General features: G+C 42.8%; 26 protein-coding genes and 1 non-coding gene across 33 annotated transcripts; 18 read left to right on the forward strand and 9 right to left on the reverse strand.

Moving 5' to 3' along the window:
• The first annotated feature begins 553 nt into the window (after positions 1–553).
• On the forward strand, positions 554–36,228 carry LOC137611865 (3',5'-cyclic-AMP phosphodiesterase 4B-like). The gene is made up of 17 exons (XM_068340003.1): positions 554–592; positions 7,463–7,583; positions 10,941–11,179; positions 14,257–14,451; positions 14,527–14,563; positions 15,037–15,107; positions 15,681–15,730; positions 25,142–25,254; positions 30,758–30,851; positions 31,789–32,012; positions 32,103–32,201; positions 32,539–32,703; positions 32,783–32,882; positions 32,984–33,138; positions 33,233–33,355; positions 33,763–33,945; positions 34,050–36,228. Exons 2-17 carry the CDS (start codon positions 7,542–7,544, stop codon positions 34,386–34,388), a joined length of 2,229 nt encoding a protein of 742 aa, XP_068196104.1. The 5' UTR covers positions 554–592; positions 7,463–7,541; the 3' UTR covers positions 34,389–36,228.
• A 6,161-nt stretch (positions 36,229–42,389) lies between these two features.
• Positions 42,390–46,319, forward strand: fzr1b (fizzy/cell division cycle 20 related 1b). Its single transcript, XM_068340431.1, has 14 exons — positions 42,390–42,626; positions 42,974–43,167; positions 43,283–43,384; positions 43,458–43,521; positions 43,598–43,725; positions 43,816–43,898; positions 43,981–44,164; positions 44,240–44,305; positions 44,392–44,494; positions 44,597–44,778; positions 44,863–45,096; positions 45,171–45,275; positions 45,831–45,923; positions 46,095–46,319. Exons 2-14 carry the CDS (start codon positions 43,090–43,092, stop codon positions 46,134–46,136), a joined length of 1,464 nt encoding a protein of 487 aa, XP_068196532.1. The 5' UTR covers positions 42,390–42,626; positions 42,974–43,089; the 3' UTR covers positions 46,137–46,319.
• A 128-nt stretch (positions 46,320–46,447) lies between these two features.
• LOC137612654 (importin-13-like) lies at positions 46,448–52,773 on the reverse strand. The gene is made up of 20 exons (XM_068341285.1): positions 52,450–52,773; positions 51,936–52,061; positions 51,228–51,868; positions 51,000–51,140; positions 50,777–50,918; positions 50,527–50,693; positions 50,319–50,439; positions 50,077–50,224; positions 49,287–49,468; positions 49,180–49,206; positions 48,963–49,097; positions 48,663–48,809; positions 48,503–48,583; positions 47,947–48,084; positions 47,724–47,873; positions 47,592–47,658; positions 47,274–47,332; positions 47,097–47,186; positions 46,840–47,021; positions 46,448–46,743 (listed from the first exon to the last, which is right to left on the reverse strand). The coding sequence occupies exons 1-20, from the start codon at positions 52,516–52,518 to the stop codon at positions 46,659–46,661; spliced, it is 2,898 nt and encodes a 965-aa protein (XP_068197386.1). The 5' UTR covers positions 52,519–52,773; the 3' UTR covers positions 46,448–46,658.
• Positions 52,774–52,830: 57 nt separating this feature from the next.
• Positions 52,831–58,523, forward strand: LOC137612655 (mucin-5AC-like). The gene is made up of 6 exons (XM_068341286.1): positions 52,831–52,953; positions 53,364–54,022; positions 54,374–54,649; positions 56,798–57,016; positions 57,089–57,249; positions 57,477–58,523. Exons 2-6 carry the CDS (start codon positions 53,956–53,958, stop codon positions 57,519–57,521), a joined length of 768 nt encoding a protein of 255 aa, XP_068197387.1. The 5' UTR covers positions 52,831–52,953; positions 53,364–53,955; the 3' UTR covers positions 57,522–58,523.
• A 143-nt stretch (positions 58,524–58,666) lies between these two features.
• mgst3a (microsomal glutathione S-transferase 3a) lies at positions 58,667–61,035 on the reverse strand. The gene is made up of 6 exons (XM_068341287.1): positions 60,872–61,035; positions 59,815–59,942; positions 59,626–59,699; positions 59,451–59,508; positions 59,274–59,346; positions 58,667–59,182 (listed from the first exon to the last, which is right to left on the reverse strand). Exons 1-6 carry the CDS (start codon positions 61,011–61,013, stop codon positions 59,043–59,045), a joined length of 615 nt encoding a protein of 204 aa, XP_068197388.1. The 5' UTR covers positions 61,014–61,035; the 3' UTR covers positions 58,667–59,042.
• Positions 61,036–63,323: 2,288 nt separating this feature from the next.
• Positions 63,324–70,123, forward strand: LOC137612383 (leucine-rich repeat-containing protein 52-like). The gene is made up of 2 exons (XM_068340878.1): positions 63,324–64,250; positions 68,895–70,123. Exons 1-2 carry the CDS (start codon positions 63,599–63,601, stop codon positions 69,224–69,226), a joined length of 984 nt encoding a protein of 327 aa, XP_068196979.1. The 5' UTR covers positions 63,324–63,598; the 3' UTR covers positions 69,227–70,123.
• Positions 70,124–74,998: 4,875 nt separating this feature from the next.
• Positions 74,999–82,303, reverse strand: LOC137612295 (protein zyg-11 homolog). The gene is made up of 14 exons (XM_068340758.1): positions 82,171–82,303; positions 81,505–81,670; positions 80,575–81,362; positions 80,343–80,483; positions 79,040–79,216; positions 78,036–78,100; positions 77,704–77,803; positions 77,391–77,441; positions 76,913–77,074; positions 76,767–76,814; positions 75,984–76,184; positions 75,857–75,909; positions 75,665–75,762; positions 74,999–75,281 (listed from the first exon to the last, which is right to left on the reverse strand). The coding sequence occupies exons 1-14, from the start codon at positions 82,171–82,173 to the stop codon at positions 75,100–75,102; spliced, it is 2,235 nt and encodes a 744-aa protein (XP_068196859.1). The 5' UTR covers positions 82,174–82,303; the 3' UTR covers positions 74,999–75,099.
• A 2,987-nt stretch (positions 82,304–85,290) lies between these two features.
• On the forward strand, positions 85,291–94,957 carry LOC137612132 (angiopoietin-related protein 1-like). Its single transcript, XM_068340500.1, has 5 exons — positions 85,291–85,470; positions 88,692–89,524; positions 91,202–91,395; positions 92,481–92,751; positions 93,748–94,957. Exons 1-5 carry the CDS (start codon positions 85,334–85,336, stop codon positions 93,933–93,935), a joined length of 1,623 nt encoding a protein of 540 aa, XP_068196601.1. The 5' UTR covers positions 85,291–85,333; the 3' UTR covers positions 93,936–94,957.
• Positions 94,958–101,279: 6,322 nt separating this feature from the next.
• LOC137612508 (heat shock protein 30-like) lies at positions 101,280–102,333 on the forward strand. The gene has a single exon (XM_068341054.1). It carries the CDS (start codon positions 101,638–101,640, stop codon positions 102,253–102,255), a length of 618 nt encoding a protein of 205 aa, XP_068197155.1. The 5' UTR covers positions 101,280–101,637; the 3' UTR covers positions 102,256–102,333.
• A 1,728-nt stretch (positions 102,334–104,061) lies between these two features.
• LOC137612477 (heat shock protein 30-like) lies at positions 104,062–104,832 on the forward strand. The gene has a single exon (XM_068341017.1). It carries the CDS (start codon positions 104,065–104,067, stop codon positions 104,680–104,682), a length of 618 nt encoding a protein of 205 aa, XP_068197118.1. The 5' UTR covers positions 104,062–104,064; the 3' UTR covers positions 104,683–104,832.
• Positions 104,833–106,489: 1,657 nt separating this feature from the next.
• Positions 106,490–107,261, forward strand: LOC137612476 (heat shock protein 30-like). The gene has a single exon (XM_068341016.1). It carries the CDS (start codon positions 106,496–106,498, stop codon positions 107,111–107,113), a length of 618 nt encoding a protein of 205 aa, XP_068197117.1. The 5' UTR covers positions 106,490–106,495; the 3' UTR covers positions 107,114–107,261.
• A 1,659-nt stretch (positions 107,262–108,920) lies between these two features.
• Positions 108,921–109,692, forward strand: LOC137612475 (heat shock protein 30-like). Its single transcript, XM_068341015.1, has one exon. The coding sequence runs from the start codon at positions 108,927–108,929 to the stop codon at positions 109,542–109,544; it is 618 nt and encodes a 205-aa protein (XP_068197116.1). The 5' UTR covers positions 108,921–108,926; the 3' UTR covers positions 109,545–109,692.
• Positions 109,693–111,351: 1,659 nt separating this feature from the next.
• Positions 111,352–112,123, forward strand: LOC137612474 (heat shock protein 30-like). The gene has a single exon (XM_068341014.1). It carries the CDS (start codon positions 111,358–111,360, stop codon positions 111,973–111,975), a length of 618 nt encoding a protein of 205 aa, XP_068197115.1. The 5' UTR covers positions 111,352–111,357; the 3' UTR covers positions 111,976–112,123.
• A 1,557-nt stretch (positions 112,124–113,680) lies between these two features.
• On the forward strand, positions 113,681–114,500 carry LOC137612471 (heat shock protein 30-like). Its single transcript, XM_068341010.1, has one exon. The coding sequence runs from the start codon at positions 113,789–113,791 to the stop codon at positions 114,404–114,406; it is 618 nt and encodes a 205-aa protein (XP_068197111.1). The 5' UTR covers positions 113,681–113,788; the 3' UTR covers positions 114,407–114,500.
• Positions 114,501–121,131: 6,631 nt separating this feature from the next.
• On the reverse strand, positions 121,132–130,120 carry agfg1b (ArfGAP with FG repeats 1b). Its single transcript, XM_068340331.1, has 12 exons — positions 129,657–130,120; positions 127,477–127,570; positions 127,133–127,248; positions 126,474–126,612; positions 126,205–126,361; positions 125,935–126,042; positions 124,615–124,753; positions 124,399–124,481; positions 124,207–124,299; positions 123,866–124,024; positions 123,534–123,628; positions 121,132–122,549 (listed from the first exon to the last, which is right to left on the reverse strand). The coding sequence occupies exons 1-12, from the start codon at positions 129,821–129,823 to the stop codon at positions 122,490–122,492; spliced, it is 1,410 nt and encodes a 469-aa protein (XP_068196432.1). The 5' UTR covers positions 129,824–130,120; the 3' UTR covers positions 121,132–122,489.
• Positions 130,121–130,124: 4 nt separating this feature from the next.
• zgc:110269 (probable flap endonuclease 1 homolog) lies at positions 130,125–134,285 on the reverse strand. Of its 3 annotated transcripts, XM_068340332.1 has the most exons (11): positions 134,050–134,284; positions 133,331–133,397; positions 133,050–133,152; positions 132,856–132,910; positions 132,712–132,773; positions 132,480–132,616; positions 131,983–132,043; positions 131,741–131,872; positions 131,504–131,649; positions 131,257–131,401; positions 130,125–130,974 (listed from the first exon to the last, which is right to left on the reverse strand). In XM_068340332.1, exons 1-11 carry the CDS (start codon positions 134,129–134,131, stop codon positions 130,921–130,923), a joined length of 1,044 nt encoding a protein of 347 aa, XP_068196433.1. In that variant the 5' UTR covers positions 134,132–134,284; the 3' UTR covers positions 130,125–130,920. The 3 variants fall into 3 exon arrangements, with proteins under 3 accessions (XP_068196433.1, XP_068196434.1, XP_068196435.1); XM_068340333.1 differs by lacking the exon at positions 131,741–131,872 and having other exon boundaries at positions 134,050–134,285; XM_068340334.1 differs by lacking the exons at positions 133,050–133,152; positions 133,331–133,397 and having other exon boundaries at positions 134,050–134,282.
• A 90-nt stretch (positions 134,286–134,375) lies between these two features.
• On the reverse strand, positions 134,376–138,926 carry LOC137612033 (mitochondrial fission factor homolog A-like). 2 transcript variants are annotated; one of them, XM_068340336.1, is made up of 7 exons: positions 138,770–138,926; positions 137,975–138,196; positions 137,714–137,892; positions 136,488–136,579; positions 136,193–136,363; positions 135,641–135,716; positions 134,376–135,330 (listed from the first exon to the last, which is right to left on the reverse strand). In XM_068340336.1, exons 2-7 carry the CDS (start codon positions 138,189–138,191, stop codon positions 135,199–135,201), a joined length of 867 nt encoding a protein of 288 aa, XP_068196437.1. In that variant the 5' UTR covers positions 138,192–138,196; positions 138,770–138,926; the 3' UTR covers positions 134,376–135,198. The 2 variants fall into 2 exon arrangements, with proteins under 2 accessions (XP_068196437.1, XP_068196436.1); XM_068340335.1 differs by having other exon boundaries at positions 135,641–135,719.
• Positions 138,927–140,007: 1,081 nt separating this feature from the next.
• On the forward strand, positions 140,008–144,294 carry stk25b (serine/threonine kinase 25b). The gene is made up of 11 exons (XM_068340060.1): positions 140,008–140,415; positions 141,019–141,249; positions 141,433–141,489; positions 141,573–141,681; positions 142,076–142,233; positions 142,337–142,522; positions 142,676–142,821; positions 142,993–143,098; positions 143,182–143,253; positions 143,815–143,951; positions 144,027–144,294. The coding sequence occupies exons 1-11, from the start codon at positions 140,386–140,388 to the stop codon at positions 144,064–144,066; spliced, it is 1,272 nt and encodes a 423-aa protein (XP_068196161.1). The 5' UTR covers positions 140,008–140,385; the 3' UTR covers positions 144,067–144,294.
• A 389-nt stretch (positions 144,295–144,683) lies between these two features.
• Positions 144,684–154,484, reverse strand: septin2 (septin 2). Of its 2 annotated transcripts, none has more exons than XM_068340062.1 (13): positions 154,366–154,484; positions 152,963–153,008; positions 152,021–152,135; positions 150,462–150,548; positions 150,204–150,327; positions 149,242–149,376; positions 148,997–149,114; positions 148,684–148,785; positions 148,461–148,606; positions 148,282–148,365; positions 147,265–147,325; positions 147,053–147,149; positions 144,684–145,764 (listed from the first exon to the last, which is right to left on the reverse strand). In XM_068340062.1, exons 2-12 carry the CDS (start codon positions 152,984–152,986, stop codon positions 147,063–147,065), a joined length of 1,083 nt encoding a protein of 360 aa, XP_068196163.1. In that variant the 5' UTR covers positions 152,987–153,008; positions 154,366–154,484; the 3' UTR covers positions 144,684–145,764; positions 147,053–147,062. The 2 variants fall into 2 exon arrangements, with proteins under 2 accessions (XP_068196163.1, XP_068196162.1); XM_068340061.1 differs by having other exon boundaries at positions 148,243–148,365.
• A 491-nt stretch (positions 154,485–154,975) lies between these two features.
• trnap-ugg (transfer RNA proline (anticodon UGG)) lies at positions 154,976–155,047 on the forward strand. Its single transcript has one exon. It is a non-coding gene; the product is annotated as a tRNA-Pro (tRNA).
• Positions 155,048–162,500: 7,453 nt separating this feature from the next.
• LOC137612406 (transcription factor Sox-14) lies at positions 162,501–163,205 on the forward strand. The gene has a single exon (XM_068340910.1). The coding sequence runs from the start codon at positions 162,501–162,503 to the stop codon at positions 163,203–163,205; it is 705 nt and encodes a 234-aa protein (XP_068197011.1).
• A 1,908-nt stretch (positions 163,206–165,113) lies between these two features.
• On the forward strand, positions 165,114–167,572 carry cldn18 (claudin 18). Its single transcript, XM_068341669.1, has 5 exons — positions 165,114–165,529; positions 166,336–166,500; positions 166,596–166,740; positions 166,823–166,936; positions 167,035–167,572. The coding sequence occupies exons 1-5, from the start codon at positions 165,310–165,312 to the stop codon at positions 167,129–167,131; spliced, it is 741 nt and encodes a 246-aa protein (XP_068197770.1). The 5' UTR covers positions 165,114–165,309; the 3' UTR covers positions 167,132–167,572.
• A 133-nt stretch (positions 167,573–167,705) lies between these two features.
• selenof (selenoprotein F) lies at positions 167,706–172,058 on the reverse strand. Its single transcript, XM_068341670.1, has 5 exons — positions 171,990–172,058; positions 171,048–171,215; positions 169,095–169,158; positions 168,553–168,602; positions 167,706–168,439 (listed from the first exon to the last, which is right to left on the reverse strand). Exons 1-5 carry the CDS (start codon positions 172,035–172,037, stop codon positions 168,308–168,310), a joined length of 462 nt encoding a protein of 153 aa, XP_068197771.1. The 5' UTR covers positions 172,038–172,058; the 3' UTR covers positions 167,706–168,307.
• A 407-nt stretch (positions 172,059–172,465) lies between these two features.
• hs2st1a (heparan sulfate 2-O-sulfotransferase 1a) lies at positions 172,466–196,909 on the forward strand. 2 transcript variants are annotated; one of them, XM_068341362.1, is made up of 8 exons: positions 172,466–172,658; positions 172,877–172,986; positions 191,963–192,216; positions 192,303–192,388; positions 192,699–192,837; positions 193,248–193,345; positions 194,761–194,918; positions 195,617–196,909. In XM_068341362.1, the coding sequence occupies exons 1-8, from the start codon at positions 172,639–172,641 to the stop codon at positions 195,838–195,840; spliced, it is 1,089 nt and encodes a 362-aa protein (XP_068197463.1). In that variant the 5' UTR covers positions 172,466–172,638; the 3' UTR covers positions 195,841–196,909. The 2 variants fall into 2 exon arrangements, with proteins under 2 accessions (XP_068197463.1, XP_068197464.1); XM_068341363.1 differs by having other exon boundaries at positions 172,467–172,658; positions 172,816–172,986; positions 195,617–196,908.
• Positions 196,910–200,020: 3,111 nt separating this feature from the next.
• Positions 200,021–218,308, forward strand: pkn2a (protein kinase N2a). 2 transcript variants are annotated; one of them, XM_068339992.1, is made up of 23 exons: positions 200,021–200,310; positions 206,322–206,486; positions 206,620–206,755; positions 210,091–210,245; positions 212,332–212,458; positions 212,535–212,680; positions 212,785–212,998; positions 213,110–213,295; positions 213,390–213,499; positions 213,592–213,735; positions 213,838–213,913; positions 214,102–214,258; positions 214,349–214,475; positions 214,593–214,729; positions 214,858–214,933; positions 215,025–215,116; positions 215,189–215,365; positions 215,469–215,531; positions 215,615–215,691; positions 215,795–215,937; positions 216,025–216,132; positions 216,219–216,299; positions 216,400–218,308. In XM_068339992.1, exons 1-23 carry the CDS (start codon positions 200,290–200,292, stop codon positions 216,601–216,603), a joined length of 2,922 nt encoding a protein of 973 aa, XP_068196093.1. In that variant the 5' UTR covers positions 200,021–200,289; the 3' UTR covers positions 216,604–218,308. The 2 variants fall into 2 exon arrangements, with proteins under 2 accessions (XP_068196093.1, XP_068196092.1); XM_068339991.1 differs by lacking the exon at positions 200,021–200,310 and adding an exon at positions 204,842–204,999.
• A 1,407-nt stretch (positions 218,309–219,715) lies between these two features.
• Positions 219,716–224,308, reverse strand: gtf2b (general transcription factor IIB). The gene is made up of 7 exons (XM_068339993.1): positions 224,258–224,308; positions 223,200–223,309; positions 221,363–221,496; positions 221,136–221,282; positions 220,843–220,972; positions 220,340–220,621; positions 219,716–220,244 (listed from the first exon to the last, which is right to left on the reverse strand). The coding sequence occupies exons 1-7, from the start codon at positions 224,272–224,274 to the stop codon at positions 220,111–220,113; spliced, it is 954 nt and encodes a 317-aa protein (XP_068196094.1). The 5' UTR covers positions 224,275–224,308; the 3' UTR covers positions 219,716–220,110.
• A 5,281-nt stretch (positions 224,309–229,589) lies between these two features.
• Positions 229,590–236,774, forward strand: lrrc8da (leucine rich repeat containing 8 VRAC subunit Da). Its single transcript, XM_068340480.1, has 3 exons — positions 229,590–230,012; positions 232,335–232,399; positions 233,451–236,774. Coding segments are annotated over exons 2-3 (2,550 nt in total). The 5' UTR covers positions 229,590–230,012; positions 232,335–232,398; the 3' UTR covers positions 236,000–236,774.
• Positions 236,775–238,829: the final 2,055 nt, after the last annotated feature.

Raw genomic sequence — 238,829 nt, forward strand, 5'->3', positions numbered from 1 at the left:
ATGTTTTGCTTTCAATGGTTGAGTAAATGCAGAAGCATCAAGTGGAAATGGGAAATACTTATTTTGAACACTGACAGTGGTGTGTCTGCATATGTGTTGGACACGGAGTGTAAAGAAAATTACCGTACAGTATTAATGTTTTGTCATGCTGTCGATCCTCAAAAACACCGTCCTTTCTAATTCATTATTTCCAAACTTTAATTTTGTAATACATTTAATTTCTTGTTTCACTATTGCATTATGGAACAAAATATTGAATCCTAGCTCCTGCATTGTGAGACACACAGTATTGTATTGCCTCCTGTCGGTACACAGCCCAGTGTTTAAAATAGAAGTGTCCTTTCCCGATACTTTTTCAGATGCCTGAATTTACTGTTAATGTATTGGATGCTTGGATTTGGTTCAATATGAAACCATTTGTGACAAATCTGTATGTTTCCTCTGGTTTCTGACCAATTATACAACTTTACCTTGATAAAATATCATCACCATTTAGTCATTTGATTTATGACATGGTCATTAATACACTGTTTGCATTCCAGACAGGTAGTTACTGGTGTTAATCCAACACAACAGGCCAAGAGCTCCAACTGTGAGTACATATATTTACGTCTTTATATATTAACTTTGCAATGAGAAACGGTGAAGAAGAAACAAGTGCAGATGTAATTGTAGGAAACGTGACCGTCTATCCTTGAGAGACCTGATGCCTGTACCATAAAGCTTGATTAACCTAGCCGGGCTTCCTCTTACTTATCTGGCTGCATTTAGCGAGACATCCGCCCTCCGGATTTTCGGTACCATAAAGCCGGCTATCAACTCACTAATTCAATCCAGGCTTGTCCAGTCTAGATCTATGCGCGCTCACATAAAAAGGGCGGAGGTTGCTGCATGCGACCAATCGCAAACATGCAACAAACCGGCCCGAGCCGCATATTTCACAAGGGAGGAGCAAACAATAATAATAAATACGAGCAGTACAAATCAATAATCCAGGCAAAAAGCAACACAGTTGCAGCTGCCAAACTGCGCACGGATCGCTGGCAAAAAATCGCCGACTGTGTCAATGCGGAAGTTAGTGCCATTATAATATTACTTCCCCACTTTGACTGCACTTGTATATCTGACTACAGTAACATTTGTGTGTTCCATAAATGTATGTGTGTACGACATTTCTCGTTATGGCATGTGATTGTAGCCCCCGCAACTTTATGAATAGCTCTACATACTGTGTTCTTCCCGAGGTTTTCGGCATCGTCAACAGAATACATAAAAGTACCTATGAATGAATAAATCAATCCATGATTTACTTGAATAATTGATTAATGGCATTTTTTCTGTGGCTTGCTTGTAACCCATCCAATGAGGGATTTAGGGACATCATAATAATTACGAACATCACTAAGAAATATATTAAATGTGACAAGAAACCTCAGTGCAATGCACACTGTGTGCGGGACAGTCAGCGCGTGATTGCGGTGCGTTACATTACTGATGTAAGGCTCCAGCAGCTGACAAATGTAATGTAACCCCTCTCCCCAAAACCTGTACCTTTCGTGCAGTGATTGTTCTGGCAATTCGAACGGATTACAGCGATCTCTAAATATTCTCTCGCGCTAAAGCGATCTTCGCACAAGCTTTGCACCAAGATCCACTTGGTTTTCATAAAACAGACAGCCCATTTTCCAAGAGAACTGATTGGTCAGTAGGTGGGGCTGTTATACCTGCTGAGCCCTTATCCTGCTGCGGGGCAGGTTAGGTGTTCAGCATAGGTTACCGCGACAACGTAGCCCGATAGAAAGTCAGCCACCTTTATGGTACCGAAGAGCCAGGGTTAAGCCTGAAGTTATCTCGCTAAGCCGTAATCCAGCTTTATGGTACAGGCCTCTGGAGGTGAAATTTTACTGCAGGTTTAGTATCCTCAGCATTAGCACGCTAGCCAACGTTGACTATAAGATTTGACTTACTGTTTTTTGTCAGTTTATAGACTTGATATGAAACTGGACAATCAAAGAAGCAGCAGATGTTATCCATATAAAGACTCAGCCGGTGTCTGAAGGGTTCGTAGTCCCGTTGACATCAAGGTGTCCACCTGTAAAAGCTTCATTTACTTCATCCACTCTGATTCTGTTCGGATTCACCCTAAAGGTTTCAGTCAGTCTATCTAGTGAATGGATAACTGATGAAGTGCTGACGTAGGCAGAGCTTCAATCACAAAGCGTCAATGGAGGTTAAATAAGGTCTGTTCAATATGATGGGTCTGTTTATGTAGAGTTTACAGGGAGTAGGTGTTTGAAATTGACAGAGTCCAGTGAGTTATTGTTGCCATGTGTTGCAGCCATCAAATTATTTAAATTTATCAGTTGTTACCTCAGTCTCCTTATGTTTAAACCAAACAATGGTATATATAAATCCGTTTGTTTCAATCAACCTTTTCCCTGCTCAGTTTCTCCCCTCATGCCCATACAGGCCAAGGGTTACCCTGCCCGCTGCCCCTTCAGTGACGTCATCTTTCTGTTGTCACAAATTGGTGTGTTGTTTCGCTTCCTCCTTAACAAAAACTCCTCTCAGTCCTCACTCGGCTCAGAAATTCAGTTCTGCTGGAATCTGCTGCACTGAACTGAATGCAAATACAAACACTCGAGTGTATCGAGAGTCAAATGTTTTCTGCAGTCGTAAAGGTTAGGGTTAGAATTAAGGTTAGACTGTTGGATGATGGTGGATTTCTTACTTAGAAATCTCATTTCTTCTTCGGCAACTGATCAGACATGGATCTCATTGATAATCGAATGATGACATTCATTGATTTTATTTTTTTAAATTTTTTTTTACAAATTCTAGCCATGCTGTGTATGTTTTGACATGGAGATTGTGAGACTACCTGCATTAAGTCCAACGACTGCTTGATGTGCTGCACATCCCACACATACAGTGGGAAGAGATAAGATTAGAAAGGCGTTTAAAGCCACTGTGCCGTCCAGCACCATCTTTCTGTGACAAACAGTTAACAGTCTTATATATTCATATAATGTTTACCACTTTGCAAGCCTGGCCAGTCATGGATTGGCATCATATCCTGTCTGAGGGCGGGTTGCGTTGAAGAGTATGAATCTGTCTGAAGCCACAGAATTGCAATATCAATGTCTGTTGTTAAAGAAACAGATTAAAATAGTTATTGGAAAATGAAACATTAATATGCTGAAATGATGTCTGTACAATTGCAGTGTGATGAAATACTGCATCTTGTTAAACTTATTATAATGTGTGATGGTGACTTTGGGCCACTCCCCCGTGAGGTGCATTTCAGCTCCCAGAAGGCCTTTCAGCAAAAACTGTGGCCATTAATTTCAAGGTCAGGTGGAAACTCTTCTATCTCAGATGTATTTCTGAGGTGATAAAACAAGATTGCACAATCTTGTATTTGCTCATTAAAGTCTAGCTCAATGTCTGAAATGACCTGAAGGCTTTTTAAAGAAAAGTTTACCCCAGTGACAAGGCATAAACTTCAAAGATCAGTTTTCAATAGATACAGACGAGTTGTGTCAACAGCGAATGAAGTGCAGGTTCTTTCTGAGCTGTAAATGCAGTGGGTGGGGCGGAATGTAGATAAGTATATTAAATATGGGCACGTCCAGCCGTCAAACAGGACCTTCTGCTTCTGCCAGGGGTTGTCGTGTGATTGGTGCTGCTCACTTCTCTTTTCATCTCACGCGTGTTTTACTAAACGCACGACACGACTGGATCAAAGCTGGGTAAGTTCTTGATGGTTCCTTCATTTAGTGCAGGGGTGTCAAACTCATTTTCATCAAGGGCCACATTAGCACAACGGCTGTCCTCAGGTGGCCAGATGTAACTTATCAATGTAACTGTTAAGAATGGCCACAGCAAAGTCAATCCAAAGTCCATCCTGATTGAGGCACACATGTTCTCATTGTTGAACTATGAGGTACTTGAATGCAACGTTGATGCAGTTCCTCTCGTGATGTGTTGAGCCTCCTTTGTTTTTGCACCCACAAACGCTACCTTTGTGTGGGTGACCAGCTATTTTAAATGTATGACGGCTTCTGACTCACCCTTCACAGCTCTCCATTGTGCTTGGAGACGTGGTTTGACAGGTCAGATGGCAACACGTTCCTGCTGCTGACGTAAAATGGGACAGAAGTGTAAACCATGTTTGTTATGATACCATTAGTTACTTGTCTGATCTGCGTGCTGTGATAGTATAGAGACTGTGTTGGGTGGCAAGAGATCAACTGATAATAAAGTTAGCCATCAGCATCCATGCCTGTTTATTCCTGCTCTGTGGCAGTGGTTTCAGTTCACAACCTTAGAATTTTCATCAACTTGGCTGGTTGTGTTTCTAAATTCTTTGCTTTCAATGAATTAACAATGATTTCCAGTTAATAATTGATCAGTCCACACATACATAAATCACTAATTCAGCTTTAGTCCAAATCACAGCTGCTGTCTCTGGTGTTTCTCCAGTAGATGTTGTGGATAATGACTCAGAGAGACATAATATACTCATACACACTTAAATCCTACTTTTTCAAGTGCCCACATTTAATAGAAGAAATAATAGCCTTAATCCATCCGTGGCCTTTGCACCTGTTCGTGAATAAACTAAACCAGAGCGCTCTGTTTAGTTGGTTTTTTTCCTCATAGGTGGGATAATGTGATCTCTTGTGTTCTCTTCAAAATCCACACCGAAGCTGTGTAATCAGAGTCTCCATTGCCTCCTCGTGACTTTTTTCTCCGTCGGTGGCTTCACATCAAGAACCAATTATTTGTAAAGGAGCAGGGGGCTGCCGTAGGGAACAAAGTACTGCTGGGGTTACAGGAGGTAACTCTAAGCATGTTTCTCTAAAACGTGGAGAGAGGAGTGCAGCTTCTCCTGTTTGTCTTGTCTTGTTTTGAGTGAGTGGGCTCTTGAGTTTCAGATTCAAATGCAGCTCGGAGTCTTGGACACAATCCCACCCGGATATACTGAAGGACTCCCGGCCGTCTGCCCTAAATGTTGTTGATGGGAAATTTCGAAATGAGGATAAACACTGTTTAAAACTCAAGCTAATGAAAAGCAAGCAATTAGTGAACCCAAATATCATTAGACAGACGATCCTACAAATATAGGTACTGAAGGAGAAGTGGTGAAGGTGGTGTATCCACTTGACTGACAGAAAATGATTTGAGGAGTGATAAAGATTTTGTGTTTAATAAATATTATAAATATTTGATATTATAAAATATCAAACATTTGCTGGTTCCATTCAACTTCAGTCACCGTTTAGTTCTTATATTTTTATAAGAAACTCTCAATTGGGATGAACATTTAAAATCTCACATGTAATGCGTAAGAGAAATCTTGATTCTCACATGCATATGTATCCCTTTGGAAACTCAACAAAATAATAGTAATGAGTAATAACAAAATACGACAAATATGCAAATACTTTGCTCATAAAAGCTTGTGAAGGTATTTTATAAGGCACGTCTCAGACTCCTTTAATCACATATTTGATGATTTAACTTAAGTGGGACTCTAAACTTTTAGATGGGGACTCTGTGATGATAAAGAAAGAAAACACACTTTTATGTAAAAATTGCAAAATGCACTTTCATACCTAAGAAAAAGGATCTTTTGGAGCACATAAATGGTTAGATTAATAGTCTTTGTCAGTAGAATTCATAAGAGCTCATTAAAGACACATTGACCATCCTCAACCTCTCCTCTGCTTTTAATATTTGTGTCACACACATCACTTTTCTTTCTGACGCGATTCAGCTTAAACTTTCCCCTTTGGTTGTTCAGCTTGTGTGATGCTGCATTTAATGGTTTTGGCGTCAGTACATCCAATTTTAATTGATAACACCTTGACCTTTGTGTAGAAAACACAAGGTGAAAGCTTCACAGAATGAAAGATCAGCCTTTATTTTGAGATTCTAAATAGTTTTTGTTGTTTAATTTAATTTGTGCCAACTGTAATTATACCTTGGGCTGAGTTGTTTCTAACACTAGTCATTTTTAGAAATGGTTTTAGGTTTGGCAACAATGTGGACGGTTGGACATCATGGATCATGGAGGGATTTCCATGCACTGGTTAGACAGAAGATGGATCGTCCTGGCACTGGTGGACTCTTCACTGTTTCAGCTGACACTGGGCAGAAGGCGCAGTGTCAGCTGAAACCATTTTAGTGCTGGGCCACCTGAAAGACAAAAAAACCCTAACATTATGAGCAATGTAGAGCTGGAGAACCAAGAGAGAACTGACGCCCTTCCTGCCACCCAACAACTAAATCACAAAGTTCGTAACTCTTTAATTCTCCGAAAAGGAGACTGATTGCACATTTTTTTCTTGTTAACCAGGTTACCCATCTCCTTGAAACGTCTATATCATGTAGCATGAACAGTTTGCAAAGGGCTCATGTGAAACCTACAATGGGCTCGCCTGTCCAGTCTCATGTATTATTTAGGAGATTTCCTCCTGCTGAGATTTGAACCCACTGAATGCTTGTTTTACAGTTGCTCGAAACAATAAATATGTGATTAGGTTGTTTGTGCAGCAAAGGAACACTCTTGGACAGCGCTGATCAAAAGCCCTACACTGTTACACCTGTCGAATTATGGGGGGGGGGGGGTCATTGGGGAAATATTGACTTATTTCTGTCTGATAGATTAGTCACTCATGTCTTCTGGTTCATGCTTTTCCACCAGCGGTGATAATTTTATATTTGAAGGGTATAAGACAGATCACACCCCACAACCATTCACAGAATGTGTTTCATAGATGAATACACACCCAGTTGAGAATAGCATTGATTTTGTTCACACGTTTTGAATTGTTTATCCCTTTTTGAATTTTCATGACTTAAATCAGAAGTTTTGAAGCGTTCGTTTGGGCAACATTTAAAGTTTAGCGGTTCATTTTGAAGGATTTAGTGGCGCCTAGTGTTGTGGCTTCACTTTGCAATGCCTACAAAAATTCAGAAAAGGGTCCTTCAGAGAGCCACTGTTGTCCGTTGTCCATCCAGGCTGCTGTAGAGACATACCGGTGGTGAAGTTATGTTCCGCATGTTAAATGGTAAAAAAACGGCCTTCATCCCTCTTAAGACTCTTACAGCTGGTTATAGACACACGGGATTTTGAGTGCAAATGTCATGACAAGTCATCAACTAATATGTTTGTTCCTAGGGTGGTTAAAATGTTTTTTCTGCAAAAGTAAAGTATGGAAAACATATTCTAAGCAAGTCTTTAGCATCACATGAACTTGTTTTGAACAAACATTAAACCACCACAGGCAATAATCCGCTGGAGGCTGTGTCATGTCCTGGTTATGTAACTCAACACAGTGTGGACTTGCTTGATTACTACACACAGATTAGCATCACGGTTAGCCGGGCTAACTTCTGGTGCTGGACACCTTATCATTGCCCCCCCACCTTCCTTCTCTGCTTCCATGTGCAGGCGTACTGGCGAGTAGAAGCAATACAGAACTGCGTTTTTCACAGCGAGGATCAGAGGCAGGCTGGTTGGACTCCTCAGGATGAAGAAGAGCAGCAGCACACAGGGGGTTTCACCAAGCGATGTAAGTATCGATTTTTCAACTATCCACCCATGGATTCATCAAGGAACCTAAAAAAATCTGTGTCTCACCTTGAAGTTTTACTGGCAAAACCTGCAGTTTATACAGTTACAGGAAATTTCGTAACACCTTCCTCCCCGGTAACAAGAGTAATGTGCAAAGCACAAAGAAGAAGCGAGGTGCTGCGTGTTTGTGTGATGGTCAGTGACTCACAAACAGATGACTGTACTGTACACAACAGATCGCCGTCCTGACACGCTGCAGAGAGCGTGTGTGTGTGTGTGAGTGTATGTCAAACCACAGAAGGGACAAACTGTGTGTTTGTGTGTGAGAGAGAGAGAGTTCAGATGAAGACTTGAGAAGTGATGCAGAGCTGAGGAGGAGAGTTCATACCGGTACACGTTTGAGGACGTAGCCTGAATGGAAACATGGATTAGAGGAGGAAGGGTGGCTCTGACCGAGAGGCCCGTCTGTTTCGCCTCCACTCCGCCGGTGTTTACAACTCTGCCGGCGTATCAGATCGTTTACTTTGACATTGTCCAACAGGAGATGCGAGGTCACGTCGCGTCATAGATGATTAAAGTTTTCATGCATTTATATTAATTGGCTTCTCACTGAAAATCCTTGGCAAAGAAAAAATACGAACACGTCTTCTTCTTTTTAAATCCGTATAATATTCTGTAATGGAAACTAATGATTAATGGATGTTTTTGCTTGATAGCAGCAGTTATTTCTGAAGCAGCAGATGCTTTTTTCAAACGATCGAATTGGTCTTTCTTTGGAATGGAAACCCTTCAATTAATGTTACCTAAAATACTTTACCATTTTCTAAATCTTTAATGTTTAAAAGGTTTTTATATTTCAGAGTGATATTATTGATCACATATTTTCAGGAGGTTTCATACCTTTTAAATAATTCCTGAAATGTTGAAACTAAATGGGAAAACAGCACGTTGAATGTTCACATTTTTTTTGCTCAGGTTTAGTCAGTATCATAAGTTTATATCCTATCCAGATGTTGGTGAAGGAGCATCTCTTTCATCATCTTTTTAATGCTAAAGTTTATGTAATTCAGATCTTAATTTTGCAGAAATGAAATGAGTGACATCTGCAATTTTTCACTCTCAACGCCCTTGACTTCCAGTCTCCAATCTTACACTGAGATTCTATAGCATTTTAATAATTAAAGCGGTCTGAGTCCTCTCCTTTGGCTCGTACATTCAATAATTCAGCCGCTACATCGAGTCGTGCTGTTACAGCCTCACCCCTGAAGCCGTCTCATTTACATCACCTCCCCCAGAAAGGCTTTTTGGAAGTGTCCCAGAGAAAACTGGACTTCTTCAGACTCCATTGTCGAGAAAGGCCTTTCATCTTCCTGGAATAAAAACACCCGCTCCCCACCTCTGTTTGACAGCGGAGCTGCTCTCCCTCCTCTTCAGTTGTCGTTCTACCTTTCATCTCAGGACAGTTCCTGTCCTTTTCTGTACGTGTTCTGGGACATGTTCAAAATCCAGGTTTGGAAATTTACTGCTGCACTGAGTTGGAAAATGACAAAGCTTTTTGTGTCTTTTCTCCTGGCTCTATAAACAAACATCTGCTCCAAAGAAAAGGGCAATATTTCCTCTTCCAAACGCTGTTCGGACAGCAGGCTCAGGATCGATGAAGAACTAGAATTACATGTCGAGGTGCCAGACAATCAATACGCAATTGATGAACAAATTGGCAGCAACGAATGAAACACCGACACTGTGACATCTAGACAAGGGTCTGTTTAACGCTGCTCATATTGTTTGATCTGCGACTGATTCCGCCGACAAAACCTGGTCAAACAGATTTATTTACCTCCATATTTAATTTTTCCCTGTTTTTCATTGTCTTACAAGAGACAGCAAAGCAGACTAATTGCGTTTCCTAGTTGGAGAAAAGGAGTCGGCTGATTTGCGTTACCAGCAATCAGAAAGGAAGGAAGACTCCTGATGATGTCACGCCGTCGTCCTGTCTCATTCGGAATCTTGTCTTTTTTCCTGCCTGTTTTACACTGCATTCTCTTACTCCTCTCCACTTCTTTGCTTTCCTTTTATGAGTTATCCTCATGCGACCTCCCTTTGTCTTTGTGAACTATCTTTCCGTTTGAACTTCCATGTTTCCTTTCATCATCAGTGCATCGATTCATAAGAGAATCTCCTTTCCTTTGACAAAGAGCTTGTTTGGAACACTTGAAACGCGACACTCAGGAAATGTTCATGGGAGCAAATGACTGTGTTACAGTCCCTTTGAGAGATATGACTTACACTTCCTTTGTACTGTAAGCATTTGTATCAGTATTGAAAATGCATCAGATGGATAGATAGATGGATACTTTATTAATCCTGGAGGAAATTGCAAACTAATCAGTATGTTAATCTGTACTAGAAGTAATTGTTCGCCTCGGTCCCTTCGGTACTAGACCCGTCTGTTGATTTAAGCTTATTGTAGGCACTTTAATATACAGCAAGTAAAAATATTTGGTTATAAAATGATCCAAGATCAACGTTCTGTAAAACAATTACCTAGTTTGACCAGTAGAGGCTGATGATGAGTTGAGTTTTTAATCCAAATATCCCATTTGCTCACAGTTCTATAAAAATTATTTTTATTTGACATCGTAACAGTTCGGCTGTTTTTAACACCCTGATATGTTTATTTTTTTAAGTAAATGGACTCTGTATTATTATTTACATGCTTGTTCCAGTCATACTGATGCGCTTCCAGTCCGTCTTTTTCGCTGTCTAATTTTTATTATCTTCTTGTTTGTCGTTGTCACGTTGTGAGATTCCCTCGATCACCCATGTTCAACACCCCTCCCCCCAGTCTGGCTTGCTCATTTCACTCAAAGCCTCTGGGAACATTTCATTTACACTTTCATCTTATAATTGTGAAGTGTGTTTGATGATGTACATGCGGATGGAGCTCCAGCAGCCCCTTAGTGGCCTGGTGTGTTTACAACCAGTCATTCCAGCTGTAAGCTCAGAGCTCCTCACTGGAACCTTCACACACAACCAGACGCATTAAACACGATTTACGAGAGGCTCGGCTTATTAAAGAAGTCGGTTGGCAGCTCTCGTATCGACTGTCTGAGATGGGATTTGATAAAACGGTTATTTATTTTCTGTCACGTGACTTGGCTGCTGTTTTCATTCATTTATCATTTCAATTATGGAATGTTTTCGGTTCAATCTTGCTGTTTTTGCACATTTTACGCAGCAACATTCTTTTAAAAAGAAAGATTTTAACCTGACTTTATTTCAGTCACACTGACAACATGAGATAAGCTGAAATTGTTTAATGGAAATCTTCTCCTCGTGTTTGTTTTTTTAAAAGGAACTCACTGTGGGACAGGCTCCTACAGGGAACACCCTCGGGGTGGAGCTGTGCAGAGTCCACAGGCGGTTTTCTGGGAATCTGCAGCTGCCTCCGTTGTCATGGCGACAAGTGGAAAAGGACAGGGACAAGGTCAGGTCGCTAACGCCCGACGAGGACCCGGTGACCCGGAGCAGACCCACGAGTCTGCCCATCGTCTCTCTTCCCCGCATTGACATCACGGAGGCTGATCCTGACAGGTAGAGTGATGCTCTGACTGTGTGTGGTGGTGAACATACTTGTGAAAGTTTCGTTGACAGTTTCGTATTTTTATGATGAATCTGAGTAAATTCCGTGCAGTTTATAGTTTGATCTCTTCCACACTTTGTTTTTGTTTTGTTTTTTTAATTTGGTTGTCACTTAGTTTAATGCATCGTTCATGTTGTTTCTGAGGCTGAACACAGCAGGCGACTGTTTTTATCCAGGAGTTACAGATAAAATGGAGTTTTATCACGGCTACCACTTAACATTTACTGTCAGTTTGCCGCTTATTTTTTCTCTTTGAACCGCCGTGGCTTGCCGCAGAAAATGACAGATGATTACGGACTCTGTCGTTTGGCTCTCTGCAGTTGCTTCCTGTCTGTGTTGCGCTCACGCTCTGCTTTATTGCTTTTAAAAGCATATTTGCATCCGTCTGAGTTTCAGGTCAGGAGCTGGGAATGTTTACACGTAGCTGTGAATGCATCCAGCTGTTGTTGTTTATCTGATCGGCTTGTTGACGTTGTTGTTTCTGAGTCTGAATCATGAGAACAAAAATTGGGTGTTGAAATATTCCACCAGCAATGTACGTTTTTTGTTCTTCTTTGTGCGGGGATTTAAAATCAGACATATCCGTTTCTGTGATGAACAGATGTACGAAAGAAGCAGAGATATTACAGTGTGGACAAATAAATAATATACAAAAAACTTTTTTAGATCCCACAATGCTTTGTGTGGTTACTGCCTGGTTTTCATGTGTGACAGACAAGATGAAATGATTTCATCAGAAAAGGTTTCCACTGTTGAAGCTGGAGTGTGCTGTGCTTTAAAAAAAAATACATTATTCCTTTGAACCTCAGTAACAAAAACGACCATTGATTATCGGGATTATTTATACATGGCAGTTTTTCTCTAATCTGTGCATCTGGTGTATGAAGCTGATGCTTTTAAAAATATAGATTTTTGATTTATGAAGTAAGATGAAAAAAGCCAACCGCTGTTCCTCTCCTGTTTCCACACAGATGATTGTTAATGTGAGGCTCTGGGCAGTGTCAGTCTACAAAATTTCACCTACTCAGTATCACTTCCTGTCTGTTCAGGTACCTCTGTTGCAAAATGATTTAGACGTACATGATTCGATTTAATGTTAGTGCTATATTATTCTGTATATATATTATTATACTGTTGTTATATATTATTATTATACTGTGCTATATTCTGAAATTTCAACTTCCTTTTCCCTGACATCATAGGTGGCCGCTAGCGGGGGGGGGGGGGGGGTGATGAACGCGTTGACTAATCTGCAGCGGTTTAATACACGGGGTAAACTGGACGGGCGGTCAGATAAACAAGAACGTCTGCGAGCGCTCCAGCGCAGATCTGTCAGACGGCGTCCGCCGAGCCGACATTAGTCCAGTCTGTGGCCTTTTGCTGCACAGCAGGGGGGGTGGGGGTCTGTCGGTGTGTTTGTGCGTACATGTGTGCGAGCAAACGTTCGCGGTGGTATCGGTGCTGCTTATTTATTGGTGGGAAAAGGAGTGAACGATGCCTCGGAGGTCCCAACGGTGCAGAGCTGGGCACTTTGACTTCAGCGAGGATGCGGTCGGTAGGGAACACCTGTCAGCTCCGAGGTGATTCTTTAGCACTCGTGTTCAAAGTGTGTGTTTTTTATGTCTGAAGTGTTAAAGATTCACCTTTTAATGGTTTTTAGTATTAGGGTGTGATTGCGTCAGTGATTGCAAGAAATCTGAACTTGTTCCCTAGTAAGGGGAATGAACTGCGAGTGTACAAGTGATTACGTGGGCTGGACTGAATATCAGAAATGATGTGTTGTTGACACAGTGGTTTCCTGGTACATCAGATTAAGAGATTAGGATGCAGCAGGTGATGCTGCGAAGTTGGGAACTGAATGACGCAGAGTTGGGCACGGATGACGTTTGTCGCTTTTGCATGTGGGTAATCGGAGTCTGGAGAGTTCGCATTAATCTGAGCTCCTCTGGCGGAGGTGTGGATGTGATGTGGCTGCTTAATCCCACGTGTTTGTAGAAATTACAGAAACCAGAAAACGAGTGGTGATGCATCGTCAGCGACATTCGGTCCATCATAAGATGGATAAAGAGATTGTCAGAGATGCCAGCTTTAGTGTGTGTGTGTGTGTGTGTGTGTGTGTGTGTGTGTGTGTGTGTGTGTGTGTGTATAAACATGTTTTACAGAATGGGGCTTTTGCGTGGATTAAACTAGCTAATCTCAGGCCCCAGCAAGAGCTGCTGATTTGCTGGGTTCTGTTATTTGTGAAAGGCTTTGACCTTTGACCTCTAAACTCTCCTCCATCTGACCCGATCATCCGGTTGCACAATACCCTGGCGCTCCTCCTGCACCCGCGCTGCCACCACAGATTACACGTCTGTGAAAGTGGGATGTTTGGTTGTGACATCAGCAAACATCCTGTTACATGTCAAGTTTGTATATTTAAAATAGGAAAATGTATGTGAATGTCCTTTAATGTGAATGGTATATATGCACATTTATATGGAATATAAATAAATAATATATTAATGATAATAATATAAATTTATACTTAAAATATTTTAAACCATCTTCTTATGATGTAAAAATATATTATGTGTAAAAAATTAAAGTTAATAATATAAATATTCTATAAAATATTTAAATACATTTAAACTTATAAGCAATTTTATACAACGATGTGTACAGATTCATCAGTTAGAAAAAAATATTTGTTACAGATTTATCTGCTGAAATACTGTGTGTGCATTATGAGTAGAGTGGGTCAGAGTTCAGGTCATGGACGGACGGATGGGCGATTAATCATTTTAGGGTTTATATAACTTTACTGGATAGGATATTTAAACATGTTGCACAAACCAGGTCTGACTGCCAGTTTAGGGATTAATACATGATTCCAGTGATTTAATAGTCAATATCAATGATTGTCTGATCAGTCCTCTTTTTTATAAACAACCTGCAGTTGTATGAATGTTTTCAAATCTTCATTTAATCATAGACTTGCTGTGTCGATCCTAAAATGCCATGAGTTTCCTTCTTTATCTTCTCTTAGCTTTGAATTGGAAAATGGTCCGTCGCTGTGCTGCAGTCCCTCAGACCCACAAGCGTCCCCGGGTTCAGGTCTGGTCCTCCATCCCAACCTCCCAGGCCATGGCCAGCGCCGAGAGTCCTTCCTCTACCGCTCTGACAGCGACTACGACCTGTCACCCAAGTCCTTGTCCAGAAACTCCTCCATCGTTGGAGAGCTGTGAGTTGAAACAACCGAGAGAGAGTTCGCGTTTTGTCTTTGTGTCGCTCAAACTGTCTCCGCATCACGTTTCAGGCACGGAGAAGACTTGATCGTGACTCCGTTTGCACAGGTAAGACCTGATTACAAGCCAGAACGTCCGCTTCAAAGAACGTCAAAGTCATCATAATCTTATTGTGTCAAGTAGCAATTTTGACCATCTCTATTCCTTCTGGGGCCTTTTAATGTGATTGACCTCATGACCTCATCACAATCTGGACGCCCCCAAGTGGCCTTTAGTTGGCATTGCAGGAATATTTTAGATCCATTGAGATCAGTTCTGTTCTCTAATTGTTGCCATTGGCAAAATGTTTTTATTCATTTGCAACAAAGATGATTAGAACATCATAGATTAGAACATTAAAGGGAAGCTGTGATAGTAAATCAAATATTTTTAACTTTTCCCGACTGATGCATTTTTTTGTAGTGTTTTCTTTTGGGGGGGTGGGGGGTGTTTAGAATGGGGAACAAATTCACACACTCCTCATTTTTAAGGATGCCATTGACTTCTCATCATCATCCTTCTTTCTCATTTTGTTTTTCAAGGTTCTGGCAAGTCTTCGAACTGTCAGGAACAATTTCACCAATTTGACAAATGTACAATGTCCATCGTTTAGGTGAGTCACTGTATATCTCATGAGAAATTACATGTTTTGTACCTTTAAATATATACAATTATTTTTCCATATATATGCTGCTTTATCGTCTTTGTGCTGAGATTTTCTTCCTTTTAGCTTTCACTAAACGTCACCACTCAGTTTCTACTCTAGGGGGCGCCAACGCACTAAACTTTTTATATTTCTGAACTTACAAATGACTGCATAATACAGAAAGGTTGTTTTTCCACTTCAGCCAAAGCATTTAAAACGTTTGCTGGGACACGTTGACATTTTATTTTCCCCCATTTTGTGTGTTTAATTTTATTTGATGTGTAATTATTGAGATGAAGATTTTACCAGAGGTGAACAGAGTCAATGTGACCTCTACAAAAAAAAGGTTCACCATTAGACGGTGCTACATCAGACATGGCAACATGACATGTTGGTATATCTGACCTGTGGCAGCTTGACCAGAGCGTTTGTTCAAAGGCAACGCCGACTCCTAAAATCACATTACATTGAGGAAAAATGGCACAACCACATATTTCACATTATTTTATCAGTGACTGACTCATTTTTTTCTTCTTGCAGGAAGTCACCAGCTGCAAATCAACCGTCCGTCACCAAAGTGTGTCTGTCAGGTGAGTCCCGGCATGAACTTTGAAAACAAGCGGGTGGAGGTGTGTCCTGTATTAATTGCATTTTCATGCATAATAGCAGTGATGGAACGTTTAATGAGATAATGAATGACAGCTCCACGCAGTTACTGCTGTCTCATACCTGATGATTAGAGGAGATTGCGTCATTACACAGCAAAACAATCGCGCTTTAGCTTTCATGTAAAGTGTTTTAGATGCAAATGATTGCTATAATTCCTTCTGAAAATTACCAGATTAGCACAGGGACAGAGTATTTAACACTAATACACGACCAGTCCAAGCTGTCTCATCTCACAACAGAAACCGCAATCCTTTCAGCTGTGGACGCAGGAAACTGACTTTGCGACAGCAGGAAAATTGCCACGCTGCTGACATTATGAGTGGACAGAAGGGAAAAAAAGATGGTGTTTCTCACCGAGGGATATGTAATGGTTCAGATTCACATGAATTAGATGAGAAGGGACAGACTGAGGGGAGGGAGGAGGGAAGGTGGGGATATTGGTTCCTGCTGTACTGGTTCTTCAAGTCCGATTGACGTCAACGCGGCCCCGGTCACGGGCGCTCTCCACTTCCTATCAGCACAGATGGGCCCGCGAGGAGCAACCCACAGCAGGAAAAAATACAACTGTGAGGTTCTTATTGTCCTTCCTCCTACACGTTTCTCACAAACCTTGACCTTCTCCCAGTAATCTCTGACAAGTGAAACCATCTTGTATCTGGCCTCGTTCGAGACAAGAAGAAGCGATGAACTCCATGTGAGTTTGTTTGTGATCTCGTGTCCCCATACATTTTTCTCTCTCTGTTCCTGCCAGAATATCTCTTACTCCATCTTTTCCGATTACTCAGGGAACATACAGTACACCTGCCACTTTATAATAGTGATTGTTGGAATTGTTTAGCAGCAGACGGCAACAATTGACAATGGCGCAAGCAGAGGTTCCCTCATATCCTCTACTGCGTTGGTTTCTGTCTTGTTTTTATCGACTCTTCGGCCGGAAAAGGAGAACAGATTTTTCCTGTTTTGCATTATTCAGTGAGACAATATCCCAAGTTTTGGAAATGATATAGCATTAATGTCTGGGCATGTGCTCAGTGTAGAAAACTCTTTTTTTCAAACCGACTTATTGGACTTATTTAAACTTTAGAAGTCAAATTCCTTCTTGAAGATAAACGTCAAAAAAACAGTTTCAAGAACGATTGAGAGATTTGTTTCAGGGAATGAAAGTCAGGAAAGAACTAAACCACCGCAAAGGTTGCGGAGAGACGTCAGGGTTTTTGAGCCTTTAATCGGATATGATTTGTGCGAGGCCGAGAAGAAAAAAAAAGGTCAGATTGGACGAAATAAACATAAAGAGCAGAAACGTGATCAGGGTCACTGGGTGAAAGTGCAGATGAGGCAGAAATGTGGGGAGTTTAATAAAGATCAGCCCCACTGCAAATGCGTCACTCGGGGCTGTTTATGGTTTTAGCCATCGTTCTCTGGGAACGTGAGGAGATTGCGGGTTTCCTCAGGCGAGCTCGGATCTAAATGTGAACCAAACTATCCAGGCTGTGTCAGATGTAACCCCAGGACCCCCCCAAAAAACTCCTAAATCCACCTGAGAAAAATTCTACGTTTGAGAAATCGCAATCGTGACATCGTTGACCGTCAGGGATTGATGATTAATGGCTGACTGAATCAATGTTGCCACAGATGGACTGGACTCCGGGGTCCACGGTTAGTCATTTGACCGAGAGGGGGATGTGAAATGTCGTCTGCGTAGTAGAACCAGAATTCCCTTTCAGTTAGTAATGTTTACACAATGCCTGTAAAAAGAAAAAAAAATTAACGTTAGGATATCTTATTTAACCTTGATGGAACTGTGGTGAGATAACCTGTACACAAATCAAAACTTGGAATGAGAGCAAAAACTAACTGCGGAGATTGTCTAACTTTCACAATATGGCATTTTTCTGCGTGCCCCATGAACTGAAGCAACGCAACTTTCTTAATAAACTCTAAAGAATCTGCTGTATTTAATATGTGTAAATACAAAGAATAGTGACGGGAAGTTGTGATTGTTTAATTTGGACTGCTCTGAATGAACAACCTTTTGTAAAAAAACCAAAAGGTTTAAGATTTAAGATTACACCAACCACTATCACAGAGGTGGAAGTGGTTGGTGTAATCTTAAATCGTAGCCAGGTTAGCTGTTTGGTGGGAGTATGATTGTGTTACGGTCAGTTCTTCAAATTATGAGTAATTTTAAGCACATATTTCCTGTGATAACTTTAAATAGACAAGCCTGTGGGTACCGGGAATTGCTACTGATGGTATCAGATTTTGAGCTGTTAGAGATAAAACAAACTTTTCCACTCTGTCACTAACGATGCCTGACTATTGCATTAAACGACTTCTTTAAATTTGTTAGGTAAATAAAAAAACAGAACAGTTTGCGTTCTTTGCAAATGCATGTCAGGCATGTATTAAAAGAAATATCCAGGAAGGTAGGTCTTGGTAACGACAGGTTTATCTGCAACTGAAGCTTCCTGATGGCTGAAGCCATGATGTCGCCATGGAAATGCATAATTTTATGCACACACACACATTTTTTTTTTGTTCTGCATGATTTGCTTTTTTCATTATCTTTGTGGGTTAATCACAGTAATAATGAGACACAACTCAGTTTTATGTCTTTGCACCTAAAAGCAATAATTTGACGAATCTTTAAAAAATAAATTATCTCCTAGAATTTTGATGCAACAGTATCGTTCGTAATTTGACTCTTGTCTATTTATCCAGATGTAATTCACAAAGTAATGGATCCTTTCCAACAAATATCATGAAAGTTTGCCAAGTAGTTCTTATGTAATTAAAATAAAGGTCAAATGCTCGCAAAAACATTTCCTTTTTTAAAAAATTATGAATCTGAGACAATGAAAAGCTGCGTTTAAAAATGCAACACAAAGAATAAGACTGCGACTGGAATTTTTTAACGTTCTCTTGCCAACCATAAAGCTTAGCGAACCAGTTAGCTAGCTTACAAAGTACGTAACATTAGGCTAAAATTGTTGATGATCATTGTTATGTAGATGGACTCCACAACCTCATCCACCCAAACCAGTTTATCATTACAAGCGGGGTTAAAACAATGAACACTTTCAGGAATTGTTCACACTTGGCAGGCATCCAATCAGGTTTAGATGTTGTTGTCTTGGCTGCATGTTTGTGTAAGCTGAGGTATACTCTCACCATTTACTTTATTAGGTACACCATGCTAGTAACGGGTTGGACCCCCTTCTGCCTTCAGAACTGCCTCAATTCTTCGTGGCATAGTTTCAACAAGGTGCTGGAAGCATTTCTCAGAGAGTTTGGTCCATATTGACATAATGACATCACACAGTTGACGCAGATTTGTCGGCTGCACATCCATGTTGCGAATCTCCCGTTCAACCAAATCCAAAAGATGCTCTATTGGATTGAGATCTGGTGACTGTGGAGGCCATTTGAGTACAGTGAACTCATTGTCATGTTCAAGAAACCAGTCTGAGATGATTCCAGCTTTATGACATGGCGCATTATCCTGCTGAAAGTAGCCATCAGAAGTTGTGGTCATAAAGGGATGGACATGGTCAGCAACAATACTCAAGGTAGGCTGTGGCGTTGCAACGATGCTCAATTGGTACCAAGGGGCCCAAAGAGTGCCAAGAAAATATTCCCCACACCATTACACCACCACCACCATCCTGAACCGTTGATACAAGGCAGGATGGATCCATGATTTCATGTTGTTGATGCCAAATTCTGACCCTACCATCCGAATGTAGCAGCAGAATCGAGACCCATCAGACCAGGCAACGTTTTTCCAATCTTCTATTGTCCAATTTCGATGAGCTTGTGCAAATTGTAGCCTCAGTTTCCTGTTCGTAGCTGAAAGGAGTGGCACCTGGCGGAGTCTTCTGCTGCTGTAGCCCATCTGCCTCAAAGTTCGACATACTGTGCGTTCAGAGATGCTCTTCTGCCCACCTTGGTTGTAACGGGTGGTTATTTGAGTCACTGTTGCCTTTCTATCAGCTCGAACCAGTCTGGCCATTCTCCTCTGACCTCTGGCATCAACAAGGCATTTCCGCCCACAGAACTGCCACTCACTGGATATTTCTTCTTTTTCGGACCATTCTCTGTAAACCCTAGAGATGGTTGTGCGTGAAAATCCCAGTAGATCAGCAGTTTCTGAAATACTCAGACCAGCCCTTCTGGCACCAACAACCATGCCACGTTCAAAGTCACTCAAATCACCTTTCTTCCCCATACTGATGCTTGGTTTGATCTGCAGGAGACTGTCTTGACCATGTCTAAATGCACTGAGTTGCCGCCATGTGATTGGCTGATTAGAAATTATGTGTTAAGGAGCAGTTGGACAGGTGTACCTAATAAAGTGGCCGGTGAGTGTATATATACTGTATATATAATATGCATATTTTAAATAGTGAATTATAGCAGCAGCTCATTGATGTCTTTAACATCCAGCTAATGGTCTCCAAATGTTTTAGAATCCAATGTTTCTGCTCTCTGTTAGCACTGTGGCATCGCTCTGATTAAACAGATTGAAGATCCCAGTGTGGTTTGGTGACTTCATTCCCTCTTTTAAACCACAGTCTTTGTGTGTCACAGATAAAATTATGAATCAACACATGGGTGGTCAGACACTCATGCAGACTGGTGACCGCAAACTAAAGCCTGAACAAATCCGACCTGTCATTTTTCTGTCTGGTTCGACCTCCCGCTGCAGCCGTCTGGTCGGCTCCGCAGCCGGAATCCAGGTCAGGTTTTCCTGTCTTTGCAGCCACAGGAGAGGATTCACAGCACTGGAAGTGTGCAGCCTGTTTAAGTATTTGAATTATGTCATTGACGTCAGCACAGTCATAAACCGCATTTCGGCCCATCCCGAAGGCCGGGGCCGTGCCAATGCAGCTCCACGGTGCATTGTGAGGGAGCTGTCAAACAGGCCCCGATGAGGTGTGTGTTTGTGTAGCTGCAGAAGCTTTTTTGTTTGGATTGTAGAGGAGATTAAATCCATAGTTGTAAACTTTTGAAGAGATGTTTGTAAGTGAGCACAAAGGGTGATGTGTGGTGTCAGTGTTGAACCTCCGGTCGCCCTAAAGGTCGCACAGAACGGCTATCAAAATATCCTGACACTCTTAATTTACACAATGGTTAAATGGGACATTTGTTTTTTTCTAAAAAGTTCGAAAAGTTTCATTTTTACGATATGGATGTTGAGAAAATAGGTTTTTATCTCAGATACAAATATGAAGACATCATATTCACCAACATGTGCACCACAATCTAAATCAAATGGACAATAAGATAATTAGGTATGTCTCAAAACAAGGAAGCAAATCTACTGACTTGAGGAAAATTACAGCAACGAAAAGCAGTTTAAAGTTCAGATTCAAGATAGATTTGCTGTATTTTTCTTACAGAGATCACAGATAAGCTACATACAAAAGTGTTTGTGCTGTTCTTTGTTCAGAGAGACTTTTCGTAGAAGTTGAGAGGCTTCACGTTCTGTATTTTCTTTGTTTCTTTAAGTCCAAACCTGTTTATTTTTCCTGTCATATCTGATGGATATACTGACGTGCGTTTGGTTTTTGACACGCAGCTGATTCATGACTCGGCTTCTGTCTCAGTTGTACATGTTGTCGCAAATTCAAGCAAAACCAGCGCCGGATATCTGCCTGTGGAGCATTTTTCCTCCTTCAGGAAGTGTTGAGGTGAAGAAGAAGAATGTGTGCGTACACTCATGGCTGTTTACTCTCTTAACTGGCGGAGATGACAAGTGTTTTTCATTGACCGTCCGTCAATGACTGGACCCATTGTTTCCTGACGAGACATTAATATGAATAAATAAGACTTTAAACTCATTAGTCAGTGCTTAAGTCAACTTCACAATGAAAGCGGGAAAGTCCGAACCTCGCCTCGACGCCAAGCTTGTAAAAAAGTTTATACACAAACTCTTGTTTGCTGTTTCCACCAGTGGAAAGTGACTAAAGCGGTCAAGATTTTTCAAGGAAGTAATGCTGTCGGATATTTTTTACGTGACATAAAAGATTTCTTTATTATGGATTTAGACACATTTAAACTAAGACATTAAATGGTATTGTACCTGGTATTGCATAACTTCAACTCACACCTCCACTTAGGCATAAAAGACCTTTTAAATTCAGTCAAACCTTATCTTACATCATCGCCGCGGCCCCCGTAACCCTGAATAAACCATTTAAGTCACTGATTTCATTGATACCAGCCTATAAATATGCCTGGAAAGGTTTTTTTTCAATAGGAGCCAGGCAAATGAAAAATTATTGCTATTACTCATGTTTATTTTTATTATGAGACACCATGTTTGTGACATGAGGAGACCTTGTGTGTGGAAATTTTAACATCAGGCCAAAAGAAAGTCAACGGTGTCATAATTATCATAAAGAATATTTCACTATAAACACAACATGAGCTCATACAGATGAGTCAGTGACGTTGTGGTATTTTCAGACACAATAGTGACACAGTTGTGTCAGTTCACAGTGACATTGAACACGTCACTAGTAATTCACCAGCTTTGGTGGAGATGACGGACAGCACATGCGTTGTAACTGGAGACGGACTGAAGGCCAATCAGGTGAGTTGAAATGAACGGTCGTCTCCTGGGAAGATACCAATCTTGTGTCCATCCTTGAATCAACGTGCCGGCCCAGCCCCCAAAAACCGTCCTCTATACAAAATAACCACAAAAATCATTTCATCAGTTTTTGAGTGTTTTTGGCAGCAAACCAACCAAACTGTACCGATCACAGGCTGTTTGCTGTCCTACCGATCAATAGATGGCCTAATAGATAAGGCAGTCCAGTCCTACACACCAAGCTATAGCCAGACGGTGAGGGTAACAGATTTTTTTTTGGTGGGGGGTGAGAGCACAGAGAAGGGCAGTGTGAGGTGGATGTGAGCGGAAGGTGTCTTGGGCAGGAATGGAGTTTGGAGAAGGAGGGTGGGGGGGTGCAGTTGATGGCTCTCACAGAGGCCGGTTTGTGGCCCTTTAGGGGAGAGTTGGAGGAAAAAGGGTGGGGAGAGGGGAGGGCAGATGGGGTCTGTCTGCACACTGAGGCCTGTTGTCCTTTCGGCAGCCTCCAGCATATGGCCGAATCATTAAGAAAAAAAAATAGACATCCACTATAAAAACAGGCTGGAAAAGTACCTCACACTGTCTGGGAGCAGGTTTTTCAAACTGGTGTCACGCCACCTTCCATGGGCGACATTATGAAACGTCCGTCAGCACATTTCACCGCCTGCTTTTATGATGAAACACATGTGCGTTTGATCGGTCTAACAACACGAGTCGTATTTGAGAAGCTGGACCCCAGATCCAGCAGAAATAGAACAATTATATTATGCTTGATCTTTACGCAGCTGGTTTGAAGCCGGACATAAAAGCCAGTAAACTTTTGTTCTACATTCAAGGGTTTTTGCAGCCATAGGATTACGGCCTGTGAATATGAACCGGCTGCCAGCTTCAAAATGACCTGAATCCTGTCCCGGTGGAAGGGGCCAGCAGCCGTTTGATGTTTCCTGTCTCCCTCCCCTTTTTTTAAACGACTAATGTCTTGTTATGCCCTCATTGGATGGAACCAGGGCAGGATGTGGTTGTACCTTCTTGGCAACTTCTCCCATCCCCGATGCCCAAAACGGCCGCATATTGCTTTCAACAGCTCGCCGCTTTGTGCACGCAGGTCCTTTGATTCCCGCTCTGAGTCACTGACTTCAACATGGCTCGGATGGCGGCGGTTCTTGTGAATAGTTTGGACCACGAAACTTGACGTCCAGCGGCACATTGTAGCCAAAGGTTCTTTGAATTCTTCAACCTGGGGTTGAAGTAAAGGAAAAATGGTCTGACTTGGGGAATGAGACTAGCGCTAACAGTCAGTCTCGTGTAATCGGAAGAGTCTGATTTTTTTTTTTAAACTGTCAGGCTTGAACGGAGTTCTGATCCTGAAGGCTGGCCGTCAGGTTGTCTTGATTTCTTTTAAGAGCGGGAAGTTTTTCTCAAAAGCACATTTTATTGTCTGACATCTCATTGAAGTCCTTCTAAACCGTCTGTGTGCAATCTCCCCGCTTTGAAGTGCTTTTGATCCAGTGTATTGACGTAGATTGGGAAGCCGTACACTGGCTGTCCTGTTGTGCTCAGCATATGGGGTAAATTTATTCCATGTGTGAAGCCCTATGAAGTTGAGATCAGTCTTTGTGGAGAGATCCAGATGTGTTCCGCGTCGACTCCCTCTGTGCAGAAATCTGTTGAATCAACATTAGTACATAAGCGTATGCGTTTCCTCCTATTATATCATCACCACTTGTTTCCTTGTGCAAATGACAGCCGTGACACTCCCCAGCAGTCACTCCAGCGTTCAGCGATTCCGTGCCGTGTTTTTGTGTGAATTCGGAGGGGGGTCAAAGAGGAAGTGCTTTGGTTTCTTTGGCACACATCGAGACCCTGGCCTGGCCTCCCCCCCTTGATTCAGGGAGTCAAAGTTTGCCTCTCGTGTTCCCTGTGCAAACAGAGTTTAGTGTTGGATGTGATTTTGCTTCTCAGAGAGGTTTAGAGAGAAGAGAAGCAGTTTGTGAAGCATGGCGGTGTGGTGTTGGTCAGCAGAGGACAGTCTTGAAGTGGTCGACATGGTTAGAGAGGAAGTCGCCGTGGAGGGGATGAGGTCGTGACAAAGGGTATCACATGAGTTCTTGTGAGTTTATCGTCTCACGTCCCTCGGCCACTTTTCTCTACTCTTTCGCTGAAATATATAATTTATCATTAAGTTGCATCAGTTTGGGTCAAAAACATCACAAAGGGAATAAATATGACAACCCAAAGGTGAAAGTCTCCTCGCCAAACGCCTCTTCTCAGACATGAGACTAGTGGGGGGGGGGCAGCAGGAGGCAGCCGACCGCCTAGTTTGCAAGCCACTCATTCAGCAGGGTAGCGCTGAGGTGGTGGGGGGTGGGCGGGAAAACTAGACAGATTGGGAGGGGGGGTTTGAAGAGTGCACGAGAGCGAAGGAAAGAGGGGGTACGGCTTGAAAGACTCCAGAGGGAGAGAGTCTGCAAACAGGAACTCCAGACTCAGTTTGTCTGAGTGTCCGACTTTTCCTAAACCCCTCTGAGGTGGTGGAGCGCCAAAAAAACCATGAAGGAGCTCTGCATACACACCTCCCCCTCTTCAGCCGCGCCTCCGGGATGTCCCGCAGGCCCTTCCTGCTTGAGATCAAGCCACCCCGGGACACTGGGACCTCCGTGCATGGTGCCGGGAGGCGCCGCGATGGACATGGAGCCACTCGGGCCTGATTATGTGTCCATGTGTCTGTTGGCAGATGAATCCTACCAAAAGCTCGCCATGGAGACGATGGAGGAGCTGGATTGGTGTCTGGATCAGCTGGAGACTATCCAGACCTACCGCTCTGTCAGCGACATGGCCTCCAACAAGGTAGGACAATTTATTCTGTGTAATACTCAATGTTTATGCACAAACCGGGCATCTAGGAGGCTGACAGGAAGTGGTTTCATCCGTACTCCCAATAAAGCTAGTTCAAAAAGACTTGAAGGACATTTATCTTTAAATATTTTGTTGATAATTGCCTGATGGGAATAACTGGTGGATCTCAGTTTCCCTTATTGCTGGCTTAAGATTGACTTTCTAAATGCGAAGTTTAAGAAGTGGAAACTAAAGATATCAGGTGGTTCTTTCAACTTACATAAGAACCTTTTCATCACGATCTGTCACATCGTCTATTTTAGCTTTTAGAAGCAGTTTCACGCCTCCAATCCAGTCAGCAGACGCGTTTGTCACCTGGTACAGCCGTTCTTTGTTGCAGCCGCTTGTTAATTTGCACAGCGTACGTCAAATGTAAATTAATTTCTGCCACATTGACGCACTTTGCAAAACTAACAGCAATCCTGCGGTCGCCCTGCGAGCTCTGACTGTCTTAAGGGATGTCAACAAAATGAGTGATCTGTGCAGACAATATGCAGCGCATAGCGTGGATATCTATCTATTAAGTTGGACGCATTGTGAGAGTGTGTTTCCAAGCCAGAGGAGATGGAAGCTGCTGAAGCAGGACGTAGAGCAGTGCTTCAATTTGTATGAATTTATATATTATGCATGTGTGTACTGCAAGTATTTATTACATTCACCTCCTAACTTTAATGTATTATGACATTTTCTAATAGTAAATTGTACTTTTGTCTTGATGTGAGGGTTTCACCAAAAATATCCAGACTTCCATCCTCAGAGAACGAATTGCTAGCCTCGCGAAACAGATGGGCGAATTATTATCGATCGGCACGGAAAAAGATCCGTCTTCAATGCGGGTTTGAGTCTGGTTTCAGTTTTGGAGTCTGAAAAACACGTGCGGTACTTGAAGGCAACACAGAACAGCTATTTAAGAGTAATTACTTCCCTTTTGTGTCGATGCACATCAACGTTTCTCGTGCGTACTTTGTGCAGAGCTCACCAAATCACTACACAGTCCACAATGTCACTTTATCCCCCCCCCCCCCCCCCCAACCACCACCACCACCACCCCCCACACACACACACCCGGTGCAGACTGTATGGCGGCGTCAGACTCTAAACACCCAGGGTGGTGTTGTTGATTTCCGCCTGTATTCTGTCTGGTCTGAGGGAGGATTGGGACGAGGATGGGTGTTGTCAGACCGTGACAGGTGACTGAGACCATGACACCAGTTTCCTGTCTCTTTATTTCCTGTGCCCCCCCCCCCCCCCCCCCCCGACTGCCCTTTCTCCCCTGCTGCCTGTTGAGCAGACGACAATAGAAGCGTTTCTACGAAGCAGCCGGTATTTTGCAGACAACCACGTCACTGGGGCTGTCAAGACAATGAGCTCGACACCCCCCCCCCAGGCGTGCAGCAGCTATGCTGTTCAGACAGACAGGCAGGCCGGTGACATTGCCCCCCCACTCAGCATTGTTTCAAACAGCTTCCTGACGTCAGAGTTTGCAGTGAACACTATAGATTTTTGCGCACCTGCAAACGGATGGATGCTAAATATTGGCATCAAAGAGCAGCTCCAGACGCCCCCCCCCCCCTAATATTTATGAGGCAACGCTCGATGAAGAGCCCACTTCTTTTCGGAAGCGAAGAGGATGTAACTGAACCCGCCATCAAACCTCCGCTCTGGGTAACCGAGGGCGCAGGTGTATCCGGGGGGTGGGGGGCCACGGGACCACACACCCTGCTGACCGCCGGCCTGGTCGCGGCGACCTCAGAGCGGGGAAGCCGGCTCCCTGCCCCCCCTCACTATCATTAGCCTCGCCACACGTCCACGCCGATGCTCGGTGACGACCTTGGACAAACACCGACTCCATCTGAATCCAGTTAAAGGGGCGTAGCGCTCGGGCTCTGCGGGCTAACGCGCTAGCGAGCCCCCCCGAGTCGAGTAGGAAAGTCTAACTCACGTGTGGTCACTTCAATTTTTTTTTTTTGAAACGCCAGTGTCTTCAGAAAAAAGGGGTGGGGGGGTGGGGTGACAGAATTCTTGAAGCAGATGTAGCGGCAGCAGGGGTAATGGACATTAAATTATAGCGTTGTGATTCCGTTTTACCCAAAAGGGCGGCGAGGAGACGGAGGCCAAGCTGCAGCGGTGATTATGGTCCTTAATTGTAATTAAATGTTTTACCTCGGCTGTTATCGTGGAAACTATGCCTGAAGGAGGAAGGAAATATGAAACCTGCTATTACCATAACCCAGTTTTTACATCGTTCTGTTCAACACCTTCAAGAAAACGTGTCTTTTTTAAAGTTACTCAACCATAAAAATACAAAAAGAACCTCTGCAAACAAGCCCCCACCCGGGTCACGGTTAGCATTGTGTCACTCAGGACTGCGTCGGATTGCACAGCTGAGGTATCGCAATCCGAGGTTGAGCCGATCCGGGACAGTCTAGTTTCTGTTTCTGCTCCGTGTTCAGGTCAAAGTTTACTCTAAAAACATGTCTGAACGCTTGTTTTCTTCCCCCCACCCCCCACCCCCAACATAAGTCAACACTTGCCCAGCTTTAGCAGCTCAGGTATTTTAGCTCTTTTAGCCTGAAGCCACGCTACGATAGGAAGCGGGTCGTTTACCAGTAAGTGACCTCAGCGAATCGCTCGGATCAGTAAGAAGTGGGAAGTGGGCGGAGTCTCCGGCACCGGGAGGGAGGAGCTTCCCACCTCATGTCAGACTGGGAGGCCAGTCAAGTCAACTTTTTGCTTTATCTGCACAAGTTTCCTGCCCGACTCCACTTGAGAAAAAGAGAATAAAGAGAGGAAGCAGCGCCGAGCGGAGCGACTCCTCGCGTGACTTTACAGCGTTTCTCTCAGGCTGCGTCGGGTTTTTTGTTGTCGCTGAGTGACGATGGGACTATGCCGTCCTGAAAAGCAGGAGGAAAACTTTGGGATGCTGACAAACTGGGAAAAGGTAGATGTGTTTGAATTATTCTGTGAGAGAATCAGTGATAGAGTTTATTAAACTTCAACTTTATTAGTTCCCTAGGGGCAATTGAAAGCATAATAGAACAAGATTAGTGTAAAAGTGCAAACGTACAATGTAAACATAAACAATAAGCATAAATAATAAATTAAATAATAACAAATATATAAATAAATATGCAATGTTAAATAATCCATAACCTAGTGACTTTAGACAGAAGTGTGCCTTAAAAAACGTTTATTTTTGTTCGGTTTCTGATAATATTTATTACTTATTTCCTGTTGCTTTGTGATTCCGATGAGAACTTTTTTTTGGAATATTCAACATTCATAAGGAATCAATTCATCAGAATCAGAATTTTTTTTCCTTTTTTATGAGGAAAGTAACTTCCTAGGTTGCCTAAAGCCTGGGTTCGCTGTGAGTGTGTGAACTCTTCGCTAACGTCAAAGGATGCATGACTTAAGCATGCGTGAAGCAATCCCCTCCGCCTCCCACCTCCACCTCCCCGTTTGCTGTGTGTGAACTGCACGACCCCGGCTGACTGACATGAGGCTCCACGCCTGATTGGTCGAGAGGTCACACGAAGCCACGCTGTTTCACCACGCTCAAAAAAATGAATCGATCGCCGGCTCCCTGAGCGTAACGCAGACATCTGATTCAGAGCTCCAATTTTTTTTTTTTTTGTCCTCGCGACCTCTCGTTAAATTTTTATGCACAGCCTCTGGCAGAGTCTGGGGGTTTTTTTGAAGCGGCGTTCAAGTTTCAGAGTCAAGTAGATGTTAGTCGTCTGAGTTCTAAGAAGACTAACCAATAGAAAATGCCGATCGGGCTGCAGGAAAACAGTCGTGCGTCTCGTTCACCGACAGGATGTTGGTTTCACCGATTCACTTTGATCTGGAGCATCTCTGCTGCAGAGCATCAGATACTGGGTGTGTGTGTGTGTGTGTGTGTGTGTGTGTGATGCAGTGTGTTTAAAGTGGGGACCACCGTGAGAATGAAGGAAAGGGGAGACATGTGACTCTGTTGCCATGGCGTTCAGATTGTGGTCCCATTGGTCGGACAGTGGTGGGCGGCGGCCTGGAGCCTCTCTTCTCTTTGTCTTCCGTCAGAAAGCTGCTGCAGCGAGAGCGGAAACACGTCGCTGATCGGGTTCACGTTAAAGTGAACTGTAGTGATCGCATGCTCAATGCCCCCCCCCCACTCCATATGCATAAACATCCCCCCACCCCAAATCTGGTTAATTAATACCCAGCCCCTCCTGACCCGTCTGATAACCGCTGTGGCGCTTTGAAGCCTTCCATTGCGCAGTGTGCATCAGATCTGTTCTGCATTACTGAGTTGGGGGGGGGGGGCAATAGGCAAAAAGAGAGAGAATGAGGCGGGGGGGGGGTCTCCAAACTCCCGTTTTCTGCAGTGGTTCCGTGTTCAGTGAGGGTGGGAGGCGAAGAGAGAGCGACTCACTCAGCCAGTCTGGCCCCCCCCTCTCCATCTTTCTCCAGCCATCTCACTGCCTCCCATCTACTCATTGCCTTGCGCAGTCTGGGCTGGAGAAGGTCGGACGAACCCCCCCACCCCACCACCATCCCATAAGTCACTGGGAACAATCGGACAGCGACGGACGGAAGCAGAAGAAAGCAAAAGGAAACATCGATTCCATCAAAGGGGAATTCCATCAGTCCCCCCCCCCCCCCCAGCGATCCGGGGGAAAATCCAGGGCGACGCCATGAGGAGACGCGTTCAGACGGGGATGTAGGGGGGCCCCCCCCCTCTGGAGGGTCCAACTGGGGCGTTTTATTGGATGTTTTTTTAGTCGCCCTTTGGATTGTGGGGGAATTGGAGCTCCATGTCGTCGTGCTGAGATCAGCTTTTTTTGGGGAGGGGGGTCCACTCAGAGAGGAGCACACGCCGCTTCTGCTGGGGGGGGACTCAGCACAGCTCAGCACCATGCCTGAGGCCAACTACCTGTTCTCCGTGTCCTGGGGGTACATCAAGGTGTGTCCCTGGGGGAGAGCTGGAATAGACGTGTGTGTGTGTGTGTGTGTGTGTGTGTGTGTGTGTGTGTGTGTGTGTGTGTGTGTGTGTGTGTGTTTATGCATATAACATTTATAATGTCGTGTTCATCATGATTTTGTGACACATTTGAATGCATTCCGTCGTTTTGTCGTGACTCCGTCGCGCCGTTCCCGTTCCAGCGCTGGCGGGGGGGGGGGGGGTGGTGGTGGTGCATGTTTTTCCTCGGTAGAAGTCAGCTTAAAAATTAGAACACTGTTTTGTAATTTATGGGCCGTTTGTTGAAATACGAGGCAGGTTGGTGTTGTCGTGGTTACAGATGTCGAAGTGAAAAATAAAAATAAAAAAAACACCAAAAATAATTATTAGACCATATCCTCAAGGGAAATATCCCAGTGGAGAACAACAGGAAATATCCATCATCAATAGTAAAAATTATGGGATGGAGTTTCTCATGTTCTCATGTGTGTTTTTGTGTGTTTGTGTTTGTAGTTCAAGAGGATGCTGAACCGGGAGCTGAATCACCTGTCTGAGATGAGTCGCTCTGGCAACCAAGTGTCGGAATACATCTCCAACACCTTCTTGGGTGAGCACTGCAGCACACACACACACACACACACACACACACACACACACACACACACACACACACATACACACACACAGAGGCATGCATTACACCATCGTGTCCATATGTGACCGAGGTTGTGAGGTTACTCAAGCATGTGTTAAGTGCTGGAGAAACTCGGCTCCGCTGCTCTTAAACCAGTTTGATCTGGTCTAGGGGGAAAGACAGAGAGCCCCCCCCCTCATAACTGTAAGGGGGAAGGATGGTGGGACGTGGATCAGGGGGCGGAATGGGGGAACGCTGTGTTTGTCCGTAGCTCAGCAGCGTTCAAGCAGACGGCAAACAGCAGCTTTGCCTCGCAGGTTTTCTATCAGTATACATCCAGCACATCAGGGCACACACACACACACACACACACACACACACACACACACACACACACACACACACCTCTGTCTTCTCACCTCAGAGAAGCAATATCTAAAAGGGAAGTGAGGTAACCGGTGCTCCATGAGGACACGGCGCCTAACAATAGAAGCGCTGCAGGCTCGTCTCTGAAGGTGTTTTTGTCGTCTGCGTTGCAGCGAACGCCTCGTGAGATGGCTCTTCATCGCTGCGGCGCGGGTTTAGAACGCATACGCATCCATGTACTATGTTGACATGTGATCCAGCCGGTGGCCCCGCCCCCTAAATGTCGTGCTTAAGCGTGAATTTCCATGAATCCGTGGATTGTTGCTGCAACACGGCGGCGATTCTCTGAATACCAGGACTACCTGCAAGGTTTCATAACGTCTCATTAACGCCGGTTGACCTTTTCTCCTTTAACTGTGTCACTCTTCTATTTATTAATTTTTTTTAAAACGTATGATCCTTTCTCACCGTTTAGTCAAATGTATTTTGCTCGTGTGTCTTTTTGGCGAGAGAGGTCAACTTGTCCGTGCTGTTTTGATTCCAGACAAGCAGAATGAGTTGGAGCTTCCGTGTCCAGTTCCAAAGTCCAGGGAGAGGAAGAGGAGGCAGGGCCAGCAGCAGCAGCATCATCATCATCATCAGCAGCAGCAGGGGGTGATGCTGACGCAGATCAGCGGCGTGAGGAAGGTCAGCCACACCCCCGGCATCTCCGGAAGCTCCAGCAGTCGATTCGGAGTCAAGACGGATCAGGAGGAGCTGCTGTCGAAGGTAACGGGACGGATTTCATACATTTTATACAAGTAAAACAGATTCCGTGATTGGCTGAGATGCTGATGGTGGATTTTTCTGCTCTGGAAGGACCTGGAGGACATCAACAAATGGGGGCTGAACATCTTCAGAGTGGCTGAACACTCCCACAACCGACCTCTCACATGCGTCATGTACACCATCTTTCAGGTCAGTTCCTCTTCCTCTTCCTCATCTTTACCCCCCCCCGTTCACGTCAGATTAGCGTTCACACCTGCACAGATGGCAGGATGCACAGCGTGTCCCGTCGCTATAGAAACATCTGCTGGAGGGGACATTAGCAGCCAGAATTGATTGGTAGCTGGAGAACAAATCCCCGCAAGGAGAACAAATCGCATCGATTTCTAGCTTTTACCCGTCGGATTTATTCACAATCGATTGAATGACGTTTCCAAATGGATTTTTTTTTTTTTTATTATTGATTTTTTTTTCGGGTGACTCGCTGAGATTCGCTGGTTAAAGGCGTCTCTTTTTCTCTCTCACGCAGGAGCGAGACTTGATGAGGACGTTCAAGATTCCAGCCGACACCTTCGTGACGTTCATGCTGACCCTGGAGGGTCACTATCACTCCAACGTGGCCTATCACAACAGCCTGCACGCCGCCGACGTGGCCCAGTCCACGCACATCCTCCTGTCCACGCCCGCACTGGACGTAAGTCGGAACTCCTTCAGAACGCCAGAGCGGTCTCACCTCGTACGGTTCGTTTCATACTCATCCTCTTCAATCACAGGCGGTCTTCACCGATCTGGAGATCCTGGCAGCCATTTTTGCCGCCGCCATCCACGACGTGGATCACCCAGGAGTGTCCAACCAGTTCCTCATCAACACCAGTAAGTCGTCTTCACCAGACCGTCTCTCTTTCTCTCTTTCTTTCGTGACGCGTCTTTCGTTGGAACTAAAAATACCTGATTGGTCGTTTCCTCTCCCGTAGACTCCGAGTTGGCTCTGATGTACAATGACGAGTCGGTTTTGGAGAACCACCATCTGGCCGTGGGCTTCAAGCTGTTGCAGGAAGAAAACTGCGACATCTTCCAAAACCTCACCAAGAAGCAGAGGCAGACGCTCAGGCGGATGGTCATCGACATGGTGAGGGCAAACCTCCGATGACGCCGCGTAGAATCGTTCCGCCGCTCTCCTCCCGACTCAACGTCATCCTTCACGATTTCTTTTTCCCCCCCAGGTTTTAGCGACGGATATGTCTAAACACATGAGCCTGCTCGCCGACCTGAAGACCATGGTGGAAACCAAGAAGGTGACCAGTTCTGGAGTCTTGTTGTTGGACAACTACACCGACAGGATGCAGGTAAGGATCCACTTTTCTCCCTGTGTTTGTTTCGTGTGAATTACCAAGAGTTTTGAACCTGGCGGCTTATACAAAAGTGCGGCTATTCTGTGGATTTTCGTTCCACCGCTAGGGGGCACTCTAACCGGAATTGCCATCAAAATAGATGAAAAATCAATGCAAAGAAGGATAGCCTACGCTACTTTTTCTTTAGCAGATAGAACACACACAACAAATTACTAACTTGTAATTATTTTCAAATCCTCGCCGCTTCATCACGGAAACAACACGAAGAAGTTTATAAGCTACGACTTGTAGCCCTTGTATATCTTTTTTTTTTTTTTTTTTTTTAAATCGATATTTACAGGTGCGCTCTATAATCCTGAAAATACGGTAGATCCAAGATGCTGATTTTGTTCTGTCTTCAGGTTTTGCGGAACATGGTTCACTGCGCCGACCTGAGCAACCCGACCAAACCTCTGGATCTGTACCGCCAGTGGACAGACAGGATCATGGACGAGTTCTTCCACCAGGGGGACCGAGAGCGGGAGCGGGGGATGGAGATCAGCCCCATGTGCGACAAACACACGGCGTCGGTGGAGAGGACACAGGTAAACCGATCGGAAACCATGTCCGGCTTTCGGAATCACGAACGTTAACGTTGAGAAACATTTTTCCTGACGTTCCGGTTTGGGGGTTTTTTTTTCCCTTCCAGGTGGGGTTCATCGATTACATCGTCCACCCGCTGTGGGAGACCTGGGCCGACCTGGTGCACCCCGACGCCCAGGACATCCTGGACACGCTGGAGGACAACAGGAACTGGTACCAGAGCATGATCCCACAGAGCCCCTCCCCTCCCTTCTACGCCAGCGACGCGGAAGGCAGCCCGAGCGGCGAGGCGGGGGCTGGGCCCGCGGCCAACAAGTTTCACTTCGAACTGACGATGGAGGAGCAAGACGGGGATTCGGAGAGCGGGAATACGGTGCCGCACGACCCAAATCCGCCTTCCGATCTCGATGGGGAGGAAACGGCGACGCGTGACGCTGAAACATAGCTGACCGGTTGATTTACCCCCCAAAAGGGAAAAAAAAATGGCTGATTTCTTTTTATTGCAGTAGAGAAAATCCTGCAATCGTTCCTGTTTGGAGCTTCCTGGCAAAAAGGGGCCGGACTGAATGTGAGGTACCCCCTGCGAATGAGGCTGGGAAACCCCTGTGACAGTTTTGTTTTTGAGCCCCCCTGGAATGGAGCAGGAAGGAGCGTAGCATCCCGGGACGACTTCGGCCCGCCAGACGCAGGTCTGGACCAATCACAGACGAGGAAAGACAAGAGGACGATTTGCGTCCTCAGGGATCGGGGAAAAAGTGACACAAACGGACAAAACTTTGCACTTCAGGACTTTTTTTTTTTTTTTAATGTTCGTTTCGATTCTTCGTACGAGGATCCGAATCGGTCGTCAGCTTGTAAATATCCAAACATAACTAAAAGTCAGCGAGTTCTTTGTAATGGTCGTTTTTACTAACACTTGTCTAAAAGGAGTTGTGTGCCTTTTTTTTTTTTTTACAAACGGTGTCTTTTTTTAAGTGTTTTTATTTATATATATACAAAAATATATATATATATATATATATAATAATTTGAAGCTGTAAAATGTGTCGCGTTTTGTACGGGGGAAAAAAAAGGACACGTTTGTCTCACACAGTCTTCCTCATGTTCTGGCAATAGCATAAGCTCGTTCTCTATGGATGTATTTCTACAATCGATCGACTTCCCAGCACAATTTGCACTTTGTCACGAGGACGAAGAGTGAGGAAGGCGTCGCGACGTACAGAAGAGATGTTCTTTTTATCTTTATTTCAGTAACTCTTTTCGTAATTACCAATGGATGGAATTCCCTGAAAGTGTAAAAAAAACTCCAAAGAAACTTTTATAAAAGCACTTTGAAGGCATTTTAAACGAAACCAACCAACCAGAAGCCAGAATGATCTGTCGCATCTTCCTAAAATCGGATTGAAATTTTTTAATCAACCAAAATCGTGAAGGTTTGACGTTCACCTCAATGTTTGTCCTCCTCTTTCTGTACTTCCTCCTGGGTTTTCCCCTTTTTTTAATTACAACAATCAACCCGTTGTGGTTGACAACATCCAATCCTCCTGGACACGCCTCAGACGTGACTCGCCCTGACCTCTGAGCAAGTGTGTGTGTGTGTGTGTGTGTGTGTGCGCGCGCGCATCTGAAACCGATACCCGTTAGCTGTGTGTAGATTTCATTCCAGCACTTTGAACACGTCGACATTTCTGCAACTGGTTGCCGATCTGTCCCAACACTACCTTCACGGTACGGCGTCGTGACCTTGAGTCGGTCGTGACGCCACCTCTCCAGAGTTTGTGTGAGTGTGAGTGGTCACAGAATTGCACAGTTTTGTCGCACCCAGCCGTGCGGCGCTGTTTGTAACAGTGTATTTATTATCTTATTCTTGTACATGATGATATTGATTGTTAATATTCCCTGTATTCTTATTTATACACACAACTACACGTCAGATCAGTTTGACTGAACTTGTGTGACGGTTCCGATTTATCGTATTCAAGCTGTTTCGCTAAACGACTGTAACAGGAAGCCGTTTGAGGTTTGAGACGCGTAGCGTTGGTTACTGGTGGAATAAGAAGGCTATATAATTTCAGTATATCGTGTACGGTGACGGGTCATTGTACAGCTAGAGGAATATTTCCTCAAATATATAACAATTGGTTCAAATATATTTTTTCAGTGTTTTCCTCACGATATACAGTAAAAAAAAAAAAAAAAGTTGTGTACATTGTGATCAGCAAATGTTTTCTATCAGATTAATAAAACGGGCATGTACAACAGAATTGTCTGATTTTGTTGGTAAATGTAAAGAAACTTTTTAAACGTCGTCGAATCAGAAAATAAGTTCATGGATGTATCAGAACAAAATCATTCGATGTTAGTTTTTTTTTTATTTGTCCGCAGAAGAAATGGGTGTGTTGGTGAGGTTTTTTTTTACAAGATATGTGTGTCAACTAATGAGATCATCTTTTGTGGAAGAGTTCCACCCAACGCATCACAAATACTAGAGTGTCTTTACTCTGGAGTGACTCACGTCTCATCACGTGATTCCCTGACCCAGGAAACAACAGCCAGCGTTAGTCATGAGTTCATCATCGGTTTTGCAACAAGTTATAATTTTCCACCATTTACAGATGAATTAATTTATTATTTTTGCTATATATCAGTTCCCCCTTCCTAATAGATCAGTCGCATTCATTATGACTTATCATAGTGGTGGAAAATGTTGACTTGTTCTTGGTTTGGAATTTTTATTTTCAGTCTTTTATTTTCTCGTTGGGGACACTAAAATATTTCTAAAGTGAAACAAAATTTTTTAAAAACCGACTTTGTAACAGGATGCATTCTGAGTCATTTTGATGACAAAGACAGAAGTGGTGACATCAATTCCTCCATTACACCAAATTTTGAACAGTTATCTTCAATAAAAACACAAAAATGCCAATTCCACTGATCAAAATTCCTGAGGAGACCACATATCCACAAAATTGTAAGCTGCAAATAGAATGTGATTTTCTTCAAGTCACAAAAACCCGGTGGAAATACCGCCAACAGTGACGCCGAGGCAGAAATGTAAACGGGACGGGCAGCGATAGGGATGCTATTTGCGCTCGCTCTCCCATGGCCTCGAGCACCTCGACCCAAAGCGATAAGCATCTGGACTACGTGAAAAACTGGATGGCACACATGAAGCCGCGAGATGACATCAATAGATTTCACTCACACACACAAAAAAAAAAAAAAAAACGAAAAGATACGATAAACAAAAAAATGTTTGAAAATAGACTAAAGTTTCTGCAGGTTGATTTACGGTTCATACCTGTTTGTTTTTTTTCCTTTAAATCCACTAAATCTGGATCCAAATCTTCCTCTAAATTCAACAAAATTTGAATTCTTTCTGGTAAACGAGGGCACAGACGAGGACCTGTGTTTTCAGTAATGGTGGTCCTAGTTGCCATGGCGACTGGCGGTGAGTTTGTTTGAAAATCTTAACACGAGTCTTGCGGTCCGTTGGTGACTGACGTCAACCTGGGGGAAGGCAGGCCGCCCCGGCGTTGGCGGCGGCAGCAGCGGCTTTCGGGCCGGAGGCTCCCGGTGGATCCGGTCGACATCCAGGCAGCCTCTCCTCTCCACTCGACTCACACAAGCCCACGACCGAGGAAGGAGAGGAAGACAACCACTTCCAGCAAAACAAACCGGCTCCCTCCATATCCACTTTATACAAACAAATCCCTTCCTGGAGTTTCTCTGTGTTTGTTTTCAGTCGGGTCGACTGTGAGGACTGGAATCAACAAACCAGTCAGCGAAGGCATCGCACTTCAATGTTTCCAGGAGAACTTGTGGATGGAGGAGATCATCTTAAAGTGACTGAGACAGACGGAAAAGAGGGGAAGTGTGTAGAATAAAAGACGCTTCTGCTTCCTTCAAACAGAATGAGGGATCTGGAAAGGATCGGATGAGGCCCTATTTGGCTCCGGCCAGCCTGAGACTCAAATGTAGGATTGAAACAATAACAGGATGTGTCCTTCACATGAAATGTCACAAATCATCTAGTTATCAAACGCGTCAGGCAGTCGTCACACACATGCTGGAGATTCTCCTTAGCTTGCAGTTCACTCAGACGTCATTGGATCCGCGTTGGACGTGTGTGGTGGCGATTATCTAATCCACAGACTCGATTCCGTGACTGTTCCATGAGAATCAATCGGAATTCATCAGAACTGTTCCTCTGAAGAGAAGAACGAGTAGAAATTATGATGTGTGTGATTTAAAAAAAAAAAAAAAAGGCCTGTAAAGCAGACAGCATGTGGGTGTCACATTTTTCACGCTGCGTTTAAGGACCTGGCACCAGGCTGACATGTGTGCTGGTTCCTCCGGAGTGAAGCAGGAAGCACATGAGTCCTGTCATCTCTGATTGCCAGAGAAGGAAATAACCCCCCCCCCCCCGGGATTGATCATAAAGCAGCAAATATATGCACACGCATTGTCGTGCACAGGCTGATAATTGTGTGACATAACATGAACAGATGTGAGGTTATCGATCAGACTTAGACACGCTAATTTCTTCTTCTTTTTTTTTACCACTGCAACTGACTCATCGCTCTTTCTCTGACATGTTCTCTCCTCTTGATCTTATCAGGATTTACTTTCAGTACATCTGCCCTTCTCGTGATTTTAGCGGATCAATACTTGTCCTCATCTGACACATAGACGGAGGACAGCAGGGGAAATGCAAGAGATGGAGGTGGAGAGGTTAGTACGGCAATTCCAGTCACATTGGTTTTATATCTATAATGCAAAGTCACAAGGGAGGTAACTGGAATGTCACAGATAACATAATCAACTGTGATGAGAAAGAACCTGCCTTTACCAGGCATAAACCTCGGAGTGGACCCCGGCTTTCGGTGGACAGACAAGAAGGAACAAAGTCTTGAAAATCGTGGTCTGGATGATGTTTACGTGATGGTCAAGTCATGTGTTTCTGAGGCATTTAGATCACATTACAATGATATCAGTAGATAAATGAGGGTCATCAAGATTTCCATCTCCTCATGTCAAACATGCCAAGAGTTTAGTCATTTTGATTCGATTTGATTTCACTGATCGGTGTCATCTGGAGCGTTTCTCAGTGCTTTCAGCTCAGTGCTGTACCATTAAAGCTCCAGAGACTTTCTAACAGATTATTTTTTGCGTATAATAATAAGTATTTCTGTGCATTTAGAACTACAATTTGTTAATATCAAGAGAATCATCCGAAGGAAAAGAGTTAACTGATGGTGAAATATTGTGAACGGCCTGGTTGGATTTTTAGAGACAGATTTTTCATTTGGATGAAGGAAAAGGTAAAAATAGTGACGACCAATCAGAGAAAACCACTGTGCAAAAGTTCTAAGCAGGTGTGAAGTAAGAATGGTTTAATCCCGGATATATACATTTTCCTGTTTTTAAATATAATTTGCACCAATTGATGACATCACGATATGAAGTCTCTCCAAAATAAGGAACATTTTATCATAACAAACATCTAATAAAGCCTTTTCTATTTCTGAATATGTAGAAATAACAGGAGACACAAATGAGCTGTGACTCTCTCAGCCTGGTTTTAGCAATGAAAAGAAACCTGGGGTTGTAATTTTCCTCTATTAGTGGTGGGTAATAAGCTGGGACTAAAAAAAGAAGTAAAAACAATAAAGAGAAAGAATAAAACTATTTAATGACTTATAATTGACTTTGGGTTTAGGGTTTTGATAATAGACCTGATTCAGAAATGGCTGCAGCTCCTCCTCTTTCTCTGCTGTGGATAAAGTCAGTGGTTCAGTTTAAAATGAAGAACTTTTCATTGCACATTCAAGTTAAGTTATTAATACAGTGTTCTGATGACATCAGTTGCTAAAAGGGCCTACAATTAAACGGGTATTAAACTTTAAAGAATTATTATTGTTAGACTTACTTATTTTTTCATGATTAAAGACCAAAAACATTCCCCCATCTGTTTTTTTTTTTTTTAGCTTTAAGGACTCAATAAAAGACTCTTAACCCAAAACTGAATATGAAACATGAGCTTTGCTGCTTTGTTTTCACCAGAAACACTCCAATGTAATGGAAGTAAAGGTGGAGTATGACGCTGCCATCATTTATGAACAGTGCGGGCTTTGACTTAATGACACGTGACGCTGCTAACATGATGTAGAGATAAGATTGTCACATTTTCCATAGGTGACTTTCTCATGAAACTTTCCATCACAACTCTCTGCGAGTGCACAAGAACAATAAGCACATATACGTTCAACTGAGGCAGGCGGTGACCCCAGTGCTCGACGCCCACAATGCATTGAGACTATTTTTCTTGTCATCGCTCTCAAGAGATGAGATCAGTCCTATTGTTTGGTTGTGAATTCCAGTAAGGGTCTGAGACCGATGAGGTCCAGAAACGCCGTTGGAGCTTCCTCTGTGCCCGCTGAAGTGCACTGCAGTACAGGAGGAGATAAGACCACAGTGTTTCCCTTTAGCGGGGCAGACGGGCACTCTGCTACCCCCAACACACCGGCCCTCCACGCCGGCGTCGGGCTCCTCCAGCGGGGGCCTGACTACACATTGTTGTTTGAGGCCGATAGAGGAAGCAGATAAGAGAAGCTGTTGTGACTGGGCTGTCTGAGAGGAAACTTAGCAACATGCTAAGTTATCACGTGTTGGTGAGGCTCCACGTGTGCAACGGTGTAAACACACAGCCGTGAACCGATATGATAATCCATTTAAGAACTGTATAATCATCGGGAAAGTATTAAATGCTCATGATTAGAGTCAATATTCGTCATAATTGTTAGTATTATATAATTTAACAGACTTATGATTCACTGCTGCGTAACGGGAAATTTCCAGTATTTTTAGTTTTGGGGTTTTTTTCTGTGTCATTTCAAAACAAACAGTCTGGTGACAAGGTAAACCTGTGCAATCCTGAGATAGATAAGATAATTTTACTAATGTATGTGAATTAATTTTATTTACCTTTCTTCCCTGATACCAAACAAGATGGAAAGAGTGAAGGTATTAAAAAAAAAAAGAAAAGAAACAACAACCAGAGTCAGCTGTGATCTGAACAACAGGAGAAGCTGGATCACCTCAGGAGACCTTTGCACCGCTGCAGCGGTTTCTGCACACACTTTGTCTGCACAGACTCATCATGTAACACACACCGATTATCTATAAACTCACTCCTAATTTGCAGACATGATGATGTTCGGCCTACGTGCAGATCAGAGTCCGACCAGCGGGGCCGGGCCCCATCTCCACTCAGCCATGTCGGTAAGTCTCATTAAAGACCTGCAGCAGCAGCAGACCGGCCTTCCTGTCGCCCCTTTCAGGGTTTAAAGTGGTCAAGAGGAAAAAAAGAAAAGAGATCAAAGCGTAAAATCTTTATCGGTTTGTTTGCTTTGTAAAGTGCTGTGCGCTGCTTTTAACGGGATGGCTTTTCTCTTTTTTTTTAGGGGATGGGGGGGCGAGTGAGGGCAAGATGTAGAAATAGTTTTCTGACTTTGAAGTTACACTCACGCAGACTTCAGGCAAGCACGTGCTATCAACCCCCCCCCCACACTGTCAGTTTGGCATCTCGACAAGGGAGCAGCTGCAGATTAAACCACAGATGTTGAGCAAATTTATTTATCATCTAATCCTTGAAAAAAGAAGAAGATACATAAAATCTAGATTATCTCCTGGTCTCCACGGTCCACTGGCGTCACGCTTGGAGTGTCCCCTGCCCCTCACATGCGTAAATCAGATGGGATAGGCTCCAGCAACCCCTGTGAACTGCAAAAACTGAAGAAGCGGTCAAGAGGATTGATGAATGAACAAACGAATGAGTGAATGAATGAATAAATGAATGAATGATCGATCTCCTGAAGATGTTATCCTAATAAGGAAAACAGAAACTGTGGACATTTTTAAAAGCAAACTCAAGACCCACCTTTTTAACTTGGCTTCTAACTAAAAATGTATTTAGTTATTTATTTTACTTATCACTTTTAACCATTTAGTCTAGATGACTAACGATGATTTTTCTAGTGTAAACTGTTTTTGCATTGTTTTTATGTAAAGCACTTTGGGCTACTCATTTTGTATGAAAAGCGCTTTATAAATAAAGTTTGATTGATTGATTGATCCTGATATCCTAGGCCCGCGATTTATATAGATGTAAGTTTCCCCCCAGAGAGTTTCCAATTTTCTGACTTTTTTGATTTTTTTTGACATTTTTGTAAGTTTCTTAAAATAAAAGCAGAAAAATCAGCAGTTTGATTTAAAATCTTTTATAGGTGTTTGTATGGATGGATGGATTATAATTATAACACATCTCTGCTCAGAAGTGTTTTGTTAAATTATTCTGCGAGGCAGCAGCGACACCCTGCGGCCGTAAAGCAGAACTACCGCCTGCAGTAACCGCGTCTCGCCAGCGGGCGTCGCTGTTGTCCCCTCCGCCGCTGTGCGCCTGCAAAGCAGAAGTCAGCCGAAGAATTTCTGCTCCAGCTGATTCGGTCGCCATTTTTATCGCGAACATAAACAACCCGAGCGAGCCGCGCTGACGTCCGGGACCGCACACCGCTGTTCCCCCGGGGAGAAAGCCGCCACATCCGCCCCGTTCCACCTGCCTGTTCCGGTCGGAGATGACGGCCGGTCCGGTGACCTGATCCGCCGCCGCTGTGTCGTTCCGGTAAGTCGGTCTCGCGTTACGTGGAGCGGCGGTGCCGTCAGCTGATGTTCTAAACGGGTTGATCCGTGCGCGAGTTCTGATGCCATGACAACGCTGCGGATGTTCGTTAGCGCGCGCGATGGAGCGGTTTGCGGGATTTAAACGCGATGCGCGTTTTTTGGCGCAGGACAGGCACGCGCGTGACGTGACGTCCACTGACACCGTTGCTCACCAGGCAACCCGATATGTGCGTTCCATTTACACACGCACACACACACACACACACACACACACACACACACACACACACACACACACACACACACACTGGTTCCGGCGTTGGATTAAGCTGCCCTTGTTTTCCACAGCGATGGGGATCCTGGGTGGAATTCCTCCCACACGGGGCCCGGGGGTGTGAAGAAGGGGGCGTGGAGGAGCAGCTTGGGGCGGGGGGGGGGGCTCTTGCTGCTCGTCGAACCGTGAGATGGACCAAGATTACGAGAGGCGGCTGCTGAGGCAAATAAACCACCAGAACCTACCGGCAGAGGCCCGCCTGTCAAAGGTGAGTGACGTCATGATCATTAGAATTTAATCCACAGGTAAATTCTAATGAATTTACCTGTGGATTTACCTGTGGAGTGTTAACTTCTCTTTCCGTGTTTTCCGTCTTCTCCCAGTGTGCAAGTGCTACCTGTAGTCCCGTCAGCGTGAAGTCGGGGGATCGCTTCATTCCCACCCGCGCTGGAAGCAACTGGAGCATCAACTTCCACTACGCTAACGTAAGCCACACCCTCGTCTTCTCCGTCAGGCGAACATCTCTCATGGTGACCAACCTTTCCCTCCCATCTGCAGGAGAACTGTCGCTCCCCGAACCAGAACCACAAAGCAAAAGATGCCAGTTCGGACTCCAGTAAAGGTCAGACCTCCGCGTCTCGTAACCTCACGTAAAAGGATCGGCGGTTTGTGTTTATCTTTAAATCCCCATCTGTCAGATGCCGTGGCGTACGCCGCCCTGCTGAGGAACGAGCTACTGGGGGCGGGGATAGAGACGGTGCCGGACCCTCATTCGGACGACCAGCGCCACGCCGTTGTCTCCCGTGACTCTGGCGGCCTTTTTAGGGTAGAAAACCACTTCCTGCTAAACAGGAAGGTACATTCCGACCCCTGATGGAGTGGCGAGTTGCTAACGGTTACCCTCTCTTCCTCGCAGTATTCTGTCCACACTAAGAGAGTGCCTTTCGATAGCGACCATGAAGTCTCGCCGTACTCCCTTTCTCCACTTAGCAACAAAAGGTATGGGCGATCTCCAGGTGACGCTCATCTGAAACGGGGGTCGGATTGAGGGATTAAAGCTTCCCTTTTGATGTATCTGCAGTCATAAACTGCTCCGCTCCCCCCGCAAACCGGCCAGGAAGATCTCCAAGATCCCCTTCAAGGTGCTGGACGCCCCGGAGCTGCAGGACGACTTCTACCTCAACCTGGTAGACTGGTCGGCGGGCAACCTGCTGAGCGTGGGGCTGGGGGCCTGTGTCTACCTGTGGAGCGCCTGCACCAGCCAGGTAGGACAAGGCTGTTATCCGATCCCTGGAAGAGGGAAGAGGATGACATCGTCTGCGTATCGGTTTCCTCCACAGGTGACGAGACTCTGCGATCTGTCGGTGGACGGCGACTCCGTGACGTCGGTCTGTTGGAACGAGAGGGTGAGGGCGACGATTTATCCACGATGGGAAGTGTGAACTGTTTTGTGAAAGGAGAAGTGGTTTGAAACAGATTTGTTACCCCTCAGGGGAGTCTTGTCGCCGTGGGAACCCACAAGGGCTACGTTCAGATCTGGGACGCGGCTGGAGGGAGGAAGCTGACCAGTCTGGAGGGTCACTCGGCTCGCGTGGGTGAGTCGGAATCCGGTTACCCGTCGGGAAGCAGCGGATGCATCGCTAACGACTGACATGTGACACCCCTCACTTCCTGTCTGCCTTTTTTTTTTTTCCCAGGCGCCCTGGCGTGGAACGGGGAGCAGCTGTCGTCAGGGAGCCGGGACAGAGTCATCCTACAACGGGATGTCAGGACCCCCCCCGCCGCTGAGAGGAGGCTGCAAGGCCACCGACAGGAAGTGTGTGGCCTGAAATGGTCCCCGGACCACCAGCACCTGGCGTCTGGGGGCAACGACAACAAGGTGCGAGGATTCAAGTGGTTTTTTTTGAGGGGGGGGGTTAGTAAGTTTTTGTGTGCTCATGCTCCCCCCCCCCCATCAATCCAGCTGCTGGTGTGGAACAGCTCCAGCCTCCTCCCCGTGCAGCAGTACAGCGACCACTTGGCGGCGGTGAAGGCCATCGCCTGGTCCCCCCACCAACACGGGCTGTTAGCGTCGGGGGGGGGCACTGCCGACCGCTGCCTGCGCTTCTGGAACACGCTGACGGGTCAGGCGCTGCAGAGCACCGACACAGGCTCCCAGGTGTGCAACCTGGCCTGGTCCAAACACGCCAACGAGCTGGTGAGGAGACGCACGAACACACACACACACAAACTCGTTCCAGGTGTGTGTGTCACCTGTGTGTCCGTCGACAGGTCAGCACTCACGGCTACTCTCAGAACCAGATCCTGGTGTGGAAGTACCCGTCGCTGACGCAGGTGGCCAAGCTGACCGGACACTCCTACCGAGTTCTGTATCTGGTGAGAGTCGCCGGCAACTTCCTGCTTTTAGTTCAGGAAGCAGACAGGAAGTGAGATCGTTTGATCGAGGAAGAGACGGATGCTGCGTGTCGGTAAAGATTCAAGCGTGTTTAACCGTGATGAGAAGGCGTGACTTTTAATGTATGGTAATCCATAGTTTATTCGCGCTTCTGGAACTGCGTTCCGCGAGTCTCTCTGTATTAAAGAAACACTTAAAAGTGCTTTAAACAGTTGAGCAGAGTGTGGGAAAAGGTAATACTGATAGAACCTGGTTTAATATCAGTATGGGGAGGGTTCTTAAACGTTTAAATTACCGTAAATCATCAAATAAAGTTTATCGCTATATCGCGGAATTTTGTTTTTGCAGGTGGTTCCTGGAACGCGTTAACCGCAAGTAACGAGGGATTACTGTACATTCATCTGGCGACAGATGTCAGAAACACGATGTAGAAAGTAGTGTAATGCTGAAATACTTGAGTACTTTTTTTTTTTTCAGTATCAAACACAACAGTTGACGGTGTGTTGGGTTTTTTTTTAACCTCCTCCCCCCTCCAGGCCGTGTCTCCAGACGGCGAGGCCATCGTGACGGGAGCAGGAGACGAGACGCTACGTTTCTGGAACGTCTTCAGTAAGACGCGCTGCACCAAGGTAGAGCGCCACGGTCGCCGACGGCGACGCGTATCCACGCGTTGCATGTCCGATGATCGTCTGATTGGTTCTTGATAATTCTCTTCCAGTAATTGGCTGTGAGTCCGCGGGAGGCGTGTAAATAATAAAACTCGTTAACACGTTTTGTTGCTCTTTCGCTTCTGCTCCCAGGAATCCAAGTCTGTGCTGAACCTCTTCACGAGGATACGATAGTGAACACCCCCCAATCTCCCCCTCCCCCCCCACACCGGGTTGCGACCAATTCCCAGGAGGAGGCTGCTAAAGGACACACCCACTGACCTCCGTCACCATGGCAACCCTTCTCAAACGCACTTTTTTCTACAGAGGATTCATTCTCCTGACATCCCCCCCCGTCCCCCACTGATTAAACACAGTTTACTATCAGAACTTGTCTCGCTTTCTTTGAAGGGGGGGGGGGGGTTATATTTTAATAAAGTGTGAATATCATCAAGCACATAAAACAGAAGAGGAACAATAAATGATGACACAGCTGCTCAGACGGCTGCAAACAACCGTTTATTGGTTTTCTTGTCAGGAAAAGGGAGGGGGGCCCGTTTCCTTCCATCGAAGCCTGGATTTAATTTAAAAAATGTCCACCAGGGGCCCCCCCTTGAGTCAGTCTGGTGGTTTTAGCCCTCCTGTCTGTTTGGCACCATTTATCTTTAAAGGGCTTCAGATTAGCATTTAAAAAACAAAAAAGGAGGAGAAGAACGTTTAGCGTCCGGACGCCTGAAGGCCTCGACAGAGCAACGAGAACTCCTTCACCACCTCCTTCACGCGCCGTTTGTTGTTTTGCTCCCTGAAACGAAGAAACATTTGCTTTAACAAAACGCTGAGTCAGCTTTTCTCACCACCGGGCCCTTCGTTTCCGATGCATAACGGTTCTGCTTCTTACCGCAGGAGGTTCTGACTGAAGCTGAGCTTCTGCTCCTTGGAGACTTCAGCCGTGGGGAACCCCGGAGTCTGTAGCACTTCTTTTAACCACTGGGACAGCAGGGCGGGGCAGTGTCTGTTCAGACCTAGCAGCACCTCGGAAAAATATTCGTTCAGACTGCGAGGCGACGCGCCTCCGATCGCCTGAGACAGGAAGCTTGCGTTAGCGTGGGAAACGTTCCACATTGCTTCTTCTTCTCCTGTCTGGCGTGGACTCACCTCCAGAAGGGTCTCCGTCAGAACCTTCCCGTCCGCATGGAGGACTTCGGCGATGGGCGGCACGTCTTTAGACCGAGGTAGCAGCTCCGTCTGTCGGGTTCAGGACGATAAAGAAGAAAAGTTTAGGAGCTGAAACGAGATCCAAATCGTAAATATGAATATCGGTCTCCATCTTACGAAGAAGAAGGCGGCAGCCTTTACTGTGGGCGTCTCTGGAAACTTCAGCGATAAAATCCCTGAGGAAAACAGGAAGAGGTTTATTAAATGTGTATTTCGTATGATTTGACACACGTATGGGATGTTCTTGGACAAAAAAAACAGGATGACATGATCAACGCATCTGAATTGGATCTGGATCCACCAAATCGGAGTCATCCTGTGACGTAAAAAGTTCTTACATTACAGATTTCTGTCTATTTTAGAAAGTGTTTGTTTCTCTGAAGACTTTGAAACGTCTAATAATATCAAAAGAACCTATAAGAACTGAAGACTCACCGCAGTAAAAGAGTGCCTTAAAGTCCAACTGTTCCGAAAGGTACAGATCAGGTTTCCTTTTGAGAATCTAAGGATGAAGAACAGCAGGTGAGTAAAGGTGTGGTTGGACGACGGACTCTACGTTCCACCTACCTGAGCATGAAGGTGCATAAATGACTCGGCGATATCAGGATGATCTCTCGGACCTTGCTGAAACAGAGTCACCGTGGCGGAGGTCAACACCTGGATGAGGTTTCTGACCTCGCCGACGTGGAATTCCTCTCCGGCAAATATGTGAACCATCTAAAGAGAAAGAGAAGGATCCGTCACATCCGACCCGTTCGGCGTGTGATGGATCTCTGTCGTTTGAGGCTACCTGTCTTGCCAGGTCCAGAGCAGAAGCCTGCGGGTAGGTGACGTAGATCTGGCCCAGCATCTCGCCCAGCGGGGCAACTATGGGCCCGAAATCCCTGAGGAGGGTTCGAACCGACTTATCGAATAAGGTGCACACCGCCTGGAGAAGAGGAGGGAGAAAGATATAACCCCCTGATGCTGGGATCCCACTGGTCAAGGCGGATGACCACCCTCCAGAGTCTGGGTCCTGCCCGGCGTTTCTTCCTCAATGAGGGAGTTTTTCCACGCCACTGTCGCTTATGCTTGATCTAGAGGGTTCTGCTAATGTGATTAAGCACTATATAAATAAAAGTTGATTGATTGTGTTGGTTGGGAGCTGATGGTCCCAAGTTACCTGGTTATTGGTCACCTGACTGTCCTATAAAATCCTTGACTTGAGAAAAGTCGATGCTGTTTTAAAGACAAAGGGTTGTGGAACCAAATTTTGATATGATTTCTATTTTACTTCTTTTTCTATTTCATGAATCGATAATTCAATTTTATATTTTTTAAAGCGTTTACAAGATGTAGCCTCCTACCTCAACCACATCCGAGTCATCGAGCCACTTCCTGAGGACGGTCTGGATCAATGGGAACACTTCCTGGAGCACAACGACAACCTGTAGGAGAATTTTCAAGCGTTACATGTGATATTTCCCATATTTCACTCAAAATCTTTGGCTTTACTGGTCCACCTACTGGGTTTAATGGGCTCTGTGAAGGTGCCAGTCTGGTCCCGGACGCCCCCTCCGAGCTGTCGGTCGGTCTGTTGATGTCCAGAGTCGTCACCAGGCTGGACAGCATCCCCAGGATGTGGATGATGGACTGTTTATTTGGGGCGTTTGGCTGGAAAACAAGATGTTGCTTCATTTTTAAAGTATTTTTAAAGCCACCAAAGATAACTTCTCAATGACGCAAACATTTCCCCATAAACTTACAATCCACTTCACTTTTTGACTTGATGTCAATCAGGATTGTCCTGGCAGTGTTAATCTTTACCTCCTGCTGGACCAGGGCATCCAGCTGCTGGATGTAAGGAGCGATGAGGGCGTGAAGCCGGACCAGAACCTCCTCCACCGGCAGGGCGGACAGGAGGAACCCCAGCGCCTGCATCAACCACATGACCTGGCTGCTCTGCACACACACAGGAAAACACACGCGTCAATCCTGACCACCTCAGATCTGTGTGGGTGGGACGCGTTGGGTGTTTACTCACCTTGTGGATGTCTTTCAGCAGGACGTCCTGCAGAGAAACGGACAGTTAACGGATCGTAACCATCACAGCGAAGTCAAAAATAAAAAACAACCTGTTTCCGGTCATACTTGCGACACGGTAAGGATGTCTGGGGTGTAGGGGCCCAGGTCCAGCCTGCACTCCCTGCAGATCCTCTTCAGAGTGGAGACGCTGGACACCGACAGCTCCTCCTTCACCAGACCCTGAAGCACCATGGGTAACACGCCACCCAGCATCACCGGGTGGTCGGCCAGCCACTCGGCCAGGGATCCTGGGCAAAAGGAGAAATCAGGATGGCTTACACAGACTTGTAGATCTACATCAGGGGTGTCAAACTCATTTACACCGAGGGCCACATAAGCATAAAGGCTGTCCTCAAAGGGCCAGAGGTAACTTCTAAATGTAACTCAATGTAATGTACCATAAATGTAACTACTCCTTAATGTTAAATAACCGAATTTATGAATTATTCAAGTTACAAACAATATTGTTATACAGAAAAAAATAGGTTTGCTTGTTTCTCTCTTATAACGTAAATCCTTTTAATTTGTCAGGGTATTAAACCCATAGAACTCCATCAATCAAGGATCAAACTATCCAAGAGAATAAAGAAAACTGGGCTGAATTACTGCATTGTGGGAAATGCAGTTTCAGATCAAAGCACACTTTTGACCTATTTATTTATAAACACTGATCCTTGTAAGCTCTCACGGGCCACATAACATGTTGTGGGGGGGCCACATTTGGCCCCCAGGCCTTGAGTTTGACATGTGTGATCTAAATGATAACCATGATAGAACTTTGGGACTGATATATTTAACCATGAAGCAGCTAAAACACTAACAGGACACAGCAGGGGGCGGGCCTGTGGGTCCGTACCGATGGTGTACATGACGGTGTCGGCCAGCATCACGTTGCTGATGTTGATTCTGGGGATCAGGCCGATCAGACCGGGGATGACGTCTGAGTAGTTCACGTCAATGGTCTCAGCTATGGACTGGAAGCCAAACAGCAGGGCCTCCGTGTCCTTCATGGGGGGAGGGGGCCCAGAATGACAAAGAGAGCAGTGTCAGGTCCACAGAGTGGGGGGAGAAAGGAGGGTTGCGTTGCATTTTCGTTACCTGCCATACTGACGACTGTTGGGGGTCCATCAGCTGTCTGCCCAGCCTGTCGTAGAGGCCGCTGAGAAGCTCCGCCCCCAGCATTTCATAAACGTACATCAGAGTGTCGGAGATGTCCATTCTGGAAACACGTTGGATCCAAAACTTAATCCATATATGAACAAGAAACGATTTTAAGTCTATATTTACGACATCTTGTGTCTCCTACCTGTAAATCCTAAACTGCTCCTTATCGTCAGAAGACCAGGATGCGTATTCCTCCTGGGAGGGGTAGTGGGATTTATGCAGGAGCACGTCCACCAGCTGGAAGTAAACCGGCCGGTAGACCTGCAGGTAAACCGGCTGCTTCTCCTCCTCGAAAGACAGGATGTCATCCTGGAACGACAGGAAACCACATTATAGGTCGATGTTTATGTGAGGAAGTCCATCTAAAAGCTCCCAAACCGTCCTGCTGTCACCTGCAGGGTGTACCAGAAGGTGAGTGTGAGGGAGCTGGTGGTCTCGTTGACCGGGTAGTGCCCAGGAATCCCCGTGCAGAAGAGGATCATGTTCACCAGAGCCAGATACTCCTGCCAGTGGTCCACCTGTTCCAGCAAAACCCTGTCAAGAACAAATCCAGGACTGTAGTTTAAGCCTGGAGAAAGTATGTAGGTGTGTGTGTGTGTGTGTGTGTGTGTTTACCTGGAGTGAGTTTCTCCCATGGCGACAGCAATCCGACAGATCCCGTGAGAAGATTCCATGTCGCCGTCCCGGACCGCCGTCTTCAGCTGGTCATGGAGGCCGAGCACCAGAGGCATCAGCTTCACCAAGGCGTTGATGTACCTGCACACACACACAAACACACACGTGTTCCCATTCACACACCTGACGGTGAGCTTCATGAATGTCCGATCCAATCAGGTTTCTCACCTCTGGCAGTCTGGCTGTGAGATGGCAGTGACGATGGTTTCCACCGCCGTGTCGAACATCTCTGGGTTGGTCATCTCGGCAAAACAATCCTGGATCAGTTCCTGACTCTCCTCCAACGGGACGTCCAGCCCCACCCAGCTGGACAGGCAGCGCAGCGCCTTCTCTTTCACCGTATTGGAGGAGGCCTGGTTTTGAAGCAGCTGGCGCAGCATGGGACACACCACCACCCACTCCCCCACGAGAGCCTCCCTCAGCCGGGCCCGACGAGCTCGGGTGCACCTCCTGCTTTGGAACTCCTCCGGGAGCACGGTGAGGAGCTCCAGCAGAGCCAAGCAGTGGGTTTGAGGTTCCTGGGAGGTTCCCGCACCAAAGTCGCCCTCGGACTGGAGCTTCTGCGGTTGGAACGCTCTCACCATGTCGGCCACAGGCTGGGGCCAAGCCTCCGGGATGACATTGAGCGCCATAGAGGCCAAGGCCAAACACATCCGGGTCAGAACCATTTTGGGCCCAGGGGAGAAGCGCAGGATATGGGTGAGAAGCTGCATCCTCAGCCCATCGTGCTGATCCGTCGGTAGGTCTCTCCAGTGACGGGAGATCTTAGTGTAGAGGGTGTTGGCTCCAAAAAACTGGACTTCTGGAAGCTGCAGAGAAAAAGACTCTTTAACAAACCCAAGAGACTGAAAGTTCTGATGAGATCTGAAGATGCACCTTGTCAGGGCCCAAGAGGACCCAGCAGAAGTGCCACGCCTGTGGGGAAGCCTGGGCCTGGGTCAGCCACTTCTGGGCCACGTTCTTATGCCCCATGTCTGGGTCGAAGTACAGCTGGTAGAGAGCCTGGAGGCAGAAACATGAAGGAGGAGCTCAGACATAAATACTACGCGTGAGAATTAAATTTGGTTCTTGTCGGAACACAAGTTAAAGATAATGAGCAATTATGATCAGAGTAAAGAAATGTGTTGTCATGGCAACTAATCCTGCACACATGGTGTCGGTTATTTATAGGACAGCATGCGCTAATAGATGGTGTCATGTTGCTGGAGGTTTGACTGATCCCTCTGTGCCGGAGTCGAGTCACAGTCGCTTCACCGACTGTGACTCGGCTTCTACTCGACTCCAACGGTTCGGTTTGGACGCGGGACTTAGCTGCGGCCCCTGGGGGTCCGTGTGACGGAGGTGTGGAACCGGAGGTGCGGCTGGAGGCGCACAGAAGACGGTGACCTACCGATTCCACATTCTCCACCAGAAACTCCGGCTCCACTTGGCCGCCCCCAGGACTGGATGGAGGATCCATCTGGTGCACCGTGAAGAAAGGCGTCCTTTTTTTCTCCTCCTCCTTCCTGCTCTCCCTCCTGTTTTCCGAAATTACAGCCCGGACGTGTGAAAATCACAAATTAAAAAACGAGGGTGTCCTCGGAGGAGAGGACGCAGCGGCTCACAGGAAGGCAGTGCGCGCAGGCAAACCGGCCCCTGTGGGGGTCTTTACAGACACCCACCCACCCGCCGATTGTTGCAAAATGTCTACCAAGTAACACTGAAACAAGACTTTCCCTCAAAGCTGTCAAACTGCACAGACTGTCGTTATTACGAATCCAGACAAACTTGTCTCCACTTGTACATAGTTCAGCGCTTTGAGCGCAGAGCCGGCGGCGCTCCGGGCGCACCGAGATCCGATTGGAGCAGCTGTCAGCTGATCGGAAGAGGCGTTTTGCAAGCCAAACATTCTCAGGTTGCGTTTTTTCTCTCCAACCAGGAGCGCGTCCGACTCACGGCCCCGCAGCGGGGAGCGCATTTGTTCCCTAGTAGTTCCTTTATAATTCCTCTAGAGGGCGATCGAGACCCTGTCGAAACAGAAAAGGAGGGAAAAAATTTAATTGCTGTCATTTTCTATCAGACATGAAAGATAAAATGTGTATTTAGTTGCGTGGATACAGAACGGTGTGGATAATTTATTATTATCTTAACAGTTCTCCTGATATAAAGTACTTTTGCCTCCTCTTTCTATCGCTTTTCTCATAGCCGAGTCTCCAACCAGAAGATTGTTTATTTTCTTAAATCTTATATTATTTTTTAATCTAAGAAAGAATTTAAGACACATTTTTCTTTAAATTGTATTATTATTTATGTATTATTTCACAGTGCTTTGACTGCTGCCTTCACCCCAGATGCCCTACAACACGCTGGGATCTCAGCATCTCCTGACCCCACGAAAGGGAGGGCGCTTACAGCTGGACACGAGAGCCTGCGTGGACGCAAACTCACTAGAAACATCTACCATCATGCAAATTATAAAGGCATTGTCGAAGACGCTCCAGCGCTCTTTACTACAGGCGCTCCTGAGGCGCACAAATGCGCCTCTGACGCACAGGGATCTGATTGGAGCCACAGCTGCTGCCAAACGACGCGTTATTGCAAGAGTGGGCACACAAATGAGGGACTCCACGAGAAAACACTCAGTGGAACATGAATGCGCAGCGCGTCCGGGGAACGGCGGTTCTTACGCGCGTCCTTCGTCCACCCACCATCCGCCATGCGGCCCCACCCCTGCCTCTCTTCTGCCCGACTCCCCCAGGATATTTTTAGCGCTGATGAGGTGCCCTGTCAAAACGCGTAACGGAAACAGCATCAGAGCTTTAAAAAAAAAAAAAATAGAACGAAAGCAGTCCGCCGTGGAAAGCCCACTTTGGTGCGTTTTTTTTGCTGTGATCTGCGCTGGAAGGCAACACATGAGATGACAGCTGGAGTGAATTTGCTGTTTTGCGCGTTGACGGTTCTTACCGGCGCATCGTGGACTAGAGGTACGGTGTCGCCCCCGGTGTGTCTTAGTGATGTTTACAGGCTGTTGACGTAAGTTGGACTCCTTATCGAATCAACACATGGTGCTCTCGGAAGTCTATGGCAGTTTTATAAAGTTGATCATCATTAATTTTTATTTTAATTATTAATCATGAGTATTATAATTATTAATTCATCTCCAACACAAAGGTCATACGTGCTGATGATCCTCTGCTTGGCTTTAAGTATCTTTAGATATTTATTTACATCTTTACTTTGTGCTCTTGATTAAATTTTGGGTGAATATTTGTTTCATAGTTTTCTTGTTTCAATGATCCATCATTCATTTCTACCCTTTGTATTTTATTTCTCAGGTCAGAGCGATGTTTCTCCTCCCATCTCCACCCTGGTCGCCCTTCTAACCTCAGCATCACCTCACCTGACACAGGGGCCAGGCAATGAGGCCTCAGAGTGGACCCAGTATCCTCCAGACAGGGATGACACCTTCACCCGAACCACGACTGCTACCAGAACCGAAGAGACCATCCAGTCAGAGACTAACGCAGGATATAAAACACATCTGCTGACCACAGGCTTTGCTACGTTGGAGCCCAAGAAAGTGCCTGGTTTCTCCACTCTTTCACCTCCAGGTAAGTAAAACAATCCCGTCATGATTTCACTCATAACTCTATATTAAAAACTTATTAGCTAATAACTAAATTAAAAACAGCTGGATGGATTTACGTCACTGTTTGTGGAAGTTTGGCCCTACTTTTCCACTGAAAGTAGCCCTTTGGATGCCTACCTGTGATTTGAATTAGGATTTAATTTAATTATAAGGACAGATTTATGAACTCAACTGACTGCTCGTTTTATTTTAGGTTTTAATTTAAAATGTGTGTATATATTTTAAAAGCCCCAATCACCAATCCTGACCAATAACATCGGCAAATAAAAATAAAATAATCTCCTTAAGTATTAAAAGCAAACTTTTTGTTCCTGAATATTAACATAAACCATTGAAATACGACTATTTATATAGTGTATTTATATTTATGTAGTGTCTAGGAGAGGTGACAGTAGAGTTTCTGACTGGGTTGTTCAACAGGATCTTAGATAGTGAGAAGATGCCTGAGGAATGGAGGAGAAGTGTGCTGGTGCCCATTTTTAAGAACAAGGGAGATGTGCAGAGTTGTGGCAACTACAGAGGAATAAAGCTGATGAGCCATACAATGAAGTTATGGGAGAGAGTAGTGGAAGCTAGACTCAGGGCAGAAGTGAGCATTTGTGAGCAGCAGTATGGTTTCATGCCAAAAAAGAGTACTACAGATGCAGTATTTGCTTTGAGGATGTTGATAGAGAAGTACAGAGAAGGCCAGAGGGAGCTGCATTGTGTTTTTGTAGATCTGGAGAAAGCTGATGACAGGGTGCCCAGAGAAGAACTGTGGTATTGTATGAAGAAGTCTGGAGTAGCAGAGAAGTATGTTAGAGCAGTGCAGGACATGTATGAGGACTGTAAGACAGTGGTGAGGTGTGCTGTAGGTGTGACAGAGGAGTTCAAGGTGGAGGTGGGACTGCATCAGGGATCAGCTCTGAGCCCCTTCTTGTTGCTATGGTGATGGACAGGCTGACAGACGAGGTTAGACAGGAATCTCCATGGACTATGATGTTTGCAGATGACATTGTGATCTGTAGTGAGAGCAGGGAACAGGTGGAGGAGAAGCTATAGAGGTGGAGGTTTGTCCTGGAAAGGAGAGGAATGAAGGTTAGCCGCAGTAAGACAGAGTACATGTGTGTGAATGAGAGGGACCCAAGTGGAAGAGTGAGGCTACAGGGAGAAGAGATCAAGAAGGTGGAGGATTTTAAGTACTTAGGGTCAACAGTCCAGAGCAATGGAGAGTGTGGAAAAGAGGTGAAGAAGGTGAGGTGTAGAAGAGGAAGAGGTGTACAGGCAGGATGGAACGGGTGGAGGAAAGTGTCAGGTCTGATGTGTGATAGAAGAGTTTCAGCTAAAATGAAAGGAACGGTGTACAAAACTGTGGTGAGACCAGCGATGTTGTTTGGTCTAGAGACAGTGTCACTGAGGAAAAGACAGGAGACAGAGCTGGAGGTAGCAGAGATGAAGATGCTGAGGTTCTCTCTGGGAGTGACCAGGAAGGATAGGATCAGGAATGAGTACATCAGAGGAACAGCACATGTTAGAGGTTTTGGAGATAAAGTCAGAGAGGCCAGACTGAGATGGTTTGGACATGTCCAGAGGAGAGATAGTGAACATATTGGTAGAAGGATGGTGAGTTTTGAACTGCCAGGCAGGAGGCCTAGAGGAAGACCAAAGAGGAGGTTTATGGATGTAATGAGGGAGGACATGAAGGTAGTTGGTGTGAGAGAAGAGGATTCAAAGGACAGGGCTAGATGGAGGAAACTGATTCGCTGTGGCGACCTCTGAAGGGAAAAGCCGAAAGGAAAAGAAGACGATTGAAATACGACTATTTAACATAATTCCAGCAGAGGGGTTCAGGTCGGAGTTCAGGCCTGAGGCGGGTTCTTGCTTTATGAAGATGCTTTCCCTCCCCAGAAACAAAACAGAGTCATTATGCAGGTCAACAGGAACCTGCCGTCAAATCTGGGCAGGGCGTGACGAGAGGAGCATGCTGGGGGGGTAACATTAACGCCAGTGGGGGTGAGCAGCTTTCATCAGCAGGGTAGTGCAGAGTTGACTCCGCCCACTATGTCTGGTTCCTTTCTACTGTTTTGATCAAGTACCCCCCCCCCCCCTTACATCCTCTCTTCTGCTGCAGACAGCCTTTCATCCACACTGGCTCCACGCCACCCATCAGTGACTGCTCCAACCAGACGGCCCCCCACCACCTTTTCATCTCAGTCAGGTGTGACTACAGGCTCTGCCCTCCAGTCACCACCCCCCACCAGTGGACGCCCTTCACCCTCACGTGCAGGCGGGGATCCAGCAGGCCCAACGAACCAGGACGTCCCACCTGTGCTGAATGTTGGGGATGAAGGTATTGACGGGTGATTAGGGGGGGGAGGACATCCAGATCGGTTTATCATTAAGTTTTTCCCCAATTTTCCAGACCCCAAGAGCCTCCATTCAAGCTCCCCCCTAGACCCGATGCTGGCTGCTCTGATGTCAGTCTTCATCGTCACCACCGCCATCTTCTTCACCTTCCTCTTCCTCAGGATTCGACAGCGGACAAACCGCCCAGAGTTCCATCGCTTACAGGATCTTCCAATGGTAAAAAAAAATACTTATTTCCAAACATTACATTGAAATACAGGAAGGTCTTATATTCTGTGATGATGGTAGGAGTTGTATGTTCTTGTTTGAGCCGATAAATATTGCAATAGTTGCAAAATAACTTGTGATGTCACAAAAACTGAACATAGGAGTCACTTTCTTGGGCAATGTCACCTTTAATTCTGTAAAAACACAACTTATTCTGCTGCGGTTGTCTCCTTCAGGATGATTTGATGGAGGACACGCCTCTGTCCAGGTACAGCTACTGAAAGAAAGCCTCCTCTTCATCACCTGAAGATCAAACCTTGTCTTGATGCAGTTCGATCTCTGCAGATGAGTTTTGGGTCAGTGATAAAAAAAAATAGTAATAATGAGGTTCGACGAGAAAGTCTCAGCTCTACCTTCTCAATTTTCCCCGTCAAGTTTGAGGAGAGCTTCGGTTGTACATCCCTGTCCAGAGGTGAGATAGTAGCGCCTCTGAATCCCCGACTTATTGCGCTATAGCCGCCCCTAGTGGACATCTTAGGTAGTGCAGGTAAAGGTTGCATGACTCCAACCGTGTTCAGCTATATTTTCCAGAAAGAAATAGGATGATGAGGATGAAAAGACATGGGAAAAATACCAACATACCTTCAGGAAGGTGACTTATAAAGCAAATAGACCAAAGTCTACTTCAAAACTCAGCTACCAGGTTGTATGTATTGTCTGAAACTGAGCAAGAAGTCTTCTCACAAACAAATATTTATATTTTATGGAAAATATTACCTTATAATCACCTTTTTAATATCACCTTTTACTATGTAGCTAGACGTTACAGATTTTGCTTTATCGTGGGTCTATTGCTGGTGTATAAAAATGGAATTTAGACATTCCGTTTTTGCTAAATGTTTATTTTTGCAAAAGACCTTGCAGCTGGAAATGAGACTAAAATGATAACACAGTATTTCTCGGACGTGTCGTAAACGATGAGTCCATAAAGAACGTCTGTGCAAGATATTAGTTCAAAACAGGAGACGCGCGGCGGCACGAGGAGGTGTTGAAGTTCAGATTGTTATCTATATGTCAGCTGCAGTGTCATCAAAATGTGATGGAAATTGATGTCCTTAATGCCAAGAATGATGTGTGACATGATGTGTTGGAAATAGACTGTAAGAATGTGTTGATGTGAGGATTTCTCATTTGATAATAAAACAGACGCAATGATTTAAGCATCGACAGCATCAATCCGCCTTGAGACGTTTTGTCCAGTCATTGTATGAACGGCTGTGTGAACTCAGCAGCTCTGTAGAGATAAGTTCACCTGCCCAGACAGGTAATGTGGACTTTAAACACAGCATAGGACAAAGCAAAGGGAGGGCCGCTCCCTTAAAGACACGCCAAAGTTAACAAGACAAGACTCCATTCACCACCAGCGTCTTCAAAACCACCAGAAGATTTATTAGAATCAGTGCGACAGAACAACCGACGTCAAGCAAAAGCAAAACATTAGTGGACATTGCTGGTCTTTTGTCACAGAAGGGTTACAACATGTTTGGGTTTTTTTATAGAAGCCAATAACACGAAAAGTGAGCGTTAATTTATGATCATTAAATGAGGGCAGAGGTGAAAACGCTTTGACCTGAAATGCTTTAGGCTCAGGGGGCGTGCCCTTCGTGAACCAGTCAGGTCACTTCACTTGAACAGAACGTCATCCGGCTAAATTTCTCAGTGGTTTGCAAGGGTGTTACTGGGTATACTGGTTTTACAAAGTGGTGTAGATAGTAAGTCAGGATCTTCAGACTCCATCCTAACTAGCAGCAGTCAGTTTTACAGAGGCGAGCAAACCCGGGCTTTTCCCAGCCCAGCAGGCTGTGGCCATAGCAAACGGTCGTCAGCAGCATCCCGATCAAAGCCACGTTCCCGAACGCACCACGCACCCTTTTCTTGGGATCTGATTGAGAGGAATAGGAAGCACAGGAACAAATTTACACTGTAGGTTAGGCTGCAAAGCTGAAAAACAGAAAGAAAGCAAATAGTCCCACCTCCCGTGGAGTAACCGTGAGCGTACACCTCTCTGCTGATGATCCACACCACTCCAAGGCCGCTGGCGAGACGCTGAGGTCGCCAAAGAGACAGAAACACACAGGAGATGTGTCCCAATGGTTGAAAAGTCTAACACTGCTTTGGAATTGATAAAATATTTTGTATGATCTACTTACAGGACAATGTAAACCGCCAAAAGTGAGGCAGTAAAGGAAGGCGGGGTAGCTCTCCAGCCTGGCGAGAGGCGATATCAGCATTTTAACTTTCATTTCGATTTTACAGCCTTACTATAAATCATAAAAAGAAAGCTGCAGGAACAATCAGCGCCTGCAAATCTAAGTGTTGACATACGTGTTCTGGTGCGCGCGCTGAATGCAGTTGAATACATTTCCAGTCTCTGGGTCGTCGCTGTACATCTTAGGATACTGCAAGTCAAGTTTTAGAGAGGCGTCTAAGCGTGAACAGAGGAGTAAGTACAATGCACACTTTATAAATGATGGTGGATCTCTTTTCTGGAGGAGCGTGGATGCTTTTGCTCACCGGCACGTTGTACTTCTTGCGGGCTTTGCCAACTTTTATGGCCAGATGCCCGATCATCAGGATACTGGCGGCGCCGGTTAGCACCACGTATCCGTACTCTTTGGAGAGGGTGACCATCTTGACTAAAACTGGAAAAAAAAATCGTTTTGCTTAGTTTGACTTTGTGGTTCTGTGGGGGGTGACAAAAGAGGAGATACAAAACCATGAATAGACTGTTTTGATTTTTTTTTTTTTTTTTGGAAAACGGCATCATCTTATTTCCACCGCACAACTTGACCAGACTCGAAGGAAACTAGCTTTGACAGATTTAATAATTTCAGAGAAATTTGGGATTGAATTTTCCATTTTAGGATTTGTGGGGTATCAAACCATGACTCATCACTCTGAAGTGTTTTCTGACGTATGTTTTTCCAACATTTTGACAAATAATTTCCCCTGTGGAGTGAATTCTAATCATATACTGTAATCATGTAAGTATATAAGTGTAATCATGTAAGTAATCGTATAAAGTTGATTTATATGATTATAAGAAATCATATAAAGTTGAAATCAACTTTATATGATTTCATATAAACGTTATATGAAATCAAATAAAGTTGATTTCATTCCATTTTCATTGCAAAACAGCTCCACATGCAAAGATCACTGTCAGATCCTACTTAGTCACCCAGTTGAGTTACATTAGTATAAGTGAACTATCCTTATATGGTTAATAAATTTAAAATCCTGATCACACGCTATTTGTGTCTTTCATGTACGTTTTCAAGAAAAACAGATTTTTTTGTTTGTTTTTTTTTTTTAAGGGAAGGGAGGAGTTTTCTCTTCCGGGTTTAAAAAAAAAAAAACACGCTCTTTTTGTCACGCACAAACACGCACAACACGCGTGAAGCCGTCACCGTTAAGAGTATTAAACAGCATTTGAATGAATCGGTGGAATTCTTCCGGACGTCAATCACGCTAAAGGTCATTTGAGGGCTCGCGCGGCGTCCACGTTAAACCCACGAGATTTAAATGACGTCAAAAACAGAATTAAAAGAAACGCGCTGACATTAAATACCTGTGACGTGGAGGACGAGACCCGCAGCTGGAGACCACGACGACACACCGAGGCACTGACGGACGGTTCCGGTCCTGGAGAGGCAGTGCGGGCTTTGCGGTGTGACGTCACTACGTACACCTTGCAGTGGGCGTGGTTTCATCTTAGATAAACACAAATGGAAAATAATTCACCTGATAGCATTTTAAGCTAGGAGGGCTGAATGTCGAGCGAACGGAAACAAACTAACTCACTTCCGGTTAGCCTGCTCCTCCTCGAGCTCACGATGTTTTTGACCCAATTTAATATAATATAAAGTTTTTGCGTTGTAAAACTGTTTCTATGTTATTTAAAAGCAAGTTAGGTTTATTAACAAATATCTATTTATCATTTGTTAATAAGTTAACTGACCTACAGATGTTTATGTTAAGTTAGCAAGGAATATTGCTTATTTTATCTATTTATTTTTATGTTATATACGTCTTTGATCCCCGAAGGGCAATTACAAGTAAGTATTATTCCCATAAAACACCAGATGTTTACTTTACTTGAACAGTCACTAAATTACTTCATGTTTGTAGAAACACTTTGCCGCAGACCACCTTCTGAGGAATATTAGCCCATTCCTCAAGTACAAAAACCTCCAGTTACGTCATATTCCTGATCTATGTGCTGCACTCAAATTCTTTAGTTTCTTCAAGAAACAAGAAATGTTTATGTATTTATGTTATGTTTATTTACAAAGTTTTTGTATTTAAACTAATGCTAGTGATGTTAGCAGGCCCAGTTTCACTACTGCATGGGCTTGTATTCATTATCATTTTCGGTTTTATAATAGAAGAAGAAGAAGAAGAAGAAGAAGTATACTTTATTTATCCCCGCAGGGAAATTACACAGTCACTCGATACATGCGGTTGTGTTAGTTCGGTTTTTTTTTTTCAATGTATACACCGGCCCCCTGAACACAGCACACAAAGGGGCCTGCAAGCATGCAGTTAGTACACACATAAAGCAACACACATCAGGGAGGCAGAGTGACGGGCAGCGGCTTCTGGAACGCGCCCCAATTGAGCGGCTTGTAGGGGGGACGGTGCCTTGCTCAAGGGCACCTCGTATAAATAGTGTATTAACGTCTATTATTATTTTTGTATGAACATGCAACATGTGTTAAACATGTATGTTGGTTTACTACCATAACAGGGGTAATAAATGTATGTAATCCATATACAGTAGATCAGTGGAGGAAGGTGTGACTGACAAAGGCTTACAGACTGCACTATATTTCATTTTCCTAAACTTGTCTGGATATTTTATCTTAATTAAACTATGTTAATATATACATCTACATGTAAAAATCTTGTCAAAATTGATTGACACGTTTAAATATTGTGTCCCAAACGTCGATCTTGAGGTTAAACCAGCATCTCCTTGAAAGAAACTGTTGAAAATCAGCTGCTTTAGCCACCATTGTCCACTAGATGTCCTCATAGAGTCAGTTCATATCCACGACTAGAAACATCCGTGGATGAGTTCAGTCCACGGGATGGCAGGAGTGAAGAACCAAAAGGACCAAAGGCGAAACTTTTTTGGATGTAGTGTGAGGAGACAAACACATCGAGGGGTCTGTTCGGCTGTTCCATCCACTCGGGATCTTTTGCGCAGCGGCAGATCTGTCCTCCTTGTCCCCCACCATGATGTCTGATTCAGCACTTCAACACCTACATAGACCCAGGACTCATACCGAGACGGGAGAGAGGAGATAACCCGCGTCCTGTCCCGTCTCATCTCGTCCCATCATCTGCCAGCTGCATCCTGGGAAGGGGCGGGTTGCCTTTGGCGGATGTCACTAATTGTAAATCCCTCATTACGCATAAAGTGGTGTCGACAATCCCCCCCCCCCCCCCCCCCACACACACACACACACACCACCGACCCACTTCCACAGCCTTGAAACCTGTTTGATCTTTTACGCATATGGTATAGATCTCCAGATGTCAGGTGCACCTGCTTCCTGTTTTACGCACGCGAGCGCACACACACCTGAGGCACGCTTTACGTACACATACACACGTTTGTTTGTTTTTTAGATTTGAACGCAGTTTACACACATACACACACACACACACACACATATAGACACACACTTTGGGTGTGTGTGGGTGGTGTCTGCAGCTTCCTTACAGTAGATTCCACATGGATTACACTTTTCTGGCCCCCGTATGCCTTTTTTTTTAAACTTTATTTCTAACGCCTAATTTGCCAACAGCTTCGCCCCAGTTCACTTCAAAAACGCGAGATCACTTCACCACCACCACCCTCACACACACACCCTCACACACACACACACACACACACACACGCCGAGTGTTCCATTGCGCCCCTCCTCAGTGGGATTCAGTTTCAGAGAGACGATTATGGAACGACTGACCGTGATCGCTGCGCGCAGTGCGCCACTAGAGGACGTGGGGGGGGGGGCGTTTGTTGCGCCCGATCAGATGCGTTCTGACGGAACAAACCCGATGAATTAACGGACTTTGCTGAAAAGCATGAAGGCATCACCGTTTACGCGCAGCGGACGCGCGCCGACCCCAGAATGAACTGAAGACATTTCGCGCAGGACGTTGCGTCAAGTTCGAAGTCGGTGGAGCGGATTTCTAGGACAAAACAACTTGGTGAGCGGATATCAATGAAGAATGTGACTGCGCCTGACTCTCTCCAAACGGGCTGGATGAAGCCCTCGGTGGTGTCATGCGTCTTGCCCCGCAGTTTAGCGCGCCACCTTTGCGGCTGATAGTTCTGCTCCTTCTGACCACCAAGGGTGTGAAAACATCTCCGGTCCTCGCTTCCGGCTGCCCGGATAGGTGCGTGTGTGACGACCAGCTGGTGGTTCAATGCGCCGGGCAGCATCTGACCACCTTCCCGGTCAACTTGCCCCTGGCCACTCGGCAGCTCATCCTCTCCAACAATCGCATCTTGGAGCTTCCGCCGCTTGCGCTGAACTACCTGTCCGATCTGGTGTACCTGGACTGCAGCAACAACTCCCTGACTGAGATATCAGAGTCCACTTTTGGGAATCTCCGGAAACTGGCCTATCTGGACCTCTCCTTCAACACTCTGACCCGGATCGAGGACAGGACGTTTGGCCCTTTGGCGAGCCTGGTAATGCTGAGGATGACCGACAACCCGGGGCTCTCGGAGATTCACCAGGACGCCTTTGCGGAAAACGCAGCCCTGCAGGTGCTGGATGTGAGTCGGAACAACTTGACGGTTCTAAACATCACCTCCCTGATCGCGCTGCCCTCCCTGCGCTCGTTGGGGCTCAGTGGGAACCCGTGGAGTTGCGATTGCGACAACGAGGACTTGTGTCTGTGGGTCCACCTGGAAGGCTTCAAGTTCCAAGGTCTAATCAGTCATTTATTACTTATTGAAACGTCATATAAGGTGACATAACACGACCTTTACTGATGTTTTCTCTTTGAATCACTGGATAGACCCCAGAAAGCCAATCAGATTCAAGGGCTGCTGTGCGACTTTTAATTATAGATAATTCCCTTAAATGTAAACTACTGTCCTTCAGCTGGTGGTTTCCTGATCTCCTGAGGCTTCAACATCAATTAATAACTACACTGTAAATGTTAGAGGGAACGCAGATACCGAAATATATTTTTATTTATTCCGTTTATTTTTTTAACTGAATAAATAAAAGTATAAGTTAGGTTGGATGACAGGATTCAGCTTTGGGTGGAATAAGAAGTTGTAAGTAATGCATTCCTTCCTATGCATGCAGCTAGAAATGAGTAAAAAACATAATTGGGTGTAAATAAATTAGCTCAATTTGCGCGCTCGTGTGTGTGTGTGTGTGTGTGTGTGTGTGTGTGTGTGTGTGTGTGTGTGTGTGAACATTTGATGAAACACTTACTTTCATTTGAGAACACAGAATGAACAAGAGGGAAACTGAAATAGTGATAATCTCAAAAGTGGATTCGTAAAAGGGTCGAAAAAACACTAAACTAATACATTCCCAAATCCTTGAAGAGTATTAAATTACTGTACTACGTTATTGACAGGTTGTACCAATTAAATAAAGAGAGTAGTAGACTAACTAGTCTTCCTCAGACACCACAGAGGAAGAAACGTGTCCGTTATTCTCATCATCTCAGACCCCCTGCAGATCCTTCACTGGATTTCCCTTCCATCACGTTCCTTAAAATCCTCCCTGTCACGCTTACATCTTTGTACACAACTTATCACACACGCCATCATCACCCACAATGCAATGCCAGATATGTTTGTATTTATATTTGGCGTAAAGTCCTCAAAGTTCACCCCTCGCTCAGCTTTCACCGGAACGGGGGCACAGGTGACAGCGGTGGAGCGTGATGGCATTCAGAATATCAAATAACAAAGAGGGCCAAAGAAGATCTAAAGAAAGGAGGCAGGCGTTTGATTCCTTTTTTTTTCTGTATCGTCCTCGTTATTCATCTCTGAATTCTTCAGTCTTTTATTTTGAAACGTCTAATCAATTCCTATTTCGCCCTGCCATCGTTGCAAATGTGATTAATGGATCATAGATACACGGTGAAATATTGATTCCCACCATCAACTTGATAGATGTGTCTGATATTCCACTTGGAGTTAATGCGCTCTTGCACCAGTGTGGATGTGTCACTATGCAAAAGGGCAGCTGCTATTTATAACACGTCTTCCTGAGTGAGACTCCGGTGATCATTCTAACACGTTCACACACCCAGTCACTCTTTACTAAAAAGGCATCCCCAGCTCCGGCCTCCCACGCACGCACAAACCCACGATTTACGGTTCCTCCGCGGATGAGGAAGACTCCTCTGCCCTATTTTGTGACGTCTCACCGCCGTTTTGTCTGGCTTCATTTTGGATACGGGGGGTTTCTTTTGGCAACAGCTGCCAGCGTGAGGAAAAGAAGCAGGAATGAGCCACGTTCTGAAATTTCACCCTGTGTGTAAAAGCGTAAAGTTAGCTCCAGTTGGCAAATGTCAAATCACTGATTCATGGATTTATGTAATGATCGTTTTTATTTATAGCGGTTCTCTAAAGGTGCTTCACCGGGGCAGCAGAAGTAAAGATTTAAAACTGACTCATCTGTCCTGGTTTTCCCTCGGCCCTCGGATCATTCCGGATCCTCCGGACCCCCCCTTTATTGAGCAATTTTTTTCCTTTGGTCTTCCAGGACCCTGAACCAAACAGGAGGCCTCTGAGCCTGGCGCTAAAAGGTCAGCTACAGATGCACAGCAACAGATTCATCACACTTTCTCTGCTTGAGGGGGTGTTGGAAGAGGAGAATCACATTTTTTTTTTTTTTTTTTTTTTTGAAGATCCTTGTATTTTCACTTCGAGTTCCATCTCTGAAGTCGTTACCCCCCACCCCACCCCCATCAGGGTTCACCTGGTTTGATGCGCCGCGACAGGGTTGTCACCTCTGTTTAAGAAATGCATCGTCTGCAAAACAGTGAGGGAGAAACGTTCATGTGAGGAACCAACAGATTCTCCTCTGGCTCGCCTTCCTGGCTGGATTAGCACCCCCCAGCTGTTATATAAGGAGGGCATCTAGAAATAGAGCAGCGTGCAGGGAGGGGGGGCAGAGGGAGGGAGGGGAAGCCCTCTTCTTTGATGCCAGTCTCTTTGCATGGTGTGTGTGCGTGTGTGTGTGTGTGTTAGGGCGGGGAGGGTTTCCTTCCTCGCTGTCAGGCACTCGTGCACACGAGGACACGTGCACAGACACTTTATTCCACCCTGCAAGGAAAGACATAGAAGATGGGAAAAACATATTCTCATGGGGGGGTTGTGCATGTGAGTGAGTGCAGGGAGGCGTGTGTCCAGAGTGTAACAGCATATTGTGTGAACAGCAGCGGCCTGGGCGAGGATCAGAGCGGGTTTTGAATCCTTCATGGTTGTCGGAGCTTAAAGTAGACGACCGTCCTGGAGGTCTTCAGATTGGAGAGCCACTGGAGTTCCCCTCAGGATGAGGACGGAGATTTGAGCACAGAGAGAATAGAAGAAGAGGGAAGAGTGCATTTCAGTCGACAAGTCATCAAGAGGTTTGATTGTGAGCTACAGCGTGATCCTTTTGATCCCTCAGTCAAATCAAACGCCCAACCAACACAGATCAGTTCTACAAAAACCGATCCGTGTTGGCTTCGACAGTCAGCTGAGAAAAAAACTACTCAAAAGGTTAATAAATAAAAGATGAACATGTAAAGTTAGGTCGAAAAGGTTTATGGAAATCAGAGCATATAGAGAAAATGAAAAAACTAACAACCTCAATTTATACTTTTTGTCCACTTTGAAAAATATAATAATGATGAAGAAAATCAAGACGTGAGGGCTGCTTCAGTAAAATACACAATTCCATTAAAAATTATCTACATAATATCCAGTTATTCTTCAGGTCTGTGTGTTTGAACAAACCATATTTTCATAGCAAAACATGCCAACAAATGATGATGTGGGTTCAAAGACTGTCAGAAAAAAAACCTCTCCCTGTGGGGATTCTCTTCCAACACAAAAGCTTTGAAAAAATGAAGAAGAAACCAATTAAAATAGAGACCATATGGAGGTAAAGACACTTTTCTGTGTTGTGTTGTGTTGGTTTGTGTTGTGTTTTGTTGTGTTGTGTGTTTGTTCTCAGTGACAAAGGACTCAGGCAGACTTCAGGATTATCCTTTGAAAAAGGCGTCTCTTGACAGTCACCGGGTGGCGTATTTAATCCTGACTGATAGGCCTTTTAAAATTGGATTTTTCACCCCTACTGTAGTTTTGTGTAAGAGACTGAAGTCAGCCTTTTTCAGTGGGATTTATGGATTTCAACGGGGCGTAGTTGTCGTCATCCCCCCCCCGCCCGATGATGTGAAACCCTGCTGTTTGTGGTTTCAGTCAGACACAAAGGCCTGAGTCTGTCTCTAATCCTGTGGTGGAGAAAGAAGTTTAATAATTCAGGCATTTTTGTAATTTAATGCTACATCAACTGAAGAGTGCGGTCCACAGGAACGCTCCTAAAGCTTTGCAGTGTTCCGATAAAGAAGCTTTGAAAAGGTGGTGCCGTTTCCTCCCGGCTGTGTGACTCTGAATGCTCTGGCTAGCTTTAGCTGGGTTTACAAACATTTACGAGTACATCTTATACAATGTAAATGTTACAGAGTTAAATTTGTTATTTACATGAAAGATTTATGTGTTTACTTTTGTTTACTTCCTGGTTTTTGAGACAGAGCAGAGGTCACATGACTGTGTGCTCCAGTTAGACCTTGATACATGCCAAGTGTGTCCTGGTGTAACAGATAAAATGAACACGAATGATTTTAATTTACTCTAATTGTTTCTTCTTCTTTTTTTTGCTAGAATATTTAATGTTATATAACATTTGTTTGGAATCCAGATTTTCAGGGTGTCTAACATTCCTTGATGCTGTTAAAACTGCATAATCTGAGATTACCACTCCCAGACATCAATTTATTTTTCCCGAAACATTCGGCCACCTCAGCCAACCACAGCTGAGTTCTGACGTCGCAATTCAGTAACCTTCCCCCTAACCCAAACTCTAATCCTAATCTTAATCCTAACCCTAACCTCACCCTAACCATAACACTCAGCCTTATCCTAGACCTAACCCCTAACCCACACACTAACCACAACCCTAGTCCTAATTCTATTCCTTATCCTAATCCTAATCCTGGTCTTAATCCTAATCCTAATCCTAATACTGGTCCTAATCCTGTATTTTAGTAGTAGTGCGCCCAAAGATCTTTGCACTATGCAAATTATGACGTAACAACTGAGCTGTGATTGGCTAAGGTACATATCACATGGTCGAATGGTTTGGGAAACATAAATTTGCCTCCCAGACAGTGAACCTCTTCAGGTGTGAGTTTTTAAACAGTTTAATATATGAGAATAGAAGGCTTGTCTGTTCTGATCAACTTCTATGGTCGTGTAATTAATCCTGAGTCATTCTTTCTTGGTGTGTGTGTGTGTGTATGTGGTGCATTTGTGTGTCTGTGTGTGTGTTGGGCAGATGAAGGCCAGACGGTGTGTTTCTCGCCTGCTGACATGCAGGGCCGCCGTCTGGGCGAGGTGGGGATTCATCTGCGGACTTTCTGTCACCAGACCCTGGGCTCCTGGGATTACCTTTTCTTCGTCATCATCGGCTTCGTCATCTTCGCTGCCGGCACCGTGTCGGCCTGGGTGATGGGGGTCATCATGGTGCTCTACGAGCGCTACATCAAGAAGAAAGACGAACAGCTGGACGTGGACGAGGAGGAGGAAGAGATCGGCGGAATGGGGCGCACCTCGCGGGCCCGGAGCGAGCATGACAATGGGGATTTGAAAATGTCACATACTGTTTGAAAGATTTAATCCCAACCTTCCAGCCACGGATCCCACAGTGCCTCAGTTCTGTTTATAATCCAGTTAAAAAACTCAACAAGCTTGTCTCTGGCGAAAGAAGGTGAGGATTCCACACATAAGGATTTTAATCTCACTAGTATAGAATTTATGGTTAATGCAAAATACGGTCTTGCTGCAATCTTGGCTGTTGGGTATGACTGACCACAGATGGACACGTGTTCCTTAGTGTTCCTAGGATTGTGCGACAAGATCTGACAGCTTTAACCCTTGGGAAGAAAGTAATTAAGTTATAAAAATGTCAATTTTTTTCTTTTATCTAACCTTTCTTAAGGTTTCAACAATGGCATAAAGTGGAAACACCTTTTCTTCACATTGTTTGTCGTGTCTGTTTGTAATGCCAGGGGGCGGGGCTGAGGAGACTAAAAAAAAGTTTTGAGAGAATGACGACCCAGGAAGTGAAAAATATACAAAAGTACGAATGAAATAGAATCCGACAGACTTTTTTTCTTTTCTTTTTTTTTTGTGACCTGATATTCACGGTCAAATGTTGCTTGCCTGCATTTCCGGTAATTACGTCACAGTCAGGTGACGAAAAGGTGGCGGGAGGAGGAAACAATCTGCATCAGGTGGGAAATATAAGAAAACAAACAAAATCTAAGGCAGCAAGATATATAAGAACAGCAGAGACAGGAAGTGTACATTTCACATATTTATAGTATGAACTTTCAAAATAAAACAGAAATAAGGGACACAGGATTCTAACAATGACCTTCGAAATAACACAAACAACAACCCAGGACCCAAACTATGATAATATCCAGTTGAAACCATCATTTTGTAATGAGATATTTATCTAAAATGATAGATTTAGAGATACACCAAATTCAGAATAACACTTCTTTTTTTGAAAAATCAGGCATCCTTCACAAATTGGCAACTATGCTAACAGTTAGCATGACAATTTGCGTCAAGATCTGACATAAAGAGCATTGTTTACAGACAAAACACCCAGTGGACCCTCGTGATGGCAGCAAACATTGTGGTGTAATTGTGACTTAACATTCATGATCTGATATTTAGACTGTTGCATTCATTATGAAACAAAACCTTTCTACCAGTGTGGACAGGTATGTGTTCACATGCATGTAAACCTGAGGTGATCTGTGTCTCTGCTGGTGTGGCTGAGCTTCTACAGATGCTACTGAGTCGATGTTCTGTGCCGTGGTGAGCGGTTGTTTTCCTCTCATCGTCCAGCAGTTCAGGTTTTCAAGCTAAAGATGGGTTATGAAGTTATGAAGTCAGACCCGTGCCAAAGGCTCAGGTGTGTTTTGTGTGAGAACTGATCTTTACTTCATCTTGTCTTTGTTTCTGTTACTGGTTTTGTGCGTCCTTCATGTTTGTTTGTGCACTGCTGATGCACCGATAGGCCTTATGAGGTGTGACACCTGATTTACTGCAGTAGTGTAAATATACAATACAATTGCTTTATTTATGTGGATAATTTTTTTAATTTACACTCAAAAATGAAAGACTCTACAAGGAAACCTGGTATTTAATGCATCAACCGTTATGAACAGTTATTCGGTGAGGAATAACAGAATCATTAAAACACAATCATCAACATGAAATCCTGCGTTGTGTGAGGTTTTTACTCCAGCTTGAAATATTGCAAATAAAAAATGACCACGTCCATATTTTTGCTGCAGCTGCAAACATTCACCCTAACATTGACCGTTATGAATATTGATGAAATATGCAGAAGGTGTTTGTCATGCTGTAAATTTGGAGTAGAAACAGACAGATCTGCAGATTCAAGAAATTCTTTCCCCTATTTCAATTATTCCAAGACAAAGTAACAGCTTTTTAACTCAAAAATGTTTCAGTGCATCAAACATTTAACTTGGATAAATCAGAGGTTTGAGCGGTCGATTTAATTTTTTGGGAGAATTTGCCCAGCAGAGCAAAAAAAAATGCTGACTGGAGCTGTTTTCTCCCAAGTTGTAGGTGTGTGTTTTCATTTTGGAAGGATTTAATTGAAGCTGCTGCGTTAAGAAGATGGATGCACCTTGTTGGTAGAAGAGAATAGTCAGACGTGGCAAAGGTTTGGAGTTTGTTGTAGAAGAAAAAGTGCTTTTAGACATTTTCAAACACTTATAATTGCATGAGAAGCCCCCCTCCCCCGTGTAATTAATAACATTAAAGATTAATGCAAAGCCATTCGGGTATTTAGATGCGATGGGATCAATGTTATTAATTATGTCTGTGGTTTTCCTGCAGCAATAAGTCAAAAATGTCAGCTGTGAAAAATGTGTTCCTGCTGTCATTAATATAAAAAAGAAGGAGTCTCTGCTCGGCTATTAGTGTCATGAGAAAGTCAAGGATTAATTTGTGTGTTTGTCTACGTATATCAGCCTGCACTCCCTCACCATTTAGGTGAGTGATCTAGAGTTATGTTGGTGTTGCATGACATGCATGTCCCATCTGAAAAGTGCTTCCTGGCATATATGTAACAGAAAACCCAAAGTGTTCGAGATCACGGTGACCCATGTGCTGATTGCTGCTTATGGTTGCTTTGGGTGCGATAAATGCACGAGTTCGTTCGGGTTATAAAAAATGCATTGCATTATACGCGTGAAACTTTGGGTCTGTCGTCTAAATCAGCACAGAGCGGTTTGTCTCGGCTGTGAGGATATGTTCCATCCTGACGATTAGGTCATGCGATGCCACTGGTCAGGGTGCGGCCTGGAAATAGGAGAGCTGTCGCCCCAGTTGATGTCACCACAGTGACACGGTGACGCCCACAAGTCCTCGTTTCTTCATAAACATAAAGCAGCTATTCCCCTACAGTATGAAAGGGAAACACAAAGAGCAATAGCAGGTTTCATCTTTATTAAAGCTGAATCAAACACATGCAAACAGCTGGTCTGGCTCCACCCAATGTTAAAATGCTATTTATCAGAATCTCTCAAGAATGAGCACAATTTTGGTTAAAAAAAAATTTTTTTAATTGAAGAAATCCTTTTCAAAATCTTCCTTGGTCCAAGATTCACACTTAAAATGTGATCAGAATCTGTTCACGACTTTTCAAGATATCTAGAAGACTAGTTTTTATTTTATCTGTACTTTATTTATTTGTTCCCACTGACCTGACCGCTGTTGAAATCCTGTAGACAAGCTGTGAGTGTTTTCACTCTGACACATCTACTTCATAACTCACTGGCTATCTGGCTAGCCAGCTAGCTCGCAAACAGACAAATGGGGAGAAAATCCTTCAGCCACAGAATGACTTAGAACAAAGTTTGAAAATCAAGGACATATTTCCACATACGGGTGTTTGGGATCTGTGTGTTTCAGCTATATTTCATCATTAATCACTGCTGCATCGAATTACTGTCAACCTCCAGGTGGAATATATGATGCTCCGGAGATGGAAAATAAAGAAAAAGCTGAAATCTATTGTAAGTCAAATATATTCCTTATGCTTCCAATAGCAGAGTTATGGGATACGAAATGTGCTCTTGTTTTTCCACTTTAATTTGCTTTTTGTCAGTTTGCATTTTGACCAAACTGCGGCGCAGAAAAAGGGATTAAAACAAAGCAAAAACACCTGATTTCCTTTCATGACTCAAATTATTTTTCCAGCGTTTTCTGCGGCTTAATTTCCACTCTGTTTTTCCGTCCTCACATCATCAGAAATAATTCATCAACAGGGATTCATTTCTAATAAATCAACTGGGTTTGCTCATCTGAGAGGAGACGGTGTGTTCTTTTTGTTCGTCACCATTCTGCCCAAGGAAGAGTTTCTTTTTCCCCATCACTGTTTATATCCGCTTTATGCAGACACCACCCTTTGTTTTCTGGCTGTTTCAAACAGCTAGCAAATGTCTAGTTGGCATCTAAGTGAAAAATGTCTATGTTGACCTGCACAAGGTAACCTGGGTAACACATGCATACACACACTCACAGCTGGAGATGTGTTTGTTAGTGTCCTCTAGGTACCCAGATTGGTTCACATTATGCTAATCCTGGGTGCAAAAGTGAGACGACGTCATTCGTATTCACCCCGAGCTCCGACTGTAAGGCAGCACAATGATATTCTTAGCTAAGGCAGGGGATCTGCAAAATGGTCTGTGGTGTTTTTGCATGAAGCGTGAAAGAGTATTTAAATGACTTTACTTTCATCTCCATCGTGTCTTACTTTATTCTCCAATGCTAAATTTATCCGGTCCAGAGATATTTTTAACCATGAATCCTATTTGGTTAAAAAAAATCTCTTTGTCTATTTCTGCGCTAGTGTTTATCTTCATGTTCTTTTAACATTTAAAACGGCTGGCGTCTCATCCAGCTCAATGCTGGGAAAGAAAATCACAGTGAGGATGTAAATTACTATATTCAAAATGTAGACAGACCATAAAGTAAAAAAAAAAAAAAAAAGATACCTGTGAGGAAGCGCTTAATTATGGCAACAGACTTTTCAAAGCCCTTTAACAGACGGAAAAACCCAACTGAACCCTCCAGAGCAAGCATAAGCGACCTGTGGTGGGGAAAAAACTCCCTCATTGAGGAAGAAACTCCGGGCAGGACCCAGACTCTTTTGGACGGCCATCCGCCTCGACTGGTTGGGTGGAAAAGAAGTAAAAGGAAGATAAGAACAGGGTTAGAGAAAGTGAGACAGAGAGAGTGGCAGATAGGCTAGATAGTCTTTCTATCGGTTGATATTTGACCTTGACCTATTTTTCTCATGGTCAAGGTCATCATCTCGTTTTCATCCCCTTTGCTGCCCGAGTAATGTGCTTTTTGTTTCATCGTTCTATCTGCAACGGTTGCACAGATATTTGGTGGACTAACGGACGGACGGACACACAAACACTGACAATTCCATTACTGCTTTGAAGCGGGATGTAATAACCAACAGCGCCTGGAAAGCAGTGACATTTCCCACACTAATACTAATGACTCAGACGTCTCATGGTAGCATCAAGTTGTGCTCGCTAAAGGCCTTTTGACCTTTGATCTCACAAGGTTACCGCTGTGATATTTACTGTTTAAGGGGTGACGCTGCTGTTGAAACTGACCCTGGGTCAGTGTATGCAGCTTCTGCTGTGTGCAGTATAGCTCACCCCATGGCAAGGTCTAACCCGGCTGAATCACGAGCACACAAAGCCGTGTCCTATCCGGCAGGTTCCTTGGAATTTCTTAAAGGGAATTAAAAGTGTGAATCAAGGGGATATAACACTCCAAATTCACTGACACAAATATTCAATAAACGGTTGTTAATCTACCTTTTTTTAAAGTGCATTATTAATATATGAACTCAGGATAGACGCAGTAGATGCCCATGAGCGGCCGCGTTATATAAAATATAATGAATTCCGGATCTGGGATAACATGGGAGAGAGAAAGGAAAATAAAAGGAGAAATGACTTTTTTTTAGGGCATGGCTCCTTCATAATAAAAGCATCTGCATAAAAACTTAACAGCAGATTCAGGCATCTTTATTATTTTATCTTGTAAGATAAATCTAATCTAAAACATATTAATGACTCATTATCATGCACAAATAAAAAATATAAATAAATAAATCAGGCAAGACCAAAGCGCCCTCTAGTGACAGATTTGGTTCCATGCATGATTTGCAGCAGATTTTTAGGCAGGGCCCAAGAATGATCTTTCACTGCCATATTAAAAATAGATGACAGTAAAACCTCTAGACATCTCACTCAGTTTAAAATACGCAGCACATATTTTATTCCATTAAATTTTTATTTCAAGAGGATTGATAAGAATTCGTATTGTGTGTGCAACCTTACATGTGGGACATTGTAAGCACAGTTTACAGACAAAAAGAAAAAAAAGAAAAAGACATCTTTTTTTCAGCGTCTGCGAGCCCCCGTCTGGTTGCTGGGGGGCCCTGAGCGATTCTGGTGCTCTTCTATCAAACACAAGATGCTGTCCGACAGTCTTTTGATGTCGCGGTGCGTGTCTGGATGTGCAGCCAAAGCCTTTAAAAGTTCAGTCACACCCTCCCTCTCCAACATGCGGCTGTAATGTGAAGCTAGAAGATGGAGAGAAGAAGTCAGCGTTACACAGAAGTGGAAACTTCTAGTAATTGATACCGACACTACTTAATATTCTAGAGAGGCGTTTATGAACGAGTGAATTTCCCCGATGTCCAAGGTGACTTCTCTAAATGTCTGGTTTATTTATCGAGCCCAAACACATCCAGTTTGTGATATAAAGCAGAGAAAATCAGGAAATTCTCACATTTTACGTGCTGAAAACAGAATTTCTTTCAACAGGATGGAAAAATTTGTTTTATCTGGAACACAGTCTTCAACTAAAGCTTGCAGCTCTTGTATCTTGTGTTGAATCCAAACATGCTGGACCCATATTAATTCACCCATGTGCTTCCCACAGTAGTCCATTTGTTGACCTTACTGTCTTGACTGCAGACCAAATGAATAGCCCAGACGGCCCACAGCTGCACTCCTGGAGGCTGACTGGTCTGAAGTAGGGGGCAAAACGGATGGAACGACCTGAAACGTCAAAGCAAGGAAACACCATGAGGGGAAACGTACCCGAAGTTGAATCAAACAGATGTTTTGTGGTGTGCAGTTTGTGTTCTCTCACCTGTAGGAGACCATTTCCGTCTCTAACTGGGTCCAGGTTATAATGGAAGCATGCTGCAAAGACAGAAGGACCCCAGTGAATTTATCTGTTCAAAGAATCCGACATCCAAAAATGTCAACTCACGCACCAGCTGCTTCAGGATGGTGCTGCGAAGCCCGTCACCCAGAGTCCAGGCCTCCGGTCTGGAGGTGAGGTGGGCCAGGATTCCCGCTGCGAAGTAACGGACCTTCACCTCCACCTGAGAGTCCTGCAGCAGGGCGAGGATGTGCTCCACCAGGTCCTCCTCCAGCAGGTCCCCCTGCAACACCTCCACCTCCGCTATGTTGTTCTGAAACAGAGACAGACGACACCACATTGTATGAACAGGGATCTGATTTTATTCTTAGGCTTCAAGCACTAAATATTTTCAGTGCGCATTTAGATTCTGATGCTGCTTGAAGGACGACTGCAGAAACAAAACTGGCAACTAGCAGTAAAGACGGATTAACTAGGTTTTAGACTAGTTTTTTTTTAACTAAATAGATTTTAAACTAACAAGGTTTAAAGTAACAAACTAACTAGCTTTTAAACTAACTAGTTTTTGAATTAACTAGGTTTTAAATAATTCATTTCTGAACTAAGCAACTAACCCACTAGGTTTTAAACAAACTAGGCTCTAAAATAACTAGGTTTTCTACTAGTTTTTGAATGAACTATGCTTTAAATTATTATTATTAATTTTTACTATTTAATTCAATTATTATTTATGTTTATATTTATGTTTACACATTGTGTGTTTACATAAACAGTGTAAACAATTGGCCCTTGGGGACTAATAAAGTTTTTGGAATTGAATTGAAGTGTTGCACACCTGGTTCATAATCAAAGAAAAGCTGCTGAAATAATGGCAGAACAAACACACTGAACCCACCAAGAGGCCGAGAATCTTCTGTTGAATGGAGGGTTCGCCGTAGTACGACTGCAGCACAAAAGGAGACATGAGAGGAAAAAGGTTTGCATGTGTGTGGCAGCACTTCTGTGGTTTTATTTTAAAGGGGGGGGGGGGGATTCCTGTACCTCCAGAACCTCCTCATATAGCTCCAGACCCTGACAATCAAGGAAATTCCGAGAGGCTGCGGGCATCTCATCTGTCAGGTTCCACAGAGCACTCATGGCGAACTTCAGAGTGGGGTCCACCCCTCCCACCATGGCTTTCTGCTGCACGATAGACAGCAACTGCTGCAAGATAAAGGAGACAGTGTGAGACGTTTACGTGTCAACAAGTCCCCGCAGGCAATTAAGAAAAATCACCGAAGCGTGGAAGGAAGCTTGATTCCACACGGCGAGAGAAAAGAGAGGTGATTGAATAATGGAGTAAACTGAGAAAGGTGAGATCGTGAAGCAAAGGGGAGACAATGACAGAGTAAATGGGTGCGAGCAGCTGATAGGTCATGGAAAATATCACAGGTGAGATGGAGAGGGAACCAGAAACACAGTCGTGCAGGTGTGGCGAGAAGCAGGAAGTAACTAAATACTCCCAAAGCGGTGAGTGTACCTTCATGATAGAGACGTCTGTGGCAAACTGAGCGGCGTCCTCTGTGGACAGCTACGGACAGAACCAACACACGACAGCGTCTGTGAGACATAACTGCATTATTAAACGTTAAAGCAGAGCAAAAAGGGTGTTTTCTTTTTTACAGCACAGGGACAAGGACTGCACTTAACTGGGGCAAGAGAAAAGCATAAGGCCGGTAGCTGAAACTAGAGTCATAAAGGTGCAGGAGGTGGTGGTACAGTAGCCAAGCTAACAGGTGCTGTGCTATTTTCCTGCAGCACGCTAATGCACAGTGCATGAGCAGTTTCTTGACCTTGGCGACCAGAAGGGAGACGATAGCCACGGCCATCCTCTGAAGGTTAGGATCCTCATAGCGGCTCAGCCAGTTAATCACCAGCGTGGCTGCTAAATACCTGAACCATGATCAAAGCGGGGTTATGAGGACACAGTATTACAAAAATATAGCAGAAATGTGCTGAGAAGATGCCAGTTCAGCTTGGTACTTTCACACCTGGTGGAACTTTTTTTGGTTCTTACATTTCAAGGAAAAAATGTTTGTTTGTTTTTTAGCTTTGATTTAATTTGTTGGAAAACGCAAATTGCTCATAAATGAGTGGACTGATTAAGTTTAAGACGGAAACTAACTTGTCAAAAGGGACATCTGACAGGATGTAGTCACTGCAGAGTGCCAGGAGACAGTTCTTTTGTACCTGGGGGAGAGAAAAAAACAAACACATGTGCATAAATCGATCCTATAATTAGACCAACATAGAATCCTTTAGAGAAGCTGCTATTGGTCGAGACTGTTGGGGGTATTTCTCCGTCTCCACCATAAAAGGCAGTTACTTCAGTTACTTTAGGAGCTTCTGTTATTTCTGTCTGTCTCATACAACATTGAACCTTGCGAGAAATGCCGCTGTCTATGTGCTTCTACTTGACAGGTGGGGAACAAGTGAAGAAGACAACCCAAGAGTCAGTGATCGTAAAAGTCCAGTCCCCACTCAAGTGGCTGGATCCAAACTTCAGAAAGCGACTATCTACCCTATCTGCTAATCCATCTCTTTTTTCCTTCATTTACCCTGTAACTATTTCTACTGTATTTCTTTTCCACCCAACCGGTCAAGGCGGATGTCTGCCCTCCAGAATCTGGGTCCTGCCCGGAGTTTCTTCCTCAATGAAGGCGTTTTTCCCCAATTCTATTGCTTGTGCTTGATCTGGAGGGTTCTGTTGGGTTTTTCTGTCTGTTAAAGCCATTCAAAATGTTTGATAAAAATAACGTGGGTCGATGTGTGTAGAAAGTGGCACAACGGGAGCTTAAATATGATGTTAGAACCTGATGAACAACAACCAACAGAACCATAATCAATCAATAAATCATCTTCTATTTGTAAAGCACAGAATCACATCAGCAGACATTTCAAAGCGCCTTTACAGGCAGAGAAACCCAACAGAACCTTCCAGAGCAAGCAAAAGAGACAGCGGCGGGGAAAAACTCCTTCATTGAGGAAGAAACTCCGGGTAGGACCCACACTCTGGAGGGCGGTCATCCGCCATGATTGGGTGGAAAAGAAATACAATGAAGATAAAGTCAAAGATGCCACATTTTGCTTTGCAACACAAAGAACGTGTCGTTAATCATCCTTCCTGACCTGCTGGTTTTTGGGGAATGTCTTCATGGTGTTCAGCAGCTGCGTGACGGTGGAGCTGAGCAGGCTGACAGACATGGCCTCCGCTATGTCCTGAGTGGTCAGGTTGAAGACGCATGCCGTGGCCACCAGGTGGACGTGCATAGAGGTGGGGTGGCTCTGCATGGCGCTCAACACCAGCTGCAGGAAGAACCTGTTCAGTCGCGTGTGACCACTTAAGACATCGGAGGTAATAGGAAACAGCTAGAAATGTAGGATGAAGGGAGTGATGTGTGGACTCCATCTGCTGGATCAGCTGCTGAACTAAAACCCAACATGGTCAGATATTATTAGAGTAAAACCCTCCCACCCTGTAAAGAAATCAGCTGAGGACGGAGATCTGTTGTGGTCTATCAAAAAAAATCTCACCTCATCTTAAAATGGGAATTAAAACATTAAAATATTCAAGTATGATTCTAGATTTACTGAGGTAGAATGTTCAATCTGTGCTGGAAAAAAACTAATCTCTACAAAGGAAAATATATCTTTGACATTTAGACGTAATTCAGTCTTTTAGAATAAACACTGAACACATTGAGTTGAAATGTTTCCTTTACTCTGGAGAAATGACCTCTGATGAATGAAAGTCGTGTATTGTTTCGAAGGACTCTGCTTATTTTACATCTATTTATTTTCCTGGATATCTTGGTCTCATTGGGATTTGTTGTTATAGTGAAGGATTAACCAACAAGCCGACTACTTCAAACCGCACTCATTTCATCCCACAGAGAATAAATACACAATGTGCAACGCTAGATCAAATCATCACGGAAAATCTATTGGTTTCCAGAATAATTATTATTAATGTATAATTGTAGTTTCTGACAGCCTGGGTCTTATTATCACAGCTTGGCCTCCATCCCTACCTATTTTAAAACGTCGTAGGACGGAAGGTAATTGCTGACATCTGTGAAAGTTATGACATTTCTAAAAATGGTGCTGGGCTGGCAAGAAAGAAAACAGTCAAATAATCACAAAGGATTATAACAAATCCCCAAGGCTGAGTATCCCCTGGAATGGAAAAATAAAGCTGAAAAAGGAAAGGAATCACTCAAAAGGTCTTTCTCAAACATCATCTCCCTCGTCTTTCTATCTGGTCAGATTTCTGAGTACAAAAGCTGAAATCTTGACCTTGAGAAAGCAAGGTCAAGGTCATTTGGTGGACATTACTAACGGACGAACGAACAAACAGATGAACACACGAACACTGACAATTCAAATACATCACCGCTTTGAAGTAGGATGTACTCAAAGCTAACTGTTCTACCTTAAGCAGTTCTGGTCGGGGTTGGTTGATGTCAGTGACCAGATTGTAGAGATGGATGAGGGCCTCCCGTGTAAAACACTCCCGGTCTCTGTAGGTTCTCAGGGCCTCACACACCTGGTTCTCATTAGCTTCCCCGGTAACCTGAACAAACGCAAAGCGTCACACCCATAACTTCCTGTCCTGGCAGGTCACAAACCACAAACGGGCATCAACTCTCGCTTAGGGGTCTTACTTTTAGGTTTTTATGTGAAGACAGGACATCACAGGGGCTAACTCCAGTAGCTAGCAGCCCCAAGAACACCAGTCCCCCCCTGGCCTCCACAAACGCTCTGATTGCCGCTTCGGTGATTCTCTTCCGACCAGAGATATCTAGAGAAACGAGGGACGGGAGAACCTGCGGACTCCCCTCCAGAAGACGCTGCATTGTCTCGTCCCCATCTCTTCCATTGAAGTCATCCACAGAGATATGGTCCTCCGAAAAGTCAAGATGCTTCAGTGCTTGAAGTTGGCTGAGGACAAAAAGCAATCTGGCCGCTGACATTTCCAGTTTTCGCAGCCGGTGGGCGATCAGTGACCTCAGAGTGTTCTTACAGTCAAGGAGAGGGATAAGCGTTGAGACGGCACTGCAGGAAATATCCAGGATCTCCAGGTGAGGTAGTGAGCAGATATCCTCCAGGACAGGATCGGTCAGGTCTGTGTTGGCGAGGTTGAGAGCCCGCAAGCCCTGCAAGGAGCTGAAGCCCACGTCCTCCCCTAAAGACTCCCAGTCCAAAGGTGTCCCGTTCAGAGACAGTCTCTGCAAGCTGGACCTGCACTCGGAGTTTGAGGCTAAGCCCGAGAGGATGTTCGCACCGGTGAGGTCCCCAGAAACCCAAGAGGCATCTAGCTCCTGGAGCCGGTGAGGGCAAATGGCCAGGAGAAAAGCATCCGCAGACATCGGACAAGAGCGAATGGAGGCTCGGCGCAAGCGGAGCTCTTTGCTGTTTCGGAAAATCCCAACAGTGACGTCATTTAGTATCCCTGGAAGAAAAAACACAGGGATAAGTACTGAATGACAAGTTACAGGAAGTAGGTTACAGAATAACGATATTCTGACATAACAGAAAGATTGTTAACAAACTGAAGGTCGTAGGTCAGTCCCATTTATCCTGTCCTGACCTACCTTTGGTTGCCATCTTCTGCAGTAACTGGTCGCTTATCTCCTGGGGGAAGACGGGGGCCCGTCTGAGACACATGGACCCGTCTGCTCTCCTGCTGCACAGGGCGTCCAGGCTGCAGCACACCTGATCCAAACACAGGTCACACAGGGCGGGGGGCCCTTCACAGTCCTACCAGACATCAACAGGGGCCCAGTCAGCGCATATCCTACCGACTACATGAACGTTAACAGCAACACAATATTTATACTGCATAATGTAAAGGCTGGGATTTTTTTATTTATCATTATTTTTATTTTTATTTTTTTTTTTGGGGAAAAAAAATCAGACTTTACAATTTTATATATTTATATTTATGGGAATATTTCTGAGGTTTTATTCCATTAAATATGCCTGCAAAAGCCCATTTTGCCCTGACTCTTGTCTCCCAGGCTTCTTCCTTAGAGACACTTGACACAAGATCTCTGAACACCGCTCAGTCTAAATTTAACCGCAGCAAATGCGCACGACCACAGCGTCTTTAAACCACCTAATCCACGCGTGTCTGCGTGGACAAAGGCAGCTCCTTGTTAGTTTGGGACACTGTCGACACGCTTTGTCGCTGACAAGGAAAAACAAAACAATGACACACCGTTTACGACGTCAGTCACGTCACGTCACGTCCAACTCACCATGTCTGAAGAAGGAACGGTTAAATAAAAATGGGAAAAACAAAACAAAACGGAAACACGTCGCTGAGAAAGTTTATAACTATGTTTTAATCTTTATTTTCCCTTAGAAGCAAAGAAAGTTAAGAAGTCGTCAATTTTGACAACAGCAGCAGCAGAGAACGGTCGAACACGAGCTGTCACACGCTGACGGCATCTTATTGGTTACTGCGTGTGACGTCACAGAGGGTGCGTTTGTAGGTGTGCACGCAATCCCCCTAACCCCACCCCCGGAAGTTGGAGTGACTTCACGTTGGACTGACTGGTTGGTGCAGCAAAATTAAATTAAATTAAATTAAATTAAATTAAATTAAATTAAATTAAATTAAATTAAATTAAATTAAATTAAATTAAATTAAATTAAATTAAATTAAATTAAATTAAATAAGGATTTGGTATAAAACATTTGAACAACTGTTTGCTGTGTTTACAGTAGTGGAACAACAAGACTTGGCTCTGTCTGGGTGTGTTTGTTTGTTTGTTTGTTTGTTTGTTTGTTTGCTAGTTAATTATTTAGTTTGTTATTTAGTTAGTTTGTTAGTTTTTTGTTAGTTAGTTTTTTTGTTTGTTTGGATGTTTGTTTCGCTTGCTTGCTGGTTGGTTGGCTTCATCAATTCTTCTTTGGCTTAAAAACCATCCAGAAAAAAATTCATAGAAAACTTTTTAACATAAATCTTGTGGATAAACAAACAAACACCACGGGTGAACACAGAACCACCCCTGACTCTCAAACGCAGCCACAGATCTTTGCATGGAAGCTATTAAACAATCAATCAAGTCCAGACGGTGGCCTAAAACTTTCTGCTGAATTTTTTTATGCAAGCCTTGCATCACAGAGCTCTGTGCCTGTGGTTCAAATGGCAGCTGAAGCTGATAAATTATAGTGAAAGTAGTTATGAGAAAAGTTGTGCTGTAGCACAATATTTGTGTTCCTGATTACTGTAAGCACAAACTGGGATGGAAGCAGTTTTAAATCATGACGCTGCCCCATTCAGCTCGATTATTATAGGAATATAAGCAGGAGTCTTCCTGAGGTCAGTAGCGATCAGCGATCAATCAATCAATCACAGAGGTGTGGGAGAGGCTGGGAGAATATTAGATCCTGTGAGGATGATGACAGACAAGGTGTGACGTTTTCAGAGTTTCTACCTGAGAGACAAGACAGCCAAACATGAATATAACTCATCAACATTAGACAAAAGTGGTGGAAGTAACTGAGTAAGGCGGTTTCCCACTTCATGAGTGGGTTCCAATCGAGGGCTCTGTCAATGAGTGGGGTCTCATATAAAGTGAGTGCTAGTGGATTTAAAGATTGTAGAGTCGTTGATAATGGATGGAGAAAGACAAGAAACTACAATGATCATGTTCCATTTTTATTTAATTGCTGCCAAACTATGAATCGTATCAATATTTGTTCCCAAATCCATTCATGAACACAGTTGGAAATGTGGACACAACTTTCTTGTGTGAAGAAATGGGGATTTGTGGTAGTCTGGAGATGACATACAGTAATGTAATCAGTGTGGAGGAGGTCACGGAACATGAGCGGCCCGTCTAAAGAAGAAAGAAAGACACGGATGTGACAGGATCAGGTCCAAGAGGGGCTTAAGTCATGAGGGAGCATGTCGAGAAATAAGCTTCAAGACGCGAGGGAGAACAAGTCAGGTAGAAAGTTTGATGGACAATGTTTGTGCAGGGACAGGATTAAGGTCTTGGCTTGTCTGTCTGCTGCGATTAACTGTACCACTGAGGCAGAACGGAAATCTGAGAGATTACTGATAGTTGTGGATCCAGCACGAAAGTTTGAGGATGCTGTGGGAATCACAGAATTTTGTTTCAATCTACTGGAAGGCTGCAAAGCCTCAGTTATCAGTAAAAGATGTTCCATTATGGTGGATCCAGAACGAACTAACTAACGAACTATCTCTCCATCCATCCCATCCTTCCTTCCTTCCTTTCTTTCATTCCTTCTTTCCTTTTTTTTCTTTTTTACCAGTAATAAGTTGATTTGGCCACAAGGAGGCGCTCACCGAGAGTTGGATTCTAACATTGAACTAGTGTCACATCTCATGTCATTGTTTAGGAAGTGAAAAATATCCCACAATGAGAAAATAAACAGACATCCTAAACAAGACACTATTTTGTGTATTTTGCGAATAAAGTTTTGTTTGTAATCTCTTCTACCCCCCGGGGTTCATCAGCTGGATCCCACTGATCTAAAGCAGCTTTTTAAAGCAGCTTTGTCCAGATTCATCAGACTGAACTGCCTCTACTATATGTATAGGAGACCACCTGGGAGACGACTAAGTCACACAAACATTAAATGTTTGAATGTCCAGCCTCGATTGCTCACAAGCAAATCTGTCCTCCCACACACTGGAGTCATTGTCCCCACGCAGAGAATCCCCCCATGCATCAAAGCCTGCTCTTCCTCCTCAATCCCAAACATTTAGCTGAAGGCTGCTCTTTATTTTCTTCTTCTTCATCTCCAAAGCCCACTGCATATTGTCCTCATGAGCAAAGAAACACAGCTGCCAAAGCTATTGGAAGGGAAAACACACGTCCCGTAAGAAGAGAAACACAAGATAAAACCAACACGTCCAAAAGAGAAACTTGATTTACTGAAGCTACTGCATCGTCAGATTCAATCAGTCACAACACTGGAGCTGATAGGAAACAGCTCTAACAGACTGTTAGTTGAATGAATGAATGATGCTGAAAGCGGCGTACTGATGTGCATGTCATCAACTCCATCAAACCTATAGTCTATGTAAGAGACAACAGGTCCTTCTAAACAACACAGTATGAGAGTTAACTGCTGACAGCATGATTTATTTTCAACCAGTCCTGCTGACTCCCATCCAATCCAAATCGTCACTTTTTTTATTTCATTTTTCACTTTCAGTTTTGGATTTGTGGTCAAAAAAACCTTTATTAGTGGCTTTTTTTTTCTTCCCAAACTTCACACGGCATCAGAGGAAGAAGGCAGGGCCAAAGCCTTCTCTCTGCTCAAAACTACCCCTCCAAAAAAAAAAAAAAAAAAATCTCTCCATCATCCTCCTTATTTCTATCCGGACCACCCTCCACTGTTCTCCCTTTGGGCAGTGTTTGCTTGTGCCACAGCTGCATGCAGGCCTGCCTCCTCAATGAGAGCAAAGACAGAGAGCGAAGCAGTAAAGAGGAGGAGAATGGGGAGCGTGAAACTGGGAAGGAAATACATCTGAAGTCGCACCTCGTGAATCGTTGGCTGGAGGCTCTGACAAGGTAGGATTAATGTTTTTTTAATTTCTGAGATCAGGATTTATGACATTAATATGCATGTTTTTGATGCTTTGCTGAGTTACCAGTCATCTCTAACAATGGGTAAGTGATGCAGGACAGTGAAATTAGATTGGAGTCTTGTGGACATTGAAAAATAAACCCACCGTGGAATGACTGGAATTTAAATAAAACCCCTTTGAACTCATTTATATTTGTGTTTAAATTCAACATGTACATCTGGTGTAAATCTCAGAATCATGTGCATCATGTGCAGAGCTCAAGACTCCAACGGTCCCCTCAGGAGAACCGGCGACTCTGTTACAATAAGGTCTAACTAGCACAACCCCTAAAATTTGATGGCCACAAATCGATGTTGTAGAAATGAGAGTTTTTTCTCATTCAAACTCCCTGTCAAAAACATTTGATAAGTTAGGGGTAGTTTTTGAGGTTTTAAAAGCAAAATATATCCTTTAAATTGGAGTTTACCAGCAGACAGTTAGACCATAGAGTCGGTGGGCTGATTGGTTGCATCCTCTGGTTCCTCTGGGATGTGAAAACCAACCACTGGGGAGTGTGACCTGGTCTTGATTGCATTAATATAGATGAGGTGGCTGGATCTGGTCAGGTCTGGCTCGGAGAGGCGGAGAGGAGAAAATACCTCCATAATAAGTCAACAAAAAACGTGGCGGCTGCGGCCAGCTTGATGAAGACCAGCGGGGTGTGAATGACAGACAGACACCTGGTGGTAATGACTGCCGATGAGATTCGCAGGCCCGGCTCAGAGGCGTTCTGTGTAAACACTGTCACTCCTGTCAGGCCGCGGCCTGTGAGGTTCTTATTGCAGGGTTGGAGACTCGAAGACGAGCCAATCGCACAGACCCAGCTATTGAAGGGGATGACCCGTGATTACGGAAAGAAAAGGAAAAAACCCTCCCTGGGTAATAATAACCGACTGAAAGCCAAGGTGTTTCTGAGCTCTGACACATTGCCCGTTTTCCTGAGGTGGTTTACAATCCAACGGGACAAACTGCAGCTTGTTCTCTACGTTAATACTAAGATACGATTGTCTTTCTTCGATTTCTTCCATGGCTGAACTTTTGGGTCGATTATTAAAAATGAATGTTGGCTCAAAAAGTTCTATTTATAAGCTTATGTGCCTTGCAAGAACACAAAAACTTGAAGTTTTATGTTTCCCTTGAGACAAGCATGACTTTTTTCCCTTCAACAATGATAAAAGAGCACCATTCTGCTACTGCAGCAGTTTGAGCTTAGGTAATGCTCTGGGACGAGTTCCACTGGTTGTGGTCGGGGCTCCTCACAGCAACCAAACATCAAGAAAAGACCACAGAAATCATTCAGAGCCCCTGACTTCTCTTTCCTTGACTCGTTTAATTCTGCTTCTCTGGTGTCTTTTTTTTTTTTATATCCTCCCTAGATTTGTTTTGACAAAGTTCTGTTGTGAAGCAGAAGCTGTCAAACATGTTAGATGAGCATTGCTTAACCTCCTCGGCCATATCCCCACCAGAGTGCCTTCTGGTTTGATATGGCAAAGCTGCCAAAGTCAGCTTGAAGTTGGCTTTTATCCGCTTCCACTTCCAAGCCTCGCTGGCAAATATGGAGGATCGTTCACTTAGAATTCCGCACGTCAACTGACGTTGTTCCATTCGACTTGGTGTCAAAACCAATAAGAGCAACACACAAGATTCTCTCCCAAAAATAGACTCCAGAAAACATTACTCATGAAAGAGGAATTCCTACAGACACAGCAATTTCTTTTATTCAGTCAACAAATTCAAATATATGAACCAGACAGTCAGAAAAGGGTCCGACAACAACTGCCTGGTGACTTCTTACCCATGAATCCAATTACAACTGCTTGTGAATGCAATCCCATTACGGTAAAAAGCCTCGGAAAGCATCATTTTCCAACTCTAGTCTGCCATTTCTAACAACCCAATCCCCCTAATGAGTCAGAGCAGGTAAAACTTAAAGACTATACGGGTCGGGTCTCCAAAAACATGAAAAACAGATCCCAGTATTTGCACACGCCCAGACACCTGATACAGATGTGTCGAGGGCCGTAATGAAAGAGAACCCATGAGGGAATGTATTGAAAGAATGAGTTACGATAACAAACTTGTGGTGGGTGGGTGGTACCGCTCTTACTCTTACCACAAGTGCACCAGGAGGCACATCTTGCCAAAGCGGGCCTCTCCGCAGAACCTGAAGCCGTCGCGCTTCAGTCCAGACTGCTTTACGTCTCAGTGTGCACTCAATGCGTAATTAAATAAGGCTCTCGTGCAGCCGTTTGACTGGAGGTTCTCCTCTGTCTCGTGCCAGTGGAGCTTCCTTTACAATTTAAGATGTTAGATACACCAGTAATATTGGATTATACAGGAAAAGAGGGGAAAAGAAAACACATGGTGCGAGTACAGAATGAAAAGTACAAGATGAGTGGTAGCAGAAACGAAATGTTTTAAGGCAAAATTAAAGATTCAGTTCAATTCAGTTTTTCTTGCTGTCAGTAAATTCAGCGAAAAGTTCTCCCTCACTTTGTAAAGCACTTCGAGGCGCCTCTGGTGTGATTCAGCACTCTATAAATAAAGTTGTCTTGACTTGACAACGACTTCAACAACCTAACTTGTGCTGTTTCTGTAGCAAAAGCTAGTGATGGAATAATTGTGTGTCAACAGCAGACCTCCACTGCTGTGTTAAAGCTTCTAAAAAACCCAGTTAGCCACAGTGTTTCACAATGTTCCACAACGTGCCCCATGGGAACAGCTGGTTCAGCTGCAGTGATGAACATGTAGCTGAGTTTGATTCAATTCCCCAACCCCAACCAATTAAAATGAATCTGTGGCTAGAAGTCACACCCAACAAACAAAAGCTTTGTCTCTTTGAATAGCATCTTACATAACTGTCCAACAGAACTAAGGTGGTAACGCTTTGGGATAAACTCGAATGAGCAGCATAATGAACAACATGTTACCGATAAGCAATTCTAATTTGTCATCTTCACTGTTATAGTCTATTATATTTGAATGCTAATTTTTGCTAATTCAAGGCGGGTAAGGGTAAACATCAATTTAGTATTGGAATAAAAATTTTGACCTGATGTTACCATCAACAGCAGGAACCAAGAGATTTTTTTGGTTTTAGTCTTTCAATCTATGCAACCTTTTCATAAATAAATGTTCTGCGCTCCTCTTTCTTTTGTTTTACAGATCATTAGCATTATTGGTATTAAAGACAGGAAGAACTATGGGACCTGGAATGTGGAGCCTCTTCATCCTGTTTGGTCTGCCCTTCTGGAGTAGCAGTCAAGCCCTCAGCAAGAGCACCATCCTGTCCCGGATCCGAAGAGCTCCGGAAGGAGAGGCCAAGAAGTGCTCCTACACCTTCCTGGTCCCTGAGCAAAAGATCACTGGACCAATCTGTGCCGCCCGCGGTCACACGACTGACAAAGACCGAGTGACGCGCCTGGATGTGGCTGCAGTGCGTGACCTCCTGTCAAAGCAGCGTCGGGAGGTGGAGACGTTAAAGCTGGTGGTGGATGTGGATGGCCATTTGGTGAATGAAATGAAATTGTTGAGGAAAGAAAGTAGAAACATGAACTCCAGAGTGACCCAACTCTACATGCAACTACTGCACGAGATCATCAGGAAAAGGGACAACTCGCTAGAACTAGCACAGCTGGAGACACGAATCCTCAACGCAACCACCGAGTCCCTACGTTTGGGCTCCAGGTACAGGGAACTGGAGGCCAAATACGCAGCATTGTCCGCGTTGGTGAACAACCAGTCAGTCCTCATTGGGACGCTGGAGGAGCGTTGTATGCAGGTCTACAGCCGGAGACACGACCAGACGCCGTTGGGTCCTCCACTTGTGCAGGTTGTTCCTGAGAACATTCCTGTCAATGTACCACGTTTCACCAATGAGATCCAAAGGGACAACACCCGAGGGTTCAGCCGGGAGAGGGGCTCTCGCTCCGGGCCGTCCCCCACCAGTGGCACCCTGGAAGTTCAGAAACCTCCGCAAAGAAATTTCAGCGCTGAAGGTGAGTAGAAGAAATAATACTATCCATCCATCCATTTGTTTTCATCCATTCATTCACTGATTCACTTACAAACATCCTAAACATTCCTGTTAGAAATAATGGTCTAGACTTTGTCGGCCAATCACAACAAAATCACAATCACTGCCTCGGAGTCGAGCAGCAGGTGTACCTTTGACTGCTTTTTCAAAGCTTTTCAAATTTAGCTGGAACTTTTCTCTCAACCCAACAGAAAGAACACAAACCAGGATGGAAATAAAAATGCTGTAATGTCTCAACTGAGACAGGAGACTTTAAGTAAAGCAAAGAAAGACTAACCAGTGCAATTTTGCTCATCAACTGAAAATCCTGACACATTTAGATCATTTTCTTCCAAGAATAATAAAGTGTGTAGGATAAAGTGCTGCTGTGTATGAAAACGATTCTCACTAAGATTGTTCCACTGCATGTTAGAGGTAGACGTAACCCAGGCTGCGTCGATAGACTCCTGCATATTACTAAATAGAGGTGGTCCTGGTGTAAATGTCTCGTCGTGAAAAATTGAATTACCATGAAAAATTTTCAGATGTTAGTCATTAACGACGTAGGTCGACAAAGTCTATGTTCAAATTAGGAAATTTCCCATTAACTTTCCTAAAATTGCTTCATTTCCCTTCTGCTGTTCTTGGAGGACTTAGCAAACAAGTTCCTTTTCGTGGAACCTATAAATGTGTTTTATGTTACTCTTGTCTGCCAGCGGGACTTTGTTCTTTGTAACTGTTTTCTTCCTGCCTTTTATAATTTGTCCAATAGCAACTTCAGAGTGGCTTGAAATCAAAAACGTCCAATGAAGCCAAAACGAAAAGAAAAAAAATCCTGACAATTAATTTTAACACCAGAACCACGTCATGTTTCGGATGCTGTAGACATGTATGACTAAAACAAATGACAAGAGTCACATGTGGATCATATGTGCTAGTTAGTGCCAGTTAGCTAGCATCCTTAACTTGTTCCCTGTGGTTCAAAAACCAACAGTGATGTTCCAGCATTTTAGTAATAGAGGTTCCCAAACCAAGAAACTAAAGCATTGCTGAACTGAAAAATGCTAGCACCAAAGAAGCTCAGGTAGTCCCGCATATAGCCAATTAGCTAGCACAGACGCATAGTTTTAACAAAAGTTGTCAGAACATATTTGTTTTTATTTTCCTTGAGAGTTCGGGTCTACGTAATCATGGAACAAAGTCTCACATAATTCTACCGTAATCAGTTTTTACCAGTCTTTCTCTTTCTTATCTCTGTATTGACATCCTGCTTCAAAGCGGTGATGCATTGTAATTGTCAGCGTTTGTGTGTTCGACATTAGTCCGTCCGTCCGTTAGCCCACCAAATATCTTTGCAACCATTGCAGATAGAAAGATGAAACAAAAAACACATTACTCAGGCAGCAAAGGGGATAAAAATGAGATGATGACCTTGACTTTGAGAAAACTAGGTCAAGGTCAAATTTCAACTTTTGTACTCTCAAGAACTGGATAAGATAGAAAGACGATAAGATAGAAAGACCAGCTTTGACCCATGTAAGTAGGTCAGGGTAAAATTTTGAATTCAGGGGAAAGCAGACTTCAGGATTGTGTTTGCCATGTCGTGGGATGTTCCAGTCTGTGACTGCCTTGGTTCTTGTTAATTGTTGTTCTCCATCAGGCCCATTTAGGGACTGCTATGATGCACAAGAAGCCGGTCACAGCACCAGCGGCATGTACCTGATCAAACCAGACGAAGCCGAGAGGCCAATGCAGGTCTGGTGTGAACAGGATATAGACAACGGGGGGTGGACCGTCATCCAGAGCAGGAGAGACGGCTCAGTCAACTTCTTCAGGAACTGGGAAAACTACAAGGTGATGACGGTGACGCTTCCCTTCTGCGCTCTGTCTGACTTTCCTCACTTCAGAGACCACCAAAATATTTTGCTCATGCAGACACACTGGGGGTCCTGTCATACAACCCATCTAGGGGAACCACCTGGAATCTTAGAATCTATATCTGGGCCAGAATCCTTGTGTTTTCACTTACTGTGATATATAGCGCCTTGTCAGCAGCACTATTTGTCTAAGTACTTTTCGGTTTGAGCTTCCCATCATGAAACACAAGATGGCCTACTAGGAAGGTATGTTCCACAGCTCAATCTGCAGGCGTGTTTTTTTTGTTTTTTTCCAAAACCTCTACTACTATGGTGCCTTCCTGTATGGATAGCTGATTGGCGGACTACACCACACCATGCAGACCGTTTCATCAAAGAGAAGGGATGGAGAACATCTCTGCGGCCCGGCTCGACCCGTCCAGTGTTCCATTTCGCAGGGCCAGGCTTGTACATGTGTAACTGGGAGCTAAATTGCCCTCTTCAACATTGATTTGCCTCCCCGCTCTCCCACAAGCCACCACATGTACACACACCACCACCAGGGAGGAGGCCACAGACCGAAGCTCTGCATCGTTCATCATTTACTGGCTCACCCGGTTAATCCACAATCACAAACCACAGCCTCCTCGACCAACTGAAGTGTTCTAGAGGCTCCAGGCCAGAGGTAGATTACTTGTGGTTGTTCCACACAAGCGCCCAGGCCAGTTTCGTCATTAACTGCGATCCAAGGGATGTATGGGTTTTGAGCGATGAACCGGCATTTTGAAGATGGATGCTTATTTTCCTGTGTAAACTCTACATCATGTTTTTCTTAGAAATTTCAAAGACAGGCTGTAATGCTCTCGCCGTGGTGTGTTTTCTTTTGAAGCTTTCTAGTTTGTCTTAACTACAGAATGGCAACAGAAAGTCACGACAAAGAAAGTTTGTATTTGTTCTGGTACCATCTCATATCCTCCACGAAAAAGTTTTATATTCCTAAACAGTTCTCATGTTTCTAAACTCCTCTCACATAGTTTTCTGTAATCTTTATGTAACCCCCCTTTTAATTTTCCTCTGACTCAGAGTGGCTTTGGAAACATAGATGGAGAATACTGGCTCGGTCTGGAAGGCATCTACAAACTGGGACGGCAAGGCGACTACAAGCTGCTGGTGGAGCTGGAGGACTGGATGGATAAGAAGGTTTACGCTCAGTACCACAGCTTCCATCTAGAACCTGAGAGCGAGGGCTACCGCCTACGGCTGGGCACCTACCAGGGCAACGCCGGGGATTCCCTCAGCAGCCATAACGGCAAACAGTTCACCACTTTGGATCGAGACAAGGATATGTTCTCAGGTAGACGAACATGGTGCCCTTTAGAATCCTATAGTGTTGTATGCAATGTTAAGTTTTGATTTCTGTTATAAATAACAATCAGACATCCAGAAGATTGACTAAAAAAGAAAATCCAACATTTTTTGCTCTACAACTGGTAGATTCCAGATCTCCGTAGCCTGGAAACCCATAATACTTTAGAAATTCTCTTTCAGTCCATAAAAAATGAGGTATAACACTTTGGAAGCAAAAAAATGCCATTAATTCCTTTAGGCTACATTTCCATCCTTCGACGGCATCGTCAACACCCAAGCTAGCATATTGTGCTTCATTAGCAAACACAGTGAAATCAGCGTCTCACCACTCTCTCTAAGCTTAGATTTTATTGTCACGTAAAGGAAGTTCTTTTCCACTGAATAATACCCATCAACCACAGACACTTAGCGGTACGCACTTGATCAAACAGAGCGCAGGCTATGCTGTCACTGCAGAACATTAGCCATTGTTCTCATAAGCATGTTGTTACTGTCACCATCTGATTTTTTTGGGGGGGGTGGGTTGTTGTTGCTCTTGGTTTATTTGTTCCTTCGTCTCTTTTTCCTCAGTTAATGGATCAGACGACAACTACTCAGCAGATTTCATTTAAACATATGGAAAAATAGGGCCTGGATTCATAATATCCAGTTGCTCAAATGACACATGATGTGTAGTTAGAAGTCAGGTTAAAGTTTGATTTCATTGATAGGGTGCAGGTATCTGGACAGTGTTACTTTAACCCCTCTGGTGACAAAGACATTTTAATTTTATGCAAATTTAGATGTCCAAGGAATAAAAGAACATAGTAGTAGTTTGTGGGCTTTTTTCCAAAAGACACAAAAACCTTGAAATTTTTAGAAGGTCGCACAAAATGTAGGACAAACTGATGTGCTCCACGATGTATGCTAACAAGCAAGGTACTTTCTTACATTCAGGAAGAGCTAGCTTCTTCATAGAGCTAATCATTCCTTCCTGTTTCAGGTAACTGTGCCCATTTCCATAAAGGAGGCTGGTGGTACAACGCTTGTGGTCAAGCCAATCTTAATGGTGTCTGGTACACCGGAGGCGTTTACCGCAGTAAATTCCAAGACGGGATATTCTGGGCTGACTATGGTGGCGGCTTCTACTCCATGAAGGCTGTCCGTCTGCTGATCAGACCCATAGACTGAGGAGCCGAGCTGGTCCAAGAGCAGCTATGGAGGCAAACTTGAACCCCATTCTAAATTGTGACTGACATTGTTATCGGCAACTGATTAATCCTGGAGAAAAGAACTACAAACATGGAGTTTCGCAACTAGCGGTGGTGACACAAACTTTTTGTAGGAGGATTTTTCCTGAATCACAGCATTTATATAAAGCTGTACAACAAGATCAGAGTTTCTAGATAAATAATCCAAGTTGTCCATCTGTTGAAGAAACCACAGCAGTTTACAGATTACTAGAGCAACTCTTGGAGATGAAGCGACACATCCTGACCAATCTGCATTTGTACTGATTTCATTCATAAGCTTTAGCAACACAAAACACAACAGGATCAAATGCAACTCTTCCTACCTCGCCAAGATAACCGTGTGGGGGAAAACCTTTACACAGTTTTTAACTTGAGCTGGAAAATGCATTTTTTTTATTTTTTAATTGAATCCACTTTCAGACCTGAGAAGACCAACATCTTGAGGGTTTTGAGAAAGTAGGATGGTTTATATATGTATGTTTTATCTACTTTTGATCACACAAACAGTACTGATTTTTTTAATTAATATCCCTACATGTAAAATGACCTTTATATTGTATGTTAAACTACTTTGTACAAGTGCCAAATGAACAAAAATGATAATTTATGTCTACAATTAACTTATCATAACAGAAAAAAGGGCCAGGTGTCCTGGGGGAACAGCTCATGATCCTACAGAAAATAGAATTGATTTCCTCTGTATATATGACAATCATTCTTAAAGTGTGCTTGCACGTAAGGAAATTGCTGTTATATGTTTTTCTCATTTGACTGTTGATTAAATTTCAGTATGACTCTGGAGAAAAGAAGAATTGTTGGGAGAAAAAAAAAACATGGAATTACTTCTTTCTTTCTTTCTTTTTTTTGTTGAGTGGTTTTTGAGCCCAAAAAATATGCCAACCGAGTGTGTTGAGATTCACAGGCAATGGGACAGACAACGAGAAACACATTGCTGAAAGCCAGACAGGATGAAGAAAGAAAGAGGGAGTAGAAGGGAGGGAGGGGAGGGGATAGACTGGAATGGAAACGGTCCAAGTTTCCTAGTCCCCCCACCACCACCACCACCACCACCCCTTCCTTTTAAATACAGAGAAATTTGCGTTCTTTCCACACAAAAGTGCTTGAACTGAATGTTTTTTGTGAAAATATCTTTCATTGACAAAGTCATGGGTGCCTGCTCTCAGTAAATAGAATGCTATGGAAGGAAAGCAGCATCTTTTGGTGGAAAAGCATCCATAGGAGAAGGCGATGGGGGGTGGGGGTGGGGGGGGTTGTAGGTGGGTCGGCTCAGACAGCACCACTGCATCTGATGCGGTTCTGCTGTCTGAGCTCAAAATACATCCTCAATTGTGTTGTTTGTCTTACTGACCACAAAGGCCCTCCCATCCATTTCTTCAACATGCTTTTAGGAATCAACAAAGGCAGGACGCTGGTTGAACCCAGCTGTACATATAAAAAAAAAAAAAAGGAGTCGTCTAATAAAAATTGTTTTATAGTGTTAAAATTGTACAGCAGTAAAAGTTGAAACAAATGGGTTAAAATACTGTGCGATATTACACAACTATGGGGAACATTTAGGGTCACATCGTCTTGAAATGAATTCAAAAGAGCTGTCAGCTGCGAATACTCGGCTTATTATTTTTTAGCCTTTTAAGATTCCATGTAGATTCCACACATAATCTTGCTGGTGAAGTCAGGCGGACAAATGTTGTTTTTGAAGCAGATTCACTTTTTGATGGCAAAGGAACGTTTCCCTGTTGAAATTTTTCCTGTATTATTTTTTTCAGGAGGTCTCTAAAATTGTGGTTTTCAAACGTCATCACAAGACAGAACCCTAAATTTAAAGAAATTAAGGTTTTGTAAGAATTGGTCCCCAATCTAGATGTTCTCATTGCGTTAATTTTGCAAAGATGAATTATTCACATTTTTGCTTGGGGATTTGTTGAAACCCTGTAAAAGACTCCTGGATAAAATCCCAGTTCTAAGATATGCATAGCTGTGTGAGCTTTGTGTTGATGTGGAAAGTCCTGAGGCTGCAGATGAATACTCTACAGAGGCATCTTGTTACAATTGGGAACACATTTTGAGGATGACTAGGTAAGGACGAGTCATCCATCCAAGACTCGGCACAGACATGAGGTTTTTTTTTTTGCTGTGAATTAACTTGTTCCAATAACAAATATTCAATATTTGTTGTTGGCAGCAAGAGGAAACTTGGATTTTGAAAATGTCCAACCAAGGAAATGCTACCCCATCCATTCAGGACTTCCTCTTTCACCTGAAATCGTAAATATGAGCTGCCTCAAAACGACCCCTGGCACTCACTGAGCAGCTGGGAGACATTAATGAGGCGAGCCTGTTCCGCTAGAAATTTCCTAGTTATTGTTTAATACACAAATGTCTTGGAATGGTATCCTATAAAGGTGGTGGCGGTGGCCGATGAACATGATGAAGTATCTTTATAGTTGAAGAACTTGATAAATCAAACTTTGGTGGGAATTGGCTCAATAGTTTGTATTTATTTCCGAGTTGTTGTCCAATCTGCTTCATCCTTCCACCAGGTTTGGTGGAATTTCCTTCTGTGATTTTTGTATAATTCTGTAAACAAACCAACAAACCAACCAGCAAACGAACAGACAGAGGTGAAGATATGACTTTCTTGAATTGTCATATGTATATAAATGCTGAAATCCATCCCTGTCCAATAAGACTACCGAACCTGGCAATAACTTTGTCTTGGTTTGGTACTGATGCTGCAGCAGCCACTTGATAGATGTTTGTTACTGGGCTCCACCTGGACAGCAAGACAGATCTTTCTTCATATATATTTGATCAAAGTATTCAAATTGTTGATTTCTGTTAGGATTGTTAGAGCTTTCCCAAAAAAAATACAAACTTATCAAACTTTTCTTGAAGCATTTCCATCCTGTGATATAAAATATTCCCACTTTAGACTGTATAAAGCTACAATCACCGAGCTTAGCTTGGCAATGGAAGACTTGTCTCTACTCATTGCTTCTGCACTGAAACCTACATCATAAAATTAAAATTGGATGATTGACCTCTCTCATGTTTGTACGGCAAACAGAAAGTAGGTTCACTCTCATTAGCTGATATTTTCATTTTGCTCTTGGCAAAAAAAAAAAAAGTGATACAGCCCTTCCCAAAATACCCTGCTGTGTGTTTAAGCACAATTAGGTTGGATTTCCAACGTAATTGTAATGTAGATGTTTGTCTTTCAAACCATTACAAGCTCCTCTAAGAAACATCAAGTGCATGTTCAGAGACTCCTCTGGAGTTTTATTGGGTAGCTAGCCTCGACAACATCGCCGCCCTCTTGTCACGTCCGCTGCATCGTGAACGTTGAACCTCACCACGCCACGGCCCGTCACCGTAAATGAAGTCTTTCTCTCTGCCCACCACACACTGACCTCTAACAACTTCATGGCTTACTGGGAATGTCTAATTAACCCGCAGAAACAAAACGTCTGTACAGTCAGATGTTGGATGTGTGATGTGACATCCTTGGCTCCAGTGGGGGGGGTGGAAGGACCACACCCGGGGCTTCACTGCTCGGACGACGTGGATGCTGGAGCGCTGATGTGGTGTGGTCTCCAGAGAACCGCTGCAGGTCTCTGATGTGAAAGCCCTCTTTGTCAATGAGTGAAGCGTCGCTGTCTGTTGGTTTCAGCACCAAAGTGGCAACAGGCTCGGAAGATTTCTGTCAGACGCTGGCTCCTTTGCTGTTTGCTGAAAGACATCTGCTCTTGAGGGAAGGTCTGCGAGAGTGACTCATTAGCCCTCAGCTATTGAGGGCAAATCAACCGGCGAATCGAGAGGCAGGATACACGGTTGTTTTCTGTGAAAATAAACAGCGTGACAATTTTTTTTTTTTTGTCTTGAACTGGGAAAGTTAAATGAGTCTGTTACCAGGTTTGTTCCTAAGTAACCTGATTTATAGGTTAACAAACAATAGTTTAATTAAGATGGATCATCATCTGGATGGCTCAGCTGCAGTTTCCATTCTCCCACATGGGTCCAAAGCATACATTTGAGTGAAAGTTCAGCCTGTGAAAAATGTTAATGAGGTTTTTTTTGGGGGGGGGGGGGTTCTAAATCTAAAACATCGATCGCAACCCTGAGATAATAAACAATGGAACATAGAATCCATTAGGAGAGAGCTCCTTCAGCTGCCTTCTTACAGCCAGATCTGGTAAATACGTCTATTAGTGGCCTGAAAGTCAGACAATTTTCATTGTTCGTGTGGTTGGCGTTAAAAGTTTGTTTGTCCCAGACTCAAACATGGAAACTAGTTTCTCAAATGGAGCTCATGAGAGGACGTACGAGCCCTTAACGCTGTCGAGTCAGCAATAACCAGTGAGCTGGAGGTCACACTGCTAGTCCACAGAATGGCTGTTAGCAGTTACTACTCTGGATATACAATTCCATGTATTGTGATGAATGGTGTGAGTCATGGATGTCGGTTTCAGGCTTTACGGCCACATGTGGAGCCTCAAGTACTCAGCAGTTATTACACAGTGATTAAAACAGGGAAAAACAAAAGGGCCTCTTAGTATAAACCTGCTTGACAGAGACATGAGCCAAAGAGCCCTAGAAAGGGTTTACACCCAGTCCAGGGTAGTATTAGAAAAGTAACTGCAGATACAACAATTAAGATGATTTATTTAACCTTTCAATAATAAATTCAGTATTGAATAGTATGAAATGACATTTCAGTTTTATAGATTTGCTTCAAGGAGAAAATACTATTCAGAGCACAGAAATAACAAAAATGAAACAAGGAAGAGAAAGATGGGGGGAAAAAATCATGTTAAAGATTTCTGGGAAAATTGTTCAGGACTTGATTTGTCAAGTTAAATTAGGCTTCATCCAACACTGGATGAACTTTAAATGCAAATAGTTCTTTTTTTTCCCTACAAGTTCTAAATTTCAAGGGTAAATTTACTGTTATGATGACATAACGGGAAATATTCTGTCCAATCGCTTCATTTCATAGTAACTCACTTGTCAGCTGCTGCTTTCTAAAGCAGCTTCACATTTTATTTTATTTTTAACGGGAATTTCTTTGTTAAAATACGATGTGATCCATTTTAATGACAGCTTTTCTATTTTTGTTGAAATTACTTTCTTCTAGCTGTTTTGCATGGAAGGAGTTTAGTGGAATCATTTAACCAAGCATTTATGGACAAACACACACACACACACACACACACACACACACACACACACACACACATATTAAATTCCTGCTTTTAATCGAACGTGATGCTAAATTTAAATCATACTGTGGCGCCATCTAGTGGTGAATTAGCTTTACTGAGTTGAACTACATCATGGTCATCAAACATGTAAAGAAGCAATATTAGTTAAAGTATTGGTCTGTCTGGTTAGCTGACACTGAGTGACTGACTGACTTACTTATTTACACGTGTAGAACAAAGCACAAGGAGTGTGAACAAAGGAGAGGAAACGGTACTCACGTTGATCACATCAATCTTCCGAAGGTGTTTGTATGTTTATGTGTGTTTGTCGTACGGCCTTGCGATGAGTATTCCGACCCTCGACCCAAGAGGTAGAAATAAGGGTGATAATATAACACATTACGGAACAGGAAAGCAGGTAGAGAGGCTACACACGTTAGAATGAGAAGATTCAGGCAGTCTGGCTGCAGATCAGAAGAACAATTCTTGGATTGGCAAAGGAAATGCAGCAGCAGACGATGAAGCTGAGTAATTTGCTGTTGATTTCATCTTTCTATCTGCAGCTCATGCCTCACACACAGACCTATAATAAAAAATACATGAAGAGGATTTGGATCTCATCATTTCTGTACATTTTTTATTTTTGGATAAAATGTTAATTCAGGTTTCTATTAAAACATTTTGAGAATTTATTGACAACAAATGTCTTCAAAACAACAATAAAAATTAAGTCAAGCAGGTATGTTTAACAGATTATATGAACTTGTGCGTGGACACAATGGTACCTGTCAGGACAGTCAAGTGTTACCCCAACAACCAACCCTGGGTAACCAAGGAGGTGAAGGCTGTCCTGACCAGGAAGAACAGGCGTTCAGGAGTGGGAATGGGGAGGAGATGAGGAAGGCCCTGCAAGCAGTGAGACTCTGCCTGATGGAGGCTAAAGAGAATTACAGGAGGAAGCTGGAGAACCAGCTGGGGCGCAACCAGGTGCGTGTGGTCCTGGGAGGGGGAGGGGGGGGCATGAGGGCCATCACCGGCTACGGAGAGGGCCGCAGTACAGTGCAGGGGAACGTGGAGCTCACCTGCCTCCCCCTCTCCCTCTCCGTCCACCTCACCTATCTACCCCAGGACCCCATCTCAACTGCCATTTCCGGCAGGCACCCCCCTCCCCACAGCCAGTGGTCATCAGGAGTAAGGAGATGGAGGTAGTGGAGGCAGCTGGACAGCAGACTGGACTGGTCCTACAACCTGGACTGTGCACAAGAAAGGTCAGAGTAGGATGTACTTCCTGAGGAGGATGGCCTCCTTCAACATCAGCTCTGATCTGCTTAGACTGTTCTACCAGTCCATAGTGTCCAGTGTGCTGTCCTACGCCATTGTGTGTTGGGGTGGTGGTGCCAGGAAACGGGACACCGAGCGCCTAGACAAGCTCATCCGGAGGGCTGGTTCTGTGATCAGCCAGGACCTGGACTCTGTGGAGACTATTCCACAGAGGAGGACTATGTCCAAGTTTAGATCGATCCTGGGGAACACCGCCTACCTCCTGCACACCACCTTTTCCCAGCAGAGGAGCTCTTTCAGTGGCAGACTGCTGTCACCGAGCTCCTCCACTGAGAGACTCAGGACCTCCTTTGAATGGTTGTACCCATCAGGGGGTACAACCATTCTCTCAGAAGGAGCGGGGGTGAAGCTGAAACTGCAGGGTCATCAAGGTCGGCCAAGAGGGGATAGACTGGGGGTGCTGGGATGCACTGATAATGCACTGTGGAGATACTCTGTTGTGGTCCTTGGTGTCAGTCCACAGTTCGGTTCATCCATTTATTCATATGTTGTCTTCTTATGCTTCTTCTATGTCTCCTTCTTATGGTTCTTCCATGTTCTTATACTTCCTTTCTTTATGTTATGTGTACTATTGTTGTATTAATTATGTAATTAATGATGTAATTATGTAATGTCTTTCTGTCTATTTCAGTCACTGCTATGGGTATTTATTTGTATTTTTGTGAGCAGATGTTACACTGAATTTCCTTCGGGATTAAGAAAGTATATAACTATCCTTGTCTACCTATGTCTACTATCTATCTGTCTATCTATCGATCGATCGACCGATCTATCTATCCAAGTTTACAAAATGAGTGGAAACACATGGTGATTAATAATACTTGTGTGGAGAACCAAATATCAGGATTTTTCCTGAGCAAACAGGAATGTTCTGGAGACATCAGGACTCTAGCTCCACCCAGTGGAGAGCTGTGGTAACGACAGGAGTCTTCCAGGAGATTCTGCAGCTCCTCCTGTCAGAATATAAAAGCTGTGCCAGTCCCACTGCTGAGACAGAAAGAAACACAAACAGCACAGAAGACAACATCTCAACAGTGTCCATCTGACCACAAGAGGACTCAGCTCTGATCAGTGACGATGCTGCGATCTCATGGACTCCAGTCATCCCTCATTCCAGTCATGAGCTTCTACTGTCCTGTTCGCAGGCTGAGGCCAGAGGTTGGACCTCTGTCCTGCCAGCACAGAAACCTACAGCAGCTCTGCAGCAGTCTGGATCTGATGGACCAACTTCGAAACAGCATCCAGGAGGAGATGGAGCCGTTCCAAACCAGTATGGAGGTGCAACCAGTCTTCCAGCAGCTGGAGAAAGAGGGGCCAATCTTTGGGCTGACCCTGGACACTCGAGGCTACTCTCCAGAGGAGCTGTCTGTCAGGCAGGTAGGGAGGAAGCTGAGAGTCAGCGGGAGGACAGAGAAGAAGCAGGGGGAGGAGGAGAAAGGCTCCTACTCCTACAGACTCCAGGAGTTCAGACGGGAGTTTGAGCTTCCAGAGGGAACCAACCCTGAAGCCGTCACCTGCTTCCTGGATCCAGACGGGAAGCTCCACATCCAGATGGCTGAAGCTCCACAAGTGGAGGAGGCTGAGAGAGAGCTGGCTATCAAGAGGAGCTCGGAGGAGAACACACAGAAGAGTGTGTGTTCAGAGAGAGAAGGCAGCAGCACAGAGACACACAACAGCAGCCAGAACACACCTTAAAACATGGACTCATCTACATGTGACTGGAACCATGGATTGTATATAAGTCTTAAATAATCATGATATATGTATTGATATGTTAACAGATGAATAAATACATGTTTTAAATGTTACTCTACCTCTTGTATTATTGCATTATTATAATAATTTTAAACATGTGGCCACAACTACATCAAAGTTCAATTATTTAATAATTGAAAATAAAAACTAAAGATCTGATCCTAAAATTAGATGATGGATGGAAATATAGATACTTTAATATTCCCAAATGAAATCGCATTTATCATCACTCATATACATCCAGACTTTCCTCAAGAAAGTACAACAATGAAGAAAAAAATAAATTCAAACAACAACCAAGGCAGTTACCGTCTGCAACATCCCGCAACATGGCAAACACAATCCTGAAGTCTGCTTTCCCCTGAACTCAACATTTTATCCTGACCTACTTGCTTAGGTCAAAGATCAAAGCTAGTGCTCTGATCTACTGTCATTGATCAAAGCACTACCTTTGATCTACGGTCTCGCTCACACTGGTCTTCTCCCTCGTCTTTCCATCTTATCTGGTTCTGAGGGCACAAAAGTTGAAATTTGCCCTTGACCTACTTTTCTCAAGGTCAAGGTCATCATCTCATTCACATCTCCTTTGCCGCCCGAGTAATCTGCTGTTAGTTTCATCTTTCTGTCTGCAAAGGTGCGAAGATATTTGGTGGACAAACGAACGGAAGAACGAACACACAAACACTGACAATGACAATTCTTCACCGCTTTAAAGAGGGATGTAATTATTAAGATGTTTAATCAATACTACTTGTACTCGGTTCATACAGATGAGACTGAATCACATTAGTTCAGTGCTGGAAACAAAACATGTCAGCTCCAGCCTCACACATAGACCTGTAATAAAAAAATACATGGAGAGGACTTGGATCTCATCATTTCTGTACAATTTATTTGTGGATAAAACGTCAATTCAGGTTTCTATTAAAACATTCTCAGAATTTATTGACAACAAATGTCTTCAAAACAACAATAAAAATAAAGTCAAGCAGGTAAAAGCATATTTTACATGAAGACCTGAGGACATCACAAAACTGTTTTAGTAGTGTGGTTAATATTTATCAGGTTTTTGTCAAGTTTTTTTCATACTTAATTTAAAATAGCTGACAATAAGTGTGAATGTTCTAAAAAACATCTTCAGTTAAATAAAGAATAATTAAATTCCTTTTTATTTCCTTTTGATATTAATCCATAAACATTGAAAATATAGTTCATAGACTGAGAGGAAGTTGATAGAGTGACACACGTGTACTATGTGTTTTTCTTAAACTGACTGATATTGATTATAGATCAGAGTACTTCACCTCATAGAAGTATCTATCAAAGTTTACAAATTGAGTGGAAACACATGGCGATATTTGTGTGGAGAACTAAATATCAGGATATTTTATTTCTACGTCATGTAAACATCGATTGACTTTACAATCGTTCAGATTGTGACAAAAATGACATCACATGTTTTCTTTTTTGGTAATAATTACTAAATATGTCAAAACTGTCTGTAACACTTTGTGAGGAAACTTCCTGGGCAAACAGGAATGTTCTGGAGACATCAGGACTCTAGCTCCACCCAGTGGAGAGCTGTGGTAGCGACAGGAGTCTTCCAGGAGATTCTGCAGCTCCTCCTGTCAGAATATAAAAGCTGTGCCAGTCCCACTACTGAGACAGAAAGAAACACAAACAGCACAGAAGACAACATCTCAACAGTGTTCATCTGACAACAAGAGGACTCAGCTCTGATCAGTGACGATGCTGCGATCTCATGGACTCCAGTCATCCCTCATTCCAGTCATGAGCTTCTACTGTCCTGTTCGCAGGCTGAGGCCAGAGGTTGGACCTCTGTCCTGCCAGCACAGAAACCTACAGCAGCTCTGCAGCAGTCTGGATCTGATGGACCAACTTCAAAACAGCATCGTGGAGGAGATGGAGCCGTTCCAAACCAGTATGGAGGTGCAACCAGTCTTCCAGCAGCTGGAGAAAGAGGGGCCAATCTTTGGGCTGACCCTGGACACTCGAGGCTACTCTCCAGAGGAGCTGTCTGTCAGGCAGGTGGGGAGGCAGCTGAGAGTCAGCGGGAGGACAGAGAAGAAGCAGGGGGAGGAGGAGAAAGGCTCCTACTCCTACAGACTCCAGGAGTTCAGACGGGAGTTTGATCTTCCAGAGGGAACCAACCCTGAAGCCGTCACCTGCTTCCTGGATCCAGACGGGAAGCTCCACATCCAGATGGCTGAAGCTCCACAAGTGGAGGAGGCTGAGAGAGAGCTGGTGATCAAGAGGAGCTCGGAGGAGAACACACAGAAGAGTGTGTGTTCAGAGAGAGAAGGCAGCAGCACAGAGACACACAACAGCAGCCAGAACACACCTTAAAACATGGACTCATCTACATGTGACTGGAACCATGGATTGTATATAAGTCTTAAATAATCATGATATATGTATTGATATGTTAACAGATGAATAAATGTTTTAAATGTTATTGTACCTCTTGTATTATTGCATTATTATAATAAATTTAAACATGTGGCCACAACTACATCAAAGTTCAATTATTTAATAATTGAAAATAAAAACTAAAGATCTGATCCTAAAATTAGATGATAGATGGATAGATGGAAATATAGATACTTTAATATTCCCAAATGAAATCGCATTTATCATCACTCATATACATCCAGACTTTCCTCAAGAAAGTACAACAATGAAGAAAAAAATAAATTCAAACAACAACCAAGGCAGTTACCGACTGCAACATCCCGCAACATGGCAAACACAATCCTGAAGTCTGCTTTCCCCTGAACTCAACATTTTATCCTGACCTACTTGCTTAGGTCAAAGATCAAAGCTAGTGCTCTGATCTACTGTCATTGATCAAAGCACTACCTTTGATCTACGGTCTCGCTCACACTGGTCTTCTCCCTCGTCTTTCCATCTTATCTGGTTCCTGAGGGCACAAAAGTTGAAATTTGCCCTTGACCTACTTTTCTCAAGGTCAAGGTCATCATCTCATTTACATCCCCTGTGCCGCCCGAGTAATCTGCTGTTAGTTTCATCTTTCTGTCTGCAAAGGTGCGAAGATATTTGGTGGACAAACGAACGGAAGAACGAACACACAAACACTGACAATGACAATTCTTCACCGCTTTAAAGAGGGATGTAATTATTAAGATGTTTAATCAATACTATTTGTAGTCGGTTCATACAGATGAGACTGAACCACATTAGTTCAGTGCTGGAAACAAAACATGTCAGCTCCAGCCTCACACACAGACCTGTAAAAAAAAATACATGGAGAGGACTTGGATCTCATCATTTCTGTACAATTTATTTGTGGATAAAACGTCAATTCAGGTTTCTATTAAAACATTCTCAGAATTTATTGACAAAAATTGTCTTCAAAACAACAATAAAAATAAAGTCAAGCAGGTAAAAGCATATTTTACATGAAGACCTGAGGACATCACAAAACTGTTTTAGTAGTGTGGTTAATATTTATCAGGTTTTTGTCAAGTTTTTTTCATACTTAATTTAAAATAGCTGACAATAAGTGTGAATGTTCTAAAAAACATCTTCAGTTAAATAAAGAATAATTAAATTCCTTTTTATTTCCTTTTGATATTAATCCATAAACATTGAAAATATAGTTCATAGACTGAGAGGAAGTTGATAGAGTGACACACGTGTACTATGTGTTTTTCTTAAACTGACTGATATTGATTATAGATCAGAGTACTTCACCTCATAGAAGTATCTATCAAAGTTTACAAATCGAGTGGAAACACATGGCGATATTTGTGTGGAGAACTAAATATCAGGATATTTTATTTCTACGTCATGTAAACATCGATTGACTTTACAATCGTTCAGATTGTGACAAAAATGACATCACATGTTTTCTTTTTTGGTAATAATTACTAAATATGTCAAAACTGTCTGTAACACTTCGTGAGGAAACTTCCTGGGCAAACAGGAATGTTCTGGAGACATCAGGACTCTAGCTCCACCCAGTGGAGAGCTGTGGTAGCGACAGGAGTCTTCCAGGAGATTCTGCAGCTCCTCCTGTCAGAATATAAAAGCTGTGCCAGTCCCACTACTGAGACAGAAAGAAACACAAACAGCACAGAAGACAACATCTCAACAGTGTTCATCTGACCACAAGAGGACTCAGCTCTGATCAGTGACGATGCTGCGATCTCATGGACTCCAGTCATCCCTCATTCCAGTCATGAGCTTCTACTGTCCTGTTCGCAGGCTGAGGCCAGAGGTTGGACCTCTGTCCTGCCAGCACAGAAACCTACAGCAGCTCTGCAGCAGTCTGGATCTGATGGACCAACTTCAAAACAGCATCGTGGAGGAGATGGAGCCGTTCCAAACCAGTATGGAGGTGCAACCAGTCTTCCAGCAGCTGGAGAAAGAGGGGCCAATCTTTGGGCTGACCCTGGACACTCGAGGCTACTCTCCAGAGGAGCTGTCTGTCAGGCAGGTGGGGAGGCAGCTGAGAGTCAGCGGGAGGACAGAGAAGAAGCAGGGGGAGGAGGAGAAAGGCTCCTACTCCTACAGACTCCAGGAGTTCAGACGGGAGTTTGATCTTCCAGAGGGAACCAACCCTGAAGCCGTCACCTGCTTCCTGGATCCAGACGGGAAGCTCCACATCCAGATGGCTGAAGCTCCACAAGTGGAGGAGGCTGAGAGAGAGCTGGTGATCAAGAGGAGCTCGGAGGAGAACACACAGAAGAGTGTGTGTTCAGAGAGAGAAGGCAGCAGCACAGAGACACACAACAGCAGCCAGAACACACCTTAAAACATGGACTCATCTACATGTGACTGGAACCATGGATTGTATATAAGTCTTAAATAATCATGATATATGTATTGATATGTTAACAGATGAATAAATGTTTTAAATGTTATTGTACCTCTTGTATTATTGCATTATTATAATAAATTTAAACATGTGGCCACAACTACATCAAAGTTCAATTATTTAATAATTGAAAATAAAAACTAAAGATCTGATCCTAAAATTAGATGATAGATGGATAGATGGAAATATAGATACTTTAATATTCCCAAATGAAATCGCATTTATCATCACTCATATACATCCAGACTTTCCTCAAGAAAGTACAACAATGAAGAAAAAAATAAATTCAAACAACAACCAAGGCAGTTACCGACTGCAACATCCCGCAACATGGCAAACACAATCCTGAAGTCTGCTTTCCCCTGAACTCAACATTTTATCCTGACCTACTTGCTTAGGTCAAAGATCAAAGCTAGTGCTCTGATCTACTGTCATTGATCAAAGCACTACCTTTGATCTACGGTCTCGCTCACACTGGTCTTCTCCCTCGTCTTTCCATCTTATCTGGTTCCTGAGGGCACAAAAGTTGAAATTTGCCCTTGACCTACTTTTCTCAAGGTCAAGGTCATCATCTCATTTACATCCCCTGTGCCGCCCGAGTAATCTGCTGTTAGTTTCATCTTTCTGTCTGCAAAGGTGCGAAGATATTTGGTGGACAAACGAACGGAAGAACGAACACACAAACACTGACAATGACAATTCTTCACCGCTTTAAAGAGGGATGTAATTATTAAGATGTTTAATCAATACTATTTGTAGTCGGTTCATACAGATGAGACTGAATCACATTAGTTCAGTGCTGGAAACAAAACATGTCAGCTCCAGCCTCACACACAGACCTGTAAAAAAAAATACATGGAGAGGACTTGGATCTCATCATTTCTGTACAATTTATTTGTGGATAAAACGTCAATTCAGGTTTCTATTAAAACATTCTCAGAATTTATTGACAAAAATTGTCTTCAAAACAACAATAAAAATAAAGTCAAGCAGGTAAAAGCATATTTTACATGAAGACCTGAGGACATCACAAAACTGTTTTAGTAGTGTGGTTAATATTTATCAGGTTTTTGTCAAGTTTTTTTCATACTTAATTTAAAATAGCTGACAATAAGTGTGAATGTTCTAAAAAACATCTTCAGTTAAATAAAGAATAATTAAATTCCTTTTTATTTCCTTTTGATATTAATCCATAAACATTGAAAATATAGTTCATAGACTGAGAGGAAGTTGATAGAGTGACACACGTGTACTATGTGTTTTTCTTAAACTGACTGATATTGATTATAGATCAGAGTACTTCACCTCATAGAAGTATCTATCAAAGTTTACAAATCGAGTGGAAACACATGGCGATATTTGTGTGGAGAACTAAATATCAGGATATTTTATTTCTACGTCATGTAAACATCGATTGACTTTACAATCGTTCAGATTGTGACAAAAATGACATCACATGTTTTCTTTTTTGGTAATAATTACTAAATATGTCAAAACTGTCTGTAACACTTCGTGAGGAAACTTCCTGGGCAAACAGGAATGTTCTGGAGACATCAGGACTCTAGCTCCACCCAGTGGAGAGCTGTGGTAGCGACAGGAGTCTTCCAGGAGATTCTGCAGCTCCTCCTGTCAGAATATAAAAGCTGTGCCAGTCCCACTACTGAGACAGAAAGAAACACAAACAGCACAGAAGACAACATCTCAACAGTGTTCATCTGACCACAAGAGGACTCAGCTCTGATCAGTGACGATGCTGCGATCTCATGGACTCCAGTCATCCCTCATTCCAGTCATGAGCTTCTACTGTCCTGTTCGCAGGCTGAGGCCAGAGGTTGGACCTCTGTCCTGCCAGCACAGAAACCTACAGCAGCTCTGCAGCAGTCTGGATCTGATGGACCAACTTCAAAACAGCATCGTGGAGGAGATGGAGCCGTTCCAAACCAGTATGGAGGTGCAACCAGTCTTCCAGCAGCTGGAGAAAGAGGGGCCAATCTTTGGGCTGACCCTGGACACTCGAGGCTACTCTCCAGAGGAGCTGTCTGTCAGGCAGGTGGGGAGGCAGCTGAGAGTCAGCGGGAGGACAGAGAAGAAGCAGGGGGAGGAGGAGAAAGGCTCCTACTCCTACAGACTCCAGGAGTTCAGACGGGAGTTTGATCTTCCAGAGGGAACCAACCCTGAAGCCGTCACCTGCTTCCTGGATCCAGACGGGAAGCTCCACATCCAGATGGCTGAAGCTCCACAAGTGGAGGAGGCTGAGAGAGAGCTGGTGATCAAGAGGAGCTCGGAGGAGAACACACAGAAGAGTGTGTGTTCAGAGAGAGAAGGCAGCAGCACAGAGACACACAACAGCAGCCAGAACACACCTTAAAACATGGACTCATCTACATGTGACTGGAACCATGGATTGTATATAAGTCTTAAATAATCATGATATATGTATTGATATGTTAACAGATGAATAAATGTTTTAAATGTTATTGTACCTCTTGTATTATTGCATTATTATAATAAATTTAAACATGTGGCCACAACTACATCAAAGTTCAATTATTTAATAATTGAAAATAAAAACTAAAGATCTGATCCTAAAATTAGATGATAGATGGATAGATGGAAATATAGATACTTTAATATTCCCAAATGAAATCGCATTTATCATCACTCATATACATCCAGACTTTCCTCAAGAAAGTACAACAATGAAGAAAAAAATAAATTCAAACAACAACCAAGGCAGTTACCGACTGCAACATCCCGCAACATGGCAAACACAATCCTGAAGTCTGCTTTCCCCTGAACTCAACATTTTATCCTGACCTACTTGCTTAGGTCAAAGATCAAAGCTAGTGCTCTGATCTACTGTCATTGATCAAAGCACTACCTTTGATCTACGGTCTCGCTCACACTGGTCTTCTCCCTCGTCTTTCCATCTTATCTGGTTCCTGAGGGCACAAAAGTTGAAATTTGCCCTTGACCTACTTTTCTCAAGGTCAAGGTCATCATCTCATTTACATCCCCTGTGCCGCCCGAGTAATCTGCTGTTAGTTTCATCTTTCTGTCTGCAAAGGTGCGAAGATATTTGGTGGACAAACGAACGGAAGAACGAACACACAAACACTGACAATGACAATTCTTCACCGCTTTAAAGAGGGATGTAATTATTAAGATGTTTAATCAATACTATTTGTAGTCGGTTCATACAGATGAGACTGAATCACATTAGTTCAGTGCTGGAAACAAAACATGTCAGCTCCAGCCTCACACACAGACCTGTAAAAAAAAATACATGGAGAGGACTTGGATCTCATCATTTCTGTACAATTTATTTGTGGATAAAACGTCAATTCAGGTTTCTATTAAAACATTCTCAGAATTTATTGACAAAAATTGTCTTCAAAACAACAATAAAAATAAAGTCAAGCAGGTAAAAGCATATTTTACATGAAGACCTGAGGACATCACAAAACTGTTTTAGTAGTGTGGTTAATATTTATCAGGTTTTTGTCAAGTTTTTTTCATACTTAATTTAAAATAGCTGACAATAAGTGTGAATGTTCTAAAAAACATCTTCAGTTAAATAAAGAATAATTAAATTCCTTTTTATTTCCTTTTGATATTAATCCATAAACATTGAAAATATAGTTCATAGACTGAGAGGAAGTTGATAGAGTGACACACGTGTACTATGTGTTTTTCTTAAACTGACTGATATTGATTATAGATCAGAGTACTTCACCTCATAGAAGTATCTATCAAAGTTTACAAATCGAGTGGAAACACATGGCGATATTTGTGTGGAGAACTAAATATCAGGATATTTTATTTCTACGTCATGTAAACATCGATTGACTTTACAATCGTTCAGATTGTGACAAAAATGACATCACATGTTTTCTTTTTTGGTAATAATTACTAAATATGTCAAAACTGTCTGTAACACTTCGTGAGGAAACTTCCTGGGCAAACAGGAATGTTCTGGAGACATCAGGACTCTAGCTCCACCCAGTGGAGAGCTGTGGTAGCGACAGGAGTCTTCCAGGAGATTCTGCAGCTCCTCCTGTCAGAATATAAAAGCTGTGCCAGTCCCACTACTGAGACAGAAAGAAACACAAACAGCACAGAAGACAACATCTCAACAGTGTTCATCTGACCACAAGAGGACTCAGCTCTGATCAGTGACGATGCTGCGATCTCATGGACTCCAGTCATCCCTCATTCCAGTCATGAGCTTCTACTGTCCTGTTCGCAGGCTGAGGCCAGAGGTTGGACCTCTGTCCTGCCAGCACAGAAACCTACAGCAGCTCTGCAGCAGTCTGGATCTGATGGACCAACTTCAAAACAGCATCGTGGAGGAGATGGAGCCGTTCCAAACCAGTATGGAGGTGCAACCAGTCTTCCAGCAGCTGGAGAAAGAGGGGCCAATCTTTGGGCTGACCCTGGACACTCGAGGCTACTCTCCAGAGGAGCTGTCTGTCAGGCAGGTGGGGAGGCAGCTGAGAGTCAGCGGGAGGACAGAGAAGAAGCAGGGGGAGGAGGAGAAAGGCTCCTACTCCTACAGACTCCAGGAGTTCAGACGGGAGTTTGATCTTCCAGAGGGAACCAACCCTGAAGCCGTCACCTGCTTCCTGGATCCAGACGGGAAGCTCCACATCCAGATGGCTGAAGCTCCACAAGTGGAGGAGGCTGAGAGAGAGCTGGTGATCAAGAGGAGCTCGGAGGAGAACACACAGAAGAGTGTGTGTTCAGAGAGAGAAGGCAGCAGCACAGAGACACACAACAGCAGCCAGAACACACCTTAAAACATGGACTCATCTACATGTGACTGGAACCATGGATTGTATATAAGTCTTAAATAATCATGATATATGTATTGATATGTTAACAGATGAATAAATGTTTTAAATGTTATTGTACCTCTTGTATTATTGCATTATTATAATAAATTTAAACATGTGGCCACAACTACATCAAAGTTCAATTATTTAATAATTGAAAATAAAAACTAAAGATCTGATCCTAAAATTAGATGATAGATGGATAGATGGAAATATAGATACTTTAATATTCCCAAATGAAATCGCATTTATCATCACTCATATACATCCAGACTTTCCTCAAGAAAGTACAACAATGAAGAAAAAAATAAATTCAAACAACAACCAAGGCAGTTACCGTCTGCAACATCCCGCAGCATGGCAAACACAATCCTGAAGTCTGCTTTCCCCTGAACTCAACATTTTATCCTGACCTACTTGCTTAGGTCAAAGATCAAAGCTAGTGCTCTGATCTACTGTCATTGATCAAAGCACTACCTTTGATCTACGGTCTCGCTCACACTGGTCTTCTCCCTCGTCTTTCCATCTTATCTGGTTCCTGAGGGCACAAAAGTTGAAATTTGCCCTTGACCTACTTTTCTCAAGGTCAAGGTCATCATCTCATTTACATCCCCTGTGCCGCCCGAGTAATCTGCTGTTAGTTTCATCTTTCTGTCTGCAAAGGTGCGAAGATATTTGGTGGACAAACGAACGGAAGAACGAACACACAAACACTGACAATGACAATTCTTCACCGCTTTAAAGAGGGATGTAATTATTAAGATGTTTAATCAATACTACTTGTAGTCGGTTCATACAGATGAGACTGAATCACATTAGTTCAGTGCTGGAAACAAAACATGTCAGCTCCAGCCTCACACACAGACCTGTAAAAAAAAATACATGGAGAGGACTTGGATCTCATCATTTCTGTACAATTTATTTGTGGATAAAACGTCAATTCAGGTTTCTATTAAAACATTCTCAGAATTTATTGACAAAAATTGTCTTCAAAACAACAATAAAAATAAAGTCAAGCAGGTAAAAGCATATTTTACATGAAGACCTGAGGACATCACAAAACTGTTTTAGTAGTGTGGTTAATATTTATCAGGTTTTTGTCAAGTTTTTTTCATACTTAATTTAAAATAGCTGACAATAAGTGTGAATGTTCTAAAAAACATCTTCAGTTAAATAAAGAATAATTAAATTCCTTTTTATTTCCTTTTGATATTAATCCATAAACATTGAAAATATAGTTCATAGACTGAGAGGAAGTTGATAGAGTGACACACGTGTACTATGTGTTTTTCTTAAACTGACTGATATTGATTATAGATCAGAGTACTTCACCTCATAGAAGTATCTATCAAAGTTTACAAATCGAGTGGAAACACATGGCGATATTTGTGTGGAGAACTAAATATCAGGATATTTTATTTCTACTTCATGTAAACATCGATTGACTTTACAATCGTTCAGATTGTGACAAAAATGACATCACATGTTTTCTTTTTTGGTAATAATTACTAAATATGTCAAAACTGTCTGTAACACTTCATGAGGAAACTTCCTGAGCAAACAGGAATGTTCTGGAGACATCAGGACTCTAGCTCCACCCAGTGGAGAGCTGTGGTAACGACAGGAATCTTCCAGGAGATTCTGCAGCTCCTCCTGTCAGAATATAAAAGCTGTGCCAGTCCCACTGCTGAGACAGAAAGAAACACAAACAGCACAGAAGACAACATCTCAACAGTGTTCATCTGACCACAAGAGGACTCAGCTCTGATCAGTGACGATGCTGCGATCTCATGGACTCCAGTCATCCCTCATTCCAGTCATGAGCTTCTACTGTCCTGTTCGCAGGCTGAGGCCAGAGGTTGGACCTCTGTCCTGCCAGCACAGAAACCTACAGCAGCTCTGCAGCAGTCTGGATCTGATGGACCAACTTCGAAACAGCATCCAGGAGGAGATGGAGCCGTTCCAAACCAGTATGGAGGTGCAACCAGTCTTCCAGCAGCTGGAGAAAGAGGGGCCAAACTTTGGGCTGACCCTGGACACTCGAGGCTACTCTCCAGAGGAGCTGTCTGTCAGGCAGGTGGGCAGGAAGCTGAGAGTCAGCGGGAGGACAGAGAAGAAGCAGGGGGAGGAGGAGAAAGGCTCCTACTCCTACAGACTCCAGGAGTTCAGACGGGAGTTTGATCTTCCAGAGGGAACCAACCCTGAAGCCGTCACCTGCTTCCTGGATCCAGACGGGAAGCTCCACATCCAGATGGCTGAAGCTCCACAAGTGGAGGAGGCTGAGAGAGAGCTGGTGATCAAGAGGAGCTCGGAGGAGAACACACAGAAGAGTGTGTGTTCAGAGAGAGAAGGCAGCAGCACAGAGACACACAACAGCAGCCAGAACACACCTTAAAACATGGACTCATCTACATGTGACTGGAACCATGGATTGTATATAAGTCTTAAATAATCATGATATATGTATTGATATGTTAACAGATGAATAAATACATGTTTTAAATGTTATTACCTCTTGTATTATTGCATTATTATAATAATTTTAAACATGTGGCCACAACTACATCAAAGTTCATTTATTTAATAACTAAAAATAAGGGAACATTAAACAACGACCACCATCGGTGCTGTTCAACCACAGGGTGCCGGTGGAAACCGGACTACCGTTGGTTGAAGAAGAAGAGGAGGAAAGAGAGAAGAAAGAAAAGAGGAACGCCAAGAGTATAAGACCAGGTGGAAAGATATCAAGTCTAGAAGTTTAGGGGCAGGGTTCAGGCTGTTCTATCATGGTGTAGATAGGAAGAGAAATGGAATAGGAGTTATATTGAAGGAGGTGTCATGATTCTGTTCGATTGGTATGTTCTGCAGGTCTGTTATTATGTGACGCTCATTGTCTCTTAACAGGTCAAGCTGTGGCAGAGGGTGTGGCTGGCTCCTAGCAGCTGATGAGCCACACCAGTCCCCACTCTGCTCATCAGCCTCATCTTAAAAAGCCTGGCTTTTCCCTAGGAAGGTGCCACTGTCCTGTTTTAATGGTGCGAGTGTCTACTGTTCTCTCAGTTGCCAGTTCTTTTCTATGTTTTTGGAGTTTTGTTGTTTTGCTCAGCTGGTTTTTGTTTAGCCTGAGCAAGAAAGCTGTTGATTTTTACTCGTGTGTCAGTCTCTACTACCTGGGGACCAGACTTGAACTACCCTTAACAGGAGGAGTTTGTTAGGAATGTCCTGGAGGTAAAAAGAGTGTCAGAGAGAGTGATGAGTCTGAAGTTAGAAATCGAAGGTTTGACATTCAATGTTGTTAGTGGGTATCCTCAACAGGTAGGATGTGAGCTGGAGGAGAAGGAGAAATTCTGGCTGGACTTTGATGAAGTGTTGCAGAGCATACCTAGAAGTGAGAGAGTTATCATTGGAGCAGACTTCAATGGACATGTTGGTGCAGGAAACAGAGGTGATGAGGCTCTGATGGGCAGATTTGGTATTCAGGAGAGGAACACAGAAGGACAGATAGTAGTTGACTTTGAAAAAAGGATGGAAAGGGCTATAGTGAATACTTTCTTCCAGAAGAGACAGGAACATAGGGTGACCTATAAGAGTGGAGGTAGGAGCACACAGGTAGACTACATTTTGTGTAGACGATGTAATGTGAAGATCAGTGACTGCAAAGTAGTGGTAGGTGAGAGTGCAGCCAAACAGCATAGGATGGTGGTGTGTAGGATGATTCTGGTGGTGAGGAAGATGAAAAAGGCAGAACAGAAGACGAAATGGTGGAAGCTGAAAAAGGAAGAGTGTTGCATGACTTTTAGGAAGGAGTTAAGACAGGCTCTGGGTGGTCAGGAGGTGCTTCCAGATGACTGGACAACTACAGCTAATGTGATCAGGGAGACAGGTAGGAGAGTATTTGGTGTGTTATCTGGAAGGAAAGTAGATAAGGAGACTTGGTGGTGGAATGAGGAGGTACAGGAGTGTATACAGAGAAAGAGGTTAGCTAAGAAGAAGTGGGACACTGAGAGGTTGGAGAAGAGTAGACAGGAGTACAGGGAGATGCAGCGTAAGGTGAAGGTAGAGGTGGCAAAGGCCAAACAAGAAGCTTATGATGACTTGTATGCTAGGTTGGACAATAAGGAGGGAGAGACTGATCTATACCGGTTGGCAAGACAGAGACAGAGATGGGAAGGATGTACAGTAGGTTAGGGTGATTAAGGATAGAGATGGAAGTCTATTGACAGGTGCCAGTAGTGTGATGGGAAGATGGAAAGAGTACTTTGAAGAGTTGATGAATGTAAAAAATGAGAGAGAACAAAGACTAGAAGAGGTGACTGTTTTGGACCAGGATGTAGCAAAGATTAGTCAGGATGAAGTGAGGAGGGCATTGAAGAGGATGAAGAGTGGAAAGGCCGTTGGTCCTGATGATATACCTGTAGAGGTTTGGAAGTGTCTAGGAGAGGTGGCAGTAGAGTTTCTGACTGGGTTGTTCAACAGGATCTTAGATAGTGAGAAGATGCCTGAGGAATGGAGGAGAAGTGTGCTGGTGCCCATTTTTAAGAACAAGGGGGATGTGCAGTATTGTGGCAACTACAAAGGAATAAAGCTGATGAACCATACAATGAAGTTATGGGAAAGAGTAGTGGAAGCTAGACTAAGGGCAGAAGTGAACATTTGTGAGCAACAGTATGGTTTCATGCCAAAACAGAGTACTACAGATGCAGTATTTGCTTTGAGGATGTTGATAGAGAAGTACAGAGAAGGCCAAATGGAGATGCATTGTGTTTTTGTAGATCTGGAGAAAGCTTACGACAGGGTGCCCAGAGAGGAACTGTGGTATTGTATGAGGAAGTCTGGAGTGGCAGAGAAGTATGTTAGAGCGGTGCAGGACATGTATGAGGACTGTAAAACAGTGGTGAGGTGTGCTGTAGGTGTGACAGAGGAGTTCAAGGTGGAGGTGGGACTGCATCAGGGATCAGCTCTGAGCCCCTTCTTGTTCGCTATGGTGATGGACAGGCTGACAGACGAGGTTAGACAGGAATCTCCATGGACTAAGATGTTTGCAGATGACATTGTGATCTGCAGTGAGAGCAGGGAACAGGTAGAGGAGAAGCTAGAGAGGTGGAGGTTTGTCCTGGAGAGGAAAGAAATGAAGGTTAGTCACAGTAAGACAGAGTACATGTGTGTGAATGAGAGGGACCCAAGTGGAAGAGTGAGGTTACAGGGAGAAGAGATCAAGAAGGTGGAGGATTTTAAGTACTTAGGGTCAACAGTCCAGAGCAATGGAGAGTGTGGAAAAGAGGTGAAGAAGCGTGTCCAGGCAGGATGGAACGGGTGGAGGAAAGTGTCAGGTGTGATGTGTGATAGTAGAGTTTCAGCTAAAATGAAAGGAAAGGTGTACAAAACTGTGGTGAGACCAGCGATGTTGTTTGGTCTAGAGACAGTGTCACTGAGGTACGGGACACAGGAGCTGGAGGTAGCAGAGATGAAGATGCTGAGGTTCTCTCTGGGAGTGACCAGGATGGATAGGATCAGGAATGAGTACATCAGAGGGACAGCACATGTTAGAGGTTTCGGAGATAAAGTCAGAGAGGCCAGACTGAGATGGTTTGGACATGTCCAGAGGAGAGATAGTGAATATATTGGTAGAAGGATGCTGAGTTTTGAACTGCCAGGCAGGAGGCCTAGAGGAAGACCAAAGAGGAGGTTTATGGATGTAGTGAAAGAGGACATGAAGGTAGTTGGTGTGAGTGAAGAGGAAGCAGAAGACAGTATGGAGGCAATTGATTCGCTGTGGCGACCCCTGAAGGGAAAATCCAAAAGGAAAAGAAGACTACGGACGGACGAAAGAACGAACGCTGACAATTACAATACTGTACATGACTGCTTTTAAGCAGGATGTAATAAAGCAACAAAGGTGATTTACGCTATGGATTTGGAGAAGCAAATGACCATCAAAGATTTGATGCTGCTACAAGAGGAAGCTCAAGAAGCAGCATAACATCCTTTTGCTATCTTCTATGCTATAATTAGTTATAATTATAATTAGTAGTTTCCAGTGTGCTGTCATACACCATTGTGTGTTGGTGTGGCGGCACCAGGAAAAGAGAGGTAGACCGTCTTAACAGACTCATCCGCAGAGCGGGCTCAGTAGTCGGGCTGAGCCTGGACTCTGTGGAGACACTCCTGGAGAGCAGGACCATGTCTAAAGTTAAGGCCATCATGAACAACACCAGCCACCCCCTACACACCACCCCCTCCCAGCAGAGAAGCACCTTCAGCGGCAGACTGCTGTCACACAGCGCCTCCACAGAGAGGCTGAGGTCCTCCTTCGTGCCCGAACAAAGACTGTAGATCAAAGCACAAGGAGAGTAAACAAGAGAGTAAACTGTTGATCAAAAGAGTAGATCATTTTCACAATTTAGCAAATTTCAATCTATAATTGGGCGACAGGAACAGTGGGTAGCACCCACCTCCACAAACTTGTAATATAGGTGAATTGGTCATGTCAAAATTGGCAGTAGGTGTGTGTGTGTGTGTGCGCGCGTGAATGGTAATTTGTCTTCCAAAGGTCCCCACAAACCAACGAAGGGATCAGTAGCGATTAGCATCACTGTGGCTTTGATCTCCTGCTAGTACTTAGAACTCATTGCTGCACTTGTTGACATCAAATGGCAACATCAAAAGTTAAGATTCTAGACCATGACGCCTTTCATGTAGATTCTACAATCAGATTCTATAAATATATATGCAAGACCACTACTTTCTACTTCTATAACAGTAGTAACGACCGGCAATATGAGTACTTACACAAACGAGACATTGTTTGAAATGAGTGGACAGGGTCATTATACCCGGAATTTTTATACGGTTATTGTCAACAAGACAATGGTAAATGTGGATGATTTTAACTAGCTAGCTAGCTAACTAACTTAGTTTTTTATTAAGCTCTAGGAATTTTTTTACTTTAAAGGATTAACAGAAAAAAAAGAAAAGAAAAAGTGCAACTGTTTAAACATCTGTTCAATGTCCTCTCCAGGTGATCTGGCGGTGGTGGGTGATATCTTTCAGAAGAATGGACAGGTTTTCAAGGCCAGGGGAGAAAAGGGCAACTCATGAGGAGTTCTTGCGTGACAGACAGATGCAGGGTGAGTTGAAATAAACACACACTTCTTATCTAAGTTTGTTTTTGGTTTAACCTGTTAAAGGGATTTTTAAAACTTTTTTCTGGCTGCGGTACACCTGAACAGAAAAATCACCTTGTTTATTTTGTTAATAATAGTATTGAGATTCTTATGAATATTCTGCTGACAACTACATTATTGGTCGTTTCCCCAGATGACATCAAAGCGATTCTTGGTGATGAAGTCTTGCAGCACTGCATTAAACTGTGCAGGAGTTCGACTGAACAGACTGAATGACTGCTCAGTCCTGTGAAAATAAGTAATCCAGAAGCAGTGACGAGGCTTGGGCAATCTACACAAAAGTTCAAGGTGAGTTCCAAAGTCCTAATTCAGTCCCAATTCCAATTTGTAAGATAGAATAAATAATTAAGGGTGACACGGGTGGGTGGGTAGATGGATGGATGAATGTTTTGCCATTTTTACATGATATTTTGGGACAGTTTCGCTAACTGTTCCCCATCCCGTGATTTGGTTTCATACTTTGTGTTTGTTTACAGGCGGTACAGGGGCACAGCCAGAAGGTTCTGTGTCGGAGTTCTTTCTGTGCAGAGTGTTTGTGTTGTCCCTGTGTCTGCGTGGGTTCTCTCCGGGTCCTCCGGCTTCTTCCCACCTCCAAAAATATGGAATTTATGTCAATTGAATGGTTCCAAACTGTCCATTGGCGTGATTGTGTGCGTGAGTGGTTGTTCGTCTTTCATGTGGCTCCTGGCATTACGTTTCGATTGTACCCACACCTATTGCCTGCTCCAGCAACCCCCGTGACCCGCAAAGTGGATGAAGCTGTTAAGAATGGATGGGTGATCTAACTAACTAACTAACTAACTTACAACTGACTGACTTAGTCAATTTCAGATAACCAATACAGAGCAAAATTACTCTGTCAAATTATTTGCTTGTTTTACATGTTTGACATCCATGATGTAACGCTGATCAGTAAATAACCAGTAAAACTAATCCACCACTAGATGGCGACACAGCATGATTTAAAGTCATCAGGAATTGCTAATCCTGGGTTCAGCTATTCACACTTTTTTCCCCCACACCATTTGTAGATTTTAGATTAGATTTAACATGTTTAGATGGACAACTCCAAAAAAGATGAGCTGGTACGGAACCAAATTTATCCTGAGCTGTGGGTTTGATTACAGGAATGTCACAGAAGAAGCAAAAAAAACCCCCAAATCATCTAAAAGGAATGTAAAAACTAAACTATTAATTTTAAAAGAGCTTGTATAACATTTTTCTACTGGTAAAGTTGATGTAATGGAGCTGTTTTCTTGTTGTTTGTTTGGTGAACTAACGATTCCACAAAGTTCCTTCCGAAACAGCTATAAGAAAGTCATTTCAACAAAATCAGAAAAGCTGTCATTAAAATGGATCACATCGTATTTTAACCAATGAAATTCCTGTTAAAAAAACTCTCATGAAGCTGCTTTATAATTAATATGCAATTGATTTTTCAAATCCACGGCCGTGACTTCCTGTTGTCCTTCTGGGGGCACATTTCAAGCAGCAAAACACAAAAAGCGGCCCTATAGTCCACCCAAAACATGAATGTAAAGACAAGGTTTTCTCCAGGTGCTCTGGTTTGCCTTCTTAACCCCAACCCAAAAAAAAAAAAACTCCAATACTTGATATTTCACATATTACATAATATTCGTGTGCCTGCATTTAATGAAGCTACCTGAAATGTAGAGCAATCTGATTAAGAGTTCCTAAAATTAAAAGGTTTAGATTTCATTCAACTTTTAAATCACACCACAGTCCAGCTCCAAACAAGAACATTCAGTGACTCTAATGATCACACTGAACTACATTCATCTCCTTATCTGCTTCTTCCAATATTGTGGGTCACAGGGGTTGCTGGAACCTATCCCAGAAAAAAATCACCACCACTAGCAGTTACATGAACATGTAGGAAGTGTCCATAATAATAATAAAGTCATTCAAGCCAAAATTGTAGTTAAAAATCTTTTAATTTATTTATACATATATTTATATATGTACACATTGACTTACCTATTCTTGAAAAGACAATAAAACACACTGTTAAATCCATTGTTTGCCACTGGTGGCGCATCAGAGACCCACGCTGATCCAGTAACGGAATAAATCCCTAACTGAACGTCTTCTCGTGTTTTATTGGAAACTGAAGGAATGTCCGGCTCTTCAGTCCCAAAATCTGTTCTATTAAAAGAGCAAAGCAGACAGATGTCCAGGCTGTGTGGTGAATACAACATAATCCACCTCATACATTCTAGTTCCAAGTCTTTTTGCCTCGTCAAGACGAGGCAAAAAAAAGTTCCTAGTAAGTTATTAGCTTCTCTTAGGTAACCCAATTTGGGCCACACCCGTAATCCTGAACCTTTCTTTCCCAGCTGTTCTTTTGTTCAACAAAATTCATAAAATATGTTGTCTTAGCGACAGGGGAGGTAAATAAAAGTGACTTTTTTAAAGTTGTTAGGGATTGGCTAAAGTAGATTAAAAATCCGGAAATATTCCTCTTTTTTTGCTTTATCCGCTACTTGTGCTCCAGCAGACACGCCTGGACCTTTTCCTGGGTGACTAAAACATCTGAAGAAGAAGCTGCTCCATAGTTTAGATCAGAAATTGAGCTCCTGTTCTTTTTTTTCTCTCCACATTCTCAGATACCGGCAACCAATGAAAAGCCATCTTCTAGTCCGGGATCAATGCAGTGTCCCATCCATCTGCTTGCGATGTTACTCAAATTTAAATAAATGGGCGTCTGATTGCTTTGGTTGTGGCCAACTTGGATCTAGATTTGCATGTTAATAAATTACATTTTTCACCTTAATGCCGGTACAGAGATAAATTTGCTAAAACAGTACAAAAAACAAAGAAAAGAAAATCCCTTTTAAATATGAAATGTGTGCATTGTGATGACTGCTACAAATACAGATCATTGATTTGGAAGGAACCTGTTAATAATTATAAAGTATATACCCTTATCTATATAGCCTGTAATTGGGGTTTTTTCCACAGGGTGTGTTTATATTAACCCTTTGTAACTCAGTCCTTGTTATACATAACACATACTTATTTGTGATTACAAATGATGATATGCACAGAGCTAACAGTCATAAACAAAAAATAGAAAAGCATATAATGAATTGTATATAGTCCAAACAGTACATTAGTCTTCAATATAGTCCATTGTATTTCCTTCATAGTGTTGTAAACTTTTTATGAAAGAAAAAAAAAGTTAAAAAAAAAAAAAAAAGTACTGCCTCTAACTGTATGACGCTTAAATATGTGCTGCATGCTGCCCCCTGGTGGCGACGACTTGGAGATGTGCTACAGGAAAGGGTTGGTGGATGAACCCCCTGCAGGGAATGATCCGGCGGGGGCTCCTGCCTGCAAGGAAGAATTAAGATTCAAGAAGCTGGACAAAAACATTTCTGCCGTGAGAAGTTTGTATTCAACAGCTTAAAAAATAACAACAGAGGCCCTTCTGGAACAAATTTGTTCTTTTCTTTGACTGACGTTACAAACACCTTTTTCTTGCCACCAAGCGCGAGAAAAGGCAAGAAAAGTCGAGAGAAAAGTAACAGTAATGTGCTTTTTATTTTAGTTTACTGTATTCAATAATTTTTTACTTAATATGCATTCCATTGCCTTTGGTACGAGTTACGGTACCGTAAACTTCTGTACAAAAGACGACGGTAACTCGTATCTTAGGCTAACCTGATTACGTTGGGGGGGTTTTCTTTCTTATGTTTGCTTCTTTCGTTTACATTTCTTTGATATGTTTCATTACTATACAATTTGATGTATAGATGACATTATGAAATAACATTATGTTGAAAAAAAGTAGTTTTCTAGCGTCTTGCAACGGAATAAGACCATTTACATTATTTGTAACAGGAAAAAATGTACTTGGAATTCGAACAAATCGCTATTCGAAGAGCCTTCCGGAATGAATTGCAGTTGGAAAACAAGGTTTGCCTGTATGCTGTTAAACTCAGACCTCGATCACGATAGTGGCTCCATATCAAAACGAGGACATTGGTGGGTTAAAGCATGATAAAAACCCAGATAAAAACCCTCAGCTAAAATTAAATAATGTGCTGTTCTGTTCTCCATGAGAGAACCACAGATGATTGTCAAGATGACACAAAGTCCAGTTGATTTTTTAACATGTAGAAATTGTTTCTGAGAGCAGTCATTAGTTCCTACTTGCAGCAATGAAATGATCGTGTCAGCAGCTGCGCCAACACGACCTGCAGGTTCTCTACGTGTTTAATAAAGCAGCTACATGTGGGTGTATTATTCTGGCACTAATCCACTAATTTACAAAATGCAGCCAATGTAACAACACGGGGGTGGGGGCATGCTTACCATGAATGGATTATTGGACATGCCGGGACCGGCCATGGGCTGCCCAAAGGGCGTCATGGAAGGCTTGGTCTGACCGTAGACTGGGTATGCGGGGCCTGGGGGGGGGGAATGGTTTTACAACAGGTTCAGTACGTTTTCTTAAAAAGCAATTTTATACAATAATTAATAAGTTAAATAGCAAAATACCTAAATAATGAGTTCATTTATGCTGGAATTATAATAAAAGGAACAGGAGGCATCCGGAACAAATACCCATTCATGTTAAGGTTTGGGGGAGGTAATGCACAGCTAGAACAGGGCAGGGAGACTGTGGGATGCTGGAGGCCACTAACCATTGGACTGAGGGAGGTAGGCCCCTGGCTGGGAGTAAGGGATGGGGGCCTGGCCGGGGAACGGCTGCTGGAAATTTCCACTGAAACTGGTCGGCAGGCAGAAGGAAGACGCGTTCCCAAAGCCGGCAGGCATGCTCATAGAGCCAGTAGCAAATGAGGCTACAAGACACACACAATATGTACACACACACACACACGCACAGACACACACATAAGGAGGAGTAAATTCTACATACTGGCAAATCAAAAATCTACACGGCAACAGGACCAGACTACGTCAAAGTAACACAAATGTTTAAGTTACAAAAAAAAAAAAGGCTAAACTTTAAACAGACACACACCTGCAGCCGGAGCTCTGCCATTGGCCTGGAAAGGGTTGATGGCCATCTCCGGGGCAACGGCCGCGGCAACAAAGGGATTTGTGGATGGAACGGCTAAATCAAACACAAAGGCGGCGCGTTGAGAAATGAGTCTCGGATTCTAAATGTGGAAAATGTTCTCAAACGTGACGCGTCGCCGTGATTCACGTTTACCTGCTCCAAAGCCAGGCTGCATGCTGGGAAGCACGGGTGGGTTCTGCGCCGGCGACGAGCCGAGAACAGGTCCGAAGATGTTTCTGTAACAGAAAACATCCATTAGGCATATTCTTCGTGCGTGTGTGTGTGTGTGTGTGTGTGTGTGTGTGTGTGTGTGTGTGTGTGTGTGTGTGTGTGTGTGTGTGTGTGTGTGTGTGTGTGTCGGTCGCTGACCCTGGCACACTGCTGCCTGAGGAAACTGAGGTGCTGAGTTCATTGTCCAGCTCGGCTAGAGCAGCATAGCGATCCTCTCTGCTGCGTCCTGTGTGGGCCTGGGAGGGGACGGAGCTTGATGGAATGGGGACACCCCCCCCTGATGACCAAAAAAAAAAAAAACCTCAAAAGTTTCACACTTACATCACAAAAAGACAAATAAATCAAGGGAAAAGTTTTGTTTTTTTAAGGAAACATAATATAATTTAACGTTTAGGGCTGCGTGTCCACTGGATGTCTCCCTTCACATCACTTCAGAGACATTTTGACTCAACTACTTGATCCCAATAGAAAAGACGTACCAAAAAACTGCTAGTAACAAAAAGCACTAACATTCACCTAATTGTTACTCTAGAGCACGTGTCAAACTTAAGGCCAAATGTGGCCCTACACATCATTTTATGTGGCTTGCAAAAGCATAAAAAGGCAGTGTCTAAAAAAAATCCATAGGTCAAAAGTGTGATTTGAAGTGTGTGGTGATGTATTGTAATTGTCAGCGTTTGTGTGTCTGTCTGTCCATCCGTTAGTCCATCAAATATAGCAGATGGAAAGATGAAAGAAAAAGCACATTAACTCGGGCAGCAAAGGGGATGAAAATGAGATGATGACCTTGACCTTGAGAAAACTAGGTCAATGTCAAATTTTAACTTTTGTACACCCAGGAACTGGATAAGATGGGAGGAGGCCAGTGTGAGTAAGACCGTAGATCAAAGCTACTGCTCTGAGCTTTGATCTATGAAAGTAGGTCAGGGTAAAATTTTGAATTCAGGGGTGTCGAGGGATGTCTCTGATTGGATTGGTTCATGTTTGATGTTACTTTCTATATTCATCGGATAGTTTGATCCTTGATTGATGGAGTTCTGTGGGTTTCATAACCTGATGAATTAAAAGGATTCATGTTATAATAGAAACAAACAAAAATGTTTTCTGCACAACTGTAAAGTTTGTAACTTGAACAAGTAATTAATTCATTTATTTAACAATAAGTATAAGTTAATTTATGTTACATTACACTGAGTTACATTTAGTTACATTTATTAGTTACATCTGGCCCTTTGAGGACAGACGTTATGCTGATGTGGCCCTCGGTGAGTTTGACCCCCTGCACTAGAGAGTTTGTTCACATCAGGAATTGAGCAGCTGCTGCAACAGCGAGCGTCTAAAAAGTCATTAACCAGTGGACACAGCAAGAAATAAAAACACGTGACAAATGCAGAGGTGATGGTGTGTGCAAATAAGATGGAGTAAAGACAATTGTGGGGTGGGAGGGGTGGGGGGTACCTGAAGAAAAGGACTTTGAGGGGGGTGATGTGCTGAGATGGGATGGAATTGCAGTGTTTCCGAATGCCTCAAAGTTGGCAAAGTTGGTGTTTGAGTTACTTTGAGGTGCTGCAGTCGAACATGAGGAAAAAAAATTAACAGACGATGAATGAAAATAAAACAATGGCAGGGTCGTGCGTGGAATGGAGACAAACTGAAAGGTGCTAACATCGTTTTTAACATGCATTAATCTGGTTTAAGTTTTGAGACTTTGAAATGAAGCTATTTTACCTGATTGGCTTGGAAAATGTGCAAAGTTGGCAAAGTTTGCAGAGCTGGAAGCGTGAGCGGGCGGCGCGGCGAAGATATCTCCACCGAGGTCCGACAGCAGGTCAAACTTCTTCTCCTGAGCGGCGCCGTGAGCCTGGGAACGAGCTAGACCTGGAGACTGGGAGGAATCCAGGGGGGAAAAAAAGACAGTTGGATTAAAAAATGTAAAAAAATGGACCATTTGTTGAAGGTGCGCCTTATAGTCCAGATAATACTGTAAATGGGGCTACCTGGCGTAGTGGGGTCTTGTTGAGCTGTAGGGTCTTGAGGGGTTGGACTTCTGGGGTGCTACCAGTGCTGCTAGCGGACGAGCCGGACATGGAGGCCTGGACGCTGCTCACTGCCCTCGCCTGGTCTGGAGGAACGTACCTGAGTATTCAGGAAAGAATAATAACCGCACCTTCAGTCGTCTGATTCTCCTCCTCCAAGTTACTGAGCTGGATTTCTTAATTTGCTCCCACCCCAAAATATGCCTACGGCAATGTTGTGGTGTTTTCATTTGCCACTAAATGATGTGTGACGTTCTTGTCAATAGATGATCGTTAAAAAGTTCTGCAATTGTAGAGTTAAACGTTCTGTAGCACTGAAACCTGATTAAATTCTCCACTCCTGTTTACACTCTATATGTTAGACAAACATACATGCTGGAACACACACACACACACACACACACACACACACACACCTGTAGATATGTAATAATGGAGAGACGATGGACTGAACGGTAGCCATTCTGCTGTATTTATACACATTAACTATATTTTTATAAAGTATTGGGCATCATTTACCCTTGAAACACACATTTTATAAAGACAGTGAATTAAAACGGTCACAAATGTCAACTTGATATGGAATACTTTAATAACTAACAAATAAATGTTGCTGTTACCATCGTTTCTTTTCATATTTTTCTTGAAGAAACTCTTTTACTTTCTGGGGTTCTCGGAAATCTGGAACCACCGATGTCCTGTCATCATAGAGGCCCAACCAGATGTGTTTACAGACCTACACAGAGAGAGGGGTAGGGGGGTGAGGAGGGGATTAGAACGAGGGTGGCGGCAAAGCCAGGAGAGAGGTGAGAATGTAAGGAAAAGTGGGGGGGGAGGGGAGAGCAAGTAAAAAGTTGACTAAGCGGTTTCACAAATATGCCGAGATAAAACATCAGTGTCGACGGCAGAAAGCCGTGACAGCAAACAGAACGTTCCGCCGCGTGCGCCGAAGCGCGGACGATACCTCGTTGCTGTGTTTCTGTAGGAACTCGATTTCCTGATGTGTGAATGTGGTCATAGAAATGGACTTCACTCTGTGTGGGGGGTTCAGTCCTCGCCTGTGGGTGGAGGAGGGACACGTTAGCTCCAGAACAAGAGAAGCAGGACACACAACGCACACAATGTGGTTCACGTTATCTGAAATACGTCAATAAACACTGGAGACACAGATGTGGTGAATCATTGCTTTCCGCTTCATGTTTGGGTGACGGAAACTGGCTGCATGTATGAACATTTCAGACAGGTGTCATATACAAACAAGCACAAAAAAAACAACAACCGCTATAAAAAATATGTAACTTGCTGAAGGTGCTGAATAACTTGGTGCTAAATGAGACTGACCTGGCTTGAATTGACATGGAATTCCCTCAAGGCGGGGAGAGAAAAGCAATCAGCACCTTTTTAAGTTTTAACCCACATGGTGGAACAGCATCAGTGACTGAATACTAAACGATCCATGGTCAATAATTTTGTGTTAGACTCAAATCAAAACCACATTATTTAATTACTGCTCATTGTACAGTTTTGTGCAAACAGGATTTATCCTTTGACCCTCAAAACTGACACTGGAACAAATCATGAAAAAACAATCATGAAAGATAAAATGTAGAATCTCTTCAAAGTGGCTTCTAATATAAAATCTGAGGGTGTATTTATGAGGAACTCCCAGGAGGTACTGGGATGCCTAAAGCAACTCCACTCTGGAGCTTTTTATTGCAAAGGTAGCAGACAATTCAAGCACGTTGTTGGTAAAAACAAAAACAGACAAAAAAACACCAAACATCTGTTTTAGATAATAGATGTGGGAAACTATTTGGTGGAAAATTCTGGCAAGATCAAAAGACAACACCATCATCATCATCGTAGAGACGTACAGCCACTGGTGATGGGACTTAAAAGGTTTGTGGATGTTCAAGTTAAAATAATCAAAACCGGCTGACAATCAACAATTTGGTCGTCCTCTGACCAGAATTTTAATCACAGTTCTGACACACGCACACACACACACACACACACACACACACACACATATTAAACTAATCTCGTTTTCTAAACACAGATTTCAGGCTGTGGTGATCTGGATTATCATCATCCTCATCGTCTGAATGCCACTGAGGGTTAAGGCAATAACAACCAAGAGGTATCACATATCCGGTGATCCATTAAGTGTATAAACATGAGTGAAAATCATGTTTTATGATGCAAATGTGAACGCAAATGTCAAGGGCATGTTTCCATCATCAAAGAGTGGCGTTTTTGGGGGTTTTTTGTAGAAAATAAAACCATCTCAACAAATTTTACCTACGATACATGTAATCAGTGTAAAATATGACATTTAAAATGTGTGATTTACACTTATGGATTATCTGACAGTTAAAGGACGAAGGCTGCAAACTATTCCATGTTGAAATAGTTGAACTTTCCCAGACAAAGTAAAAACATCTGCAACTTACTGGAAGCAGAATGAGAAAATATGAGCAACTAAGCGGATGTTTCCTTTCACACAGACCTGCTTCGTTGCTTAATTCCTGGTTATTATTGCATAATATTTAGAGTTTTTTGGGGAACTAGAAGTGATTGCACAAAGACGGCAGCTGAGGACGCCCCACTGCCCTACTTGGTAAAATTCAGATCCACCCCTCTTCCCAGGGATGAAGGTGTGTGTGTGTGTGTGTGTGTGTGTGTGTGTGTGTGTGTGTGTGTGTGTGTGTGTGTGTGTGTGTGTGTGTGTGTGTGTGTGTGTGTAACCTGCGTTGTCACTTCCAGATAAGCTTCAACTAGAGCTGGTTCTGTGTGACGTACTGTTTTGAAACACCATGTTCAAATATTTGCCTGTTAGGAACGTGAGCTTAATGTCTGATATGCTAACCTTGACACCCCCCACCCACCCCCCAATGGGGGAAAAAAAAAAAGAAAAGTGACGTAAAGTCTCCAACCCTGATAGTAAATATCGCTCTGGGGCAGATCGAAGGTGTAAACAGGAACAACGGTCCCCCAGCCTTACCTGTTCCGGCCGGACGGAACGCTAGCTTGTAAGCTAACGGTACCGCCGAGTCAGTGGACCCCACGAACCCACGGTGGGCGGCGGTGCCTCGCGTTTACTTAAACTACAAATACGAAACTTTAAACCATAAAGAAACTCACAAGATGCCCGAGCAGGTGGTGCAGACGAAGGAGCCCACTGTCATGTTGACATAGGTCGGGCCGCGCTGGTCGCAGTCGAAGCATTTCCTATTCGCTGGCAGGCTAGTCATTTCCCGGAGCATCTTCAGATGGGTCTCCTCCTGCTTACGCTTCGCGCTCGTTGCCATGGTCGAACACAGAGGACGGGTATCACCGGGAGAGACGTGCGGGTAAGTACCCCGGGGGTCAGGGCGGGTGTCTGCGGAGAGCCTTCTCGTGTGTGGAGGCAGTAACCGGGCACACACCTTACTGATGTCTAGCACGGAGACTGGGCGACTGACAAACTACTTCTTCTACAAGGAACTCCGACCGGAATATAGGCTCAGTGAGGAACAGCGCCATCTACTGGTCAGTGGTGGCGCCGCACAGTAGTGGCACAACCGCATAGCGTGTGTGATGTAAAATAACACTTCATGTAAGAACATCAAATCACATAGACACATTTAATTTTATATGTGAGTATACATAGAAAAATCAAAACATTCAAATGTGTTATACATGTAAAACAGTACTTTCAAAATAATATTAAAATGACTTCATATAGATTTTAACATCTCATTTTGTCTTTATGTAATTTTTTTTTTTTTCCAAATGCAGTCTTCAGACTTTGTCTTGGCACCATTTACACCACAGGTGTTAGCTGAATATGTCCTGATGAGACAACCACTGTCTCCGGTTTTGGCTTGGATAAGGCCTCTCTCACAGTGATCACACTGTTCTCTTTCATCGCCATCCACTGCCTTCTCCGCTTTTCTTAGCGGCTCAGGAGGAAACTACTGGATGTACTAAAGGACTCGTCACTGAACTGCGTTGTTGTGGGTGATTTTGTTGAGACATGATCAGATTATTGCATTGTCCAGGGGGATAGTTTGCAAATCCAGAAGGAAAGACTGGTTGTAATGAAAGACGTCGGTGTTGGATTCTTCCAAATTCGGTCATGACTAGAAAACACTTGGAGAAGAGCAGTCATCTAAAGCTGATACAGCCAAAATCTACTCTATATATATTTCTATATTTCTAAAAATAAGAAATAAAATTAATCTGCTAAAGTGATAACATATGTATGCACATTTTAAGTTGTTAAAAAATTTTAAAAATTGTGGAAGTCCATGATCAGAATGACAGATTCTGCTCTTTTGCCACATCTTTGAGAAATCTGGATGGGATGAAAAGAACTTTTTCTAAACATTGTGGTAGACGCAGCCAATCGCAGATGGTGGTGGCTTTACTGTAACTTTGGCTTCTTTCTGTCGCTGCTTAAGTCTGAAGTTTCCACATGCTGGGGGAAGAAAGAGGGAACAACACTGTTCAGATCCACACACCACATTTGAAATTAAAGAAATAGCAACTGTTCAATAACACTTTATTTTCAGGCAACTGGAGCAGTAATGACAATTGATTCAAAAAAATCCAAGTTAGTTATAATTTAGTTAATTTCAAAATTGCAGCTTTACATCCAATCCCCTCCATCCATCCAGTTCTGAACCAGTTAAGCATCTTAAAAGCTTAAAATGAGCTTTTAAGATACAATAAACTAAAGGAAATATATTTTTATTCTCACCATAGCTCTCTTTCTGGTAACTCTGAAGAAGTCCTTGATGCGAGTTTGCCTGCTGCATCCCGTGGCCTTCTCCTTTTCCCTCTCTTCCCGTTTACTTTCCCGCACCTGACGGAACGTCTGCATTCGATGACGCACTCTGTTCTCCCTAAAAAGACACCAGCATAAATACAATGCTCACAACCTCAGAAAGTAAAAAAATAAAAAATAAAAGCTTGTAAGAATGAAAGCTCAATTGCAAAGCACATACTTAACATGCTTGACATCACAGAGGAATTTAACTATTGCCTCTTCATCAGGTTCAGTCCAGGCGAGTTCAATGGTTACAGATTGTGGTGCACCCAGAAATATCTTCCGAGCTTCATTGTATTTCCAAAAATGTGGCACTGGATGAGTCTACAGGGCAACAAATCGCAGTGTGACAAAAGAAAAGCAACATACAGAAAAAAAAAATAAAAAAAATAAAAAATGGTTCTCCATCTCCCACCTTTCTGTTAACGTGCAAAATCACATTCTCAATAGTTCGGTGTGTCTGAATCAGCGTCAGAGCTCTCTTAGGACCCAGACCAGCAATCTTGTCACAGTAATCACAACCCAATAAAATACAAAGGTCAACAAACTACAGGAAAAAAATTAAAAAAGAGAAAAAGTTTCAATAATAATTTGTATGCATCATCCTTCTATCATCCATTTTTTAAAAAGAAATCTGAATGAAAGTTTCAATCTTACCTCCTGGTGACTAATCTGGAGTTTCTCAAGCAGCTTCGGCAAAGAATATTCAACAACTTCACTGAGGAGGAAGAAAAGGAGAAGACAAATGAATGAATCATTCACAAACTTCACAGTTCCTGATTTGATTGATGCAATGAATGGAAATCAAGTTGCATGACTCATAGCAGCGATGACGATTCACATTAGTTGATGCCCTTTTATGTCCGTGTGCAACATACAGGAAATATTTTCCCGAAACACAACAGAATATTCCATTCTATCTCCCTCATCACATACTGGACATGCTTTGGAGCTGTATGCAAGTCATTTTGGTCTCTACAGGTCAATACTGTTCCCTGACACATGACATAAGAAGTGTTAGAGAGTAGAGCTGCTCTTAAGAGAGGGGAAACCAGTCAAACAATATGAATTACTGCAGAATGCTTTAGGCAATAAAATGAAATGAAAACTCTTTTGTGACCAGTGAGGCAACACAAGAAGTGCACAGCTCTCACCTGTCCTTCTTGGCATTCACATTGCGAATGAGAATATTGGCTCCAAACGGCAGTGTGTCCATGTCCTCTGATGCCACAGCGTCCACAGTCCCCTCTCTCACCAGCTGGGCGCACAGCGCCTCAGCGTCCCCCGGAGCCTGGGGCACAAAAGAGGCAGAAAGAGATGGAAATTAAAAACTTGACAGAGTGGTGTGAGAAAATAGTGTGTGTAATGTAAACACTATGGTCCTACCTGGATAACAGGTACTCCCAGAAGCTTCAGGAGCTGGAGGCAATTCTTGGTTTGTGATGATGCTGCACAAAGAACCAAAGTATGAAGACTCACTTGCCAGTGAAATAATATTCCCATGTATTTTATCATTCTGTGACAACATACCTGCGCCTGTGTGGTTGGGGAAGCTCCAACCAGCTGTCTCAGCTCGCTTCTCAAGCTGCAGGAAAAGCAAGGAGCTTCAGTCAGCACTTCACCATCATGATTATGTCAGTGACTAATGACTGCCTTATGCATCCCAGGATATGTTTAGTATGAAAAAGTGAGCCAAATGATGACGACTCAACGGTGTCGCTTACAACAGCTGTCTTTTCCACAGGAGGCTTTCCATCAAAAACAAAGACTGGCTTTATGTCATGTTCCAGAAGGGTGAGCGTACGAAAGAAGAGGCCCAACAGGGGGCTGCAGAAAGGAAGTAAAGGGCATTTCATACAAATACACAAGCCAAAAACTAAGATTAAAAAAAATTGCAAATTAAGTTCTAGTGAGGCTTTTATTTTGAAATGTCTTGCATCTTAAAGTACTTTATACTTTTCTGGAATCTCATAATACTGGGACATAAATGAACCAGAGAGCTCACCTTAGGCGGGGTGTTGCTGCACGAAACTGGTTCACAATAATGAAGGTATCTAGTGCAATGACTTTTCCTGTGGAGCAGATGACGTCATAAATGACTTTACAGAATTTCTTTGTAGTCATATTTATCTTGACTATCTCATCCACTCCCCCTTGGGCATAAATAAAGTTTTTTGAATTTGAGTTTGAATTTCACTCTTAAATTTAGATCGCGTATTTCTGAGTAAATCTAGTAGCCAGACCACCGAAATAATTATTTACTTGACATCATTTAACATTTTAATACTGTAATGAACTTCTTTTGACCAGAATTCACCAAGACAGCTGAAGAAGCAAAACCGGCTACGTCATCGATACGCAGAGCCAATCAGATGCAAAGTATGGCCGGTCGTGACGTCACCATAGCGGAAATCGTAAATTCGTATCCCTTGAAAAATTGTTATTATGCAAAATATCCGGGGGGGAAAAGTGAGTAGTTAACCTAACAAGTATTTCTATACTAGTAATACTGACATAATTACTTAAGTAGTTTAATGTCAAACATCTGGAAGCTAAGCTAGCTAACTAGTAGTTTAGTATAGTAGCAGGCTAGCCATGCTAACGCTATGCATTAGCAGTCGTCGCTTAAATTGACAGATTAGAAAGACTGTTATAATTTGTAAAAAAAAAATGCCAGTGGAACGGGATCAATTCAATTAAAATTTATTTGATCAGATATATTACCAGTGTAGTCACTGATTTCCTTCCGTGAAATAGCATCTGGAGCATCTGAGCGGATCAAATCTGCCAGTTTCGTGATCCCCATTGCACAAACGATGCGACTCGGGTTGATGTTCGATCGTCTCCAAAACAAAACCCGAAAGTTAAACTATGATTCAGGTTAGAAGGTTTTTTTGGAGGATTTCTGGAGTACAAACGGACGACAGCTCTCCATCCTCCATAACATCCAGCGTTTTCACTTCCTGGTGTTGCACAAGAGCTAATCGATCAGCAGGGGTCAGCATTAGAACTGAGACAAGACTCCAGCAGATCAACATCCCATGTTTTAATAGAATATTAACAATGAATGCATTCATATGCTTTATCACAAGAAAAGTAAACAAACTTCAAAAAATCCAGCTTTAAGTCAGAAGTCTAACACTTTCCAGAAAAAAAATTCAATGTCACATTTTGTTAATGTCTTTTCAATATTGAAAATTACATAAATATTTCATATTTACAGCCAGCTATTACACGTCATGAAGACAGCAGCTCTAAGATTTATACCACATTTTATGACAAATTAACCCACATGGGCCATGCTTTTATTCATCTATGTTACAGTGAAAAAACATCAGTGGTCATATTGTAGCTAGCGATATCTACAGTAACAGATAATATTCCACAACAGAACCCCCATGAATGTGACCCCCAGGCCATTAAAACAAACATTAAGGACAAACAACACATTTCAGCATGAGGCTGTTCATGTACTGCAGAACTCACAGGACAATCAGCACAATTTACATGTCAACTCTCCCACCCTAATACCTTTGAAAAGGATTTATTCAGTGTAAAAGTGCCATCAGCAACATGTTCCAAGCTCTCTGTAGAAAATAAACCTTAATTATCACTAAGGGTTTATAGTTCATGCTCATTAACGTCAAGCATTCCTTTGCTGCTTTAAACTTGTCACATTGTACGTTTTCCGTAACAGGTTAAGTACTCCTAAACAATGTCACTTCAGCATTTTAAAGATGGAGAAAGCTTGTAGACAAGTCATATATAAATTGTAATAGAAACATGGCAGATGGCGGTGGACATTGGAGGGGTAACAGTTATGTGTTATGATGTTTAAACTGCGTTGGTTTCCAGTGTTCTGGGAGGCTCATCTCAGCGACGGAACCAGGTCCAGGTATTAAAAAGCCAGAACGCCACAGTAGCAGAGTACAGGATTACCTCTCGCTTGGAGCGCTCTTTGTTTTCTTCTTCCAGCAGCTGCAGACGTCGGTTTAACTTCACGATCTGAATGAGCACAACAACAGATTTTTTTCTCTCTCCTACAACCGTTTCAAAAAGGTGGGAAAACAACTTGTGACTGGTGCAAAATAATCTATACATAAGGTAACCTCTGCTATGACCCGGGTTATTCTGCCGACGTTCCTTATCAGCCTTATATGATACACATAAGCTAATCATGTCAGCACATTTTCACTGCTCTCTTACTGTTATTGTAAATTTAAAACAAAATAGGAGAAAAGCTGTAATATAATGCCAAAGAGTGAAAAACCATACAAATAACTTCTCAGTGATTCATTTAAATGTCATCTATTACCTGTCGCCGTAAGGAGGAGGCATCCAACATGCCTGAGTCATCTGGGTTCACATCCAGGGCCAGGTCCAGGTGTGTTCTGCTATTAAGATTAAGAACAATTGATCCATCATTTCACAATAAAGATAAGTGATCTAAAAAAAAATGAGTCAATCTATGAGACACTCCCTAAAAGTTATTGTGTTATTTCCTGATCCATAACCTCACATGATGGTTCTGTTTATAGTTTGTAATTTAAGAGCTACAATAAATATCAAACCTCTCCTGGCCCAAGTTTTGTGGAAACAGATTCGGTAGTTTTTGTGTACTAACCCTGACAAATGAAAATCTCATGGTACATTAATTTGTTTTCTATTTAATTTTGTTTTGTATTTTTCTCTTACGTATATTTACATACTTATCTTACTATCTCTCCCCTTGTACTGCAATGTCACACGGAATTTTCTTCCGGAGGGGATCGATAACAGTACATCTTATCTTCTTATCTCATAAGCCAAACAGACACGAGGTTACGTGACAACATGACCCCTTTGATGGACGTAACAGGAGAATCACCTGCGGTGGCTGTCATCCAGCACTTCAAGGACCTGCTGATACGCTCGCCTTGTTGTTGACTGGACATAAGAGAGAAATCCGACAGCGGTGAACATGTTGATGTTTGCATCCTCGGGGGAACAGAGAGGGGGGCACAAGCGGACTGGGGGAGCAGAAGGGGAAGGGATTACACTGGCAAAGAAGTAAACAGAGAAAAATATAAGACTTCTGTAGTAAATGAGCAGCAAAATGAGAAAAAGATTGTTGAAAGGCGAGAGCAGTAGAGTAAGAATGTCAGATATGAATCAGTCTTTACCTAATGTCACCTCTAGCCATCTGACTGTTGTGGCGACAAGCTATGTTCTCACTCGCACTGCGTTCCCTCCGTGACCGAGCGTGAGAGTTGGTCTATGAAAATTAACAATTAAAAGGTTAAAAACAAAGTAATCATTTGCTACATTTCCAAGCACCTACGTATACAACACATTATAAAGTTCAGTCCAACCAAAATTTAGTCACAAATTAACACTTACTGATTTGGGCAACTCAGAATTGATGAACAATGGTTGTTTTGAACTTCAAAAATGCTCAATGTGAATTTTTTTTAGGTTGCAGCGCCCTCTATGGGTCTGGTGGCAGATAGCATTCTAACGAACACCTCTTTAACATCCTCCCTTGCAGTGACAGCTAAAAATACAGCCCGTATTTGGTTATCTAGAACATTAAAAACAAATCCTATCCTGTTTCAAACAACAAACATTTTTTAAACTGCCTAACAAAGGCATTATTTTGTTCAATACCACTGCAAACGAAATGTTTTTCAATCTACCTCTTCTTGTTTTAAATCCTCCACTAGCTTCAATATCCAACGGATGGAGCGTGATCTTAATGCATGCATACTTAGTTCTGTTATTTCCTGTCATGAGCATGTCAGGAACTTCATACCTTAAAAAGTTTTTTTAAATAACCAACACACAGAGAGTGTACACCTCCAACAAGGCAGCTCAGTTTCCCCATTATGTCATTGCACCTAAAAAAAACACTGTAGTTCCATGATAGATTGATCTGCATGGTAAAACTATTGACCTTGAAAAGCTACTCTAATAATTTGGACTCATACTGGGATCAATATTTGACTTATTTACGACAGTCTGCAGTTCTAGCATGTTTTCATTTCACAGCAGCAATTTTTAGGCATTCTGGATCACCACTTTTTTAATGTACTTTAATCCAGAAGCAAATAGCTCGATTGGTAAAGTATCCTTTAAATCTACTAGATTGTTCCATGTGTAAATTTCTGTCTCCAAAAATTTATCAAAATCTTTTCATGAATTTGGATTGAAAACAGAAATATAGACGCCAACAAAAAACAAAACTTCCGTGGTGGAGGTAATGAATGAATGCAGGCTTGGACTGATCAAGTGCAGATACTGTATTGTTTTAACAATAAACATGTGTCTCACTAACTGGCACTAGTGTCAAGCCCATTAGGTCAGGTTAGTTTTGGTTCATTCAGGATGAAAGAATTCATTCGACTCATACCGCCTGGCTGGGATTGCTCTGTTGAGTCGGAGTCTGTTCAGTTTCAAGGGAGTCAAGTGGCTGTTCTGTAAGCGTGAGGACACGTGGAGGAGCCTTCATGTTCAGGAGATCCGCTGGCGGGATGGACTGAATCAGGTCCAAGTCTCGAGGACAAGAAAACAGAGGGTCTCCATCTTCACCTGTAGAAGAAGAGTAAAAGCGACGGACAGTCAGGCACAACTGATGTTCTGCCATTACTGACATCCCGTCGGCTGTCCTCACCTGCTACGACGATCCTCTCTGGCACCTGCATCAGAGCTGTGTGTTCGGGCTGGGGCTGCTGAAGAGGAAGAGACCCCACTTGTTTCTCTGAGGTCACCATGAGGGTGTCGGGGATTCGCATGCGCTGGCTGATGCCCTCTGTGTACTCCAGTTCATAATGGATGCGGTTCATCTCTGCCACCTCCGCAGAGGGGGAGGTGAAGATTGGCCCACTCATTCAGCCTGGGGACACCATCATAAAGAAGGAAAGGGAAAAACAGTCACCATGACTACACACATAAATAAATGTTGGTGCTGTCAGTTAGAATAGACTGTCATGGAACTATTGCACGCTTGTAATCTCCCTGTCAGTGCAATGAAATAGTGTGTTCTTTTAATTTATAAACCACAGCTGAGACCAGTGCATGTTCTTAAATTTAAATGATGACTTAAGTGAGTCTCTCTAATAAAATATGCCCCAAATCCCAACAGCTAACCCAAATAAACCCGCATATATAGAGGAAGGGAGGGACGTGACAGCTAGCAAACTATGAAAATAGCATTTTACGTGGTTAAATCTCGTCACGCTGACATGGGATTCGGTCTTTTCGACACAAACTTCAATGTCACTGAACGAAAATCCTCCAGTCGCCATTGCTAGCATCGTTTGCTGATGTTGAGCTAATGTTGCTAGCAAGACTGGCTAGCGTTATCTTGTGTTATCTCTACCACAACTCGTTAGCCAGGCAGTGACAACCGCTAGCTGTTTTTGTGACGAGCGGATTAAAAGCCGGTTTGTCTTCTATAACTACTTACCGTTGAGGTTTTAGCACCTGGGTTTTAAAATAGCATCAGTCAAAAGGATGTCCGCTCGCTTCTAGGCTGCAGCAACCAGGCTGGACCGACGCAGTTAAGAGACGCGCCGTTCCAATGAACGTGTGCGGCCGATCTTCGATGTATGGGGGGCGGAGCGGACACCGAAACGTGTTGTCGCGCCAGGTGACACACAGGTCATCAAAACGAACGTACACAAGAGGCTCTGTCAGATCACAAGCTTCTACACATACAGTAGCTTCTACAGTCAGGATTATAAAATTCACTCGAGGTGCAGAATGAAATATTATTATTAAATATTATATTATTTAATTATTTATATTATTATTATTATAAATATTATAATATTAAATAAAGCACTTTTTGTTGCATTTTGTATGAAAAGTGCTTATAAATAAAGTTAATTTGATTTTCTAAAATAATTTTCAGGGTTATTTGTACGATTAATTGTGTATATATAGTAAATACATAGTTGGAATCTGTGCATTGGATACTCGTGTGGTGAGCACAAGTGTCATAATTCCTTAACATTACGAGCTTCACCACATTGCAAAATACAAGTCAGAGGACTGTTCCTGGGTTTGTAACCCTAAATATTATCAGTAGGAGAGAATGAGGACATTAACAATAGCAGAGGTTCATCAAATATTAGCTTTGTATTTTTTTCCATCCTGTTCTCTATGTTGTGTATGTCCTATACTCAATGTTGCTATAGTCGAGACGTGCCAGAAGCATGAACAAATAGATAAAATACAACTTGGTTTCAGGTTTATATTATAATACACTGTGAATAAATACGTATGTGTTGCTTTTATTGTTTCAAAATTGTATATTATATCTTAATTAATTATGTGTAATAATAGTTCAAATGACAATGTATTACGACTTGAACATATCAAAATAATACGTAAGTAAATTATAAATAAATGAAGTGACTTTGCTGACTTTTCTGTCATTAATCACATTAATTCACTCTTGTCTTTTAATTTTGAGATCAATTGTTTTTACATCGTATTATTTTTATTCTGATTTAATTTGCGTTGTTTTTACTTTTACACTTGCTTTGTCAAACAAAAAAAATAATTTTGCCATTATTACCTATTCTTTGGGATTAAAGCAATTAAAACGCAAATTTATTTGCATAGCCACGCTTGTCCATTTGAAAATACAACTCCCACAATCCCACACGCTTGGAACCCAATGCGCATGCGTCCTCCGGCTGGGCCATTATTTTGTCCTCCTCAAGCTTCTGTTGAACGGCAGGCTAAACGTTCCTTGAAATGAATTAAATATTAATACAAGGGAGGAGTATTTCTTCTTTTGATTCCTCACCGCCGCCATAAATGGAGTCTCTCGGTTCATAGCTGCTCGTCCTGCCGGGCTGTTACGGCTCTCCGTTGGTCTTGGAGGCCGAAAATAGTGCGCGGAGTGACAGCCCCGTTAAAGCCAGCAGATTGGGTGTTTATCTAGTTGGCTAGCGACCCAGCTAGCTTCCCGGGGCAGCTAAGAGAGAAGCATCAAAATCAAGAAAGGACCATTTATTAACTCCTCAAAGAGGTAGCTGTGGCTGGTCCTGTCCCGTCTAACCTGTCCAGGGGATGGCACACCTTCGAGACATGCAAAACCAGGTAGAGAAATCATCTTTTCACTGTCACCTCCCTACTGGTTCCCAGTTTAACCCCATTGACTGTCTGCCTCTCCATGGGTGGAGGTCTCAGTCATCAGTCCGACATGTGGGGCTTTATTTGTGTTTTGTTTTGTACTCCAACCCCATGATCAACACGGGAAGAAATATTTCAAATGCGTTGACCAAATATGATAAGAACAATCTGTGTATTGTTTTAAATTATAATGTAGTGTTTTTAATGTGTGGATCTCTTTTGAATTTGTCTGCTGCTCAGTAAAATCTTAACTTATTTCCTGTTATAATGGAGAGAAAACCACTGAACCTTCAAGTGTCAGGGGTGTTGAATTACATCCTGTCTCAAAGTTCAAACTGGACTCTACAGTAGGTAATTGTAAGGGCATTTTAACCTTCTCTTAATCAAGGCAAGAGAAAAGTGTGATCTAGGCCAGTATATATTGGATTTTTAAAAAAAAATCAAATTAGCCTTTATAAAAGAACAACAAGGAAACATGTCAGTTTTCACAAAAGATTTACAAATGTTACATAGGCATCCCCATCAAGACCTATAATCAATACTTCAATGCTTTCTCTTGCAATGGATCAGAATACCCGGTTGGACCCGGAGGAGTATTTTACCAAACAGGAGCGGATTGGGAAGGGTTCCTTTGGAGAGGTCTACAAAGGAATCAACAACCGCTCAAAGGAGGTCGTGGCGATTAAGATCATAGACCTGGAGGAGGCAGAGGATGAGATCGAAGACATTCAACAGGAGATCACAGTGCTGAGCCAGTGCGACAGCCCGTTTGTTACCAAATACTATGGGTCATACCTGAAGGTGAGATGACACCTGAATACTGGAGGAATAAATAGATAGCATTCCCAGATAAGACCATGAACAGGTCTGTCTTGTATGTAGAAGAGATTTATAATTTCGATGGGACTTCCTGGTTAAATAAAGAAGATAAATATATAAATGTTACACTTCAACCATGTCTCATTAATTATTGTTTCCTCTCAGGGGACCAAGCTTTGGATTATCATGGAGTATTTAGGTGGGGGATCTGCTCTTGATTTGGTAAGAAGGGTCGTAATTTCTGAAGGCTTTCCAGAGTTTTACAGAAAATTCTGTTTTAAAATGACCTCCCTTCCCTTCCCCAGCTCCGTCCAGGACCTCTTGAAGAGACTTACATCGCGACTATACTGAGGGAAATACTGAAGGGGCTGGAGTATCTGCACTCCGAGAGGAAGATCCACAGAGATATCAAAGGTAATAAGCATTCTTTTCATGCCCTGAAGAGGAAACGCCAGATATTGTACTCGTAACTCAGGTCTAGCTGCAGCAGCACAACGTATTGAGTGAGACAGAAAAGAAATACCGATCGGAGCCTGATGCACACAAGATGCACATCCAGTCCCGAGCAGATGCTTGACAGAATAAGTCACTGAAATATGCTACCGAGCTGTATGAGTTTACAGATGCCATCTGTGAGCTCACGCTGTCGGTGTTAAACGTATATTAATGTGTAGAGGTAATGCTTCTGGATAAGTAAGAGTGGGCTGAAGGCTCCACAGACAGGGAGATGTGTTTCTGTTCCAACTGAAGGTGCTGCTGCTGTTTACTTGTATTCTTAACTCTTTATTTTTCTGTCTCCCCCACCCAGCTGCTAATGTGCTCTTGTCAGAGCAGGGCGACGTGAAGCTGGCAGATTTTGGGGTGGCGGGACAGTTGACAGACACCCAGATTAAGAGGAACACCTTTGTGGGCACGCCCTTCTGGATGGCTCCAGAGGTCATCAAGCAGTCGGCCTACGACTTCAAGGCGAGTGTGTGCGCATTGCTGCGATGAGTGAATGCTTCATGCGAAAATAAAGATGAGTTTTTATTCAATCACCCTGATTAAACATTTTTCTGTCCTTCCATAGGCGGATATATGGTCCCTGGGAATAACAGCCATCGAGCTAGCTAAAGGAGAACCTCCCAACTCAGACCTGCATCCCATGAGGGTCCTTTTTCTCATCCCCAAAAACACCCCACCCACACTTGAAGGACCTTACAGCAAGCCCTTCAAGGAGTTTGTAGAGGCCTGTTTAAATAAAGACCCACGATTTGTAAGTAACACGCCTGCACGCTTCTCCGAACGTAGCAGTCGGACTGAAATGGGAGCAGACAAGCTAAAAACAAGCAGAAAACTAAATAATAATTCTAGATCGGCAATTTTATGTCAAAAACCAAATCGAATTCAAAGTTCTGTGTCTGCACAGAGGCCAACAGCCAAAGAGCTCCTGAAACACAAGTTCATCACACGATACACCAAGAAGACGGCCTACCTGACGGAGCTGATTGACCGCTACCGCCGCTGGAAGTCCGAGGGACACGGGGAGGAATCGAGCTCTGACGACTCCGATATGTGAGTCATTCGTATTTTCTCTTTGATTTGCCTAAAAGATCATTTGTGTGCCAGTTATTAGTGTCAGTGAGGAATATATTCTGAAACTTCAGACACATTCCAGGACTGTCAGTTATCCGGATCGAGGATATGGACACACTCCTGTTATTTCTTTTGCTGGTCTTCCTTCAGGGATGCTGACGGTGATGTGGATACGTGTCCCGTGTGGACCTTCCCTACAGTCAGACCCACCTCTATGAACAAGTTACAGAAAGGCTACACACACACAGATTCAGAGGTAAGGTGGAGACGGAACACCAGCGCAGGGCCAGATCTTTTGGTCTTTAAATAATGTTGTGTTTTTTTTCTTCTTCTTTCCAGTCAGGAGATTCAATGAAGAGGCAACCCAAGTCTCAGTGCTTGTCTGCCTTGGTCACACCAATATTTAGAGAGGTAGGGAATGAGGTTAACTTTAAGTAATTCAGTCATTGATTTAGAATCTTGCTTATTTTCTGTCTGGAATTTATTCTGGCCTGATGTCACAATATTAACTAAATATGAAAAAAATTGTTTATGCGTCTGAGGAACAAAAAGATTAAGACTTAATCTAAAACAGTCAAAAAATGTAAAATAGTGCTGAAATATCAGATGGTTGTTTATTGACTGTTGAGCCCTCATCAGTGACTGACAGTGTTTGCTCACAACTGGCCTGAGGTTCTTTTAATAAATCAGCATGTTTTGTGTTTAAAGGAGATAAACAGCTAAAAAAAAAAAACCCAGAAAAAATATGTTTATAATACCAGCATTTATTTGAATCATAATGTCTGCATTGGATGTTTAAATTGACTCTAGTTTTAAAGTATATTAGAAATAACAGAATGGAAAAGGGGTCTGTGAAAACAAGAAGAAATAGAACCTGCGGACAGCAGAGGCTAAAATTGGACTGTGTGGAGTCATGTGGTGCAGTAGATGTCTTCCGTTGTGCAACACGGATTCTCTGTCTGGTTTTTCTAGTTGAAGGATAAGCGGCGGGCGAGTGGCGGCGGCGTGGGGGCCATCGAGGAGCTGGAAAACGCTTTCAACCTGGCTGAGGAGTCCTGTCCGGGAATCTCCGACCGTCTGGTCACACACATGATGGAGAGAGTGTGCAGGTGAGAAACTGACATCCACCAAGCAGCAGGAACCAGTCACATGTATGAATTAACCACTCACATGTGTTCTTTCAGGTTTTCTTTAAACGGTAACACCACCCCGTCTTCGCGGTGAAGCCTCAGCTGGATGTGACTTACCTCTGCCCCCCCCTTTTTTTGTCTCCCTGACCCCCCCCCCCACATGCCTCGGATAAGGACCAGCGAAGACACCACCCACCTTTCACCCCTCGTGTCTTTACAATTTTCCCACACTCGTCCCCAAAGAGATCTTTTAATTAGTTATAATTAAATATTTTTACAGTTTTTCTTTAAGAGCGGAGAGTATTTAAGACAAAAAGCCATGACCTTTAGAGCATTGTATATGCTTGTTAGATTGAAAATAAAAACTATAATAAAGTCTATGGAAAATGTCCAATTGTCTGGTTTGGGCCATTAATTCTCTCATATCAAAAATAGAGCATTGCTACTGACTCATGATATGCATCATCAAAATAAATACTATTTAGACATTTCAGGAACCCATGTCTCAGCTGAGGCCTGAACTTTTTACAGCGCATAAACATTTATCAACTTTATGGTTATGTAGGTTAAGCATGTTATTGTATTTCTAACGTCCCAAAAAAGGCATCAAGAAGCGCAGACTGTCTTTTTATCCTGCTGAATCAAATCTACGACAAGATTTTGTATTGAGGAACCCTGAAATTTCAGATCAGCTCAAATCACACGAGAAAATTCATTTCATAAAATTTTTATTACAATATATGCATCAAAAACAATATTTGGTAATACTGAATAAAAAATTTAAAAAAAAAAAACAGCACAGGAATGTGACAGCTAACATGTTGGCTGGCAAGGGGAACGTCTGCTACTTTGACCTCACTGGATCACCTTTAATCTGTATCCATGGTAACTACAGCCTGCTCAGCAGTTGGGACAGGTAGGAGTTAACGCGTCTTAAGCGTCGCTCCCGTCGATTAAAGCATAGCGGTTAACGTTCCCTGGTGCACGACTTCACTTCACAGCGTGGAGGAGACCATTCACATCAGAGGCCTCGTTCACCCATTCTTCATTTGTCAGGTCTACAGGAAGACGAGGAGGTCAAGGGTCGGTTTATTTACCACATTAAACCCAGAGAAGGAGATTAAAAACATCCTATTAAAGACACTGACTAGGATTTGGAAGAAGAGCAGAGGCTCATCCCGACACAGCACTGGATGAAAAATTCACCCGAAATTCTTACATAATTAACCAAAGAATGGGTTCAGGTTTTGTGTTGGGTTTTTTTTCTTTCTTTAGAAAACACTTGATGAATGGCAAAGGAATGGCCTGAAACGCTCTCCGATCACAAGCTGACTCTCCTCATGATGCTCTTTTCTCAGATGTGCTTTGAGACGTTTCAGGATGAAACACTGAATGTCAGCAGCGATGCTTTGGGGTTTTTTCTTCTTCTTTTTGTTTTAAATACAAAACGGTAACGAAACAAAAACAACAATAACAAAAAGAAAATAACAGGAATTGTATTAAAGATATATGGCACCAATTTAAATGGTGGTCAGGTGGCCTCAGGTCTGGCAAAAGTTGAATAAAATGACAAAAAAATTGATAAACTATAAGTGTGTGTGTGTGTGTGTGTAAATATTTACGTTTCTGAATATATTTTACGTATTAAAAAAAAACAACAAAACTCCAAAGTGGAACTGGAGTTACAAAAAAAAAAAATAGTGGCAAGAAGTACGAGTCAAAGAGAAGATGGCCGTTAGAACTCCTCTGACATCATCCGACTCGAGTCGCAGCTGAGCAGTGGCTCCAACACCTGCAGTGAATGAAGAGAAGAGAAAGTCAGAAATCGTATTCATCATTACCATCATCATCATCATCATCATCATCATCATCAGGGTGCTAAAGACAGCCGTCAGTTATTTAAACCTGCAATGACTTTCTAGCAGCGACAGCACAGTATTTTCCGCACTATAAGGCGCACCTAGAAGCCTAAAATTTTCTCATAAACCCGTAGTGCGACTTATAATCCGGTGCGTCTTATATATGGATCAATATTCATATTAATATTGGTTAAAAACATGATCGCTGAAAAAAGCCGGCAGTCTGGCCGCCAGTCATACCGCACTCCGCCACCAGGGGAGCCCCATCACAAGGCACTCGGAACCACGCCCTCTAACAACGGTAGTCAAGGGGCGTCACCAAAGTCCCGGCTCTGACTTAGCGGCTCTCAGACGGTAGAGCGGACTGTAGGAGCACCGGTGATTACGTAGCAGAACATAAGGAACTTTCAACAATTCTATTAATAAAGTTTGACTGACTGATCTCAGTATTTCCTAACTATTTGGTGTCGGAAATAACCCACTTTAAACTCAATTGGTCTTAAAAATGCAATTGTGCTGTCATCTGGAATCTAGTGACGGTCCATTCTATTAGTCTGTGGAAACACACGGAGAAACTGGCATCAAGGTGAATGAAAGACCCTCAAAGCTGAACTTCCAGCCTTTTCTGAAATTTCATGAGCGGAGTCACAAGAGCAGTCACTGCTAGACAAAGGTGCCAACGGGTCGCAGCTGAGCAGTGCATTGATTTACAAATGTAGTTGATATCTCTGGGGGGGCGGCGGAGGGGTGCATTCAGGCTTGTGTATTCTGTCTAGCCAGGAAGTCATGAATGCAATCACGACTGTCTGAGCAGCGCGGCTCTATCTAGTGGACGGATTGCGCAACTACAGCCGCTGCAGTTTATCAAATAAATTTTATTTCTTTTTTATTGTGTGCGCCTTATAATCCGGTACGCCTTATATGTGAAATAAATTATAAAACAAACACATTATTGAGGGTGCGCCTTATAGTCCAGTGCGCCTTATAGTGCGGAAAATAATGTAGTTACAGAAACGCCGTCACTCGGGTTGCTAAGGCCTTGAGCTCTGACAAACCAGTCTTTACTGGTTCCACTGTAGCTAACAGTACTGGTCACCACAGAACTGGATTTATCTGGTGACAATCGATCGTGTTTGAGTTGAAAATGTTGAAAACGAGCCTTCTCATTGGCACACAGTGTGTCTGCGTTAGAGTGAGTGTTGCGGTGCCTCCACATCCTACCGTAGACCTTTCACATATGGGCGTTGTCTCCATCCCCGTCTCCATGCTTCTGCATCTGGGCCTGCATCTTGGCAATCATCTCCTGCATTCTTCTCAACTGTGTGTAACACCGGGAACCAGCATGAACGGAAAAGAAGCAACAGCGTATAGAAAAACACTCGACTGAGCCATAAAATGAACGTCTTTATATCAACACGTCTGAAACGTCCCACCTCAGCCTCCTTCTCCTGCAGGATCATGTCCTTGTCCATTTCCTCCGGCTCCGGTCCCTTCCTGCATCGATGAAACACCGTCATTACTTTTTTTGTTACGTGTGTAAAAGAACATTTGTAATATTTCTGCAGAATGTGTAGCGAAAGAATCATTCATTTGCAGAGCTTATCCACATCAGATCACTTTGTGGGTTGATTTGTAAAAGCATTACAATGACTAAGTAAGAAGTCTGGTAATGCGTGCACAATGTACCATTTAAGGAAGCATTAGGTAACCATGGTGACAGCCACATAGAGAGCGATAGTGAGGAAGGGGTTAGTGGAGTTCTTTGCAGAAACACTCAAAAGCTCAGTTAGAAAAGTGGGAATCTACAACAATGAGCTAAAAGGAGGTGGAAGCAGTGAGACTGGAAGGAGAGAAGAAGCGATGCGCCAGGTAGGGGGATCAGCGTTACCTCCCCCAGATGAAAAAAAAAAAAAAAAAGACAAACTGTACCTCCAACCGGGACAATTCAAGACCAGACAGCCATCGTTTGTGATAGATGGCGAGGCAAATGAGAAGGCAGTAAAGCCGCTCCCTTTATCCCGGGACGGCTTTGGAAGAAAGTCTAAAAGAACCTTTACGGTCTACAAGGAGGATTAAATGATGGTGAATCCGTCCTGTTACACACTAAACACACTAAGGATTGTTAACAAATACACACTCGAGTTAAATGTTCCCTTTAGCCACCAAATGAACATCTAAACCACTTTGTTTGTTACAGTAAACATGCAAAATGATGATTTAGAGCTACTGAACATTTTTTTTTCTACTAAATGAGTGGAAACAGAAGACAAACTGGGGGTAAATGACCCTTTAAGGCTTCCATACAAACATGTCTGGGTGTTTTACTGCTCTAACATCTCGGTATCTGATCGGAGGTTTGCCATCTGGCGTGGGGGAGGTGCAGAGAAGCAAGCGGACAGACAGGTACGTACGCAGGAGACAGAGGCAGAACGTAACCATGGGAGGACAACCTGCCACCCCTCTTGAGGCGGTCCGAGCGGAAGTTCTCGTAGTGAAGGTCCTGGGTCACCTCCTGGAGGTCCTGCATGTGGGTTCTGAAGAATTTTTAAAAAGGCAATAAATAATAAAGATCAGCTTCACTTCAGAGCGGTTTTAAGAAAAGTAAGGACACCAGTCTTCTACTACTCACATCAGCATGATCCGCAGCTTGAGGAAGTCGTTGTGTTCTGGATTCTCCACCTCAACCACTCCCCAGGGGTACAGGCGGCCCCGAACCTTCTTCCCTTTGGCCTCGATCTGCTGGTTGGATCCCACCACGGCAAACGGGATGCTAGCCTGGGAAAGAAGAAGTCCCATCAGTCTGTAGATGCTGCTCAACCGCCAACGTGTCATTCAGGGATGGAAAGCGTTACCTTGAGGATCCTGGTCTGCTCTTTGAAGTCTTCATCCTCGTCCGACTCGGCGTCGGGAAGGTGATAAATCTTGATGCCGTGTTCATCAATCTCATCCAGAATCTGAAACATTTATATTTCTGTCAACCGAGTCACTTTTGATTGATCAGTCTTGATGCTTCCAGCTTCACACACATCTTATCTGAAGCCCTGTTTTTGCAGACAATCTATTTTCTGACTCCGGGCATCAAAAAGGTTCACAAGCGCTTCCTCCATTCAATTTATCTCAGGAATCAGAAAAAACCTTGAACATATGCACGACCGTTCCTCTCACCCTGCGCTTGAGTCTCTCCCTCTCTCTGAGGGTGAGCGTGTCAGCCTTGGCGATGACAGGAACCACGTTGACCTTATTGTGAATTGCCTTCATGAACTGAACGTCCAGGGGTTTCATGCTAGGAGGGACAGGAAACAGGCACAGGGTCAAAGAGAGATTAAAAAGGAAAAACTTGGTTATGAATGTATGGCAGGATGAAGCAGAAACAAACGCGACTGCCTCACAGGAAGTTAGGCGGGACTCACCCGTGGCCGAGCGGGGAGATGAAGTAGAAGCAGCAGTGAACTCGATTGTCAACGATGTGTCGACGGTTGAGGCCGCTCTCATCGTGGAGGTAGCGTTCAAACTGGTCGTCGATGTAGCTAATGATGGTGCTGAAACTGGAAGAGCAAATACACACATTACACTAAAATCCAAAGCAAGTACAGTGATACCTCTGTACTCGACCATAATCCGTTCTGAGGTGGTGGTTGAGCACCGATTTGTTCGACCACCGAAACCAATTTTCCCATAAGAAATAATGGAAAGTATTTTAATCCGTTCTTACCATTTAGAAAAATACCTAAAATATTATAAGAACGTGTATCTAAACAACAATGAATACGTAAATGTGCACAAGCAGTACATGATAAAGATAAAGCATTATAAACCATTTTGTATAATTTACTTTACGTTTTAGAGAGCGGTTGATGGCACTAGCGTCATCATGGAAGGGGAATCCCCTTCCATGATGACGCTAGGTAACGCGCCTCCAGGGGTTTCTCCCTTCTCTCTCTCTTCCGTGGAGGTGAATCTGGCTGGGCAGTAGCCTTCCTCTATTCTTTAAGAAGGAACCTGTCCATTGTCAGTTGCTTCTGCTTCAACATAGTGGAAATGGTTGACTTTGCCATTTCATACTGCGACGCGAGGTCGGACACTCGTACACCACTTTCATATTTTGCTATAATTTGCGTACGTAATTTGCGTACGTAATTTGCGTACGTGTTACTCCACTGGCGGTCTGAGTCGAACTGACGCTTACCCGCTGGCCGAGGAGCGCAGCCGAGGAGCGTGTTCGAGTCGACTCGGCTAGTCGAGCACCGAAAATCGGTTCGGGGTCCGATACATTTTGTACTCGAATTTTTTGGTCGAGCACCGATTTGGTCGAGTATAGAGGCGGTCGAGTACAGAGGTATCACTGTATAATCAATCAATCAATGTTATATACCAGTCTTGGCTGTTGATGGCGTCGCCGTATCCTGGCGTGTCCACGACAGTCAGACGAAGCTTCACTCCTCGCTCCTCAATTTCTACTGTTGATGCTTCGATCTGAACCGTTCTCTCTATCTTTTCTTCACGAGGAAAAAGAAAAATCATCACCCCAAGATTGTGATTAAATCGCTGTGCTTTTGTTAAAAGTGTTTATATAGTATGTGTGCGTGTGTGTGTGTGTGTGTGTGTGTGTGTGCGTGTGTGTGCATTGTACCTGCTGCTCCAGGGATGACTCTCTCCGGGTAAAGGTCAGTGAGGAAGAGGCTGTTGATCAAGGTGGATTTTCCAAGTCCAGATTCACCTTTTGCCATCAGAAGAAAATGAAACGACATCAAATCAGAATTAGAAATCAAATCTTTTCTAATGCAGAGTTCAGTTATAAATAGATCAATCCTCACGGGGCTACAGGAGACAAGACATCTGTGCTGCAGCAGGCAGCAAGCCTCAGTTCAGAACAGACAGAAACAAGCTGGTGAGCAGCATCGTTCCCACAGAGCTGTCAGAATCAACACGGAATTTAGAGAAAACCTCTTTTTAACCACAGATTTACCTCAAAGACTGCAAAGAATTTAAGAAAAAAAAATTGTGTCACTGCTGAATGAAGTAAAACACACAAAACAGATGAAAACTCCATTGGCTGCCATTTAAACTGACATAAAAAAACCCTGATACTTGGTATCAAATTTGATTTTTTTTCTCCATAAAGACAGTTTATACGAGGACTTAAGTACAAAAACGTGACAGTAAGACAAAGACAGTAAATGACAGGAAGTTCTAAATAAAGATCCTAGACACACAAAAAAAAACCCTCCTTCACCAGCTTCCTTTTAGCAGTATGCGAGTTTCTCTGTCTAATCCATAAAAACAGACCAGTTTAGGAAAAGCAGTGAATAAATTGAAGAAAGTGCATAACAGATGTAGAAAAACTGAGATACTGACGTCCCATTATCAGAGTTAGAAGCTAATCCACGTCCGCTTTCACCCTGGAATTCAACCATTGTGGTTCCCACCAGAGGAAGAGCAAACACGACGCAGTCTTCAGTAAATTTAAAAACTGGCAAATCTCCAAAACGTCTCACAGGAAAAATTCTCATAGGAAAACCTCGTGAAAGTTTCACGTGTTCTCCTAGTTTCAGGTGGTAAAGGAGCTTTGGAGGAAGCGATCATGTTAAGTATGTTGTTCCTGTCAGCGGGAGAGGAGTGGAATTAATGAAACGTGGGGTGAAAACACTCACACAGGAGGTTAAATAAGCGTTCTTATGGATCAGCAGGCCCTGTCCGCTGTGTGAATCAACCCCTCCAGGCCTGCTGCATTCCTCTCTGGTCTATTTTAAAGCAAAAGGATGAGCAGCGTTCAGGGAAGCTCTTACCCCCCCCGGCCCCTCACAGCACCAAACAGCCGGGAGGTTCACACAGTGTTCAAATCATGCCTTTAATTCTGCTGAAGCTGCAGCTGAGCAACCACGCCGACACGACATCTGCGACTTTCGCCTCACCGAAGGCAAAAAAAAAAAAAGCATCTGCTCACTGATGAACTGATGAAGACAAAGCAGCTTCCTCTCTGTCGTGATACAAACAAGAGGAACTGAGGAGGTGTAAAATCTGCAGAAGCTTTTGGTAAATTTTATGTAGGGATATTATGTGGGTTAAGACCTAAGCATTGATGTATTTAAAATCACAAGATCCAAAGACTCCCTGCATTCCTCTGAAGTGTACAGAGTCTCAAAATCATCTCATAAATAATGGCAAAATAAAATATAATAATCCACTTACCAACCACCATCAATGTAAACTCAAATCCTTTTTTCACCGACTTGCGATGAACCTGATTAGGAAGGTTTGCAAATCCAACATATCCAGGAGTCTCCGGGTTGGAAAACTGTCCCTGCTGTAGGAAAAACCAAAATCAGGAGACTCAAAAGGGGGAAAAAAATACATGTTTGGTGACAGTTAAACCCCCGAGGGATCAAAACCTTGTCATAATTACTTCAGCTAAAAGCAATTTTCATAATAAATCACAATCAGATTGCAGATAAACATATTTCAGCTATTACTATAACAAACGGGAGAGACAAATATTAGTGCTAGATTAGAGACCACAGAGGAGACATCTGTTCTCTGACAGCCAGTATATCAGGAGGGTAACACTGACCTCTCTAAAGTCTACTTGCAAGATTCCTTCCCAGTGTTTACGGGCCCTTTCCCACCAGACATAAAACACAACCTTTAGCTTCCTCTCCAGTGCCGTAAATGGTGATTCTCATTATTAAATTTGCTCATCTTAACCTACAAGTTTTATAAAATTTGTTAGTGCTCCCTCGTCTGCCCTGTTAGATAGAAAAGGTCAGGACTGATAAGTCTAATTGGCCATGTGTTCTCACTTTGTCTTTGGGAGCTTTCAATAAAGTTTAACCAGCATAGAGTCAAAGCAGTGACTCTTGAAAATGGTGTCCAGCACATTGAGCCAAATACTGAATGAATCAGCTGGTTAACCAGCAAAAAAATGCAAAATTACCCAAAGATCAAGTGAGAAAACAACATCAACAAATGAAATGAGTCAAAAAGACGGTTAAAACAGCTCTGAACTTAAATCAAGCATGAAATAGGACTTTGGATTCACAGCACAGACAAAGAAGCTACATTTACATCAGTGTTGATGCACTTTTAATCTGTTTTACATGACGCAGGGTTGGTATTCTGTTTTCTGCTACTCACCTTCATTTTGTCAGCCTGAGACATCTTTTTCTCCTTGTTAACTAACCTGAAAAAACAAAATAGATCCCATCACACGTTGAAAGAAAAAAAATAGAAGTTTAAATTCCAGTCTTGATGAATATTTTCTGAAAAGGGAGGCATTCACATAGAAACATATTTTACAGGCTTGACTTTATGACAAACAGGAAGTCTAGTTTGTGCTGTGGGGAGTTTGAGTGTCATGTTTTTAACCACTAAACTAATTTTACAGCTCACTGCATCTCACTTCATCATACTACAACACTATGATTCCACAAAAAAAGATCAAGCTACACTTGTGGTAACAATCTCCTCTAAAACAAAGCATGCAAACATGTCTTAGTCAGTTTAGTCACACGTATTTGGCTTTTTTAAGGGCTTCTTTTTTTTAAATCATCTGGTATCTCATTTTTACAATCCTGTTTTTGGCCACTTTCAGATACTATCCTAGATCAGACAGGTACCCAATTCCTCCTAATGTGAAAGCAGTAGGAACAGATATGTCACATTTCACGTGCCTTGTCTCCACTGAGAAAGTTCACATCAATGTTTTGCAAGTAATCATGGGAAACAAATATAGAAGAGTAAAATACTGACAGCTGAGTGATATGAGGCTGTAGAAATAATAATAGAAAACTGGGAAAACTCTTAAATGTTGTTTTTGCATTTTGGAAATTGGCCAAAAAACTTGGTGAGAACATTTTAGGCTCAGTGAGAATTATGAATCAGTGTGAACACAGTCCTGGTGGTGATATTTACTAGCTGGTTTAAGGTTTTCTTTCAACACAAACCATCTGAATGAAGTGGAAAATGTCAGAAACACGACACTCTGGATCGGGGAAAACGCCCCTCTGCATTGAGTACAGTCAAGTAAAATGAAGAAGTAAAATTATCCAACTAGTTAGAGATATTTTGATGGCTTAGATGAATCAAAGTCATTTGAAATATCCACGCAGACACATTGAAACCTGCATCGGCTCATGTCTGAACACTTTTATTGATGCCTATTGAATGGAAACTATTAGCAACGATTATTACCACACCAAAAACAACCGTGTAGGTTTGAAATGTGGTGATGCTGACACGAAAAGCAACATCTTATGATAAATATTATTAGTGAAAGGTTAAAAAGGAAAAAAAATAAAATCAGAAAACTCCTAATAACTTAAACGAGCAGCTAAAGAAAGTAGCGCGACAGCAGGTTAGCTTCATGCTAACTACTTAGTAGCCGACTAGCTTCTCCTGCAGGATGTTCACTTGAAACGGCTAACAACTGTTAGCGTCTTCGCTCTCACTCCGAAACCAGATTTACACAACATTTATTTATTATTTACGACCAAAAGATGAAGAATTGATTGATTAACTCGGACGATAAGTTCACTCACAGTTAGTCGGAAGCGAGTGGAGCGCAGAGAGATGTCCAAAGAAACTAAGCGACGATGAACGACAGACTTGGCGGACACCTCAAATTCTTCGGATTCCGGTGCAAGCGGCTTCCCTTAACAAACAGACCACAATGCACCGGGCTAGACGCGTGACGTCATTGCTTTCATTGCGGAAGCTGTGTATCACAGTATGACGCTTCGTGAAATGTGGCATGTTTTTATGCCACTTATTTTTAGGACCAGTCGTAGGCCTGCTGCTCTTTAAGAAGTTTGTTTTTTTACATAAATTAATCAGAGTTAGATGAGGTAACACTGAAGATTATTCGCTCTTTAAACTACAGTCAGTGATAAAGTATAAATAAATAAGTTAACACGTTATCATGCCACGTCCTGATTTATTTCTCTTAGTGACTGGCAAGATTTTGTGAGTTGGAATCACCTTCCAGCGGTATGAGCAGCAGCTGCTCAGGTGCTTCAGGAAATGAGGATAAAACCAGTTTGTTTGTCAGAACTATTGAATATCTGCACTCAAATTGATAATCAAGTTCATGCGCACTGTATTATGTCATCGCAAATTTATATACAAAGAATATCCAACAGCTTTTCATGTGGCTCGTTGGTCTAGGGGTATGATTCTCGCTTTGGGTGCGAGAGGTCCCGGGTTCAAATCCCGGACGAGCCCAATTTTTGCCTCCATCATTGTTTGCCTACACGATGGATAACATTATCGACAGGCCGGCCAGATCACGTGATCGATTCGATTTGTTGACACAGCTGGTGCGCAAAACCTAATCAGAATCAGTTTTATTGGCCATCGTTTGTTGAAAAACAGACAAGGAATTTGTTTCCGGCAGGTGGTGTCTCAAACTGTACATTCACACATTAAATTTAACTACTCTAAATACTTTAAATACTATAAATGACTATACTAAATACAAAACACGTAGACGCGTTTGTAAAACAGTAGGTTGAACACAGTAGACGCGTTTGTAAAACATGACCCGTTATCATTATAGAGATGACGACCTGGATCCGGGATTGGTTTAAACGGTGACTCAGCGTTGTGGGGTACGGCAGCTTTCATTGTTTTGACGTTTAACTCAAGAATCATGAATGTCAATGTTATTAATTTATTCATTCATTTTCAAAACCGCTTAATCCACTGTCGTTATGTTTATCAAAAATTAAGAAAAGTCTTCGCTCCTCAGGATGATGTTGGAATTTTCTTTCAGCAGTATCTGATATTCAAACTCGTTTAACTGGTAGAAAGGTGATTAACAGAGGTGATTGCTCAAATAGGTAAAGGTGCGTGAAGTAGCGCTGTAGCGCCACTGATACCCTCCTGTGGTCATTTATAGTATTGCAGGTTATGTTCATGCTTGATATAAATTTGTTGGCATATATCATCTATGTTATCATGTTATCTGCTGGTGTATTTTTTAAAACTCAAAGTATGTATTTTAGGTTTTTCCACTTTTTCCATATTTTTATAAATATTGTTTATCTGAATACAGGTTCCTAATTTAAATATGGGATGGAATAGGGAGTGCTGTGTCCGCACAAATGTTGTGGCCTGAGGTCGCTTTAATTTTTTTCTCATTCAAGACCTGTGTGAGGAGGAAAGAGCTAGGAAGTACTTTTAAAAGTGACCATAATTAATCTTTCTGTGGCACAGAAGGAATGCTGCCTGAAAATATGCTTATTCAACACCTTTCTGTCTTTACTCAGGTGGGCTTTATCCAAACTTCATCTCTGCCCTCTTCCCTCCTCTGTCTCAGGAGAAGCACAGTTCTGCTTCACATGAATCCAGCAGATGTCTCTGTAAATTCTAGTCTGTTTGCATTTCTGTTACAGCAAGCACATCATCACCACAGGAGTGTTTCCATTATTTCTGTAAGCCTCTTAGTGGCATCATGCTCTGTTATATGTTTGACATATTCATAAAGTGAAGTAACTGATTTTTTATGTTTTCAGTACCCCAGTCTGACAATTTAGTGAAGTGTCTTTTTCCTCTGAATGTCTCTAAATTGTTGACAATTCTCTTTTCTTAATTCAAGATTATTATTATACTGTATTATAATATTCAGAGATCTGAAACTTCCATCTTTTATTTCCTCATTCATGGCAGTCATGCTTTTTTCACTTCATAACCTATATTTAAAATATTTGCGCCATGTTTGCATCTTTATCTAATTGTTATGGGTTTGTGCAGTTCTTTTAAATATTTTTGCTTTATTTCTGCACAAGGCTAACATCCTGAAAAAGTCTGAATTGTTGATGATAAAAACAACGTTTTTATCAAATACTTCAGTATTGTAAAATGTTTTGATAAATATCAATATACTGTAATGCAAGAAAACAAAACCTGCAATGACTACAAGGTCCTTTACGCATGAGAACACCATTGTATTCATGGACATTGAAGCATTCATGATTATAGATACGTGATTGTTATATAAATGAAAAGATATGATTGTTTTCAGGTTGTCAGGCAATACTTTAAATAGACGTAATTCTAAAAATAAAAATAAATCACAATAATGTTTACGAAAGTCCAATTGAAATCCAACTACAGGTGAGGCTTGATTTCCCATTAATTTCATTTCTTCTAAAGAGAAAATCAGCAGTGGATTAAAAGAAATTAATTTAGATTGCTCTATTTTGGGTGTAAGATTTAAGGAGATATATTAACCAGATGTTAACCAAACAGTCTTATACCTCCATTATTGTCATCAAAACCTGAACTATTTTAAAAACTGACAGCTTTTCACATACAGTCCCAAAACACAAACAACTAACCCTTGCCAACAAGCGGTGTCGGAGGTGAATATATTTTCCTATTTGTAAAAATGCTCTGGGGTCATGATCAGAGCCTTCCTCCCTCCATCACCCTCTTCCTCTGTCGTCTAAAGTAAGCAGCCTCCTGCTTAGCTGACACCTTCTACTTTTCAAGCAGCATTTAATTTACTGAAATACTTTTTAAATCTCCTGCCTCTGCGCCGCTGAGTCGCTGACAAACGCCTGGTTGCAAATGTATCTTATTGACTGCTGACTCGCTTGTATTACTAGTTGGCTGATAGGGGATGCCACAGTAAAGTGGCCCTCAGGTTTATCCCCAGATGTCAGGAGGAATGTATTAATTTAGTTTAGATGGGGGCCTCATGAGAGCATCCCATGCAGAGACAAGACGATCCCTCTCCTCTCTCCCTCCCCTAACCTCCGGGGATTGAAGCTATCTTCCACAGAGCCAAAGCATATTCCGGCATCAATGTGTCAGGGGGAAAGCTATTAAAACTGCTTTGCTTTTTCCTAAGTATCATGAGAATAAGCACAAGATTTAGTGAAATCCCTCCAAAGGCGGTCAAAATCCAGAGGATTTTCCACCTGAAATGTTTCCTAATGGGCTGCTGAGAAGTGTCAGAAACTCTTGTTCGACTTGAATTCTGTCTTCTATTTCAGTGCATTATTTGAGTTGAAAGGATCAAAATTGAGAAAGGAGGGCATCTAAACTTTTTGCAGAATCAAATACAGAAAACAACTGAGTGAATCCCTGATTTCCACTTTGTTTGAACAGTAATGAACCTTTTTATAGATTAACCTCTTATCGGAACCTTAAATATATTAAAAGGTCCCATCCAGCCTTAGTGGAGGAACTCACTCTGAGCCCTGTTGCTTCCATGAATCAGTAAATCTTTTGGTCATCGTCAAAACATCTGTGAATGAAGGTGACACCTTGATGGCCCCACTGAAACCTCGAGACCCCCGAAGGCCCAAAACACCTAAAGGGGTCCCAAAAGAAAGCTTGACGTGGCAGCAGAGGCTCCTCTTGTGAAATATTTCATTCGCACCTCATTCAAAAGTGAAAGTCCAGTTATGTTCATAATAATGGGTCAGTTTCACAAAGCAGGTTTAGTGGAAATCCTGGATATGTGAAACCTGAAATTAGGGAAACCCAGAGTTTCTGGTTTCACAAAGGAAGGTAACTTAACCCAGAGTCAGAGGAGTAAACCTAACCTGTTTCACAAAGCGAGGTAAACTCAACCTCTGCCTTGGTTACCATAGTAACAGACTCTCTGGAGCTAGCCTAGTCAGAAGCAGGTTTTATTCACAGATGATTAAATATTTTTGTATTGAAATCAGATGTCCGGTCATATCCAGACAATTCTCTCTATGATCGGTACCAGTTCATGCCCTGATCCATCACACACAGCCATGACCTAATCCAACACCACATCTGCTGTATAAAAAAATCAGTCATGCTCTCACATCCCAGCAGGTATTTTGTGTAGTGTTGCATTTAGTTTTAATTTTTATTCTTTGCAAACGGTAGTTTTCTATACATTGTGCGCCTTGAAACGGCTTTTACCGTTTGTCGATGTCGCTGGACATACACCCGTCAGAATCATCAAGGAGGGGCTCCGCTGGACTGTCGATTAATGATGTAGGAATCTGAAACATTAATTTGAAATTATATTCTCTCAATGGCATTGTGCTGCAATGGTAGACTTGGATTAGTAACTTTAATTTCTTTTAGGATTTCCCGATGTCTTTGGCTGCATAGAAAGTACCCATCAAGTTCCCATCAAGGCTCCCTCACATAATGAAGCTGATGATGTGAACAGGAAGTCCATATATGAAGCTGCAGACTACATTTCTGATATGGAGGCAAAGTGGTCTGGGTCAGTTCCTGACACACGGATGTGTGTAAGGTCTTACCTGAGCGTCAGATTGCATTGTGGTCAGTAGCCAGTTGTAGTACTCAGTAGTAGTGGTAGGTAGTAGTGGTAGGTAGCGGAAAGGTTTGCAATAACTCACACGTCTCCATCCTTTAATAATATATCCACTACAGATCACAGGAGACTTTGATGGCTTTTATCTGGAGGACAGGGGTTACCCATGGCAACGAGGCTGCTGACCCCCTGACACTGAACCAGGTCCCTCAAAGAACTTCAACTGGTCTCACCGCAGGGCAAGAGGCTGGGTGGAGATGACCACGGGCCTGCTGACAGCCCAGGAGGATTCCTGAGAGGCGCTTGTCATGTAATCGTGTTGTTCTTCATACTATAGCCTCTATCAGAGGAGAGCGACACGTGTGTGTCATGTGACCAAAACTGACAGAAAATAAAACCTGGAACTCCTAAAAGCTGTTCTAGAATGCCACTAAAGCAGTTTTGGTTATTATCAAGGAAACAATACAAAATAGCTAGATGTCCTGTCTTGTTATCAGTACTTTTATAATATGGGTATATGTATGGGTTTGAATAAAATATTCTTCTTGTGAACTATTCAAATACTGTACAGGTAGTCATTTTTTTTATTCTGCCACCCCTGTCTGATTTTGGCTGCCATTTTTAAGCTTTTGATTATAATTTTAGCTGAACAACCTGTCATTTTCTGCACTTCTTTATAGGTTTTCCCCTCTTTTAACACTCTTCTGAACAATACATTGAACGATCCATTTTACTCAAATGAACAGCCGGTAAACGCAGCAGAAATTGTCTTAATTCTAAAACAAGGGCGACCTTCTTAAGGGATAAATAAAGTTATACTCTACTCTCTCTACTCTACCTATTTAACACCTACTTTTTTCACATAATCAATGATCTCCGTAATTGAACTGCAATTTTTTTAAACATTATATTCCTGACTTTCTGTAAATTATAAGATGCAATTATTTTTCCAATTTTATTTTATCACTGAGGGGCTGAAAAGATTATGAAGGTTGGCGCTTGTGTCCAAAAATTCAATGACTTTGATAAATAATACTTATAACCTTGTTTTTTCTGACTGTAACAGAAATTATAACTCCTGCAGACAATTTTTATCGCTTTTCCTTTCCTTACAACCCACTTATTATCTCTTTTCTTTTTATTTCACACTATTTTTTTTCTGTAGCATGTTCATAGAATGTGAAGTAATATAAAGTTTAGAAGTATTGTCGTCTAAAAGTCTCAGAAATTCGAACGTGTCTACCCTGAAACATCAAGTTTCCACTTGTTAAATGTTAAATCAATTGGTCTCATTGATTTCTTGACAGCTTTCAGTAACAGAAACATCTGCATTTGTGCTCCAGGGTGGACTTGATGGATTCTTCTCTGGTCAGAAAGTTGTTCCCACTCCCTCGGCTGACGCGCCACGACCCGTCTCTGTGTCGTCTTTCATTTCCTTTTCACCCCAGGTCTTTCTGTACCTGTCACTTTCTTTCTGCGGCGTGACTCCTTAATCCACCTGAGTGCATGGAGGACAGTTTTGACATAAGAAGAAAAGATAGACTCCCAAGGAGAGCACCAGTATCTTTACAGCTCAGGGGGATAACCGGATTACGACAGTCATTTTGTGCTGCTGGCACTTTTCCTTATTACCCATTTTCTGCCCTCATCTCTCCAGAGTTGAAATGCTGCCCTTTTCTTAGAAGTCGCACCAAACACTGAGCGCACAAAAAAGCGCGCGTCGTGAACTGAAACAACTGAGAGAATAAATAAGAAATATCGACAAAAGATTTGAAAGAAAGATTTCTCAAAAAAAGAAAAAAAAAGAAATCATCTTTCAAATACTGTCGTGTTGTTTTTCTTCAGTTATCACCACTGAAGATTTTTCTAAAAACGCGTTCCACTGTGGATTTAATCATCGTCTCCGTGTGGCGGTGGATGCCTCCTGCGCGCCAGGCCTGAACCCCAGAGCCCACAGATAACAACCAGCCATGGAGGAGACAGATCAACTGCCTGACTCCTGCTGCCAATCACTTTATCCCTTTAGCCCGTCTGTTCCGAGCGAACCCAGTTAAATAAAAAAAACCCAGTTAAATAAAAATAAATAAAAAGAATTATATATATATATATAAAATTATATACATATAATTATATATATATAGAATTGTATATATAATTTTATTTATTTTTATTTAACTGGGTTTTATATATATATAGTTAAATAAAAATAAATAAAATTTTATATATACTGTATATATATATATATATATATATATATATATATATATATATATATATATATATATATATATATATATATATATATATATATATATATATATATATATATATATATATATATATATATATATATATATATATATATATATATACCACTCTCTGAAAACGTCTTATCACCTCCACCCCCGGATCTCATGTGTCCATTTATTTTGCCTTTGAAAAGCCCCCGCGGTGCCTCTGACTGTAGGAGGTAAATGAAATAAAGGCCTCCTCCTCGGCTGTACCTCTGATATCTAAATTTATCACCGTTACCGAAAAAAGAAAAAAAAACTAAACCCAAGTCCAAAACCACCACCACCACGGGTCTATCTATGGAGAAACACATCATGCTGCTGTCATGGCACTAATCCGTTTTGCAGAAGCCTCAGAGGCAGCCTGGAAGATTCCACTCCAGACACCCCAGAAGGATGGTTTTGAACCCCTCCTTGTAAAAATGAGCTTCCTGACGACGTTAATCTCCTGAAAGCACCTAGTAATAGTTTTTTAAAAAAAGAAAGAAACTATTTTAAAAGGTTGGAGGACAAGTTCTGAGAAGGAAACTGTTCAAATGATTAACAATGATAATTATTTTTGAGTAGGGTTATTTTAAGAGAAGTTTGTCTGGTTAAACCTGAAGAATATATAAAAGAATCTATTAAACAATCGCCACGCTCCTTAATTCCAGTTTTCTGCCCGACCTGTCTGGACTTGTCTCTGTGGATATTTAGAGAGGATAAAGTAATAAACTGGTGGAGAAAAAGAAGAAGAAAAAGAAGAAGGAGGGAGTCCCTGATAAATGCCGCACAGTGACTTTTTGTGCGGGGATTAGCGGACTCTCTCGCTCCCATTGGCTTGGCCCGCAGTGACATGGTGCGGTGATGGGTGGTTGACATTCCCAGCATCAACCATAACAAGCATCCAACTTGGTTCCTGCGTGACCCCCCCATCTACACGTCCGGTACAGCCAGGATTGGAATTATAGTTTGGATTCTTTTTTAATTTTTCAACCAAACAGAAGCTCATTTTCTTTTTATTTCTCCTCTTTTACGCACGAAAGGAGCATCCAAATTTTATGAAAATTGGCGTAATATCCAAAGTAGGATCGACTTGTGAGTTTTTATACTAATTAATGAGTCTCTTTCTGAAATGGCAAAACCTTTAGACCACATTAAACGACCCATGAATGCTTTCATGGTGTGGTCCAGGGGCCAGAGGAGGAAAATGGCCCTGGAAAACCCAAAGATGCACAACTCCGAAATCAGTAAGCGACTCGGCGCCGAGTGGAAGCTTCTGTCCGACTCTGAGAAACGTCCGTTCATCGATGAGGCCAAGAGGCTGCGGGCTCAGCACATGACGGAACACCCGGACTACAAATACAGACCCCGGCGCAAACCCAAGAGTCTGCTGAAGCGGGACCGCTTCGTTTTCCCGCTACTCGGAGACGCAGCGGAGCATCTGAAAGGATTTTCCATGGACTCATTCCTCGTTCCCGGGGATAAAGCCAGAGCTCTCCTGGGTGCCTCTTCCTCCTCCTCCTCCTCCTCCTCCTCGTCGTCCTTCTCGTTGTTGGAACCCGTGGCGCAGTTCAGCACCGGAGCTGTCCACAGTCTGGCCGCCGCCGCCGGCGCGCTCCCCTTCGGCGCGCACGGGTTTGGATACCAGAGCGGAGGCATCGGGGGTCTGGCTTGTCCCGGACAGCACGCCCACCCCCACCCGTCACCCTCCAGTCCCGGGTACGTGGTGCCGTGTAACTGTAGCTCCTGGTCCGCTGCCAGTTTACACCCTCAGGTCGCCTATATTCTCTTCCCTGGGGGGGTGAGTCGGAGCGCCGTGGACACCTCCATCGTGTGACAGACGGAGAGGAGAGACAGAAAAGTTTGCGTCCTGCACGTCACCGTGGAAGAGAAAGATAACCACATCACACCTAAATTAGATATTATATTGTAGAATAAAACGCTTTTGCCTCGTCAGCAGACATTGACTTCCGCTTCCACAGAAGGAATCCGGAAAAGGCGAAATGTTTCCTAAAAAAAACCCCCCCAAAAAACAAGAAACAAGTTTACTTTGTGGGGCTATTTTTATTTGAAATTAACTGGATTAAAATTGATTTTTTATTTTTCATAAATTGAAACATTTTCTATAATCAGACATATCTGTTTGGGATCATAAATAAACTGTTAGAATGAAGTTGAATCCATTAAAAGTTTGTGTTTGGGTTGAAGCACATCACTAGAATTAGGGTTTAAGGTTTAATGATGTATTAATAATCGATTCAGGGGTTTTATTTAGAGTCAAACTTAGCTGGTGGGAATTCTCAATGCAGCTTTGAACTAATTAACTCTTTATAAATGTTCTTTTTTTTTTTTGGACCTGATTATCAGCTTTTTCTTTCTAAAAATATATTTTCTGTTCAGTGTTATCTCATGTCAGACAGAAGGAGGGTTTCAATCACAGTCGTGTTTCCTGGTTCCAGGACACACCTGACAATCCTATTGAAACAACCTGTGTTGATGTCTTGATAAGTGAAGAAGACGAAGATGAAGACATACTTTATTATCCCCTTAGTGAAATTATTTTTCCACTCTTTATTAATCTATTTTCACGCACGTGTACATATATGTTGTGTAAAGACCCTATGGCACACACACACACACACACACACACACACACACACACACACACACACACACACACACACACACACACACACACACACACACACACACACACAAACACACACACACACACACACACACACACATACACATGCAAATAGAGAAGAGAATGATGGCCAGTCCACACTATGAACCCTTCGGTCCACATTGGGTCTTGAACCAACCACCCTCCGCTCCCCCAGCCCGATCACCTGAGCTACTGTCGCCACAGAGCAAAAAATAAAGACAGAATATATCAGAATAATGTACAGAAAACGTTTAAACTACAATAAATTTTCTAGTCCCACCATGTTTGCTGACTGCTGTTTGAGTTTTGATGTTTGTTTTTTTCATGTATGTCGTGGTGATAGGGAGAGAAATCGAGCCGGAGAAAAGAGAAACTTCTCTCTGCCTCGGTTGTTGACAAAGCGATAAGCGGTAAAAGCTGAATCACAGGAAGAAGGAGAGGTGTGTGTTCTAAAGTAAGTAACAGGGAACAAGTCGTCACACCGAAACCTCTCAGCGGACGACCTTTATTAGAGATCCAGCTCGTGTGCTCGTCTGGACTTGAAGTGGATCGGGGACGTTTTACCAAACATTTCAGACAGGAAGCTCCTCTGATAGTTTTCATTTGAAGCTCTCAGAGTGAAAACATGAGGCTTACACTTGTTACGTTGTTGAGATTTCAAAATTTGGAAGAGATTTAGAGGCATTGAAAAAATGATCAAAATATGGAAGAATGCAACTCCGTCGCCGAGCTTGACCTATGACCTCTGGGTGTGGTCATTTCCTTTTTAAAAAATGCTCATTGGGCTCATGAAAACTGAAATAAATATCTACACATCTCAAAGATGCTACTTTCACCCGGGCTTGTCATTCTGGTGACCGATCGATTGGTTTCCATCACTCTTTACATCACGAGTCTTCACATGGAAACATTTACGCATCATTTACTCGCTGGAAAGTCCAGTGATTCAGTTTCCTGTATTTACATTTGAACATGTAGTTCTCGTTGAGGTAACAGGTGCGCCTATCGCCACCGTGGCCACACCTCTCGACACGAGGCCGCCCAACCCCGATGAAGCGAAACCCAACCACCTCTGCCCGACGCCGCCATCACCACAGAGCTCCACCTCGCCCGTTTTAGTCGCCTGCAGACGCTCCGCACACCTGATCGCCTCATCTCTGCTGAAATCCATTCATATATTCTGCTTTGCTTCCTTTTTCTATTTAAATTAAACTCTAACCACACACACACACACACTCACACTCAGGTATATTTCCTAACTTCTGAGCCAAAAATGGCTCCACCGGTTCTGCAGAATGGCGGGTTCATTTTGGGCCTGATCGGCGCGGCGTCCCTCATCGCAGCGACGGCCATGAATAAGTGGAGTGTGAAGGACAGGCAGGGCGACGTGGTGACATCGGTCTACACCTACAAGGGTCTGTGGCAGGACTGTGAGACCGCCTCCTCCGGCTTCACCGAGTGTCGCCCGCTGTACGGCCTGCTGGGCTTCTCAGGTAAAACTCTGAGTTTATTGTTGTTAGAAGATCCAAACCATCTTCAGATTATGTCTCAGATGCAGATTAACGTTTGTGGAAATGTATGAAAAGCGCTGGATTTACTGGATGTTCTCCAGTTACTGGGAGATGATTCTATTTCAGCTGCGTAGATGTCGAAAAAGATGACTAATACAGGTTTAACTCTTCTCTTTCACATAGCTATAAGATATTTTGTATTAAAAAAATTTATTAAATATATTTTTAAAAAATCCCACCCAGTGCTTCTTGTTTTTTCCACTTGAAATCTAATAGGAGGATTTTATTTTTTTAAAAACTGGGTGAAAAAAAGATTTTAAAAAGTTTTTTTTTAAATAAAAACATAAAACATAGTATCCTGTTAATGTAATGTTGAAATTTAAAAGTAATTAAAAATGACCAAACCACTTTCATTAAATTTGTGAGGCTATGAAACAATAAATGAGATTATTATATTAACTAAAAAACTTTTCTCTCTGCATGTATGTATATGTAGTCTACACAAGGATTATCCTTTATTCTTCATTGTATTGTGATTGTTCTTGTTCTGGGTTTCCGTCACCGTTTCACAAACCCTGGTTCCAGAGTCCGACCCCCTCCTATCAGTACCTGCAGCGGTGCATTATGTTCGCTGTAATGAGCTGAAAGTCAGTCAACACGGTTATCAGAAACAGAGCAAACAAGAAGTGAAGGGCAGGTTCTTTTCACACCTTCTGTAGGAGCACAGAGGCAGACTCACGTACTAAACATGCCTACTGTCGTCTGTGATGGTGCTTCCTGTCTCCCAGGCACTTTCCAGGCGGTGCGAGCGCTGATGATCGTGGGCGTGGTGCTGAGCGTCATCGGGGCCTTCATATCGGTTTTCTCCCTGACCTGCCTCACCATGAACACCATGTCGGAGTCCTCCAAGGCCAAGATGAGCCTGACAGCTGGCATCATGTTCCTCATCGCCGGTGAGATTTACATACAACACAAATATATCAATCTATAAATCAATCAATCAATGGACTGAGTATTTTAAGTCCACGTTTACGCTCCTTTCTCTCAGGTGTGTGTGGAATCGCAGGAGCGTCCGTCTACGCCAACCAGATTGTGGCCACTTTCAGGGTGACCAGCTACAACAACTACGAGGGAGGAATGATGGGGATGGAGGGGGGGATGGGGATGCCCGGGATGGGAGGAGGAATTCCCAGGTGAGGAGTAAACACTTATTATTTCCCATGCATTTTCAACATTGTCTCTTGTTTGGCTGAATGATGCCCTGGGCCTTCACAGATACACCTTCGGCCCTGCGCTGTTCATAGCCTGGATCGGAGGAAGCGTCTTGATCATCGGGGGCATCCTGAAGACTCTGGCTTTCAGGGAAATGGTGAAAGATGAAAAAATGCAGTGAGTTATGGCAGCAAGGAAGAAAATTCAGAACAAGACTCTGATGCTCTGTTCAGAAGTTCCACTATTGTTAAATAACCTGCCTGTTGTTTTTTCAGTTACCCAGGTGTGGCGTACAAACCTCAGGCCAACGCCAGAAGCGACGCAAGTGACCATCACTCAGTGGGAGCAAAGAAAGAACACAATTATGTGTAATAATTAAAAGTGCTGACTTTTTGTTTGTAATGATGTGCACTTTTAATTTCCTGGATGACTTAGGGGAGTTTATTTTTTCTTTTAGTTGCTTTTAGTTTATTATTTTCATAATGTCACGTTCTAAAATTTGGCTTTTACATATATGTGGTCATTAACTATTTTTACAAACTCAGATGTCTTTTTTTTTTAAATTACTTTGCTCCGATCACTTTTCGTGACATAAAATGTTGATTTAATATATGTGGCAAATTATTGAATCGATCCAAGACTGCGAAATGTAAATGTGAACATGCAAATTCTTGATGACTGTAAAACCCATATTTTTACAAAATAAATGAAGCCAATGATGATGAAATACCAGCAGCTTGATCTATGGGCTGATTTTCATGACGTTTAGAAATGTAGGCCAATGAGAAGCAGTTCATCCATCAGTTCCTGCAGGCAGAACCCCTCGATTGCAGCTGCAGGACACCCTCCCTCCACTAGATGTCAACAACTTCCTCTTCAAATAAGCCTGGCGATACGAACTAGTCACAACAAGGACCAGAGAGTCTCCAATAAGTAGATAAATAAATGTATCGACAAAAAACAGACTTTATTGTTGCATATTTAAATATTTCACTCCATCAATCCAGTTCCTCTTCAAAGCAGAAGATGCTGTAGAACACAAACATAACATCAAATCTCACATCCCAACAATGGTTTCCTGGGAGATCTTCACTAACGTGTGCTTCAGCAAAGCCATCTGCACTTGGAGAGCAATGAGTCTTCATTCTTTATACAAATCCCAGCATTAGAAAATATATCAGAACATGAGACAGAATCTTGTACATTTTGACAACACAACAGGGTATAATGTCCATGTAAGGGCCAGTATTTCTATTTGTACTGCAAAAAAATATTGCCAACTTACATTTACTAGTCTATCCAGAATCAGTGCTGATGTGTTCAGCGATTAAGCCGTAAACAGGAATTTAACGTTTTAAATGTAAATTTTCGATGCAATGTCCTGCACTGAAAGGAGGGGCACTGAAAAGTTTGATATCTATACCTTTCAAAAGTAAAAAACATAAATGAAAAATAGTTGCACGACTAGATATGACCAGAACTTTTCATTTAAACAATCAGACCAATGAATTTAACAATATAAAAACAAGAAAGGTCGACTTCTACGCTTTATATCCGGTCTAATTTCTCACTGAGGAACTCTTCCACACTGTCAGTGTTCCACTTGAGGATGCTGAGTTCTTCAGCGATGTTCCCGTTATCGTCCATGAGCTTTAACACAGGATCGGAGCCTCTAACGTACTGCCATTTGGAAAAGGGCAGAGAGGGGAAAAACGGCGAGGAGAGGAGAGTGTTAGGAAGACATTTTTCAGAACCAGTGAAGCGATCAGATCCGAAGGATTCATCAGGCCTACCTTGATCTGAAGACCTTTGAACATTTTTGGCTTTTCACTCTTGACAAAAGCTGAGGAGGAATCATAGGTGAGGCAAACATCAAGCAGCGGATCAGTCAGTGGTTCTATTTAGTTTGGTCTGTAATTAACGACGAGCGCTAAGCCTCCTGAGAACGCAGCCTTAACAACAGCAGACAGCTGAAGCCACACACCACAACCATATGGCACACATGCTGTTGGAGGCATCTAACCTCACCTCTAGCATCTCCATCAAAGTAACCTGATACTGAATTAAGCAAATGTTCTTTTTACACAAATAAAGGGGGGGGTCTACTCCCAAAACACAAAGGGTGACAGAACTTCAAAAGCACGTCTGAAAAAGGGCCTTTTGGCATTTTAGACCACCTGCTGCTAGAAGTGATTTAAAAAAAGGGAAATAGTTCACACACACACAAACGTCGACTGAGACACCCAACCACAGGAGGCACAAGTTAAGGAGCTGTTTGAAAACTTCAAAATAATGTGTTCATTACAGTAGGATCGTGTCCTGATGGAGAACTCACCTTGGACTTGGGGGAACCTCCCCAGTTTTCATCCGCAAACCTCCAGGATGGCTCCAGCATAAAGCTGTGAGGAGAGAAGCATAACATGAAACGCTCCATAAGGGGTGTCTCTGCCCCCCCCCCACACACACACACACATTCAAAACACACAAGACAGAATGGTGGTGGTTGCCAAGCTTGGAAAAGTAATTTGATTCAGGCAAACTGGTTTCATAAATGTGTCCATGCAACTCCCCGGGGGTCATTAAACCGTGAGACGTGCATGATGGCGGTTTGTGTAGAGATTACATGTGAATGAATATACTGGTGCCGCTTGCAGTATTTCAACCGTGTTCTGTTCTCCATTTCAGAGAGGAGGGTGGTTATTGGTCAGGTGGGCTGGTTCTCACAGAAAAGAAAGGTTGAATTCCAAGCTAAGATCCGATCACGTTCTCTCTTTCAATCCGAGAAACGGCTCGGATTTCAATGCGTCTCGTTTCACCACACAAATCAAAGACGAGTCAACTTTCAGGCAGCGATAGAGAACTAATGACATTATGACCTTTTATTCTCCTTAAATGGATATTCTTCTGGATAATTACACTATTTACCGAAAACATCTGCGCACTGTAGCAAGGCAAAGGTTTTAAGCTACTCGACAGCAACAGAATGACATTAAAGATGAATCAAACCATTTGAAATAAATTCAGGCTCCCTTATTCATCATCATTAAGGAACAAGTCACCCTGCTCTACAATATTGCTCATTCACATTTCAATACCTGACATTCCTTGTAATAGTTGAGCTCTACAACAAAAGAGGAAAAAGATCAACAGGATAACACTTCCAAATAAAGTGCTTCCTTGTTGAATGTTTCTTTTCATTGGTAATAAATAGAACAGATTATTTTTGCAGATAGTCTCCAAGGCTTAAAAAGATCGGGAGGCTTCTCGTGGTTTTATGATCAGCTCTCCACTATACGATCCAATGAGACTCTACAGAGACGTACTATATGGCGGCCCCCTGGGGACCCTGGGAGCTGATAGGCACAGCGTTCTCTGCAGAGAGGCACACATTTTGAAAACGAGAAGCCGAAATGCCCTCCACGCTCTGTGAATCTTACTAATCAACTAAGCCGCACAATAAGCCATTTCTCAGAGGGTTTAATGATGCTGCACTGATGTCAAATGCAAGGCAGATAATTGTTGCCATCTGAGGAGAAAATGTGCTTAGTGACACGGTCATTTCTGCTGGTAGCCTCTGAGTGCTTTTGGAGACAGCCAATTGCTCTTCTAAGTGACATTTTCACTGAAATCTTGAGCAGGAAGACGAGTAATCTTTCCTCCAAGTGTCTGTCTGCAGCAGAGTTATCATCAAGAGGTGTAATGAGGTGTGCACGACTCCTTTCCAAGGTGCTGTTGCTAGGATACCACACAAGCTCTGTGGGCTTTGCTTAATCAAAGTTAAATTACATTGTTTTTCCCACACGACTTGACTCGGTGTTTATCTGTCAGACTACAACAGAGACTCCTTTTTTGAATTTAAGAATTATCACTGAAATGCTGGTTACAGAGAGGCTGTCAGTGCAAAAGCATGACACTTCAACCGGAAGGGGGGGGTGTCAAGCTGAGGTTAAAGAGCCTTCGCTGTGAAGATGAGACAGACAGCTAGTGACAGAGTTTGTGTGTGGCAGCTCCGATCTGACACACAGCTGACAAGTGTGACAACAGACACGGAGGTCAAACGGAGCTGTTTTTAGAGGGAGAAGTTAACCTGCCAATACAAGTGACACATTCTGACTAGGAGAACATCTGAGTGCTGTCCTCTCTGAAACTTCAGTAAAGCTCAGATAATGACGGCACACAAATCCTCTATGTGTGTGGTATTAAATTTGCCCCACTAGTGCAACATCACAGTATTATTGCCCCTGGTCCAGTTTAAAGTTCTATAAACTACAATAGTGTGCCCCTTTACCTTACGGCCTTCCATCTGAGCCTCCTGCTGGCAGCACTGTCCACAGTCGGGAAACAGTTTGGAGAGGTTGAACTCCCCAAGAAGGTCACAGGAGCTGCATAGCAGGTTACTGGAGAAGCCCAGCTCCCTGCACGCCTCCGACGACAGGTCGGCGCCATACGCCGAGAGCTGGGTGGGAGAAAAATGGAAATGTAAAATTTGCCATAAAATCCTGTGTGGGTCAAACAACATCAAAAAATGCTTCAACTACCTATAACTTACTAGGGCTACAACTAAAATACAAACATTTTTCATCCAAAAAATGTGTTGAATGGATCAGAATCGTAGCAGCATGTCTGTCGGCGCCGCCATCCTTATAATTAACATCTGATAAACAGATATTTAATTTATGACAGAATAAAACTGGATTTCTGCAGTGTGTTGATTATTGTTGTTGATACATCACCATAACTATCTATTAAAAAAAAAAATTAAAGGCTCTACAAGCAGATATATTTCGCTTTTGAGAAGAATAAGGAGACCAAAGTCATATAAATTATTTTACAAATGTATATTCTGACAATATTTTTCCAAGCCAAGTCGTTTGAGACACTGAATCTTGAAGGAACGTGAATTGAGGAGGATAAGTCGCCATTCTTTGGTTATCACATATTTAAATGCACCAATATTGTGAATTTCCCAGTTTGTAATCATTACAGTATATCTATCTATTAATAAATTCACACTCGGTTCAAAACAGCCAGATTCCACACACATTCGACGCTCCTACGGTTTGTGAATGAGCCACGTCATTTTGAAGCTCGGGGAAAAGCAGGAAGCGGCTCAAAAAAAACCCCGAAAACTGAACTGGTGTAGCCGAGAACTTCGTCAAAAGTTCTTACTGGATATAAAATAATTTGTAAAACGGCAATACACGCCGATTTTAAGTTTATAAGAACTCACCGTTTGTAAAAAAGAGAGGAGCCACAGGAGATACACCTCTCCCGACATTTTGGATCTTGCTTTCACAGCAAAAACTACCCAGAGGACCCCTTGCTTTAAAACAGGCAGCTGAGTCGCGCCTGACGGTTAATCCACACGACGGCGTTATACAGCTTTTATAGAAATGCTTAATATTTGTTGATACACTATTAGTATATGCGGTAGTAACATTTATATACATAAACTGTGTCCTGACACGGTTTAAAATATATTTGTTTTGTTTTTTTTGTTTTGGCATATTTAAGGCCCGACTCGTAATTTCTTCCTCGTCTGTATTTCATGAAGGCGTAATAAAGAAGTGCGACACTTGCTGTCCGAGTTCTTGTAGGCTTGAGAAAATGGCCCAATCCGGGTTGAATACGTAGTAACGGTGGACGAATGGAACGCCTCAGCTGCGTGGTGGACTGTTGATGCGTCCAATGACGTGGGTGATAGTAATGTAGTCTCTCCGCGGTGCGGTGGTTGAGCAGTGTTTGGGACAGAGAGCACCGCTACATGGGGGAAGCGAACGGCAGCAGCTGGTACCACTGCTCCCACGTCCAGGAGGGACGAATCCGCTCACATGCTCTCCTACGGGGATTTTAATCTGATCTGAACCACCGAACCGAGCATGAACGCGTTGCTTTTGAGGTGACCAAAGGATTTTTTTAACAGTGAATGCTTTCCTTACATGAAGAAGAAGAGAGGGCCATGCACTCAGACGCTTTGTAACCACCGTCATCGCTGTGTGTGTGTGTGTGTATGTGTGTCTATGTGTGTGTGTGTGTGTGTGTGTGTGTGTTTCCAGTGTCTCCTCTGAGTGTGGACTAACCAAATCCTTCTCTGGATGATTTGATGGGGCTTCTCAGAGTCATGATGCCACCCAAGTTGCAGCTTCTGGCGCTGCTGGCGTTCGCAGTGGCCATGTTTTTCCTGGAGAACCAGATCCAGAAGCTGGAGGAGTCCCGGGGAAAGCTCGGTAAGTTCAGCGGCTGCAGCCCGATCGCATGCCCGCCACAGCACCCCGGGAACACCGCCGGTCATGTGTCAGCTCGTTGGAGAAAGATATTAATCAGTTCATAACTCTTTATCGTATTATTGCATGACTTCACCCTCCTCATGCTTCATCATGAGGTTTAATAATGGCAGGAGAAATCTGGATCTTGCAGATGCCCTCCTGACTTTTGCAAAGCTGAGACACCAAAATCCAGAAGATCCTCCAGATGAGGAATACACTTTAGAGCTCCATTATTGATTAATCTGACAATTAAGTTCTGGATTATGTGACTATTTGGTCCATGCATCAGAAATTGCCCATCACACACACCCCTGATGCCCACATTGCTCTTGGATTTGTTCAAACAGTAGCAGAAAACCAAAGATTGTTTTAGATACAATCACAAGTTCTCACCTGTAAGAAGCTGAACTTAGAGAATGTCAGACAATATAAATTAATTGATCATCAAAATAGCGGTGGATTGAATGTGTCTATTGATTAACTGGTAGAAATACTATTAGTGTTGCTATGGCAGTACTTTTATTTCTTAGATTAAATACCATCCAGTAGAGAAATATCACTTGATCAGTCATGAATTTGCTGTAAAGTCCAGTTTTAACAGCAAACACACACTTATGCAAACTGCTTTAGTAATATTCTGCTTGAATGGATCCCCGCAAATCCCACCCTGCCCTTTTTACTCTCTTCCCTCTGGGCTCAAACATAGCTGGTTGCTGTGTTAGAATCTCATTGCGAGCTCCCATCGGGGGCTCCTTCCCAATAAAGATCTAGGACATTGCAGGATTATCTCTCTGGTGCTTCTGCTGTGGGGATTTTTTTTAAAGGATCTACAGAATATTTCATAAAAACCTGAGGGTGCAGGTGGCGTACCTCAGAGGTCCACTCACCGCCTCTGGTATCGTTTGTATGTGAGCTTGGCAGGAAACATTTTTCAGAGGGGAGATGTTAAGAAAAAAGAGCAGATTTGATTAATAACATGAACAATGCTGTTGCAGGTGAGGGAGCTCCAGGGTCTTGGTATTCAAATGGTTTATAAGGGCACTTCAAGGAATGAAGAAATCGTTGCTATGATAAAAAAAAAAAAAGCAAAACATCTGCTGTGAAAAAAAGGTTTATTTTATTTTGAAAAGTGTTACATTTACTATTTTCTGATGCTCTCTGGACCAAACTATTAATCTGTTTATCCGTGACATCACTGTTAATCTATCCTATGATTAATTTTAAAAAAAGCACATTAATTTTCTTAGAATCAAATTATATTTTGCTTGATTAACGGTTTAAACAATTAATTATTCAGACGGTAACCTCTCTCCACTAGTTAGGGCATCAGTGGATGTCATTCAGTTCTATTGCAGCTGAAACGATTGATGGATTATTCAATAAGCACATTAAATCAATGAAATGCAACTCAACTTGATTGAGTAATTGTCTTTTCTGTATATACAATGACAGATCACTTCTAAAATGTGAATAAAAAAAGAAACAAATTCATTCATTGCTAGGATTGCCCTGGATGTAGCCGGGGAAGTTTTCAGATATTGCTAGGATTGACAGCAAGTAGTATTTACCATCCACATCCTGAACACCTGCTCTGAAGCTTCGTAGTGGATGAGTTGGAGATGGACTTTGTCAGAGAGGTCAGCAATGTGTTGGAACTTTTCCAGGCTGTAAATGAAACAGTAGCTGTATTAATCGAATAGACTATCCAGCGGTGGTTTTACATGTAGGAACAATCCAAGTTCTCGGGGGGGGTTGTAAATGGCTGTATTGGCCCGTGGTGTAGTTTACTGCTGCTGTAAAAGGTTATACTTTACACTCGGTGAAAAACCAAACACTTTCACGGTTGTGTGAGCACACACATGTACACACACTGTCCCGATGCTGAAAGAGAACCTGAGAGGCCTTCCCCTCCCCGACCGGCCTACCACCACCACCAGGAGAATCCGTTGACTTGGCAAAAAAAGTCCTCTGATGGATGACAGAAGCGAGCAGACGTCTGTATCCTGGAGCTCTTGAAATATGTGCTGCACAGCCAAATAATTGTGAGCGAGGCGTTCAGGGGCACAATGCTGACAGACGGTCAAAGGGCCACTCGCATTATCAGGTACGCCTGCTGCAGGTCCATCTGTGCAACAATAAAACCACCGCCATCACAGGTGGCGTTTGAAAGCCGAGTTGGATCTCCAGTGGCCCGACTCCAGCGTGATAAATGCATCAGAAGAGAGAAACTCCTACGTGACGGCATGCTGTATCGTGGATCTACACGTCCCCCTTTGTGCAGCTCGGAATGACTGCCGTCCTCTCCCCCTCGCAGCGTGAGCTCCTATCACCTGGCACGCATTTTGAATATTTCCCCTTATTGAACGACTCCCACGTGGGGGGGTGGGGGGGGCAGAGGCGCAGTGATTTAGCTTCCAAGCTAATCGCCGTCTCAAGGTTTCACCGAGAAGTCTCCTGCATTACAATCATGTTGCAATGCAGCTGCGGGTCCTGCTGTGGGGCTGAATCCATTATTCTGACCGGATTTCTCTCCGGCTGCAGGCCGGGGGCAGCAGTAAGGCAGACTGACCGACTGCGTATGGATGGATGGATGGATGGATGGATGGAGGGGAGAAGGGAGGTAGAGCGTCTTTAATGAAGAGTCACACGCAGGGATTCAAGGCCACTTTCCCCCAGTCAGAGGATATCAGACGTTAACGCTGACGGAAGCATTGCAGTCTGAAACGGAACATTCTGTAGATGTCAAATTAATTTTATTGCATCTGGACAGATGGATGGAATCACTCTCACCTTTACCATCACCTTTTTTCAGCTTTTTTTATTGCTTTATCATGAAACTTGAAATTGAGAATTTATCAAGATAATGAGGTGGAACTGTGAGTTTCAGCTCATTTTTAGAAATTTTTTGTAACTGAATGCGTATTTCTTACCCAATCAAATAAATCGTCATCTCTAAAAAAAATCTCTGCTTGTTGTTTTTATAGGTTATGCGAAGGACAACAACTTTTAATTTCAAGAATATGAAGCTTTTCAACATCTTTATAGAAGCCTTAAAGAACTTTTGGTCTCAGATGGGAGATGATTTGATCTGTGGTACGTTTACATCTGCATAAATAGAAGCATTGCTCATTAAACTGTCACCTCATGGTCTTTGCAACCAGAGCCAGTGACCTCCTGACCTCTGTGGCCTTCAGGCTGTGAGGGGCTGCCTCTCAACTAGTGTGACACATTTTCTTTTCTTTTTTTATTTCATGTTTGTCCCCTCAGAATCTGCATCTTTTATCACCAGGCTGTTACTCAGCCTGATTAAAGGAATTCAATTTCCATCTGTTGCGTGGTGATATTTTGTTCCAGACACAAGCGTCTCTGTGTGTGTGACGGGCCTCAGAGAGTGAATGGGAGACGCTGTTGAATGCACAAGGAAGGATATGCATGCGCTCATTGTCAAAGTGTGTGCCGAGCCTGACGCAAGACTTTAAAGCGTCCGTTCGTCACCGGGGGCTGCGGTTCTTGAGCCCGGCCATGAATTTCTCTTTGATTGTCATGCCAGACACTCGCGGCCCCTGCGGCCCACCCTCGCCCAGGGGAGCTGGCGATGCAGTCAGGAATTTGCTCTTCAGAACTTTGGTCAAATATCACCAGTCGATCCTCACGGGCGTATCGCCTTCACTTTGATCGGGCGGATTTATGCCTTAGAGCTGCCCCACCGCTCAGACACCCTGCTGATCGCCCTTTCGTCAATGAGACCTCGATTTGCAGTTGCATTTGAAATTTGACTTTGTTGATACAGTGGTACGTCTACTTGCGAAATTAATTGGTTCTGGAAGAAATTTCGTAAGTAGAGATGCGTTTTCCATGCAAATCCCCTAATCTGTTCCAAGCCCCCCAAAATTTTGACATAAATGTTTCATCAAGTATAAAAATGCATCAAAACATGTAACAAATACATGTTACAATTAGATTATTACACAATAAAAGAGATGTGCATAATGTAAAAAACAAAGAATAGAGTAAAGAAAAAAAATGACGGTCATTTACCTTTTAACTGCTGTCCTCATTGTTTTTTGCCCTCTTTGGTTAATGCGCTCCTATCTCACCATGAACATCAGAGTGAATTCCAGTCCTCCTTCTGAACTTCTCCAACCACCCACACAATGCCTTAAACTCCTTAAACTTCCTTTTGTTTTAATAACGTGGTGATTGTAGATGCATTACGGCCATATTCTTTGGTGAGATCAACCAAATGCATCCCTTTCTGGTGCTTTTCTATTATCTCTTGCTTTGTTTGTACGGACAAAAAACTCTTTTCTTTGTCTTTTCTTTTCCTCTTTTCTCCGTCACTTTCTTGGGGTCCATAGCAAATACTCTAAAAGTTAATATATTTACATAAAACTATCAGAACACCTCATGGGTCGAGGGCCAAATGACGACGATGCTGCGTAGACACCTATCTAGCTACACACAGAGGTCCCTCTTAGCCAATGGGATGCCAGGAAGATACTAGGTAATAGCCAGAGCAGCTATAAGAATGTTGCGTTCAGGAACCTGTGGGAGCTGCGAGTAGCAGCCCATGCTGTATTTTTACCTTTCGTAACTCGAAATTTCTTTTGTAACTAGAGGCAATATTTTCCTGTTGAGGCGTTTTGTAAGTAGAAAATTTCGTATGTAGAGACATTCGTAAGTAGAGGTACCACTGTATCCAGTTTCTTCGGCTGTAACACATTTTATAAAGTGTGAGTGTCAACCAATGCCTGACTTGCTTAAAGGGCAGCAAGAGCAAAAAAAACCCATTTCCATTTGAAGTTAACTGAAAGTTGTTTTCCCCTCTTCCCATTGATCAGTCGCTTTATCAGCAGAATTACGCAAAAACTATGCAACAGTTTTCTATAAAACCTTGGATTGTCTCCACGATTTTTCTTTTTGGTAACAGTGAGAAATCAGAAGTCTTTTGGCGTTTCCTTCTCATTCTTCAGGGAATAAAGTATCTCGAGGAACATTTTGATGTTTACAGAGTTGATATCAAATGTGTTCAAATTGGTGTGGATCCAAATACAATTCCAGCTACACACGGATCTATTTTCGCTGGAGGACCAAATGCATCCCATATCCTCTTTTTAGTGCATTAGTTTATGATGAAAGTGTGCTTGTTAGTTTGGCTTTGTTCTCTCTTTATCGATTTATCGTCCCTCCCAGCGGTGATTATGATTTCATCTGCAGTGTTTGTGTTGATGGCTTCAGATCCAGTAACCTTAAATTACGCTCGCAGGGCTGCGAGTTTGATTTTGAATCAGACTCGATTGATTTAAGGTGGACTATTGAGGCTTGGTGGAGCGATGCCCTCCGCTCATTTGTAGCTCATGTTGTATTGTGCAAATGAAACGGAACATAAAAGTGTGCGTTCATCTGATAGTTAACAAATAGGATGTGCAAAAACAATCAATTCATAGCAGTCATAAAAAAAAAAGAAGACATGCAGGGATTTGCATACAAATTGCTTTCTGCAGACGGGGGCACTCGGATGCTTTTTTATTTCACCTCGCATCTGTTTTTAGCCTCCTTAAGGGGCATAAAGGGGGCATGAGTCATTTGCTTTTACTCCACATACTGGCATCTGGTTCCTGCAAGCAGCCAGCGCCATCCATCGCCGGGACCCCGCCTGCACTCAAGCATGGCATTTAATCGGCTAATGGAGAGGTGCCCGTGCATGGCAGAGGATGGGGCGTAGGTGTCTGGGATGGATTTGTTTGTGGGAGGCGGGGGGGGGGGGGGTGTGTGCTAATGGTCTTAGCGGGGCTTTTTGCTGCATTGTTAGAAGCATGCTTTGATTAGGGCTGAGGATTTACAGCCCCCGGTGAACACTCTGTCTGACGGGCGATGTGTTCCTGCAAAGCGGCACGGCGTTTCCAGCGGCAGCAGCGGATGACACACAGGCTAATCGGCCTGTTATGGACAGTTTCACACACTGGATGTAATTGGAAACCGTTTCTGAAAGGACACCCTTCTCCCGTCTCTCCCTTCAGCTGGCCTCCCACCTATAATTCCCTCCCCATCTCTACTGACACACTTTCTCTTCCTTTTCACTCTCTCTCCCTCCATCTTCTCGTGTCGCCGCTGGGCTGAAGGGTTCACTCAACTTGAAGAAAGTTTCTTCAAATAACACTAAAAAAACCACTGCAGGCACGCGTCGGCTGTCCTCACGCGGCGGAGTGGCACGCTGACTGATGGCCGCTAGATGTTATTTAGCTTACGTTAGAAATCAGACACAGGTCAGCAGGCCGGCCTGCACAGAAATGTTGTGCTGAGGTGGTCTCAGAAAAAATATTTCATTCTCCAAACTTCCATTTTTAACGAGGATAAAACCCCACAAGGTCCAATTTTAAACTCTCCGGGCCTGACTGGATCCGGTTAAACCCCGACAATGTTTGACACACGATGGAGTCTGTGATTGACAGCTGCTGTCAGGTTCCATTACAACAGTTTTGCTATGAAACAGAAAAGTTTTTCCTCTCCTTTCGGAAAAAAAAAAGTTCCACAGCCATTTGAGAACAATTTTGAGCCTGCAGATTGATTGAAGGCAGTGTAATGTGCATGCCAGGCCAGTAGTTAGCAGCGTAACCTGTTAGTGAAAGAAAAAAAGGCAATGCAGCAGCATACAAATGCGCTTTTTCAACTCGTCTAAAATCTTCTTTCCTCATGTACATATTTGACTGAAATTATCATCAATTTTTACACAAAACTGAAACGTGTTTTCAAAAGTTTGTTTTCAGACTCCGAAATTTTGTGATTTGAACAAAAGGCTGTAGAAATATTCGGGAAGCTCCTCGTTTTCCTTTTTTTTTTCTTTTTTGCAGCGTTAGCATGCTTTCCTTTTCTTTCCCACACCATTCTGACAGGCGGGAAAAAGAACAGCTGACAAACCTTCGTCACGATTATAGCTTAAAATGCCTCTCATCCGGCTCCTTTTGGATCAATCGTGGTAAATAAATACTTTATTTGCGTGCTGAATCTCCTTTGTGATTCTAATCCCTCTTGGGTTTTTCCCCTAACCCGTTTTGAAAAGAAAATATCAGCCACTGGTTTTGGAAATAACGTGCAATCAAAAGGACAAGTGAACGTTGAATGAGGAGGGGGTGAAATGAAAAAGCTGATTTAATTTTTGCTGCGACGCAGAAGTGGAAATCATAATCTGTTGTAAAAAAAAAAGAAAATGAAAGGAAAAAGACGCCCGAAGCATTTTTACAACCAATTTCGTCAGAACATGTTGGAATTAAGGAGGAGGAAGGTGGTAGAACAGAGCTGCCCTTCGTCTTCCTCAGCCCATGACTCAACTTGGCTTGTAGGAACTGTAGTTGGCTTAAAGCCTTCATCGTGTTTTCCTGTAACACCAGCTGTTACCGCGAACAACTGCTACGATGATGCTACTACAGCTTCCTCTCCACCTCCTTTCTTCACATATTTGCTTCTCTTTCCGTCCTTCTGAGTGACTTTCATTGTTTTTCTGATGTTAGCATTTATTTCTCCTTCTCTTTGTCAGTGTCTTTCGTTCTGTCTTTGTCCGTTTCTTCCTCTTTTTTTCCCTTCTTTCTCTTTCTCATTCTCTTTTTTCTCTTTAATTCTCTCTCTTTCTATTTCCTTCTTTCCATCTATCATTCTCTCTTTTCTCTTTTTATTTATGTGCCGGATAGCGTGAGCAGCATAAGTCACATTGCAAGAAGCTCTACTTGAACTTAATTAGACAGAATGCAAATAATAAGGTGTGTGTGTGTGTGTGTGTGTGTGTGTGTGTGTGTGTGTTACATGAGACTGCTGAATATTTGCTAAGTTATGGTCAGTAAGTTTGTTTTAGCATATTTTTGTGTCCCTGTTTTTACTCAAAAACAAAAAAACTACTTACGTGTAGTCAGGCACACAATAAAAAAATTTGTTTGACGATTCCATTTTAATATACAGTGGTACCTCTACTTACGAATGTCTCTACTTACGAAACGCCTCAACAGGAAAATTTTTCCTCTAGTTACAAAAGAAATTTCGAGTTACGAAAGGTAAAAATACAGTATGGGCTGCTACTCGCAGCTCCCACAGGTTCCTGAACGCAACATTCTTATAGCTGCTCTGCCATTGGCTATTACCTAGCATCCTGGCAACCCATTGGCTAAGAGGGACCTCTGTGTGTAACTAGATAGGTGTCTATGCAGCTTTCTCGTCGTTCGGCCCTCGACCCATCAGGTGTTCTGATACTTTTACGTAAATATATTAATTTTTAGAGTATTCACTATGGACCCCAAGAAAGTGACGGAGAAAAGACGAAGAAAAGAGTTTTTTGTCTGTACAAACAAAACAAGAGATAATAGAAAAGAATGAAAAAGGGATGCGTTTGGTTGATCTCACCAAAGAATATGGCCGTAATGCATCTACAATCACCACGTTATTAAAACAAAAGGAAGTTTAAGGAGTTTAAGGCATGGCGTGGGTGGTTGGAGAAGTTCAGAAGGAGGACTGGAATTCACTCTGATGTTCATGGTGAGGCAAGAGTGCATTACAAAAGAGGGCAAAAAACAATGAGGACAGCAGTTAAAAGGTAAATGACCATCATTTTTATTCTTTATTCTTTGTTTTTTACGTTTTGCATAACTCTCATTTATTGTGTTATAATCTAATCGTAACATGTATTTGTTTCTTGTTTTGATGCATTTATATGCTTTATAAAACATTTGTGTCTGAATTTTGGGGGGGCTTGGAACGGATTAGGGCATTTGCATTGAAAACGCGTCTCTACTTATGAAATTTTCTACTTACAAATTTCTTCCAGAACCAATTAATTGCGTGAGTAGAGGTACCACTGTATTATACCTAGATGAATTCTTTTTTTGGTACCTCACCCTTTGTAGGCTAACAAAGGATAAGGTACGACAAGCATGGAGTACACCTTCCCAACCTTTTCCCTCATCAATACTCAGTTTTTCCATTTTCTTTCAACGTTACATGACTGCTCCTCAGATCCAGACATAATAGATAAAATAAACGCCAAGCTAGTAGAGCATCAACATCAACCAAAATCCTGAGTCAATGAATCAGTTCCAAATTAAAGTGGGGCTGTGCTTCTGAATCACACTGGTCATCAATATAGCGTCCTCACAGGTTGGGCCGCTAGCACACACTAATCAGAATTAAATGAGAGAAGTCGAGCTGGGATCTGCAGAGACGACAACCACACAGACGAACCTGCAGAGATGAAGCGGTGAGATGAACGGGTTTCGCTGCAGAGGTGTTTCTGTGTGGGACGGACTCTCTGCGGTGCTCACCTTTCCGTCCCACTCATCATTAAACCTACGAATAGCCATCCTTCTGCTCTGTCTAATAGAGTGTGGACTTTTCCCCGGACTCCAATGTATGCATTATTAATTATCCGTTACAGGATGAGATACGGAGAGGCGAAGGGAACATCAGTTATCTGGGTTGTAAGGGTTTGCAACCGGATCTGTGCTGTTCCGCAAACATTGTTTGTTGTTATATTCGGATATGAGGGCTTTGAGGCAGAACGGAGAGTTGCATTTTAACATGAATCCAGATACTGGGATGTGGGTATTTCCTGTGTCTCCTGCTGTTTTGCTTTAAAGACATGACTGCAGCTTTTGTTAGGATGTGAAACATTAAGGACTGATGCTTTTTCTGATGTTCTCCGTTCCTGTAAGAAACAAATTCAGTGGCTCCTTCTTGAGCTGACTATACGTATGTGTCAAACTCAAGGCTCGGGGGCTAAATGTGGCCCGCCACATCATTTTATGCCAGATGCCCTTCCTGTCGCAACTCTCTGTATTTATCCAGGCTTGGGACCGGCACAATAAGACACTGGCTTGTGTCCTCTTGCGGTTACATTAAATAGGTCAAAAGCGTGCTTTGACCAAAAACCACATTTCCCACAATGCAGTAATTAAATCTATTTTGACTTTGACAAAAAACAAAGTTAATGTCTTTACTTTTTTTATTCACTCGGATAGTTTGATCCTTGATTGATGGAGTTCTGTGGGTTTCATAACCTGACAAATTGAGAAGATTTATGTTATAACAGAGAAACAAACATGTTTTTTCTGTGCAACTGTAATTTTTGTAACTTGAATAAGTAATAAATTAAGAGTAGTTATTTATTTTACATTACATTGAGTTGCATTTATAAGTTACATCTGGCCCTTTCATTACAGCCATTATGCTAATGTGGCCCTCGGTCTAACCTATGTAGGTATGAACACAACAACCTGAGCCTGCTGGCTCAAACATGCACCCTCGGTAAACATTCCCAACTTGCACTCTTGCGCTCCGGCGTAGGTGGCAAATGTCATTCCTCAAGGGGACCAATGGGAGCCTGTCGATGACCCCCCCCCCCAGTAGTAAATAAATCCAGGAACTTGTGTGGAGGAGCTTGCAGTACCTCCAGCATAAGAAACAGCAGAAGAAGAGATGCAGAAGTTGCATAAATATGCTGATGCGTACACATTCAGACGTGCCGGCTTTGAGTGGAGGATAATCCAAATGGAAGGCATCATGTTTCTGTTCCATTCTATGGCCGCCGCAGGCTGCAGCTCTCAGACTGCAGCTGGCGCTTGCATCATGTTACAATTTTTAAGATACACACTCCATAATGGACAAAGCTTGAAATCAGTCCTGTGCGGCTTAAGGCGTTTTTTTCTTTGCTTCTGCGTTTATGTCAGCGTTGGAGCGCTTGTGTTCTCGTTTTGTGTTTGTGTACCTACCTTTTTTTTTTTTTTTAGTTATTTGGATATTTTTCTTTCCTTTGAAGCCAAATGCCTCCGAAAATGTCAGCTAATTTTCAGCGCTTAGTCACTGACAGCCTGTGCCAAGATGAGATTTGTTCCAATCAACCCCCCCCCCTTAAAAAACAAAAAAACAAAAACCCGTCAAACCCTCATTTACTTAACAAGACAGGCAAATCATGGGATCTGCCATCTGCAAATTGCTCTGTAATCTCATCAGACAGCATGTGGCCTTCTTTACTCATTCCATTTTCCCCAGACATTATTGGCTCACCTGTCAGACAGCACCGTGGGCATCGATCGCACGAAAGACAAATGCGGTGAGAAATTGGCAGGTTGAGCGATGAAGATAATCATCTCCATCTATACCGGATTGTTATCATTAGTGTAGAGACGTTGCGTGCGTGTGCCTGGATCTTATTTAGTGCACCCTCGTGTTTAGTCGAACGGCGTGGTTAACATCTATAATTCATGGACTCCACAGAGCAAAAAAAAACACCCATCCATGGTAGAAACTTACGAGACTGTTCTCAAAAGAAGGGATGCTTCCGAAGTCTGTATTGTGAACATTTTCCTCCACCTCGATCGATCAATCAATTAATTAAACTTTAGACACTTTATATACAAAATGAGAAACCCAAAATTCTTTACAAAAAAACAATTCAACAAACAATGGACACAAGAAATATCCCCCCTTTCCCCCAACATACATACATATACAGACTCACACACACACATGCACACACACTAATTTAAAAACACTGAGGAGTTGAGAACATAGAGGAAACACTATTCTACACACGCCACTTTGAAGTTAGGAAACACCAGAGAGAAGTTAATCGATATGGAGATAAAGGAATGACTGTATAGATTAAAATTCAGTAAATAAAAGGAATAAAATGAATAAAAAAGTTAGAGGTCGGACTAAAAAGGTAAAAATAGTCAAATAAAGTTTGATTAAAAAACAGTCTTCTTCTTTTCCTTTCGGCTTTTCCCTTCAGGGGTCGCCACAGCGAATCAGTTGCCTCCATCTAACTCTGTCTTCTGCATCCTCTTCTCTCACACCAACTACCTTCATGTCCTCTTTCACTACATCCATAAACCTCCTCTTTGGTCTTCCTCTAGGTCTCCTGCCTGGCAGTTCAAAACTCACCATCCTTCTACCAATATGTTCACTATCTCCCCTCTGGACATGTCCAAACCATCTCAGTCTGGTCTCTCTGACTTTATCTCCAAAACTTCTAACATGTGCTGTCCCTCTGATGTACTCATTCCTGATCCTATTCATCCTGGTCACTCCCAAAGAGAACCTCAGTATCTTCATCTCTGCTACCTCCACCTCTGTCTCCTGTCTTTTCCTCAGTGACACTGTCTCTAGACCAAACAACATCGCTGGTCTCACCACAGTTTTGTACACCTTTCCTTTAATTTTAGCTGAAACTCTTCTATCACACATCACACCTGACACTTTCCTCCACCCGTTCCATCCTGCCTGGACACGCTTCTTCACCTCTTTTCCACACGCTCCATTGCTCTGGACTGTTGACCCTAAGTACTTAAGATCCTCCACCTTCTTGATCTCTTCTCCCTGTAACCTCACTCTTCCACTTGGGTCCCTCTGATTCACACACATGTACTCTGTCTAAAAAGGTTAAAAAAAAAGAAAAGAAATCCGTAACTATAAAATAAATAAGATTCAATTCGATGACACTCTTCAGGTCAATAGTGGCCTCCAGGCCCAAAGTCCCAAACCTCTCATCCTCTTTAAATTGTCCCCACAGCGTTGTCTGTCACTGCTGACAAGGGCCAGTTTTGTCTCTTCTCCATTTCTAAGGAATGCTTTGTCGGCATCTTCTCACAGAGACACGCTTGTTTACAGCATGCGACTTCATCGGGGAGGGAAACAAGTCATTTTCAGGCTTTTCGGACCACATGACCTTTACATAGATTGTTTATGCAGAAATATCTCTCTCTGGAGGATGGAGTTCCTCGCTTGTTTACTGTTCATTGTGGGTGGAAATCCGGCTCATGACCTTACCGGCACACCTCCACCTCCTATATTTTTCTCACCTTTCCCACTCATCCTCCTCCACCATCTAGTAATGCAGAACCACTGTGAAAGTCATAACAATGAATAAATCTCCACCCTGGATTTGTGCAGCTCGGCAAAGCACCGGCGCCAAAGTCTAGGCGAGGAAATATCACACCGCTGCAAAAGTTATATTTATGAGAATCATCATGGCAGCCAGACATTTTATTTTCCCTTTACTTCACCTCACCGTGGGTGCATTTGATGATTTGAATGTTAATATTGGAGCGATGCCGTTTCGAGTCTGACTTTGATGCATTGATCAACACCATGTCCAGCATTCCCAATCAGATTGCAGATACCGGGAGGCATAGCATCATCATCAGTTGTCGAGACACTGTGGGGTTCAACTCTTTAACTTTTGTAAAGTTGATGTCAACGGGGCGGGGGCATGGCATTCGTCTAAGTCGTTACCTTCCATAACTGGAAGGTTTAAACCAGCATAAGTCAACAAATCTGCCAAAAATCTCTTTAAATTTGAGAGAACTTGGACTTCCTTATTCTCTGAGTAGAGGACAAGATCGAATACCGTCTTATAGAGGAAGTAAGTCATTGTTTTCACCGTGTTATTCCACAGTATGCAAAAAGCCTCGCTTGATTTGTATGTTAAGTCACAATAAGTGCTGATACTGCAGTAGTATCCATCACGATTCTTTTACTTGCACAATACCAGCTGGATATTTTTAACACACTGAACCAATGCTTCCACTTGTGGCGCATTCCCCAAATTTAAGTTTACTGTAATGTCCTTTATGCTTAATTCTGTATCAACTGAAGGATTTACCCGGTTGCAAACAATGATGGTTTCTTGACTCTCCCTTCTTCAACCCTCTGGACTGTCCCAGCTGTAATATAGACAGGTAGACAATGGAATGGAACCCTTCATTGGGCATCAGTGTCACACTGGTTTGCCAAATCCACTGGGCAAAGATAAGCGGACACTTCTATAAAGTGTTCTCCAAGATCATATTCAAGTTTTCTTTTTATCTTTCTCTAAAGCTAAACAAGAGTTAATATAAAAATCAATTAAATAGTTTGTGCAGCGTTAAAACGTTTGTGTCTCATTTAGACTTCAATATAAAATGTTGATGTCTCCAGTTTAGCCATCGTCCTTCGGCGTTTTGAATATAACACTCACATTTACTTCTCATTAGTCCTCTATGGTTTTCACTCCTCTGGAACCATCAGCAGCGCAGAGGTTCGCTCTCACGCCATGCTTCATATTCCCAATTCTAACTCCAGTATTAGTGCAGGTTCTGGATCAGTTGAGTCGGGTTTGAGGCTTCCTGTCAGCCTAACTTTATTACTTTCCTCCCTGATGATCCACACTTGGCTAAACTGATTTTCACACTGATTTAGAGGCATCAGAAAATCAGAAGTGCGCTGTTTATTCAAATGACACATCCGTTCCCCTAAACAAGGGGGCTACAAAACGCATCCAGTCTATAGTGAGGGTAAAGCCACCAACAGCAGCAGACTAACTCAATTTTTCTACAGCAGCAGCTCAGATCCTCCTTCCTGTCATCCTTCATTGATTTTGCAATCCAGCGGCATCCGAGCAGAACCATACAAGCCGTACACCTCAGACTGCCGCTGATAGCCAATCTCTATTACCCACCTAGACCAAGGCTTCAGTTTGAGGGGCTAAACCCTCCCCAAGGGGGAGCGGGGGTGTGGAAGCAGACGGAGGCAGAGCGCTCGGACTGGTGGGACGGAGCCATGATGGATTTATGAGCTGCTCGGAGAAAGGATCATCTTCTCCCCTCTACTTTTTATTATCCCATCAAATCTGACGCGATACCAATAATACACGACAGTCCGTCACATCTCGCAGATCTGGGCGCCGCATATGAATGATGATTTCCGACGCTAGCATCTAATCAGCCGGGAAATTGCTTCAGTAAATATGTTTAACTACCGGCGCTCCGTCTTCCTCGCGTCTTTCACTTTGAATAAAACTCAGAGTAATAGGCTTGTAGTTGTCACAATGTTTAAAACCCGTGTTGGCTTCATGGTTCATAATTGGCTTTTAATGTACATAGACGGCTTGAAGGGAAGAAGCTGACAGAAATGTGGAATGAAAGAAGGCCTGCTGTGTGGCCATAGTAATTCAGGCTTTTGTTCTCTAATTAAATGACCTCAGAAGGGAGTGCTAAGCTGAAATTTGTGTGTCTGTGTGGCGCCCTCTGATATGGAGGATTGTGCCAAGTGTATTCATTCTAGCGATGAATGGGGGCATCTGCCACAAAGGCTGAGAAGCCTGCTTTGCGTTCTTGCTGGTTGTTGGAAAATCGCCACGAACACCATGTCTTCAACAAGTGTTTACGGGGGCCCTTCACATAGTTCCGGGCGTTGTAGTTAGGGGCGCCGTGGCCTCCGGGCTTTTCTCTCTTTCCCTCATCTCCTCCAGGGGAAAAAAATAAATAAAAGCCTGAACAGCACAAAAGCTGTGAAAGGTGCAAGTTTATTCCACTGCCAAGCAGAAATAAAGCTTAGATGATGATGCGTGTTCTTCTGTTTGACCTTGAAGTTTCAACATTGACAACAGCCACTGTTAAGACGCTCCATGAATGCATTTATTCCCTTAAGGTCTAATGGCAATCTCGCCTTGAAGCTTTCCTTTCATCTTGTTGCATATCCATCTTGTTTTATCAGACATCTCCCTCTTGAGTTTTCTGAAAGCACAATACAATGAGATTGATTTTAATTTGTCTCACTATATTGAAAAGCAGATCTCTCTTGGGTAAGGTCTCAGACACTGTGGATAATCCACACTCCTTCCCTGTTCAGTGGGAGTTCCTTCTGCTTGAAATGGAAAGTAAATATTTGAGTTTCAAACTGTATTCATGTATTGTTTTGATATCTTTGGAACTTTCAAACAAATTTCTTTTGTTTCAACAGAAACTTGATTATTAAAGTGAGACTGAAGTCGTCTTATCTCGGGCATATCTGTCAAGTAATAACCATACAGAACTCCAAACTCGTGAAAGGGATGGAGGATATGTCATTTACTGATGTATATGTAGGTTGTGTCTGTTATCTCTTGTGTCATTTGCACACCTCTTCTTCTTTTACATTTGGCTTGTCCCGATAGGGGTCGCCGTTGACCGTTCCTCTATGAACTCATTTTCTGATCCGATCCAACCTGGTCACTCCTAGAGAGAACCTCAACATCTTCATTTCCTCCACCTCCGGCTCAGCTTCCTGTCTTCTTTTTAGTGACCCTCTGTCTAATCTTTCCATCATGGCTGGCCTCACCACTGTCTCTAATTTGTCCATCAAGGCTGGTCTCACCACTGTCTGTAATCTGTCCATCATGGCTGTCTTCACCACTGTCTTATAACCTTTGTCCTTCGTTCTAGCAGAGACTCTTCTGTCTCATCAGACACCGGACACTTTCCTCCATCTGTTCTAACCTGCTTGGATCCGATTTTGCACCTCCTTACCACACTCACTGTTGCTCTGGACTGTTTCATATGCACTTCATTAAATGATTAAATGGCATTACATTGCTGTATGCATTAAAAACACCATTATAGTAGAGATGCACTCAGAGCGGAGGAATTCTTAACACATCTGTTTTTGAAACCATCTGCGTGGGAGAGGGATCAGTCAATCAAATCTGGTAAAAGAAACTCTAATGAGCCGTCTGTCTTGGCCTGATACAAATGACCAAATGTTCATTTGTGCTGATGGAGTGTCTGAAGTTTGTCTCATCTTTATTGAGGTCCTCAATCAGGTATTCTTAATTTATCTCATCCTCTCCCATCTTTTCCTTTCTTTTCACAACAACTGAAGTTTTAAGTGGTGATACATATCCAGTTAGGCACCAGCAACGTTTGCTCACATCGTTGTTACAATTGCATCATTACTATGTCTGCAACTCATGGAATCCAACAAGGTTATGTTCCAGGCCTACTTCATCCAACAGTTACCTGCTGCTTCATGAATATTTAAAACAACAAAAAAGTCACTTACTGTATTTCTTCCTGATTCTCTGTGCCTCTTTGAGACACATCAGAGGTTGGATGCAGCACAGCTTTATTAAATTGGTTCCAAAACGGGAGCTATTATTAAGTTTTATCGAACAGCGGCTATTTTTTCCACATGAAAACAAGAAAAACTAGAAGTTAATCATTGACAATCCTTCAGTCTCTCCATGTTGTCTTGCCCATAACCACGGCAACATGTTTGACAGGCAGTTCTTCCACCTCCAATATTAAAATCCTTTTTTGTCTTTCTGTGATGCCGACAGCGTTAAACACGGTACTGTTCTTTTATTATCCCACAGAAAGGCCACCATGTCGACAAGACCGCTCCCACCCCTCCAAAATATCCAAAAGTCATGCCAAATGTGCATTAATTCAGAGATGATTGTCGATTCGTGCTGAATCATTTAAATGCACACTGTAGCCTAGTAACGAACAAACAAAATGATCTCATAATGCCAAGCAAGGACAAACTCTACCCTTAATTTCCTCACAAAACAGGAAAATGCAACTGAAAACCTTCTGATTTTAGAGTTTCTCTTTTTTATGCGTCCAAAAAACATTTCATTCAAACCAGACAAGACAAAGTAAAACATCTACGAGCACCTCTGGTTTGTGAAGAAGACTTCAGATTCTTCTTGCACCTGTTACTTCACGTTAGGACAAAGTCACCTCGTATTTATGACTTCTGTTGTCACAGATTGCCCTCTGTCTTTTCAAATGTCATAGTCTGTCTGCCTGCCTTCACTTAACCATAAAAATAAGCCCTAAAGGACATCTGAGCCCCTGCAATAAAGTTCCAACACAGCAACTGTTATTGCTGTTGTTGTTGGCTAAAGTGGGCTTCAGATGGACATGTGAACGAATGTCTCCATGCCAGCTGTTTGCATTCTGACAGCCTTCAGCCTGATACGACCACCTGGCACGTCTCCACGCCGTCGGACTGCAGCGCCGGCAGCGGCGGCTCGTCTCTGTTCGTAACCCGATGCAGATTTGATGCGTGGAACATTAACAGCTGCTCAGGAAGGGTGTAAGAGAGGGGGCAGTGAGAGTGTTTCTAAAAGTGTGTCTGCTCACGTGTGTTCACACAGATTGAGTAGAGGACAGCATGACGTCTTAATTAGCCTAAGTTGCCAGAATCTAGACCTGGTCCTGTCCAGACGGGGCTGCAACAGTGTCTCAGTAGCCATGAGGGGCTTTAGGAGACCTCTGGCTCCACTGAGTGCTCCCACGGGTATTAGATGCTCCAGTGTTGTGACACACACACACACACATACACAGAGCTTCTCCTCACTCCTTCCTACAGAGCACTCTGAGGCATTGTCAACACCAGTCAATCAAATGTGAATTCAGATGAAGGACAAACTAGGGGGCCACAAAGGCCTGGGCGTCTTTGTGTTGGGTCTGTTCACAGAGGCAGCAAGCTCAGGCTCTTTTCTGCTGGTCCATGCAGTTTTCAGATTGATATATATACACCCCCCCCCGTCCCAACCTCTACCCTCCTAATTTAGACCACATTGATGTCCTGTCAACATCCAGTTAACAATCAGGTAGCTGCAGCCATCAGATTGCTCTCTTTCTGGACTTATAGGTACGTTTTGTAAGATATAGTCCATTTTTGTTTTAGAAAAATGGACTTGGGTTGAGGCCGTTCGCACTATGTCAAATCTATGCCGTTTTTAGATTGAGTCACCTCTCTCTTCCAACTCTGCCCTCCTCATTTAGAGATTATTAATGTCCTGTCAGCGATAAAGTAACTGTACCGTCCAGCAACCAGCTTCTAAGCCTTGTTCCGTACCTCTCACCTCAATAAACGATTCTTCTCTCAAAGGAAGAGGAAACGAGGTCAGGGGAATCATTTTTACACCGTCCAGGCCCTGTCTTAGGCACACAAAGACGTACTCGGCCGTGACAGAACATTAATTTGATCTTGAACGGGAGCGCACGGCACGGCACTCACGTTAAATAAGTGAAAGTAAAGGTAGACGACTGAAGTAAAAGTTTGATTAGCAAGTTGGATGCTTTTCTGTGGTATTTAATTACCTGAATATCCTTAACCCCTTTGAATCACATCTTTCCCCCCCCTCCAGAACGAGCCATTGCCAGACACGAGGTACGAGAGATCGAGCAGCGGCACACGCAGGACGGTCTCCGGGAACGGGATTTGTCCTCCTCGCTGTTGTCCGACAGCGAAGACGACGTGGTCATCATCTACAACCGCGTTCCCAAGACGGCCAGCACCTCTTTCACCAACATTGCCTACGACTTGTGTGGGAAGAACCATTACCATGTCCTGCACATCAACACCACCAAGAACAACCCGGTCATGTCCATACAGGACCAGGTCAGACCCAGGGTTCATTGCAGTGTTTTGAAGTCGAGACCTTTTTTTTAAAATCTGTTTTTATAAGGATCTTTATTTTTCTGAAGGTGCGTTTTGTAAAGAATGTGACTGAATGGAGGGAAATGAAGCCGGCTTTCTATCACGGACACGTCTCCTTCCTGGACTTCACCAAGTAAATACGTTTACAGTAGTGTGTCGTATGTACATGGAAATCTCATCATGTCAGGAAAAAATGTCATGACATATTTATTTATAAAAAAAAAATTTTTTAATTTAAAAGAAACTGAAATCCTTTGACAACTATTGTAAATGTAAATTGCACTGTAGCTTAATGAACCTCCATACGCTTCAACAAAATTTGTGCCTGTTCAGCTTTGTCCATGTTCCTTATACCTTTTACAGTTATTTTTTAAATATTTTTTAGAGTTATTTGTTTAACTTAATTTCTGTGGAATAATCGAACCCACTGTGTTGTCTCTCAGGTTCGGGGTGAAGAAGAAACCCATCTACATAAATGTGATCCGGGACCCCATCGAGAGGCTTGTGTCTTATTACTATTTCTTGCGTTTCGGCGATGATTACCGACCCGGATTGAGACGAAGGAAACAAGGAGACAAAAAGGTTTTGAATTCATGATATTCTTTTGTTTAAGGTGTAGTTTCACATAATTGACAGACTTCATCACTTCCCCTGATCACACTGGCTATCAAAAGATTCTCATTTAATTCACTCCAAATGAAACCAATGAGGCGCAAAATCTACAATCTTCTCAAATGCCCCTTTGTGTGTCCCTGGGCAGTCTTCATTGATGAGCTGGATTGATGTGTGGTCATACAAAATAAAAGATTTGAAGCTTTTGAGAAGCTTCTGATAAATAACAGTGAGGTGAAGACACATTCTAACAAATTCTACAGTAACTACAGTTAAAGAAAAAACATCCCGATGTTTTTCTGGGCAGCTGTCTTTCAGCATGAATTAAACTTGATTTTATTTGACAGAATAAATGCTCATGCGTCGTGTTTTCACTGCAGACGTTTGATGAATGTGTGTCCGCTGGCGGCTCAGATTGCGCCCCGGAGAAGCTCTGGCTCCAGATTCCCTTTTTCTGTGGGCACTACTCTGAATGCTGGTGAGTATTCAAACTCCACTGTGTTCAGACAATGGAAATGATAATCTTTAGATTTGATTGTATTGTTGCACCTTTTATTTGAAATTAGAGTTTATTTGATTACGTCATCTTTATTCACAATTTCTAACTGTATCTGTACCTTTTCTGTGCAAAAAGCTGGTTAGAATCTGTGTTTCATATTTCCAAAGAAATCCCACGGAGAAAAAGAACAAGTGAATTAATCGATCTTCCTTCCTGTACACGAAATTCATTCATCTGTGCCTGAAATCTGTTGTTCAAAAAATCAAATAGATCAGAAAGCTGAAGCGTTGCATCATGTCACGTGTTTCTGACTCCAACATTCCCCACTGTGGTGCAGAAAATGCCCACTAGCCCATTGAATGTATTAATCCACAGCTGAAAATAGTCCCACCACAGGCATGATTGACTCTATTTCACTAAAAGCCCAAATGGTTTATTTATTTAACTCTGTCTTAAGCTCAAATTCAGTATAATGCTATGACATCAGTACGATCTCAAGAACCCGTTCAGGAAGTGAACGCCGTCAGTTTTCTTTGTTCATGCACCACATTGAACCTTTTCTGTCTCTTGCTGCCTCGCCCATCCCATCCTATCAAGGTCTCTGATGGCTTTCTCATTCTTGATCTGTTCTCCACGCAATGATCTGTATCACTGCTCTCTGTCATCCGTCTTACCCTCTCTGCCCTCCATCTCTTCACCAGATACTCTCCTGGTACAGTTCAGCAACTTAAAGTCTGCGTTTTTAGGGTTTAGCTCACTTCTGGTGCGCTGGTGTTCTATTAAAGTTAAGGGAAGCACTTTGGAAACATGAAATAAATACAGAAGAGGAAGAAGTGAAGGTGCTGCCAGTCCTCTAATGCCTCCTACTTTATATGTGTCAACAACTGAGTTTCCCCCTTTTTTTTAATATGTTCCCCCTTTATTTTCTCATTTCCTGACCACGACAGTGCCTTCCTTTCTTACACATCTATTTTCAGCTTTTTTTCCTGGCACTGTCTTTGTGTCCTTCAGCTCTCCTCTTCTGCTTTTTGTCACTCTCTTCCTCCTTTCCATTACTTCTGAAGGGGTTGCCCTTATCCACACATTACCAGCGACAGTCTATCCACATTTCCTCAAAAAAAAAAAACAAACAAAAAAAAAACCACCCAACAGAATTGAATGAAACTTCGCTCATGCATCCATAGCGACCCTGAAGGTGTGCATCTTATAATTGGTTTCTTTAATGTGTCTATTTTTGCTGCAATTTTTGTCTCATGTTGTTCACACTCAGGGTTTTTTTTTTGTTTTTTGGAGGCATCTGCGTCCTTGGGCACAAATTTTTCAGCGCAGTTGAATCTATTTTAGAGGGAGGCTAAGATTACTAACCACATCCAATCAACATGATCCCTCTGCAGGAATGTGGGCAGCCAGTGGGCCCTGGAGCAGGCAAAATACAACCTGGTGAACGAGTACATGTTGGTCGGAGTAACTGAGGAGCTGGAGGACTTCGTCATGATGCTGGAGGCCGCGCTGCCACGCTTCTTCAGAGGAGCAACCGAACTGTACAAAACAGGTTCGCTGTCGCCGTTTGTTTCCCTCCACAACAAATTTTTAATACACCAAAAAGCATTGTAAGGGTTGGTGCATTTGGCAGTGCTGAATTATGTGCACCACTGTGTGCCGTGATTGCATATAAGCAGCTTGGATTGCTCCTCTGAGAATTGAATATGATCAATATGCACTCATGCCTCTTGCTGATGTAGTTACAGATTAGTTACAGCGAGTGCAGCCAGAATGAATTATGGGAGAGCGCAGAAGAATGCATTTTAAATTTTGACGTAGCTGAAAATGTGATGTTCATCATTTCTGGCAGCAGATAAATCCACTTACTTAACTTAATCAGGTATGTGTTTAAAGAACTCGGAAGAGCGGGTTTCAAGTCTCAGGTATGACGTTTTTTCGCTGACTGGCGATCTCAAGCGGAGATTTAGTCGATGAGTTTTCTTTCGATTAAGAAAATTAAATTAAAAGAGGAATATAAAACACGCTGCGGTTTCAAGTGGCGTGCGGTAGAAACTAACTTTTACACTCAAATGTTTTTGATTCTGTTCATGGTTAGAGCTTCAAGCCTGAAATTCACTTTTTAGTGATTTTTGTAGTCATTTAAAATAATTTGCTGTCTTACTGCGAGACAATATGTAGGTTGTAAATGGTACCGATTATTATTTTTGGTACCGGAACTCTTTGAATCCTCTTCTCCTTTCATTGCAGGGAAGAAATCCCACCTGAGAAAGACCAGCGAGAAAAAGCCGCCCACAAAAGAGTCCACCGCCAAGCTGCAGCAGTCGGCCATCTGGAAGATGGAGAACGATTTCTACGAGTTTGCGCTGGAGCAGTTCCAGTTTGTCAGGGCGCACGCTGTCAGAGAAAAGGACGGGGAGCTCTACCTGTTGGCACAAAACTTCTTCTATGAGAAAATCTACCCCAGAATCTAAAGACAGACGTGTGTGTGTGTGTGTGTGTGTGTGTGTGTGGGTGTGTGTGTGGCGGGTAGAGTTTCAGACGTGTGGTCGGAGATGAAATCCGTGAGACTCCCGGTGAACTGCGGCTGGTTTTGATCATGTGGTTGAGAAGGTGAAGCGGTGATTGCAGAGCCAGCCGCTTTCCGATTGTGGAGTTCAGACTGCCCAGGTTGACGGCTGGTAGGACGAGGAGCTCACGTTACATCGGCGGCAGGGCGGCGGGGGGGCGGATGCAGGGTCGTCGGTCCGTTCTTTTTCACTTTGGTCTGATCAGAAGGCCTTCGCCCAGCACACGATACGGACTCCAGCCCCCCCCCCGGTCGAGCCTCGACTCCTGATTGGCTCCGCTCCTCTCCAATCCCGACAAAAACATTTTTAATGGCTCTGTACTGTTTGATGGTGTTTGATTGTACTTTAACTCTTTACTATGGTTGTCTTTTGTATGTAAAGACGTTAACATTTTCCATGGTGAAACATCCCATGTTCCACCTCAACTACTAACGAAAAGAGATTTTAAGTGTAAGAAGCTGATACTGTGCTGTAATATTGGATCGAATGAGAACTGTTGAGGGTTTTATGAAATAAAAACTGTGTGACCATGAACTGTTTACTGGGACAAGTGCGTATGTTTCATGCTGGACTAATAAACTGTAATGTGGAGCTCTACCCAGAGGCTTTTCCTCGGGTTATGATGAATCATTTGACATGTGATATCAAAGAAATGTAAGGTGTATATGTTGCTGTTGTAAATATTTTCTTCTTTTACAGTCTATTGCTGACAAAAAAAAAATCACACTGCTACCAATGTGTTTTCCATTCTGTACATCTTTATCATTTATGTGCATCTTCAGCTTTCATTTTAGTCTGTTTGACATTCTTTTCATCTCAGAATCATTTTGGCGTGGTTGTCGACTAATTTGTCACTCTTCTTCAGGGTAATATTCTGACATTTTATGATGTAAGATTATTTGCTGTCATTCCAAGTGTGAGAGAAGATCGATTGGGGTGATGGTGGTTCTTTTTTTTTCTTTTTTTTGTCCATCATAAACATACAAATTACAGCTGGAAATGCTTGAAATTATATAATTTTTCCTTCTCAACTAAATCAACTGATCACCTGGAAAAGCTCCACTGGATGTCATCTGATTACATGACTATAAATTAGGAGCTACTCATTTCTACCTGGGGATGCTGTCGTATGTGCACCTACTCTACATCTTTGTGTTGCAGCTGTGTGGTATGACACAAAAGCGTTTCAAAAACCTAAAAAAATATATATATATATATATATATATATATATATATATATATACATGTGTGCAGTTGATTTCAGCACAAACGTGTGTGCATATTCGTCTGCAGGCAGAGCAGAGCAGGGAGTGTTCAGACAAACCCGTCAAACTGAATGCTGTTATTTAATTGTCCTGCAGAGGGCGATAAAGAGCTTTACGCGCCACTGCTAACCAGCGAGTCCAGTTATATAAATATACTGTGTATACAGTATATAAATACTTTTCCTCTTATGTTATATCATAGTTATGTAAAAGTTTTAAATCATAGAATGCTGAATTTCACTGTATATTGTCACCAATCAGAATATGTATTCCACAGTTTTGTTTTGCTAGTAATTATTTTGCAGCTGAAAAAAATATGCACATTTGAATACATATTGAGAGCATTCGTCATAGTGCATTGTGACGTGACGTCAGAGAGAATATTTATATTAGCCGGTTCTGCCATCAGATAATCCTTGGAAAGCCAAGGATATCTATACCAGATAAATAAGGAAGGTTGTCTCTGAGGCCTTACGTAAGAAACAAATCAAAAGAAGAAGAAAAGGATTTTTGATTTTTACAAAAGCACTTCAATCACATTCAATTAATTTACAATTTCACATAACAGGAAAGCGCTAAAGTGCTTCAAGTACAAAAATAATAAATAACAATAAATATGATTTAATATGATGCATCAGTGCAATGTTCATCACATTAGAAAATTTTAAAATTTAAGTTGAGAAAGCAGTTCTCTGAAACATTCAGCAGCAAATAAAACGTCAAATTCAACTAATCCCCACATTTATAAAGTGACCCACTGTTCAAAAGCATTTTTCTTTGTAATTCCCCCTGGATGGTCGACCTTTTTCTACAGGATGATGTATGTGCAGAGTTGTAGAGGTCAAATGCAGCTACTCAGGAGCTTCAGTTCGCATCAGGACTTTTCACTGAGCAGCAGACGCCATGTTTACAGCAGCTCTGAGTCAACTAACATTAAGACATTCTTAGATTCTAATTATTTCAAATGTAAACAAACCTTAAGAGCAGAAACATTTTTTAAAAAATTTGAATTAGTATTAGTATTTTTCCCCAGATATGTTTTAAAAGGGACTGGCGTCGTGCCCGGAGTGTCCCCTGCCTCACGCCCTGAGACTGCCAGGATAGGCACTGGCTACCCCGCGACCTGCGTTGGCGGATTAAGCGGGTTGGAAGATGAATGAATGAATGTTTTAAAAGTACAAGGGAAATCACAACTAACGACAAGGGGAAGAATGACAGCTGCGATATGCGATGACTTACTGTCCACATTTGGACTTTTTCATTGAGCTTCAATCATGATGAAGATCAAGTCAAAGAATCTGATACAACCCAGGTTTTGGTGTAACACCAGCTTTAAAACACCATCACCATAAATGCAGGGTCAGATTCACAAAGGCCACAATTACACACATTTCCCCAAGAAAAATCCCACAAAGATGCAGGTGTCAGATAAAGTCAAACAATGTTATTTATACCATAATGTATTTCCTTCACAAGCCAAAAACTGTTCCTCTTCGTTTTTAATTCCATATACTTTCAGATATTGGAAACACAAGCAGAACTAGAACTTTCCTAACAGGAACACACACATAATTTTTATGATGTGGACAAAGCTCAGCTTATGAATGACAAACTGATGCTGCTGTCCACTCCAATAATTGTGGCCTGTGATGAGTGTGTCCTACAGGTTGCATAACACGGTAGGTCTTCTCAGCGAGGTGTGACATGTCGTGCACCAGCTCCAGTGGAGGAGAGTTCAGTGTTTTGCTGTGATTTCCTCACAGCAGCTCCTCCTGATCTATCTGGATTGGCAACTGAAAAGTAAACTGTGACGCCTGTGCAGCAGAATACAGCAGCTTTTGTTTGCATTGCAGGCCTGGCTGTCAGCAAATTTGAACAACATCTACACGAGTCCAGAGATGTGAGTTATAGTTGTGTGCAGAGTTGACCCAAACACAATTACACTTTATATTTTGAACTCCTCTATAGTCTTGAGCAAAAAATTACTGCACAAAACTTCATTATTTTTCCAATGATCTAACTGAGGATGTATTTTGTATGTTGTAATAATATTTCAAATATAGATAGATAAATTGTGATATGAAGGAATATAAGATAAGATAAGATAAGATAAGATAAGATAAATTATTAGATAAATTATAAATAATTCCTCCTTTTTTCTCTCTTCATTATAGGCTCCAGCAGCACTGCAGCATGGCTGCTGCAGCAGTTGTGATGAAATAGCAAGGGTGGTCCTGATAGCACATTTCACATGGATAGGGAGGGTAATGGGGGGGGGGGGGGCTATGACCTAAGGGCACGTAATCTGTTTCCAACTGTAATACTGTACTCCCTCTCAGAAGAAAAAGAAGACGGTTGATGCAGGCCATCTGTAAACTTCTGCTGAGCATGTCACAAATTATATAAACTAGCTTCACCAAACTCAGACCAAGACAAATAGCTGTGGCATGTTAAATTATTATTATTATTATTATTATTATTATTATTATTATTATTATTACTATTATTATTATTATTTGTTGCTCTTGTTGTTGTTGATAGTATTTATTTATTCATGGAAACGCCTTTTTCAGGTCAAAACATATATTTAAAACTTTTTTCGGGGGGAGGGAGGGGGGGTTATGACGTCAGATTAGTTTTATTTCATTGTATTTTTTTTCTCCCAGGTTGGGACGAGTGGTCCAGTTTCGGCGTCACGTGCGCGTCTCCCGTGCGGGCGGGGACTCGACCTGCAGCAGCGTTCCCGTTCCGCTGGGCGGACCCTGTGTACTGTAACCACCGCCCCTTTCTCCAAAGGCACTGGGACAGATTTATGCTCCAGCTTTCTTATTTATGAGCACCAGTTCAACCACCCCCCACCACCACCACCACCACCACCGCCCCGCGGGACCTCTCCAGGACGCCGCGACCGCGTAAATGAAGTGTGAAGACGACATGGGAAGGCCCGTGTACCCGAGATGACCGTCGAACTGGTCCGAATAGTCGCTGCTTTTTGTCGCCAGAGAGGGAAACTTAAAACAAGGCTTGTTTTTGGAGTCCCACCTCCCCTCCTCTCCCCGTAGGATTTGATTCAAAGGCGAAAACCAAGATGGCCGCCGATTCCGTGCAGGTAGGAAAAGTTGACAACTGTTACGAAAAGTTCGCTGACTTACTCCAGACGTTCAGGAGTAAGTTAGAAAAACGACTAAAAGTTTAAATTTAAATCACTTTTACTCGTTACGGTTGTGTTTAAGAGAAAGGCTTCTCCTTTATCCCAAAAGTTGGTCTGGGAATTGTCCATGGATTGAGGCCTGGGAAACAATTATCCAAACTAACTTCTCCTGGAATATCCAGGTTTTAAATCGGTGTTTTTTGGGTTGGAAGATGTAGTTTAATGTAGCTGCTTTTGACGTGGAAAGTTTTAACTTTATTATTGCTGGAGGCTGAAGGAAATAATGTCTGTTAAACGTTAACTTGCAGGTTTGTAGCCTGACGTCAGGTTGAGCTGCATTACTGTTGGAAACGGTGCATTTAATGAAGTTACACGTCTGGGAATAAAGATGAGAATAAATTACGAATTGTTTAATATAGTTTTAAGATTAAATGATCGCTGGTTTGCGTTACGTTAAGTTGTTTTCAAGCAAACCGGATGAATTTCTAACATGCAACGTCACACGCGTCACAAAACGTCTCATTTCGTAGATTATAATGTATAATATAGTTTATATGTGTTATATATGTTTTAAAGGAGGAATATGTGAATTGTTAAACGTGACACACTCGTTATTCTCTGATCGGTCGTGACTCACTGACTAATGTGGTTTCACTTTAGTGACGTCACACCTCAAATATATTCTGTCACGTTGGCCAAGGTGAGCAGCTCTTCCACATCTCATCTGGAGCTGTGTTTTAATGTTAGTGTTGAGATTAAAACCTGAATGATCAGTCGCATAACTGTTATTATTTACAGATGAAGGTGGAAAAACTCACCTTGGAAGATGTTGGAAGTCTCTTATTTCTTATATCCACTCTGTGTTATAACAGAATCTCACTAGAGGACATGCATAATTGTAGTATGACAGAATAAATCATTTTATAACTTCTTCTTGGCTTACTAATAAGACGAAGGCTGTGAATCAGTCACAGATGACGTATTCTAACAATTATAAAGTAAAAAATTAATATGTGAATGCAGAATGAATTTAAATCACACCCATTCCTCTGGAGAGACCCAGCAGACTGTCTTAATTCAATCATTCCGTATACAAAATCAGAAATTTTGCTCTGTTACTGTGATGTAAAGTGGTTTGGTTGTAGCAACACACACTATTTAAATGTGGGACAACCGGATTTTTATTTGGATCTGCACCAACTTACACACACACACACACACACACACACACACACACACACACACACACACACACCGATAGAATCCTGAAAATTTGCTTGAATCCTGTTATTACTGTCAATGCATTTGTCCCAGGGGAACTAAAAAAATGTTGGAAAACTCCCTATCTTCCAACATTAAAGAAAGTGAAAGGGGAAAAAAATCCTGAATTAACTCACGTCCAGTTATCCTGCCAATTTTCATCGAAATCTGTTGAGTAGTTTTTGTATAATCCTGCCTACAACCTAACAGCTGACTGGAGTTAATTTAACAAAGAAGTAAAGTAGGTTAGATCAGTAGGTTAGAGGAGCAGCAAAATATTTGGAGAGAAATTAGAATGATTATTTGATTATCAGCGTTAAACTATTTTCCACATCTCTGTAGTTCTTACAGTATTTGGAAAATATTGACATTAGACTGATGTTTTGTATAGTCTTGATGCCGAATAAGCAGGGGTGTCAAGCTCATTTTCACTGAGGGCCACATCAGCATAATGGCTGTCCTCAAAGGGCCAGAGGTAACTAGTAAATATAACTAAATGCAATGTAAAATAAATGTAACTAACTATGATTTTATTACTTATTCAAGTTTCAAATATTTACAGTTGCATCAAACACAAGTTAGAACATTACATTTGTTCAAAATGTGTTTGTCAATGTTAAAATGGGCTTAATTACTGCATGTAACTTTTGATGAATGCACACTTATGACCCATTTATTTTGACACTCTGACCTTTTATGCTCTCGCAGGCCAAATAAAGTGATGCGGAGGGCCACATTTGGCCCCCGTGCCTTGAGTTTGACACATGTGCCTTTATAGATAAACTACTAACGAATTACCACTACAATATATGGATGAGTTGACATTGTCCTGAGGAAGGAACCATAAAAATTAAGTGGATTTGTTTGTATTGTCCTACCTTAAACGTGGGAGGTGATAGAAATAATCCTCATCATTATTAGCATTCTAACTCTGCTGGAACAGCTGTTTTCTTTCCACATGTATGTGTTACGTATAAATAGGAATGTAACTTGCGTGTAGACGGGAGACTTTACAGAGAACGCTGAGCCTCAGCAGAGGTTTCCTATCTCCTGACACTCCTGTATTCTTAAATGAGATGGGATATTTGTTCAGACATAGAAGACAAGTGTGTTAAACTAGGGAGGATCAAACTGGCGAAACGGTAACATACATCAACATGGCAGTTTTCTGTGGAGCGGAGCCAGAACAACTCAGCAGAGCAACAGGTGTCTGGGTGCGTTTTATCGCTTGTTCTCCGTCGTGACATTGCCCTGTGGATTTACCGTCTGTCTGGTGCAGAAATTACCGTAAACTCTAACCCCCAAGTGCAAGACGTTACCTGCAGTTTGGCTCGGCGTGAGATATGTCTGAGGCTGGTGTGAAGGCTGCATTGGTAAGATCTACGTTTGTTAGCTCGTGCCGCTATTTCTGTTTGGAGCAGAGCAGCAGGCCGTGGCCGGACGCTGTGCAGCCAGCTTGTAGGGGGAGGACGGCAGGGTGTCAGGTTGTAGGCTGAGAAAGGGCCTTGTGCAGAAATGGCAAGGGCTTTTCCTTTTAAGCATGAGCCTGGATGGTGCCCTCAATTTTTCCATTGTCCCATTGTCTTAAAGGAGCTCTTGTTGTCGGAGCTGAAGCTTCCAGGCTTAAAGCTAACCTGCTTAAACCTGAGGCTCAGACCTAATGTTTGCTTTTACCTCACAGTTTCCTTTCATGTCTCAGGCGCCAGAAGAGCTCTTTAACAAGTTCAACATGTGTTGGAATTAGTTGCCTTACCTTTTGTAGGAATATTAGCAGCAGCTTTATTAAATGCAGGTCTTGGTTCACAGTTTGCAATCACCCCCTCTTATCCAGGGGGCTTAATCTAAAAGACTGAGCACCGTTTACAGTTGCGTGTTATTGAGATACAGTATTCACTTGTTGTGAGCCTTGAACGTTTCACAGAGCGGCTATCAGAGCCACGCTGACAAGAACAAGGTCCCTCCATCTATCCGAAACTGTACACACGGTGTGGTACGGAAACATTTGCTTACGAGTCCCGCTGCGTTCGTCTTTGAAGCTTTTTGAGTCTCAAGTCTGTGCATGGTGTCATTCCCCTAGCAAGTATATTAAGGCAGGAAGTAATGATAAGGGCCATCCAGGTAAAAGAGCAACTCGTGGAGGGATTGATCTTTACAGAGAAGCAAGAGGTGAAAGCAATCCTGCAAATCAGAGCCTGCTTTCTTTGGATATAGTCGCTTTGTTTGATCTCAAATTAAAACACGGGCCTTCAGGGGCTACTGGCTGATTTATTTCCACCTTATCTGATCGGCCTTACGTGGATTTCCTTGCATTGTTGTGTGGTAAAATAGCCCCGTTTGGGTGTCCTCGTGAAATCCTCATACCACTTCGGGCAAACACAGTTACAGTGCAAACAAGTTCTGCAAGCCACAGAGCTGAAGAGCTGCTTTTTTCCCCCCACACCGTTCTTCAACTTCCAAGATTTGTGACCTCCATGTTACCCATGAGTCATCTAGAAGGCTCCGGACCAGGATATGTGCAAACTATAGTTTACTCTGAAGTGAGCACCTATAGAGGAGCGCAGTGCATTTTACGAGGGTATGGACCGAGCCCATGGAAATTCCTTTTTCGTTACCAAACACGTCTTCTCACGACGTAAATATGCCAATCGACAGTAGGATAGCCGTTTTCTGGGTTTCCCCAGGTGTTTTTTTAGCTGAAGCGCCCTAAATAATAGTTGTTGACCTAAATAATAGCCGCTATATCAGATTGCTTTTGCTGTGTGAAATACAGCCTCCCCTTTACAACAAGAGGTGGATATGGTATTCATTTGAGATGTCTGAAATAAATCACAGTTGGAAACTCTCTGTTTGCTGCAAAACTGGAGCCAAGATCAGGAAAAACACAGTTTATGAGGTGCTTCACTGGTTCGGTTCCTGGATGGACAACCTTGTAGGGCTGATCCCCAGTGAGGTTCGAAAACTGCTCATGAATTTACTCTTAGTTGCTAGAGCGTCAGAATTTTACCATCGAAAGCCAATGTTGTGTTTTTAAGTTGGGTTAATTTTAGTCGCAGTCGTCTCCCTGGAGTGAGATTAGGTCCCATTCTGGGCAGCTCTGACCTCATAGAGTTAGAAGCTAAGAGGGATTTGGCCATCGCTGCTCAGACGGTTTATCCTTCATGTTAATGTCAATGGAGAGAGAGAGAGAGAGAGAAAGTGTAAAACTAGAGAGAGCTGTAGAGAAAAGGAGAGTAGAGGAGTGTCATCGGATGGAGTCTTCGCCAGCCGCGGTGCAGAAGACATCGAACCCACCAACAGGACGTCAGCTGTTAGACTAATGCTCAGCAGAACATGCGTGAACTGGTTGCTTCACCAGAGATGGAGACGGCTGAAGGCGATGAAGTTATGGTGAGACAGACTCGATCCAGCCTGGCGTTTCTGATTTTAACAGTTTAACATTGAAGCGGTGATCATTGATTTAAACCTAGAATTAAATGTTTTTGTTCAAGCGTTGTCTTTTAAATGAAAATAAGAGTTGTGGTGACTTACATGCAAGGCAAAGTGAGATCTCGTGGTAGTCACAGAAGGATGATGCGCTGTTTTTCACGTCACACTGTGCCCTTGTTTTGTGAATGGAAGGAGCCAGTTTTCACACTCTGAAGCCCTGGCTCCGTGTCAGACGCTTTCAGAGGTCAGCATGAGCTGGTTCACCTTTTCTGTTTGACTCTTTGCGTTGGGTTTATTATCTGGAAAACCGTGAACTAGTTTGTGATGTTTCCGTGTGATTCGATCATGAGTTCTTGGCACGTATTCTAAATCGTCAGAGACCACAGATTCAGTGGGTCCATACTTAGTTTAGCTATATTTAGTTCCAACATGAGGCTCCATAATTGGTTTTGTAATTTGGCTTGTTTCATCTATGTTGACTCACAGGTTATGATGAAATTTTGTGGTTTCATAGTAACACAATTAAAAAGTCGTGTTGTCCCATTTGCAAACTGGAAATGGAGAGATGTTTTCAGACTCCTGAGCGATGAGCTGCGTATCGAATGAGATAAACTGATTATTCCCACTCAGATAATTATATGCTGTGATCAACCAATGGGACATGATCGTGTTCATGGATGAACTTTAAAGCTGGAGCCTCTCAGGAAGCGTCTTCTAATCCGTCTTTAGTTAAGGGGATGGTTTTAAGGATCCGGGTGAATGGTGAACACACACACACACACACACACACACACACACACACACACACACACACACACACACACACACACACAGGGGACATGTTAAGTTCCAGAGACTTCACTACTCACTACTGTTGACCTCGGGATACTTAAAACTCCACACACATTCATTCATAGTAAGCTGATTGCAGAGCTTGTAAATTGACTTGTTAATGGCATTCCCAATCCTCTTAATCCGATCATAAAACTTTCACACAGATGTTGTCATGATAACGATGTTGTCGTAGCTCGTCCTGTTTTTATTGTTCTTACTAAACAGAATTCTGTGTATTTACGAGCTGATAGCTGCTGAGAAACGTTTGATCACGGCGTGTTTTCTTTTAAATCTACTGAAAATGCCAGAGCCGCTGACCTTTCCATCGACTCTCCTCCTCATTCTCTGGTATCTTATTTTCCTCTTCATACTCTTCCTCCCTCAATGACCCCTCCCAAATTACATTCTTCCTCTCACATCTCCTCCTCCTCCTCCTCCTCCTCCTCCAGGGGGATGCCAGGGGCCAGCTGGTGGCGGAGCGACTGGGTCTGGGACACAACCTGGATCTGTCGGACACCATGGTCCAACAGAAGCTGGACGAGATCAAGGAACAGATCCGCCGCGAGATCCGCAAGGAGCTGAAGATCAAAGAAGGAGCAGAGAACCTCAGAAAGGTAAACGTTCAACGTTCAGTTCTCAATCGGCTTCGTGTTTGGAGTTTATAGACGACTTCAGATTGAAGTTAGCAAAGATTCCTTTCAATCGGTGTTACGATTCAAGTTGTGTTCTCCACTCTCTTTTGTTTAGGTCACTACGGACAAGAAGAGCCTGGCGTATGTCGACAACATGCTAAAAAAATCTAACAAGAAGGTAGAGGAGCTTCACCAGGAGCTCCAGGAGCTCAATGCCCACATTGTGGTCAAAGACCCTGAAGAACTGCTAGGTAACGACAAACACTGCAGCGAGTAAACGGTTAAACATTAACGGAATAGTAAGGGACACGACCTGAGGGTCTCTCAGGGACACTCGTAATTGTTTGTCTTCCAGATTTACATATGTAGATTACCTGAGTCATTTCACTACATCACATATTTTTAGTAGGTAGTCACGTGATACCGTACGTGCATGCCATTGGCTGGCAGCATCCGTGTGTGCACTGCGTTCTGAGACTCACGGAAAGCAGCGCACTTCCTTGTATTAAAACACTTTTCCTTAATATAAGAGTGCTTTAAACAGTCGATAAGAGTGTGGGAAAAGGTAATACAGATATAAGGTGGTTTAATATGAGTATGGGGGGGTTCATAAACATTTAAATTACTATAAATAAATAAAAAGTTTGTCGCTATATCGTGGAATTTTGTTTTTCATGGGTGGTCCTGGAATGAATTAACCGTGAGGAACAAGGGATTACTTTATAGCCAACAGAAAAAAATGACTGATTGATTTCACAATAGACTTTCTAGCTTGAAATCATCCCAAACATTTTGCACATTTGTCTCCGGTGTTTTTAAACAGCATCTAAATGATGATCAATTTGAGCTATTGATCGTCTGGAATTTCACCCGGCGTTTAAAGTCAACTGCTACTTCAAACGCTGCTCTTGTTTCTTCAGCGTTCACTCCGTAACACCGGCCAGAGTTTGCTGGGTAAATAACTTGAGTGGCCTTGTGTCGGAGCAGCACCTATACGAACACACACACACACACGCACGCACACACACACACAAACACATTCAGTGTTTGGAGGTGACTCACTCTCCAGAGGCTGACATTGTTGCATTCCACATTCCTCCGACGGTTACAATGAGCCGTCGATTGTTCCCCTCCGAGCCCGTTGAAAGCTCGCTCCTGCGCCCGAGTCGAGACAACAATTGAATTTTTTTAGAGAGACCGAACCACAACTGCAGCATCAACCCGCCTCGAAAAATAGTTTAGTTACAGTTGCTCTGTGCAGTCTGGATGTAGGCGAGGGACGGCATTCGTCTGCCTTCCACCGTTGCGTACACGCGGTTTGGTTGACATTAGGAAGCAGATGAGGGTGTGTGAGTGATGGGGGGGGGGGGGAGGTACACATCTGTCTTAAGTGGGAACAAATTCATCCTGACTCTGTCTGGACGCTTTCTTCAACGGAAACGTTGAAGAGCGGCGCTCCGAGACGACTTGTTGAAAATAAATTTTTAGCTTTCAGACTCGCCAGAGGCGAGATGTCAGTGGACAGAATGTGCTCCAGGATAAACGTCTTGGGGGGGGGGCTCTGGTTATTCTCCTCTCCTCAGCGGAGGCCAGAAATGGACCAATCGTCACCCAGGCTGCTTGAGGTGAACCAGGAAGTGCCCAACTTTTTTTTTTTTTTTTTTGCACATGTTGTCATTTCAACAAACAAACATCCTCATGACAGAAACTTGACATGATCTTCAGGGAGTCGCTTCAGGTCCCTGTTATGCAACGAGGATTCTATGAATGCTTTAGGCAGTTTTGCCTGGAGCAGCGATGACACGATCACCTCGCTCTGCGGGCTTTTTAGAACAGATGTGGTTCAGATAAGAATCTCTGCCAGCTCTGGTTTCCCGTTTGGCCCTGCCTCTCTCACGATGTGTGTGTCCTTTTTTTTTTTTTTTTTCTTGTAATGCCATCATCATCACCATCATCATCATCCTCCCCTCCTAACCCCTAGAACGGAAACCTCGGCGGTGATGCCGTCTCAGATTATTATGGGTCATTAGATGAATCATTTCGACTTGAGTTCAAAGTCAGATGCTTCCTTTTCATCCGTATCCCGCAGGTGTTCTAAGGAACCTTGAGACATCATTAATGCGGCGTTCAGATGGAATGAATCACAAACTCACTCTCTGGTTGTTATGTGACTTTTTTTTTTTCCCACCACCGCTCTTAAATTGGGCGACGCCGTCTGAAGTAAAGTCAGATCGCTGTGAAGCCTCGTGGTATTTCTACGTCATGTGGCTTTTTTTATTTGATATGATAAAGACTGAGCTAATTGAGCTGAAAGATTCTGTGTTGTTTTGAGGGAGCAGAGTGTGTGTGTGTGTGTGTGTGTGTGTGTGTGTGTGTGTGTGTGTGTGTGTGTGTGTGTGTGTGTGTTTAAATCAGAACAGGTGGAGGTGAACACGTTACTGTCGATGGAATATTAAAAATGTTCCTTCGTGACGCCGTAGAATCTGCAACTGAACTCGCAAGTCAAGTCGGGAGAAGTCAGGCAGGTTCCCCCCCCCACCTAACCTGCGCGTGTGTTTCTGTGTGTGTGTTGTGTACGCTATGTGCCACGCTGTGTTGCAGTGATCAGTCCGGGAAGGGGTTTTCGCTGCACCTTTCGAGTTCAGACACGACAAAAAAAACCAAAACATTAAGTTCATGGCCCAGTTCTTTGGTCCAGCTTGGGGGGTGGGATAAAATGCACTGAGCACCATTTTCACCTTGTGTGTTAATGCAGCGTAGTTGTGTGTGTGTGTGTGTGTGTGTGTGTGTGTGAGGAGTTGTGCAGCTAAACGGCAGGAATCCGTCAATCTTCATGTTTGCACCCGGACGAAACGAGATCCCAGAGACGTTTGACGTGTTCCTCGTTTTAAGCGTTACCGTCGTATTTGTGGACCGGTTGTCGCCATCGTGTGCAAGTTCAAGCTTGATCGATTTTACTCCTCGCTTCCTGTAGAATAGAAATGGCCGCAGGGTTTCTCTTTGTTCCCTGAAAGTTTGAAGAGACTCCAATGAAAAAGTTCTTTTGAATTTGCACGATTGTTCCTGAATATCAAGTCATTACATTAAATGATGTCCAAGTCTAATTGAATACATTTGGATTCCCCTTAATTTCAACTTTGATGTTCTTCAGTTCCATGTTCTATTTTCTCTGTATTGGAGCCAAAAGGCTTCTTACAGCTAATTCTATCTCTTGACAGTATTTATTGCTGTGAAATTCTTTGTTTCTCATCTTAACATTTATTTATTTCTTTTCTGTGCTGCTGGACGTCTCGTACTAACAAACCTCATCACAATAAACACTCTTTCTGTGGTGACTGTAATTGCCATTTGCGAGCAAAGGTGTATGTCATTGTGCTGCAGCGCTCTTTGGCTACGGTCAAAATGGCTGGTGGCCAAAAACAGTCCATAGTACACGCAGACCGAGTGACTATTTATAGTGTGTGTGTATTTGTTGTTTCCCCAGTGCCAGGAGGGGGTGCAGCAACGACTGGCGGCTCATATCTGTCCTGGAGAAAACAGTTCAACACTTCACAACCTTTTTGTTGTTGTTGTTGTTTTTATCCAGAATGCCCTTTGACCCCAGACACCCCCAACAGTGAAGTGAGGATGTGCACCAGCAGCAGCCGCCTGGCCGCCCTGAAGAGGCAGAACGACATCGAGCTCAAAGTCAAACAGGGCGCCGAAAACATGATCCTGATGTACTCCAACGGACCGTCCAAGGTAGGATCCCGCTGGGGACGCTGGGATTGGGGGGGTGGGGGTCGGTCTCCCGCCTGCAGGGTCTGGTTCTCTATGGACAAAATTTTCCAATCAGAAACCAGTCTGTCACAAAAATCCGTCCGAAGCGTTAGGAACCTTCTTTGTTGTCCACCTGATTTTTAGTTTAAAAGCTCCTTCCTGCTTTTTAAATCTCCTGCTTTGTTTCCTGACAAAACTGGTCTGTGACTAATTCAGCGCCATTCATGAAGCTGCTGTCAGGTGACACGTCGGTTACGTTTATAAAGCACAGTGTGTTCCAATAAATGAACAACAATCTCGCCTTCAGCGGACCGTGTACCGAGATCGATAATCGTGGGTCAGATTTGTCGTAGATTTACTTCACGGGGTTTTACTTTCGCTCTTTTAGGATGTAACCCCTGAAAGCGAAGCCGCGTCCACTGGAGCAGAACCAAAAACACGTTTTGTTCCTTTTGTTTGTTTGGATATGTTGAAAAAGTAAAATTGAAACTCGTCTTTCACACGGGAAATATGTGACGTTTTAAAAAGAAGCGAACTGAACAATCACGTCAAGTGATTATAATCGCCACCTTCGGGTTTGATGACACGGATTTATTTGCCGCCGTTACTGGAAGTCCCCCCCCCCCCCCCAAAAAAAAGTGACTCTCATTCATTTATTAAAGTCCGGCTTTGGTTTGAATGAATTCATCTTGCTGCCTGTGTTGCATCATGATCCGTGGCTCTGGAAGGGATTCCTAGACTGAATATCACCAGCATGAAGACTTCATTTTAAAACTTACCGTAACCTGAATTGTTTTTGTGTGTGTGTGTGTGTGTGTGTGTGTGCGTGTGTGTGCGTGTGTGTGTGTGAAGTTTCCAGTTCCCAATCTGCAGCAGGTAGAACGTTGGGGCTTTTACAGCCTCACCGTGGGGGAGATGGAAACATGAGAACGCTCTGACACACACGGTGTGTCATCCCCCTGTTTGTTCACTGAGCTCTTACAGCCCCTGTGTGCTCAGAGCTAAAGCTATAATTTAGCTGGGAGGTGTGTGTGTGTGTGTGTGTGTAAGTCACCGGCGCTAATAACAGCTGGAAGCTGCTCGTCCTCCTCTGGTTCGTCCGGGAGTCTTTGGAGACTTTTAGTTGCGTAAGGTTTCAGCGGTGTGATCACAGCTTGGACTGATGGAGCTGTGCTCCTCCATCAGATCCTGACCGGGTGGGGGTGGGGGTGTCGCAGCGTTTCGTAAGGGACTTCCCTGTCGTCACAAAGACCGACGCGGAGACGGACGGTTGGAAATAGTCCCGTCCTGATGTCAGAGAGGAAATGCCTGCTGGACAGAGGTGTTTCCTGTGCGCGGCGCCATCAACAATCGGAATTTAAACTCAAGAGGAATTCTGGGTGGAGTGTGTGTGTGTGTGTGTGTGTGTCCGTCCAGAGTGTTTCATTCATCACGATGCAAAAGTAGACGTTAAACCGAAGTAGAACAGAGGATTGAGCCAACTGTAGCGGGGCGGGAGGGGGGATTATTCAAAGAGGTCTAAACTGATGAGAATGATTCTCATGCGTCTGCGCTGCCATTCAATGTTAACAAGTGATGACAAATTTGAAAAATGAGACGTCAACTGATGTGAAATCAATTCTATCTTTAGATATTTGCTCTGAGGGTTAAAACCGCATCAGCCTGGTGTCAAACTTTAAACGGGTAAGACGTCTGGGCTTGTAGAGAGGAGTCAGGCGTCAGAATAAAAAAAAAACCATCCCGATCAGAACATGTCTGGATGTATTCCTTAAATCCAACCAACCAGACAATCTGTGCAAAGCTGCAGAGAATCAGATAAACCTGATGTGTGGAATGAAAAGTGAAATGATAACAACAAAATGAGTTTGGTCCGTCTGGAATAAGGAAAAGTTTTAAATGTCGACACTTTAGATCGACTGAAATTAGAAGAAATAAACGAAAATGTTCCAATCAGTTGTTGATATATTCAGCAGGTCGGACACGTGGGTGTTTTTCTAGTGGTTTGTTTTTCCCCTCCAGTAAAAATGAGAGGTTTTGTGATCGATTGGTGTCTGTTTTTGTCCCACAGGACCGTAAGTTACTAGCGACCGCCCAGCAGATGCTTCAGGACAGCAAGACGAAGATCGAGTTCATCCGGATGCAGATCCTCAAGGCCAGCCAGGCCAACGAGTTGAGCTTCGAAAACGACGTGATGGGTGAGCGTCTGGGCCCCGATCGGCGATCGATCATTACTGGTGTGACTTTGTTTCATAAACCTTCTCCTTACCCCAGACAAACCCATCATCAGCCCGCTGGACCTGCGGGTGGAGGAGCTGTGTCATCACGCCAAAATAGAGTCCGCCGTGGCCGAAGGAGCCAAGAACGTCATGAAGCTTTTGGGTTCGGGGAAAGTCACGGAAAAAAGAGCTCATTCAGAGGTGAGCAGGAGCCGGATCCTCATCGATCGAGACCCAGAAGAAGTTTATTTATTGATGCTTACTTTCCTCCGACCCTCGTTTGCCTTTCTTCTCCCCGTGTTTAGGCCCAGGCTCGTTTTAACGAGTCCAGTCAGAAGCTCGACCTCCTGCGATATTCCTTGGAGCAGCGCCTGAACGAGTTGCCAAAGAACCACCCCCGCAGCCACGGCATCATGGAGGAGCTGTCGCTGCTGTCCTCCCCGACGCTCAGCCCCAGATCCAGCATCATCTCCACGCAGAACCAGTACAGCACCGTCACCAAGCCCGCCGCGCTCACAGGTAAAGAAGACACTGGTCATCAGGCGTGAGTTCTGTTCGGATATCCCTTTACCTCCCGGCTGTTCTCAGCCAATCGGGTGTGATCTGTAACCGGGTGTCGTCCCCCTTCAGGCACGTTAGACGTGAGGCTCATGGGATGTCAGGATCTCTTGGAAAACGTCCCGGGTCGGTCCAAAGCCGCGTCCGTGCCACTGCCCGGCTGGAGCCCCAGCGAGACGCGTTCCTCCTTCATCAGCCGGGCAAACCGCAACCGCGGTGTGAGCTCCAGGAACCTGACCAAGAGCGAGGAGCTTTCCAGTAAGTAGACCCGGCCTCCTGCAGTCAGAGGCGCCAGTAAAATTGACCGGATTGGAGTCACAGCTAGCGTTTGTGCGTGTCCCTCCATCCCCAGATGAGATCAGCGCCGTGTTGAAGCTGGACAACACGGTCGTCGGCCAGACGACCTGGAAGCCCGTCAGCAACCAGGCCTGGGACCAGAAGTTCACCCTGGAGCTGGACCGGGTAGAACACACACTCCTGCACCTGCGCTAGCAGCTCGCGTGTTTCCTCGTCTGTGTCGTTTCTACATCTGAGGCGTTTTTGCGTCCCAACAGTCCCGCGAGCTGGAGATCTCCGTGTACTGGCGCGACTGGCGTTCGCTATGCGCCGTCAAGTTCCTGCGACTGGAGGACTTCCTGGACAACCAGCGTCACGGGATGTGTCTGTACCTGGAGCCGCAGGGGATGCTGTTCGCCGAGGTACAGACGCACAAATCTGACCAGAAATGTTGAACGCAGCAGGAAATAGTCCGTCTGTAGCGACGCTAAAGGCGGACGTGAACGCTGTCGTCTTTTCTCCAGGTGACCTTTTTCAATCCCGTCATTGAGAGACGACCGAAGCTGCAGAGGCAAAAGAAGATTTTCTCTAAGCAACAAGGTGTGTCAGCAAGATCTGACACACTTCAGGGTGTTTACTACCAAAATATTCTGGTTAAACTTTCTTGCATTTCTCAGATGACGACAGAAAAATAATTATTTTCTTTTAATTTCCACACGTATTTTGTTTCTCTTTGTGATTTTTCTTCTTCTCTCTCTTTCTCTCTTGTTCCCTCTCTTCTACTTCAGGTAAAACTTTCCTGCGAGCCCCTCAGATGAACATCAACATCGCCACCTGGGGCCGCCTGGTGAGGAGAGCCATCCCGACCGTCAGCACCAACTCCTTCAGCCCACAGGCGGCCGACACCGGGCCCAGCAGCCTGCCTGGTTCCCCCTCCCCCAGCAGGTCCAGAGACACACACAGTCACCAAGAACTGGACGTCCACACTGAAAACAGGAAGTGTTAAACCCGTTGTGTACCTCTGTTCACACACAGCGACCCTCTGGTGACCAAGCTGGACTTTGATAAAGAGCCCACCCCCGGACCCAAACACTATCCAGCTCCTGATAGCATCCAACAACCACTGGCGCAGGATAAGATTCCCAACAAGGACGAGGTCCAGGTACGGCGTGGATCCAGATTTATCAAAAACAAAACTACCCATGTGTATATTATGACAAGAATGAGTAAATCCGGTTATAAATCGTTAAAGTAAATCTACTCCTGGTTCCCTCGGCAGGACGCTCTCGCCTCTTTCGACTTCCTGAACAAGAGGAACAGCATGGCGGTGCCGGCGGAGCTGGAGCGACTGGTGGAGCAGGAGATCCAGCATTCAGACCTGGAGATCACAGCCTTTCAGAAGGACACAGAAATCAGGTGCGAGTCGTCATGGGAACGTCTTTTTTTTTTTTTTTTTTTAATCGTTTGCATGAGCTGATTGTTGTCTGTCGTTTTATTTCCTCGTGGATTTTTTAAAATAAAACAAAACCCAACTCCTATTCCAGGGAAGAAGAGCAGTTCCACTTCAGCCTCCAGGATTTCAAATGCGTGGCTGTCCTGGGACGCGGTCACTTTGGAAAAGTGTGTTTCATTTCATCATCCCGTTCATTCCAGATCATGTTTTTTATATCTATGTAAAAAAAAAAAAAAAAATTTTTTTTTTCTTCTCCAGGTGTTGTTAGCGGAATATAAAAGTACAGGGGAGATGTTCGCCATCAAAGCTCTGAAGAAAGGAGACATCGTGGCTCGTGATGAGGTGGACAGGTAAACACTGGGACTCTCACTATTAATGCTCTTTAATTAAACTTCTCACTTCGTTTTCCTCTTTTCTGACAGTTTGATGTGCGAGAAGAGGATTTTCGAGACGGTCAACAGCGTCCGCCACCCGTTCCTGGTCAACCTGTTTGCGTGTTTCCAGACGCAGGAACACGTGTGTTTCGTCATGGAGTACGCAGCCGGCGGCGACCTGATGATGCACATCCACGCCGATGTCTTCTCCGAGTCCAGGGCCGTGTGAGTGACTCTGCTCTGGTCTTTTCAGTTAGAGTTGAACGCAGTTTGTAATGATCCGTGTGTGTGTGTGTGTGTGTGTGTGTGTGTGTGTGTGTCTCTGCAGATTTTACGCCGCCTGCGTCGTTCTGGGTTTGCAGTTTTTACACGACCATAAGATTGTGTACAGGTGAGAATTCAGACATTCTTGTTAGAAACATGAAGTTAAAACAAAATCTGATTTATTCCTAATTTCTCTGGTTTAACTTTCAGAGATTTGAAGCTGGATAATCTGCTCCTGGACACAGAGGGATATGTAAAGATCGCCGACTTTGGGCTTTGTAAAGAAGGTAAAATGAAACCCGCGTGGGGGGTGGAGGCTTTAAGATGCCAGCATCAGGACCGTTACCGTTTAACGGATGCTGACGCTGACGGCGTCTGTTCTCCTCGCAGGAATGGGCTTCCGGGATCGCACCAGCACCTTCTGCGGGACCCCCGAGTTTTTAGCCCCGGAGGTTTTAACTGAAACCTCGTACACCCGCGCTGTCGACTGGTGGGGGCTGGGCGTCCTCATCTTCGAGATGCTGGTAGGAGAGGTGAGTCCAGCGCCAACGTATCGGATGGATTTCGTTGTCCACTTTTTCCACTTTTTAAAAATTTTTTATTGCGCGTCTCCTTTTCAGTCGCCGTTCCCCGGCGACGACGAGGAGGAAGTGTTCGACAGCATCGTCAACGACGAAGTCCGCTACCCGCGGTTCCTCTCCACTGAGGCCATCTCCATCATGAGGAGGGTGTGTAGACGCTAACGGCTAATGCTCACGGAGAGGAAAAGCTTGTCTATCGGGTTGATTTCGTTTCTTCTTCTTCTTCTGCGCAGCTTTTGAGGAGGAGTCCAGAACGGCGGCTGGGAGCTGGAGAAAGGGACGCAGAGGAGGTCAAGAAGCATCTCTTCTTCAGGGTCAGGAGCTTTTAAAACTTCATTCGCGTCTTCTCTTTCCACTTCACGATCTTTTTATTTTACCGCTCAGCTTTGTAAACTCGCTCTGTCTCCCCGGTAGAACATGGATTGGAACGGGCTGCTGGCCAAGAAGGTGAAGCCGCCGTTCGTGCCGACCATCCAGGGCGCCAACGACGTCAGCAACTTCGACGACGAATTTACCTCAGAGGCGCCGATCTTGACCCCGCCCAGGGAACCCAGAGCGCTGAACTCAGACGAGCAGAACATGTTCTCTGACTTTGATTACATTGCTGACTGGTGTTAGCTCCCCCCCCCCAACAACCCCATGTCTCCCCACACACACACACACACCCACTGTGAACCTACCGACCAATGAGAGATGGCTTTAGCTCACACCTTTTTTTAAAAAAAGACTCCTTTTCGGCTAAGGAGGAGCGGTGAATGTGGCCGCATGAAAACCGCCATCAAGAAGAAACTCCAGAAGTGTCCCCCCACTTATTTTTTAATACACATGAAGAACTTTTTGTTGTTGTTGTTGTTTTTTAAAAAAAAAAAAAAGAAAACAAGTGAAACTCTTGCCAGAGAGCAAAAGGAGGCTTCGTCCTCCTGGACGTGTTGTCGTCGTGTCTGATGTCTGACCACTGAGAATGTTTTTCATATGAACTCCAAGAAGACGGCAACATCACAATCATGCTATTCAGTGTCACTGTCTTCATTTTTGTTTGTTTTTTTTGTTTGACCTGTACAGATTATATTCAGTCGTGTATTTTATTGTCGTATTGTCTAATTGCGAAGCCCTCTCCTTAGCTGTAAGACGTTTATCTCACTGTAAGGTTGTTGTTTTTTTGGACATTTTCGCCGTGATGAAATTTTGAAGCGCTCAGAGCGCTCGTCACTGATTGGTCAGCTGCATCAAGCATCTTGACTACTACTGCTGCTGCTTCTTGATGTTGAAATCCACCAGTCTTCACGCTTGGCGTCTTTTTGTCCCACGACTTGTTCGGCTTCAGCGTCTGCAGGCGGTAAAGCAGCACAGCCTGCTGCTGCGGCGCTTGGATGAATCACAATCAATTAGCTGATAATCAAAAATGCCTTTTTGTGACCAGAAGGAATCATCTGAAGTAGTTTTTGCATTCTGACGCCCTCTAGTGGCTGTGTCCTGTACCTGAAGCTGGACTCCACTCGGATAATTAAAAGTGCCACTTGATGTTTCAGTTTACTTGAAGCAGTGAAATCAAACCTTAACATTTATTTTCCTGAGCTGCGTTCAGTTGTTTCATTATTTCGTTTTGTTGATTTTTTTTTTTTCTTCTTCAGTTAACAGCTGGTTGAAAAGGACCTGACAGTAATGTTTGTTCTTACCTCAAAGTGAAAACACTAAAGCAAGTCTCAGTTACAGCTACAGAAAACCAAATTCATCCAGCCCCTCTTGAAGCAGCAGATGAGTGTTCGTGGTTTAATGACCAATAATAACAAGACGAAAAAAACGTGTTTGATAAACTTAACTCCTTTTTGTGGGTGTCAGTTCTCCCCCTGCAGCTCTGTGATCTGTTAAATGTTTCGATGCAACTAGCTGACTTCCTGTTAATATAAATTGACTCTCATGTTGGAAACCTGTTGATAAGAATCACAACAGGGGAGGGCAGGGTATGTTATACATACTGTATGTTCACAATTAATCTGAAAGCACTAATTTTATCAATAGTTTTAATTATCTACATTTCTTAAGAATGAAAATAGATTGTACAGTTTTTTATTCTCTGCTTGTGCATGTTGTCAAAACAGGCAAAAAAGCTTTATGGATGGTACACCAATATTCACGACTATTGCGGTTCAACCCGGTGTAAAAAAAAGAAAAAAAGAAATGGCATTTCTTCCATGTTTGTTGCCCATCACGAATGCACAAATTAAACATTTGTAATAGTGGCTTTACTCGTATCTGTACCCTTGACAGTGAATGCATCATGGTTTTACCATTTTATCCCCCTGACCATAAAATAATATGTGGATATTTGTCTGAAATGTTTGTTTTTTTGTTTTGGACCATATTTGTTAACCTGCACACACGTTACATGATGGATTGTTACGCAAAATGGGAGCGACGCTTCAGTTCAGTCGCACACATGCAGTACTGGATTATGACGGCAGGGGGCAGCAACGTTCAACTGCTGGAGAAATGAGCATCAGCAGAAGAGGAGCTATTTGAAAGACCGTCGGTATTACCAGCTACAATTTGATTTCTGATGAACGTTTAACTCAGTTCTTACTACATCCTAAATGCTTTTTGTTTAGACATGGATATACGTAATAGAATTTAACTACTTGAATAATAGTGAACTTTGACCCTCAGACAAACATCAGAAAGCAAACCACGATGGAATGATGCTGCTGCCAGAAAGAAAACAGCTGACAGGTGTCATTGATCAAAACAAATGGCTTTTTCATGAATGGGAAACTCGATGGACGTGTTTACACCAGACATGGCTTCTTTTTGAGTCACAAAATCTAAATAGCACAAGAGTGTAAAAAAAAATCCAAGTCTGTTATCGTTTCTTTCCACTGTAAAAATAGTAAAAGTAAAAAGTCAGGTCAAAGTCATCTTTCCACTATAAAAAAATAGAAAATACAGTAATAGTAAAAATTCAAGTCAAAGCCATTTTTTCCACCATAAAAAGTAATAGTAAAATGTCATCAGTTAGTCGCGATAAAACTATTTTCCTTTTTGTTGAACAATGAACGTATACAAATACTTGTGCTGTATTGGGAAAAACTAATAAATGCTTGTCTACTGTAAAGTTTAATTAATGCACATTAAAATCTCAGTGCATTAATATATTTAATTTTTTTTCCTTTGCCTTCATTTAGACTCGGTTATGCGTTGAGCTCAACCTGCAGTACCGCTGGATGACCACCTGGGGTCACAGAGTCCTCATGTGTCGATCAATGAGTGGTTGTTTGACCTCCAGAAAGAGGTCAGTGTTGACTGTCCGACAATGTTTTTCTCATTACATTCCCTGTGTAGCAACAGAAAGTGTGTTTATTGACATCTCACACTCTTTAACCCACACACTGAGTTTCTTTTGTCAGATGAAGCCATGTTTGTAGTCTTTTAAGACAATCTACAGCTTTTTGTGTGTTCATGGAGAAAGCCATTTTTATCCTCCTGGTTTGGGCTACAATCAAACATTCATATACCTACAATTGGTTATTGGAGTGTATGTATGGCGGGACTTGGGTCACTAGACAGCGCAGTCACAATACTTCACTGGACACAGACTGGAACTTATACCATTTAACTATTATATTCATATAGAAATGTATTTTGACTGAAAATAAAGCATATTCATTTTCAAAGTTGTTTTTAATTTACAATTATTTGATGCCCCAGAACAGTTTTAAAATCATTTGTCCTGACAGATTTTTTTGAAAATTTTTATTGTTAAATTACTTGAACAATTCAAACAAACTAACAAAATAGAACCTGCTCAATTTCCTACAAAAGCAAACTTATGTATACAGTATGAAAGCCTGAAATTGCAAGCATCAGTCACATTTTCCCACTTGGACATATATACATGTTGCAGTATATACACTCAAATAAAATAGTGTGAGTACAGTCTGCAAAGCTGCTCTTTTAGGTACTGGAATGTGTTCATTTTATTCCTATGTGAACGCCTCAATAAAGGCTTGAAGTCTTATGAAAGGTGAGAGAAAACTTCCAAATCCAACAAAAACATTTTAAAAAAAAGAAAGAAAGAACACAATCCCGTGAGTACAGCAGGACGATACCGTCACCGTGGGAACAGCATCTTCACAGTTGTGGCAGCTTATCGACAGGAGTGTCAAATTTGAAGTCCGTAGGGAACAGTTCTGCAGCACGAGGGTAGATGAGCCGGTAGGACTGTCTAATCGTCACGTCTGCGACACCGGCAATGTCCCCGATTTCTGTGGAGGAATCAGAGACAAAGTTCAACTCTTGGATCGCATGAAATCAACCCAGCTTTCTGTTTTGATGGATGTTATCACAAGTATCTTCTCACCCTTCTGAGTCTTCTTCTCTGCGGACGCCTGGGAAGCCATGTAGATGGCTGCGGCGGCCACCGAGATGGGGCTCCTGCCAGGGACCAGGTCGAGCTCCACGGCTTTTCTAGCGATGAAGGTGGCCGCCATCTGGACCTGTTTGGGCAAGCCCAGGTTGGAGCAGAAGCGAGACATGAAATCTCCGGTGGTGATGAGGTCTACGCTGGTCTCCAGCGCCTTCAGGATCAGTTTGAAACAGCGGCCAATTTCCTTTTTGGAGATGCGAGAGACGGCACAGATCTCTGAGGAAGGAAAAGTGACAAAACGACAATATATGAGGTGAAGAGAAATAGAAAGGGTCTTTTCAGCATTTCCCCTTGTCACAATCCATACTGAGACTTCCCTGATTCATTTTAACACCTTGTCCTTTTTACGAAGGAAATCCTACGTGTTAAAAAGTAGTTCCCTCCCTAGAAACAGTCAAAAACAGATTGGATAGCAGAGTTAAAAGGTTCATGCCGACCTTTAAAAGTTCTCGGTACGCCTTCTTGTCTGCATGCGATGTAGAGGCAGGCCGAAGCGATGGCATCGTTGGCTCGACCCTTCAAGCTCTTCTGTTCATAAACCTGCTTGAATAAGTTGTTTGTTCGATCCTGAAGAACAAAAACATTTCACCAACACATTAATTTTGTCATTTAAGACCGTGCATTCCTTTTTACACACATCTTTATCCTCAAGCCGTGCTGAAAAATGAAGCTACGTTTATCCTGACACCTGCATTAGTCAGTCATATTTCTGAAATGTCTAAAAACTTACTACGATTTTTCTTGGCAGGTTGATGCGATCCGCCATGGTGCTGATTTCTTTAAATGCGTTGAGCATGGCTCGGTCAGAGCTGCTCATAGTTCGCCGGTTCTGGTACTTGGAGTTACCAAATTCATCAAAACTCGCTGCACCTGTCCCCTGCAATGGAAACAGTGGATTTTAGTGGGCAATATTTCAAGAGGAGCTATAATAAGTTGAAGACTAGTCCAGTCTCCCACCTTGCTGATCATGGTAGTGAGGTCCCCTCCGTTGAGCAGCGGGTTCTGGGCATCTCCCACTCTGGACGGATCTTTGAGGGCCTTCTCGTTGGAAAACGTCCTCCACTCTGAGCCTACGTCGATAACGCGATCACCTGAGGCGAAACAGCTTAAAAACGTTAAATCAATACGGAACCAGAATAACTCCAAGGGGGCAAACCTCCACCAAGCTCCGACAATCCCCCATGTCTGTTCGTCCAACACCAACCATCACTTCACACAGGAAATCAGTTCAGTAGCTTTTAGGGATTGTAGGGATCCCTTTGTCAAAAGCGTTAAATGAAGACACTGTTCTTCCTATCACCTGATCCAGACCAAAACACAGATCATGTCTCATCCAAGCTGAAGCATGTAAATAAAACGGAACCTCGAAGATGGAAGATATCAGATCATTGCACCAAATAAACAAGACTGTTTTGCTGGAAGACGTGTGAATCACCTGCACACACATGCAACCTGCAAGTCCCTACTGTATAATTAGCAAGAAAATGAAGCCATGTTCCAAATCATCTCCTGACGTAAACACATCTCACTTGCTCTCAGTTCTCTCTGCATCATCAGTTTCATGACCAGACTCTTTTTTTCAACCCTGTAGCTGTGAATCCCTCTCAACCTTCACTATTTTGTTTACAAAAAAAAAAACCATGGAAGAAAAAATGATCAAACTAACCTTCAGTCGTTAAATTTCAGTACAATTCTACAAAAAGGATCATCGCTGTCAAAGCGTCACCGTAAACCGTCTGAACATGACTTTGTTTTCCTGTTATCATGACTGACTGTTCTTTGAACTGTGCAACGTGCAGGAGGATTACATGTCTGATATTCTAATCCTGTCTTACCAACCATCAGTCTTTCTTATAGTGACTTTCATCTCTTCAGAGGCCAGCTGAACCAAAGGGAGCGGGAACAGAAAGCGCTGCAGAGCGCAGCCGGCGCGTCGCCTCTCCCACCTGACCCGCTCCGCGCTCAGGGGGCTCATTAGAGGACGACTGTTCCCTTACGGCTCCATCTTGTAGTCTGCACCTCATGTTAAATACACCTTGCATGTGTTTGTGTATTACAATAAATTACGTATTAAATAAATGACAAGCTTAGGCTAAGTTTACACACATACCTAACAAATGATTGTTAAAATTGTTTGACCAGACTGCTTTCATCTTACCCTGACCATATTCTAAAAAAAAAAAAAGCATTCTATGCTCTTGTCCAATGCTGCATATACTGTATGTGTGTGTTCCATCCATCCATTCATTTTTTTTATATCTCATTATTCCCATCTCTTGCCTGAGCAAGGAATTGACGGCCATATCATTTAAAATATAAAGAACATTTCCTTCTCCAAACATGATCACTAGTGAACAAACTGTCCACGATGTGGTCTACAGATTAAATAAAAAATTAGACACAGAATAAAACTGGCTCTGTGTCAAAAGTTTTCAGTTCAAGTTTTAATGTGATTTCGGGTTCATAGCGAGTCTACTTCTCTGATTGAACTGTAGCACTGAAAAACATCTCAGGAGCAAAGATGTTTAAACTTCACGAAAAACCACAACGGCACGAGTAACTGCAAATTATGTTTTGTAAGCCATCTCCACACAAATGCTGAAAGCAGCTGTGTTTGAACATTTGACTCTGATGTTAATCTGAGGTGTAAAAAAAAAAAGAGCTCAGAAACAGGAAACCAAAATGGAGAGGAAGGATATGCACCAACACTGGCATCGATGCTATTCAAAACTAAAAATAAATGAGTTTTCAGTGCAAAAGTAAATATGAATGAGTTACAAGTGCACATACTCACCTACTACAAGGCCACATTCAGGACAAATCATGTCTCCTGCTCTGTAGTCCTCCACCAGGATGGCATCAGGGTGGTTAGGACACTGAACTTTGGGGAGAGCAAAACCATCTCTGCGAAAAGCAGCACAGGCAAGTGATAAAACATCTCTTCAGATCAGAAAGAAAGACGAAAATAAATAGTTCGTGCTGATTTAGTACAGATCTCTAAACACATCGTGCATAACGAAAAGAAGAAATTTTTTTCATCAAGATACTACCAGAACGATGTGTAACAGAACACACGCCAAGATAGCACGCACAGATAAATAAATAAATGAATAAACACTGTGCTAATTATTTTTTAAACATATCCTTAGGTGATTCTAATAACCACATAATGCCAAAGCTCAATAAAAATGTTTTTAGTACTTTCACATTAAATTCTCCCTTTAGTTGAGAGGAAACACCCAGTTTATATTCTTCCACGTCGCCGACGAACCAAGGTACCTTCTAATCAGTGTATTGATCTCATTGATGGGCAAAGAAGGATAAAAGATTTTTTTTTTTTTTAAAAACGTCTGAAGTGTTTGGACTATGTTAACAGGTAAATCCAGATAGACAAGGGAGACATGTTCAACCTCGAGGCGCATTAATCGATCTGTCAACAGCAGAGAAGCCATCAAACGTCGTCAAGGAAAATCCCCGGGACCGTTAACACCAGCTATTTTGCTAGCAAAAGTTTAAACTCAATTTAAATGACACTGTGTAGTTTTACACGGCGACAACGTTACTGAAACGCTGAGAAAACAAAACTAGCAAAACAAATCCACCATAAGGCGGGATGCTACTGGAGGCTAGCGATGTTACAATAGAGGCTGTGACTTCTAGCAATGACTAACGAGCTAGCTAATCAAGTTAGCTGCTAGCTACCGTCTCGTATGTTACGATTAAAAAGATGACATCGTTAGATACGTGCAGACGGGTTTTTTTAATGTCTAAATCGATAGCTTTAACAAAATGTAATTCTAAAAGTGTCACTAGTCGATAGAAAAGGCAGAATTGGTCAAAGTTGCTACGCACCGGCTCGTCGACGCCATGTCACTCCCGACTCTGCCGTGTGTCACACAAACAATTGAGTGTCGCACTAGTATTTATAACATTTTCTGATCACGTGTCCTATGATGTCCATTGCAGCTACAGGATCCCGTCAGGCTCAAACTACAACAACGCGAACACATGGCGTCAGAGAAACCTAACCACAGAACTTAAACTAACCTGTGTTTGATCGCATTTCTAAAGTCTGCGATTAACGATATAACATGGAGACACGACTGCTTTTATAAAATGAAAATCTTTAACTTACAAACTGTTTGACATTGCAAGTTCTTTAAAGCAAAATTTACTGCTGAAGAAAAGTTCAACTATCATATGTTGAGAGTGGACATGCTTTATTTATTTATAATTATTGATTGAAATACATAATTCTGTATACTGAAAAAATATGTATATTTACATATACATGTATACATGTATTGCTTATTTATATATATTATATATACATATATATACAGACACACACACACATATATGTATACAGTATATACTGTATATATGTGTGTATATATAACAACACACACACATGAACACACACACACACGATACTGTATACATATAGTACTTAATGCACATGCTTCATATGGTGCATAAAAACATACCATGTTTGCTGTTTAAATATTTAATGTACTGTACTTAATGACATGATGTACATACTGTATAAACACATAATATAGTTAATGAATACATATGAAGAAACATTTCTTCCACACGTGTTGACTGAAAGTCCATTGATTGTGATAATAATAAATTATAATAAATTGAGAGCAGGCGACCATTGTTTGAACTGAGCATTATTTCTATCCTTGTAATAATTGAACTATATTAAACTGACGTTTCTAGGACACCGTAAGCACATTCTTTCATTTTCCACTAGAATGTTTCATTGACTGTTGTCCTGCATGAAAACCCACTCAGCTTAATGGCTATCTGATGACAATAAAAGTAATATAATTGGACATTTGATATTTCTGGACAACTACGGCCCTGTGAACAGTGCTATGGAATCTGCTAATGAAAAGGCCTGTGATATTTCTGTCTGACTGTACCAGTCATTGTGTCTGATTCAGTACCAATTTGTGACAGCTCTGCTCTCCACACAACAGTCAGGCCTGTGACTGAAGCCACACAGAGCCAGTAACAAATCTCTCTCGAACCTGAATATCAATCAATTACTTACCATATTATTACAAAAACATGTCCTTATCCCCATAATTTTACATTTATTTCAAAACTGAGAGTAACTATTAATAAATGATTCGCTCTGAATTTCAGATTTTAATTATTATCATTACCTTGAAGGTAAAAGTCAGGGATGTTAGTGTAAATGAAGACAACAGCAAGTGTAGTTAAATTTTAAAGAGAAGGCGTGTCAAGTTGTCCTGGCTCAGCAGTGACACTCATTGTTCCAAGATGATGATTAAAGAGGTTGGTTTTCTTGATGTCCCAGTTAGTGATCTTCTTCTACAGACGGAGAACAAGAGAGTCTTGCCTTTGATCATGAACAAAACTGATTCCAGGTACATTTCAGGTCAATCATCTTGTTGGTGCTGGATAAGAAGGAAAGTGTGAAAGTCTGCAGCGTCACAGATAGATTTTGAAAAACCAGGATGTGGAGAAGATTACAGCAAGATGGATGTGAATAGATACACAGCATGGATATTTATTGTATCCAGCCTACCAGAAAACACAGTTACATGCTGTTAGGTATACGTCATCTGGTAGAAGCAATCTAATCTAGCATCTGGGAGGTTTTCCATCTCGTACACACGTGTGTGCATTAGTCAGGCCTGAGAAACAGCCCTTAACACCTCATCTCTACATCAAAAGCAACATCAAAATGAACAAAACATAACAAATCAACTGAGAATTAACTGAACCTGAACTTTATTCAGTGGATTTCTCTTCTGATCAGAGTGTGTTCCTCATTGAATTTAATGAATTTCTCGAATGAAGAATGAATGAGACAAGAGCGGAAAGAAAGCACCAAAAATATAAGAATCAAACATAAAAATGCTAACTTGAGTCAGTAATTATGATGTCCCTTGTTTGCATTGATTAGAGCAGTAACTCTCTTGGATGAAAGCAAAATCCCTCACAGTAAGACTTACATGTAATGAAAAATCTTCAGTTTTCCTTTTCAAACTCAGTGCTGACATCAAAGCTACCAGCAGCTGATCCAAACACGCTGCAGACACATGCAGTCAGACCAGTCTTTGCTGCCCTTCACTGCCTGTCTCTGAGTTTAAGAGTTTACTGCTTGTTTTCAAGGCCTTGAATGGTCTAACTCTTTATTTTTGATCTACTAACTCTTCAGGAGCCTGACTGCTGGACCACATCCTCTGGAAGGTTCCTCTGAAAAGTTTCCATTTCTCGATTTCACTGTTCAGGCCCCTCTCCTATTAAAGTCCTCGTATGTGATCTCAAGCAGACCAACTCGGCATCTGCCTTTAAGTCCTTTCTAAATCTATATTTTATTGTATGGATTTTATGAATGGTTTTAGATTTGTAAATTAAGTTATTTCATTGTTTCCCTTTTAACTCTGCTTTTGAAAGGTGACACACAACGTACAGTAATTTGTAATAAGTTTCAGACTCATGATGAGGCATTGCAGTTAATAGAGAAGCATTTTAAAGTTTTCCTAACAAGAGTATTCATGTAAAACTTTAACCACACCTTCAATCTTCAGAAAAATCACTAATCCTGGAAATAGTTTCTCAAATGGAGCTAAAATTGTGTGTTTTTAAAATTTTGGAGTGTGTTCTTTTCTCTTGCTATGGAATGTGAACAACCACGAGAGTGAAAATCTTTACTGAACTCTTCCGCTGATTCTTGACACAAATGTGTCCCTGAGAAGCGTTTACAGCTCTTTACTAAGGAGAACGTCTGTCCACACTGCGCCGATTACCTCAGAGATACTTATCATTTCCTAACTCGTGTATTATATCTAACCAGATTAACATAATAAAGGATTTAGACACGAGCAAGACACCTGAAGCAGTGTGGGCTGATACAGGTGTGAGAATAAAAACCTGTTTCTGACTAAATAAGCAAGGATCAGATTGTTTTAAGGGGCAGTCTTCTTCACATCGGTCATTAATGATTGGACAGTGGAGACGATTTGACAACAACTATGTGACGTTGTTTGCGGGTGGAACAACAGTCCCTGTTGAGTGTGTCCTTGTCTTCTCAGTCTAAATGTGATGTGGCAACGTGACACACAGATGTCAGGTAACATCTCAGCTGGTTCTTCCTGTTTTCTCTCTTTGTCTTCTTTCCCTCGTCGCACTGACAATCTCACACACTGCAAAATGTTCCTTACACTCAAAGATTTAATATCTCCAATTTGAGATCATTGGCTTAATCATCTTGTATAAAAGTTGTTATGTTAAAACTATGTAGGTTTTTAACTAGCCTAGTTATTTCTAGGCTGGAACAACTCTTTAGATGTATAATTATCTTCCTGTAGGAACAGATAATTTACGAATTTGAGATATTTTCTGCAAATGAAGTGTTTATTTGTTGTATTTTAGATGCTCTTTCATAAAAATTGGATACTGGTGTTGCTGAAGCCCATACAAGACATAAACACAGGCCTCTCACGAGAAGCAAATATCTTGTTTCTTTAAATATTATCAACATGAGCGATCTAAAAATCAACGGTACACTACTTACTCTAACCTAATCCTTCCCCAACGTGTGAGAAAACGCTGCGCTTATCCTGCTTCCAAGAATGTAATTACTATAGGAACTGGTTGTTCGGTTCTTTTTAGATTTGCGGCTTTCATCAAATTGTTAATGACTGTTTTTGCAACCTCCACTGAGACCTCACACGTGTGTGTCTGCTGCTGAATCTGTAAAACTGGTGTTTAGGTTTGTGACAGCGTCCACAATTATTCTTTACAAATAAGAAAGTAAGGTCCACGCTGAACAAATTATAACTCACTGAGCCAATTCTCAACAAACTGAACTGGTTGCCAAGGGTCCTCAGCTGTCGACCCCTGTGAATCCCACAGAGAGGAGGCCCCATAATGTCAAACCACTATTCCCATTATCACCCAGTGTAACAACAAACAAAACCATTTAGACGTGTTTTTTTTTCCCCAACTCGTTGTCAAATTGCGATCAGAAAGAATCTGAAAGGTCACATGAGCAATATTTCTCCGTGTAATTCCTATCAGCATTTCCTGTTCTTAACACGAAAATTGTGTTATGAATAATATGTTGTTAAGCAGCTGTGATGGGAAGCAGATCAAAACAATTCAAGAAATCTAAGTCAGCATTAATTGTTTTGCTCCTGTCTGGGATTCATGGTTAAACCGGCTCCCGTCGGACTGCCCTCCTCAAATCTCAACGCTTCAGCCTCACAGAAAAAAACAACAAAAACTGGAAATCTAATATGCCTCAGGCATTTAACATAGTTTGTAAAGAAGACAGATAAAATCAATGAAACGTCTGTATGTGGTTATGTCAGACTATCACCAGACACCCAGTGGATGCTTTTGTTTTGTTTTTTGTCCCTCTTGGTTTTTTTCTTTTCTTTTTTTTTCTTTTTTCTTTCTCTCAAAGTACAAGGGAGAGATCGAGCAGCCCAGGACCGGTTGAAACCTGTATGGAGACACTTCCTCCACTGGGTGCATCATCAACCAAATCCAGATAGAGCTGGAACTGATGCAGGAGTTCAGCACACATGGTCCTATTGACTGTTGCGTTTGTCAGTGGTAGAAAGAAGACAGACAGGTCAACACAGACAGACAGACAAACAGACAGACAGACGGCTAGACGGACAGATGGATGGACAGACAGGTGAATGCATAGATTATTTCACGGAGTACTTTTATGTCGTCTGAAACTGAAACAAAAGAGAAGGAAACTGATGTTGCATTCAATTTCATCGGGAAAAAATGAATTTAATATTATTTTAGTCTGAATTACAGTCGATTTGTACCATTTTCTGTTTAATTACTTGCCAAAGATGCTAATTAGGGCCATCAACGTCATTTATCAATTTTTTAGAATGTAAATAGATAAATTTGCCAAATGTGCAGCTGCTGAATTCGTTTAAAAAAATCTATTTGCAAAGAAATTTTCCAATAGGAAAACACAAGTGAATCCTATTAACGCTGCCATTTCAGCATTTCCTTCTGTTTATAAATCCCATGTGTTCAGGGCAACTCGTAGAAATATGTGTTTCTCATTTTGTCAGACACAGCCATGTTTATTTGTCTTGAAATGGTTGAATGTTCGCTTCGATGAGTAACTGCAGTGGGATGAATTTAGACTTTTCCATTTAACTGTTTATTTTATGTCCTATGGACTTGAACGCAGCATCAGATAAAGTAGTGGGCGGACTCGTCAGGAAGTTCCCGTAATGTCATCGTCCAATCAGAAGCGCTCACATTATCCACAGCAGCGGTCAGTGCGGCTCCATATTGGATCTGCCTTGCCTTAGAAATACTTTGTACCGGAGGTTCGTCTGCGTGGAGAGAATCGCGCGTAGCCGCACACCCGGTCTGCTTTCCGGGCTCAGGTGTTGAGGGATGCCGCGGAGACTGCGTGGGGACCGGCGAGTGTTCTTTTGAGCTTTGTTTTCCACCGCGGCGTTAAGAGTCCCAGTTTGACACCGGGCTTAGAAATTAGGTTAGACGCGCACCTGAGGAGCAAAAAGTGGCATGCAGGCTGTGGGAGAAATAATTGGATTGAGATAACGCCTCGCAGCTGGTAAGTGTATTTTCTTCTTTACTGTTTGAACATTGACTTTAAATAAATATTTACCAACCAAGTAATAATCAATAACGGATAAGCGCCCATTTCCTCGTGGTCGAGTTGATAATGGTTTGTTGATAAGAGTCTGGTCCTCTGCTGAGACAGTTGATCGCTGGGACGCACGTTGCGCGTCTCGGTTCCACGGTTCTCCCAACAGGTCACCTGATCCGGTGCGCCCACAGCCCACAGCCCACTGACTGCGCAAGAACTCCTCATGGACAAAATGGACAAAAGTTTGTTTCACCAGACAACAATAGGAATATGTAATGTCCTCCTGTGTTGCAATAGTCTTCCTGACACAGACTCCTGCCCCTGATGCCAGAGTCTAACCCATTCCCACTCCGCCATGTTTGCAGAAATAATGTACTTTATTAATCCCGAAGGAAATTAGGCAAGTAGATAATAGTAATAATTCATAAACCATGCGTCATTGTTTCTTTTCATTGCTACCAGCATAAACTAGTCTAAAGAATATATACAATATTTTTGCCCACCTTCCTCATTTTTCTTTTGCGTATTTGTCACACTTCAGTGTTTCAGGTCATCAAAGGAGGATCTATTACATTGATTTAATAGATTTTTTTTAAATTGAGAAGAGGCGTGGCAATAATCAGGTCTGGGTGTGGCTTGAGAAATTTAACTCGGGTATGATAAAGTTTTGTTTATTCTGGGTCGGGGGGGGGGGTTGCTTTTTCACTGTCTTGTAGATTTAGATTTTTTTTTCTTCCTTGATTAAAACTTTTATTTTAAAATGTTCACTTGTGCTGTTTTTAACTCATTTAAATTTGTTTTGAACTGAAAAATTTGTGTGACAGACATGAAAAAAAAAATTAGCAAGGGGGCAAACGCTCTTTCGTGTGTGTGTGTGTGTGTGTGTGTTTATATACACAGCACTGTATATGTGTATATATATATATTAGTATGTATGTGTATATTGTGTCTATGTACCTTTGTGTGTATATACACTGTGTGTGTATATATATATATATATATATATATATATATATATTGCATGTAATGATACATATATAATACATATAAGGGTATATGTATATGTATGTCTGTAATATATACGTATGTATAATATATATAATGTACAGACAAAAAATATGTAAGTATATGCATGTATATATGTGTGTACAATGTATATCTCACACTGTGTATGTGTTATAATTACACATATGTATCTATGTATACGCAGTTGTTATCATGTTGTGTTTTGACTCAGGCTTCAAACTGCTGTTCTTACTGTTCAGGTTTGAGTGATGTCAGCAGAGGTTGTTTTTTTTTAAATTTATGCTGACATTCGTCTCCGCTTGAGCCACAGAACGACTCCACCAAACAGGAGATGCGGGTGGTTTCACTGTGGAAGCTGAAACACACACACACACACACACACACACACACACACACACACACACACACAATGAGGCCGAGGGCGTACATTTAGCTCAGCTGACTGGTGTCAGGCTCCTGAATGGAAGCGTCGTTCAAAGCAGACGTTGTCATTACCAATGTCATTCCTCCAACGTGGCTATTTATGGTTGACACATTCATAATTATATATATGCTGGAATTGTGTTTTCAGACGTGTTCTTTTCTCATTTGGAGGCTGACAGATTTTTTAAAAAGTCTCTTTTTTTTTTAGGTTTGACAAGAAGTAAAGACATGGTGGCTGCTACACACATAATCAGCCGAGTTCAAGATCGTACATTTTTGTGGCCCTGAAGCGCCTCAAACACTGATTATGACAACAATGCTCTGTTATTTCTTTTCTGTTTGGCTCGTCCCATCGCTCTGAAACGTCTCACTTTGGCTGTTCCTCTGATGAACTCGTTTCTGATCCGATCCAACCTGGTTTCTGCCAGAGAGTGCTCTGTTAGTTCATGGGATGAAATTAGAAAGTGAGAATATTATCAAGGTTAAGTTCACGATGACATTTGTGGACAACATTCAATTCCATTACTCTCATTGTGACCATATTCACATTTGGTCAAGGACTAACAGAGTACACCACCTTCAAGTAGATCACACTGCTAAGTTCAAATTGTGTGTGAAGCATTGATGTTGTTGGATCCAATTCAGTTCTGTCGATGAACTTTGAACAGTTGAGGCAGATTCTTCCCTTGATTAAATTACAAAGACATGTTGGTTTGTTTTCCACCACCAGGACATCAGTTTTAATGATTTTTCTTTAATGATAATGTACTTGTTTTACTTAAACTGCTTTTTAATTTATAGTTTTTAAATCAAAATCTTTTAAAACCTTCCTTTCAGATGTGTGTGTCTGCATTGGCAGCTGGAGACGGATGAAAGAAATTAACAGCGAGCTGCACAATACAGTAAGTTGCATCAAGTGACTCCACTTTCCCAGTAACGTGTCGTATTAAGTCTGTGAGCTCTGAGCTTAACATCATTAAAACTTTACTGAATAGAAGTCAGAGGAATTTAACGTCGGGATGATGAACACTTACCGTTTTCAGTTACATATTCAACCCTCACGCATCTGGAGGATAAATGTGTTACTCCATCAGGGGGGGTACAATGCATTGACCCCCTTTTAAAACTGTTATGTGTTTGACCCAGAAAACATTTCCTTCCTGTTATGGTTTTTGTAACTGTGAAAATCTAGAATCCATGAGTACTGCTTTAGAACGTTCTGAATTATTCAAGATGTTAGTCTAATTATGTCCTGTTGCTGAACTTTGGGTGGAGAATGAAATTAGCCTTTTGTGCCAATGAAGTTTAATTATTAATGAAGAACTTCATTAATTCTATCATCCATTGACGTGAACACAGATCAATTAGCGACAAAGCCAAACAACAGTGTGTGAAACTTCAAAACAAATGAGTCCTAAAAATCCAATTTTTTTCCATAAATATAAAAAAAAAACTACTTCAGATTTTAGATGTCAAGTTTTATTACAACAATGACCTGAAACACGATTCAATAATGGATAAAACAGACAAGAAAATGTGGAAAAACACCAGAAAAGGAAGGTTTTGAATTTAAAAAAATGAACACAAGAAAAGTAGAATACAGTAATCCCTTGTTACTCGTGGTCAATGCGTTCCAGGACCGTGAAAAACGAAATTCCACGATATAGCGACGAACTATTAATTATTTACGGTAATTTAAATGTTTATGAACCCTCCCCATACTGATATTAAACCACCTTATATCTATATTAACTTCTCCCACACTTTTATAGACCATTTAAAACACCTTTGTATTGAGGAAATGCTTGTTCAAACACGGATGGTGTCACATGACTACCTACTAAAAATCCGCAATGAAGTGAAGCCGTGCATCTTGAAGCGCGAATAAGCGAGGGATTACTGTATCAAAATGCAGTTTGTCCACATGAACTAATACTCTTCTACGTGTTGCAGTGATGTTCACGCTCACTGAGGTCGCATCCTTGAATGACATCCAGCCGACATACCGCATTCTCAAGCCATGGTGGGACGTGTTCATGGACTACCTGGGGCTGGTCATGCTCATGCTGGCCATATTTGCCATGACAATGCAGATCACCAAGGACCAAGTAGCTTGTCTTCCTTGTCTGGAGGACCCAGAAGGAGCCTCAGGGAACAAACCCGACCCGTTCCCACAGCAGACCACACCGGCAGCAACCGTAGGGTCCACAGCGATGACCTCCACCCCCGTGGATAGTAAGGACTTACCGGATGAAGTTGTTCACGAGCTCCATGTGGTGCACCAACAAATGCCTGCAGTGGAACGTAAATACGCCAACCAACCTCAACCGACAGGAGTTAGGACCAACCTAGATTATCAACAGTATATATTCGTCAACCAAATATGTTACCACGTTGCCTTGCCCTGGTACTCCAAGTATTTCCCATACCTCACCCTCATTCACACCCTGGTTCTCATGGTCAGTAGCAATTTCTGGTTTAAATACCCCAAGACGAGCTCAAAGATCGAACATTTTGTGTCTATTCTGGGTCGATGCTTCGAGTCTCCCTGGACTACAAAGGCGTTGTCCGAAACGGCTTGCGAGGACTCCGAGGAGAACAAACAGAGGCTGACCGGAGCCTCCACAGCACCGAAGCAGGTGTCCCTAGAAGGGAAAGACGAAGGCGCCAATGTCAATTCATCCACACCAATGCTGGGGGTGAAGTTCTCTGCGGATAAACCCATTTCCGAGGTTCCGAGTAGCATGACAATCCTGGACAAGAAGGATGGGGAGCAGGCCAAAGCCCTGTTTGAGAAAGTGAGGAAATTCAGAGCTCATGTGGAGGACAGTGCTTTCATCTACAAGCTTTATGTAGCTCAGACGATCGTCAAAACTGTCAAGTTCATTTTGATCTTGTCCTACACCTCAACTTTTTTGGCTAAGATTAATTTTAAACACGACTGCGAACCTGACATTAAACAATTAACAGGATACCGAAAATTCTTCTGTACACACAATATGGCGTTCATGCTAAACAAGCTGCTCATCAGCTACATGGCCCTGATTCTAATCTATGGGATGGTCTGCTTGTACGCCCTCTTCTGGGTCTTTCGTCGACCTCTGAAAGAGTATTCCTTTGAGAAAGTCAGGGAAGAGAGTAGCTTCAGCGACATTCCCGATGTGAAAAACGACTTTGCGTTCCTTTTACACATGGTGGACCAATACGACCAACTCTATTCGAAACGCTTCGGCGTCTTCCTGTCCGAGGTCAGCGAAAACAAGTTGAGGGAGATCAGCCTTAATCATGAGTGGACCTTTGAGAAGCTAAGGCAGCTGGTGACGCGTAACACGCTGGACCAGCAGGAGCTGCATCTTTTCATGCTGTCCGGTCTCCCCAATGCCGTGTTTGACCTCACCGACTTGGAGGTGTTGAAACTGGAGCTGATTCCCGAGGTGAGGTTTTCGGCCAAAGTCTCCCAAATGACCAGCCTGCAGGAGTTGCATCTGTGTCACTGTCCGGCCAAAGTAGAGCAGACGGGATTCGCTTTCCTGAGGGACCATCTCCGCTGCCTTCACGTGAAGTTCACCGATGTCGCCGAGATCCCGGCATGGGTGTATTTGCTGAGGAGCTTGAGAGAGCTCAATCTAATCGGCAACTTGAGCTCGGAGAACAACAAAATGATCGGACTGGATTCCATGCGGGATCTGAGACATTTAAAGACCTTGTGCTTGAAGAGCAACCTCACTAAAATGCCCACAAACATCACTGAGCTAGCAGCGCATCTGATTAAACTAGTGGTGCACAATGACGGCACCAAACTGCTAGTCTTAAACAGCCTGAAAAAAATGATCAATCTCATTGAGCTGGAGTTGTATAGCTGTGAACTGGAAAGAATCCCCCACGCTATTTTCAGCTTGACCAACTTACAGGAACTCGATCTGAAATCCAACAACATCCGAACCATAGAGGAGATCATCAGCTTCCAGCACCTCAAGAGGCTGACTTGCCTTAAACTGTGGCACAACAAGATCATCACCATTCCATCCTCCATCGGCCTTATCAAGTCTTTGGAGTCTCTCCACCTGTCCCACAATAAGCTGGAGTCCTTGCCCCCAGCTTTGTTCACTCTACCTAAACTGCGGCACCTAGACCTCAGCCACAACTCCATTACTGTGCTCCCCCCAGATGTAGGCCTCCTCCACAACCTCCAGCACTTGACTATGAATGTCAACAAGCTGGAGGTGCTGCCCAAGCCTCTGTTTAGATGCACCAAGCTCAAGGTGCTCCATTTGGGCATCAACGCCCTGACCGTGCTGCCGGAGGCTGTGGGTCAGCTGGTCCAGCTCACTCAGCTGGACCTGAGAGGAAACTGCTTGGACAGACTTCCTGCTCAGTTAGGAAACTGCCGCATGCTGCGCAAAAATGGCCTGGTAGTCGAGGACCATCTCTTTGACACGCTGCCCGTGGAAGTAAAGGATAGCATCAGCAAAGAGACCAACGTGTTCATGAGTGGCTTATAGCACAAGAACCAACAACAGACTGTCACCGCTGGTGGTGTATGATGGATTTGGATGTAAGAGTAAACGTTTTTTTTATTATTCTAGCATAAAAAGGCATTTTCTTTGTTTTTAGTTATACCATCTGTATAAAAATGGTACGTATTGATTTTGTTTTTTGCTGTTAATGTATTTAATTAAAGCATTTAGCTTCTCTGTGTAACAGTTGTAGACCAAAGTTGTTTTCTCCAGTGATACAGGATGTACATTTTCATTATTACGTTAGGATGTTGTAGGCACTCAGGTATAATTGTAATCATGGGGATCAATCTTTTTGCCTTAACTGCTGCTATGTATGGTTTTTTACAGTGTTTTCTCCAAAGCCAAAATATTTTTTTCATTTTTTTCTTATCAGTTTTTCACCAAAAAAAAAAAAAAATCCACAGAGCAATTCTTGTATGTTAAGGAAAAGGACACAATGCAAAATAGTTTTTAAACTCTTAATTGTTCTACCTTTATTTTCATTGTATCTTTTAGCTGATAGAATGAGAAGAGTTGTAAAACTCAGGTCAGGACTTATGTATCAGAAATGATCTTTTACTTTACTTTTGTAGCAATTGTATACGACTAATGCCTAGAGTATTTCATTTGCACATGCACAAAACTCAATGACTCAAAGATTGGTGAATGTCTGTTTGTGTAACATGTACTGAAACCAACGAGAGCTGAAAAAGGGAAATCTGTCAAACAACATTTCTTAACCATGTTTTCAATTTTTGAATGTGTAATAAAACTGGTCTCAGTCCTGTACTTTGTATATGTGTATGTTTATAAATGTTAGGTATATGTGCACTCTTCAGAACGGTTGTAAGACCTGCTCAAAAGTTCACAACTTTATGGCAAAATAGGTTTAGAGGAATGCCCGATCATTATTCATCTTCATTAGGTGCACACTTTGAAAAAAATACTGTCGAATAGAACATCTTTTTCTGTTCTGTTCTTCACGTTTTGAAGATCTACGTGAATTTAAAGTAAATTCCCGGCATTTTTTTTTTCTTCATTTGAGCATCAAATTATTTGTTTCAGAGTCCTGAAGTTCATTTTGTGTCCAGTTTTTTTTAATCATACTCCCAAGTTAGGGGCATGAGAAAGTTCCTGCCACTCCCCTTACACAAATAGAAGTTGATCAGTTATGACAAAAGAACAACTTATTTGAACTGTCTTCGTCCTTTCTCACACAGGGTTATCATTAAGCATTTTAAACAGCAGTCATGCTTTAAAGAGTGCTTTAAAGAAAGATGATCTTGTCTAATCTGACAAATGTTTGCTTTCCCTGACAACAATGAATGCTCCGTAAACATTTGTACTCCACAGCTGGAAACCGGTCGACCTACTGAAATTACTGCTTTGTCTCAACAGTTAAATTGTAGCTGTATTGAATTACCTTAATGGCTGGTTGAAGAGCTTGCTGCTCATATAATATAGAACTAAAGAGACTCAAGAGACATTTAATTTCCAATAGTTATATAGATCATCTTTCGTGCGATGCAAAGGGCCTTGAAGATATGTCTTTTTCTTCTTTTTTTTAACTTCTTACACTTGCAGCTAATCTTGCGAAGTCTTTGCACACATGAGTTCACTTTTTGGCACAGGGCGCTCTTGTCATTGTGTGTGTATATATATATATATATATATATATATATAGATATATATATATAGATATATATATATAGACACACTTTATTAATCCTGGAGGAAGCTGCACATATCCACTGCTCGGGCATAAATACTGGATAAACACCAGGAGAAAAAAACACTGATACCATGGGACATACCACAAGACATACATTACACTAACAGACACATACAGCACTAACAGGACATATACTAAACGAAATATAAGCAGTATACTGTATACTTATACCCTGATAAGTTAGGAAAACTTAAAAAATAGAAGAAATTCTAAACTTGCAACCTTTTAATATCACCATTTCACTTCGCTGCGCTGGACTTTGACCTGCATCCCTTCATCCACTCTCAGTAATGTTTAAAACACCAGGTTATCCACCAGGTTAAGCATAAAACTACCATAATAAAGCTCGTCAAACATGTTTGACACAGATTCCCTCCTTTTCAAGTTTTTTCAATCTGGTGATGAACATTTTCTAAACATTTCTTTCATTAGTATAACTTATCTATATATATAAATCTGGAGATCTGTGGTTATCGGTTTCCAGCTTTACTGAGTTGAAAATCCTTTTTTTATAAAATGTATCATTGCGAATATTTGGAAATCAGTTACATGACATGTTTCCCACCCACTGTTACACAATAAAGTAAATTCAAAATTAACAAAGTAAATTCTGCTGTTATTGACATTGGTAGTTTTTTTTTAAACCAATTTATGTATTTAAATCATCATAAATACTCGAGAAGAGTTTTGGTTTGTCCTACAGCAAATCATTTATTGGAGAACTTCATTCCTGACAGATATCATAGTTTTTTCAGAATTATCACTTCTCTGATCATACGGATGAATGAACACAACACATTAGTCTTCATCATATTAATATTAGACATGTGGTCAGAAAGATTGTGGATTAAGTGGGTTAATCCTCATGAATTTGCAGACTACAAATTCCTTGTTATTAGTGAAGTGGAAGCACATGTGAACAAATTTACTTGAGATTTAAGAGCTTTTAAACGTTCCTTTGTGGAGTTGTTTGACCCTGATCCGTGTGTTCCTCATGAGTAACTGAGGCCTGTAACTTTCCATTATCTCTTTCTTTCTGAGGCAACTTGAAGAGTGTTATAGGTTTCAGAGCTCCAGTGGTGTCTGGGGGCAAAATCATAG

The sequence above is a fragment of the Antennarius striatus genome, chromosome 18, assembly GCF_040054535.1.
Source record: "Antennarius striatus isolate MH-2024 chromosome 18, ASM4005453v1, whole genome shotgun sequence".
Taxonomy (NCBI): Eukaryota; Metazoa; Chordata; class Actinopteri; order Lophiiformes; family Antennariidae; genus Antennarius; species Antennarius striatus.

Excerpts from the sequence above, each read along its gene's own strand:
- LOC137611865 (XM_068340003.1), top strand. The coding sequence starts at position 7,542 with ATGAAGAAGAGCAGCAGCACACAGGGGGTTTCACCAAGCGAT. Across the intron at positions 7,584-10,940 it reads AGGGGGTTTCACCAAGCGAT|GAACTCACTGTGGGACAGGC; the intron begins GTAAGTATCGAT and ends TTTTTTTAAAAG. Across the intron at positions 15,731-25,141 it reads CACCAAAGTGTGTCTGTCAG|ATGAATCCTACCAAAAGCTC; the intron begins GTGAGTCCCGGC and ends GTCTGTTGGCAG.
- fzr1b (XM_068340431.1), top strand. The coding sequence starts at position 43,090 with ATGGACCAAGATTACGAGAGGCGGCTGCTGAGGCAAATAAACCACCAG. Across the intron at positions 45,097-45,170 it reads CCAAACACGCCAACGAGCTG|GTCAGCACTCACGGCTACTC; the intron begins GTGAGGAGACGC and ends GTCCGTCGACAG. Across the intron at positions 45,924-46,094 it reads GTAAGACGCGCTGCACCAAG|GAATCCAAGTCTGTGCTGAA; the intron begins GTAGAGCGCCAC and ends TTCTGCTCCCAG.
- LOC137612654 (XM_068341285.1), bottom strand. The coding sequence starts at position 52,518 with ATGGATCCTCCATCCAGTCCTGGGGGCGGCCAAGTGGAGCCGGAGTTT. Across the intron at positions 49,098-49,179 it reads TGCTGAAAGACATCCACAAG|AGCAGCCAGGTCATGTGGTT; the intron begins GTGAGTAAACAC and ends GTGTGTGTGCAG. Across the intron at positions 47,187-47,273 it reads AGGCTGCCGCCTTCTTCTTC|ACGGAGCTGCTACCTCGGTC; the intron begins GTAAGATGGAGA and ends TGAACCCGACAG.
- LOC137612655 (XM_068341286.1), top strand. The coding sequence starts at position 53,956 with ATGACAGCTGGAGTGAATTTGCTGTTTTGCGCGTTGACGGTTCTTACC. Across the intron at positions 54,650-56,797 it reads CTCCACTCTTTCACCTCCAG|ACAGCCTTTCATCCACACTG; the intron begins GTAAGTAAAACA and ends CTTCTGCTGCAG. Across the intron at positions 57,017-57,088 it reads GCTGAATGTTGGGGATGAAG|ACCCCAAGAGCCTCCATTCA; the intron begins GTATTGACGGGT and ends CCAATTTTCCAG.
- mgst3a (XM_068341287.1), bottom strand. The coding sequence starts at position 61,013 with ATGAAACCACGCCCACTGCAAGGTGTACGTAGTGACGTCACACCGCAA. Across the intron at positions 59,700-59,814 it reads GCAAGAAGTACAACGTGCCG|TATCCTAAGATGTACAGCGA; the intron begins GTGAGCAAAAGC and ends CTTGACTTGCAG. Across the intron at positions 59,509-59,625 it reads CAGCGCGCGCACCAGAACAC|GCTGGAGAGCTACCCCGCCT; the intron begins GTATGTCAACAC and ends GCCTCTCGCCAG.
- LOC137612383 (XM_068340878.1), top strand. The coding sequence starts at position 63,599 with ATGCGTCTTGCCCCGCAGTTTAGCGCGCCACCTTTGCGGCTGATAGTT. Across the intron at positions 64,251-68,894 it reads GGAAGGCTTCAAGTTCCAAG|ATGAAGGCCAGACGGTGTGT; the intron begins GTCTAATCAGTC and ends TGTGTTGGGCAG.
- LOC137612295 (XM_068340758.1), bottom strand. Across the intron at positions 77,075-77,390 it reads CAGACGTCTCTATCATGAAG|CAGTTGCTGTCTATCGTGCA; the intron begins GTACACTCACCG and ends TTTATCTTGCAG. Across the intron at positions 75,282-75,664 it reads TTTGGTCTGCAGTCAAGACA|CTTCACATTACAGCCGCATG; the intron begins GTAAGGTCAACA and ends TCCATCTTCTAG.
- LOC137612132 (XM_068340500.1), top strand. The coding sequence starts at position 85,334 with ATGCAGGCCTGCCTCCTCAATGAGAGCAAAGACAGAGAGCGAAGCAGT. Across the intron at positions 89,525-91,201 it reads AAGAAATTTCAGCGCTGAAG|GCCCATTTAGGGACTGCTAT; the intron begins GTGAGTAGAAGA and ends GTTCTCCATCAG. Across the intron at positions 92,752-93,747 it reads AGACAAGGATATGTTCTCAG|GTAACTGTGCCCATTTCCAT; the intron begins GTAGACGAACAT and ends TTCCTGTTTCAG.
- LOC137612508 (XM_068341054.1), top strand. The coding sequence starts at position 101,638 with ATGCTGCGATCTCATGGACTCCAGTCATCCCTCATTCCAGTCATGAGC.
- LOC137612477 (XM_068341017.1), top strand. The coding sequence starts at position 104,065 with ATGCTGCGATCTCATGGACTCCAGTCATCCCTCATTCCAGTCATGAGC.
- LOC137612476 (XM_068341016.1), top strand. The coding sequence starts at position 106,496 with ATGCTGCGATCTCATGGACTCCAGTCATCCCTCATTCCAGTCATGAGC.
- LOC137612475 (XM_068341015.1), top strand. The coding sequence starts at position 108,927 with ATGCTGCGATCTCATGGACTCCAGTCATCCCTCATTCCAGTCATGAGC.
- LOC137612474 (XM_068341014.1), top strand. The coding sequence starts at position 111,358 with ATGCTGCGATCTCATGGACTCCAGTCATCCCTCATTCCAGTCATGAGC.
- LOC137612471 (XM_068341010.1), top strand. The coding sequence starts at position 113,789 with ATGCTGCGATCTCATGGACTCCAGTCATCCCTCATTCCAGTCATGAGC.
- agfg1b (XM_068340331.1), bottom strand. The coding sequence starts at position 129,823 with ATGGCAACGAGCGCGAAGCGTAAGCAGGAGGAGACCCATCTGAAGATG. Across the intron at positions 126,362-126,473 it reads ACAAGACCCCACTACGCCAG|TCTCCAGGTCTAGCTCGTTC; the intron begins GTAGCCCCATTT and ends GATTCCTCCCAG. Across the intron at positions 122,550-123,533 it reads TGTCCAATAATCCATTCATG|GCAGGAGCCCCCGCCGGATC; the intron begins GTAAGCATGCCC and ends TCTTCCTTGCAG.
- zgc:110269 (XM_068340332.1), bottom strand. The coding sequence starts at position 134,131 with ATGGGGATCACGAAACTGGCAGATTTGATCCGCTCAGATGCTCCAGAT. Across the intron at positions 131,650-131,740 it reads TTTTGCACGTTAACAGAAAG|ACTCATCCAGTGCCACATTT; the intron begins GTGGGAGATGGA and ends GTTGCCCTGTAG. Across the intron at positions 131,402-131,503 it reads TGTGATGTCAAGCATGTTAA|GGAGAACAGAGTGCGTCATC; the intron begins GTATGTGCTTTG and ends GTGTCTTTTTAG.
- LOC137612033 (XM_068340335.1), bottom strand. The coding sequence starts at position 138,191 with ATGAGTGGGCCAATCTTCACCTCCCCCTCTGCGGAGGTGGCAGAGATG. Across the intron at positions 137,893-137,974 it reads AGAGAGGATCGTCGTAGCAG|GTGAAGATGGAGACCCTCTG; the intron begins GTGAGGACAGCC and ends CTTCTTCTACAG. Across the intron at positions 136,364-136,487 it reads ATGGCTAGAGGTGACATTAG|TGTAATCCCTTCCCCTTCTG; the intron begins GTAAAGACTGAT and ends CTTCTTTGCCAG.
- stk25b (XM_068340060.1), top strand. The coding sequence starts at position 140,386 with ATGGCACACCTTCGAGACATGCAAAACCAG. Across the intron at positions 141,682-142,075 it reads GATCCACAGAGATATCAAAG|CTGCTAATGTGCTCTTGTCA; the intron begins GTAATAAGCATT and ends TCCCCCACCCAG. Across the intron at positions 142,523-142,675 it reads TAAATAAAGACCCACGATTT|AGGCCAACAGCCAAAGAGCT; the intron begins GTAAGTAACACG and ends GTGTCTGCACAG.
- septin2 (XM_068340061.1), bottom strand. The coding sequence starts at position 152,986 with ATGTCTCAGGCTGACAAAATGAAG. Across the intron at positions 149,115-149,241 it reads ATCTCCCCGCTCGGCCACGG|CATGAAACCCCTGGACGTTC; the intron begins GTGAGTCCCGCC and ends TGTCCCTCCTAG. Across the intron at positions 147,150-147,264 it reads TGCAGGAGAAGGAGGCTGAG|TTGAGAAGAATGCAGGAGAT; the intron begins GTGGGACGTTTC and ends TGTTACACACAG.
- LOC137612406 (XM_068340910.1), top strand. The coding sequence starts at position 162,501 with ATGGCAAAACCTTTAGACCACATTAAACGACCCATGAATGCTTTCATG.
- cldn18 (XM_068341669.1), top strand. The coding sequence starts at position 165,310 with ATGGCTCCACCGGTTCTGCAGAATGGCGGGTTCATTTTGGGCCTGATC. Across the intron at positions 166,741-166,822 it reads ATGGGAGGAGGAATTCCCAG|ATACACCTTCGGCCCTGCGC; the intron begins GTGAGGAGTAAA and ends GGGCCTTCACAG. Across the intron at positions 166,937-167,034 it reads GTGAAAGATGAAAAAATGCA|TTACCCAGGTGTGGCGTACA; the intron begins GTGAGTTATGGC and ends TTGTTTTTTCAG.
- hs2st1a (XM_068341362.1), top strand. The coding sequence starts at position 172,639 with ATGAACGCGTTGCTTTTGAG. Across the intron at positions 192,389-192,698 it reads TCCTTCCTGGACTTCACCAA|GTTCGGGGTGAAGAAGAAAC; the intron begins GTAAATACGTTT and ends GTTGTCTCTCAG. Across the intron at positions 193,346-194,760 it reads GGGCACTACTCTGAATGCTG|GAATGTGGGCAGCCAGTGGG; the intron begins GTGAGTATTCAA and ends ATCCCTCTGCAG.
- pkn2a (XM_068339991.1), top strand. The coding sequence starts at position 204,943 with ATGCGTGAACTGGTTGCTTCACCAGAGATGGAGACGGCTGAAGGCGAT. Across the intron at positions 213,914-214,101 it reads GATTTTCTCTAAGCAACAAG|GTAAAACTTTCCTGCGAGCC; the intron begins GTGTGTCAGCAA and ends CTTCTACTTCAG. Across the intron at positions 216,133-216,218 it reads CCATCTCCATCATGAGGAGG|CTTTTGAGGAGGAGTCCAGA; the intron begins GTGTGTAGACGC and ends TCTTCTGCGCAG.
- gtf2b (XM_068339993.1), bottom strand. Across the intron at positions 221,283-221,362 it reads TCACTACCATGATCAGCAAG|GGGACAGGTGCAGCGAGTTT; the intron begins GTGGGAGACTGG and ends TTTCCATTGCAG. Across the intron at positions 220,245-220,339 it reads AGAGAAGAAGACTCAGAAGG|AAATCGGGGACATTGCCGGT; the intron begins GTGAGAAGATAC and ends ATTCCTCCACAG.